This window comes from Rhinatrema bivittatum, chromosome 17, assembly GCF_901001135.1.
Source record: "Rhinatrema bivittatum chromosome 17, aRhiBiv1.1, whole genome shotgun sequence".
NCBI classification, from domain to species: domain Eukaryota; kingdom Metazoa; phylum Chordata; class Amphibia; order Gymnophiona; family Rhinatrematidae; genus Rhinatrema; species Rhinatrema bivittatum.
In genome coordinates, this window is record NC_042631.1 from 37,688,703 (window position 1) to 37,977,060 (window position 288,358).

Here is a 288,358-nt window from a genome sequence, read left to right on the forward strand (position 1 = left end):
CTCAGTAAAAACAGCCAGACTAAGTCAAGTAAGGGGTAGGGCCCTATCCCTAGCAGGACCTATAATATGGAACACCATGAAGTTAGCATGTGGCACATTTAAAACTAATCACTCAATGCACAATTAAACTCTGGAATTTGTTGCCAGAGGATGTGGTTAGTGCAGTTAGTACAGCTGTGTTTAAAAAAGGATTGGATAAGTTCTTGGAGGAGAAGTCCATCATCTGCTATTAATTAAGTTGACTTAGAAATTAGCCACTGCTATTACTAGCGACGGTAACATGGAAAACACTTAGTATTTGGGTACTTGCCAGGTTCTTATGGCCTGGTTGGCCACTGTTGGAAACAGGATGCTGGGCTTGATGGACCCTTGGTCTGACCCAGTATGGCATGTTCTCATGTTCTTATGCCTTTAGAAATCAGATTGCAAAGAGACATCAAAACATTCAGAAAAAGTTTAAACACATGGCTATTTAAGCAAGCATACCACAAAGAAAATGGAGAGTAGAATCCAGGGAAATGTAGGATGTGGTCAGCAGAACTCTCTCTCTCTCTCACACACACACACACACCAGCTTACTCAAATTGTGTGTATTTTATTCTTATTAGATTGCAACAACATAGAGTGAGATTTAAGTTTTAATTTATCTTATAGCTGATATAGTTAGAAGTAGACATGACTTATCACAACCACTAAGTAATATTTAATATGAAACTATGTTACAGTATTTGTTAGCACCTGTTTAGTTAATAGAATCTAACACATTTAAGCAAACATGAAATTATGTGCCTTATTGTGAACCATTGCTTAACGATGGTATAGAAAAGATTTTAATTAATTAAATAAATAAATAAATATTAACTCCTGCTCCAGGCAGGCGTTAATATCTGAGTGATAAATGTGCATCTGAGACGCACATTTATCTTTTTGCATTTGGAGTGAATGAGTAATAACCTCATTCACAGGCATTTGCATGTGATAAGCGTTATCTCATTTACTCCGCATGGGATGCGCGATAAATAGGCACTAATCCCCCTATTGCATTAGGGGGTGGATTAGTGCCTATTTAGCCCGTGTCCGACTGCAGGTTAAACAGTGCGCTGGGCTGAACGCACTGTATTGCATCGGCCCCAGAGTGGCTGCTATCTTCTGTGCGCTCCAGGCATACCTCCTGGGCTGGAGCAGAACACACCTGCTGCTCTGCCTTTTAAGACTGAAAAGAAATGCCGCTCCTGGCCGTTCCCCCCCCCCAAATTAAGCCCTGGCTTTCCTCCATTCTGCCATTAGTTATAACCCTCATAATGCACCCTAGCATCCTCCATTTGCAGACATGGCCTTGTTGCACAGTTTTCCTACCTTAAAATCATTGGATGTATTGATGTTTCTTTCCTGTTTCATGCCCATCAGCACCTCACCCCTTCTGGGGGATTTCTGCACTCAAAATGCATAACTGCATATTTTTGGTACTGGAAGTTGGCTGTCAACCAAGAATCCCTTCTTATTCCATCAACTCCCTCAGGCTGTCCACTATGTTGCATGTTAGGCAGCATCCACCAAAAGATGTTTATGTTCTCTAATCCCCCCTCCCCCCCCACTGAACAGAACCAGCCACAGAACCGATCCCTTAGGCACTCCACTGATCACCTTTCTCTCCTTGGGAGTGCAACCTTTTACCGCTCCCCTCCCTGGTCTGAGCGCTCCCCCAGTTTCTAACCCAGCCCGCGCCTTGCAGTGAATTCCGATACCGTTTTTTGCCTTCACCACCTCCATGGGTAGGCTGAGCCCCTTAAAAAAAATGCCTCCTGTGCAATTAGTTTGGAGTCGTGTGGGCTTCTCGGTTTACTTGAGCATGAAGGTAATCGTCATTGGGGAGCATGACTCACTGCCCAGCCAGAGACAGGCAGGATGATATCCTAAGGAATGCACAGCCAGAGAAATACGAGCAGAAAGGAAAGATCTGGGGGGGAAAAAAAGACTCTCTCTCTCTCTCTGATCGTAGTGGGAGAACAATGAAAGTTGCCTGTAGCGGGAGGCACAGTCCGGGAAGAGGCAGCTTACAAAGCCCATGAAGGTCGCATCTTCGCCTTTCTGGATGCGCGGGCTGCATTAGGTTGATTACAGGCGGACGTGCCTGTCCCGAAAATCCAAGAGACTTGCGAGGACAACGAACCTTTACCCGGAGAAAATCAACACAAGTAGCAGGATAAGGAGCAGCCTGCGCTGGAAAAGCTTAGCAGGTGGAAGGGGCGACCTGGAAAAGATGGGGGGAGGGGGGTGCTCGGCATTTAGGGGACTGAGAGCAAAGCTAAGGCAGTGCAAGCAGAAGAGCTTTGGGGATCAGTGAAAGGCGAACGTGCAGAGGTGACCGAGAGGCGCAGTCACCGAACGAGGGAGGGAAAGGGAATTGCAGACGAGCGGGGGCTGCGCATCTGGTGCCTCGCTATAGCGCGCTCTCTCCCTCCGGCAGACGAGCGAGTGCGGCACCGAGATCAGGACCAGCCTGGACCTGCACCGACCCCCCCCCCCCTGGAACCGCAGGGGGGAGCTGCAGCGAGACCGGTACCGGACCGGCACCAGCACCAATGTAACCACCGGCAGCGGCGCGGGGAGGAAGGCAGCCGCATCCAGGTAAGGAGCCTCCGCCTTCGGCCGCCCGGAGGGCCCCAGGGGCCCCCCAAAGTGAGACCGGGATAGAGGCAGGCACAGGGACCCAGCGGGAAAGGGGGGGGGGGCGGGGAGACCCAGAGACATACTAGGAGGGAGAGAGGAACTGAGGACCCCGGAGAGGGGGGCAGAGACACCCAGGCGGAGACCCACGGCTGGGGCAGCTGCAGGGCCTCTGATCGGGTCCCCATCAACAGGTAAGGAGAGGCGCAAGCAGCAGTGGCTGAGGGGCCCCTCAGGAGTCAGGGGATGAGGGAAGACTCAGCACCGGCGGTGTGGGGGGGACGACGACACTGGGTCCAGGGTGTGGGATGCGAGTTCCAATCCCCACCACCCAGTGCAAAGGAGCCAGAGATGTAGCCTCTGAGCGCCATCCAGAGAAAGATACCGAAAGTGACAGCCAGCACCAGAAAGAGAGCGCGATCCGGGCCGGACCCTGGCGGCAGGACTGCAGCAGGGGCAGCGTCGGCGGCTCGGAGAGGATCTGGCAATGCAATAAGCACTGGCAGAAGCCCAGGAAGAGGCATTAGCTGCAGACTTGGCCTGTAGAGAGGAGCTTCGTTTGCAGTTTTATTTTATTTTTTTTCCTGGGAATTTAGCACTGTTTGTTATCAGGGAGAAAAATCAGTGGAAAACATGGGTTATTTGTTTCCATTGATCTTCTCCCGTTAATGATAAATACAATGTAAACTGAAAATGAAGGTCCCTACCTGTAAAATAAAGCTGTAGCCACTCCCTTCCGCCACAGAGTGAGGACGGATTTTTGAAAGTGGCAACTGATGTCTCATTCCAGTGACAGTGAGGGGAAGAGTTCGTAAAACCAGGAGATGTGTCATGCTGGGTCAGACCAATGGTCCACTGAGCCCAGAACCCTGTCGCCAGCAGTGGCCAATCCAGCAGGCTGATTCAGTAAAAGTCGCGGGAGAGCGGGCAAGCACCCACTCTCCTGTGCGCGTGATTCAGTATTTAAATGAGGGCCCGTGGTAAAAAGAGGCACTAGGGACACTAGCGCGTCCCTAGCGCCTCTTTTTGGACAGGAGCGGCGGCTGTCAGCGGGTTTGACAGCCGATGCTCAATTTTGCCGGTGTCAGTTCTCAAACCCGCTGACCGCCATGGGTTCGGAAACCGGAGGCCGGCAAAATTGAGCGTACGGTTTTCAACCCGCGAGCTGTGGGCCGATTTTACATTTTTTAATTAATTTTTACTTTTGGGACCTTTTGGGACCTCCAACAGAAAAGGTTCTAATTTCTGAAAGTAAAATGTGCGGCTTGGCTGCACATTTTACTTTCTGAATCGCGCAGGAATACCTAATAGGGCCAGCAACATGCATTTGCATGTTGCGGGTGCTATTAGGTTCGGGGGGGTTGGACTCGCATTTTCGACCCCTTACCGAATAAGGGGTAAAGCTAGCGTGTCGAAAACGCACGCCCAAATGCAGGCTCACAGTGCGCTCTGCCGGCGCGCACTGTACTATATCGGCCTGCAGGTCACTAGGAAGAGATCCATTCCTGCTCTCTACCAGAAGTGAGAGGTGGCCATCTAATAGTTGACTTAATAATTATTAAGGGACCTTGTCTCCAGAAACTTACAATAACCTTTTTAAAATCCAGTTATACTACTACCCTTCACCACATTGATTGCATATTCCACAGTTTAATTGTGTATCAACTGAAAAATGTTAAATTTGTTCAGAATTTTATAGCATGGCCCCTAGTCCTATTTGAAAGGGTAAATAACTGTTTCCTATTACCTTATTCCACCCCACTCATGATTTTATAAACCTCTGTTATATCCCTAGCCTGCATAGCCTCTGGTCATAGGGGAACCTTTTCTAGTTCCGCTATGTCTTTCTCGAGCTGGGGCGGGCACAGTACTCAAGGTGCGGTCTCTGCATGGATCAATACGGAGGCAGTGTGAGATTTCCTGTTTTCTTCACCATTCCTTTCTGAATAATCCTAATATTCTAGGTGCTTTTATGATCACCACAGCACACCGAGCCAAGGATTTCAATGCATGGTCCAGAGTGACTCCTGGGTGGGGACTCCTAATGCAGAACCCGGCATTGTGCATCTCTAGTTGGGATTATTTAGCCCTGTGTGTGCATCACTTTGCCCTTGTCCACCTTACATTTCAACTCCCAGTTAGATGCCCGGGCCCCCAGTCTCACAGGGTCCTCCTGTGATTGCTCATATGTGCATGGAAAGCAATTTTGTTTTGTTTTTGTTCAGCTTTTTTCATCCACGTTGTTTGTTTTGTGTTGCTCAGTTTGTTTTTAGTGGGTGCTTTTTTTTTACATGTTATTTTGAAAAAAATAGCACATGCTAGAAATGACGAAACAAAATGTCATTTGGTTTTATGTCACGTTGGATGGGAAATGACACAAAACACAACAAGAAAGTCTGTTGGTATTTCCATGAGATTTTTAAATGACAGCACATCCCTAGTGTTTTAACTACTTTGAGTAATTTTGTGTCATTTATAATTTTTTCATCTCACTTATTTCTCCCATTCCATGCCATTAATGACTACATTAAACTACATTGGTCCCAGGACAGATCCCTGGAGCACGCCACTATTCACCTCTCTCTAGGATCAAAGTAATAAAATGTGAGTAAAATATATGAGCACATCTTCTTTGCTCATGCAGTAAAAATTGAGTTACTGTATCTGTACAGTGCTGCATATGTCTAGTAGTGCTTTAGAAATGATGAATAGCAGTAGTATCAGTAACCAGTTACCAATCCAGAATAGAACTTCAAATCTCCACTGGGTGAAAGGAATTGTAGATCATGTACTAGTCAAGCTTTAAGAGGCTTGGATAAGTTCCTGGAGGAGAAGTCCATTACCTGCTATTAATCAAGCTGACTTAGGGAATACCACTGCTATTACTGGCAGTAGTGCCATGGGATCTACTTAATGTTTGGGTACGTGCCAGGTACTTGTAACCTGGATTGGCCACTGTTGGAAACAGGATGCTGGGCTTAATGGACCCTTGGTCTGACCCAGTATGGCAACTTCTTATGACACTGCCTCCTATCCTATGACTTTTTAATTTCTAATTTTGAGGGAATTTATCAAATTCCTTCTGAAAATCCAGACACATTTATAATCAACCAGCTCACCTTTATCCCCATTTGTTTATTTATACCTTGAAAGAATACTAGCAGATTGGTTAGGTATGACTTTCCTTTGCTCAATTCATGCTGGCTCTTCTCCATTAAGTCATGTTTATCTATATGCCCAGTAATTCTGTTCTTAACTATATCTTCCACTATGTTACCTGGTATTGATGTCACGATCACTGGTGTATAGTTTCCTGGTCACCCCTGCAGCCTTATAAAAAAAATAAAATTGGCACTGCATGGGTTATTCTCCAGAACTCAGGTACAGTGACAGATTTTAATGATAATTACAGATTACCAGTAGTAGGTCTGCAATCATATTTGAATTTCTTCAAAACTCTGGAATACATACCATAAGGTCTGGTTATTTTCTACTGTTTAGTTTGTCAGTTTGTTCTACACTGCTTCCAGATTCACAATGATTTGCTTCAGTTCCTTTGAATTATTACCTACAAAGAATGGTTACACTGTGTGTACTTCCCCTACATTCTCTGCAGCCAGACCAAAGCAAAATTTTAATTTCATTTTTCTACAGTGGCCTTATTTTGAACTGAGTGTTCCTTTTTACTCTCTGGTCATCTAGTTGTCCAACTGATTCCTTTCCAGGCTTTTTGCTTTTAATGTACTTGAAAAAGGTTTTATTCATTTTTACCAGTTCAGAAAGTTTCTCCTTAAATTCTCTCTTCAATCAAAACATAAAAATAATAAATATAAAGAATAACAATAATAAAATAAATAGTAAAACAGCAGAGGACCTGTTTGGCCTGCCTTATTATAAATGTTTTTCATCTAATTTGCAAGCGCTTATGCTCTTTTCTATTTTCATCATTAGGATCTACTTTCCATTTCTTAAAGGATGCCTTTTTAGTTTTAATAACAGTACCATTTAGCCAAGCTGGAAGTCAATTGGTCTTCTGTTGACTTTTTTTAAACTTATGGAATACATTTTATCTGAGCTTCCAAGATGGTATTTTTAAACAATCTCCATCCCTCAGGCAGATTTTAAACCTTTCAATTTCTTCTTTTAGTTTCCTTCTAACTTCCTCATGTTATCAGTCTCTTTTTTAAAGTTGAATACTACTGCAGTAGTTGTATTTACTATTCCTCCTCCAGTGATTATTCAGATTTGATTGCATTATAATTCCTATTGCCAAGTGACCGCACCTTTACCTCTTGCAACCGGTCCTATGTTTCAAAGAGAATTAGATCTAGACTAACTACTCCCTTTCCTCCTCAGTTGATTCCAGGAAAAGCTGTTCCACAAAGCAGTCATTTATGGCATCTAGAAACTTTATGGCTCTGGCATGCCCTTTTAATATATTTACCCAATCAATATCAGGATAACTGAAATCTCCCATTATTATTGCGCTTCTAATTTAGTAGCCTTCTAACCTGTTAGCATTTCAGTATGTTTCACCATCCTGGTCAGGTGAATGGTAGTATACTCCAACTGGTATACTCTTCCCCATCAGGCATGTAATTCCTACCCATAAAAATTCCAGAGTGAGGTTTTTTTTCTTCAGAACTGTCATCCTGCTTGACTTTATGCCAGTTTAATCTGTGCTGTCATTTTGATAGATTTTGTCCCCTGATATCAATATGCCCCATTGGTTATCTTCTTTTCACTAGGTCTCTGAGATGCCTCTGATGTTTACATTTAGTGCCAAACAATCTAATTCTCCAATCTTATTTTTAGATTGCTGGAATTTGCATACAGACACCTAAATGTATCATTTTTATTTCTTTTTATAACTCACTTATTATTAATAGTTGATTCATGTAATTTAGAATCATTCATATTTGTCTGCTCATAAATGCACCTGAGCTACCCTGGCTTTCTCCACATTCTCTAACAGGATACTCTTCTTTTCTAGTAATAGTATCCTTTGAAGATACCTCACTCCAAACCATGTGTTCCTGAGTGACTGTCAGCTTTTCCCTATGATCTAGTCTAAAGCTAAACCAATCTCCTTTTTAATTGTTAGTACAAGAAGCCAGGTTCTATCCTGGTTAAGGTGGAGTCCATTCCATCAGAATAGGCTCCCTTAGTTCCTAATGAACTAAAGTCCTCCTCCCAGCACCATCTCATCCACATTTTGAGACGCCAGGGCTTGCCTGCTTCTATGGTCCTGTGTGTGGAACTGAAAACATTTCTGAGAATGTTACCCTGGAGATTGTGGATTTGAATTTCCTACCTACAAGCCTACATTTAGCCTTCATGTTCTCCCTCCTGCACGTTTCTATGTCATGCACAGTGACAGCCGTCTTCTCCCCAGCACTCTCTAAAATCCCATGTAGGTGACGTGAGGTCTGCTGCCTTCACACCAGGTAGGCAAGTTGCCAAGCGATTCTCATGCCCAACTTGGCTACCTTGAACCAGTACAAGGAGACACACCATGAGCTAACTGGCAGCAAATTTAAACTAAAGAAAGTATTTTTTCAGTTTCATACAGTTAAGTGTGGAATTTGTTGCTAGAGGATGTGGACAAGGTTGATAATATAGCTGGGTTGAAAAAAGGTTTGGGCAATTTTCTGTGAGACAGATCCATTAATAATTATTATCTACATAAATGTGAAAATTGTCACCATTTACCTTAAGAGTGAGCAATAGTGAATGGATCTCCTCATTAGGATCTGCCAGATACTTCCAAGTGACTTGAATTGGTCACTGTCAGAGGCAAGATGTTGGATTTGATGGACTATTAGGTCTGATCCAGCATGGCACTTTTTAACTTCTTATGTTATCCACTTTCCTAATGACTGACTCACCCATAACAACAGCAGTTGTCTCCCTATCTTCCTGGTTACACACCCTTGGAGATGCATCCTCATGCAAGAGGACTATAGATTGCCTGCCACACCAAGGTGGTTCTCTCCTTCTCATTAGAGGCTCCCAAAGAGGAGATGGGACCACTCTTCTATGTCCCTGAAGGTCTCCTTGCTATATCTCTCCATTTGCCTCAATTCCCCCAGCTCTTCCACTCTAGCCTCCTGAGAGCTAGGAGCTCTTTGCACTGGGTCCTCCTCATGTGACAGTGCAAAAGACTGGATAGCCTCCAACCCATTGTTGATTGCTGCTTATATAGTTATTTATTTTTAATTTTTCTATACCGAAGTTCCTGTACAAGTACAAATCACACCGGTTTACAATATAACCAAAAAATTCGCTAAGGAGCGTTACATAGAACAGTGAAGGGAGTTGATTATGGAATGTATTATAACTTGAACTTGTAACATATCAAAGCGTATAACTTAACATATCGTAACAGGTCTTAACCAGAACTAACATGTATTATAACTCAACATATCGTAATATATTGTGATACAGGTATCTTAGGAGAGCGTTTAGGACAAATAACTGAGACAAAATAACCAGTCCTGATATGTCATAACATAACAGGGTAAATTAGAGGAACGCGTGGGAAGGATGGATTAGAGACCTAATATGAGCGAAAAGACTGACTGTGTCGATTGACTAGTTATTAAAATGAGAGGGGGAATGCTTAACAACATTCCTTAAAATGATCAGCTGGGTGACTTTAGAGGTTAGATTGAGTTTATTACTTTACAGGTTAGATTGAGTTTAATAATAGGGATTTAATACAATGAGCAAATCAAGGAATTGACTGTTATGGTTTAATAACCTCATTCCTAGTCTCTCCACCTCCTCCCCTGGAGCTTACTCTCAAGGTAGAATGATTGTGACAGCTGATTCTGTGTCTTGTGACAGCAGAGCAAAGGGTTTATGACTGTAGACCCAATTCCTCTCTCTTGTGAAAGTGTGGGGTATGGTTTATGTTGTGACAGTGCAAGGAATCCTGATGAAAGGGGAGAGGTGATGTTACATAGCTCTGCAGGAGGCACGAGCTGCAATGGAACCCACTCCATGTGTTCACTGTGTTCGGTAGTCTCCCTTCCTCTCTCTCTCTCTGAGTCAGAAACTTCATTGGCCTGGCAATTTGTCGATGTGTTGCCAAAATAATACAAAGAGAGTTAAAAGGAAAGAACTACAAAGTCCAGAAAAGAAACAACAAAGAAAATTCCCAGGTTCTTGTGATGTTTGGTGCGCACCTGAGTGAAACGCATTTGGGTGCTTTTGTAGCTGCAGTTCTGCTAGGTGCTATGCACAGAGTTTTTCTTTTGAAAATATGCTTGCACAAATACCCAAGGGAAAAGTACCCTCAGATTTTGCATCTTCTTTTTCAGCAAGAAGAGGGAAAGGAGGTAAAGTAGGCACACAGATCTGAAAATGCCATCCTGTGTGCCTACTTTACGCCCCTGACCTAGACACGACTGAGGACGCCCCTTTGAATGCAGCTAAAAGTCTCCACACACTCTGTAACCGTTCTGAAGAGAGCAATCCTCAGACAGATAAATCACCATTCATCTGGTTAAATAGCCTGACATTCGTCCTCCTTATGTTTCTGGTCTGATGGCAGAATCCAAAATATTTTGCTGCTATGGCTGCCATTTCTTCTGCTTCTCCCAGGATTATACGGAGGTTTTCCTGCTCATTCTTTTGTGGGAAGTCTTTGATTTTTCTCTGTTCGTTTTGGTAAAATTGCATCTCTGATCTCCTTGCATTTCACACAGCGCAGGAGGAAATGCATTTCTCAGTTTCTCCAGTGTTGCATTGCATGCAGAGTCTGGAGTCTTGGGGTTTCCAGGTCAGATTTCGCCTACATATTTCTGTTTCTAATTTGTGGTCACTTATCCTCTCTTTTCTCTCTCTGCTTTTTCTTTCTTTTCACCTGCATGTCTCAACATTTCTCTCCCCCCATCCTTATTTTCTCTTGCTGCTTGCTTTGCTCTTCCCTTTTCTAATTGCTCCACTGTCCTTCCCTTCTTTCCCTTACTCTTTCCCCCCTACCAATTGCACTCTAATTCTTTCACCTCTTCTCTCCTTTTCTCTCCATCCCTTCTTCCTCTGCATCCCCATCTCTTCTCTCCATTTCCTTTTTCTCCACTTCCTTTCCTCCACTGCTCTCTCTTTCATCCCACCGTTCTGCTGGATTCTTGTCCTTCTCTCCCCCACATCCTGCCTCACTAGCTCTCTTTGCCTCTCCCTGACTTGCATACTCCTCTCCCTTACTGCCCATATCCAGTCTTGCAAGCTGGGTACAGGTAGGAGAGAGGAGGCACAGAAAAGTCCTCTTTCTGAGCTGGGGAACATTCCAGATTCAGCCCCAAGAAGGAAGCTTCCCCCACCCACCCGAGCTCCTCTCCCTCCCCTGCTACCTGCCTCTTACCGCCCTGCCCTGAGCACCCAACTCCCGCTGCTCCTCATGGAGAACAAAGGATTCAGAGGGGATGCCACCTGGCCCCCCATCCAGTGCAAGCACGCCCTGGAGAAGGAGAAGGACAAGGAGAAGGAGAAGAAGAAGAAAATGCCCACAACAACCACGAAGACCACAAATCCTGCCACAGTGATTGAGATTTCACCAGACACCACCGAGGTCAATGATTACTACCTCTGGTCTATCTTCAACTTTGTCTATCTCAACTTCTGCTGCTTGGGCTTCATTGCACTAGCGTATTCCCTCAAGGTGAGTGCTTGCACACGCATGACCAAAAGCAGGTCACACGCTCAAATGTGACCTCTGTGAAAAAGCTGGGGTGAAATGTATCTTTCTACTGAGAAGGGGGCTAACTGCAGATTATGTTAGATATAATCCCATTTTAATTAACAGATCAACAATCTTTGTAATGGCAATTTTGCTGCAGAATGAGGTAACAGTAGATGGGAATCAGAGCCTGCCAGAGATTACAGCCGTGCAGAGCGCAGGAGGGGCTGGAAAACAGAATTTTGTAGACCAGTTCCCTGAACATCGGAAGGGAGTCAGGTTGCTGGGAATAGCAGCCAAGCTCAGAGAGCGCAATGGCATCTGTCAGCCAGCCAGCCCTTGGGTATAAGATCCGCTGCAGGCTGCGATACCTTGTATTGCACCAGCGTCAGAATTATCCAACAGTGATATCGTGTGTGAGGTTTCAAGATGACAAAGCTGGAACCCAGTGTGGGCTTGAAAGTTTCCTCTTTCCAAGTGGTGAAGAGGGCAGGAATCGAAGGCAGGGGAGTGTGGGAGGGAGGAAGGGAAACTTGCACTGCTGCTGCCCATGCTGTACCTGTTCAGTGGTGAGAAAGAGTGTGTGGTAGGTGCCTGAAGGAAGCTTATACTGATGCTGTCCAAGTGGTGAGTGCGGGCGTGAGTGTGTCTGTCTGGCATGTACCTGTTCTGTGGGAGTTGAGTATGTGTCTGAGGTGGGACTATCTGTCATAGATGCTCACACTGCTGTTACTTGAGCTGTACCTGTTTGCTTGTTCTGTGATGGTTCATTGTGTTCATGAGGGAAGCTTTTACTGTTGCTGCCTGTGCTGTACCTGTCCAGTGGTGGAGCAGTGTGTGCACGCGCCCATGTATGTGTGTTAGGAAAGCTTGCCTTCATATTAGGGCCAGCATAAGGGTATTAGATGCCCTAGGCAACCATCGATCTTACATTCCTCCCTCCCCCCCCCAAACTTACCCACTGGCATTAGCTCCTGTACTTTTCAGCGACTGGCAGGATGGGAGCTGCTGGCACCCTTATAGCCTCCTCCCATAATTTTGATATCTCCAAGGGTAATCAGGCACTTGCCTGATTCGCCTAATGGAAGCACTGGTCCTGACTAGTATTGCCTGTGCTATATCTGTTCTGTGATGAGACTGTGTTGAGGGAAGCTTGCACTGCTGCTGCTTGTGCTGTATCTGTGTGTGAGTGTGTGTAAGTGAGAGAGAGCGAGCTTGCACTTCTGCTATTTGTTTTGTACCTTTTCTGTGGTGGGGCAGTGTGCCTGTGAGGGAAGCTTGCACTGTTTGATGCCTGTGGTATGCCTGTTCTGTAATGGACCTGTGTGGGTGTGTGTGTGTTAGGGAAGTTTGCTGTCCATGTTGTACCTTTTCTGTGGTGAGGCAATATGTGCGAGGGAAGCTTGTGTTGCTCCTAACCATCAGGCCGATTCAGTAAAGTCCGCAGGAGGGCAGGCGAATGCCCGCTCTCCTGGCACGCGCACAGGCCACTCGCGCGATGTGCGGTATTTAAATTAGGTCCGGAGGTAGAAACGGGCGAAAGAGGCGCTAGGGACTGCTAGAGGAGCAGTTTTTACTGCTTTTCTGTGCACTTTCCCGGTGCCAGAAGAAATTAGCACCTACCTTTGGGTAGGCGCTTTCTGAAAGTAAAATGTGCGGCTTGGCTGCACATTTTACTTACTGAATCGCGCGGGCATACCTAATAGCGCCCTCAACATGCATTTGCATGTTGAGGGCGCTATTAGGTTCGGCGGGTTGGACGCGCATTTTCCGCCCCTTACTGAATAAGGGGTAAGGGAAAACGTGCGTCCAGTCACGGGTTAACAGTGCGCTGCGTCGGAGCGCACTGTACTGTATCGGCCTGCATGTTGTACCTCTTCTGTGATGAGCTAATGCATGTGAGGGAAGCTTGTACTGTTTCACCTGTGCTGTACCTTTCCTGTGATGGGGTAGTGTGTGTGTGTGACTGCACTGCTGCTGCTGTAGCTCTTCTGTGCTAGGGCACTGTGTGTGAGGGAAGCATGCAGTGCTATTGCCTTTGGTGTATCTGTTCTGTTTTGAGGCAGTGTGTGTGAGAGAAGCTTGCACTGCTGCTCAAAAGCACCGCTCTCTGAACAGCCAAAGAATGATCATCCAGCCCTGCTACAGTGCAGTTATCTAATAACAGGTGTGGTACTGGAGAAAATGCTGGTTTTTGGGTTTTTTTTTTTTTAGATATTGTGATTCCGATTCCCTCTCTTGCACCAACATAAGAATTATTAAAAGCTATCCTTATACTTGGGCTTTGGAGAGAACACAGGTCTCTTCTTGAAATCCAATAAAGTTAAAGGTATCACAGCCTGCAAATCTGCCTTCCGCTCCAGCGGAAATTCCATTTTCAAAGGGTGATTGCAAGGTAATTTGCAGAATTTGCTATGGCTGCAGCAGGCCTCCTGGGGAGGTTGTGTGCATGGTGCAGGAATAAACTGCGGAACTCACAGGAGCTCATCAATCAGTGCCAGAGACTCTGCGGAGGCAGCGCACAGTCTTGCATCGATTGAAACGGAAGTGGACACAGCCGTCAGGTTTTGTTAAGCTCAGCAGCGGCATCTGGTGGCCAAGTGGAATCATTACAGCAGTCTTAAACTGATTGTCCTTGAAAACTAATGGCAAACCCCCCAGCCCTCCATGCCCCCAAGACAAATGCCTAATCCAGATTAACCTTTTCAGAAGATATTTTTTCAGTTTTTCAGTTTGGAATGGTAACAACCAATTTCAGTTTTTCACATGAACCCACAGCAGCATACTTCAAAGCTCCTCCTGTTTTCCCGTTGATTTTCAGACTCCCAGCCTCTGAGGCCAATGCAATGCAGTGCGCTCAGCCGAGGGCACTGTTTAACTTGCAGTTGGACACAGGTTGTGTAGGCGCTACCTAATCCCATTATGCAATAAGGGGATTAGCACTTCCACGACCAACATGCAGCGGAATTAATAGAGTTCATCACAGGCAAACGCATGTTGATGAGGCTATTAGGGAATCACCCACAATGCAAAAAAAAAGTGTCTAAAATGCACATTTTGAAGTTCAAAAATTAACGCCTGCCTAGAGCAAGCATTAATTGCTGAGCACTCCCAAAACTTCTACAGAAAAGCAGATATTAAGTAGGAGGGAAAAAAAAGAAGTTAAAAAAAAAAAGTGCCAGTGATCAGGTTCTGGAAATGGACGCTCAGTTAACAAGAATCTGCTTTCCATACCCCCTGCTGGGCGCCAATTAGGAAAATGGACGCAGATAAGTTCAGCGTCCGCTTTCTAAACCGGCGGACAGCCAAGCGCTCGCGGGCTCCCGCTGTCAAGGAGGCAGTAGGGGCGCGCAATCGACCCTGGTGCCCCCTTGGCGATGAGACCCCTAATTTAAATATTGCATGGCGCCCCCAGGAGGGGTGCGTTAGGAAAGCGGGCGCTGACACTCAGTGCCTGCTTTCAGCACGTTTGAATTGCATCGGCCCCTCTGAGTGTAATGGGATCATACAGTCGCTGCTGCTGCTGCCATATTTTATAAAGACATCGTGCTGTCTATATAATTTTTCTTTTCTGCAATTAACTTTTCAGGTGCGGGACAAGAAACTCCTGAATGATCTGAATGGTGCCATTGAAGATGCCAAAACAGCACGCCTGTTCAACATTACCAGCTCGGCCCTGGCTACCCTCTGCTTCATCATCATCTTCATCTACCTGCGGTACCCGCCGGCCGACTATTAGAGGCCGAGCCCAACCTGCTGCAGGGTCCAGGGGCAACGGCCCATGCTCCCGGGGCTGGCTAGGGCTTCCTGCTTCCTAAGGGAACACCCTCGGCAGTTTGGCTCAGATGGGAAGAGTTGGAAACATTTCTGTAGTTGGGGGTGCAGCAAACCGTTTTTTGTTTTTTTTTACCTGTGTATAATGGAAGACTGCACCCTCAGCACCCCTCATTCCAACAGATGTACCTGCTAGGAAGAGGCAATGAGATCTCTCAAGACCTCGGCTGCTCCCCTACCTAATCGCCGATCTTTGGCAGCAGTCACATAGCTGGTAAACTTCACTTGAGCCTCCAAGTCCAGCGCTCACATGAAGGCTCACACAGTGCTAATGGGTGACATAGGGGGGGCCAACTTTTCAAAATGAGTGGGGGTACTAAAGGCAATACAAACCTGCACAAGCACCCACTGCACCCGTAGAGCTGGCACCTATGAGAGGAGATTTCATTACCCCAATTTTGATTGGGAAAACGTCTCATCAGGACACGCTAGGGAGGTTCGGTGACCCAGTATAGCATTTCTTATGGTTTTAATTTCGTTCCTGAGTAACCCAGAATGGGCCAGGGAGCCATATGTAGTGCCAGAGAAAAGAGGGGATGGAGACAGCCAGTATGAAGAGATACTGGGCTGAAAAGGCTGGTGGATTCTTGCAGGCTAAATGTCTCCAAATTGGATTTGTTTTGTGAATGCAGTGAAAGGAATGAACCTCACTGGTAAAGCCAGGCTTTGATGGATAGTGGGGAGAGCTTCATGTGCAGAGGGCATGGATGGAAGGGAAAGGGAAGGCACTCAGCTACTTGCACTTAGGCTTAATTGCTGACCATTTGCCTGCTGTGCCCTGCAAAAAAAAAAAACCAAAACTGAATCCAATCTGTTTATGAAGGGCTTTAGCTAGGGCCTGTCCATCATTGCCTCTGCATGCACAGGCGGACACCTTCTCTCCACACAAGCTGCCGGAAGGGGGTAAAATAGGTCTTAAAGCAGCAGTATTTGCAAAAGTGTGCAGGCAGAAGGGGCGGAATACTAATTCAGCCTGCAGCTACGGTCTTTTCATGCTGTCCTTTTTTTATTCAAATGTGTATTTTTACTTCTGGGGAGAAATGATTTTGAAGGCCCCTTCTGCTCTGTGGGGCCTCAGTAGCCCCTCCTCCCATGCAGGTGCAGACTGCTACATGGAAAGCAGGACTCTAGCAAGAAGAGTGGATTCAGGGAAGGACGCTTTAAAGAGAGAGCGTGGCCTTAATAAGAGGTGCACGGCAAAAAAAAAATAAAAAATGCACCAATAAAAGAAGTGATGTGCTGGGAGGGGTATAGAGAGAGGAGACTCTGGAATAACAGCACTAGAGCTAAATACCGCACATACCGCTGCTTCACATGATCTCGCTGCTGCTTGAACAAGGCTTTTCTGCTGCTTTGTGCCCTGGAGCCAGATGCCAAGTGTTGCCTGGTCCCTGGCAGTCCTGGGCTTGTGTGTGGCACCCGCAGAGCAAGTTTATGTCAAAGCCGAGGCCCCCTTTGCAGACCCCAGGAGCAAACTCGCTCCCATGAGCCAAAGCCTGGGAGGAGGGGTGTGCACAGAGGTCTGGGTGGGCCTTGGGGAGGGCTTCCCAACCTTTCCAAGCCCAAGGCGCATCTACATTAACAAAAAAATGCCGTGCGGTACTTCAGCCTTCCCGGGGCTGGAGAGGAATCGTGGAGCCAAAAGAAGAGCTGGGGAAGCACCGAAAGCCCCACCAGTCTCTCTTCCAAATTTTAAAAGAGAGAGAGAGTGGACAGAAACACATTAACTCATCAGAATGGGTCGGAAGAAGGGAGAAGTTGGGGTGATGTGGGCCGTCAGTTTGGTTAATTACCTTAATTGCTGCACGTGGCTTCCAGATCTCCTCTGCTGCTCCCAACACTCAGTCAGGCCAATGCAATACAGCGCGCTCAGCCTAGCACTCAGCTTGCCCTAGGATTGGACATGCGTTTTGCAATAATGGGATTACCGCATCCAAAACACGTGCCCAGACCAGCGCGTAGCTAATAGCCTCATCTACATGGCATTTACATATGATGAGTGCTATCAGCGATTACCCCAATGCAAAAAGTCACTGTGGGCCCAGTGTGCAGGTTTTAACATGCAAAACTTAACGCCGGCCCATATATGGTTGGGAAATTGGACGCTTGTTAATTGAGCGTCCTTTTTCCTAGGCAGCGCACGGCAACATCTCCTGGGCGCCCGAAGCCATGGACGCGCTAGGGACGCACAATATATCTCTAGCGCGACCTTGCTAGCACGGCAGCTCATTTGCATACTGCAGCGGGTGCCCGGGAAAGGGGGATGTGCGTGCGTTGAAAAGACGTGCGCCCAGTTTGGACGCACTTTTTTTCGCATTTGGTATTGCATCGGCCTGAGCGTGGTCACATCCAGGGGTCTGTGCACCCTCCCCCTCTCTCACCGAGCCTGGGGATAAGACAAGAGGCTGAAATGACTCAAAGGAGGAAGCTCAGGCTGGGGAAGATGAGGAGGTACTGTGTGTGCCACACACAGAGGAACCTGGCTCTCCATGCCCTGCATGCTGCCCGTTAACTACCACACTCCAGGGCTCATGCTGTAGCTAAGAAGACACCTGCATGACTACATCATGTTCTCAGAAAGGACCTCCAGATTTCAGGGCCACTACTGGTGTTGCTGCGAGATACTAAGAGCAGAGCCCAGGAGCTGGTCTTGGGTCTGAGCATCAGGCAGGGGTGACTTTGCCATGGCACACCTGACCAGGTCTGAAGGCGCACCAGCGTGCCATGGTGCACTGGCTGGGAAACACTGTTCTAACCTAGTCTTTGAGTTTCTGACAGTACAGCACACAGACATGTAACTTACAGAAGAGATAGGAGGGACTGCTAACTATTTACACATTTCAGATAGCAAAACTATTTTACTGGGGCTTGGAATATTTACCTCACATATTTATCTCAGCTTCTTTATCTGCCATCAGTTACTATCATTTATTTATGATCATGCTTTTCCACCATTAGAATTCAAAGCATGTGCCATGGAACTGACTTACAGCGAAGGAGAACGGATCTCCACAGAACAGGGGCTGATCTGCAAAGAACTGGATTTACAATGAGAACAAGTAACAATTAACAATATACAACTTAATAACCAAACTTATGGAAGCCGTCTACAGAATATCATTTGAAATCCTCTGGCAATGCAGGGTGGGAGATTCTCCAGTCAACTTGTGGGATTGAATGGACTCTGATGGAGGAGGCTGAGCGGTCAGAGGTCAACTCATGAGTTTGAGGGGGTGGTTGCAAGCCGTAGGCTTTTATAAATAGCCCCACTGCCCCATGTCCCTCTGAAAATCTTTCTGCAGGTGTTTCTGTCCACAAGACCTTGCTTTGTAGATTGTGTGCATACCCTGCACGGAGGGGAGACAGATTGTGCACAGAGATTGCTCACAGGTTGTGGAACCGGTTCTAGTCTGGCAATTTCCCAGCTTTTAGTGAGCCAATCTTGTGGGTGCTGGACTTTCTTTCACTTTCCTTTTCTTAGCTGTTGCTTTTCTGGCCACTAACAGTAGGTGTCGCATCAGCTTTTGAGGGAGACTGCCCAGGGTATCATTTATGTTGGCACAGCCTAAAAGGAACAGCTTTGGTCTAAACTCTAAGGCTGGACCAGTGATCCCTGTTGATCCAGTGTCTCCCAGCAGAGTCGATTACTGGGCATTCCCACAACATGTGGAAGAAGCTACCCTCCTTCCCACAGCTTCTCCGGCACAGGCGAGAGTTACCTTTGTGAGGGAAGTGCAGTTTTGCTGTTGTTAACTGGGCTCTTAATATTGTGACTCATAAGAACATAAGTGTGTGATAGACCAATGATCCATGGAGCCCAGCATCTTGTCTCCCAACAGTGGTCAGTTGGAAATACCCCTCCAACTGTTGCTGAAATGAGCTTGCTTTGTGGACTTGCTTCCATTGTACATGGCCTAGGGGAGTCAGAGAGTCATTGGTTCCATCCGAGGATGTGCCGGGTAGTTTTGACACTAAAGCAATCTGACAGGATTCCATGCAGTCTGGCCTCTGGGTGTTTGAATACCACCACTTCTATCTAGGGTGACCTTTTTAGAATTTGTGTTCTACAATCTTTTCTTGTCACAAAGGCCCTGAACTGGATTTATTAATAGAAGAGCACTCTTCTGATTGTCTGCTGCATGGAATAGAAATGTTCATTTTCGGCATAAGTTGAGATATGAGCTGAACACCCATCTTTTTTTTTTTTTTTTTTGATTGCTTGCCTATCCTGCATATTCTGGGGTTGCAAACTGCTTGAAGTGTTGATTTAGAGCAGCCTTCCATGTCAGTCTCAGTGGTTTGATAAGTGGTTGGGTCCTGTCATATTCTGGGTTGTCACTTATAGACTCACTTAGCTGTGCAATGTCCTAAGAAAGGAATTGGAGGTGTAGAATCTGCTTTCTGCATTTCTTGCCCAGCGTGCTGTCTTAGGGGGATTGCAGCACAGTAGAAGAGATTTGATAATTGCAGCCTTTCCCATCCCTGGCTGAGCTGGGGTGGGGATTTTCCGCATGGAAATGCACAGCATCTGTCACTGAGCCAGCAGGCAAGCCAGTGTCCTTACTCAATTTAGTGATGAAAGCATCTGGGCTTTTTTGTGCGCATCATGTTGGCAGGATGGCCATTTTATTTGCTGCCATGCAGCCAAGCCAGCTCACAGATACGGATTCCCATCAATCTAGTTATTTTTCATTTCCTGCAGTGTGGGTTTAGAGTTAAAATTACATAGCTCCATTACATCAATGGGGATGCAGATTCCAAGTATTCCTGTGGGAATTCTGCAGTAAAAAAAAATATATTCTGTGCAAAGAAATAAAAACTTCTATGCACAACATTACAACATTCTGCATATTTTGTCTGTCAGACTAACACAATATCACTGTCTGCAGTTTTGTGGAGGACACCAAACTCTGCAATAGGAACAGCGTAGGGTGAAATTCTTTTATAATCGGAAAGAAGAGCAGGATCTGGGGATAATTGTATCTGATGATATTAAGGTGGCCAAACAGATGGATAAAGGTAGAAGCCAGAAAGATGCTTGGTTGCATAGGGAGAGGAATGATCAGCAGAAAAAGGGAGTTGATATTGCCCCTGTATAGCTCCCTGGTGAGACCTCATTTGGAATACCTTGTATCATTCAGGAGACCGCACCTTCAAAAGGATATAAACAGGATGGAGTCGGTCCAGAGGGTGGCTACTAAAATGGGCAGTGATCTTTGTTCTAAAGCAAATGGGGACAAACGTAAAGATCTAAATGTACACCCTACAAGAGAAGTGGGATAGGAGAGATATGATAGAGACATTTACATACCTCCAAGGTACTAATGCACAGGAGGTGGATCTCATCCAATGGAAAGGAGGCTCTAGAATGAAGAGAGTCATGGGATGAGGGTGAAAGGGGGTAGACTCTGGAGTAATCCAAGGAAATATTTCTTTACAGAAAAGCTGGTGGATGAATGGAACGACCTCCCAATTGAGGTGGTGGAAATGAGGACAGTTTATGAATTCAGAAAAGCATGGCACAAGCACAGGGAATCTCAGAAAGAATGGCAGGAATTGTAGAGCTGAGCAGTTGTGTGGATGGACAGTCTAGTAGGCTGTGTGGTCTTTGTCTGTTGTCATGTTTCTATGTGTAACCCCTGGGTGGGTTAGACCCCTGATAGTCCCCGAAAGGCACATAAAAATAAAATAGATCCTATCTGCAACCCTTCCTCCACATATAGGTCCAGGGCTCCCTGTGGGGGGAAGCATAGCCTCAAGGCCTTTTTGCATTAACCCATGTTCACAGTCCTTTTCCCAGTCTCTGTACACAGCACTGATAATCTCCACAATCTATAGCAGCAAAAACCACACTGAGAAGCAATGCAGTTTCCAACTTCTTTTCTGATATTAGATTGAATGAATAATAATCTTTACAGCACCGAGATTTAAATAAAGTCGATGAACAATAATACAGAAGAAAGATTAATTTGTGACCTCACTCTTCTAGCAAAGTCTCTGAATTTATGGAAACCAGTTTCTTAACAACTGATCTCCTCCTTCCAATTACTCAGATTGAAGAAAGCATAAGCCTTTCTCTCAATCTTCTCCCCACTGTAGAATGGTTAGAATTTACTCCAAAATTACTAATCAGAATACAGCAAGTCCCAATTCTTGTACCTCTCCTGTAGTCATCTTGAATATCTTAGATCTCCTTCTGAAAGCACCAGTGGGCAGCACACTTGAATCAGTAGGAAAAACAACTCTTGAACAATACCTTTAACTCTTTCCCTCTAGTAAATGGACAGGGATCCTCTTTGATGCAACCTCCACTCCTCGGGCTCTTCCGAGGTGAAAGACACATCTTTTCCCTATGGATTGGAAACTGATTCCCAGGCACCAAGGGCACTCAGTTTCAAATGGAACAAAAATAGACATGGATTCATAAGGGGGGAATGGAACATAAAAAAGAGACAGGAAAACTGGAAAATCTTCCTCGTCTCTCAAATGAGGAGATTGTCACAGAAGAAAAACAACCCAAAGTTGAAACTTCTCTGCATCGGGTCACTGACTGATCTTATCCACTGGAGGTGAGATAGAGAGCAGCAGAATCTTCCCTACTCGCTGATCTAACCTTACACAGGGATGCCCAAATCTTCTATGAAGGGGTACCAAGGCTCTCAGAGGGAAAGGCTCCAAAAAATGGATCAAAAGGGTAAACAAGCCAAAAAATAGATCAGACAAAAATGCTGATCCCAAGAAAGTAATGCAGAAAAATCCTCTGAACTGAATTAGCAGAAGAGGAATAGCCTAGTGCTTAGAGAAGCGGGCTAGAAACCAGGGTTCAAATCCCACTGCTGCTCCTTGTGACCTTGGGCAAGTCACTTTACCCTCCATTACCTCAGGTCCAAATAGGAAAATACCTACGGTACCTGAATATAATCTGCTTTGAAGGGCCAACAAGTGGAATATAAATAAGTAAAACTATGCAGGCACTTTATGTTGGAATATCAGGTTGGTTTGTTGGGGCTGAAAAGCATGTGCGGGACTGAAGAAACAGCAAGGAAGGCTGTCTAACAAAGCCGTGAGGGCAACAAAACAGGATTAGCAGCCAATGTCCAAAAAATAGGATTTCTTTATTGCAAAGTAACACGAGTGTGTAAAAAGTGCACACTTTGCAATAAAGAAATCCTATTTTTTGGACATTGGCTGCTAATCCTGTTTTGTTGCCCTGAAAAGCATGTTGCGTACATTGCCTGTTAGTTCCCTTTTTATTTGTTAGCATTGTGTAGAATTCAGCTGGGAAACCATCTTCCCCTGCCGCTTTCCATGCTTTCTCAGCTGCCATTTCTCTTAACTGCTGCTTTCCTTTCATTAGCTGGTATTGGTTGGCTGTTTATCTCACTTCCTAAACTAGAGTGACATGGATGTTTAGCACTTCTACTGTATTCAATTTTTTGGATTTCTCTCTCCTGAATTCTAAGGTATAAAATGTATCACAGTACTCCCTAAATATTTTGCAGGTGTATTTGGTGGTGTTTCTTACAATCCCTGGCTTGTCATAGATTTCTTTTACTCCCTACTATTTTCCCTTTTTCAAGCTGCCAGGCCAATAGCTTGATAGCTTTACTTCATTTTCCAAGAAGTTTCTCTTGGTGTGTCCCACCGATTGCCCTGTCCTATCTCCTACACTAATTTATTGTGGACTTCAAGTAAGTTTGCATATATGCTCTGATGCTGTGATCAAAACTGGTGGGTAGGAGCGGGGAATGGAAGAGCAGTCAGGGGATTTGCCTAGGCCCCATGCAGATCCTCCACTGCTGGCCCAAAGATGAAACTCCAGCCCTCTCCAGAGCTGAATTAAGGGGATCAGCTGTCCCAATGTGAATGTTATTTTGGGGGGGGGGGGGGGGGAAAGAAGTATAAACATAAAATCAAGGCAGGGCCTGTTACTGTAGTGCCTGCTCCCCTTCTGCCTACTGTGTGGGGGCAGGGCCACCATAGAGCCCGAGAGTCCATGCCAGCTCACAAGCCCTGCACTGATTTTGTCTGACTGCCACCTCCCATCCCCTCTCCAAAGGTATCTGTTGGGTCCAGGAACAGCAAGATAAGGTGAGGAGATGTGAAGGGTAAATAAAATTAGAGGACCATAGGGAGAGAGAGGGAAATACAATTGGAGGATTGCTGGGAAGAAGAGTTGAGGGTGGGTATAAAGTGGAGGGATCCTGGGTGGGGAGGGAAGTAAAAGGGATAGTAAATTGAAGGAATGCCAAGGGACAGAGAAATAAATAATTTGGAGAGCAGGGGAATAAAATTGAAGGATTGAGGTGAAGCGCAGAGGAAACTTTATGGGGTGTCCTGGGGCTTGGTTTTCTCTCTCTGTCCCTTGCCCCCCTGACCTAGGGTCATGTGGAGGGGACTCAGTTTGGATGATGAGGATCCAGAAAAGGACTACTGAGGCAGGGAAGGGAGCATCTGCACTAATAAATGGGAAAGCCCTGTTTTAACACCCAATGTACTAAAGGCTTTACATCTTTTAGTAAATCAGGCATTAAACTGGCCACAGATGCCTGCATTAAAATCAATACGTTAACCTGCATTAATGACTGATTTTAACACAACTTAGTACATAGGGGCACAGATGTGTGCACCTGTATGAGCGTCTGTGCAGGACTGTGTTCTTGTGTTTCTGTGCGTCTGTATGACTGTGTGCATTTGTGCACATCTGTACGTGTGTACACATCTATCACTGCACATCCGTACATGTTCATCTGTGCACAGCTGTCTTTGCATATGTCTTATCAGTACATATCTGCTTGTGTCAGTGTCTGTGAGCACTTCTGTGTTTCTGTATGGATGTCTTTTGTTTTGTATTCAGAGCAATCAGAGGTGGGGGTTAAGAATACACAGAGGCAGGGCCAGGCTGGGCCGCAGGAGACTTGAGACTTTGAGTTGGGGTGCAGCCTGGGGAGGATGTGTGACAGAGAGAGAAGGTGTCTGCTGGCCAAAGAACCAAGTGATAGTTTCAGAAGAGACTTTAAGGCTAATGAGCATATGTGTATTGCCTGGGCGCAATGTCTAGAGTGGAGATAATAGAGGTGAAAAATGAACTGACCTGGAGTCACTGGAAAGTTGCAGTCACAATAAAATAGCAAATTCTGCTGTCTCATGGCTTCTTTGCATTTTCTTGCATTTTGTCCAGTTTTCATAGTTGTATTCTCTTTTTGGTTGGATCATAGTCTGCACATTGAGTCAGACTTGGAACCAAAGCGAGAGACCCAAGGCCATAAGGTGGAACTATTTTGGCCAAGAGCTCTGGTTTCCCATAGCAGCCTAAGGGAATAAAATATGCCCCAATGTTATCATTAAATAATGAAAACAGAGGAAACATGCCCCTTTTATTCTGATTTATTTAGCTGTAGCTCATGCCTTTTCACTGAGTCGGCCAGGCCTGAGGCTGCTTTGGACACAGGGTTTACAGCTTCTGGACGAGAGGGGAAGGGAGTCATTTATCACAACGGTGACACCCAGGGGCCAGATTGAGGGTCCATCACTGCGGGTCTCCAGAAGGAGTCCTGGCGCATGTCCCTCCAGCTGACAACTGTCGCTGCAATGACTGGACCAAACTAAATTGGGATAAAAATAAGAGAAAAAAAATCAGCAGGTAGTTGTGAATGAAGGTTCACGGCACCAGTTCCCAGCCCTGGGCCCAACTAAGCTGGAGAATTTTGCCAGGTTAAAAAATATATATACATGTTGAACACACGATTTAAACAGCACTTCATTTTAAATATGATCCTTCTTCCTCTAAGGCATTTAAGTACATTAATGGTCTCAGATACTAGTTTTGCCATAGATGACAAAAGGCTTTTTGCACTTTGTTAAGATGATCATGCTTGGTCTTTCTGCTTCCTATTTTGTATGTCAATACTAAAACTTCCTGAGGCAATCTCAGAGATTACAGAGTTTGTTTCTGCAGAAGAAACATTTACATTTTTAACTCTTTTTAGTCATTTCCCTTTCTTTGCTTATTTATTACTGGCTTTTTAATATGGAAATGGTATACAAGGCAGGGCTGGCATTAGGAGGAAAACCAAGCCCTTACAGACCCTCTGCCAGTAACTGACAGACTGAAGCACAGCACTTTCCTGGGCCACACTGAGAGGGAGAGCAGCTGTCCCAGGGTGGATATTCTATAGGGGAGGGGACGAGGATAGCATCAGTCAGACACAGAGAGGCCGATGCAATACAGTGCACTCAGCCAAGTGCACTGTATAACCCGCACTCGGATGCGGGTAAATAGGCGCTAATCAACCCCTTAATGCAATAGGGGGATTAGCGCCTATTTAACACGCGTCCAACGTGGAGTGAATGCAATAGCGCTCGTCACATGCAAATGCACGTGAATGAGGCTATTACTCATTCACTCTGCATTTAAAAAAAAAAAGTGTGCGTCTCAGATATTAACGTCTTCCTGGAGCAGGAGTTAATAGCTGAGCGCATGCAAAAGAAGTACAGAAAAGCAGAAAAAACTGCTTTTCTGTACTTTTTTTTTTTTTTTTACTTAAAAAAAAAGATACCTCGGCAGACTGCCGAGTTCTGAAAACCGATGCCGAGTTTACCGGTGTCGATTTTCGTAACTGGCAGCCGCGGCGGAGTCGTGTTAGAAAGGAGGCGCTAAGGTCGCGCAAGTGACCCTAGCGCCTCCTTGTTAGCGCAAATTCCTAATTTTGGTATAGCATGGCGCCCCCCCTCCCCTTGCGGGCGCCATGCGCACATTAAGAAAGCGGGTGCTGACTTTTCAGCGTCCGCTTTCCGCGCTTTTTATTGCATCGGCCCCAGAATCAGCAATGGATCTGTGAGCTAGCCCTGCAGTGGCCCTACTCACTCCTTTTCCTTCTATGTAGGGTTCCTGTTACTATGAAAACCAGTGTGGACGGGGACAGGGCTGGAAATAAGCAGGAGCACCATACAGCCTGTAAGCATGCACCACTTCACAAGCCCTGCACTGATTCTATGTCCGATTGCCACCATTCACCCCCTTCCCCAGATAAGATAAGGAGGAAGAAAGAGAAATACAACTGGAAGATCAGTGGGAGGAGGGAGACTCTAAGGGGGTGCCCTGGGGTACAAAAAATGTTAAACTAGGGCTGGCTTTCTGACTTTTTCTCCTTGTCCCCCTGATCTGGGATCCTGGAAGATAGGAAAAGGGAAGGGACCAGAGTGAAGATTTAGGAAAGGACTAATATGGGGTGCAGAAGAGGAAGGAAAGGACCTTCAGGCCGATGCAATGTTGGCGTGAGTTAAAGGGGGCACTCGTGATTGAGCACCCGCTCCCTTAATGCCCCGATCCACCTCTCCGGGGCGCCCAATGCAAAATGCAAATGGGCTGCTGCGGTAAAAAGGAGGCGCTAGGAGAAATTATGCACCCCTAGCGCCTTCTCGGCAGCGGACGCCCTGGAGAGGTGGCTGTCAGCCAGTTAGGGAAAACGAACATTCAATTTTAGAGCGTCCCTTTTCCTAACCTGGCCGCTGGCAAACCTTTTTTTTTTTTTTCCCGGGACATTCTAATTTTGTAGCTCCTCCGATTTAATATCGCCATGATATTAAGTTGGAGGAAGTACAGAAAAGCAGTATTTTCTGTTTTTCTGTACACCTTTTGGGCTCCTCCAAAATTAACGCCTGCTTCAGGCAAGTGTGCATCGGATGCACCTTTTTTTTTTTTGCATCGGGGCAATAGATAATAGCCTCATCGACATGCATGTGCACGTGATGAGCGCTATTACCTATGCACACGACTGGACGCGCGTTTTGGACTCGCTAACCCCCGTTTTGCATCGGGGGGGGGGGGGGGGCTAGGGACACACGTCCAATTGCGGCTTGAGCCATGGGCTGCAGCCAGCGCCCGGTACTGCATCGGCCTGCTTGAGTGGTGGAAACAGGGGAGAAAAGGATCAAGCACTGAAGGGAGGAGAGTGAAGGAGGGGGGTCCTTATTTTCTGTCCGGGGAACTAAGCACGTCTAGCGCCAGCCCTGAGCAGAGGAGAAATTGTACGGTAGTCAGCACATTTTGCAATTGCAGAACTGGGGGCTTATATACCAGCCCTAGAGCTAGGACAATCTGTAGAGAGTGGGCAAAATGGGATCAATCCCCCCCCCCCCCCGGTCGCTCCACCTCATCATGGACTGCAGCTGTCCACAAACAACAATAATTTAAGAAGAAAGATTAATGAGGTCTGGGGCAGTGTGAACGGGTCTCCGTGAGTCCCGAGAGAGAAAGAGGAATGAAGACGTACCAGGCTAAATCGCACTTGGAGTGGTGATTGCAAGGGGTGAGAAGCAAGGCCCCGTGATCTGTTCTCTGGCAGTGAGAGAATGGGGTATAGGACACCAGCAGATGCAACTCCAAGAAGCCGAGCCTTAGTGTAGCACAGCAACAAAGCAGAGACGGGTAATGAGGGAGAGGCAGCACACCCCGATACAGGGGGAGAGACTGGAACCAAGCAAGGAACAGGGAGAGACTGGTACTGAGCGAAGAGCAGTGCACTCCAGTGCGAGCGCTGCTGAATGTCATGATGGAACCAATGAGGAAGCAATAGGAGACACATGGGACAGAGTTTGTCTTGGCCCTCTTTCACAGTCAGGGCCGACTAAGTCGGTGTAAATGGTGTGGACCACAGTGGTCCCCTTGCCTGGAGGACCCCCACCATGGCCAGGTTTATGCCTGGTTGGCAGTTACACGGCACTGGCCTCAAGACAGCCCTCATGTCCTGTGTCTGGAAGATTCCCAGCAGTGTATGGCTGAGCTCCTGAGCCCTGCCGCCCAAGAACGTGGCTATGATTGTACGCCAGAGCTGGCGGTGCCTTCATTCCCTGTGTTCTGCTTCCTCTTCTGCCCAGAGGAACTGGATATAAGCCTGCAAAAGGCCGGTCATGCACAGCCTTGGCATCAGCTCCATCCTCCCAGGCAGCTACAGAGACTTTCCTGGGAGCAGAGCCACTGAACAAGAGCTGACGAGACCAATGATAAAGGCATGCTGCTGACCCAGTGTTACTGCCAGCGCTCCCAGCTACTAAGCCAGAGCCCGAGACAATCTGAGACAAAAGCTTGTGTCCTCGGTGCCATGAGAGGGAAAGGAGCCACGTCCCCAAGCTTGGAGGCACGAGGAAGGGGTCTAGTGAAGGTCCCGAGAATTAAGAAGTGACCTGGACGTGGATGGAATGAAGTGGTTGAAGGTAATATATAGAGAAAAACATGTAAGAAAAGAATTACTGAGCAATTCAAGTGAGTGGTTTTTTTTTCCATGTTTGGCTAGATCCATAAGTTTTATGGGAAAACATTATTTTGGTTTCTACTTTTAATATACATAAACCTGTCCTGAATATTTGGTTCTGTAGATTGAATGGCTCAGAAGACACTGAGGTCCACATTCGGTCACAGTCCAGAAAGCACAATGAGCCCGATAACGATATCCAGCCAACTTTATGGCACGATCAGACTTAGCCAGATAAGTTACCTATTATTTGTGCTTGGTACTGCATGTTTTTATGTGGTTACTATGTGATTTGTTTTATGTATGTAAATTGTACTTTGCATTAAATAATAAAATAACCTAACTCTGCCCTGAAATGCCCCCAAAATGCCTGTACTTTGGCTAAATTTTAGCCAGATAAGATATCTGGGTAACATTTAGCCATAATAATAATCCCTAAATATTTGTTTAGCTAGATAACCAGCGAGTTATTTGGTTAAATGCCTCCAAATATGGACCTCCACGTTGGTGTGTGTTGAGACAGATTCGTGCCAGGGATGGATTTGGTTGGCCCCCCACCCCTAGGCATCGATTCAGTGCTGATGGCGCTCGGCGCTCTCTGCCCCCAGCAAACCTGCAAGATATGCACGGTGCCTCCAGACCTGTACTCTCAGGCTCCGCCCCCACACTGAAGCCCAGAGAGGGCGGGGCATGTGGCGCAGGTTTAGTCCCTGTGCTCAGGGCACTTTGAGGATTGCTCCTGGAGCCGAGGTCCAAGAAGGAGGCGGCGGCAGGGCCACCTTCAAAGGACCAGGCTATGAAACTTGCTGTCCCCACCCTCCCAAATTTTGCCACCCTAGGACAGGTCTCATAGACTTGTATATAAACCCAGACCTGAGCATTGCATTAAATAGGAAAAATAATTTATTTATTTATTTATTTATTTTCTTGACCGACCTTCATCAGAGATATCATGCCGGTTTACATGTAACAGGGGTAAAAAACAAAGCAGGAAGAGAGCAGTTACAAAAAACAGGGTAACAGAGAACTGGGAGGTGCAGAGGTAGTTGCACGTGGGAGCGAATGATAAAGGCTAGAAGTTGGAAAAGAGAAACTTAATTACATAATGACGGATCCCAAATTATGAGCAGAAGTCTCATATTTAATACAAAGTCATATCATATCTTGTGGAAATCATATCATGTGCAAATCATGACCAGAGGTCTCATATCTTGAACATGGTGTATACAGGTTTACACAGAGCGGACAGGTTGACTGGGCTATAAGCATTATTTGAAGAGGCAAAATAGAGGTGTAGACAAGGTTGTATGTTCGGGTGAAATATCTAGGATATTGAGGGGGGGTAATTTGTTCCAGTTTTGGCTAGAGCCATCAGTTGTTTTGGACAATATTATTTTTGGTGTCTAGTTTCTCTATCCATATACCTAGCTTGAAAAATTGGTGTCTGTAGGTGGAATGGTTCAGGAGATAATGTGTACACAGACAGACGAAGCAAATGCATAGGTTTTTGTTTGTTTTTTTTTTAAGAATAAAGCACTAATCATGAACTGCCACACATCTCTCTCATCACGGTCTTTGATTCTCTGTCTTACATTCTCACCTGCATGGTCTCTGTCTCTCATGATCTCTGTGTGTCTCTCACTCTCTCATGGTCTTATCACTCATTCATGTTCTGTCTCAATCTATAGGAGATGGGGCTGAGAGGACACTGAAGGGTGCAGGAGTGGGAGGGAGAAACACCTGAAAGAAGGAAGATGGGGGTGAAAGAGGCCTGAAAGGTGAGATGGTGGGAGGGAGGTGTGAGGGGGCCGCAGCAGAGACAACCTGCAGGTTGAGGAGGAAGAGAGGGACCAGAAAGAAAGGCAATGGAGAAAGGAACCTGGAAGTTGTGGGAGCTGGGTGGAAGATGGCAGGGGAGCCTGAAAAAGGTTTGGTTAATATGCAGTTAACTGGTTTATCCTTTGTTATTTATTACAGAAGGATGGGGCCCTTGGTTTTTGTCATTGGACAGAACTCCAGCTGATGCACCTGGGAACAATATGTGGCAAGTCTATGATAATGTGGCAGACACAGGAGGTGCAGTAGTCATGAAGGGCCTTGAAAGTGAGCGATGCCCAAGAAGCTTGTCCAGGAACTGCAGCTCAGATCAGGCTGTAAATACCTTAATAGAGTGGGAAGGGATCTTCAGCAGTGGAGACCATGCTCTGGGGAACATGACCAGTCCAACCCAACATCAAACTGAGAGTAGACACACAAGGCTAGCTCAAGCTGGATCTGCACCCATTTTTAGCTGCAGTTTGGGCAGCCCTTGTCTGATCTCTGCAATGGAAATAGTCTGCTTTCCAGTCCTTGGATGGCATTCGTAGTGTTTGTTTACAACTGAAATTTTCCGTACTTAAATGACTGGATGGTGAAGGATAGCTGCCTCTAGCCAGAATGGATCAATGATGCTCTGCATCTGTTGGTTCTGCACCATGGACCGGACCAGAATGGTGAATTCAGGGAAGCTGACTTTTTTTTTTTGAGGCAGAGCCATCGGGAGGGTCGTGCAGGAGAGATGGAAGATTCCAGTGAGAAAGGAGAAGTTACACAAGGGCCAGATCAAGAGACGTTGAACAGGCAGATCAGAAGGTGGTGGTTATGCACATGTCCTTTCCAGAATTGTTGGTGTGATGAGTGAGTCTATTAAATAAAATAATAATAATAATAATAATAAAAAAAAAGTAGACCCCTGTGATCCACAGTCTGATGCAGAGCTTTAGAAAAAGGCTACAGTATTATCACAGGGTATTGCAAGTTTGATGTCAGAGCACCCAACTATCATGAAGCACAGGAGAGAGCAACTCGCCAGAAGGACAGGGCCATACCCATTCCCACTGGATAGACGTGATTGTGGGACCTCTACTCAGGGGCCATTGTAGACAGACCCTCTGGGGGACCTGCTAAGGGAACAATTCTTGTATATGTTTTGTGATGAAAACTGAGTTCATGGAACAGAAATGCTATATATATGTTCATTGTTACATCTTTAAATGGATATTGTAAACCAGAGTTTCTGAAACTTGTCCTATTGACCCCACAGCAGTTGGATTTTCATATATAAGAACATAAGAAATTGCCATGCTGGGTCAGACCAAGGGTCCATCATGCCCAGCATCCTGTTTCCAACAGAGGCCAAAACCAGGCCACAAGAACCTGGCAATTATCCAAACACTAAGAAGATCCCATGCTACTGATGCAATTAATAGCAGTGGCTATTCCCTAAGTAAAATTGATTAATAGCCATTAATGGACTTCTCCTCCAAGAACTTATCCAAACCTTTTTTGAACCCAGCTACACTAACTGCACTAACCACATCCTCTGGCAACAAATTCCAGAGCTTTATTGTGCGTTGAGTGAAAAAGAATTTTCTCCAATTAGTCTTAAATGTGCTACTTGCTAACTTCATGGAATGCCCCCTAGTCCTTCTATTATTCGAAAGTGAAAATAACCGAGTCACATCTACTCGTTGAAGACCTCTCATGATCTTACAGACCTCTATCATATCCCCCCTCAGCCGTCTCTTCTCCAAGCTGAACAGCCCTAACCTCTTCAGCCTTTCCTCATAGGGAAGCTGTTCCATCCCCTTTATCATTTTGGTTGCCCTTCTCTGTACCTTCTCCATCGCAACTTCTCCATCCGGCCACGGGGAAGCGTACCACCTACCTCCTCCTCCGGATTCTTCTTGGGGTCGCAGCGATCCGGCTGCCTCGCTGCTCTCCGCCCACCGCCACAGGAAGCCACAAGAAGGGCCCTCCCGCACGAAAGACGGACCGACGCCGCCCCAGTCGCGCTGGTGACCTCAGCACCACGCGACCGCGCCAAATTTAAAGAGCCGGCTCGACTTCTGCCGCCCTCTTTGCAACGGTTCTTCCTCAACCAATCCCGGAGAAGCACACGAGATTTAATCCCGGACATCCGAGGCGCCGAGCATCGCGCGCCGAAGGTGCGCGACAAAGGGGCCCGCCCCTTTGTGCGCCCCTTCGTGCAGCCCCTGAGAGCCCCGGAATCCTCGTCCACTAACTGGAAGCCGGCTGAACAGCTGCTAAAATCCACCAAGATTTCCAAGCGTATCAGAACCAGGTCCGTCTACACATTCAAGGTCAGCCATCTAACGCTCAAACGCTCTCCCTCTCAAACAACAATTCAGGACGACATATACAGAGGCAAACAGCTGTACCGGTGAAACACACTGACAACTCTGCAGGACTCCAGCAGCCTCTCAACAACGCTAAACAAAGACAATCAAACTTCATAAACGACTACACACTCCAACAACCACCCAGGAACCCAGCACTCACCCAGCATCCACGCCAGGACTCCAGCATCCACCACCAGGACTCCAGCATCCACCCAGCAGCCACTCCAGGACTCCAGCATCCACTCAACAACGCCACTCCACTCAACAACTCCACTCAAACAAACACAGCATCCTCTATAACAACACCCACATTTAAAATGGACCTAGCCTCTAAAATGCATCCAACATTTGCAATCCCAATCATACCTCACTATTTCTCACAGAAAAGAAATCCAACCAGACAAGCAAACCTTCGCAACCTTAAAACACTCACACCAATCCTAATAGCTCCGATAACCCAACTACTAGGCCTCTCCCTATTCACCTTATCACTATTCAATGCGCAATCTATAACCAAAAAATCACTAATCCTCAACGACTACCTCACTGACGATAAACCAGATATTTGCGCAATAACTGAAACATGGTTGAAACCCTCAGATACTGCAATATTAAACCAACTACCGACGCTAATCTACGACATCTTCTCCCTGCCTAGACTGAAAAAGAGGGGAGGAGGAATCCTACTTGCAACTAAAAAAGACCTCAAATTCTCACAACATCCGATCCACTCAGATACCAAACTTGAAATTGGATTCTTCACATCACACCAACTTCAAATACTTCTCATCTACGCCCCCCCAAGACTCTTAGAAGCCGACATCTCACCCATCATCGAAATAACCACAACCTTCCTAAACCTGGACGCCCCAGCAATAATACTAGGAGATTTCAATCTCCACATGGATAACCCAGCTCTCTCAACTAGCTGCCAAACTCTCCTTCTAGCATTCTCAGCGATGGGCTTTACCCAAATAGTCAATAACCCGACACATAAAGCAGGACATACGTTGGACCTGATCTTTATCAACAAAGGCATAAAATCGTCTTCCCACCAAAAAATACGAAGATACCCTGGTCGGATCACTCCCTGATTTCTACCTCATTCGCATTGGAAAAATCTACTGCTCCTCATCCACCTACTCCCTCCTTTAATTACAGGAAACCTTGTCACCCCGACGACCTCACCAATCAGCTGACCAAACACCTTCCCGCTATTGTTCTCACCGATCCCAATACGGCCTTACGATCATGGAACTCCATCACAGAATCCATAGCCAATAAGCTCTGCCCTCTAACAACAAAAAAATCCCACCCAGACGCCTCCAAAAACCAACCATGGTTCACCGACGATCTTAGAAGGCTAAAACAAAAATTAAGACAAATGGAATCCAACTGGCGGAAAAGTCCTACTGCTAGCACACTCTCAGCCTACAAACGCACGCTACAACAATACAAGGCCAGCACCTCCAAATCAAAAAGAGACTTTTTTGCCTCCAAAATCCACAACTTAGTCTTTGATGCGAAAGCTCTATTCTCCTATGTTTCCTCCCTAACCCAAGTACCCTCACCAGAATGCCCTAGTAACCAAGCTCAAGCTAAAGCAGATGAACTCGCCATCTTCTTTCAAAACAAAATCACAAATCTTCTTACTCAACTTCCCTCCAATATCATCCCTCTAACTCCAGCCCTAATGCCTCACATCAAAAACATTCATCTTGAAATGTTTGAACCCACTTCGTCTTCCGAAATCCAAACCATCCTTAAAAGAATGAAACCATCTTCGCACCCAGCGGACCATATTCCCTCAAAACTTCTCCTCTCAATACCAGACACCATATCCAAAACATTAGCAGACATCATCAACTGCTCGCTATCCCAAGGTTCCTTCCCAGAAGACCTCAAACAAGCCTCACTCAAACCTCTTTTAAAAAAACCCAACCTGGACCTAAAAGACCCCAACAACTACCGTCCAATAGCTAATCTCCCTATCATAGCTAAGATTATGGAAAGGCTTGTGAACGCCCAACTATCGGACTTCATCGAAGACAACAAAATTCTATCCGCCTCACAGCATGGATTCCGCAAAAAATAGGGGCACAGAATCCCTACTTACCTCCCTAACAGACCTACTCATCTTAGGTACAGACAAAGGTCAATCCTTTCTATTGATCCTTTTGGACCTCTCAGCAGCTTTCGATACCGTAAATCACGCTATCCTCATCAAACTGCTAGCTGCGATAGGAATCTCTGGTTTAGCGCTCTCCTGGTTCAAATCGTTCCTAACCAACAGAGGCTACAAGGTAAAAATCCAGAATAAAGAATCATCACGCCACGACTCGACCATCGGAGTCCCACAAGGTTCCTCTTTATCCCCTACACTCTTTAATATTTACCTCCTACCACTATGTCAACTCCTCATCAACCTCAAGTTAATACACTTTCTCTATGCAGATGACATCCAGATCCTGATCCCCATCAAAGAATCATACTCAAAAACCCTTGAATACTGGGAATCCTGTCACCTAGAAATCAAAAACCTCCTCAACAGCCTCAATCTGGTACTAAACTCCGCCAAAACTGAAGTATTACTCATAACTCCTGATAACAATCTCACAACCTCTCTGCCAAACAACCTACAAACCACTCATGTAAGAGATCTAGGTGTGCTAATCGACAATAAACTAAACTTCAAAGCCCACATCAATAAAACCACCAAAGACTGTTTCTATAAACTGCAAGTTTTAAAAAGGATAAGACCACTCTTCCATGCCAAAGACTTCAGAACCAGCCTCCAAGCCCTCATTTTCTCAAAATTGGACTACTGCTGCTCCACTTTACTTGGCCTCCCCTCCTCATACACAAAACCGCTCCAAATGGTCCAAAACGCAGCAGCCCGTCTACTGACAAACACTAAGAAAAGAGACCATATCTCCCCAGTGCTACAAGACCTCCACTGGTTACCAATTCATTTCAGAGTCATTTATAAATCCATCACCTTGATATACAAAATCATTCACCAACATACCACAATCGATCTACAAATTCCTCCCCGCTTCCACAAATCCACAAGACCGACCAGGGAAGCCTACAGAGGATGCCTCATTGTTCCACCCACGAAAACCACTAATCACAGCACCTTAAGAGACCGAGCCCTTTCCACCGCAGGCCCACAGTTATGGAACTCCATCCCTCCAGAACTCAGAAACGAACCATGTCTCCTAACCTTTAGGAAAAGACTCAAGACATGGCTTTTCAGGCAAGCCTTCTCGAACTCTACCTAATATGCACCATAAACAAACTCTCTACTCAGAGACTGTACATATGAGACACCATATTTATATTGAACTTTTGTATATAATTATTCTCCTCTATCTCTTTCTATTTCTTACATTCCCAGTTCATTAGCCCTTGTTAATTGTAACTGCTTCTCTTCATCACGTTATTTATGTTTTTTGGTTGTATTATCCGCACCCCTGTTTTCTGTAAACCGACATGATGTGAACGAGTTCATGAATGCCGGTATAAAAAAACCTTAAATAAATAAATAAATAAACTATATCTTTTTTGAGATGCGGTGACCAGAATTGTACACAGTATTCAAGGTGCGGTCTCACCATGGAGCGATATAGAGGCATTATGACATTTTCTGTTCTATTAACCATTCCCTTCCTAATAATTCCTAACATTCTATTTGCTTTTTTGACTGCTGCAGCACACTGAGCTGACGATTTTAAAGCATTATCCACTATGATGCCTAGATCTTTTTCCTGGGTGGTAGCTCGTAAAGGGGTAGATTTTCAGAGCCCTGCTCGCCTAAATCCGCCCAAAACCGGGCGGATTTAGGCGAGCAGGGCCCTGCGCGCCGGGAAGCCTATTTTACATAGGCCTCCCGGCGCGCGCAGAGCCCCGGGACTCGCGTAAGTCCCGGGGTTCTCGGAGGGGGGCGTGTCGGGGGGCGGGCCCGGTCGTCGCGGCGTTCCGGGGGCATGTCGGCAGCGTTTTGGGGGCGGGTACGGGGCGTGGCCACGGCCCGGGGGCGTGGCCGCGCCCTCCGTACCCGCCCCCAGGTCGCGGCCCGGCGCGCAGCAGGCCCGCTGGCGCGCGGGGATTTACGTCTCCCTCCGGGAGGCGTAAATCCCCCGACAAAGGTAAGGGGGGGGGTGTAGACAGGGCCGGGCGGGTGGGTTAGGTAGGGGAAGGGAGGGGAAGGTGAGGGGAGGGCAAAGGAAAGTTCCCTCCAAGGCCGCTCCGATTTCGGAGCGGCCTTGGAGGGAACGGGGGGAGGCAGCGCGGCTCGGCGCGCGCAGGCTATACAAAATCGATAGCCTTGCGCGCGCCGATCCAGGATTTTAGTGGATACGCGCGGCTCCGCGCGTATCTACTAAAATCCAGCGTACTTTTGCTTGAGTCTGATGCGCAAGCAAAAGTAGGCTGATCGCGCTTCTTTTAAAATCTACCCCAATATGGGTAAGGAATTTTGGACCCTTGGCCCGAGTTGAGGTTGATGCTACCTGAAGGGTTGGGCCCATAGGTCCCCACAGTCGGGAGGCAAGGCTGGCCAGGAACAGAAGCAAGCTGAGACTTTTTCCCTATATGCAACACCTTGCACTTGTCCACATTAAATTTCATCTGCCATTTGGATGCCCAATCTTCAAGTCTTGCAAGGTCCTCCTGTAATGTATCACAGTCTGCTTGTGATTTAACTACTCTGAATAATTTTGTATCATCCGCAAATTTGATAACCTCACTCGTCATATTCCTTTCCAGATCATTTATATATATATTGAAAAGCACCGGTCCAAGTACAGATCCCTGAGGAACTCCACTGTTTACCGTTTTCCACTGAGAAAATTGAACATTTAATCCTACTCTGTTTCCTGTCTTTTAACCAGCTTGTAATCCACGAAAGGACATCGCCTTCTATCCCATGACTTTTTAGTTTTCGTAGAAGCCTCTCATGAGGGACTTTGTCAAACGCCTTCTGAAAATCCAAATCCACTACATCTACCGGTTCACCTTTATCCACATTTTTATTAACCCCTTCAAAAAAATGAAGCAGATTTGTTAGGCAAGACTTCCCTTGGGTAAATCCATATTGACTATGTTCCATTAAATCATGTCTTTCTATATGCTCTACGATTTTTATCTTGGGAAGTTTCCACTATTTTTCCCGGCACTGAAGTCAGGCTCACTGGTCTATAGTTACCCGGATCACCCCTGGAGCCTTTTTTAAATATTGGGGTTACATTGGCCACCCTCCAGTCTTCAGGTACAATGGATGATTTTAATGATAGGTTACAAATTTTATGAATATGCATGAGATGGAATCGGTATACATTGGAGACTCAGAACATTCATATTCATTATGGCTATCCTGAAAACTCAACTGGCTGTGTAGTCACCAGGACAGGTTTGGGAATTACAGCATTTAGATTAAGTTTACATTATTCCTGGCTTCCCTGTGTGTTTTCTTTTGAGTCAGTTGTAAAGATGTAAGTCTGGGGTAAGCACAGAGGAAATTAAGATAATGCCTTTACCTTTAAGATTGTTCGTTCCCAAGAGGTTAGGAATTGGGCCCTCTCAGTAATCGAGCCCATACTATGGAATGTTATTCCTTTGGAGATTATCATAAGACCATTCAAGAGGTGAAATTGTTTAGGAAAAAGCGTAAACCTTTTTTATTTGAGGAAGCTTTTAAATAAATGTTGGGGTTTTTTTTTTTTTTAGAACTGTGATGTTTTAAATTGTAAATTGTGTGCTGTATTGTGTGTGTTTATATTGTTGTAAAGTTTCTGTTAGCTGGAACCCGCCTAACTGGGTTAATTTAGGCAAGTTATAAATATTTTTAATAAATAATGAATAATGTCAGAGATCAAGTAGGGTCTGCAGTATCAAAACACGAAGGAAAAAATGGAACAAGACTGGGTAAGTCTTAATGTCATTAATATCTGCCATTCTGTGTTAAACAAGCTCACAGGCTGCACAGGGAGCCGGAAACTGTGCGGTAGCTCTGAGATCATCCAATGCAATCTTCTGGAAGTGCAGAGCAGAAAAGAAAAAAAAGTCTTTTGTAAGCTAAAATGAGACTCTGTCCCTCCGAAAGCGGACAGATGGCCACATGAGAGCTGGCATCAGTCATGGCAGGTGTGGGGATGGAGGGAGGGGGAGCAGAGAGCAGGTCCTGCTGCATGACGTAAGTGCTTCAGTCCTCGGCGTTGTGTTTGGTGACAAGGGAACAGATGGCCTTTGCGAGGAGAGATCATCCCTCAGGGAGCACCCAGGCAAGATCAGGAAGGCTCTGGACTGATTTATAGTTTTATAACGGACACAAAGGGCCCATCTGTTTGTCTGAGATAAGGCAGGCTTGGGGTGGGGGACAGATTTGGGTGAGTTCAGCCTCTAGAACAGGTGTTATTCGATTCTGGGTACAGTGAGCTCTGCTCATTCAAAGTCAGGATTTAGAAAAGTCTACAGCCAAAAGATCCCAACATAAATGTAAGCCCATGGGCTGCAGAACCACCCCTGCTCTTCAGCACAAATTGCTTCATTACAATAAACCTGAATCCAATTATGTCTTTTTGGCTATGTGGAGTCGTTCTCCTGGTGCATCTCGAATAAGGCAGAGGAAGAGCACGGACATCAGCTTGAACCAGGAATAGGATACCGAAATGCTCCTTAAATGTATACTGCAGCCGTATGCGCTGCTCTTGGGGATGGTAACCAAGGAAGCGCAGCATCCCATAAAGAAAATTACACTTCAGCACATGTAAAACAGATTAATGCTGCCTGCGTCTCATTACGCCCTTTCCTAGGAGCTAGCAGAGAACCACTCCATCCAAGGTTACTCTGTGCACTGTGGCAAGTCTCCTATACTAGAAATAGCTGTGAAACAGGAGGCTCCTCCACTCACCTTTCCTAGGAGAAGTCAGATCATGCCGGGCCCAGAAACACAGGCTCTTTCCAGGTCATGGATGTGCAGAATTGGACTTCTAGTGGGGGGGCAACACAACTCTTGCCCGTGCCACACACGGTACTGCGCACACAGACTAGGTGTTCCCAGGAACTAGCAGCGTACTCTTGGGAGGTAGCAGTATTACAGCATCTTACAGGAGATTAGAAAACCACAGTCTATTTACAATCAAGACTGCCTGCTCGTACCAAACAGGTCTTGTCTCCTTTCCCCCTGCAAATCTGTGCTAGAGATGCCAACTTTCCAATAGGGGTAGCTCCAGTTTTGGGGTAGCAGGGTCCACCTAAATATTTTCTTGTTTACCAAATATCTCCTGAATATCTCTATTTATGACATTTCTTATTTGAGAGGTGGGATTTTCTTTTTTTTAACCTTCTAAAAATCAAACCTAAGTGCATTGTGGTAGTTGAAGTCCTGTGTCTGGTAGTGATGGGGTTCTTAGCTGAACCGGAAAGGTTCTGTCTGCAATGTCCTCCCCTCCAGTGGAGAAAGTTCAAATTTTGAGCTCCCAAGTAACAGTTTCAGAGAAGGCACCATCCCGGCATAACTCATTTTTGGGGGGACAGGAGAATCAGTCTCTAAAGTTGTGACGGTGGGGGGGGGGAGGCTCTTCTCCAAAATTATTTTGATTTGTCTCTTCTCCTTAATGATCAGTGCTGGCCTGCAAACCCTTGTACCTTTAAGGGTAGGAACCTCCCATACAACCCACTTACAAGAGCAGAAGCTCACAGATTGGCACAAGGACAGCAACACTGGGCACCGGCACAAAGAGCCTAGTGATGTCCTCCATGGCCCCCTCCTGGCTCCTCTCCACCATGTCCCCCTTCCCATGGCTCCTCCCTTATACTCTTCCCTGCCATGACCCAGTGGATATTCGGTCCAGCACAATACCAAGGAGAGGTCAAACAATAGAGAAAGGGTGCATGTGTGATACAGCGGCGAAACACCGGCAGACGCACACCAGGGAAAATACCCGCAGCGCAACAGCCAACAAACGCAAGGAATTGTGCAAACGAGAAGAGGCGCAGGAAACAAAATGCAGGCCTCTGGAAAAGAGGACAAAGAGAAGCCACGCAGGAAATGCGGGCAGGAATTAAAGAAGGAGGTCACCCCTGCTGGCCCAGGCTTAAAGGACTCATCGCATTCTATCGAAATTCCAAATCATTTGGAATGGAGTTTGCTTCTACATGTCTCCAAGTGAGGGCTGCTCTGTGCACTGTTCTGCGCTAAGCCCAGGAATATGCTCACCTCCTTCCAGAGAGACTAAATGAGCCACGCTATTTCCTACCATGGAGAACCCGGTCCAGGAACAATAGATACTGAAGAAGCACCGATATATAGATTCAGAGAACTTTATTGGCATGACGTACTTACAGTACTACAGGTATCTGGTACTGGGTAGACTGGAGAGACTCCCAGTATGGCAATGGTTCTCAACCTTTTTTTCTGTCAGGACACACCTGAGAGATGACGCTCACATACATGACACATGGAACACATGACCATCATGGGAGTAAATATAAGTATATGCTCTGCATCCCCAGGAGTCCCCCGCTTCCTAACAATCAGGCCGATACAGTACAGTGCGCTCCGGTGGGGGCGCACTGTTAACCCGCGATTCGACGCGCGTTTTCGACGCGCTATTACCCCTTACTGAATAAGGGGTAAAGCTAGCGTGTCGAAAACGCGCATCCATGCATGTTGATGGCCCTATTAGGTATTCCCGCGCGAATCAGTAAGTAAAATGTGCAGCCAAGCCGCACATTTTACTTTAAGAAAATAGCGCCTATCCAAAGGTAGGCGTTAATTTCTGCTGGCACCGGGGAAGTGCACAGAAAAGCAGTAAAAACTGCTTTTCTGTGCACCCTCCGACTTAATATCATGGCGATATTAAGTCGGAGGTCCCAAAAGTTAAAAAAAGTAAAAAAAAAGAAAAAGAAAAAAAAAAAAATTTGAAATAGGCCACAGCTCGCGGGTTGAAAACTGGACGCTCAATTTTACCGGCGTCTGGTTTCCGAACCCGTGGCTGTCAGCGGGCTCGAGAACCGACGCTGGCAAAATTGAGCATCGGCTGTCAAATCCGCTGACAGCCGCCGCTCCTGTCATAAAAGAGGCGCTAGGGACGCACTAGTGTTCCTAGCGCCTCTTTTTACCGCCGGCCCTAATTTAAATAAATTAAATTACTGTATCACATGCACAGGAGAGTGGCCTGTGTGCGCGCTGGGAGAGCAGGCGCTCGCCCGCTCTCCTGCGATTTTTACTGTATTGGCCCAAATGAGTGCAGGGCAGAACTAAGTCTGTACAACTCACCATGCAAAAAGGATATTCTGATTCTGGTTTCATCTCAATAACATCATAAACTCCCTCTGCTACCAGGTGCATTATAAAATAATACAAAACCTGGAAAAAAACCCTTCTCTTTACATGTTTATCAAACCTGCCATACCTCAAGCAGCACTACAAGAAATGAAACAGCAGTAGCCCTACCCATGAAAAGGCTGCAGTTCACCACCAGCGCAATATCATATTGAGAAAATACAACAAATAAGGCTGATACTTTACTAACATGTAGGGGTTTGTACTTCATGTCATTCATATACACACAGACAGACCTGCCTTCACCAAATATTTATTTAAAAATGTTTCTATACCGCTTTTACAAACAGAGTTTAGTCAAAACGGTTTACATAAATATAAAAAACATAAAATAAAATATTTAAAGAAAATTACACAAATCACACACCAGTAATAAAATAAAAAGGTTAATAAATTATAAATAATCTAGTTAAATCAAAATCAAAGTCAAGTGCCATCTTATAGCCGCTGAATATATATTGCAGGGAGGGTAAAAGTTGAGGAAAAGGGATGCTTTTTTTTTTTTTTTTTTTTTTACAAATATATATAGATAGATAGATAGATAGATAGATAGACAGACTAATGGGATGAAAAATATTGATATGAAGTATTACTGTTTGATTGATGAAATTTTGAAGGCAGTCTGAAACAGGTATTTATTTAAAGATTTCTTGACATGTAGAATTAAATATAGAATAAAAGACCACAAATTAAAATTTGTGGAAAGAAAAACTGGAATGGAAACCCCAAGAAGACATTCTGCATGCAGTGCAAAACTGAAGAACTAGAAACAGAAATATACTTCCTCCTTCACTAAGCAAACTTCAAAGAAAGAAGAAATGCATATTCTCAAAACTGATATAGTATGTATGACTCTTGTACCCAGTCACTCCCCTCCATGTACCCATCACCCCTCCCAACTATTCAATCATCCCTTCACATGCTCATATCCTTGTCCAAAATTCCCAACACCGCCACCCCCACTACCCAGCATACATCTGACCACCTCTTTCCCACCCCTTCCTGCTCAGCATCATCCATCTTCCCCCCTCTTGCAACCCTGCAGCCCCCACACCTCTGTCTCTCCTTCCACTCCCATCTCTCCTCCCTGGCCAACAGCCCCCATCCCCTCCCACCTCCACCTCTCCCTACTCAGGAACCCCATCCTCTTTTCCCTCACCCCTTCCTATCTTCCCATGCCTTCCTGCCCAGAACATTTCCCCTCCTACTGGCACCCAGCCATTAAAAGCCTTAGTCCAATCCAGAGTCTCCCTCCCTCTTTACCAGCAGCAGATGAGAGCAAGAAGCATTGAGGAGAGGAAGAAGATGAGGAGGCAGCAGAAGCTGGCAGTGGATTTATACAGCTCGCACCTCTCTCCTTCATGCTCCTGCTTTCACGTCCAGGCCCCATGGGGTAAAGAGAGCATCAGCAGCCTCACTCCCAGTTCAAGCAGGGGAAGATTAAGCTGGTGTCATGCTGGGCCCATATGAACAGGAGTTGGTGATATCGCGCTCTGATCTGGGTGAAGGAGGAGGGAACAACCTCCCACTGGGCCAGGAAGAGGAAAAGGAAGCAAGAGCAGCTTCCTGTCAGACCCAATAAAGGAGAAATCAGCCAACTCCTGCCAAGACTGATGAGGAAAGAGCAGCCTTCTGCTGGCTCTGCGACCCACCTCCTGGGACCTCGTGACACACTAGTGCATCCCGACACACCTGTTGAGAACCTACTAGAGAACCCTGACAAAGGTCATAGTGACAGGATAGGGCCATAGGTAGTGTGTTATGAACAGTACAGTGGTATCTTTAATGGACTGAGCTGTTGGGAGAGGCTATACAATAGCAAAGCATTACTACAACCACTGCTTGGCAAAAGTGATTTTCCCTTACTTTGCTTTTCTTTACACTTTAAGATTCGCCTCTAACATTCAGTCCAATGTTGGAGGTGAGGGTGCCCAAAAGTTTCTCCAGCTTCATTTGGGCTTTCTGCTCAGCTGGAAGCAGTCCCCGTTTGCTACGAAGACATGAGCATCTTCTAATAACAACATAGTGTGTTTTCTTCTGATTTATAGATCGCCTCCCAACTCAGCCAGATTCTGCAGCGACAGTCCTCAGACCGCAGAGCCCTCCAGAACTCAGCTAAAATGCACTCCTGAATCTGGCCACTAGATGTCACCATTGAGTAATGGCCAAGACTGCCTCCCTCCCTCCCAGGGGCTGAGAGCACTGCGTACCACTGAACCACCAGGTCAGCCACGCAATTCAGTCTTTGCATGCGAAACCCTCTTATAGTAAGTAAGTCTCCTGAGAACATCAAATTGGGTGACAGCATCTCTCTTCAATGTAGGTTACAAGGTGCAGGAAGAGTTTCTGATTCTGTGATTCACTGATTTTCTAAAAAGTCTGCCAGCTTTTTTCCTTTAGAAGAAAAAACTACTTTCTTATTTGTCCCAAAACAATGACTTTTCTATTTTTCCCACTTTCTCTTCAAAAAGTAAACAAGGAAGGATGGGAAAGCCATGCTTGTGTACTGTATGGATTTTCAAGCATTTTTCAACTTTGACCCTATTAGAAATGACCTTGCCCTTATTGGATCAAGGTCATTTTCAGTAGCATGTGCACCGGGCCCATACTTTAAATTTTCCCTACCTGTGAACCTGATCAGTGAAGGTTTGTGGAAAATATCAGGCCTCAGGACAGACAAACTAGCTCCAAAAATATTTTTATACGAGTTGAAAAATGTTAAAAGTGGGAAAAAAGCAAAATAAAAAACAGAGGCCAATATTCAGCCACTATCTGATAAAGGAAGTTAGTCAGCTGACCAAGATATTCAGCAAAGCAGTCGTACTGCTAAATATACTCAGCTATCTCATATTTAGTCGGATACGTTTATCCGGCTAACTAAAGGACAGCCAAATAGCTGTCCTAGACTTATCCAGCTCACTTACATACGGCTCGATACAGTAAGGCCGCGGTAAAAACAGTGCGGCAGTGTCAGGCGCACCCTTCCTCCCCGCACGCACAGTTCTCCTGACCTAACGCCTGATTCTCTCTTCTAATCGCATGCAAATGCATGCCGCGGCTGTGAAGCGTTAGGGAAGGGTTATGCCCGCGCAACCCATTTTACTGTATAGGCGCTGTAACAGCGCCTATACAGTAACCTGGGTGCGCTGGTACCTGTCATTTGAAATGACAGGCACCAGGAAGTGTAAAAAAGTGTAAAAAGTGTAAAAAGTGTAAAAAACAAAAAACCTGTGTGTTATATAAAAAAATAAAAAAATTTTAAATACCTGTCGGAGGGCCGTGGGTCCAGGCGGCCGGTGGGCAGCCATCAGCGGCATCCGGTAGTCCCTTCTCCCAACATCGCACGGGCGGGTCGGCAGCGGGGGGGCGGCAGCAGGATCCGGGAGCGGCGGGTAGGCAGCAGCGGGGTCTGGGGGGGCAGCGGCAGCAGGATCCAGGGGCGGCAGCGAGATCCGGGGAGCGAGTAGCGGCAGCGTGTTCGATTGGGCAGGCAGGTAGGTGGCAAAAAAAAGATGGCCGCCTGCACGGGAAAAGCGTGCAATTAGCCGCTGAAGACGTGACGTCACGACTTTTGGCGTCACGGGGTGTGGCGTCACGGCTTCAGCGGCCAATTGCAGCTTTCCCCCGTGCAGGCGGCCATCTTTTTTTCCCACCTACCTGCCCGATCGAACACGCTGCCGCTACTCGCCCCCCGGATCTCGCTGCCACTGCCGCCCCTGGATCCTGCTGCCGCTGCCCCCCGGACCCCGCTGCTGCCTACCCGCCGCTCCCGGATCCTGCTGCCGCCCCCCGCTGCCACCCCCCCGCTGCCGACCCGCCCGTGCGATTTTGGCGCTCATCCAGGCAGGGGGAGCCGGAGGTCGTTCGCCCTCGGCTCCCTCTGCCTGGATGAATGCCCATGCGAAATCGGGAGGAAGGGAGAAGGGACTACCGGATGCCGCTGATGGCTGCCCGCCGCCCACTGGCCGCCTGGACCCACGGCCCTCCGACAGGTATTTAAAATTGTTTTATTTTTTTATATAACACACAGGTTTTTTTGTTTTTTACACTTTTTACACTTACCGTAGCAGGCCCGAGCCTTGCTACTTTTTCGTTTGTTTTTTTTTTTGCTTCGGGAGGAGGGGACCGGACGGGGCTGCAGGAGACCGGACGGGACCAGGGCGGGTAAGCAATGTTTTTACACTACACTACACTACACTACACTACCTCCTACTAGGGGGAGGCGGTAAACTAGCAGGTTAAGGCCGCGGCAGAACAGCGGGTTACGGAGGAGATAATATCAGCGCCCGTTACAGTATCGCAGGGGAATAGCTAATTCCTTCATTATACAGCTTTTTCGTTCATTTACATGCTGGGTGCGGAAAGGGTTTAGGAAAGGGTTTAGGAAGCGCGAAGGACGCGTGAAACTGGAGACTGTATCGCTGGATGGCCTTACTCGTCTGTATTGTGCGCTCCCAGCACGTTACAGACCGGGAATCTTTAACTCAACGTTACTGTATCGACCTGATTGTAACATAGTAACAACAGCAGAAAAAAGACCAAATGGTCCATCCAGCCTACCCAGCAAGCTTCTTATGGTAGTAATTGCTGTTCCATGCCAGTTACCCTCAAGCTTTATGTTAAGGGTAGTAGCATTTACAATCAAAACTAAGCAACTGTCAAACCTATAACAAAATTACTGCTAGCAACATTTTTTACAGGGTGAGCAGCCTTCCTGACAATTCAGTCAATGCTGCTTGAATGTGCTTTGCTTTTGGACTTGGCCATAGAAGTGGTCCTGTGCTTTTTCCCCAATGTCTGCATTAGGGAAAAGTCAGGGCCCAGTATTGCCTGTCCTCTGAATATAATTCCCCTTTTTTTCTCCCTACCATTGAAGCTGAGAGCAATGTTGCATTTGCATCAAAGGCATCAAGGTTAATTGGTTAAGGTTAGTAATCCCATGCCTTCTTGTTAGGGATAGTAACTGCCGCTCTGTGCAAGTTACCCTCATGCACTCTTGTCTTCATTTCCATCCTCTAGCCTTTAGGGAGCCACAATGTTTATCCCATGCCCATTTCAATTCTTTGATTGTTTTTGTCTTTACCACTTCCTCTGGAAGGGCCTTCCAGGCATCCACCACCTTCTCCATGAAGAAATATTTCCTAACGGTTCTGAGTCATCCCCCCTGGAGTTTCATTTTGTGACCTCCTAGTTCACTGATTTTTTTCCCCCAACGGAAAAGATTCAATGTTCGTACATCATTAAAACCTTTCAGGTATCTGAAGTTCTGCATCTCATCTCCTCTGCACCTCCTCTCTTCCAGGGTGTACATATTTACATCCTTCAGCCTCTTCTCATAAATCTACTGATACAGACCCCACACCATTTTGGTCGCCTTTCTGGACCACCTCCATCCTGTCTCTATCCTTTTTGAGATATGGACTCCAGAACTGAACACAGTGCTGAACACGAGGCCTCAGCAATGAATGACCTGTACAGGGGGGAAATATAACCTTTTTCCTGCTGGTTACTCCTCTCTCTATGCAGCCCAGAATTCTTCTGGCCTTAGCCACCACCTTGTCACATCGCTTTGCTGCTTTCAGATCATCCGACACTATCACCCCAAGGCCCAGTCCGTGCACATTAGTCTTTCACCCCCCCCAATCTCATACAGCCCTTTTAGATTACCACACCCCAGAAGCACGACTCTGCACTTCTTGCCATTGAATCCCAGCTGCCAGATCTTCAACCAAGCTTTCTTAGATTACTTTTCTAAGACTATCAGCACCTTTTTGGCTAAATTAGTCAGATCAGCCCTATCCTGCCCCTCACTTACAGGCAGATGCAGGAAGTTATGTTCAGGCCGATGCACAGCTTTGCCTGCCTTTGAACAATTACTTTGTAAATGTAAACTTTAATGCCGATGCAGCAAGGAGTTTTGTGCTCACAAAATGTGCATTCTAAAATGAGAGTAATATTTAGCACCCTCGCATGGAAATCCCATGCAGATGAGGGCATTAAACAGTACTCCCCAAAGCAGAGAGGTACACTAACCTGGCCAGGATTTTCTTAGCACTGGAAACTTAACTCCAGGGTCAGAGATGAAGTTAAGTTTCCAGCACTACTGCTCTGGCACTTAAAACCAGTAAAATCCAGAAAAAAATGGGAAAAGACAGACAAAAATACTTTGCAGAGAAGTACTTATCTGAGTGGAGGAGGAGTAGTAGCCTAGTGGTTAGAGCAATAGACTATGACCCAGGGAAACCAAGGACCTTTGGTAAGTCACTTTACCCTCCATTGCCTCAGGTACAAAATTAGATTGCAAGCCCTGGGGGATAGGGAAATACCTACAGTACCTGAATGTAATCCACTTTGAAGTGCTTAAAAGTTAAAATGTGAGTTCACCCTGTGCTGAATGCTCATTTTACAGGCAACCCACTTTTTTTTTTTTTTTTTTTTTAACTCCCGATGTATTAGCATATCGTTAGCTCATTGCATCAGGAGTTTAAAAAAAAAAAAAGTAATCAGAGTATTAAAACTGTGCACTGAAATAGAGTGCTCAGTGTTTTAACACCTAGATTGTTTCATTAGCCTGATAATCTGCTAACTATTTAGCTAGATAAATAGTTAGCCGGCTAAGTGGCAGCCACTGGCCATGCCCAAATATTGAAATAGTGCTACTTAGCCGGTTAAACCTGAACTTAACCATCTAAGTGGCATTGAATATCAACATCAAAGAATTTTAGTCTTATGTGAGAAGCAAAATGGTAGCGTCTGAACCAGAAGTCATTACAACCAGCAGTCATGGACAAAAGACCATAGAGCTCTCAGGTGTGGTATCACAGAGCTGTATTCACCCAGTGAGTCCTGCCACTGAGAGTGCCAGCTGGCTATACAATTGACTCTTTCCAAAGTTAGTTATAAAAGAACTTGATCCTTTCAAAACTTTATCTCCTCAGGTGTACAGGCTGATCCGCAGGCGTGATGCAACAAAGAAGTTAAATATGTTTGCTGGTCTTTAATTTTTCCTCTTTAATGTTCTCTTTGCTTCACTAAGAAAAAAATACCAGAAGTAGCAGTTTCCTTATTTTCACTCCTATGCAGTGAATAGATGTAGCTTTCTCAAATTATTACTATATTGTGTTGGCCAACAATTTTGTGGTGCACGATGCTTTCACTTAGCTGTCCTGTAATCCTTCCAGACCGGTTCCTATTTTCCTCACTGCAGCTCTCCCTTTGTCTTTCCAGGTGCTGGATGCAGATGGCTGAAGGCAGTCTGTCTTCTCCTCTTCTCTCTGTCTCCTGGTGCAGGTGTTTGACGTCCTACCTATCTTTAAATAAATCAAAGCAGGCGTTCCCTGAATACACTATCCACGACCCCCTCTTCCGAAGATGTGTTTAAGTAATGTTTCTAAATGTGGTGTCCTCGACGTCTTATTGAACTGGTCTAACTTGGCTTGTAAAATAAAAGATAATCAGTTCCCATCCTAAACTCACTAAAAAGAGGGAAAAGGATCTGGTTCAGGTTGGTTCAAAAGTCTTTCCACACCCACACTGGCACACCCAGAGCTCTTAATTAAAAAAAAACAGCTTAAACTTACTTATAGCTCCTCTCCTCTGATATAAAACTGTTCTGAGGTTTTGAATTTAAAGCTGACCCAGAAATATCTAGTTCAGTTTCATATGAAACACTGAATAGTCACTTAAATTGCACAGACCAGAATCTGAGTTAAGTACTTGGGCTGTAGAACTTCAACAGCCCATTAACTGTTTGGTTCTATCTATTATTGTAGCAAAAGTTTGTAGTGAGGTCAGTCTGAAAAGTTTATTTACACTTTTCAGTTAACAAGTAAAAAGAATATTAACAGCGTTTTTATACACCTCAATTTCTCATACTCAGTAAATGTTCTTACTACAACAGTCTAACTGAATTAAGCCAATGAAAATCTCTACATCTTGGCTGTAATTTTAAGTAACTGACTGTTAATATTCTTACCTGTGTTGCTATAATATGAACACTATTTTTAAATCACAATCTCATTCCTTCCTTTCAGTCACACACACTCTACTTTGAGTATATTAACAACAATTCCCTCTGGATTCCAACTTTCAAACAAATAAAGGGGCCCTATAAAAGGAGCCAGAAACAATTTGCCCTTTTTTCCTCTGTCTCTCGTCTCTACACATGCAAAACCTCTCCTGCTCCTGGGGCTAATCTTTAGCACATCTCTCAGCATGGAGTTCCCATAAGCCTTAGCTTTGGCAGGACTGACATAGCAAGCTGACAATCAAAATCTTCTGTCCTGCTCTTCCTGCTGACATCATTGTACTTCTCTCTTCTAACTGGATGTAAGGACAGAAAATAAAATCACAACTGATCCTCTCCTCCCTCCTCCCCCTTGTGAGTCCACCAGAGGTGTTATCTCCCTGCCAGCACTGATAACAAGATGTTTGTTTTTTTCATTCCCTGAAGCCTGTTACTTAAGACTCTTGTCATACAGCTTCAGGTTCTTTACTTTGAGCCACAACAGCCTCTCCCGCCTCAGGCAGACAAAAACCCAAAGGGGAAAGAAAGCAAGCCACGTCCCAGCAATGCTTTCTACAGCCTCAGAACTCAGGTCAGAAAAACCAAAATGTATTTACCCTCTCATGGTATTTTTAACCCCTGGTTACAAAAGCATCTTCTGGAGTTTCAAATGCATTGGAGTAGATGAACAGAAGGCACTTCAGCCTCATTCGAGGTCCAGTGAAGACTATAGTCTTTCCATCTCTTTCATGGTGCAAGCAGCGGTGCTTTTCTGCCAGGTCACCATTTTGAACTTTCTTCCTTGTCCCCTTTGGGGAAACTGTGGAAGGTGGACCCGACACAGTATCTTTTCTATTTAGAAAATTACCATTGGGCACAAGCCCTGGAAACAGCAGAGCCCACCCCACTAAGGCGCAATTCATGAAAAATCCCTAGAAGAAAACATTCTGCTTTCTTCCTTTCCTCTGACATGCTGAGTAGGAAGCATGTAGCTCATTTCTCAGTAGACAGACACTGCAGTGTCAGATTAGCAAACTCTCACTGGGACTGCCAAACTCAACATACGTAACATGCTGAAATAAAGCCAGGAGAGAAGTTTTACAACATGAATTATTTTTCTGGATAGATGCTTTCCTTCTTTAAACTCCAATACAATCTGTGAGTAGAAAGGATTCAAACACATCCCAGCGCTCCAAAAAAACAACCTGTTCAGAATTTTAGGAAATTGCATTGATAAGTTAAAAACTCTGCCCACTCCCCCAACTCCCTAAAGCCCTTCAGTTATACCGTTGATGAAGCACACATTTATTTGGCCTTGTTACCTGTTTTTTTTCATGCATGATTCACCCAAAGCAGTTTGCAATAGCAGCAAATGAGCAATGGTCATTTGCAGTTTTACAATACAGAATGGGCGTGAAATAAATGCCAGGGATACTAAGTACTTGAAGTATTTTTTTATACAATTCTTACCTCTCCCACTGCAATTTTAGTGTCTCCTCTGGCGGATCCTCCTCTGCTGCCATCTCACTATCAATTGGTGTGCCTTAGGGCTCTGTCCTGGGCCCTCTTCTCTTCTCTGTATATACTGAATCCCTTGGTGCTCGGATTTCCTCTCATGGCTTTCAATGCCATCTTTATGCTGATGATTCCCAGATTTACCTCTCTACACCAGAAATTTCATCAGGAATCCAGTCCCAGATCTCACCATGTTTATCTGACACTCTGCACCGCCACCTTCAACTGAACATGGCCAAGAAGCTCCTTAGCTCCACCTCCCCCCCCATCTCTCCTCTTCCTGTCTCTATTTCTGTGGATAACACTGTAATCTCCATAACCTTGGACTCATCTTATCTTCTCTCTCCCCTTCTCTACTTATATCCAAAACACTGCTAAAATGTGCCATTTCTATCTCTGCAACATCACTAAAATCCATCCTTTCCTTTCTGAACTCACTACTAGAACCTTTATCCACTCTCTCATCATCTCCTGCTTAGACTACCTCAACCTGCTCCTGACAGGTCTCCCAATGAAATATCTTTCTCCGCTACAATCCATCCAAAATTCAGCTGCATGACTTGCTTTACACCAAAGCCGCTACACTCACATAACCCCTTCTTTTGAAGTCATACATTGTCTCCCTATCCACTCCTGCATACAGTTCAAGCTCCTCTTTCTCACCTACAAATGCCTTCACTCTGCAGCTTCTCACTACCTCACTCCTACACCCCTTCTCGTGCACTCTGCTCATCAGACAAGCCACTTCTATCTATGTCCTTCGCCTTTACTGCCAATTCCAGAGTCCGTGCTTTCCACCTGGCAGTTCCATATGCTTGGAACAGACTTCCTGAACTGCTGGGTCATGCCCCCTCTCTCACCTAGTTCAAATCCCATCTAAAAAACCCACCTTTTTGAAGCTGCTTTTAAACCTTAACCCCTGATTGTCCCGTTATAGCCTCATAACTTTTTAACCATATCGATATATAAATTGATTAATTCTACTTCATCACCTTGGATATCATTTACTCTATGGATTTATAAACCATCATGTGCATTACACTCAGCACATAGAGGGGTCTGTTGAAATTCCAGCGCCTAGGGTTGAACATTTAACGGAAACCAGAAAGTGCACATTGTCGGTAGCAGGTTCCCCCCTCTTGTGGAATTCTAAGCCTGAGCAAATTCGTATGCTCACAAATATTGAGACGTTCAGGAAAGCCCTCAAAATGTATTTATTAATTTATCTATCTATACAAACTTCTGTTTCACTGATCCACAAATCTGAGCAGAGTACAAAAAAACCATAATCAGACAAACAATAACTTAAGCTAACATTTGAAATCAACAAATAGCCAGGTCTGGATGTATTCCATTTCGGCCCGATTTTAAATGGCCCATGCTCGTAAAAACGGGGGTTACACGCACGCGGCCGGGCCTTGCGCACATCATGTGCATTTTAAAAGGGCCCCAGCTGCATGCGTAACCCCTGTTACGCGCACAAGAGCCGGGCCAAAGAAAAGGGGCAGGACTGGAGCTGCCGGTACAGCGGCTTTTTTGCCGCTATGCCGGGGAAGTGCCCGCCGCAGTCAGCCGGCGTGCGCAGGTTGCTTCTGGTCTGGAGGAGCAGCAACTCCAAAAACAAAAAAGAAACACCCGAAGGTAGAAAACATTTAGGGGGTGGGGAGGAGAGGGGAAGGGGAAGGGAGTTTAGGGTAGGTGGTAGGGAACTGGGGAAGGCCAATGCATCACCACGTGAATTTAGCTAAACTGTGCCGCCCAGGGGCGCATCGCCCCTGATTTTATAACATGCGCATGCCATTTGATGTGTTTTTATTTATGATAATATTTAGGTTTTATTGAATTATGTATGTATTGTTGTATAACCTGCTGCAAATTATGAAGCATGTGGGATATCAATATTTTAAATGAAAAAATAAAACCATTGTTGTAATGAATGAACTTCCCAAAATCTCTTTTGCCCTATATGTTTGTCTTGGTTAGACTGTAAGCTCTACCGAGCAGGGACTGTCTCATATATTTTTGTACAATGCTGCATAAATCGAGTAGTGCTACAAAAGAGTTAAGTACATAAGATATGTCATACTTGATCAGACTGAGGGTCCATCAAGCCCAGCATACTGTCTCTAACAGTGGCCAATCCAAGTCACAAGTACTTAAGAACTTAAGAACATAAGAAATATTGCATGCTGGGTCAGACCAAGGGTCCATCAAGCCCAGCATCCTGTTTCCAACAGAGGCCACAAGAACCTGGCAGTCACCCAAACATGCTGGCTGCTCCACTCACCGCCATGACGAAGAAGGGATGAGATCTTCGAGTGTGGAGCCCCAGGGCCCAATCAGCGTTCCATGCCTTGAAACAAGCCTTCTGTACTGGCCCGTGTTTACATCACCCAGATCCTAACCGCCCCTTCATAGTCGAAGTTGATGTATCTGCTATTGGAGCAGGCGCTGTCTTGAACCAATACTCCTCCAAGGGAACCCTAGTTCCGTGTTCTTTTTATTCACACAAATTCTCATCCACAGAACAAAATTATACCATAGGGGACCGTGAACGCCTAGCAGTAAACTTGCTCTCCAGGAAGGGCATCCCTGGCTGGAAGGGGCGCAACACAGATTCACGATATTTACTGACCATAAAAACCTGGAACACCTAAAAGAGGCCCAACTACTTAACCCAAGGCAAGACCGCTGGGCCTTATTCTTTGCACACTTTAACTTCGAGCTCCACTTCCGCCCAGCAGCGAAGAATTTCCGTGCAGATGCGCTCCCCCGCTATGTCGAGCCAGAGGACACACCCGAGACTCCCAGGTACATTATAGATCCAGCCTGCATATCAATCGCAGCCACCAACACGATACCAGCTGGGAAGACTGTGGTCCCCCGCCGTCTCAGTGAACGTGTACTTCGCTGGGTTCACGACTCCATGCTGGCTGGTCATTCCGGCCAAACCCGAACTCTCCAGATTCTCCAAAGGCACTATTGGTGGCCGGGTATGACAAAGGACTCCCGAGAATACGTGGACTCGTGACCGGTTTGCGCACAGCAGAAAACCCGACTGGCTGTCCATGTGGGCTTCTTCAACCCCTTCCAGCGCCTACCGAGCCTTGGTCTAGTCTGTCCACAGACTTCATCGTGGACCTGCATCCTTCAAAAGGAAATATTATAATCTCGGTCATAATAGACCGTTTCTCAAAAATGGCCCACTTTGTCTCGTTACCAGGACTCCCATCGGCTCCAGAGCAAGCTCGACTCTTAACTCACGTATTTCGCTTGCATGGACTACCACAAGAAATTGTCTCCGAACATGGGCCTAAATTTCCCTCTAAATATTAGAGGTCTCACTGTAAAAAGTTCAATATCACTAGTTTATTGTAAACCGGTATGATAAGACCTGGTCTTGAGCATCGGTATATGAAAAGAATTTAAATAAATAAATAAAAAAGCTTAACATCAGCCTATCATCCACAGGAAAATGGCCAGGCCGAGAGGACTAATTGGTCTTTGAAGACCTTCCTGCGTTCGTATGTCAATGACCAGCAAGATGACTGGGCCGACCTCCTGCCTGGGCGGAGCTATCCCACAATATCCCCTCTGCCACTGAAGTTTCTCCCTTTGCTGTAGTCTTTGGCCGTCAACCTCAACTACCCCTGCTGGTTCCACTCACTGCACCCTCACTGGCGGCCCAATTTACAGCACAAACCATACGCCAGCTCTGGAACCAATTAAAGGAGTGACTCTGTCAAGCAGATAATTATACATTATTATACATAATAATGTATAATAAATACATGATAATAGTATAAACATACTAATAAAAAGAATATTTCAAAACAGTTGGTGAATGGAAGATCCAATAATTAAAAATTCAAACACCAATAAAATATTTCAAAACAGCAGACATCAAACAGCATTCAAAAATTAAATCTAATAAGGATAAAATAATTCACACTCTCCATACCTGGAAACTTGATTTCTAGTCAATCTGAGATTGTCATGGATTAGTGAGAGAGAGATGCATAAACGTTCGCCTCTCTCTGTCTCAGATATATATCTATACATACACATACATACATATGCTCTCTCCCTCATACACACATGTTCCCTCTTACATACACATGCTCCCTCTCTCTCATACAGGTCATAAATTTATGTACATTACCTCTGGTATTCACAATAGCTAAACTATAGAAACAGAGGACTCGGCAAATTATAATGCCAATCAATGAATGTATATTAAATTTTTATTCAAAGGTAAATTTTATATATTATATTAGGACCACTATGTGCTGAAAACATCACAAATTAAAACCAACAACAACGCATCACACTCATCATACCAATCATACCAAATCTCCCCAATATACCTAAAAATCAGTATACTACAATACTTCACCAAACCCACCCAATATTGACATGCCCAACATATAGCATACAATAAATCTCTGTGATATATTCTATCTGGTAAATACATATGCTGTTTTAACCATAAGCAGATTTTATAAATCACACATTTTTCAATGCGATATATGTACAACCCGACGGGATACCCGTTTCGCCCAAAGAAAAATAGGGCTTCTTCAGGGAAATATTATAAATATCCATAAATTGTAATTTTATGCTGGCATCTTCATGATATTAATTTCTTCTTATGCATCCTCCAAATTGTCAAATTTTATCATTGTTGGTCATGTATTGTAGAAATACCAATCGCACATAGACCTGGACTCTATCACCGTTATTTTCTTGTCTGAATCATTCTCAAAATCAAGTATAAAACTTTATGTGTTTCAAATACTTTGAAATATTCAGTCTTTTCATCAAACACGGCAATCAGAAAGACAATCTCTGATACTGCTTGCCCAAAGACTCCGCTTTCGAAACCAGATCTCACGCCGAAGCTTTAATCTAACCACCAAGTGTTTACACGTAATCCTCTAAACGCTCTTTCTATTTGCGAAACCATCAGTTCAGTCGATGTCAATACCGCATCTGTTGCATGTAGAACGCCAACAAAGCCGGCATCCAGCAGGGGTTCCCCTTCAGTCTCGTCTTATAGTAAAACGTACGTGCGAAAAATAAAATAAGAAAAACGTAAACGAACCCAACTCCGCGGGTTTTGTGAGGACTAACATCCTGCTGTCCTGTGAGAACACCTGTTACAGGTAAGCAACTCTGCTTTCTCACAGGACAAGCAGGATGGTAGTCCTCACATATGGGTGAGTACCGAGCTGAGGATGCCCGAGCAATACACCAAATGCACCCAAAGATGTGCAACAGGCACAACAACTGGGGTGGATTTTGGATAGGAGGGCATCCTGAACCCTACACGGGTCGGCGGAAGGATGTTGGTAAGTTAAACTGAAAATAAGTTGCGTAGAACAGACTGGCCGAAGATGGAATCTTGTCTGCCAGCTCCAGGTAGCAGCCTTATATATGTCAGCAAGCAGCACTGAATGGAGGTGCGCTACTGATGTCGCCATGGCCCTGATATAGTGTGCTTTCACACGGTCTTGTAGCGGAATGCCAGTGTGCTGGTAGCAAAAGGAGATACAGTCCTCCAACCAGGTTGTGGACTGAAGCAAAGAGGTCTATGCGAGGGTAACCCCTGCATTGGAATATCGTGTCTGCTATCGTGGGGTTGAGAGACCACTCGTGCAGATGGAAAGTGCAACTTAGCTTGTTGCGCCAAAAGATTGTCCACTCCCGGCAAGTAGGTTGCTTTGAGGTACATCGAGCGGGAAAGGGCCTATGACCATATTTGTGCAGCTTCCCGACACAGGAGGTAGGAGCCCGTTCCTCCTTGTTTGTTGATGTACCACATCACAACCTGATTGTCGGTTTGAATCAGGATGGCTTTGTTTGATAGGCAATCCTGAAAAGCCTTGAGGGCATATCTGATCGCCCGTAGCTCCAGGAAATTTATCTGGTGTTTGGCTTCCTCTGGAGACCAGGTTCCCAGACTCTGCAGGTCGCCTACATGTGCACCCCACCTGAGGTTGGATGCGTCTGTTGTTAAGGTAATTTGAGGTTCTGGAGCCTGAAATGGAAGGCCTTGAATAAGATTGGAGTGGTGTATCCACCAGGCTAGTGACAGACGGAGCTGTTTGGTAACCTGGATAATGCTGGACATTGGCTGACAAGCTTGAATCCACTGGTATTTTAAAGGTTCACTGCATCACTCTCATGGCTAGGCGAGCCATCGGAGTGACATGCACCGAGGACGCCATGTGACCCAGCAGTATGAGGAAGTGACGAGCAGTTAAAGATACTCGAGTCTGTAGGTGATGCGCCAGAGATGCTATGGTGAAAGCGCGTTCCTGGGGGAGGAAGGCTTTCGCCTGTAAAGTGTTTAGGTCGGCCCCTATAAAGGATAGGGTTTGGGATGGAACTATCTTTGATTTGGGATAGTTGATTAGAAACCTTAAGGAGATCAGGGTGTGAATAGTGAGACGCAGGGAAGTTAGTGTGCCCTGCTGAGTCGGAGCCCTTATCAACCAATCGTCGAGATAAGGGTAGACATGCACACCCTGATTCCTGAGGAAGGCTACAACCACCACCAGGCACTTGGTGAACACTCGTGGAGCGGACACTAGGCCGAATGGTAGTACACGGTACTGGAAGTGACGAGGGCCGTCCAGTAATTGAGATGTAATTGAGATGTGTGTGTAAGATCTAGAGAGCATAGCCAATCTCCTCTTTGTAGAAGAGGAAGTAGAGCACCCAAGGTTACCATTTTGAATTTTTCTCTCTGCAAAAATGTGTTTAGGGCGCGGAGGTCCAGTATCGGGCGTACGCCACCTGACTTTTTTGGTATTAGAAAATACCGGGAATAAAACCCTTGCCCCTGCTGGGAGAGAGGCACTGGTTCTATTGCTCGGGATTTGAGGAGGGATGAGACCTCCTGTTCGAGCAAGGGAGAGTGGTCGGACGTCCCCCACGTCAGCCAAGGTGGAGCGTCTGCTGGAACAGTCAGGAAATTTAGGTGGTAACCCTGAGTGACTACTGCACATACCCGCTGGTCTGTGCTGACTGTATGCCAAATGCTGTTGAAGTGGCAGAGCCGACCGCCGACCAATATGGATGGAAGAGGAGGTTGGCTTACACTTTCTAGGAAGGAGTCAAAACCCTGACGCTGGTCCAGGCTGAGAAGCTGGCTGAGACTTTTGAGGCAGATTCTGCCTGGATTGACCTTTTTGATAAGGTCTGGAAGGGCGTCCTCTAGAAGCCGGAGGATAAAATTTCCTTGGCTTGTAGGCCGGCCGCTTAGAGTCATGCCTGAAAGTTCTCTTAGGGGGCGGAAGGAAACTCGGACGGCACAGAAGAAAGCTGGCGCAGCGTTTCATGGTGGTCCTTCAACTGCGCCACGGTCTCTCGGTTCTTTTCCCCGAAGAGATTATCACCTACACAGGATCTGCTAACCTGTCTTGGACTTCTGGTCTTAAGTCCGAGAATTTTTGAGCCAGGCCCATCTTCTAGCACTAATCCCCACTGCAGACACTCTAGAGGCAGTGTCAAAGATATCATACACAGCACGGACCTCATGCTTTCCAGCATTCAGACCTTTTTGAGCCAGAGTATGAAGTTGAGCCTGGAGTTGCTCTGGTAAAGAATCAGAGAAATCCTGGATCCTCTTAAAAAGGTTTCTGTTATACTGAGTCATGTATAACTGGTAAGAGGCAATGCGAAATATGAGCATTGAGCCATGGAAGACACGCCTGCCAAAAGCATCCAGGGATTTTTGTTCCTTCCCTGGAGGTATGGAGGAATGAGGTTTTGAACGTCATATGCCTTCTTCTGGGCTATTTCAACAACAGAGTGATGATCCAACTGTGACTTTTGGAACCCAGGAGCTGACTGCACAAGATAGGTGGCATCTGTCTTGTGGTTGACAGGTGGAACCGAACATGGGTGTACCCAGTTTCTCTTCAGAAGATCAAGAAGGATTTCATGAATAGGTATAGACTTGATTTCCTTAGGAGCATCTAGAAATTGGAGTAGTTCCAGCATCTTGGCCTAGAGTCCTCTTCTGTCTGAAGTTGAAAAGGAATGGTTTTAGACATTTCCTTGATGAAATTAATAAAAGACAGATCTTCTGGTGGAGAATGTCGTCTTTCATCTGGGGGAGAGGGCTCTGATGGTAGATCATCTGTATCTTGGGACAAATCATCGGTCCAAGGATCAAAGTGCTGATCTCCAGCATCTAGTGGGTCTTCAGCGGGGAGAAATGGTGCTAATCCTGAAGGTCCAGGCTAATCCTGAAGGACCAGGTATCGGAGGTGGCACCGACAGAATCGAAGGAGGCACCGAAGGACGAGTCAGTGGTAAAATACCAGATGGTGGAATGGGTATCAGTGTTTCCTCATCATCAGATGATAATGGAATCGGTGTGGAAGGCACCGGACCCACCGGTGCTCTCTGTTCCATCGATGGAAGGGCACCGATCAACGCATCCAGTCTACCCAGTAGCGGTGCGAGCGCTACAGGAATCGGATCGGGGACCAGTACCAGCGTCGATGGAGGTTGGAAGCCCTGAAGTGCTTTACCGATGGCCTCTTGGATCATCCGATCCAATTCTTCGCAGAAGCCTGGGGCGTGGAACCCTGCTCCGGAGTAGGAGGCAGCACTGGGGTAGCCAGAGGGTCAACCGGTGAAGGTGGAATCACAGATCCCAGCACCACTGAAGGTGGGGAAAGCCTCGGTGACCTGGTCACAGAAGATGATGGGGCCTTTTCTGGACAGGGCTTCTTTGTTGGTGGCTCTGTCGACGTCGATGCAGAGGGCTTGCCTGGATCGGCGGACTGAGCCTTGTGATGACGGTGTCGACGTCTTTCACGATGATCTCCTCGGTCCTTTTCTTGAGGAGGCAAGGAGGAAATCGACACCTTTGGAATTGTCAACACCGGTCGGTGCTGGTGAGAGGTCATTGGCACCGGTTCAGACGAAGTCGAAGCTATCGATGGAGTCAGGGTTTTTGACCGAAAGAGAAACTCCATTTTCTCTAAACGAGCCTTAAGGCCCTTCGGTGTCATTTGGGCACATTTGGTGCAAGTTAGGACATCGTGATCGGACCCCAAACACATAACACAAACCCTGTGCTGGTCAGTGATGGACATTGTTCGAGTACAGTCGGGGCACCGATGAAAACCCGACGCCATGACTCCGACAAAAATTTAACCGTGATGCAGTCGATGGCCGGTAGGCCCCGAAGGGATAACTCGACAGAAATCGACCGGAAAAAAGGTAAAACCTTACCTTTCGACTGCGGAGTATGAATATCGATAGGGGGACCCCTATGGGGTAGGATTTTTTTGAAATTTTTGAAAGAAATTCCGTGAGGAAAATTCCTGTCAGGAATCTCAAGAGAGTTCCTTAACCTGCATGGCTACTGCTGCGCGGAAAAAAGAAGACTGAAGGGGGTACACCCCTGCTGGATGCAGGGTCAGTGCATTGCTGGGCATGCCCAGTAGGTGCCAGTCAAAGTTCTAGAAACTTTGACAAAAGTGTTCCGTGATTGGGCTCCATCCTGATGATGTCACCCATATGTGAGGACTACCATCCTGCTTGTCCTGTGAGAATGTAGTTTATCCTTTTCTGTACGCCTAGACGGACACGTAAGTGACCCCATGTGCGGTATATAAAAAAACTTTTAAATAAATAAAATACATATGGAAAAAAATTGTTATTGAATGAGAGCCATAGGAAAACCAAAATGACACCTCCATGCAGGCAATGGCATAAACTCAGGATGGGATCAACCTCTGGGTTGATCCAGTTCAGACAGCAGTCTTAACTGGATCAAGTAGCAATGACTCTGTCAAAGGGTCGCCTGCTACTGCTGCACTGTAAAGGCCAGCAGTGACTGTATGGGAAGGCTGAATGCTTCTATAGCCCTGAAGTGTAGAAGAGCTGCGTGTGTTTTGGCACATGCCCCTGTTGCCAGACACTCTGCTCTTGCAAAAGGATGAAGGCACTGGCAAGCAGAAAGTCACCTGAGGTTCCTCACATGGCAAAATTATGCCGCTGGGCTAAGGCTGGAGCCTGTGATGACGGCAGAGTGTCTGTGCTGCACAGAGAGGGCTTTGCAGCCAAGCACAACACACCGCATGAAAGAAGCCTCTGTGGAGACTTCCTGAGGCTTTTCCCTGCCCACCCTCTTTCTGAGACCTCATAGGTTTCACAATGGTTAAAACAAGGCTATGGATTTGGACAGCAGAAACATTTCCTGCTTCTTGTGTCTGATGGAGTATCCTGCTCTGCTCTTATGGAAAAGCAGAATGCCAAAAGGCTCTGACTTCTTAAGCATTCGCCTGTGGCTCATTCCACCCAAAGAAGGTCCCAGGCCTTCTCAGAAAGGAGGTCTCCTTCCCAGCTCGTCTTCTTTCACTCTAAATTTTCATCTGAAGAAGCTGTGGCTTCCGTTTCACATGCAGGATTTCACACGCTTACACAGTAAGCAGCATACTTCCTCTACTTTCAAACACTGAACTTCCTGTGTTAGAACATAAGAACATAAGACTTGCCACTCTGGGTCAGACCAAGGGTACATCAAGCCCAGCATCCTGTGTCCAACAGTGGCCAATCTAAGTACCTGGTAAGTACTCAAACACTAAGTAGATCCCATGCTACTAATGCCGGCAACAAGCAGTGGCTATTCCCTATTGATTAATAGCAGTTGATGGACTTCTATTCCAGGAACTTATCCAACCCTTTTTTAAACCCAGCTACACTAACTGCCTTAACCACATCCTCTGTTATGACTCTGTTGATATCCTCCTTTGAGGTAACTCCCACGTCTCATCTCTTTTTTTTATGTCCTCATATATTTAATTTAATAGATATATTTCCCATGCTGATTGTATAATAAATGATGTACATCCATTATGGAAGCACCCTCCAGTTTTAAAGTGATTCTTTCCTTGACCTGCAGCGGTTTGTGCTTTATCAGCACTGCCCGGGGCTCTGATGAGGAGCAGCACAGCAGGGCCACCAGTTTACAAAGTTTCATAGTGATGGGAGTATCTAAGCAGGGGGAGCTTCCAGAAAGGTTTAGCATTACTATCTCCCCAGGAATGAAATAAAAATCAAAACAAGGAGGGTTTTGTTTCTTCCAGCTGCTTTCTGAAGGGTCTGAACACTTAGCCCTCGGGGTTGGTGGGTTTGTTCTGTGCATATCACGACTGAAATGAATCTTGCTCGTAAGCCAGGATATGTTGGGTACCAACTCAGTCTTCCAAATGTGCTGCTAGTGCTCTTTTTCATACTTGCATCTTGCCAAAAACAGCTTCCTTCAGGAGCTTGTAGGATGTAGTACAAGGCTTTGCAAACTTATCCTGGGGACAGGGCCTGTGCAAGGGCATTAGACGCCCTAGGTGAATCTTAAAGCCTTGCTTCCCCCCCCCCCCCCCCCCCCGCCTCGACCCCCGACCCCACCAGTCCCACACACAATTAAAAGTTATGCATTTATAACAGATTCTACCTGGAATAGGCCATTCAAAGCTCAGTTTTTTTGGAGTAAAAATATCACTTACAGAAAGACCTGCAAAAAGTATAAAAAGACACTTGGAACCCATATGGTATTAGATCTACTGCCATGCATGTTGAATGTGTGCCTGGCTCTCTGAAAAAAAATAACTAAAGAGAACTGCAGTTAGAACAAATCTATAAAAAGGCAACACTGAAAATATTACACCAGGCCCTAAAACACCAATACAGCTCCTAACAGGAAAACAGGAAAACAGAAAAAAAAACAGGCTAATAGGAACATAAGAAGTTCCCATACTGATTCAGACGGAGGGTCCATCAAGCCCAGAATCCTGTTTCCAACAGTGGCCAATCCAGGTTACAAGTACCTGGCAAGTATCTAAACATTAGATAGATCCCATGCTACTGATGCCAGTAATAACAGTGACTGTTACATATAGATCCCTACACAGAAGTTACAACATGCCAGACTCTATGCAATGTTACAATGGAGAAATAGAAAATGTATCATTCCTCATAAAACAAAATCAAGAAATACAAAGCAACAACCTGATTGCAAACATCCCCAACACCAGCGCAGAAACCCCCAAACCACCTGACATACCCATTCCCTCATGGGCACACTTCAAACTCATTGCCTCCACCGAAGTGGAATCAATCATTCGAAGAACAAAGCCCGCCACTCACCCCCAGACCCCATTCCTATAAAATTCCTTAAGCAAGCCTCAAACATCATTGCTAAACCAATAGCCGACATCATTAACCTCTCGCTCGAACAAGGTATCTTCCCAGACAGACTCAAATCTGCAATCATCAAACCCATCCCCAAAAACCCAATCTTGATATCTCTGACCCCTCCAACTTCAGGCCTATCTCCAACCTCCCCTTCATTGCCAAGATCCTAGAAAAAATCGTCAAACAACTCTCTGTACATCTGGAAAACCATAACATTCTAAAACTGGCGCAAATTGGCTTCAGAAAACTCCTTAGCACAGAGATACTTCTACTATCCCTCACTGACTCCATCCTCAGAGGCCTGGACAAAGGCACACCCTTCCTCCTGATTCTCCTAGATATTTCCGCAGCGTTTGATACCATCAACCACAGTACCCTGCTAACCAGACTAAAGGAGATTGGTCTATGTAACACGACACTCAAATGGTTTGACTCATATCTCTCCGGCAGATCCTATTCAGTAAGAATAAACTCATCACAATCCAAAAAAATCCCCCTCCCACAAGGCATACCCCAAGGATCATCTCTCTCCTCCACCCTGTTCAACATCTACATGCTCCCCCCCCCTCTGCAAGCTACTTTCCAATAGAGGTCTAACCTACTACATTATATGCAGATGACGTACAGATTCTGCACCCCCTTAAACCATCCCTAGAAAACACTCTGAAAAGCCTGGGACACCTAACCTGGCGGATATAACAACTCCTCGAACGACTGTCACTCTCACTCAACTATAAAAAAAAACTGAAATCCTACACATAACAAACCACGCCACCCTCAATCTCAAACCCCTTAACTCAACAACTTCCACGAACCAACAGTTAACCCTTTCAGCCAGAAACCTCGGCGTCACCATGGATGCTGAAATCAACCTCAAAAAGCACGTCAACACCATCATAAAAGATGGATTTTTCAAACTCCAGATCCTCAAAAGACTCAAACCGCTCTTCTCACATGACTACAGAACCGTCCTCCAAACCTTAATATTCTCAAAGCTCGATTATTGCAACTCCCTCCTACTCGGCCTCCCTGCCGCCACGATCAGACCACTGCAGCTACTGCAGAATGCAGCAGCCAGATCACTCACAAACAAAAAAAAAATCAGACCATCACTCCCATCCTCAAGGACCTCCACTGGCTACCCATCATCTTCCGGATACAACACAAAACCCTATCAATCATCCATAAGACACTCCACAAAGACAAATTGGACTGGCTAAGCACGCCCCTACGTTTCCATATATCACAACGAAACCTCCGTTCCTCCAACACCAGTCTTCTCCCCATCCCCACCCCAAAAGAAGCACATCTAACCACAACAAGAGAACGCGCACTGTCCGTAGCTGGGCCGTCACTTTGGAACAACTTCCAGCACAACTAAGAACTGAACCCTCCACTCAGCTCTTCAAAAAAACACCTAAAAACTTGGCTCTTCCGACAAGCCTTTCCCCAAGGACTCAACCCCCTATTCCCACCCCCCCTCCCACCCCATCCCTGTGTCCTTTCCCCATCCCCAATGTCTTAAAATCTCCCCACCCTTCAGCATTTATACCCCTTCAAGCATCCCTTATTAGATCCTCGTTCCACTTAGTTGCTCGTTTACAAGTTACCCATGTTATAGACTAGTTATGTTTATTACGTTTCATTGTAAGAAATAAGAACCCCCCCCCCCCCACTTATTTCAGTTCTGTTTTTCTGTAAACCAATGTGACATCACTGATCTAATGTCAGTATATAAAAATGTATAAATAAATAGTCATAACAGTGAAACTATACTAATAAAAAGAATATTTCAAAACATCTGATGAATACAACCAATAATTAAAAACTCACATACAATTTTTAAAAAATATTTCAAAACAGCAGACAATTTAAATAACACCCAATAATTAAAATTAATAAGGATTTACAAAATCCCCCAATCTCCATACCTAGGGTCTTTTGATTTCCAGGTGCCCTGAGATTGTTATGGATTAATGGGGGAAGGAGAGAGATTATTATACAAACACTCTCCCTCTCTCTCAATATACTCAATCACACACACACACACACACACACACACTCTTTCCCTTTCTCCCACATGCTCATCACACACACAACACTCTATTCTCATTTCACTAATTCACACTCTGGAAGCACAAGGTCAGCAGTAACCTGCCGACAGGATGCCTCCTCCTTAGGGTGCAGGGACCCAAAATGATTTTTGGCCTTATGATTTCTTCTGCTTCGTGTGACAACTCTGCTCTGCCTAGGCTCCTCCTCCTTTTGCCTGCACTTCGGATATGGCTCCACCTCCTGGTCTTCTTGGACAACGCAGCTCTGGGCCTCCTCCTGCATGGCCGACATTGAGGCTTCTTTACTTCGGCCTGTGCAGCCAATGCTGCTCCTCCTCCTCCTGCGGTTCCCAGCCCTTGTGGCTGATGCTGTTCTGGGTCCGCTTCTTTTCCGCCACGTGGATCCAAATTGCAGCCTGCTCTTTCCAAAATGACGACTTCTTCTTCCCACCTGTATTAGGAAAGAAGGGAATGTTGTTACCACCACCGCCTTCACCCAGAACGTCACACTCTAGATGGCCGCCTAGTCCGCCTAGCGCTTCCACTAGCAACAAAGAAATTCCTGGCCAGTTTCAACCATCTAGTAAAACTACCACTAAAATTATTCAAGAGCATCAATCAATACAAAATTCTCTGTGGGACTGAAGTCTGGAGTCTATACAAGAAAGCACAGAAACCCAATATAAACCTGCACCTCAAGTTCAAAATACCCTGCGTTCGCAGAAACTCCCCCAAGAAAGGATGCAGAGCAGAACAAGGACATTTCCCCTTACCATTCACCATAGAAAATAATATTCAAATTCTAAGGCCACCTCAGTAATAGCAACACAAACTCCCTCCAATACCAGGAATATATTGTAATAATGCAAAAAAGTTATACTTAGAACCTATAGTAAACCTGCCATACCATAACACATTAACTGCTAGACTCAAACAATAACAACCCTACCTATGAAAAGACAATACTGCAAATATTACACCAGGCCCTAAAACACTAATATAGCTCCTATTAGGAAAACAGAACAAATCAGGCTGCTACAGATCCGCCTAAATCTTAGCAGCCTGAACAGGTCCTGGTAATAGGCAGAATACAAATTATTGTAAATAAATACATAAATTAAAATCTCTACCTAGAAAGTGCATGCTAGCAGAATACCTCATCTCAGGTATACATAACAGAACACAGATAGATCCCCATCAAATAGAGTAAAGAGATCATAAAATATTAGCAGAAATGTACAGATAAAAAAATTGAACTGGAAACCACAAGAAGCCAGACTCTGTATGTAATACAATAATGGAAAAACAGAAACATCACAATTCCTAATAAAACATCAAACCTTAAAATCACAAAATATAAAACATCATAATAGTAAATGAGTAAAAAAGGAATCCCTATTTAGACCTAAAACACTCAAAACAAAATTATATTTTATTTGCAAAATTTTGGTACACAACTCTTCATTGTACAAAATCATATGAAATAGTTAATTACATACACATTAATCTCTATTACATTACAATTAGCTCAACTCACATTATAGCTATGATATATTAAAACTCCATTAAACACCATATATCAAAAAACTATACATACTCCACTACAACCCATTTCCATACCCATTCATAACCTTCCCATACATATAATTAAAAATGGCACATATTACGCTATAATCATATCTATTGTATATCTGCAGAACGAGAGACAGCTCTAGCAGACAAATTGTATATGTGCAGAACTGCAGCTGTGCTGCTCAAGAAACATTGTCAATGGGGAGTTCTGACAACCAGACAAAAGGGACTCATGATGCCAAAAACCAGGCACCATGGTAAGGCTGAAACTCAGATAGAAGAGAGAGAGCCTGTGAGAACAGGAAAGATACTGTTGGGGCAACAATAGTGGGCTAGGATGAAAAGAAACACATCCAGCTGTCATGATGTGCTGACATAAGAGGAAGCTGGTAAATAAAGAAAGAAATTCTCTATATAAGCAGTTAATGTGCAGGCACAGAACTGAAGAAGTGCAGACATGACTATCAGGTCAGTCATTTGTCCCTCCTTCCCAATCTCTGGCTTTACTTTGCATACCAATACATGCTTTTAACCTGATTGAGTACCTTGTCTGTTTATCTGTAAATGGGGATAGGCACTGTAAGAAGCCTTCATATATCTATTTAATGCAATATAACAAGTACTGTCACCCCTATAACATAATGGCTGACTTGAAGAGGAAGCCTGTACTTTACTGGCCAAGTAGGGAGAGGAAGAGAAGGTAATTTTCCAGGGAAAGGAGGGGCTTGAGGATCACCAGGAATAGGGGGTTTAGACTTAGGGAGGCCAATATTCAGTAGGCTGTTTAGTAAACAAGTTATCCGGCCAATCATTTCAAAGACTAGATTCAGTTAATTCAGTATGGATTTATTTTAATTTAAAAATGTATATATTTCTTGAATTTTTCTTTATGCAGTCTACCCTCAGAAAATCATAAGTGACACATTCATCAGACATTGTGGCATGACTTCTTAAACATATCTGTAATATACATATATATACACACATACATACATATACACACACCATGTAGAGCAGACCATTTACGAATCAAGTGATGCAAGACTGCCTGTCCTACTGCACTATCCGTGAAAGCCAACGCATTTAGGCAGTAGTGGGAAGTGAATGTATACACCGATGACAAGGTGTTGCAGAATTGGACCCTTGGGCCATGGTGGAGTCGGTGCAACCCACAGGGAGGAGCCTTACAGGTCCCCACCATCGGCAGGCAAAGCAGACTGGAGCAGAGGCCCAACTGAAGCTTCACCAATATCAGCCCTTATTCCCCTTAAATTGAGCCCTTGGGTTCCAGGACGAGCTGAAATTATTCACGGGCCTCTGTGGAGGTGAAGATCCATCTCATAGAATTCATGGTAGGCCGGTACAGTGAATGAATGTGGAGTCAGGTTGAGCAGCAGTCAGGACAGGCAACAGGCGATGAAGTCTGGTATGGGCTGTGGTCAGAGGAAGGCAGAATTCAGTCAATATTTTGTATTGGATTCTGTATGGGATGGGTAGCCAGTGTAAGTCTTTAAGGATTGGGGTTATGTGATCTGATTTTTGCTGTTTGTGATCATTCTGGCTGCTGGTTCTGAAGTAGTTGCATTGGTTTTAATGTGGATGCTGGAAGGCCAGTAGGACTGCGTTGCAGTAGTCTAGTTTCGGGAAGAGTGTTGACTGGAGGACTGTTAGAAAATTCTGGTTGTAGAGGAGTGGTTTTAGTTTTTTTTAGTACTTGAAGTTTGTAGTAGCCGTCCTTTAATATGGTGTTTATGTATTTTTTGAAGCTTAGTTCACTGTCTAGGAAGATTCCTTTTACAGTGAGAACAATTTGTTTTTTGGTTAGGCATGTTATAAGATCTGGGCTAAGCGGTGATGTGAGTTTATTACATATATATAGTATTTCAGTTTTGTTGTGGTTTAGAGTGAGAGTCATTCAAGATAATAGTTGCTTGATTGTTGATAAGTAGGCGTCCCAGCAATTCAGAGTGCTGTCAAGTGTGTCTTTTATGGGGAGTAGAATTTGTACGTCATCGGCGTAGACGTAATGATAAAGGCCTAGTTCGGACAGTAGATTACATGTATATGTTGAATAGTGTAGAGGATAAGGATGAGCCTTGTGGAACGCTGTGTGGTAAGGGTATTTGCTTGGATTCTGTGTGGTTTATTCTTACTTTGTATGTCCTGTTTGATAGGTAAGAATTGAACCAGTTGATTGTGGTGTCATTTAGTCCGATTTCACTTAGTCTGTTCAAGAGACTTTTATGGCTGATGGTGTCGAAAGCCGCGGAGATGTCCAGTAGGATCAAAAGGTAGGATTGGCTATTGTTTAGTCCTCTGAGTATTGTATCCATGAGGGAGAGAAGAAGGGTTTCATTGCCGAGGAACTTCCTAAAGCCATGTTATAAGGGAGTAGTATGTTGTGGTTTTCTAGGTGTTCAGATAGCTGTCGGTTGACCACTTTTTCTAGGATTTTGGCTATGAATGGAAGATTCGAGATTGGTCTGAAGTTGGCAGGGTTGGATTCGTCTAGTTGTGGTTTTTTGATGATTGGTTTGACGATGGCACATTTCAGCTTATCTGGGCAGGTACCTTGGTCTAGTGACAGATGAATTACATCGGCAATGGGTCTGGCAATGATGTTGGATGTTTGTTTTAGAATTTTGATCAGGATGGCGTCAAGGGGATGTGCGGCAGGGTTCATTTTCATTACGAGTTACTTGAAGGAGTAACTGTACTTCGTTGATAGCTTCCTGGATAAGAAGAGTATATTTTGATTTGGATCTGAAAGAGACTATTGTGCTAGAATAGAGCACTCAACATCCATGCCGTCGGATTGAGAGTTGCAAGAGCTGGGTGGAGAAGATAGCCCCTTTTTCGTAAGAATGATGCATTGTCCTGTTCTCTCCTTTTCATTTGACTGTGTATTTTTATATTGTACCCTGCTCTGAATATAGGAAGGGCAGTTAATAAATGTTTTAAAATAAATAAATAAGAGAGGATTGTCACACATATGAATGAAAGGTCAGATGGAGAATTGAACCAGATCGGCATACCATGGTTTTCTAGGCCAAGCCAGTGTGATTAGGATCATTGTGGCTCAGTCTTGCATGAATTTTTATACGGTTCTTGCTATGAGTGGTATTGGAGGAAAAGAAAAAGGCCTGTGTTCCAGGAAATTAAGAAGGTATCTGGAGCTTCACATGGCACACTGGCTTGAATTGAATAGAATTGTCTAGTTTTTGATTCTGCTCAGTTGCAAAGAGGTCGATCCAAAAGTAACCCCACAGCCTAAAGAGAAGATTAGCTATGGTTTGATTCAAGGACCATTCGTGTGGGCCTGTCCGCCATAGTATTCGCTATGCCTGGTAAATAAGTGTCTTGATGCACAGGCTTGTTCCGTATTACCCATTGCCATATGTGCAGGCTTTCTTGGCACAGGATCCGTGATCCAGTTCCTCCTTGTTTGTTGATATAAAACATTGCTACCTGCTTATCTGTCTGGATCATTATGTCTTTTACTCTGAGAATGTGATTTGAATGCCTATAGGGCATTTCACATCATTCTAAGTTGATCTGTGGATGTCATGCCTGAACTGACCAAAGTTCTTGAGTCTTGTAGTGACCAGTATGGGCTCCCCAGCCCATGGTGGAGGCATCTGTGACTAGTATGACTTGATATGGTACTGTTGTTGTTTCGTGTTGTTTTGAGATGAAATAAAAAAAGAAAAATTGAATGACGACTTTTTTTTTCCATTTGATTTACATATGCTATTTGCAAATAGTGCACAATGAAAACAAAAACGTAAACATAAAAAACCACACAAACAAAAAGAAAATTAAACAATAAACAAAATTACATTTTTTTTTGTGTGCACACCTCCAAGTTGCAGTCTTTCAGCTGTACGTGCCCTGTCCTGTGCTGGGTAGAATAAATACTTTATTTAGGGCCTTTAGATATGATTAGCTTTCTGCTTTCTCTTAACTGAATTCTCCTGTGTCTCTACTGTAATATCTTCACCGGCAATGCATCATTGTGTGGACTGTGCTAGAGTAGAGGGCATAAGAACATAAGAAGCTGCCAAACTGGGTCAGACCAAAGGTCCATCAAGCCCAGCATCCTGTATCCAACAGTGGCCAATCCAAGACACAAGTGCCTGGAAGGATCCCAAAGAATAGATCCACTCCATCTTGCTCATAACCAGGATAAGCAGTGGCTTTTCCAAGTCTACATGGCTAATAATGGTTTATGGACCTTCCCTCCAGGAACTTGTCCAAAGCCTTTTCAAACCCAGCTACGTTTACTGCTTTCACCAGAGATATGAGCTTGTCACATATGAACCAGCATTTCCCTCTTCCTTCCTTTCTTTGTATCCTTTAATGTGTTTAAAGTGTATTAGAAAAATCCCTACATGGCCCCTGCCCTCCACCCACTGCTGAAGTCCTGAAGGCATTCAGGTTGCTCACAGGTAGCCCCTGGAGTGCTGAAGTTGCCAGCACCCTCTTAAGCCACAGCATCGCCCTCCATGGCTGCAGGGAGAGGTCCCCCACTCCCCCGAGTGCTACAGTTGGCGGCGCCTAATTAAAGCTGTGGCTTCACCCTATGTTACTGAACAGGTTCACATCCCTAAAGTCAGCCCTGCAGATGAGCATTCACAGAAAAAAATCTTTATAAAACATAACTGAGGAAAACAAAGGAAATCAAACAGTGACAGGGCAGAGCCTGGGCACAGGCCATAGGTTTGGAGAAGAACTGGAACTGGGTTTCTGAACCTAGCTGGAATAGACTATGGGATCATGACCGTATACCAGTGACATCACTGTTTGCAGTGCTGGGATCTTATCTTAAACAATTAAAGTAACATTACGGTTAGGTCATAAAGTTAATGCAAGATGAAGAATTGCAAAAATCACATGATTTAATCTCTCCAGATAAGTGTCTGAACCTTGAAGTGTCATCATCTGGCTTGTCAAAGAGAAAACAAAGCTGAGAGCTGGTAAAACTGGCTGGCTGAGTGACAAGCTGAATTTTCTGCCAGAGCATTATGGAACAAACAAGTAAAGAACGTCTGATCAAAACCTGTACTGACGCCACAGAGTACATGCAAAAAGGTCCTGAGAAGACTCAGGGCACAAAGCCAGCAGATTTGCTCCAGAATTCAAGGCAATGCCACCAGTTTCTTCCACTGCAATGTAACCAAATGTGCTTTGTTTTACGCTGATTTCATTTCATGCTGAGGCTGAATAATTGATGTTATGACATTAAGGAAAATAACAGAGTGGTAGTTGATCAAAGGAATCCAAAATGATTGATACTTGCACCATAAAAGTTTGAATGAGAGGTTGTCAAACACAAAACAGGCAGCCTAACCAGCCCCAGATATTTCAATCATGTAACCTCTCTCAAAAAAAATTTTTTTGTGAATGTTATTAATGTTTCAGTCCATGCAGGTGTGTGAACACAGATAGAAACAGCAAACCCCAAAAGCAAAAATCATCGAATAGCAAACCCCAACATTGACAATGTTTTGGCAATTGCCTTCTTCAGGGGGAAAAATCTGAATATAACAAGAACTTATCAGGTGCAATGATGAGTACGGCCACAGACGGTTACCATCCAGCAATGCATCCAATCTTAAAATGGAGTCTAGCGATCAAAACTTAAAGGGTTTTAAATCCCACTGATGTCAGGACGCAAACAGCTGATGCATCAGACGTCTATGATGCAACTGACGGGGTGTATCAGGACACAGCGCCTGCTTCACTCGAATACTGGAAAAATCCCAAAATGAAAATAATGTCCAAAAGTGAAAAAATTTGGGACATATGTCACAATCTGTCTAGACCAACATACAGCTGGAAACGTCCATCAGTAATGCAGCTCGTTAAGTAAAAGTCAAAATGTAAGAACACAACCTCCACTTCCCTCCTGTGTTTTTGCTGATTTGACAGCTTTTGCTGCCAGCTGTGCTTGTCGATGTGGACTGTGTTAGTTGTCCATGGGACAAGACTCTGGTCCTTGAAAACTCATGTCTCAATAAACTGGTTAGCCTATAAGATGCCACACGTCTCTGCCATTTTTGCTACACCAGACTAACATGGCTACCTCTCTAAAGATTAAGACCTGAAAAGAATCCTTCATGAAAAATTATTTTGGTTAATGAGGCACAAGAAAAGTAGAATGTGGGCAATAAAGCTTTTAAATAAATCAATAGATCAATACAAGTGTAAAAGAACAAGTGAAAGGTTGTCGTCTTCTAGACAAGTACAATCTATTTTTTGAAATCTGAGGTGCACTGAAATAAAATACTGCATAGGTCCATCTTCCCAGGTAGGTTCTGGACTGATGTAGCAGGATTCAAGGAAAGGAAATTATCTGCTATATTTATATCTCCTTATCTTTCTGCTACATCAGTCCAGACACATGGGAAGTACCCAAGCCCAATTAATCTGGGAGGGAAGAAGTTAGGAACAACTTGAAAACAGCAGCACCAAAAACTATGTCCTCCCTTGTGTTACGGCTGTGGCTGCTGTGCTACCGCCTCACCACCAGGGGTCCCTCTAGTGCTGACTTTCCTGACAGGCCCAGTCCATCTCCTATGTCCACTCTATGCTCTGGGTGTGCCCTCTTAACCCTGCCTGACAGTTGCCTCGGTGCTTCGGCATCGAGCTCACCTGGGCTCCCTGCTCTAGCCTGCCTTGCGCGGCCTTCGGGCCTAGCCTTGCCTTGCGTGGCCTTCGGGCCTATCCTTGCCTTGCCTTGCCTTGCCTTGCGTGGCCTTCGGGCCTATCCTTGCCTTGCCTTGCGTGGCCTTCGGGCCTATCCTTGCCTTGCCTTGCCTTGCGTGGCCTTCGGGCCTATCCTTGCCTTGCCTTGCGTGGCCTTCGGGCCTATCCTTGCCTTGCCTTGCCTTGCGTGGCCTTCGGGCCTATCCTTGCCTTGCCTTGCCTTGCGCGGCCTTCGGGCCTATCCTAGCCTTGCCTTGTGCGGCCTTTTGGCCTTCTTCCGTGTGTGTGTGTGTGGCCTACGGGCCTTCTGACCTGCCTTGCCCCGTCTATGGTGTGTGGCCTACGGGCCTTCCGTGTGTGTGTGTGTGGCCTACGGGCCTTCTGACCTGCCTTGCCCCGTCTATGGTGTGTGGCCTACGGGCCTTCCGTGTGTGTGTGTGTGGCCTACGGGCCCTCTGACCTGCCTTGCCCCGTCTATGGTGTGTGGCCTACGGGCCTTCCGTGTGTGTGTGTGTGGCCTACGGGCCTTCTGACCTGCCTTGCCCCGTCTATGGTGTGTGGCCTACGGGCCTTCCGTGTGTGTGTGTGTGGCCTACGGGCCTTCTGACCTGCCTTGCCCCGCTATTGGTGTGTGGCCTACGGGCCTTCCGTGTGTGTGTGTGTGTGGCCTACGGGCCTTCTGACCTGCCTTGTCCTGCTTACTGTGCCCTGACCCAGCCTGGACCCAGACACTGCTGACTGCCGCCTGCCCTGACCCAGCCTGTACCAGACACTGCCACTTGCCGCCTGCCCTGACCCAGCCTGGACCCAGACTCTGATTATTGCTGCCTGCCTGACCCAGCCTGGTACCTGACTCTGTTTCGAGCTTCCTGTCTCTCTCCACCTGGAGCCACCCTGCTGGGTGGTGTGCACGACTCCTGTCCGGAGTCCAAGCGTAACAGTATGCCGAAGCCATCACATTTTCCAGGGGAAGAGATAGGTCTGTGTCCTGCCGGTGAGTCATCTTTTCACTAATTCAAGATGCCTCCTTCTTTAAAGTTTTATACCTGCCATTCCTGTCAGACTTTGAATTATCCAAGCTATCAGAACTGTCTTGCCTGTGAACTTGTTGGTCAGGAACACTGGTCATGCAATAACTGCAACAAGAAAAATGTCTCTGTCTATCAGGAGTGTTTGAACTGTCTGGCTCCTAAACCAGGGTGGTGGAAATGCTCCTGTCTCCCGTGTTTGTTACCTCCAGGCAAACCCTGCCCCTGTTGTTCTGCTCTAGGACCAGCTGTGCAATTAGAAAAAGCTATCAGCTCTCCTAACCAGTTTTCTGTTTCTGGCTCGACTAAAACAGACATTTTTGCTGGCAGTTTGTGGGTAGAAAAACCCAGGACTTACCTGGCCAAGAAGGCTTCTGTGAGACCAGTGCTAGAGCCTCGGGAACAGGTTTCTCTACAACGGAGAGAGCTGATTAGCTCTAGCAGGGCTCAGCTTCCCACAGCTGCCAAGTGGACACTAACGAGCACCTTCCCTAGACGTCCTAGAACTGCCTGTGCCTTCTCTAAACTGCTCCTCCAGAAACAAAATCAGGAGCATCAGACTTTGGCTCGAGGTATCAAGCCCACGGCAGTACAATCTGTGTCTTCCATGCACACTACCTTTAACCATGCTACTCTGCCATCTGAACCTACTGCACTACCCCGAGAAGAGCCTGAGTCTGCTGAACCGGCCCTGCTGACACCCCTGGAGGGGTCCATACCGGTCCTGCTGACGCCCCGAGAGGGGTCCGAGCCTGCTACAATGCCCCGAGAGGGGTCCGAGCCTGCTTCATCGCCCCGAGAGGGGTCCGAGCCTGCTTCATCGCCCCGAGAGGGGTCCGAGCCTGCTACAACGCCCCGAGAGGGGTCCGAGCCTGCTACAATGCCCCGAGAGGGGTCCGAGCCTGCTTCATCGCCCCGAGAGGGGTCCGAGCCTGCTACAATGCCCCGAGAGGGGTCCGAGCCTGCTTCATCGCCCCGAGAGGGGTCCGAGCCTGCTACAATGCCCCGAGAGGGGTCCGAGCCTGCTTCATCGCCCCGAGAGGGGTCCGAGCCTGCTTCATCGTCCCGAGAGGGGTCCGAGCCTGCTTCATCGCCCCGAGAGGGGTCCGAGCCTGCTACAATGCCCCGAGAGGGGTCCGAGCCTGCTACAATGCCCCGAGAGGGGTCCGAGCCTGCTTCATCGCCCCGAGAGGGGTCCGAGCCTGCTACAACGCCCCGAGAGGGGTCCGAGCCTGCTACAATGCCCCGAGAGGGGTCCGAGCCTGCTTCATCGCCCCGAGAGGGTCCGAGCCTGCTACAATGCCCCGAGAGGGGTCCGAGCCTGCTTCATCGCCCCGAGAGGGGTCCGAGCCTGCTACACCGCCCCGAGAGGGGTCCGAGCCTGCTACAATGCCCCGAGAGGGGTCCGAGCCTGCTTCATCGCCCCGAGAGGGGTCCGAGCCTGCTACACCGCCCCGAGAGGGGTCCGAGCCTGCTACAATTGCCCGAGTAGGATCCGAGCCTGCTGTACTGGCCCAGCTGCCGCCCCTGGAGGGGCCTGTACCGGTCTTAATGCCGACCTTGGAAGGGTCCGGACCGGTCCTACTATCGCCTCAAGAAGGGTTACGGACTATTTCTCTGCCCCAGGTGGGGTTTGTGTTCCCCTTGTCACCCCAGGAGGGGTTATGGAAATCTGCACCGCCTCTGCTACCCCAGGAGGGGTCTCACCCTGCCGCCTTGTCCCAGGAGGGGTTATGGACTGCCTTTTTGCCTCGGAAAGGAGTTGAACCTGCCGCATCACCCCCGGAGTGGTCTCCCGTTATTCTTGACTACCTCCTGCACAGATGGGATCCAGGAGGAGGGGGAGGCCTTGAGGGGGGGGTACTGTTACGGCTGTGGCTGCTGTGCTACCGCCTCACCACCAGGGGTCCCTCTAGTGCTGACTTTCCTGACAGGCCCAGTCCATCTCCTATGTCCACTCTATGCTCTGGGTGTGCCCTCTTAACCCTGCCTGACAGTTGCCTCGGTGCTTCGGCATCGAGCTCACCTGGGCTCCCTGCTCTAGCCTGCCTTGCGCGGCCTTCGGGCCTAGCCTTGCCTTGCCTTGCGTGGCCTTCGGGCCTATCCTTGCCTTGCCTTGCCTTGCGTGGCCTTCGGGCCTATCCTTGCCTTGCCTTGCCTTGCGTGGCCTTCGGGCCTATCCTTGCCTTGCCTTGCCTTGCGTGGCCTTCGGGCCTATCCTTGCCTTGCCTTGCCTTGCGTGGCCTTCGGGCCTATCCTTGCCTTGCCTTGCCTTGCGTGGCCTTCGGGCCTATCCTTGCCTTGCCTTGCCTTGCGCGGCCTTCGGGCCTATCCTTGCCTTGCCTTGTGCGGCCTTTTGGCCTTCTTCCGTGTGTGTGTGTGTGGCCTACGGGCCTTCTGACCTGCCTTGCCCCGTCTATGGTGTGTGGCCTATGGGCCTTCCGTGTGTGTGTGTGTGGCCTACGGGCCTTCTGACCTGCCTTGCCCCGTCTATGGTGTGTGGCCTACGGGCCTTCCGTGTGTGTGTGTGTGGCCTACGGGCCCTCTGACCTGCCTTGCCCCGTCTATGGTGTGTGGCCTACGGGCCTTCCGTGTGTGTGTGTGTGGCCTACGGGCCTTCTGACCTGCCTTGCCCCGTCTATGGTGTGTGGCCTACGGGCCTTCCGTGTGTGTGTGTGTGGCCTACGGGCCCTCTGACCTGCCTTGCCCCGTCTATGGTGTGTGGCCTACGGGCCTTCCGTGTGTGTGTGTGTGGCCTACGGGCCTTCTGACCTGCCTTGCCCCGTCTATGGTGTGTGGCCTACGGGCCTTCCGTGTGTGTGTGTGTGGCCTACGGGCCTTCTGACCTGCCTTGCCCCGCTATTGGTGTGTGGCCTACGGGCCTTCCGTGTGTGTGTGTGTGTGGCCTACGGGCCTTCTGACCTGCCTTGTCCTGCTTACTGTGCCCTGACCCAGCCTGGACCCAGACACTGCTGACTGCCGCCTGCCCTGACCCAGCCTGTACCAGACACTGCCACTTGCCGCCTGCCCTGACCCAGCCTGGACCCAGACTCTGATTATTGCTGCCTGCCTGACCCAGCCTGGTACCTGACTCTGTTTCGAGCTTCCTGTCTCTCTCCACCTGGAGCCACCCTGCTGGGTGGTGTGCACGACTCCTGTCCGGAGTCCAAGCGTAACACCTTGTATGTGCATCCAGTCTGTAATGTTTAGTGAATGTGTGCAAAGACCAGGCGGCAGCTTTGAAAATATTTTCTGGGGAAAGATGTAACGATGCTGGCTGCTAGGCCGTATTCAGTCCTTCTCTAGCCTCCACCTTGAATGCTGCATGACGCAATAAGGCCAGTCCTATATAATCCACCCTCATTCCTTGCTCCATACCTCATTTGAGTCATTTCAGTTCCTTGCTTTGGCCAACCTTGCATTTACGCTTATTTCCTGTGTGGCCTGTTAGAGGCCCTTCTTGCTTTGCCTTATCTGTGTTCCCAGAATGGCCTATTTAGGCCTTCTTGTATTGTTCTGTTTGTTCCTGTTTTCCTTGCCTGTGTTTTTTGTCCGGTTCTCTGTGAGCCTCCCAGTGGCCCTCCTGTGTTCTGTCTAGGTTTCCTGGTGACCTAGCTTGTACTGTGCCTTGTTCCTGTCCTGTCTGGGCTTCCCTATGGCGCTCCTTGTCTTTTTTTTTATTCACTGTTTGTCCTGTCTGGGCTTCCCTATGGCGCTCCTTGTCTTTTTTTTATTAACTGTTTAATGCACAATGAAAATATTACAATGTCACAAACAGTCATTATTTTTCAGAGAGTTACATCAGTTTTTTGTTTTAGCTCCCAACTGATTGTATCAGTTATGATTATTACAAACTCTTGTTTGCTACAATAATATAAGCGTGACAATTAAAAAAGTGAAGTCTTGTATTCAGTTGTGTTTATTTTTTTTTTTAATTTATCTTTCTATGTCCCACCAACGCGATAATGCCGCCCCCCCCCCCCCCCCACCCCTCCCATGGGGTTTCTAGTCTTCAATCAGTGGCCTTATGGATATGTGGGGTTAGACTCAAAAGGTCTTGATACCTCAGTCTGGGTCTTCTGCCATTCAATATATGGTGCCCATGACCTTATGAATTTCGGGAGTGTATCATGTATTTGGGCGGTAAATCTGTACATAGTATAGAGTTAGATAGCTTGGTTTTATTGTGAACCTTGTGAGGTGCGTCAGGTTTACATCAGGCCACAAGTTCGCAAGCTGCCGCCACTATACTAATTTGTATTAAGTGGAAGGTTTTCTCATTCCGAGTTCATATATCTATGAAGAGGAAAAGAAGTCTGGGGTTTCTTTCTGTCTTGCACCCCGTGACTTCTAAAATAAAAGCTAGGACCATGTTCCAGTATTCCACTACTCTTGATACATTCCCACCCTACATGGAAGAAGTGTCCTTCCCTCCTACATTGGCGCCAACATCATGAACATCTTGCATATTTTCTGGGGAATGAGGTACCACCGATATAGCAGTTTATAGCCATTCTCAAAGACTCCTGAGGAAACCAGTCTTTTCCCTGTCAATTTATAGCAAAGGTCCCAGGTCCCATAAATCTAGCTCTATATTAATGACCCTTTCCTAGGCCAGAATGTGTCGTGGTTTTGAGGTCACCTCACCAATCAGGAGTTTATATAATTTAGATATCATTTTGTTCATGTTATAGATTTTCTCCCTTGAAGCATTTGTGGGATTCCCCTTGATCTTAAAAATGAAAGAGTTGAGTATAAGTGAACTCTCCTCCAGAGCAGTGGTTCTGAACCTTTTTTCTGTCGGGACACACCTGATAGATGGTTCTCACATGCATGACACAATGACTCATGATCGTCATGGGGCTAGATGTAAAAGTACAGTTTGCATCCATGGGAACCCCCCTGGCCCACAATAATGGATGTAAAGCAGAATTATGACATTCCCCATACAACTCACCCTACAAAGAAGATATTCTTGTTCTGGTGTCATCTCAGTAACAGCAACTCAAACTCCTTCTACTTCCAGGCTCAATAGCCCTACTTATGAAAAGACAGCAGTTTACCACCAATGCATGTTCTCTTGAGAAAACACAACAAGACTGATACAAACGCTTACATGCTAGTAAAATATCTCATCTCGGTAACAGACACAGAACCGACCTAACAAACTCCCAGATTTTTAGTAATGCACATAAACTAATCCGCACACAGTTACACCTGTATTATGGAATACACTCAAACAGGAGCAACCCTATCTATGAAAAGGCAACACTACAAATATTAAATCAGGCCATATGAAAAGGCCAGCCGCAGGTGCCACAGCTTCTTGCACCGCTGCCATTCCCACTGGGCTTGAATGTGCTGATAGCCCGGCGGCATCGGCAACAGGGAAAGAAGAGTAGCGGGAGAGACCGGGCACACATGACACACCTGCCGGTGCTTGGTGACACACCGGTTGAGAAGCGCTGCTCTAGAGGGTATAGCTGGGATGCCTTCTCGAATGAGTGTATGGATTTCCCATCCCATAGCTGCTCTAGCCTTACTATACCTACTCACCTCCAAAACCCAACTGTAGCTCTCTCCATACCTGGGGAGAAGAACTTGTTAAATAAGAACAATGAGTGGGGTCACAGGGTCCGTTCTCCTACCAATGGTTTTCTATATTGTGTCCATATTGTAAGCGGGACTTGAGAGAATGGAGATAAATTTGCGAGATAGTTAGGGGGATGTCTGCTGACCAGACTAGCTCTTCCATGGAGGTAAGACCCATAAAGTCCTGTTCCATCACCATCCACAGCTTACAGGTGGACTTTCCATGCTAGGAGATTATTGCTTGCAGTTGAGATGCAGCATAGTAAAGGGCCATGTTGGGTACGCCTAATCCCCCCTGTCGTTTAGGGCAGTAGAGGACTGTTCTCACTACTCTCGGTGGCTGATGTTTCCAGATGAATTGGAGTAGCTTCCTCTGCCAGTCCCTTAGGATTTTGGGGTGTATATTTATAAGGAGCATCTGCAAGAGATAACAGTATCGGGGCAGAATATTCATCTTAATAGTATGTATCCTATCCAACCAGGATAATTGTAGTCATTCCCATTTCTCCAGATCTGCAGTTATTCCTCTCATGAGAGGCCCCTAGTTAATATCGAATAACTTCCTCGAGTCTGATCCCACTCGTATTCCTAAATATTTTATACTCTTGCTTGCCTTTTAAAGGGTAGCTTTGACATAATGTCTGACGATTCCTCAGTCTCCAGGGTTAGATTTAAAATTTCAGACTTCTCTTCATTTAATTCAAAGCCTGATATCTTCCAGTATCTCCGCATCTCCGTTAGTAAAATAGGGAGGGATCTTCTTGGGTCTGTGATTGTGAATAACAGGTCTGCGAATAATGCCTTCTTGTATGAGTATGAACCTATGCAAACCACAGCGATCTCATCATTGGCTTTAATTTGTGTAGCAAAAGGCTCTAACGAGAATGCAAAGAGCAGGGAGGCAACTGGCATCCCTGTCTCGTTCCCCAGCTAACCTCAAAAAACTCAGAGTACCCCCCACTGACACAGATGCTTTTGAGTGGTGGTATAAAGCCTTCACCCACATTAAGAAGTGTGGCCTCAAGTCAAACTTGTGGAGTAATTTAAATAAGTTGGCCCAGTGTATCCTATCAAAAACACTTTTTCTGCATCGACTGCCAATAAGACTGCTGGTGTTTTCAGTTTCTGTACCCACCATATAGTGTTTAAGATTCTACAGACATTGTCTGCATCCAGCCTTCCAGTTATAGATCCTGCCTGGTCCCTGTGGTTAAGATTAGGTGCCACTAAGCTTAGACGCTGTGCTAGGATTTTATATCTTGAGATCGATACTGATTAATGAAATGGGTCTATAAAACCCACACTGTGGGATCGCGTCCTCTTTGGCTATCACAGTGATGCCAGCTACATTGGAGCCTATGGGCAGGTGGCCTCCCTCTCTCAGATAGTTGAACACTGATGCAAGGAGTCTAACAACTGCCTGTTTGCAGGATTTATAAAATCCTATATACCCATCTAATCCTGTGTACCCATCTAATCCTGGGGCTATCCCTAATTTAAGTTCATAATAGCTTCTAGTACCTCTTTTTCACTTATCTTAGCATTAAGGTGTGCCCTTGCCTCCTTAGGGAGGCATGGTAGAGAGATATCTGCTACACAGCTCTCTATACCTTTATCTTTAATGGAGTTATCAGCAGAATAAAGTTCTTCATAGAATTGGGAAAATCTGTTAGAGATTTTGTACTATCATATAGGAAGTTCTCTTCTCTGTTCTTGATTTTGAGAATCTGATTTTGCAGGCATTGATTTTTTTTCCCCAAAATATTTTATTGAACATACACAAAACTATGCCACATCATAGAATAAAGATCATAGTCATGTGTACATAGACACTACAAAGGGCACAGCAGAAACAGTAACTCCTTATTAGACCAACAGTACAGAGTTTTTCCATTTTTATCGCTCTCCTACCTTGCCCTCCCTCCCTCCTCCCTCCCTGCGATGTCGACCTTATTTAAACCAGTATGTACAAATCCATCTCCATCAAAATTGTCAGAAATGACTTATGTTCCTGCGTCAGAGGGAACATGAGAAGCCTCCTGTAGTGGAAACAAATGTTGGACAGTCTCTGGGAGTGAACAGTAAAAAGCAAACCAAATGTCTCGAAAAAATTCTCTCTTCTTGGGTGAAAAGGAAGAATAAAGTGATCCATACTCCATCTGATACAGAGTCATCATTTGTACTTTCCATAATGGGCCATCCAGTGGCTCAGAACCCAGCCATTTCAATAAGATGCATTTCTTAGCGATCAAGCAGGTTTTGGAGAAAAACAAAATATTGTCATGGTTCAGCGACGTATCCCCTACGTCATTGTTCAGTAAACAAAAAGAACGAGACCATCTAACCTCCGCCGAGAACATGTCCGATACCAGAAGGCATGAATTTCCACACAATCCCATAGAGAGTGCATCAACGTGGCAGGCCCCTGGGAGCATTTCTCACAAACATTGGACTGGGTTAATCCCATCCGAAATGCTGCCTGCAGGGTATAAATCACTCTGTGAAAAATTCTACCTTGCATTTCCCTCAATTGTACATTATTTGTAATTTTAAAGATCTACATATAACACTATTTCAACATATATGAATCCATGTCTTCTTGCAGATCATCCTGCCATTTAGAGACTAAATGATCTAAAATTGTATTCGGTACCACATTTTGACCAAACTTGTATAATATCAATAAAGACCCCTGTTGCCCTTGGAACAGTTTGAGCATAAGTAAGTAGAGAGAGGAATCCATAGGCCCCTTGACCCCTTTCAGAAGTCGAAGCACATAGGCTTGCAATTGTGCATATCCCTGAAAGTGAGTATCCCGTAAGCCCATCTTAATTTGCATCTCTTCAAAGGACTTAAGATGCCCAGACAAGGGGTCCAGGAAGGCACCCAAGGGTCCAGAGTCAAAGTGGAGGAGAAACCTTTAGACAAGGAGTCGTAAAAAGGATCCTTTGGGTTACCTTGCGATGGGTACTGAGAAGATGCCTGCGTAGGAAGCTGTAATATGGTCTGTAACTCTACCCACACTCGCCGCATAATATGAACTAAGTGGGCCTTAATTCCCAAAGAAGTTACTTCCCCTTTTAGATAAATGTAAAACCAGTTTGGGATCTCCAAGCCTACAAATATCCACCACCAGCGAATAGTCAGTATACTCTGAGGTGCCATTTATCCAATTCACAAGAAATTGCAGGTTCGCCGCCCATGCATATTTTTTAAAATCAGGTAAGTTCAGCCCTCCCTTTTCTTTAGGGGCCATCAGGGTACTATATGCCAACCGCACTTTTTTCCCCCTCCATGTAATAGATTTCTGTAGGCCCTTTAAATCCTTACCAAGGATAAAAGTAGGTAGCATAGTTAGCAAATACAATAGTTTGGGAGCGATTATCATTTTAATCACTGCTGTACGGCCATGTAAGGATATAGGGAAGTTCAGCCATGCCTCTACCTTGCCCCAAATCTTATCTTACAGGGGATGGCTATTGATGTGGTACCATTGAGTGGCATCTCTGTGAATCAAAATCCCAAGATACTTAATTTTGTCTCCCGCCCACTTGACTGGAAAAGAAGGCCATGTAGACTCCAGATCCCCTAATATATCCATGGCTTCTGTCTTGTCTAGTTTCAATTTAAAACCCGAAACCTAGCAAATACCTGCAGAGCTAAAGGGAGAGTTTTACGTGCGTTGGACAGAAGTAGTAATAAATCATCTGCAAATAGTAAGGTCTTGTGTTGGTGTGTACCCACCTGAATGCCATCTATCCCAGGATGTGTTCGTAAGGCAATAGCAAGGGGTTCGACGGACAATATAAATAACAATAGGGAGAAGGGACACCCCTGCCTGGTTCCCCTACACAGGGAACTGCATCTAAAAAGGACTCCATTTACCAGAATTCTAGCAATGGGATTGGTATATAATAAAGTTACTGTATATATTCATAGAATAGCCCCCGAATCCCAAATTTCCAGAGTATGTGCTTCAGGAAATTCCATGCTACCCTGTTGAATGCTTTCTCTGCGTCACATGTGACCAATAAGGGATCATTCACTCCCAGGGTTAGGCATGTCTCCAGAGCACAGAGGATGTTGACTATAGCTCTGTATCCCTTGACAAATCCTACTTGATCTTTGGCTATGATGAGAGGCATAACATTTTTGAGGTGGTTGGAAAGAATTTTAGCATAATTTTTATATCAAGATTTAGTAATGATATGGGTCTATAGGAGGCTGTGAGGAGGGGATTCCGCCCAGGTCTGGGAAGAACCACAATTGTCGCGGACTTCTTAGATTCAGGCATAGCGCCCACCTCCCTCATTGCTATGTACACCTTGCATAGTTTCCAGAAACTCCCGGCCCAATGATTTATAAAAGAGGGAGTCAAATCCATCCGGCCCGGGGGCTTTTTGAGCCGGTAGGGATTTTATTGCATCCATCACTTCTTCCACCCCTATCTCGCTATTCAATTTGAAGGCATTGATTTTTAAATCGCCTTGCCAACAGTCTGCTAGCTTTATTACCAAATTCAAAGAACTTTCGTTTCGTCCTTTCTAATTTAAAAACTAAATCTGCCATATTCAAGTCCCTCAGTTCTCGTCTTGTTTCTTCGAGAAGAAAGAGGGTGGTGCTGTCTCCTAATCTTTTATGTTTGATTTCCAATTTCCCAATGTATATCAATAATTACATTCTGATCTTTTCTTTTTCTCGTTTTAGATATGAGACCCTAGAGATCAACATTCCCCTGGTAACTGTTTTTAGGCCCTCCCATATCACTGTAGGGCTAACTTCCCCTGTCTCATTGATAGTATGATAGTCCTCAATGTCTTCTAATAGGCTATCAGTAAAGGTTTTGTCAGTGACTAGGTCTTCATTAAATCTCTAGAAGGTTTGCCTAAGTGGTTCCATGCCTACCCTCAGTTCTACCCATACGGGGGTGTAATCGGACCAGGTTATGTTTCCAATGCCTGCATCCGTATCTTGCTGGGAAGCGCAACAAAAAAGTTGCAGAAAAGAACATTTTTGCTCATGTAGCCTTTCAAAAATGAGAGGGAACATTGGTATGGACACATGTGATGTTCCAAAACAAGAAGTTTCAGGTTCAGCTTGTTCAACAGAAATTAATTGGCACCAAGTTCATTTTCTCCTTGTCACATAAATATTCACAGTAATAAACCAAGTCCAAAATGATCGTTTTCTGTATTCCCCTATCTTCCTTTGGATGGAATACAGGCTGCCTGGGTTTGTACTGGAAAGGGTTTTCTTATTGCTCCCTTGCACAATACCAGGGAACCGCTCGATCCTTCCTCCTCCAGCTCTCCTTTTCTGTTCTCCTGGCTGAAACTCTGTTTGGGGGGGGGGGGGGGGGGGGAGGGGGGAATCCCAGGTTCTTCTAGCTCTGGATTCCAGTTGGGATTCAGTTCTCTTCTTCACAATTCTCTTAGATACTACAGGCATCTTTTAAACTGAAGGACCTAAAATTACTGCAAATAGGAGAAAATCCTTCTTCACCCCATTCCTTTCTCTTGGGCATGAAGGGTAAGGAAAAAAAAAACCAAAAACTCTTTCTCCCAACAAAAATCACATTTATACAAAACACACAAAAATCACAGAGATCCACTTCAATCACGGAGTGTGGGCTAACAAATTGATCTGTTTCTTATTCTTCTTCTCAGCAAAGGGAGTTGAGCCAATACTGACCAAGAATAGGGAAACTACCACAGTCAGATCTTTTTCCTTCCGATACCAACACAAAAATCATACACTGACCTGAAGGGGTCAATTGCTAATATACAGGCAGGATCTAAAGTACCACTGCAGCAGCCTCTAGTAAGGATGCTCTGTCATGATGGTTCATTCCTCTACTATATACTGCTTGGTCTTAAGCTCTAAGCCAAACTCCCTCATAGAGATCCCAATGGGGTTCTACATATACAGCACGAGCACGGGTAAAGTAAAGACGCACAGCCCCGATACCTGTGAGTAATAGAGATCTGCGAAGGCCTTAGACCTATTACTGTTCATTCTCTCATCATGAATCAGCATTCAAACTGTGCAACCTAACCGTATACACACAGGATGTACAGGCACAATACCACGATGACATATGCCAAATACGAAACGGAAATTAAAGATTTAGAGCGGGGCCTTTAGAGAAGGATGGAGATGGGGTGAACTTATCCCAAGGAGCAGTTTGCAGAGTACAGGCACATGCAGAGGCCTGTCAAAGGCCAAGAGAAGAGAGCTTAAACTGCCAGCTGCAAGCTGAAGAACTTATCAATTTAAAATTTCTCTCTACTCTTGTGGGTGTTCTATGTTATTGAATAAAGTTAAATTATACAAGAACATTTTGGCCTAGCCAATGTTTGGACTGACTTATTTATTTATTTATTTATTTATTTTTTTATTTTTATATACCGAAGTTCTTGTAGGGACTACAAATCACTCCGGTTTACATAAAACGAAGAACTGCTCAACAGAGAGCGGAGCTTTACATGGAACCGTAGAACATATGGAACAGTATAACTGGTTGACAATTTAACATAATACTAAATAAAGGGATAATAGTTTAACTGGAAATAAATAAAGAAATATAATATTTTATATATAAGAAGTATAACTATTTAACGTAGCAATAAATATAAAAATAAGCAATGCCAAATAAATATATGAAATAAAGTGAATTTTTGAGCTCCAAGATAATTGTCCAGTTGCAGATTCTTAATAGTAGTATTTGATACAGTGTCCATAATAAGGGATATCTAGTAATTAGGAAGTCTGTCAGTCACAGTAAGATTAAGCGTCTTACTTGTGTTGGACTTGTGTTGTTTTGTTTTTTGGACTTTGTTTGTGTTGTTTGGACTTGTGTTGTGTTGGACTTACTGTTGTTGGACTTGTGTTGGACTGCTGCTAAAAATTCCCAAATGAGGTCCTCCGAGTGAAATGAGATGTGTGGTCTCAGCTGAGTACCACAGGGCAGGCAGACCACAAAGAGACTTGGCGTTGGCTGGGATGTAGACGTGATTATCTCATATCTAATTCACAGACCCTGGAATGGGGGAGAAGGGCTGGGATAATTGAAGAGGTGGGTGGGGGAGGCCTGCACGGCAGCTGCTGGCTGTACCTGGCCTGTGAATTATACACAGAGGGTGTCAGCTTACGTGACTGCCAAGCACTGACATGGAACGGGAACATAGTAACTGATGAAAGAGAAGCCCTTATGAAAGGATGCATTTTCCATTGCCTCAGATATTAGAACTTTGCTTAATTTTACAGCCTCAAAAGTCAAAAAATTCCTTGTATTTAAGACTGGAAATATTTATGTAGCCATGTAGAGTTTTACCTAGAGACTTGTGTCCACTGGGATGGAGCCCTACTATATCCAATAATTAGTCAATATGGTCCAATATTACAGTCTGCTATTAGTCCAATAAGAACCGGCAGGAATAGTTCACAGGCTCTTAACACTTCATGGTCCTTATTGGCTCATACGGGAGTGCAACGTCAAACTTAATGCTATTATTATTTCTCCTTACTCATAACCTCCTTTGTGAGATAAAGTGCAGTCTTGACTCCAGAATATTTCCTGCTACTCATATTATCACTGCAGTATAATAAGAGTAGCATAGCAGTAGGTGTCTGGGTTTTTAAAGATACTGATCACTAACTAGTTGACTAGAGAGCAACCCATTTCTAATAAATCTCTGAAAACAGTTTATGGCTTCAATATCACCTCTTTAACTTCCCGGAGAAACCCTAGGAATTCTGCCAATGAAGCCTAGATCATCCATAGGATGATTACTATGGAGGCAGAGTCCACATGTCCCTTTTTTTTTTTTTTTTTTTTTATAACTTGCAGTTTTTGCACTGGTCTTCAAAGAGAAAGTTTGAAACCTTCAAAAAACACATCTCAAAGACAAAGGAAGGTTTCCACAAACTCCAAAATACTTAAACACCTTAAACCGATGCTTCACCAACAAGATTTCAGAACAGTCTTACAATCTCTCATCTTCACCAGCCTTGACTACTGCAATTCTCTCCTGATAGGTCTACCCAAAGTGACCTTAAAACCACTTCAACTACTACAGAACGCATCAGCAAGAGTACTAACCTGCAAAAAGAAATCAGAACACATCACACCCATACTCAACAGCCTACACTGGCTTCCAGTTGATAAAAGAATCGAATTCAAAATTCTTACAGTCCTACACAACGCAATTTACAAAACAGATAACACAGCCCTTGACAATGTCATACATATTCACAGATCGCAACGTACAACTAGAACAACCAGTAAATTACAGCTAGAAATACCATCACTCCCACTAGCCAAGCTATCCACCACAAGGAACAGAGCCATATCCATTGCCGGTCCAAAATATGGAACTCACTACCAGTGGACTTGAGCTCACAAAGCAACATTAAGTCATTTAAAAAAGAGCTCAAAACATGGATATTTAGCCAAACATTCAAAGATGGTATCGGTTAATCTCTAATAACATAACATAACAGACCCCATGTATAACCTTTATCGGATATGCAACGGTTTGACTAAGACTATGACAAAAAACGTTTTCAAGTTATAAATTATATGGTTAGATTACAGATATTCCCTGTTATTAGCATCTGAAATTTTTTGCTTGTATCGTTTAGTTTAATGTTGCCCAAGTTTCTCCGTTCTCTGTTAATTGTAATAAGTTGTTATAATTGTAAACCGGAGTGAAGGCTGCTAGCTATACCTCGGTATAAAAAAAACCCTTTTAAATAAATTAAATAAATAAAGTATGCATGAACTGTTCGCAACCCTCACAGGCACAAAGCATCAATGGACATTTTCCACAGGAAAACAACAACACATAGATTTAAGAATGCCATCTACAGGTATTATCCTCCCCCTAGTACCCACATGTAGTGCAAATGCACTTTTAGCCATGTTCAGATGGGCCCTTTTATCCAGGTAAATCAATAATAATTTAGCTAATTTAGTTTTCGAGCCCGCCTCCTCTTAGAGTTCTGTTCAGGGAAGATTACATACATGGATACCTCCAAATGACATAGCAATTAAAGAAAGACAAAACAAATTCAAATAAATACAATAACAGATTATATAAACAAGCAAATATAGAAAAGCAACAAGAGAAACAACTGTATTTACAAACTGACAGGCGAAAATAAACAGGCCTTCTATACTTTCATTACAAAAGTGAGGTTTAAGAATCAGTAAAAGCAAACTTAAAAAAAATATATAGCCTTAATCCTCCTGAAGATTAGTTATTTATCCGATTTACAAAGATCACCAGGAAGATGATTCTAAAAATCTGGGCCTGCATAGGAAAAAGCTCTCCTCCCAAACTGGATAGCCCTCAATGATGGTAATTCAAGAAGGGCTTTTTAGAGGACGTGAGAGTCCTTCCAGGCACATAAGGAGCAATCATATCATCCAGGGAAGACTAGAGACTATTAAGCCCATTGATCATCACTGTGGCCTTATTCTGAATAATTTGAAGCCTAGGCTCAACACATGTTTAGGCAAAAATAGGTAAACTATATTGTAATTCTGGGCTATACCAGTGCTTGAACTACTGATGCCTTATCATGCTTGCACAGCAATGGGCGTAACTGCTTCACTTCACGAAGATAATGCAAAGTGGACTTGATAACTGAAGAAATTTGGTTAGTCATTTTCAACTAAACCAACTGGGAGCCATTCAACACAATGGCAGGAACCAATAACATAGAGGTCCATTTCAGCCACCATAAGTAGGCTGAATAAACTTATTCAGCTAACTACTGCTGTATGTTCAGCGATGCAGCCGTGATATTTTTTCACAGGAGGGGGTCCCATTATCACAGGGGGTGTCACCTCGATAGTGGGGCCCTCCCTCCAAAAAGATTACGGCTCTATTTTGGGCGCGCCGGCTGCCCAAAATCGGCAGCCTTGCGCGCGCCGAGCCGCGCAGCCTGTCACCATTCCCTCCGAGGCCGCTCCGAAATCGGAGCGGCCTTGGAGGGAACTCTCTTTCGCCCTCCCCTCCCCTTCCCCTCCCTTCCTCTACCTAACCCCCCCCCCCTTACCTTTGTCTTGCAGCCAAACACTGCAGGCCAAAGGAACATGGCGAGTGGCCTTTTAGGTACAACAGTGGCCCCAATCTCAAGGGGCCGCCATCACTTTAATGGACTGCTACCTAAAAAAACCCCAAAAATACAAAGCCACAGCTGACACAATTGAAAAAGAAAAGTTGAGCGGAGGTCAGGGTTGACCCCTGGCTCAACCCGGGGCTGCCACTCGAGGCAGCCCCGACTCCTCAAATTTATAAAAAGATTAAAATGATAATGCAGTGACGGCCTCCTCCTTCCAAAGATGAACATTAAAATCATTAGTGGTTCAGGGGTACTCCCTGGCACCCCTCCCCCTTTAAAAAAAAAATATATGATGGTTCCTCGTTGGGGTTGGGGAGCCCTCTAGCAGCCCACTTGGTCAATGCCATTTTTCAAAATTGCATCGATCTGACTTTGCCCCAGCCAGATCTGTGGATCAGACGACATGACTGCCCTGAATGGCAGCCCCAGGTTGAGCCAGGGGTCAGCCCTGACACACGCTCAACTTTTTTTTTTAGCTGCAGCAAGTTTTGGTTTTTTTTTTACCGGGTCCTTTAAATGTAACACAGGAGCCTCGGGACCCACGTTAGAAGGTACTGCTATTTTATCTCGGTTGACCACTTTTCTCAGTCACCACACTAAAATATTAGCACCAGATTGCCTAGTAATAAGCTGCCTTGCATTATTCATGCATGCAAATCACATGCAAAGCACTTCATTGTAATAGGGGAGCCAATTTGGTGGGGGCCACGCATAATATTTATTTATTTATTTATAGTTTTTATATACCGGGAGTTCCTGTATACAATACATATCACTCAGGTTTACAAATAACAGTAAGAACTACTGCCGGGGGCAGTTTACACGGAACAAATCTTGGAACAAATCAGAACACTACATTAAAATGAAAGGACTGGGGTGTTAAATATTCTAGTTCTTAGCTCTCTGGGAATGCTTGTTTGTTTGTTGCACATTATCACTGCTCGATCACGTGATATATGCTGTTTAACGTGTTAGAGCGCTACTGCGGCTTGATGCATACAAAATGGGAAAAAAGCCTGAATGAATCTGGCCCTTAGCTGGATAAGTGACTTATCCGTCTGGTTAAGTGCCATTTTGAATATCGGCCTCATTAAGAATGGTTTCCTCACCCTTAAAATCTCAGATTCTGAGGAATTCCACTTAAGCTTCTTGCCCTTATACATAGGGAAATTTGGGTTAAAAAGTAATCATTGTCTGACCATCATCGCCTCTCTGTCCCTAATCCACTTCGGAGTGTAACAAAAGACAGAATATAAATAAATAAATACCCAGAGGTATGCACTGGGTAACTGGCTTTTGAAATTCACCCTTCCTATCACAAATAATATTGAATACACTGCAGGAATCACTCAGGTCACATTGGGGTAGATTTTTTAAAAAAGCGCGTTCGCGTACTTTTGTTTGCGCACCAGGCGCAAACAAAAGTACGCTGGATTTTATAAGATACGTGCGAAGCCGCGCGTATCTTCTAAAATCCTGGATTGGCGCGCGCAAGGCTGCCGATTTTGGGCAGCCGGCGCGTGCCGAGCCGCGCAGCCTGTCACCATTCCCTCCGAGGTCGCTCCGAAATCGGAGCGGCCTCGGAGGGAACTCTCTTTCGCCCTCCCCTCCCCTTCCCCTCCCTTCCTCTACATAACCCCCCCCCTTACCTTTGTCTGTAGATTTACGCCTGCGAGAAGCAGACGTAAATCTACGCGCGCCAGCAGACTGCTGGCGCGCCGTGCTCCGACCCGGGGGCTGGTCCGAAGGCCTGGACCACACCCCCGGGCCGGCGCCACACCCCCGGTCCTGCCCTCGAAACGCCGCGCCCCGCACCCAAAACGCTGTGTCGTTCGGCCCCGCCCCCGACACGCCCCCTTCCAAAAACCCCGGGACCTACGCGCGTCCCGGGGTTCTGCGCGCGCCGGCGGCCTATGGAAAATAGGCGCGCCGGCGCGCAAGGCCCTGCTCGCGTAAATCCGGGCGGATTTACGCGAGCAGGGCTTTTAAAATCCGCCTGCTTGTGTGCTGCTCCCAGGAGTGCTGGGAAATCATTGGGGCCTACTGCTATATGGCCAGTAGTATTACTCCTCATATACAACTATATTTATTTATTTATTTATTCTAAAGATTTTATAGCCCGCATTCTACAACATTCAAAGCGGGCTGGACATAATTTTTATTTCGGGGGGGGGGGGGGGGGGGGAGATGGGCCCTGGTACACGATGTGAATTTTTTTGTTGCGCGTTTGTGCCCGCTATAGAAAATTGCACCGCAGTAATGCCACAATAGTTTGTCAGGGAGGGGCCCAATGTTGCAGGAACACCCACTCCCCCCCCCGCGATATTGGACCCCTCCTTCACTATACCGTCGCAGCTTAATAAATCTCCCTATTAGAGAGAAAATAGGAAAAATGAGTGAAAATAAAAAAAAAAAAGTGCAGGGAGGGATAGTTTTTCTCAGTTCCTAAAATTAAATATTTTAACTCTTGCCATTGTGGTGCGTGGCCTGTCTGGGTGTGGTGCATTTTTCTCTGGGTATGGATCTGACTGTGTGTGGAATGTGTGTCTGTGTTTGTCTGGTTTGCTGTGCTCTGCGTGGGTGGTCTATGTCTCTGTGTATGATGTGTTTGGTCTGCCTGCGTGTCTCTCTCTCTCTCTCTGTGTCTGTGTGATATCTGTCTAGGTTGTAGTATGTCTGAGTCTCTGTACCTGTCTGGGCGTTGGGTTTCTGTCTCTCTGTGGGGTGCCTTTATCTGAGTGTGGGGTGTCTTTGTCTCTCTGGGTCAGTCTGGCAATGGGATAACTGTGTCCGTGTCTGTCTGGATGCCTCTATGTCCCATCTGGGTCTCTGTTTCACTCTGTCTGTCAAATCAGGGTGTGGGGCACCTGTCAGGATATGAGGTATCTGTTTCTCTCTGTCTTTCTCTGGATGTAGGGTGTCTGCCTCTCTCTGCCCATGTGGGTTCTTGTGCCTTTCTGCAACTCAGAGAAACAAAAGGGATCCTTTGAGCCACTGGCTGACAGCGTGGCTGCCTGGTGGATTCCCTTCATATAAATATATATAGAGAGCGAGAAAGCAACCCATCTTGGGGGGGGGGGGGGCCACAGCTCTAAAAGTTTGCTCACCCCAAGTTAGGAAAGGGTATAAAGAGCAGAGAGAAGGGGAACATAAGATGTGCCATACTACATCAGCCCAAGAGTCCATCAAGCCCAATATTCTGTTACAACATGGCCAATCCAGGGTCACAAGTACCCGGCAGGATCCCAAAAGGTCGATAGATCCCAAGCTGCTTATCCCAAGGACAAACTGTGGATTTCCCCAACTCCACCTCAATAATGGTTTATAGACATTTCTCCCAGGAACTTGTCCAAACCTATTTTAAACCCACTTATACTAACGGTTTTTGCCATACCCTCCAGAAACGAATGGCAGAGTTTTATTACGCATTGAGTAAAAAAATATTTTCTCCTATTTGTCTTAAATGATTTACCTTGTAACTTTATTGCATGTCCTCTAGTTTTTGTATATTTTGAAAGGGTAAACAACGGATTTCCATCACCCATTCCACTCCACTCATTGTTTTATAGACCTCTCTCATGTCCCCCCCTCAGCCGTCTCTTCTCCAAGCTGAAGAGTCCTAACCTCTTTAGCCTTTCCTCGAAGGGGAATCGTTTCATCCCTTTTATCACTTTGGTTGCCCTTCTCTCTACCTTTGCTACTTCCACTGTATCTTTTCTGAAAGGCGGCAACCAGGACTGCACACAGTATTCAAGATGAGGTGGCATTGTGATATTCCCCGTTCTATTCTCCATTCCTTTCCTAATAATCCCCAGCATTCCATTTGCTTTCTTGGCCTCAGCTGCACACCGAGCTGAGGATTTCAACGTATTAACCACGACGACGCTCAGATCCTTTTTCTCCTGGGTGGTGACTCCCAACTGTGGAACATTGCATTGTGTCCCTTTGTCCACAGTAAATGTCGGCTGCCATTTGGACGCCAAGTGTCCCAAGTCCCACAAGGTCCTCCCGCAATTTCTCACAAACCTCTTACGGTTTAACAACTTTGAAGGAGGAAAGAAGACAGAAACAGTGATGGGATTCCAGAAAGTAGGGAAAAGCAGGGAAGCAGTGCAGGGAAAGCGAAAGAGCAACTGGAGTCTATTGCACCGGGCTGGGAATGAAGAGGGGCAGATCAGATGGTCCACAACGTCCTTACCTGCCTCCGTATTTTATGTTTCCATGTAACAAAGGGGAGCATGGAGAGGGCAGGAGAGAAGGAAGGGAGGGGAGGGGTATTTAATAGCCTGGAACAGAGCAGAAACAGAAAGAGGAAAGAGGATAGGGAGGAGAACGTGGGCAAGGGGTGGGAAAGGAAGAAAGATGTGGAGAGAGGAGGGGAAGGGGATACAGAAGGAGAAGAGAGAAGGGAGAGTAGGAAGAGCCTAGTGGTTAGAGCAGCGGGGAGAGAACCAGGGAAGCCAGGGGCAAGTCACTTCTCCCTCCATTGCCTCAGGCACAGGCTTAGACTGGGAGTCCTCTAGGGATAGGGGAACTTACCTACAGTGCCTGAATGTGTCATGAAAGGCAGAATATAAAATAAATATGTACATAAAGGAAGTGGAAAGGGAGGAGAGGATGAGTGGGGAAAAGGGGAAGAGGAAGAATGGGGGGGGGGATTTGGAAATGGTGAACAGAAGAGACAGACTCACTTATAAAAAGGTTTGCATTTTACTTCTTAAATGCCTCAAAATATTCCATACAGACACAGCTCTCAAAATCCCAATCCAGTGAGGAAGAGGGTTCTCCCCGTCTCTCATCCTTAATATCTCCTGTCTCCATAGCCCTTTCCTTCCCCTCTGTTTCTCACCCTCCATCTCTTCCTCTCGTGTTCTTCCACCCTTCCAGTTCCTGGTGCCTGCCCCTACCACTCTTCTATTTCAAATTCTCACCCTTTCATCCAGTGGCGTAGCTAGACAATTTGGCGCCCGGGGCAAGAGACTTCTTCGGCGCCCCCTCCCTCCATCAATGATTTGCATGGAGCCAACACCCGCTACAGTCTTACCTACTTTATCCGCACCGCCACAGCGCCGCCATGTCAGGCAGCACGCGCATGAGCGAGGCTCAAGTGAGGACCCGGGCGACGTTGACGCCTGGAGCTGTACCTCCCTTGCGGGAGCCTGAAGGGTGAGAATGGGGAAGGGGAGCTGACGCCGCATGCACAAGATTTTGTGCGGGAGAGCGCTGAAGCACGCGCCACAGGGGAGGATAAGGAGTGGAGAAGCCGGAGGCTAAAAGCGCTTTCCTGTTTGCGGTACTAGAGAATTAAAAGTTGCAAAGTGTATGAAACAAACCAAAACCAAGCGCGATGAGGGTTGAGGGGATAGCTCTCTGCATACATGAAAACAGAAGAAAAGGCTGCGACCCTCGGTGCTAGGAGAAAAGTAGACTGCAGCCTAGAGAGGGCTGCACCTTGCGGGCGGCTTCTAGTCACGTTGGTTCATCCTGCACCCCTGGAGGGGCGGTGTGGGGCTCACCATAACATCCAACTCTGCCCTTAACGCGCTAATCAGGTCTTTCACTTAGCAGCTGTACAGAAACAAAAGCTATACAGCTAAGATAATGGAAGCTTGCTTGCGGCAGGCTCCATCTTTCAACCGCTTTCGCCCACACTCATCGTCAGCCTTGAACCGCCAGAAATGCCGCTCTGGTCCGCCTTCTAGTATGTGATGCCTGATTTAGGGAACCGATCCGCTCTCCTTTTTATATTCCTTTGTAAAACTGGCGGACCGGGTGCGATGGATCCCTGGTTTTGGGTCGGCTAAGGCTTAAGTAACAGAAAACCGATTTTTCTACCGACCACCCTGCAACCTGAAATAGGGTCAGGGCTGCTCCTACCCCTCGTTTTCCTAAGTTTCATGCTTGCTAAGTGGAACATGGATTGGGCATGGGCTAGAGCACAGGCGCCCCTAAGTAAATTGAATTACCATTACTATAAATCTCTCATAACAAAACAAAAAAAAAAAAAAAGACGATCTGCCAGTATTCAACAACACTTACATCTGGGCTTAAAATACTAATTTCTTTTTTTATTTAAATAGCTTTTTGGCGCCCCCTTAGACCCGGCGCCCGGGGCGACCGCCCACCCCGCCCACCCCTCGCTACACCACTTTCATCTCTCCCATATCAAGCTCCTACCTCCCTACCTTCCAGCCTCGCTCTCCCCCCACCAACCCCACAAATTTGTGCCATCCACAGCAGCAACCCAATCAGTGGGAGGTAGGCGACCTAGTGAGAAAGTATGCAGTTCCCCTGCACTTCCCCCTCCCTCAGTGTGCTGCTACCACAGTCCAAGAGACAGGCCAAAAGGTGAAAATAAAAATAAGTTTACATCAGCGCTGTGCAATTCTAGCACAACTGCACCAAGTTTATGATATGGATGTATGTTAAGTATAGGTACAGATCAGTGTTCTTCTTGTAGACCATTATTTCTGAAGGATATGCCTACCAGGTGTAATATACTATATCCTTACCACTAGCGATTTCCTAGAAGGTGGTGGTGGTGCCCACAATCCTCCCTTTTGCTGCCAGCCCATGCCCCATCTCTCTTTGACTGTCACTGCCAACTACTGAGCCTACAAAATTGGTCTGAGGGATGCCAGATGGCCCTCACAACCCACAGCATAAAACCCCAAAACAGATCCCTCTCCAAAAGTGTCACTGCTCATCCTCCCTCCCCCGCCACTCTCACTGCACAACTCCTATCTCACTACACATCCCCCAGCCACATCTCTCATCTCATTAGGTGTTCCCCAGCCCAAATCTTATTAGAAGCCTTGTATCTCATTACACATCCTTGGACTGAATCTCATGAACTGTCTTGCATCTTATTATGTTTTCACTGGCCTCACATTCTTATTACACACTCCCTTCCCCCTTTCCCTCAAGCTCACATGTTATTACACATCCCCCAGCTCTCATGTCTCAATATGCATCCTGCATCTGAAGACACATTCCCCCGCTTTGTAGCTCATTGCACCTGGCCCTCTATCTCATTATACCTTTCATTTCCCACTACACGTTCCCTTGGCCTTGTATCTTGTTATGCGTCTTATGTTATTTGCCCCCACAATCTTACATATCACGCACATTTCACAGGGTTAACTCACAATAGTAAAGCAGTATATCCAGGAAGCTTGTGTTGCTGCTGGAGGCACAGTGCGTAAGGGAAGCTTGCACTGCTGCTGCCTTTCCTCTATATGTTCTGTAGATAAATGGAGGATTTGGTTTCAAGTGCTGTTGGTCTCTCACAAGTACCAAATATGCTAGAAAATAAAGAAAAGATAAAATTACCAAAGCTTAGTTGGAACTCAACACATAAATCAGGCATAGGGATAATCTGCACGGAGCGGCAGTTACTACCCTTAACAGAAACATGGGGGTATCCTGCATGGAGCGGCAATTACTACCCTTAACAGAAATATGGGGATAACCTGCACAGAGTGGCAGTTACTACCCTTAACAGAAACATGGGGGTAACCTGCTCGGAGCGGCAGTTACCACCATAAGAAGCTTGCTGAACAGACTGGATGGACTATTTGATCTTCATCTGCTGTCATTACTATGTTATAGCAAAATGAATATATGCATAATTTCATTTCATGCATAACTGTGCACACGGGAAAACATGGCACTGTATCAAGGGAAAGGATATTTTAGGGGATATTAATGATTTACACATATAACATACATTTTCAAAAAGTTATGCCTGTGAACAGGATGAAAATGAAAATTATATGTTTATTTTACATGCATAGCAACCCAATGTTTAAAGCTAACTTGTGTGTTTAAAAATCCAGGATGGTTTGCATGTGTTTGAAATTTCATGTGTAAACTACTGAAAATTATGGCTTTAGTTTGTCCAATTAATGCTCTAATCAAACTCTGCAAAATCATAGGTTCTTGTTGGCCACCCCATGTGGGGCATACGTTTTTCTGTGTTAATTGCATACCTCTGAAGGATGCATAGTTGTATGTGTTTCACAGAATACCTCACAAAGGGCAATTTAAGCATCGGAGCTGATCAGATCTACCGCACACACACACAAAGATGACTAAAAACAATATCTGATAAGAAAGCTGTCTTTAACCAACAATATCCAAATAAACCGTGACAACGATTCCAGAGTGTGAGGACAACAATCGTGATATAGCTTCAGCTCCCATCTGCCATGCAATTTACACTGTCTCTTTCTGCAGCGATTTCTTCTCAGTGTGAATGCTAACGGCACACCCCGCCTCTTTTAACATAACCGCCCCCCGACGCCAGCCGCTTTTAACGTCCAGGGCTATCTCTGTGCACACAAGCACCTTTCTTGGGTGCGCGGCTTCAGCCGACATCTGCTGGGATCCCGCCGTGCGTTTCTTTTTTAAATCGGGAATGCAGGGCAAGTAGTGCATTGCCCCTTTAAACAGCCTAACAGCAACCTTGCTCTCATCTCTTTAATCTTTGCTCAAAGCCCTAGGATCAGAGGCTGACGTCACCCCGCCCCTAAGCCTCCCTTTCTGATTGGCTGGGGATGACGTCAGGTGGATTTTTTTTTTCCAAATCATGACCTCATCCCCAGTTCATTTTTAGTTCTAAAGTGCACCTCCTGGCTTCCTGGATCACTTTTGGCTTGTTAACGCATTATACGTACAGAAACACCCCCTCTAGCAGGAACTTACATTTTTTTTTTGTTTTGGTTTAATTCATTTGATTTACCTGTTTATGTTCTGTTTTCTGTTGCTGCTAGAGGTGGCCCTTGCCTCATCAGCAGTAAACCCCCAGAATTCTCTGGATTTTTCTAGTGTGCCTTGCATTTACAGAGCAGAAAGAGCTCCACAGCCACACAAGACCGATGTTCAGAGATTTGTCAACAGCCGCTCATTGTTATCACCCTTGTCAGAGCAAGTAGTGAAGGAGGAGGTAAGGTGTACAGCACTTACAAGCAAGCAAGATGTCCGCATCTCCTGCTGACTAGCAGTTTTAAGGACTCTGGTTTTCTACGGTACTGAGGGGATCGCAGTTGCGTGCATGTATGTATTGCAGTGTCTGTGCTATTTATAGCTGGTGCATGTCGTCTATATGGAAATATAGGTATATTATAGAGCACACACATGCATATCAATATCTAGTGTGAATTTTACATTTGGAGATGTATGTTTACATCGTATCTGTGTGTATTGTAATATGAAGGTGTTTTCCATCTGCTATAAAAACGGTGTTATACGGGAAATTACAGTGAATATTATTTGGCAATGCACTGTATATGTCTCAGTGGTTATTGTAAATTAGGAGGTTATATTTTTCAGTAGGATATACGTACATGGTTGTAATTATCTCTGTTTAACTCAGAGAGGACAGATGATGCAGGAAGGCTGTACTAGTGTTTGGAGTAATTTAGGATGTTTACAATTTTGTCCTTGATTATTTTCTTCCGTTCCTAGTCATGAAAGAAAACAAGAAATGCAGGCACTTACAATGAACAGCTTGGTTTGGTGGGATGACCACAGGAGACGGGGATTCCTTGGTGCTAAGGGTTTAGGTCACTGCGTGACAGCAATAATTCTACTTGATTACAAATAAAACAAACCTCACTGGGTGCCAGGTCCCTGTCGGATGCCTACTAGGCACCTCTTCTCTGCCTTCCTCATGCTCTTGTGGAGCTTTGGCGTGACCATTCGTTTAAGATGCAGAAAATACTCTTGGACGAGCACAGGGATTTCTGTACGTCAGATACGGTGCTTGGTGGTGTTGGACGAGGAGGAAGGGCTCCGGCTGGCAGGGCCCGTTTTCCTGCCCCTCGCATGAGCAGAGACTCGGCGCCTTTCTGTTAATGGCCCTGTGGTTTAAGCCCCCCATCGCTTTCAGCCTGTGTTAAGGGAGCGGTGGTGCGGCTCCAGCGGGACGGTGTGAGCACCCAGTCGGTGGATTCACGCTGCTGAAAGCTGCCTGCTGGGCATTGCTGGGAACGACACGGCACAGGTGGTAACCGTGCAAGCCTCCCTCAGGCTAGGCCCGCAGCCTTCGTCTTCCTATTTGGGCTAGTTAGCAAAATACCGTGACACGCCAATTCGAAGGATTCTAGGGTTAGCGGTGGTTTGCACTTAGATAAGAGAGAGAGGAAAAAAAAAAAAAAGCTCTTCCACTTTAGCCATGGGCCCTGCTGTTATGAGCTCAAACTGCCTGCGCTCCTTCCTTCTGCGCGGAGACTACGACCGAGCCTAACCCGCTCACGTGCCTTGTAGTCGCCGCGTGGCCTTCGCGCGGAAACGGAAGCCCGCGTGCTGCGCATGCGTCGGCTCTCAGGCCCCGCGCTGAGGGAGGGGGCGGGGACTGCGCGGCGGTGTCTCACCTGGCGTTTGTCCCTCTCCAGAGGTAAGGAGGAGGCCGCTCGTGCTGGCTCTCGCTACTAGTGATTATGGAAACTTATCCAAAGAGACCTTACCCCTTGACTCCTGTGCCCTGGAACCCCTCCCTCAAACTTAGTGCCTCCTTGAATATGTTTTGCTTTTATCTGAGGCCATTGCGCCATGTTTATAGCTTCCCCATGGCTAAATTCTATAGGGTGGCGAAGTGGTTGAGTGATGTCCATACCTGAAGTGACATCGGAGTAGGGAAAGCTATAAAAGTTCGTTATAAGGAAACCAAGGGAGCTTCATACACAGACAAAAGCTTTCTGAGGTGTGCCTTTTATATTTTACATTAAAATCCAAGCATTAGCTTCCCTGCTGGTAATCGGGGCAGTGGATCCTATTGGTTAAGGAGGTAGGTTACCCTTCCACTATTCACAAGAATGGATTTGTCTTGTGCCCATAGACAAGGTTGGAAAGTAGGGGGGAGGAATAACCTAGAGATGGAAAGTGGGGGAAGTCCCTCCTTCCCCATCACCCCCCCCCCCCAAAGTCCCAGCACTCCTTTAAAGTGGACTGCTAGAGCTTGCACTCCTCTTTGGCCTGGGCCAGTGCTTTCATTAGACAAACTACTCGATTGTCTAGAGCGCTGAGATTTTGGGAGTGGCAACATCCTGCCAATGTGAGGTCCAGAATGGTGCTGCACCAGAGCCAATACTGTCAAAGAAGAGAGCACTGTGCTGCAGCCACTGCCACAAGTGGTTAAATTGGGTGAGGGGAGGGGGTGTTTGAGAATGACCAAAGGTTCACCTAGGGTGCCAAATATGTTTGCACCAGCTCTGCCTGGGTATTTGGCACCCTAGGCAATTGCCTAAGTTGCCTATTGCTAAATATGGGCCTGACTATTCATTCCCTGCCTGCAGTGCTCCTTGTTTAGGTCTATTATTTAGTAGAGGGTAAGTAACATTAATGTTGGAAGTGGTGAAGTCTAGTGATAATGGTTTTTATTTGTTGTTTGTTCTACTTCTTACTTCTCAGCAGCTTCACTGCTACTCAGTATTAGGATATTTCCATGCTTTGTCCCTGGCCTAGCTATCGCTGTGATGGTCCTTGGCTGAGAGGCTCAGGCCACCACTCCCTTCAAAGACAGTGCAGACATGCTTTGTGCAACTTCCTGAGTAATAGCCAGGATACCCTCCCTCCCAAGGGCTATGCACATTGCCTCTTTGGCGTCCATAGCCCTGGCTGACCTGAGGAACGCTTATGCTCAGAACTCCAGGCAGTCTGTTGGTCAACTGTTCAGTTAAGTGGACAGTACCCTTTATTGACCTTGAAGCAGGCAGGCTGCTCCTGCTGTTGGCAGTATTCAGTGATGTCAGCAATTCTCTTGCTTACTCCCTTAAAGTGAGACATGCTGACATCATAGCAATGCTGCCTTATCAGGCTGCAGGCTCAGGTTTTTGTAGAGCTGCAATTTGCTAGAGAGGACAAGAGCTAGAAGTCATCCTTTACCCGGGTGGGGGGGGGGGGGGGAAGAAAGGCAGGGAAAAGTGTAGAGGAAATAACTTTCAGAAAAGTTATGTTTGTAGCAACCTGATCTGACACTGTACCTGTAACAGCATCCTGCAGCCACAGTCATGACTCATCTCAACCAGCTCACCACAAAGACCCGGGGACTGCTGCTTGCTTCAGGTCATTTCTGGCCTTTGGAAATCTGAAAATCCCTGTGTCCCTGTTTGGCATCATCCTTCAGACTCTAGCATGCTTTTGACTCCCAATTACTCATGTCAGTTAGAGAGAGACAGCAAGGGAACGTGTGTCATTTTTTTAAGCCGTAAAAACACGCTTTTAGAGTGTTCATGAGCAGCTCAGCCCAGGACTGCTGGAATTATTGTGTAGCGATGACAGGAGGCTTCCAGCCTTTGCACGGCTGCCGCGGGAGCCAGAGAGCTGAGTTTTGCATCCCGCCTAGGCCAAACCAAACAAGCTGATCTGCCCTGCTTTTGCTTCCATGCTTGCTTGGAGATGTAAGAAATCAGAACCACAACTCTGTGCATGTAGTGGGGCAAAGCCAGAACTGGATTAGCCTATTTGGGTTGACCTGAATGGGGTGGCAACCCTACAGAGAACGCTAGTATTGCTCTACTCTTGTCGGATCTATGTGCTGCCTGCAGATTTGGAGCCTCCTCCCTTCCCTCTCTCCCCCCCCCCCCCCCCCCCCCTGTAGGATGCATTCTGGTACTTGTAGAGATAATTTTAAATGGAAATGCAGGACTAGGGATGCCATAGTGTATTAAGTAATCTCTCCCGAGGAAGTGGCTCCCTGGGCAGTTCTGTGGATATTCTGATGTCTGGCAGGTCTGCCACTGACATGACACTTCCTTGAAGATTATAGGGAAATGAGTATGATTATTCCCCACCCTGGCTCCAGGCTTTCCCTCCAGAGATTGCTTTGAACCTGCAGAGCTGCCTCCCCTGTTCTTAGGTCCTGGAGCCCCGGTGCCCATGGTTGATTCAAGCCTGCATACTAAGCGCTGGAGTGAGATGGGGTGGGGGGCTGCAGGGTGCAGCTCTCTTTATCCCCCACAGACCTAGTTCTACAGATGCTTCCCAGGCCATTTGGGTGGGGGAAGGCAGGGTTCTCAGCTGATCTGTGCGGGGAGATGTAGCTCTCTGGGCTTCAAATAATCTGGTCCGGATTCTCATTTTTCTTCAGTCCCCCCCCACTGTGCCTCCCTTCCTCTTCTCTAGTATCATTCCAGTCCTCTGCGACCTCTTTGCTTTCTCTCATCTGCTGCTGCTTTTCAGCTCTCCTGCAGTTACTCTCCATCCCACCCCTCCCTTTTTTCCTCTGCAGTGTCTCTCCTTCCTTCCTTTCTCTTCTGCAGTCTCTGCTCTCCTGCTGCTATTCTGCAGTGTCTCCCCCACTTCTCTCCTGCTCGTCTGCTGTATCCTCTCCCCTTCAATCTTCTGCTGGCTTTCCTCTGCTTCCTTTCTGCCATCTCTCCTGTCTCTCTCCTCTCTCCATTCCTCTTCTGCCGAGAGAGGATGCAAAAGAGTGCATTTTGCCAGGCAGAGTGTAAAATGAGGCAGATGGAGACTAATTGCACGGCTTGGGCAGGAGGATGCAGCTTAGGTAAAATCAATAGGAAGTGATGCCGTGCTCTCCCCCCCCCCCCCCCCCCCCCACACACACACACTGTGTGCCGTTGCCATCTTCCTCAGGTGGTGCATGGATGCCGAGCAAGCGCCTTCTGCAGGCTGTATGGGCACAGTCCCAGCCCTGGCAGCTGCACTGTTACCTTGGAAACGGGAGAGGTGCTAAGCTGTTCGTGAGCCCCATGTCCTCAAAAGCTGCACAGCAACGCTGCAGTTGCCTAGAGCCAATGGTTCCGTGTCGTTCTGTGCCTGGAAGGGGGGGGGGGGGGGCTCCAGGAAATTTCATCCTCCACTCTGTACCCTAAAATGCCCCCACAGGCATGCATGCCTGCCCAAAGCTTGTTCTGTTTTCTCATCCATTTTACAACCGTGTAATAATTTACAACACTTGCAGTTAAGCTTGTATGCTTTGTCACAAATTTTTTTTTTTTAATTTCTTCTCAAAATTCTGGTGTGTAATTAAAAAAAAAAAAAAAAAAAAAAAAAGTGCTAGATGGGCCACTGTCCAGAAAATGTCCAACAAGACAAGCTTCCACACGCTGCCTGGTTGATGCCCCATCACCCCAGTCTGGAGTGTAAAGGGACCTGGGGCATCATATTCTCATTTGGGTTTGGATTCTCTGCTGCAGCAGCCACATGTAGAGCCATTGAATCTTCAATGACCAGGGCAGCTGGGACCACCGGCTTATTTTACTTTGGCCCATTACTCACTACCAACCTGGTTCCGATTTGAAGAGATCTGCCCACTAAGTGATGTGTCCTGAGTCCAAACTGTATTCTGATATGCTTTTATGACACATTTTGTCCCAAAGCGGACTGTTTTTTTGTCTTTTGATGATGTTATACCACTGCCCTACAATGGTAACTTTCAAACGAGCGTGCGCGCGCCCATATATATGTGTAACATGGTGCGTGGCGCAATAAGCTGGAATTACATGGACGTGTAACACCTATTTTATAACACGTACATCTGTGCTCCTAATTTTAAGCATGGACACAAATAACTGGGAATAGTCGGCATTTACATGCACAAGCGAGTACATTTTAAAACATGCATGCATGAAGGAAATGACCAGCTTAATCAGTTTGCCCAGTCTATATCTAGGTCATCAAGACCTCCCCTGGTTCTTTAGTATCCACTCCTCCCAGTTTACCCAGATCCCTCAAGCACTTCATGCTATATGTGGTTAAAAATAGTTTTATTCAGACTTGCACCTGATCAATAGCAGAAGTACATTTGTGCAGAAATGAACTTGATGCATGCCGCTTTCGCTGCACTATATATGTGCATATCTTTTGGCCTCACCCTGAAACAGCCCATGACCCATCCTATTCCGCTCTGTTTTACTCAGTGCCTGTAAGTGGCAGGTTTATAAAATCAGTTGCAGGCGCGCATGTGCTAGATGCACGGGCATCTGCACTTTTTTGGCACGCGCATCTCTTTGAAAATGTACCTTTAAGGTTTTAGTGAGTGCACACGTTTGAGCAACGTCACACATGTCATGACTGAAAAGTAAGCAAAACTAGTCTCTTTCGCTACGTAACATGAAAGATGCAAACATTCAGCTGCCAGTGACCCCCAACTAGGGTTGACAGCTAGTCACCAGATGTTACACATTTCCAGGGACAATCGAACTTTTTTTTTGTCAAAAAAAATTACATTTGTCATGCTGTTATCGTGGATACGTTTCACCTTGCCCGTGCCTTTCCAGTGGAGTTTCAGGATGTGGAGGCTGTTCTCAGAGCACAAGGCCCTCCGTGTTCCACAAGATGGCTTCTGACCGGTGGCTGTCCTCCCTTGGAGGTGTACAGTAAGATTGTTTGGCCCTGTTAGGGGGCAACTGCCATCATGGTTGCCTGAGACCAGGAGATCCAGGTTATTCTATTCAGCTCTCTCCACAGAGGTCAGAACGAGCTTTGTTTTCTCTGTCTGCCTATGCAATTTTCTTTCTCTACTCTGGCGGCCTTGCTCTTCCTGTCGCATTAAACTGTGAACATTTCCTTGCTGCAGGCACTCCAAGGAAGGAGAAGCAGCAATAAAGGGTTTATTAGCAGGTCCTTCAGGAATATTCAAGAGGATTAAAAGCTGTTTGAACTGAATGCAAAGGAGAGGAGGAAAGAAAGCTTTGAGGCTGAGCTCCTAATTTGGGTCCTGGGAGACCTGGATAACGTCTTCCCTCTCTGGGAGCTCCCTGAGAAGGTCAAGCTGCATTAGTCTGCTTGTCTTCACCTTCCTCTCTTGCCGCGCTCTCTCTTTCTTCAGTAGGTGTGTGTGGATGGAGTTTCAGAATGATGGGGCATAAGAGGATTGACCTAATTGATGTTAAGCAGCAGCCCATTTATTTATTTATTTATTTATTTCAGAGCTTTTCTATACCGAGTTTACAGTAGAACAACTTGTTACATAGAACAGTGGATGGAATATAGAATATAGAATGGAATAGGTTACATCAAACTGTTAGGAGACTGTCCTAGAACTAATTTTAAATGTAAAGCAGAACTGCATCTCAGTTTAGTAGGGCTGAACAGTCACTCCCCTGTCCCTCACTCCTATGCCCTTAGGAGAAAGCATAACTTCAAAAAGGTGACTATCTTGTGTTTGTTTATTTATTTATTATTTTTATATACCAACATTTGGTCAGAGATATCACATCGGCTTACATTCAGGTACTGTAGGTATTTCCCTATCCCCAGAGGGCTTACAATCTAAGTTTGGTACCTGAGGCAATGGAGGGTAAAGTGACTTGCCCAAGGTCACAAGGAGCAACAGCAGGACTCGAACCCTGGTCTCCTGGTTCCTAGCCCACTGCTCTAACCACTAGGCTAATCCTCCTTCCTGTTTCCTCAGGATCTCTTCCTTGCTCCCACCCCAGGCATCCACTCCTAGAAGGACCGCTCTGAGATAGGGAGCCGGAGGTATGATGCCTCTCAAGAAACCCAAGATGCATTGTCTTACTTATTTCAAGGCACCTAAGAGTTTTGCTAGTATTTAAACCCCCACAAATGGGAGATTTTGTCAGAATTTTAATATGAGAACCTTTTCAACTTGAAACATTTAAAACTTAAGTTGAATCCCTTGTGTTTGCATCTCGTCATCTCTCCCAGCCTTTTTGTCTTTCCTTTTCCATTTCTCCTTATCTTTGTTTTTTTTTGGGGGGGAGGGAACCCTGGCAGTTTCCTTCTGCTCCTTTGGGCTTCCAGCTCGGTCAGTGGCAGGGGCTGGGATCTGGTGCCATGAATTTTCATTTGTAGCTATCCTGGAATTAGTATCCCTCTCCAGTCCTTTGCTAGGGGCTGCATAATAGGGCTCTATCTAGAACCCTGCCATCCTAGGCCCTGAATCTGAGCGCTAAGTGTTGCCATTGTATGATTTCTAGAACTCTCTCCCACCAGGAGCTACCTCCACAGCATCACTAGCCCCGACCAGCCCAGGGATTGGAAAACCTGAGCTGGAAATTGAGCCCAACACAGGGCTCAGTAGTTTGTCGCTTGAGCATTTTTGTATTAAATATAATTGAGCATTGGAAGCAGAGATGAGTATCTTGACTTTATCCCTGTCTGGTGAGCCTGTCTTCAGTTTAACAAGCAGTAACCCAGTATCAGAGATTTCTCCTCTCTCAAGGTAATATGTTAAGATTCTGTGGGTTGAAAACACTGTAGTTAAATATGCAATGTGAACTGACTCTGAATTCCTGGTGTCTGGCTTATTGCATTTTCTATATTGTTGCTATGACATAGATTGGTCTACAACATAAATGATTACTATGTAATCTTCACTAGAAGCACATGTTTTTCTGGTCGCTAAAGAATGAAAAAAAAAAGATTCCATTAATGCATCTAATGTTGCTGGTCTTTACGTTTCTTGTAGTGTGATACAGTAAGATAGAAGGGCAGACAGGCCTAGGGATAGTCTTTTTTTTCCCTTTGGCTTGATACAATGAGCTAGAAAGGACAGAAGCCCCTGGGGATGTTCTTTATTCCATGCATTGGTATACAGCAGACACAAGGAGAGACAGTGCTGAAACTAGAAAGAGGGCAGAGAAGGTAAGGATGTTTGTCTCTCGAGATTCCAATCCCCTTGTCTAAAAATAGACTTTGAAGACACAGGTTCTTCTCTTGGGGTAATGTCTGCAAATAGGTTTCTTGTGCACATACCACGACAGACGTGAACCTCATTCGTAAGCTGGAGTGTGTCGGATATGATCTCAATCTCTCAAGTGTACTGCCAGTGCTCTTCTTAATGCTTGCATTGTGCCAAAGAGATCCTCCTTCTGGAGCTCAGCGGGCGTAATATGCACAGGTAACCTATCAAGGTGTGCATGGACGTTTTTTAACCAGACCGATAGCACCCAATACAATTGGGATTAGTTCTGTATCTCTCTTTGATCTCTTGAGGAACTTCTTCCTCTCCATACATTCCGTAGAGTCGTTGCTTGGTACAGACACATCCATCAGCAGTGCCTTTCTTGTGTGTTTCTCCTTTCCACAATGTCCGGTTTTCTTGCATCAAGCTTTTTATCAGTTGGCATGGGAATGTCCCAGGTAATCGCAACTTCTCCATTCTCTACGATTCTGTAAGTCATGAGCCCAGTGTTTTTCTGGCGCAGCGATGTTATCAGGTTTACTCAGTTTCTTTTGAGGTGATGTCTCAAAATGGGTTTATTTTACGCAAAAACATAACCCCAGAGGACAAGAATTGTCTGCCTCAGGAGTCTTTGTGGTGCTCACACAAGAAAAAAAAATCACAAATAGTTTAAGCAATCACTGCAAAAAAGTAATCAAAATCATATGAAACCAAACCATATATACTGCATTTCTCCCACTAGAGTTGCCTATGTTGGCAAGAAGAATATAATAACTTGGCAAGTTAGGTACAAAAACTCTGGATATATATTTTTAACTGCATCTAAAAAAAGGACACAAATTCTTCTTGGGCATAATAGTATACATTATATGATACAAATCAATTTATAATATCATTGTTTAGATATAAGCCTTTCTGATGTTATATTTTTGATATTGAAGGAGTAGGTTATTGCCTCATTTTTGTTAGATAGGTTTATTTTACGCACATCATGAAAAGAATGAACCTCACTCATATGCCAAATTATGTTGGATACGATCTCAATTTCAAGTTTACTGCTAGTGCTCACCTTAGAATTTGTATTGTGCCAAAAAAAGCTTTTTTTTCTGGAGTTCATAGGCAGCATATCAAGGAGTGCCTGGAAGTTCCTTTTAATCAGGCTGGTGGAGCCAAATGCAATTTGGATCATTTCTATATCTTTCCGCAACCTGTTCTTGGTCTCTGATTGCATCTTTTGGTACTTGAGGATCTTTTCTCTTTCCATCCATTGTACAAAATAGTCACTTGGCACTGACACATATCAACAATGCTGTTCTTGTGTTTTTCTCCTTTTTGACAATGTCTGGTTTTCTTGCACGACTCATCCAGTGGAAACTGTGAAACAACTGTAACATTACTGTACCAGAAAAGCAATGGGATCACAGCCCTGGAAGAAGTTGTGATCACCTGAGACACTCCTATTCCAACTAATAAAAAGCTTTCAATACTGTGGCCATGTCTTAGGCTCCTTAGGTAGGGGTCTGGAGGCTTGCAGGTGAGCAGCCTCCAAGAGGACATGCGTGATTGTCTTGCTAATGTGCCCTGTACAAGAGACAATGGCTTTGATTTAAGGAACTCAATCAACATTACTATTGTTATTAGCTTTGGTAAGAGGCCAACCAGTTCCTGCCCGATGCCAGTATTTCTATTACAAATGCCTATTCTTCCAAAGATGTCCCTTCCACTCTTTTCAACATCATGAAGCTCCTCCTACTCTTCAGCACAGTGATTGGTAGAGGGAAAGGCATCAGCCTAAAGCTCAGCAGAGACACAGCCTAAACCAGGTACCAGTTTTTAATGACTCTGGTGGAGAAGAGTTCAGTCCTTCTTACTGGAAAGGCTTGATCACCAAGAACCAGTGGTGTCCTTAGAATTGGGGAATATGGTTGCCTCTTAAGCTTCTCTTGGCCTCCTCCTACCCAACAGGTTTCAGTCTTCAAATTTGACCCTTCTCAATCGGCTTTACTTCAGATGGAGATGGAGTCTCTTCCAAATTGCTGGTTTGGGAGAGATTCAAGATGAACTCCCTCCAGATGACCCTGCCTTTCATTCAACTGAGGGACTGGATACGTGCTCTGGATCTGAAAGACGCTTATGCACACATTCTCATTCATCCCACCCATCGGAAGTTCCTGAGGTTCATGATGAAGGATGTGCACTACCAATACAAAGTGCCGCCCTTTGGCCCTGAGAGACTTCATAAAGTTTCATTTCATTTATTATTTATTACAACCCAACCAGACTAACACCTGCCCAAGGTGGTGTACAACATACAAACTTAAAAAAATTACAAAATCAGATTTATCACACTAAATAAAATAAACACCTTTCAAGAATGACGGCATAGCATTGTCAGAAGATAGTATGAATATTCCCATTCCTAGATGATTGATTGGTAATGGGTCATCTCCATCATGAGTTCTGAAGTCCCTTGAAATCCATTAAGCTTCTCTAGTCCCTGGGCTTCCTGGTCAGTTTTTGCCAGGTCAAACCTGATTCCCACCCAAAGAATTCAGTTCACTTCAGGAAAAGACATTTCTCCCTGTCAAGCATTTATTGATAAAGCAACCTGGATTTCACTATGCAAAGTAGACTACTGTGAGAATAGGTTATGCATAACTGCTTTTCTAAATTTACTGTCTTTTGAGAGATTATTCAGTCAGTAATGGGACATAATGTTACTGATGACCATGCAGCAGTTTGGCAGATGCCTTCAAGGATAATTCTCACAAATGGGCAATGGAAGAGGCCATAGCTCTCAACTGATGAGCTTTGACAGCATCTGTGATTTGCAAGCTTGCTAAAGTGTAGCAGTGCTTAATGCATTTCACTAACCAGTTGGACAATGTACATTGGCGACCACTACTCCAAGTGTGTTTGAGTCATATGAAACAAAGCACTACAAAGTTTGACGATGTGGCTGAGTTCTTTTCTTGTAGTAGGTCAGAGCTCTTTTGCAGTCTAACATGTGACGGGTCTTCTCATCTTCATGAGCATGTGGCTGCAGAAAGAAGGTAGGCAATATGATGGTCTGAGTGAGATGAAAGGCTGAGACCACCTTCGGGAGAAACTTAGGGTGAGTGCACAGCACTACTCTTTTGAAAGAATTGCATGTACAGTGGGGTACTGAACAAGAGCTTGAAATTCACTGACTCTTCTAGCCAGTTACGTCTACCAGGAAAACTATTTTCCATGTCAAGAGAAGCCATTTCTAAAGGTTCAAAGGGTGGCTTTATTAATAGTGAATAGACAGTGTTCAAATTCCATGGCATGCCATAATCTTTTCTTTAATCTCAAAACCAGTGAATGAGTAGAGATGGGCTTATTGTCTGTCATGACATAAGTCACTATGGTGCTGAGATATACTCTGATGGAGGATGTAGCAAAGCCTAAGTCAGAAAGGAAGACCAAACAGGATAACAAATGGTTGTACTCGCAAGAGAATGGATCCAAGACATTTTGCAGAGATCATCTAGAATATCTTTTCCATTTAAAAACATAGTTGCAGGTTTTCAAGCTGAAACCAGTATGTCTTCAAAGTTTCTGGGAAAAGAGAGTTCCAAGATTATTGAGCGTTCAACATCCATGCCATCAGGTTGAAGGATGGAAGATTCGGATGATACTGCATTTCTTCCTCCTAAGTTGGCAAGGCAGAGTTGTACAAAATATACAAATGACATTTGGGCCACACTGGAGTCATGAGGGTCGTGGGCATGATCCTGCAATAGCTTCTATATTGTTTTGGTGATCAGTGGTATTGGCAGAAAAGCAAATATGAGACTTTTTCCCCAGTTGAGCAGGAGATTGTCCTGAGCTAATCTGAGATTGCTGCATAGAAGTGAGCAAAATTGGTTGAGCTTTCTGTTCTGCTTCAACCTCATAAGTTGAAAAGTTCGTTGACTGTGGATTGTTATAGAGACCACTCATGGGGTGAAATACCCACAGCAATCCACCAACATGTTGAATATCCCTGGAAGATAAGTGGCTTGTAGAACAGTTCGATGTTTGATTGCCCATTGCCAAATCTTTAATGCTTCCTGGTAGAGAGTCCACAAACCTGTGCCTCTCTTTGTTGATGTAAAACATTGCAACTTAGATGTTGGTTTAAATCAAGATGTTCTTTCCTTGATGAAGATGTGTGAATGTTGTCAGAGCATATCTGATCTAGCAGATTGATTTGATAATGTTTTTTTAATTAAAATTTATTAATCGCCTTTCACAAAAGGTCAAGGCGATTTACAATAAGAACATACATAAAATAATTATAGAACTTACAACATAAAAACATATGAATTTCATGTAAACAATAATTGAGGACATTGGTCAATGTCAACAAACATTACCCATATTCAATCATATCAGCAATCGTTGAAAACATTTAACAATATCCACAAACATTTCTCATATTCATAATCACCAAAATCATACTTACTCTATAAGCAATAATCACAGACCTAGATATATATTTAACACATATCAAAAGTACGACTTTCCTTGCGGGACCAAATACCCTGAGTCCAAAAAGATTGTATGGGTGCCCCACCCCCTTCATGGAGGTGTCCATCACTAGGGTTACTGGATGGAAAAGAGCACAAAGTGGTGCTCCATCCTGTAGCACGCAGAGGTTTATCCACCAGCACAATTCTTTTATATCTTTTCTCCTGAGAATTATTGTTCATAGTGGCTGAGTTAGCTGATTCCACTTACTGCACAGACCCCACTGTAGGCAATGGATTTGAAGGTGGGTAAATGGGACAACATGTCTGGTCATGAGAATCTATTGTGCTGTCAAGTGCTGAATGTTGTGCAGCTCAAAAATGAGCAATCTCATTGTGCTCTCTTAATCTGATGGTAAAAATGCCGTTTCTTGTAGCGACTCTGTCTATGCTCTGATGAATTTTATCCATTGAGTCAGAACTAGATTTGATTTCTCGAAATTCACCAGAAGCCCCAATTCCTGAAGAAGATGAATTGTTTTTCATAGGGAGAACACCTTCCGAGAAGTTCCTGTGACTAGCCCAATCGTTCAGGTCCAGGAAAACCTGAATCCCTTGATGACACAGATATTTTGCTACCACTGTGAAGCATTTGGTAAAAACGCATGCAACTACTGAGGGCCAAATGGGAGTTATTTTTATTGATAATGAGAAGAATCCAGTTTGAAGTGAAGATAGCACCAGTGGGAAGGATAGTAACATAGTGAATGATGGCAGATAAAGACCAAAATAGTCCATCCAGTCTGCCCAGCAACTGCCACTCTGTGCAGGCTACCCCCAAGCAAAAATGTAAATTTTAGGTGCAACAGAAAAATTATCCCATTTCATCATTTCCATTCTCTAGCCACCAGCGATCTCCTGTTTGTCCCACACCCTTTTAATTCTATTACCATTCTGGTCACCACCTCTTCCAGAGAGGCAATCTATGGATCCACTACACTTTCTGTGAAGAAATATTTCCTGACATTGCTCCTGAGTATTCTCTCTTGGAGTGTCATATCATGCCCCTGGTTTTACAGCTTCCTTTTCACCAGAAAAGATTTCATTTTTGTGCATCATTAATTCCTTTCAGGTATTTCAAAATCTGTATTATGTCTCCCCTGTCCCTTCTTTCCTCAAGAATATTCATATTAAGGTCCTTCAAGTCTCATCTCCTATGGCTTTCCGAACAGATCCCACACCGTTTTAGTTTCCTTTCTTTGGACTGCTTCCATATTGAATTTTTAAGATTATAGATGAAAAATATCTGGAGAAAATGAGTACATGTCCATGCTTGTGCTTGGACAAAAAATGAGGAGGCTCACAAAGCAATGCCCATGTGAGAATTCCTGCACCTGCTCAGTAGAATGTAAAGCTCTATTATTTAGGAGAGACAGTTCTGTTCAGTCCTGCTGGATGATGTCATTTACTTGTAATGGCTAATTCAACCTGCTTATTGATGGAAAATTGTTGCACCTTCTTCTGTTCCTAGATGTTTATTTACATCTTCCTACTCATGTTCTTTTATGCTAGTCTTCTCAGTCAAGGAGATGTTTTCAGGTTTTCCTAATTTTTCTTTAAGGAAGGTTGTCTTAGCATATTTGTTTGTACAGATTGTCATCCTGATGTCTTCGGAAAAGCTCTTCACCACTCAGAATTGTTCTGCTAATGGAGTATCACAGGTGCTATAAAGTTTCAAATCATTTACAAATAGTACTTGCAGAGTTATCTGTGTATCATAAGTGACTCTTGGAATAAGGCTAAATTCATAGATCAGATAGTTAATAGGACCACTCAATGCTGAGATATACCATTGTATACCCCCTGAAATATTCCTAGCTGAATTTTGATATTAGGAATGACATATTGTCCATCTTCATAATTCAGATGGAGTAGAGTCTTTCACATTTTCATGTACTCTATCAATCCAGGATTTACTCTGTACATTTCAAGGCAATTTATTATCCGAGTGTAGGATGCTAGTGAAAAATTTTAATCTATACCAAGGTTTTGATCCTTTCTTACAGCTTTATTCAGCATCAACTGATCTTTGGTCCCATATGCTCTTCCTTTGTTGCCCTTTTATTCTCTCACCGTAATATAATTAACATTTTGGTGGGATGAGCAAACCTTTTGAGCCGTGGGCCCCCTTTATATTCATGCAATTAATGGACAAAGATATATATCCACTAAGCAGCCACACTGCCAGTCAGTGGCTCAATTCCCCCCCCCCCCCTTTTGTTTCTGTTCATATTGCTGAAAGGAACAAGCACACCCAGTCAGACACAGAGAGAAATAGATATCTCATATTCAAAGCCAGAAACCCAACAGCCAGACATAGACAGATCACACACATACACAGAGATCAGCAAGCCATACAAACAAAGAAACATGCACTCATCACCCACACAGGCAGGCTAGATGCCACAATAGTAAGGACTGAAAAACTTTTCAAAAAACTTGACACAATGTAATAATAGTTGAGAAAAGTCTGTCCCACCCTGCCCAACTTTTTTTTTTTTTTTACACTACTGTTTTCACTAATTTTTCCTATTTTTCTTACTTTGCTCATCTTTTTTTATTTTCTTTAACTTTTTTTTTTTTTTTTTTTTTTTACAATTTTTGCCTTTATTCTCTGGCCTCTTTACCTATTCCCTTCCCCTACCTCAGCACTTCTTTTCTCCCAGGCGAACAACAGTTGTGATTGCTCTCCCTGGGTAGGGACACAGGAGCAGCAGGAAATCCTCCCAGGCTGAGGCCTGAGGGTGGCAGCTCTTCCTGGGTTGTGGAACTCCGCAGTGGCTCCTCCCATTTCCAGTTCTGCCACGCAGTAAGCACTAGCAGCTCCCTGCCTGGGCCCACAACAGTTAGCTGCTTCTCTCTTCAGCCCACCAAAGCCGTGGCATATTTACAATAATGTCACTATATTCTTGCATCTTCCTCCCTCCTGAACTTGCAATACCTCCATGGCACCAAGGGGGTCATTTTCAAAGGAGTTACGCATGTAAATGTGACATACTATCGTAGCAATTTCCAAAAGCTATTTACTCGAGTAAAGTGCACTATCCTATGGACAATTCTATGGACAATTCAATGGCATATATTGTAGCAATTTTGAAAAGCCCACTTACTTGAGTAAAGTGTATTTACTCGAGCAAAAACCAGTTTTGCTCGAGTAAATGCTTTTTAAAATCTACCCCCAAGACTCTACAGCATAGCTGTTTGGGTGGCCAGCATGACCCCCCCCCCTTTGGGTCATTTACGCCCCCCCCCCCCCCCCAGTTTTCTCACCCCTGATCTCTGTGATTGTAATTTCTATCTGCTTCTATTACAGTGAGCAGCTTGTAAACTGTAGGCAGGCACATTATTGTTTGGTCACTTTTGAGGAGGTTACTTGGGTCCCCCTTTAACAACAGGAAGAATAATTCCCCTTTCAGACATTGTGGTGTTACTTCTAGCTGCCTGATCAATTGATTTTTGCAGTTTGTTGGGTTTTGGTATAAATACATTAAATATTTGAGCCAAAAATTGGATACTCCAATAGGGCTGGGTCTCTTCCAGTATGGAGCTCATTTTAGCCTGGTTTCCAGCTCTTTTGTTGCTACTTCAGGCTATTCCATAGTTTTGTTGTTTGTCTTGTATCCTGGACAGCGATTCTGCATCTCTCTTATGTCCTATCGGATCCTCATATAGATTTCTCCTGAACTTTTCTGTTTCGGTTTTGATTGGTGGTGTTTTAATTATACTAATGAATTTAAGGTCTTCTTCCATTAGTGCAGCATGTTTCAACTTGAGGTTTTTGAATCTTTTTTTTTTTTTACTATATTTAACTTCATTGAGATTGCAACAAAAAAAGTATAACTGGACATAGTCATGTGGGTTCTTCATGTACAATGGCTATGACAAAATTACATTTTAATGAGATTACAATCCCCTTCCCCCCTCCGCAACCTAACCTCTTCAACATACTGTGCAAATCTCCATAAATCAATACAATAAACACTTCACCATAAACCAACATAAAATACATCATGCAAGATCATTCAAAATTAAGGGCTCTCACTGGGAGAGAGTCCAAATAGGGCTCCTAAATCGGTAAAAACACTGTTTTCCATTGGCCTTGCAATTATCTTCTCCATCACAAGCAGAGTATGAAACACATTTCTCCAAAAAAATCAGACTTGGCAGTGAAGAGTCTCTCCAGAAATGTAGAATAGTTTTGTTTTTTTACCCCCCAAAAAATCCCCCTTTGCTTAACCATAACTTAACAACCTTATTACCTGACCTTAAAGAAGAGAAGTCTTCAAACAGAACGAGCTCAGGACTAGAGGGAATATGAAAGTCCACTACCCTATCCATGTAAGAGATCATCTTGTGCCAGAATCTATGAATGAAGACCAGAAAGCATGGCCCCATGTTCTCAGCACTTCAAACAGAGCACAGAAGAGGTTATCTTAGCCAGGAAGGCTCTATTGCTGTGAAACAGAGAAATGAGTTTAAGAATTTTTATTAGGTATCGCTCAATAAAATATTGATTGGAAATACAATTAACACTAAATTGTGAATATCATGCTCAACTGTTATTGAGAAATGTAAATCTTCTCCCCATTTATGTAATACATTTTTCAAATTTTATCTGTTTTGATAGTTTGTGTAAAGCAGATAAGGAGAGCCATTTTGGCTCTGATGCATTAAGAATCGCCAAAACTATAGACCATTGCTGTGCACCCAATAAAGAGGTGTTCAAACTAGAAATATAATGTCACACGTGCAAGTAACCATAAAAATCTTTTTGGGCCAAAGCAAAAGAGTCTTACAACTTTGGAAAAAAAACCCACTCCCTTGTGAGTCTATTTCCAAAAACATTTCTGAAACAAGCCTGTAGAAAAATTGCAATTCCCCACTGTCTGCAAGAAAGGAAGGTACAGAATGGACAAAGCCACCTCCAATATTTTAGTTAAGATTGAACAAAGATACTAGATACAATTGTATATAGTGCAAACTGCAGACTCATCAGGAGTTATCAGGGATGCCTTAATCGAAATTAGATAGCAATAACCAGTCCCCAACATGATGCAGATTAGCCGCTTGATTATAAAATGTTCAGTTAAGCAGCCCCAAACCTCCTTGTAATGAAGGTTTCAACATGAATTACAAAGATATTTCTTCCCAGACCAAAGACATTTCCTCAGCAATTTATAGATTTTTCATACCGACGAGAGAAATAAAGTGGGAGCATATTGAAAACATAGAACCACAAATTAATTTTTTTCAGTATGGATAATGGAAAAGACATCCATTCACATAAAGCCTTCTCAGTCATTTCCAATAAACAAGCACAATTAAGATTCGCAACACCACTAGTACCTAATACCCCCAAGTAAGTAAAAGAGTCTTTTATCCACTGAATAGGAAAATCCCCCTGCAGTTGGAAGAGTTAAATGTTCCAATTGGCAAAACCTCAGATTTGTCCAGGTTTAATTTATCATACCTTAGAAATTCCTCCAAGACCTTACAGGTGAATTTTCAAAGGAGGTATGAATGTAATGTAACATACTATTGTAATCATTTTCAGAAGCCCACTTACATGAGTAAAGTCCATTTACACATGTAAAACTCAGTTTGTGTGTAAATGCTTTTGAAAATCAGGTCCTGTTGGAAACAGGATGCTGGGCTTGATGGACCCTTGGTCTGACCCAGCATGGCAATTTCTTAACTACCAAAGGATTGGAAATATGGAGTAGCATATTGTCTGCAAAGGCTGCTACTTTAAAAGTAGATTGCCCCAAAGGAATACCAATAATATTGAGCCGGTTAGAGAGAGCATGTAAGAAAAGATCCAAAGATAAAAGAAAGAGCAATGGTGAGAGAGAACAACCTTATCTAATACCATAAGATTTTTTCCGATAATACCCCATTAATCAAAACTGAAGGATAGGAATGAAGAACAGACATACCTACAGAAAATAGCACACAAATCCATATTATTCTTTTAAAGATTATCTCATAAAAGTCCAATTTATCCTATTGAAAGTCTTTTTGGTGTCCAAATAATTAACGAAAAGTTGGGTTGCCTCAAATTGAATTGTTCTATGGAAGCAATAATTTGTGGATATTAACCACTGATTGCCTGCCCTTAACAAACCCTAACTGTGCATCTGTAATCAAATCGGGCACAACCCAAGAAAACCTGTCTTCTATGACCTTTGACAACACTTTTGTGTCTACATTAATTTAATGATGTAAGTCTATATGTTTGGGGTAACTTACGATCCTTACCAGATTTGGGAATGACCATTATCGTCGCTTTGGTAACACCATAAGCCAATTTTTCCCTTTGTCAAATAAATCCTCAAAATAAAGAACTCAAAGGAGGATCAATTTGATCTAATAATAACTTATAATTTTTACTCAAACCCATCGGGTTTAGGGGCTTTATACAGTGGAGCTTGTGAAATTACTCTGTGGATAATTTTGGTAAACCTAAAGCAGTAAGATATATGACTTCACTTCATCAGCTGCACAGGGTTTCTGAAAGAATACAACTTTAAATGTCTTCCAAAATAAGGAAGAATTCTGTTGGTGTTCCTTATTATTCTGAACAAAATTCATCCACTTCTCCAACATGTAATCTTGAAAAATCTGGTCTTTGTAAAGATAGCTAGGAAAATGCCAAGAACTTCTGGAGGTGACATCAGAAAACCCTTCTAACATAAACAGATGCTTTTTAATTTGTTTGGTTGTATTCTTTTATGATATTGTTTGCTATGTTTGGTGGTATTTTATGAACGTTTTACTTGTAATCCGCTTTGAACAAATTGGAATTGTGGAGAATCTAAATTTTTTAAATAAATAAATAGATCAAAACTTGGTCAGAAATGGCCATAGGACATATCTGAACATTGAACATCTTAGCAGAAACTTTCTCAAACACTAAGAGAAAATCCAGTCTTGATTGACTCCCAAGTGCTCTGGATGTACATGAGTATAAACTCTCTCCAATGAATGCCAAGCATCAGTTAAATTCAGGACCTGGCACAGATAAGAAATACTCTTATGTTTCCCCCAATGTGACATGCTAGTACAAGCAGTTTTATCAATAGAGGAATTATGAATACAACTGAAATTGCCACCCAATAATAAAAAGAGAGTGAGACTAGGAAGACAGTAATTGAGAAACCTTTTGAAAAAGAAAACATGCGAGTAAGTATTCGGTGCATACACATTACACAACTCCATGGATGAACCATAGAGGGAGCCTTCCACAGTATCAACCCTCTGGATCTGAGGTGACTCAGGTTGCCTTAAAGGATACCATTTTCCCTATCAAAATAGCCACCCCTGCTTTAGAGGAACCAGAAAAAGCATGAAAGACCTGACCCACCCATTGGTGTTTCAGCTTTTCATGCTAAAGGGCAGACAGTTTGGCTTTCTGTAGCAGTGCACTATTAGTCATATCTGTTGAGATACTGAAGGATTTTAAACCATTTCACCACTAATCCAAAACCTATAACTTTCCAGGTATCAGACTTTAGCCATCAGAAAATGTCAGAACATAATAAGAAAGGAAAAGAGACTCTCTGGGCATCTCCCAGACAAAGTGCAACCAGATCCATGAAATGGAGACAAATAAAAACTAAGAAAGTGTATGGTGAAAATCCCTCAAAATCCCACCCCCACGTAACTAAACCAGTACACAAAATTAAAAAATTAAAATCCATTGTAACCCCCCCTTTTTAATTTAAGGTCCCTAATACAGGGATCACATCAGAAGTCTCCCGGATATCTCTTTCCTCTTGCTTGCACCATCCAAAACACTACAGTAAGCCACCAAGGGGGCCGGGGCAAACCTCTGGGGCCCTAGGCTCCTGGGGGTAGGTACCTGGTACAGTCACGACCAAACAGTCTCTCTCCAATATGCACTCATGTAGGAGGATCTCACAGTTCAGTAGGCTCTTGAGGTGTAAAAGAGCAGGCAGAGGCTTGGAATTGTGTTCAACAAAAATAGTTTTACTGTAACTTAAAATAAAGTTCAGCAGGAAGGGCAAAATCATCCAAAGAAAAACAGGATAAATCTCCAAATACTACAGTCTCTATCCAGGATCAGCCTGTGAATGAGTGTCCTAGTGTCCAAATCTTTCCCCAGAGAAGAGAAAGAAAAGCTGTCTCCAGAAGTAAAGCAGGGAGCTGGTGGTGGGGAAAAGACAACCCCCCTCTTTCAAAACAGAATGACAAAGAATCTTCTCAAAAACTGAGGTGGTCTTTTTCTTAATGGTCACTGCAGTCCCCACTATTTCTGGATGCAGGGCAAAGTAGCGCCCCAGGTAAATGCAGACCCCACATGGACTGGCAGGACAAACAGCACCCAGTCCTGTCCCCTCAGGCAGGGTTTTCCCTACTGAACTGGGAGCAGGTAAAAACAAAACTCTCTGCTTCAATGGCAGGGGAGAAAGTCTGATACTTCACTTTCAATGCATATCCAGCATAACTACCGTGTTTCCCCGAAAGTAAGACAGCGTCTTACTTTCTTTTTACCCCAAAAAGTCCCACTATGTCTTACTTTCAGGGTATGTCTTATATTGGAAAAAACCTGTAAGACATCCCCCGAAAGTAAGACGTAGTGTTCAAAAAAAAATAAAATTTTTTAAATACCTGTCGGAGGGCCGCGTGGGTCCAGGCGGCCGGCGGGAGCCGGGTGGTCGCGTGTTAAATCTAGGCCGCGGGCGGGTGGGCGCTTGTTCCAGGCGGCGGGGGGACGCGCGTTAGTTCGAGAAGGGCGGCGGGTGGTCTCGTGTTAAATCTAGGCCGGGTCGCACAGGCGCGCATTCATTCACTGCCGGTGGGGGCAGCCCCGGCAGCCCCCACCGGCAGTGAATGAATGCGCGCACAGGCCCACAGCGCCTGTGCGACCCCTGCGATTCGGCGCTGGGGGCTGCCGGTGGGGGCTGCTTTTGGCGCTCAAGACAGTCACATGCTGTGACGTCAAGGCATGTGACTGCCTTGAGCGCCGAAAGCAGCCCCCACCGGCAGCCCCCAGCGCCGAATCGCAGGGGTCGCACAGGCGCTGTGGGCCTGTGCGCGCATTCATTCACTGCCGGTGGGGGCTGCCGGAGGGGGCTGCCGAGGCAGCCCCCACCGGCAGTGAATGAATGTGCGCCTGTTTGACCCGGCCTAGATTTAACACGCGACCACCCGCCGGCCGTCTCGAACTAACGCGCGTCCACCCGCCCCCCCCCCCCCCCCCCCCGGGAACAAGCGCCCACCCGCCCGCGGCCTAGATTTAACACGCGACCACCCGGCTCCCGCCGCCAGCCGCCTGGACCCACGCGGCCCTCCGACAGGTATTTAAAAAATTTTATTTTTTTTTTGAACACTACGTCTTACTTTCGGGGGATGTCTTACATTAGCCGACCCCCCTAAAATTCCCACTACGTCTTACTATCAGGGGTGTCTTACTATCGGGGAAACACGGTATCTGCTTCAACGGCAGCGGGAATGAAGAAAAGTGGATCTATATACAGACAACAACCAACAAGGACTGAATTACATAGTCTGGGTAAACAAATAAGCATGGGTGTAGCTTGCTTATTGCGGCGCTTACTACCCCTAACTAATTAAGCTAGACATTTCACTTAGATGCAGTTCCAACACTGCTCTCTACATTAATGGTGGGGGTGGAAGGGAAATAGAACAAAAGGTTACTAAGAGCCAAGAGTAACAGATAAGTATGTGAAAAAAAAAAAAAGTGCGAAGCTTGCTGGGCAGACTGGATGGGCCGTTTGGTCTTCTTCTGCCGTCATTTCTATGTTTCTATGTAACTCAGCAGCTCTCTCAGAAATCAAACTCCTGAGAACGCTCCTGGTGTATCCCACCGGTGTAGACCAGGGGGCCTCCTGGGATCCACTCAGAACAGCAGCTTCCATTTCCAGCTTATAAAGGGGAGCTCGGACAATCCCAAAATAAGGGGGTATGGGCAACCAACTAGGGAGGATCTAAAAGTGCAAAAAACTCTCCCAGCAGCTGGAAAGAAGGCAAAAACATCTAGTCAGGAGCAAAGCCTTCCTTACACTTCAGTAGTAAAAAAATTAAACTCCCATGCCTGTGAACCGTCTACCTAGTCGCAACGTAAAAAGCCACCAACAGCGGCAGCACTAAAAATGCACCAATAGGACCCCCCCCCAACCCCCTTCTAAGAGTCAAAGGAAGGAAAAGAATAACATATTTGCATTTGAAAACACAGGCAAGTTATATTGGTTCATAATGATATGCAAAAAGAAAACTGTTGATCTAGTAACACTACTCCCTAGCCTTAGAATATATGAATAGTAATCTCTCACGATGACACAAGTATATCTGGAAATGCCACATAGTAGAGCAATTAAGAATGAAGTACATAATCAAGCAATACAGCCAAGTATTCAGGAAAAATTAGAAAAGCAACGCCTTGCTTTACATTATCATCATCATCATCCCAAAAAAGTGCAAAGAGAGTGCAGTAGGCAGCCAGCTCTCAAATGTTTCCTGAAGAACCTTCTCAGCCAACGATTGTGGAATGCTGACAAATCGAAGATTTCTCCTTCTGGAGCAATTTTCGAAATCCTCAAGATCATCGTCGGCTGAAATCTGAAATTTTTGCAATGCGGAGATTTCCAATTCCAGCTGGGCCATCCAATCTTCTGCCCCTGACACGCTGCTGCGTGTCATTTAATGGTTTGTGAAATCCATAAACTGAGAGGTAAGGGTGGCAAAGTTCTGGTATATCTTCTCAAAATTTTCATCTAAAGCTGCCACTATCGCTGAGACGACCTCACTAATTTGGGTTTTGCCAGAGCTTAAAGTAAGGCCTTCATTGCAGGAATCCGCTATCTTGGAATCAGCTGTGTGGCCCTCAGGGCCAGTGCAAGGGTATAAGGTACCCTAGGCGAACTTTCTGCCCTCACCGGCCCCGACCTCCCCTCCCATCCAGCCCAAACACACAAGTAAAACTTATGCATGTATAACAACAGATTTTACATGAAAAAGGATATTCAAAGTATAGTTTTCTGAGATAAAAGTATCACAGCAGTGCCTGTAAATATAATAAACATGCGGAGGTAGATCTTTAAAAGGTACGCGCCTCGCATCCCCCGGCACAGGCCGCAGTGCCGGGGGTCTCGGGACCGCCCTCCCGGCCTGCCCCCGAACCGTCGCCACGCCCCCGGACATGCCCCCTCCCACCCCTTTTACGAAGCCCCGGGACTTACACGCGTCCCAGGGCTTTGCGCACGCCGGCGCACGAGTGCCCTGCGCGCCTAAATCCGGGAGGATTTACGCGTGCGGGGCTTTTAAAATCTAGCCCACAACCAGAAAACCCTGCTAAAAGGCAAAAAAAAAACATTTGGAACCCATATGGTGTTAGACCTATTGTAATGCGTGTTGGGTGTAGGTTTGGTACTCAAAGCCATGAGTAAAATTAATTTCAATTACAATATAGTAAACCTCCCATACCAAAACAACATTAAGTACCAGCACTCAAATAGTAACAACCCTACCTATGAAAAGGCAATGCTGTAAATATTACACCAGGTCCTATAACACCGATATACCTCCTATTAGAAAACAGAACAAGCCCTGTTGCTATAGAACCCTACACATAAACTGCATGCTAGCAGAATACCTCAAGTTTGATCACACATGCAAAACACAGACACAACCTCACCACTACAGAATAAAGAGACCATAAGGTAAAAATTAAAAAATGTGCAGACAAAAATTGAACTAGAAAGCATGATTCTAGACTCTGGAGGCAGTGCAACAATAGGAAAAAACACTGCCATGCTTCATAAAATATCAAACAATAAAATGAAGAAATATAAAACATCAATAATAGTAAAACCAGACTAGTAAAAAGAATATTTAAAAAAAGCAGTAAAATAGAATGGCATCCAATAATTAAAAACTAATAAAAATAAAAATTTCCTCTCAAAACAAAAATTGAAAAACAGCACATACATCAAATATTAATAACCAGGGCTGGTGCAAGGGTATTAGGTGCCCTAGGCGAGCCTTCTGCCTTGCGCCCGCCCCCTGGTCTTGGCCCCGACTTCTACCACATTCACGCCCGCCCTCGTTCTTGGCCCCCACTCCTACTGCATTTACACCCGTCCCTCTGGTCTCGGCCCCCACGCATATCCAGCATAGCTCTCTGCTTCAACAGCAGGGGAGAAGAAAAACAACCAATAAGGGCTGAATAACAGTCTGGGTAAACAAATAAGTATGGGTGTAGCTTGCTTATTGCAGCGGTTACTACCCCTAACTAATCAAGCTTGATATTTCACTTGGATGCAGCTCCATCACTGCTCTCTACATTAATGGTGGGGGTGGAAGGGAAATAGAACCAAAGAGCTAAGAGAAACAGATAAGTATGAGAGAAAAAATGTGTGAAGCTTGCTGGGCAGACTGGATGGGCCGTTTGGTCTTCTTCTGCCGTCATTTCTCTGTTTCTATGTTTCCTACTGCATTCATACCTGCTGAGAGTAATCTGCGCTGGGCTGCGAGCAGGATGGGCACTGCTCACAGCCTGCCAAATCTCTACTCCTCTGCCACAAGCGGGATAGGCTCTGCTCACGGCCCCACATGGCTGCTCTTCGGCGCCCCCCTAAGGGTCGGCATCCGAGGCAACTGGTCCTGTTAACACCCAATGATTAAAACTTACAAGGATATAAAATGAAACATTCACTATACCTGGGAACTTTTGATTTCCAGATGCCCTGAGATTGTTATGGATTAGCTGATAGGGTGGGGAGCAGGGGTTGTTGTGCACAAACTTTCTCCTTTATATCTTATATGCACATACACACAATTATACACATTTGTTCTCTCTCACACACAGGCTGTCCCACACATGCACACTCTACCAGTCACACACACACTCTCTTGCTCTCCCTTCCTCCCTCCCTCCCTCCCTCACATACACACACCTTCATTCACTCAGACTGGCTCACTTTCTCACGCATACATAGGTGTCTTGTCTCGTTCACACATGCACCCTCACAAAGGCTCCCTCCCTCTTAGTAACACCATCACTCTCTCGTACATACACAATCCCTCTCACTCACACAGCCTCGTACAAGCTCACTCTCTCTCTGACACACACACACACCCCTTTCCTCTGTCTCTCTCTCATGCATCCCCTGACACAGACATTCTCTGTCTCCTGCACACACACACACACACCCCTTCATACAGGCTCCCTTTCTCACACACACACACACACATGCACTCTCCCTCCCTCACACAGGATTCCTCTCTGTCTCTCTCACACACACACTCACACCCCTACCTCTTTCCAATCCCTCTGGCTCACAAGCTCTCTTGGTCGGTCTTCCTTCTGCAGGCATATGAGCTCTGCCCCCTGCTCTCCCCAGCCTGTCTTCCACCATTCCCAGGCCTCTCTCTCTCTCTTTTTCTGCTGTGGATGGGATGGGCTCCATCCGTGGCCCTGCTGGCACAAATCTGGTCGCAGCCCGCCGAGTCCCTGCTCCTCTCAACCACGAATGAGTGGAATAAGCCCACCAGGATTGCTTCTCCTCTTGGTCACAAGCAGAATGGGATCTGCTCTCAGCCCTAAACACCTGCTCTTTGCCGCTCCCTAATGGTTGACCCTCTAGATGACTGCCTGGTGAACGCACCAGCGCTGGTGGCCCTTCTTATATTTCTTCACCAGTTTTCCAGATCTATATTGAATGGGAAACAGTCCACAAAGCTCCAGTGGGAAGCCTTTCCAGAGTGCTTTAAAGAGGATAATTTGTAAAATTAAATTGCAGATTTTTAATGATAAGAAAGGGAGGTCCTCAGAGCAGCCCAAAACATGTCCTAACTCTCAGCATGCATCATGTGACACCCCGCCCCCCCCCCCCCCTTCCTTGTTATTTTTAGCATCCTCAATCCTTTGAGGTACTAGTATACCAGCGACATTTCTCTACACAATACCTTTATTTTGTGTTTGTATGTTTTTTTCCAAAGAGGCATTATGGTTCTCCTTTTCTTCTGATCTTATATACATGTTGGTAGAGGACTCCCTGAGTAATGAATTTTCTGCGCAATATTGTATCCGATTTAATGCTGTGATTTCAGTAGATGGTCTGTTTATGCAGATTATTTATTCATTTATTTATGATTATTATTGTTGTTGATCTTATTTATCATGTTTTGTTTTGTTTTTCACTTCGGGTGTCAGATTTAGCTTCGGTAGTCTTTCCCTCTCCTAGACCCCAGCCTGCCTGTCCGTCTGCACATAGGCCAGGAGCTCAACTGCTGTCTTGTGGTCTCTCTCCTGCCTTTCCTCTGCTTCTGGTTTGTCTTACTTTGGGGGCCGATGCAATAAAGTGCGCCCAGCTTAACAAGCAGTTCGACACACGGTTTGGATGCGCGTCCATTAACCCCGATGCAATAAGGGGATCAGTGCATCCAAACAAAGGTGTAGCTGATAGCGCTCATCACTTGTAAACGCTATTAGCATTTTACTCCGCAATGCAAAAAAATCTCCGTGTGTTTAACCCGTAAAATTTTATGTCTGTCCTGGAGCAGGCATAAAGTTTTCCTGCACCTCCAGGGCTCAACTTAAAAGCAAAAAACTGCTTTTCTGTGGTTCCTTCTACTTAGTATCATCGTGGTACTAAGTAGAAAGAATCACAGAAAGCAGCACCATCAAAAAAAAAAAGTGTTTGGCGTAAAATAAATAAATAAATTTTCGGGGTGCACAATATACAAGCTTCAGTCCGGTAAACCAGCTGCTGTGGGGGAAAAAAACGGACGCTTGAAAATTGAGCGTCTGTTTTCCTACCTCACACACAGTCATGTTTCCTGGGTGCCCGATGCCATGGACGTGCTAGGGATGAGCAAGTTATTCCTAGCGCATTCGTTTTAGTGCGGCAGCTCATTTACATAGTGCATTGGGCGCCCGGGAGAGGTGGATATGCGCACGTAACAAAAAGCGCGCCCAGTTTGGATGCATGTTTTTTACGTGCACTTTATTGCATCGGCTTATTTGTGTTCATTCTCGTGTGTTATGCCATTCTCATAGCACTGTCACTTCACCAGTTAGTTCCTCCACTTACTCTGGCTGGGTAGATGCAGCAAAGTGTTCTTTCGGTAGGGTGCAGGTGAAGATGGAATATAATATATATATGTGTGTATGTATATGTGTGTGTGTATATATAATATATATATACATACACATTACCCCCTTATACTGTAAGGGGTTTAGCGCCTCGAAAACGCGCTGCCAAACCCCCTGAAAAACCAATAGCGCTCATCACATGCAAATGCCCGTTGATGAGCCTATTAGTCATTCACCCGGGATTCAAAAACCAAAATGTGTGGCCAATCCACATTTTATGCATACAGTCCAGGATCGTTTCTGAATGGGCTGTAACTAGATGAAAAGAAGACCCGAGTGCCCTGTTATTAGTCTGCCTCTGTGGTACAGGTACGGCAGGGGGTCTGATTGAACATTAGGAACTGTGTCAGAGACTGGATGGGGAGGCACCAGGCCACTTCTCCCTTACACCCCTTCATTAAAATCCTTTCCCTTAACAAAGGGCAAGGAGACAGGGGAGGCAGAGGGGAGGTGATTTGAACTCCAGCTGATTGAGGTCTCTGGCAGGTCTAGGAGGTTGACAGTAGGAAGGGGATTCCTTAATCACAGCCCCTGATCCTAATTACAAGTATAAAACAAATGCATTACTGATAGCATGTGGGGGGTGGAAAAGCAATTATGTTTTGAAAGGTTTTGTGAGCAGTAAAATGCTGCTGTTCTCTCCATTAAGCAAGTCACATTAGGAATGCTAATACAGCCCATTACAAAGTCTGAAAGCCTGCTGGGATGATGAGCTGTGTATCCTGGGGTGTGGGTCCTGCAGTGCTCAAAGGCTGGACCTGGCACCAGTGTATGGGGGGAGGGGGCAGGGTCTTGCAGTGCTCAGAGGTGGGGAGTGGGAGTCCTGGCAAGTAGTGCCCTGGTGTGCGCATTCTGCCATGCTCAGAAGCTGGGAGTGGGAGTCCCGACGCTGGTGCGCTGGGCTGTGGGTCCGAAGGGGCTCCCAGGGTGGGAGCACAAATCGAGCAGGGTTCTGTTTTCCCTTGAGTAATCCTGCTCTCATTTTCCTGGCCAGGTTAACACGATGTCGTAGACTCCAGGGCTTGTTGGCTGAGCACGGTCCGTTCAGACAGGGCCTGGGTCTTGCTGCTCTGGGAGGAGGGATCAGCGACCTGGCCATGGCAGGGGACAGAGTGCCACGGAGAGCCATGGAACCAGAGAAGCTGGCCGGCATCCTGCGGAGTGGAGCCGAGGGCACGCTTGTGATTGACAGCCGCTCCTTCGTGGAGTACAATTCCTGGCATGTACTCAGCTCGGTCAACATCTGCTGCTCCAAGTTGGTGAAAAGGAGGCTGCAGCAGGAGAAAGTCACCATCCCTGAGCTCATCCAGCTGGGGCCCAGGAATAAGGTAACTCCCCATCTTCCTTCTTGTTCTCCTGCCGCATGCTTCAGCCACCGGTGCTAAAGGGATGGGGCAGTGCTGGCATCCTCTACACCCCCAGCAGAGATCCCAGTCTCTTCTCCCTCCCTCCCTGTAGTGCTGGCCTTCAGTTAAGTGGCTGAGGATTTTCAGTTTAACCTATCTGCTCAGAATCGGAGTGGTTTAACAGCGTTCCCCCATGCAAAACCCAAGAAAGAAATATTAAAAGCTGTGATTTAGAGGGATCAACTTTTATTGTGAATCTCTTCATTAGTTTTACTTATCTGCTTAAAAAAGTTGCACAAAAGGGCAGGAGGCTAGCACTCCGTGTGATCTCATTCTCCCTCTGCAGGTCTTCCTGTTATATCTGCTTTGTTCCTCCTTTCCCCATAACCTGTTCAGTCTGTCTTTCTGGCTGTCTCTTCAGGTCTCTCTCCTCTCTCTGATTGCCTCGGTCTGCAGCTCTCTACCTGTGTCCCAGCACTTCTGCCGCTCTCTCGTGGTCTCTCCCTGTCAGCGCCTGCCTCTTAGACTTTGCTTTTCCGTTTTGCTGTAGGCTTTGTCTTGCATGTTTCTTCTGTTATCAAACACTGCCTTCCTCCTCTTTCCCCCCCCCCCACTCTTTTTTTTTTTAATGCAAAAGGAAGGTAATTCATGCAATCAATCCAATGTTCAGGGCAGCGGGAGCCATCTGTAGAGGCCTTTAAGCCTCTCCTAAACCACTTCCTCCCCCACCCCCCACACCAATGTGCTCGCAGCAGCGTTGTGATTGGACGGCGGTGACATCACCCCGCCTGCATTACAGAAGAGCAGGGAGGCAGGGGGGCTGTTATCATCTGTCTTTTGACTCTGCCTCAAGGGAGGGGGGGGGGGTGACAGTGGATGCATTTGCAAACAGATGCAGCCTCTTCGAATACCTTCAAATTGAGACTGCTGTGAAGGAGAAAAGTAAAGGTTAATGCGGAGAGGGAGTGAGAGGCGCCGTCTCGCGTGGCTGCTGCCTGACTGGACCTCCCCACAGTCCCGCTGCAGGTGAGGAGAGGTGCCAAAGACTTTGGGAAGAGATCATGCCAGATGTTGACCCCTGGAGATCGTCACACCCCCTTCTCTCAGGCCTGTATTGCGAAGCAAGGATTCAGTGTTTGCTCCAAGAGCCGGCAGGAGGAGTAGGATAATAAGAGACAGGTGAAGTGTAAATCTGGTGCCCAGATTTTCCTTCTAAGAGAGGGGCAAGGCATCTGTACTTACAGTCAGCTGCAAAACATGGGGTTCCCTAACCAGGAAGGCTCTTGGTCGCTTTCAGCACCTTGCTTGCTCTTGCTCCTTAGCCAAGTGCCGTCACCAAGGGGCTGATGTAATCAAAGCTGCGCCAAAATCCCAGCTAATTATTAGCGCAAGTTTCAGTTTACTTACACAAGAGATCTGCAGCGCTGTGGGATGAGGTAAGCTAATGCCATGCAAATAAATGGAGAAAACCTGAACATCCTCACTAATGCAGAAAGATGCTTTAAAAGGGACGTAAGGGGAGGTAGGTGCTGGAAGTAAGGCGTCTCCCTAACAGCCCCGTATTATCTTATCAAGATGTGCCTGTGTGTGTGTGGAGGGGGGACTTTCAGGGCTGTGTGCTGAGAGGTGTAGGGGTGGATAGTGCTGATAGGCGAGGGGTGGTGCAGTGCTGTCACTGATGGAAGTGCGGGGGGGGGGTATTAAGGAGTGAGGGATGCCACAGCAATCGCCGGACAAAATGGATCCCCCCCAAACCCTTTCGGGAAGTATGTGCCCCCATGCACCTGGCTGACTTCCCTTCTGCACTCACTCTCTACTGCTAATATTACAACACATCTGTGTAGTGCTATAAGGTGTGCTCAGTGTCGTACATATACGAGGCAGTCCCTTCTGCGTAGAGCTTACAGTCTAGTCAAGACAGACTTTGAGGCAGGAGGAGGAAGGCAAGAGTTTAACATTAAAGCCTCAGAGATGGGGTTTAATTAGGTAAGAGGACAACTCGAATTGGAAAGAGCTGCAAGAAAGAAGTCCTCTATCCTACTTACAATCTCTATAAGAGAATTAGGAAATAGTGAGTGTGGGGACGGAGGGGGCGAGACTTCAAGACATGCAGTGAAGGCAAGCGCTGAGCCCCCAGTGCACAGACCAAGCAGCCAATAGTAAATTCCATCCTAAAACCAGACACAAATGTTAACACATTTAAGCTATAATAATTTTAGCAGAAAGCCCTGCAGGGTGATGCTGAGAGAGCTCTGCTGAACTGATGACTCCAGCCTGTCTGTTTCAGACCTCACATCGGGGAAGGTGCACGCTGTTGCCTTGTGGTCAGGCCGCAGCGGTGCCTGCCGGGACAAACCCACCAACACCCCCCTACGTTCAGATACAGCCATCCAGACGGGCCACACCACCGAGAAAAATCCACCAGCACACGAAGAGAAAGAAACTACAGAATCCGCAAAACAAAAGGAAAATCTCTTTAAAGAATTAGAGCAGCAAACAAGGGAAGAAAACTTGGCAGAAGCACAAATACAATGGGGAAATCCAGAGGGCTATTCCAGAAACCCCACATGAATCAATGGTTAAGGAGAGGTGAACTCAAACCTAGAGATGAGAGACTGATAATAGGGGAGTACGGACAAGATGGCGGCTCACAGCCAGTATAGAAAAGCCTGACAAAATGGACAAATGCAGATTCTGTGGGACAGAACTGGAAACGGTTACACGTTCGCCGCTGGATGTGCCGTGCTGGTGTCAGGCGGCCTGGATACAGAGAGGCCCGGCGAGGCGGCGCGGCTTATTCATTGGAAATTGTGTAAACATCATAACATCAGTGTTTCAACTGGGAACGCAACCCTAACAGAATAGAAGAGAATAAAGAGGTGCTCGCCTGGGACGTTCCTTTTCCCACCTCCAGGCTGATCGATGCGCAAAAAAACCAGATATTGTGGAGAAGGAGAAGAACACAAGAACAGCATGGGTGATAGAGGTGTCAGTACCCAGCAGTTATTCGTGGATTGTATGGTAAAAGTGAAGATCGTCAGTACCGGGTAACTATTTTTGGTAGATCATATGGAGAAAGGAAGATCCTGAAGTACCAAGAGATGCAATCAAAGATCAGAGATAGTCCCAATCAAATTGGGTGTCCCTGGTCTGATTAAGAAGGATTTCCAAGCGCACCTTGATATGTTGCCCGTTAAGATTGCACCCTATGAACTCCAGAAGCAGGCTCTCTTTGGCACAATGCAAGAACTAAGAAGGGCAATAGCAGTAAATTTGAGAGATTGAGATCATCCTGAAATGCCAAGGCTCATGAATGAGGTTAATTCCAGTCAAAGTATGTGCAAAACCAGCCCATTTGGGGAGAAAGCCAACAGAGAAAAAGAGAAACCATAGCCAGAGAGATAAGGACAGAGCACACCTCCGACAGACACAGACAGATCATACCTCACCTCTGTCCTGCATGCCTCTTAGTGCATGTTAGTCTTCACCTCTCTGTCACCTACTGCCCCCTTGGATTTAATTTACTATCAGCCTCTTCTACTCTCAATTTGAAGAGTGAGATGGGACAGATAGTGTTTTTTTCCAGCTGACGGGACTACCTGGTTAGCTGGCTTTCTTTCCAGGTGGGATGCCTGGGCTAGTTGACTGGTCTTCTTGACAGGCTCTCTCTGTCCAGGAGGGCTTTCTCGCTTTCCATCTGCAGAGGCAAAGAGCATCTTTTTGGCTGACTGGTTGGCTTGGTTGGATTAGCTATCTGTCTGTCTCTGTCTGCCTCCCCAGATGGGCTAATGGGCTGATTGGCTGGGTGGTTCTCTCACTCTCTGGACTTGCTGGAAGACTGGATGAGTTGGCCTGACTGGCGGGCCGATACAATAAAGTCCGCAGGAGAGCGGGCGATTCAGTATGCAAATTAGGCCCGGCGGTAAAAACAGGTAAAAGGAGGCGCTAGGGACACTAGCGCGTCCCTAGCGCCTCCTTTTGGACCGGAGCGGCGGCTGTCAGCGGGTTTGACAGCCGACGCTCAATTTTGCCGGCGTCTGTTCTCAAGCCTGCTGACAGCCACGGGTTTGGAAACCGGACGCCGGCAAAATTGAGCATCCGGTTTGCGAGCCGCGGGCCGACTTAAAATTTTTATTTTTTTTTTACTTTTGGTAACTTTCAGGACCTCCGACTTAATATCGCCATATTTCCCGGTGCCCGAAGAAATTAGTGCCTACCTTTGGGTAGGCGCTAATTTCTGAAAGCAAAATGTGCGGCTTGGCTGCACATTTTCTTTTCTGAATCGCACGGGAATACCTAATAGGGCCATCAACAAGCATTTGCATGTTGCGGGCGTTATTAGGTTCGGGGAGGGGTTGGACGCACGTTTTCGGCCCCTTAACTGAATAAGGGGTAATGCTAGCGCGTCGAAAACGCGCATCCAATCGAGGGTTAACAGTGCGCTCTGTCGGAGCGCACTGTACTGTATCGGCCGTGGATTTGCTGGCTGATTATCTCGCTGGCTATCCAGCTCTCTTGTTGTGCATGTGAGCCATCTGACTGACTGACTCTCTTTCTCTTGGTGCATCTCTTCAGCTGATAGGTTATCTGGCTGGCTGGATCTCTTTCTGAATGGCAGGGCTGCCTGTGCTACCTGTCTGGCTGCTTGGCTAGCTTGTCTAACTGTTTAGGGCAATTCTTTCTGGCCGCTGCAATGATGACTTTTTACTTGAATTACAGCCTTTGGTGATGCGATCAAAAGTATGGGGCTGCAGCTTGTTCTCGTGACATTTCCTGCTCTCACCTGGGCAGCAGTAAAGTGAAAGGGAGCCAGGAGAGATGAGCTCAAGCCGCAGCCCGCATTATTGACTGATGCTCTCTCTGTTGGCTCACCTCCCTCCCCTCTGGGCTTGTGCGCTTGCAGCAAGCTTGGTGCTCCGAGCAGTCGCCCATCTTGTCCGCTCCTTGGCAATGGCCCTGGGAGGTGCTGGTGTCACTGCTGTTGCTGGCTGGCAGATGGCAAGAAGGTTGACATCATGCCTGTGTTTTCTTCGCTATTGTTCTTGCTGACAGAGTCCTTTCTTCATCCTTCCCCTTCCCTCCAGCTTGTCAGCTGGCACCGTCACTCACCTCGCCTCCCATTTTTCCCTGACTGAATAAAACAGATTTTTTTGTTACCCACTGCATAACTATCTCGAGCTGTGTTTCTAGATAATGCTGGGCCTGACTGAGAAGTTAAGTTTGGGAGGAACCTTTGACCCTGACGCAGTATAGTAAGGCCCCTGATCTCCCTGAGGTATTTGATATATTGGAAGTGCTCTATACTAAGGGCTATAGAACAGTTTTTATTGTAGGTACTAATGAGGAGGCAGACCAGTTTCTAGCATTGGCTTTTAAGCCAAAGGCTCTACAGTGGTCCTGAAGTGAAGGGAGGGAGAGAAGGTTCGGGGGGGAGGGACCTGTGTATGGATACATTGGGCATGCCACATTTACAGGTCCCAGAAAAATACCAGGGGGATGCGAATCCCCCCACTGTACACAGCCTCATACACACATCTACTTGGGTGCCATATTTACTGAACATCAAAGCGTATCCGCCAGTGCGGGGGCAGGAGGTTTGCCTGCTGCTACAGATTGATGGGAAGTGATGCTCTGGAGCTTTCCATAAAAAACACAGAAAGAAACAGCCTCCCTCTACCCAGCCCATTGCTACTTTCCTAACTTATCGTTCTAAAACGAGAACACCTCGGATGAGTGGGGTCCTTGCATAAGTTGTGGGATGGGATTGTGCCAGTACCACTCGTACGACTGTGCGAGGGCCACCCAGGTTACAGCTGAGCACCGTATCTGGTCTGTACTCTCACGTGAGGACCAGTGCCTATTGCATCCTGCTGTCGGAGAAAGGATGGGCCTTGGCAATGGCCATTCTTGTGTTTTTGTATGCCCGGCCCCCTATCTGTGCCCTGGCCATACCCCACCGTGCCTGTCGGACAGAAGCAGCGTGCCGTCAGGTTTCTGGCTGGAGGTCCAGCGTGGTTGCCGTAGCCATTATCTGCCTGAGGCCACTAATAGAGTTACCCCCTGCGTTCCCTGACGTACCAGAGCATCTGGAGCATGGCTGTCCCCATCACACACGCATGCGCGCACAGACTCTCATGGAATCCGTCGATGTGGAAGAAAGTTGAGCTGAGGGTCTTTGAGGCTGGTTTGGAGCGGTCTCCCAGCGATTCCATTACTCGGTGGAGCAGAATTGAGCTTCATTGACGGAGGCTCTCTTGCGTTCCAGCATCCGGCCGCAGTGAAGCCCTTCGGTTTAACGTGATGGCCTGTTGCCCCCATGGTCTGGGAAGGGAGACGCCCATCGGGATCGGCATTGCTCATCGTGTCAGCATGCAGGCTCTTGAGAATCCAGAGATACCGAGCGAGCCCATGTCTGATGGGAAGAGAGCTGCCCCCCCCCCCCCCCCAGTGACCCCATAAGCATACTTAAGAACATAAGAACATAAGAAAATGCCATACTGGGTCAGACCAAGGGTCCATCAAGCCCAGCATCCTGTTTCCAACAGTGGCCAATCCAGGCCATAAGAACCTGGCAAGTACCCAAAAACTAAGTCTATTCCATGTAACCATTGCTAATGGCAGTGGCTATTCTCTAAGTGAACTTAATAGCAGGTAATGGACTTCTCCTCCAAGAACTTATCCAATCCTTTTTTAAACACAGCTATACTAACTGCACGAACCACATTCTCTGGCAACAAATTCCAGAGTTTAATTGTACTTTAGCGTACCCTTCGGATCCCAGTCTGTGGGCTGAGACCCAGCTCTGCTAGTGCAGCTCTCATTTTGGCATTTATGTTGCCTGAAACCCTGTAACTTTAGTAAGATGTAAACCGTGTCAGGTTTATCAGCCATCACCCGGCAACGCTTCAATAATGGCAAAAACAATGTCCCTTCCCCCACCCCCGGCAGGACCTGCGGTAGGATAGTGTTCCTTCTCCGCATGGGCACGAAGCCCTGAACACCTCTGCATTTCTATTCCAGGCATCCCCTCTGCTCTCCCCGACGTGGTTTGATGTGGCCGCCTCTGTTCGCTTCGTTCCCTTGTCTCTTCTCTTCTTTCCAGCCCTCCATGGTTTCCTCTGCTTGCTTCCTTCCTGCCCTGCTGCCCCTGGAAGTCCTGCCTGTGTGTGTGTGTGTGTGTGAGTTTGTGAGCTGCCTTTGTGGCGGCTCTAGCAGCTTCCCCTAGCATGGGGTGACCCACCGACTTCCTGTCATCTGATTTTTATCCCACTGCATCTCTAGACTACTTGTTCCTGTATTTCCTAGAAATGCTGAAACCACGGGTCAGTAGATGCAATGGAATGAAATGAGCACTGACTCAGTCTGTGCAGATGACATTGAGTCAGCTGTTAACCCAATGGGTTTTTTTTTGTGGGGGGGGGGGTTGCCTGGCAGTTTCCGCCAGCTCCCTGGAGCTTTCAGGGCAGATAGAACCAGCCTTTATAGGGCTACAGGGTTAAATTTCCCTCTCCAAGCTCAGCCCAGTGACAGTTCTTGCCCAAGAGCTCTCTCTGGGCCTTGGTTAACATGGTTCCCAAGTCTGACCAGCAGGTGTCACTGTTGAGTGAAGGCTGAGAATCCCTTTCCCGGGGGGGGGGGGGGGGGGGGGCTGCACCCTCGCCCCCTCGCCCCCAGCTGACATGGGAACCCGAAGCTAAGCTCAGGAACCGAACGCAGTTTAAAGCACTGACACTGAGCCAGCCCCTGAGAGCCCGACGTTTGCAAGAAATACAAGCCCTGGAGGTCAGGTTCAAGTGTTCTTCATGCTCCCATGCCTGGCAGTCCTGCTTCACGCAGCTCGATTTCCCATCGTCCATGGCATCTTCTGCCAGGGGCTGCCATACCAGCAACTTTAGGGTCTCATCAGTGTTGTCTTACTTAGGTGCTCTTGCTGTCCACCTTCTGCGGGTCCTTTTCTCCCTCAGGGCCCGATTGCGCATACACGTTGACACGGAGGTGCGTGCACATTTTTGTGCATGCAACTTTATCTCGATTTAGCAAGCCCTTCGGCACCAAAACGGGCCTACAGCTGTGAATAAAACTGTGCGCACAAATTAGCGCTTCTCCATGCAAATCCCATGTTAATCATGGCATTAGCTCTTACTCCCCAGTGCAGAGAGGGGCATAGGCTTAACTCGTGTTTTCATGAGGCTGAAAATGCAACTCCTGGTCAGAGGTGGAGTAAAGTTTCTAGGACTAGGGTTAGTCTACGGGGCTGAACCTGGAGTTTATGATGCAGGAGTCCTGTTCTCAGGATTTATGCACAGAGAACATGTATTGTGCATAAACCGGGCTTTCTGTGTACTAAGTATGCCTTTTTGGGCAGATTTTTCAGTTGGCACTCTTTTTTTTTTTTTTTTTGTATACTCCCAATGCACCAGCATATTGTATCAGGAGTTATTTTGTTGTTTTTATGTTTGCTTTATTGTTTTAATATTAGGATTGGACCTTGCTTAGAGTTTTACAATGCAAGTTTGTAACAAATATTTTAAATAAATAAGCCCTCTTTTCTTCCAGTGCTTAACTGCAGCACAATTAATTGTGGGGCACAATTAATCGTGCTGTAAGCGGCTCTATGGAGCTGTGGCTTGTCTTACTGTAGAAATTTCTAGCATCCTATGACTGGGCCTCTCACAGGGAGCTCTCTAGAACCACGCGTGATCCTGCTGTAGCACATTCAGCAAATCCTCAGACAGAAAACTGTATGGGGCAGATTTCTTCCAGCTGTAGAGAACTCTATTGAGCTCTTATCGTGAACCCTGTAGAGCTCCGCTGTCCCTCCTGTTCAGAGGTCTGTGAAACGCCTTCATGCTCCTGTGGGGCTGCAAATACAATTGATCTTTTAAGGATGGAAGAAGAGGGCTCTTACTAGAAAGTGCTGGCAGGGACTGTTATTTAATTCTCTTTTTTTTTTCCTGACGCGTTGTCTTGGCTTCACAGTGGTTGCCATTCTGTGATGGATGCGATATGCCCCCGAGCTTAGCGAGGGATCCTGCTGCCTCAGATGGCAAGCGTACGCCACTCCTCAGCCTATTCAATGAGTGCTGTGAACCATACCACAGAGAGTCTGTTATTGGGCTCTTCTGCATTAATCTTTCACTTATCCTGATCAAACGCTCTCTCTGGCTTTCATATCCAGAATGCAGGCTTTGCTCTTTCTCTTAAGCCTCCTTTCCTTTCAGACTGCCAGAATAGTATACGTCCAGCAGCCCTTTCACCTCCGTAACCCCCGGGCCTTCGCCAGGCTTTGTCTCTCGCTCCTGGTTTTGGAAGCCCCAGACCGGTGCCTCCTGCTTCCCGCTTGCACTAGGGTAAGACAAGGAGTTAGAAAACCACATCTAGGATCCCCGGGTGGCCTCTGGCCCGAGGCAATAACCCTGGAAAGCAGGGGGTTCTGGGTGGTTCTGCTGCTGGTGAGGTGCTTCTGATGGCTTTAACAGAAAGGTGATTTCAGAACTGGACATAGAGTTCGATGGGTTAATACTTCAGCTCTGTGATGCAGTGGTGCTAGCAAGAGCCTTCGGAGTATGAGCTTACCTGTTTTTTTTTTTGGGATGTTACTGCTTCCTTTGATCTGACACACTCTGTACTATCTATATTTCCACACCTTTGGAATGAAAAGTCTGCACAGCTTGCTCTAGGCTTGTCCCTGGGCTTTTTACACTCTCCCTCCCTGAGTCCGCTCTGTAGCTGTTGGTGCAATATTCATGCATTAGGTGTAGCAGAGCGATGCCTCATTGGGGTCTTGATGAGGAAGAGCACCCCTAATTTTCCTAGATTTATATAATGGGGCCAGCTAATTAAGATGAGTCTTCAAATCTTTAACAACTGATAAATCTTCAAAAATTAAATGACCGTTGGAACATAAGTGGATTTCATTGCTTCATTTCACTTTTAACTGCCACTGAATTACTGGTTCTGTAGTGGCACTGTTTTTAATTGTTTTGATTATGCGGATTGTCATAATTGGTGCTTATTTTCTCATGATGAATGGGCCTTGATGAGTCCTGGCCAGCGTTGGCTGGAGGAGGTTGCAGAGGGGGGCTGGTCCTTGAATTGGACCTAAGGTGCTCTTCATGACATTACAGTGACAATCCTCGGCCTGGGGCCACAAACACCAGGACTCTCTCTCCAGAGCCCTGCAGTCATGGGTCGCTCAGTCTGGCCACCAGATGTCTCCGTTAGGACTCCCTCTCCCAAGGGGCCAATGTGAACCTGGTCTCTGCTGCATCCCCAGCCCTAGCCACCTTGAGGGGGCGTGGAAGATCTGAACTGGGAGTCAAACCTGCATCCTGCCACTGAGCCACTGTGCTGGCCGTGCTGCTGTTAGTTGCAACTGAATGACTTGACTTGGACTCTTCCTGCACCCCTAAGTATGAAGATCACTTTCAGATTTTTCAGTTTTAATTTATTTTCAGTATCTGCAGTTTCTTTCTCTCCCCCGTACACCACGTAGCAGCATAAGTGATCTGCCTGAAAAAGAGTTGGAGCTTTAGGAGAGGATAGGAATAGAAGTGACCCCGCTCTGGCAGTACTCCTGGGCCTGTCCTTTTCTTTCACTTGTTTGAAGCACGGTGGGGGTGGAAGGGGAATGGTAGTCGAGCATCCTGCTAACTGCCGGCGCTGGTTCCTTCTAATTCTGACTTTTCTTTTGGCACAGCTGGAAGAGGAGGGCGAGGAGGACGAGGAGGAGGAGCAGTGGCATCGGGATGTGGTGGTCTATGACCAGAGCACGCGGGATGTGAGCAGTTTGGCTGCAGACAGTTTCCTCTTCATCCTCCTGAGCAAGTTGGAGAGCTGCTTCTACAGGGTCTCTGTGCTGGCAGGTGAGGCCTGGATCGGTATTTTCACCCTTTCGTTTGAATAAAAGGTGTACATTGTAGGTCAGCTGAGTGGCAGTGCTATCTGCTGCAGTGCAGGAGACTTGGGGCTTGATTCTCAAGCTCAGCTTGTGTTTACTGGGCTCAGCTGGGGGCTAGGGATGCTAGAGATGCAGCACACGCAGCCCCCATGGGTTGTGGGAGGCGTCTCTGTCATTGCACAAGGGAGACCCCTAGTGCCAGATTCAGGCATTGCAAGTTCCACAGGGAGCTGCAGTCTGTGACCTCTGGGTTTGTTGGCAGGGGAAGAGGGTTATAAATGGGAAAAGTCTTAGGGAGTCACAAATGAAAGCTCCTGGCATCCAGGTCCAGGAGATACTTGGTACAACTGAACTCCAAGCACAGAGGATCAGGAAGAAATCACTTGACCAAAACCCCCTAGTATGCACTGCTGTGTCCATTAACGTCTCCTTTCTAGTGTAGCCTCTCACTTAGATTTGTAACATAACAGGAGCTTCCAACTCTTTAACCAATAATATCGCACAGATCTTAAATAAAACTCCTAGTGAAAAAGGGGTAGCAATGATTTTATTAATTTTAACTACCAACAGAATTGTCTAACCTATGGGGAAAAAAAGAAAGCTCCAAATAACAGTTCATGAAAGATAAGAATCGGATGTAAGGGACCACCATATAGTGTAGAGCCTTTGCATCGTACATCCGAAACATAGTCCCAAGTCCCCAGTCCTCAAACCAAACTTGAAACAGGTTTTTGAAACACAGTCTGCCAGGTGCATAATTGTAAAGTGCAGAAGCAAATGGGGGAAAAAGGTACACATTTCAAAGCAGATTTTGAAAGGTCACGGAGCGCCTGGCTCTCATGTGGCCATTGAGAAAGTATCTTCAGAGTACCGCACTGGAAAGTCAATGATCTGAACCAAGTCCAGTTCCACTTGTAAAGACCCATGCTCCTTTTACGATAAGATGCTGGCTTTTTTCCCCCCTCTGTTTCTCAGTTTTATTACACAAACAAAAATACCCTGATTCATCATGAGATTTCATACAGTGCGAGGTGGGTGGTATGAGCACCTATGTATGCTTCTGCTCCATGCCGTTTCAGGCAGCTGTAGGTTTTTTATATTTCTAGCATGAAAGAGGGAGAAACTGCTCTTCCCTGATACTGAAAAATTGATTATGTAAAATGAAAAAGTCAGCTAAAAGAATGTTCCACTATGCTTGGCTTGGCTACAATGTTGTCTTTGGAGGGAATATTTTATGAGCAAATTGACGGTGATGAGAAAATAATTCTGCTGCTAAATTTCTGGGGAGGTTGAAACCCTTTGAACAATGGTGTGATGTATGATAGTGTTTATTTCTAGTTATGCCGAGATCTGCAATTTTTCTTCCTTCTGGCTATTGTTGGGCATTAGGTGGAAGGGGAGAGGTCGGGGCAGAGGGCAGAGTGGGTCATACATAGGATAACTGTGATCCATGCATACTTTGTATTTTGCAATTGTTTATCTTGTTTTTGTTAAAATTGACTTTGGTTTAATAAAAATGTTCAAATAAAAAAAAAAAAAAAGGTCAGAGGCTGTGCTGGCTTAGATGGCTTCCTGCTTTTGTGCAGGCGGACTGCGTATGGCTCCTTTTACTCGGGTCCTACCGGCCTCGGCTTGCAGGAGCTGGAAACACTGCCGAGGCAGGCGGTGTTGACAGCCCCTGGGCGCAGGGGAGTTCACAGCTGTCTCCAGGGTACGTTTGTGCCAGATCCTGGCGGGGGCTGCTTTACTGCTCTCAGCTGGGGGTGAGGAGAAGAAATGGAACCTGGGTACCTGGAAGGTGAGGTGCATGGCACCAGAGCTCCCGTAAAGATTGGTTTTTAGTTGAGCTGGAAGCCCAGAGGGAACCATAGGTTCTGCCTAATAATGCGCTCCCGCACCTAAGCACATCTCGTGGTTAGGCTTGGTTGTACAATAAGAAGAGGGGGGCGAATAGATTTTCAACAGATGAGAATTCCCTTGGATTTAAGGATTGTACTGTCATTCCAGCTTTATTGAATCACAAGGGGTTAGTTACACCTGGTAGCCAAATGGTTGGAGGGGAGGGGGAGTACAGGGGTTTATTTTACCCTGGACAAAGATAGATTGCTCATGCATGCAGTCAGACAGCGACAAAGCTTGATGGGCATTGCGTTTGCCTCCACTTCCGAACTGCGCAGTCCTTGGCAAGAAAGCAGTGCACCAAAAGAGGATTAGGAATAGGAGTTGTTTATTTGGTGCAAGGTTTCTGCCTGCTGTAACTGAGATTGCAGTAGGAGACTGCTGGATTCCCCCATCCCAACTGTGTATTGTTATTATTATTATTTTTCCTGCATGCAGCAGCGGTTGCTACCATGAGAAACTTGCTTGGCAGACTGGATGGACCCATTTGGTCTTTATCTGCTCTCATTGCTATATTACTTTGTTACTATGGCTAAAGAGGTTAGGACTGTTCAGCTTGGAGAATAGATGGCTGAAAGGGGATTTGTCAGAGGTCTATAAAACCATGAGTGGAATAGAACAGGCACATGTGAATTAGTTATTTACTCTTTCAAAAAAATTACAAAAAACCAGAGGAAACTCAATGAAGTTAGTAAGTAGTTCATTTAAAACAAATTGGAGAAAATTCTTTTACACTCAATGCACAATAAAGCTCTGGAATTAATTGCCGGAGGATGAAGTAAAGACATCTAGCATAGATGGGTTTAAAAAAGGTTTGGACAAATTCTTGAAGGAAAAGTCCTTAAACTGTTATTAACCAGGTAAACTCGGGAAAAGCCACTACCGGTACTTATCCCTGGGCATTAGCAAATTTGATTGTTGTTTTAGCTGGCCTGCTAGTGTGTTAAGATTTTTACCATGGTTTAGGTGGTGTGATAAAATATTTATTTTTAATTTAATTTTTGGTTGACTTGGAGTCTGATGGTGTTTAAGTTCTGCTATATTGTGTTGTAGGCTTGGTAGCTATGATAGGGAATTATATAATGAGATTTCAGAGGGAGATGTTGGATTTTACTGTGGGGGGCTTTGGGAGGGTGGAGTATTTCTGAATGTTGATAAGTGTGTGAGGGAGAGCATTTTTTTCTATGGAAGGATTATATTCATGATGAGGTTTTACCTGGACTATGGCTAATAGCTGCAATTTAAGTTATTTGCTTATTTGGAGGTCTCTTGTAACGCTGTATTTTTTACTTCCTGATGTATTCCACCTTGGGTAATTGGTAGAAAGGCAAGAACAAGTGTGAACTAATAAATAAATATGCAGTGGTTGTCAGGTGCAGTGTGTGCCTGAGCTCCCTCTGGCTCTGTGTAGTTTCTAAAACACCTCCCCAGTGGTAAGATGAATTCTTTCTTTCCCTCCGCACATAGAATATATTCTACATGCCTATAGCTGGGGAGTCTCTTCTGACCATGTCCAAGTCTCAGCTAACTCAGCTTTTGTAAGACACGCATTTGAAGATGACGAGACCTGAAATAGCCTTCTGGCAGAGGTGGTGGAGGCCGTCACTGTGGCAGACGTGGAGAACAGTGGTAGGAAGAGAGTCGAGAGGTCTAGTAAAAGGTGCGGGTTAAGGGGGAGTTTAATATTGGGTTGCATATAGGCATTTATATATGCCTTTACCCAAGCTGGATGAATCTGACCTGGCCAGATCAGATGAGCCATTTTTTTTATCTTTCTCTGCTGTCATGTGTTACAGTAATTGTATTTTTTTTTTTAATTTAGATCCGTTTTATATTCTGCATCTCCACAGATCCTGGCCAGTGCGGATGACAGTCAGACATACATCATAGAATAGGAACATACAAAACACACATTCCAGCGTCGCTAGTGCCCTGCACTATCAGAACGAGGCGTGCGCATCCTGGGTGCTTTGTGCGCGACTGGGATTCTCCTTCTGTGCATGTGTACAGCTGCATGTGCTGTCTGTGAGTTCGAGTCCATGCACTCACATAGGTACGACTGTGTGGTTGCTTTAGTGCATTGAGGCGTGCGCTGACGTCTCTTGTTGTACAAATGCGCAGGGCCTGTTTATCAGAGGGTGTTACCTGACTGTTGGTGCAGGCATGGGCATAAAGATGAAGGGTTTGTCCGGCTAACTTTTGGAGTTATCCATATAAACCCCGCTCCCCAGCTAAATTTGGTCCAGGCAAAATCGTTTCCTTCTCAAAATGTACCTGGGCAAAAAAAAAAAAAAAAATGCCAGCACCAGGGACATTCTCAGTGTGCGATGTCACTTTGTCCGAACGGTGCTCATATTTAGTACTGCCTGGTCAAAGTTACCCGAGTGACTCAGACCGGCTAAATACCTGTCCTACAGACCAAATATTCAGCCTGGCCATTTTCTGCTTTTCCACACAAAGTTGTCAGGCTAACTTTCCCTAGCGACTGCTGGCTGATCATCGACCTCATAATGTACACAAAAATCGACGTGAGCACGCTATGGCGTACAATTGATGCAGCCTGACGCATGATACATTTTCAAAGGGATTTCCAAGGGTAAATAAAAAAAAAAAAAATGCCAGCACCAGGGACATTCTCAGTGTGCGATGTCACTTTGTCCGAACGGTGCTCATATTTAGTACTGCCTGGACAAAGTTACCCGAGTGACTCTACCCTGCTAAATACCTGTCCTACAGACCAAATATTCAGCCTGGCCATTTTCTGCTTTTCCACACTGCTGGCTGATCATCGACCTCATAATGTACACAAAAATCGTCGTGAGCATGCTATGGCATACAATTGATGCAGCCTGACGCATGATACATTTTCAAAGGGATTTCCAAGGGTAAATTAAAAAAAAAAAAAACTCTTTTGGAAAATTGCACCCCCTCCCCCCCCCCCCATGGGGAAGAGGGGGGCGGTACCAGGGGCCAGGGTTAAGGCGGGGCCAAACAGGTAATGAAATCCCCTGCGCCGGCTGTAACCTGTTTACTTCCTACTTGCGGGGTAAAGCGACGCCGATGCACCGGCTGCTGTGAGATTTTCAACGGGGAAACTTCAGGAGGCGTTTCCATTTGAAAATGAACTTGCAGGCCTGAAAAATGCCCTCCCCCAGGAGCTGATTAAAATGGAAATCGGCTCCTTTAAATGTGGCACTCTCTTAATATTGGCACATCAGCATTAGAGCAGGCACTTAACCACACAAAGTGCTGCTTTTAACACAGGATTCACTAAAGGCTTTGAGCCGCTGGAAGCGCTGCTGCCGCAGGAGTGTATCCATGGCAGGTTTTAATGCACTTTGATAAAGAGACCCCATGCCTACGTCTTGTCGTTCTGTTGGGTGCGTGTGAGCCCAGGGCTGGGTTCTGGGCATATCTTCTTACTCTTCCTGCATGAAATCATTCAGCTCATCCTGCCCTAGGCTGTTAAATATTTCAAGAGAGAATGAATCTGGCCAGGGACCTGTTCCAAAGATCTGCTCTGTAAGCCAAAAATCAATGGATCATTCACAGAGGAGAGTGGGCCTGGCGGGGGGAGGGGGAAATGTTTTTGCAGCGTATGGGACTCGGACTTCCCTGAGGGACTGACTCAGTGTTATCCAAGCACATCATCCTCATGTGCCAGAGGAGAGAAGGAAAAGAGGAAGGACGAGAGCAAAGAAAACGGGGACATGAGTAGGTGAGGGGGAGCACAGGGCTGGTGCACGGTTGTTAGGCGCCATTGGCAAATCTTCTGTCTCACCACCCCCCCCCCCCCCCCCAATCCTGGGCTCCCTTACTGGCAGCAGCTCCAGCACAGCACTCCCTCTTTTGGCAGGCAGTGACGCCGACACCGAATCCCTGCTCTTTCTCCCCCCTACTTTCTCCCTGGTATCTGCCCTCCTGCCTTCTCCTCTTCCCCATCATCTGCCCTCCAGCCTCCTTCCCCTGCTGCCCAGCATCTGCCTTCCCCCATCTTCTCTCTTTCCCAGCATTCATCCCCTTTCCTCTACCTGCTTTCCCATCCTTCCCCTTCTCTAGCATCTCCCCAAGAGTCTGCCTCCTGCTTCTGTCCCTCCCTCCTTCCATCAGCATCCACCACCAGATTCTCTTCTTCCTCTCTCCCAAGCATCTGCCCCCAGTGTCTTCCCTCCTTCCTCCCTCCATCAACATCTGGCTTGTACCTCTGCTTCTTCCCTCCCTCCCTTTGGCCAAGTGAGTGGCAGGGGCCTGTGTTGCTTGCCTCCCTGCTCCCTGCACTGTCTAGAAGGGTTGAATCGGGGCCTGGCACTTCCTGCTGCTGATTTCACCATGCATGAGATCAGCAATTGGAAGTGCCAGCCCGCAGGTTGTCAGCATGGGGGGTGGCAGTATAGGATCCAGCCAGCACTGGGGGTAACAGTATTTGGTGCCCTGGGCGAAACTTCGGTCATGGTGGCAGCCCCAGCTCAGCACTAGCGGCAGTGGCTCTAGTACAGCACTCTCTCTTGTTTGCTGGTATTCTCTCTGACATAGCGCACCCCTCTGGACCTCATATTGTCAGGATTTTGCCACCCCCCCCCAAAAAACGTCAGCACTCTAGGAAGTTGCCTAATGGCAGCACCAACCCTGGCTTCAGCTACTGGTTGTTTATTCAGCTCTTTGGCGGGTGGGGCCTGGGGATTTTCACCAGCTTTGCTGCTCAGCCTGTTGGCTGCTCGTGTCGCTCTTTGGCTGACAGGATCTGGGAATCCCCGCCAAGTATGCCACTCAGCCCATTGGCTCCTTCTGCAATTCTTCTTCTGTTGGTGCTCCAGTGCAATATTTTTGGCTAACCCCCCCCCCCCCAGCAGTAAAAAAAAAATGTGGTGCTGTAGATGACCCCATAGTTTTCATAATGCTAGGGCCAGATCTGGATGAACAAGAAGAAAAGTGACAGAGGGAACGCGTGAGTGTGACAGAGAGATGACTTATTCAATTCTTTAATGTCATTTTCCTGTACATAATAGATATAAAAAGTACTGTTTGCAATACAAAAATATATAAATATGTACATTCTAAGAAAAGTAATGCAGTTTCATATTTACTTGTAGAAATAGGATTTTTCAGGGTTGTATTTAAAACAATCTAAATGATGCACAGATTTATAAAACGATAATCCAACACAGTAAACAAAACAGAACTTTTTATTTCACATTTTCTGCTTTGTAAAATTTCCTGTTTCACTTGTCCTAGCAAAAATTGAGTGAAACTATCTGCTGCCTGTAGGGATGGCAACTTTCAAACCGGCGCACATGTGCGTTCTTGCTTCGGCCCGCACCCAAGGATACAGCTGTTTTATAACTGTCGCATTTATATGCACGCATGTTATAAAATACCCTGGCCGTGTGCCCGAGCGTCAAATTTTAAATGGGCCCATGCCAATGCCACGTCTACCGTGTAAATCGGGGGATTTTAAAAGGGGCTCGTGCTGATACCATTCCCAGTTTTACCAGTTCATCATCCCCAGTTCGCCCAGTGAAAAGAGAGGTCCTCCAAACACACCTAGTTTAATAGCCTTCACTCCCCTCAGGTAGCCCTGACCCTTAAACTCCCGCAGAACTGCCTATTTTTCTGTATTTTGTAGTTTACCTGTCATCCATAGCAAAAGTAAAGTTATGCGGCAGAGGTCTCAGGTTCATGGGCCCGTCTAGAGGATGCCCACGCCTGCCCCTTTATTGAAATCTTCCGAGATATGCGTGCTCTGGTAGATGCGTGCATATCTGGGCAGCTTTTAAAATCCACTCGGCGCACACCAGCCTGACATGTTTGCGCATCCCCCTAATTAATGCGCGTGTTAGACTTTTAAAATTCACCTTTAAATGTGTAGCTTATATTTTTTTAGGCAAGCACTTTGTGTCAGAGCCAAGGAGTGCAGGTTAAAATGTTTGGCGAGCCTGGGACAGAGTTGGAATAGTGGTAGAGTCTCTCTGTGGGCCCTGCCACAAGCACAGGGCTTTCTCGTGCACTCTGATCTGTAGAAGGGACAGCTATGTTTTGTTTCTCTTATATCTTAAGTAAGGATGGGGCTTTCTCTCTCTCTCTCTCTCCCTCTCTCTCTCTCTCTCTCTCTCTCTCTAGGACTTCTGAAAGCGGAGGGTCTATCTCTCACCTCCTGGGATCTATAGAAGGCAGGAGTTTCTCCAGGGCATAACTAGGGGGCAGCTACCCAGGGCACAAAGCATAGCCTGACAGCAGATACAAATTCAGGAAAAGTGCTGCTCTCCTCCTCCTATCCTGAGTGAGGGAAGGAAGAAGGGAAGACAGAGTGAAGCAGGGATCAGGATGAGGTTGGGAGGATGCAAATCCGACTGTCTGCACTCGGCACTAAAATGCTTGCCACTACTAGGTCTGGGACTCTTTCACACTTTCGTTTTCTGTGAACCATAAAAGAGACAGGTGTCTTGTTCTATGGGACCTTACCCATTGGTTATCCTCTTTCCACCATGTCTCTGATATGCCAATTAAGTCTATGTCACCATTCACCTCTATACACTCTAACTCTCCCATCCTACTTTTCGACTTATTTTATTTATTTATTTATTTGCAGGTTTTATATACCGACATTTGTTTAGTAACCTCACATCGGTTCACAATTAACAGAAACATTGCAACTGTGCTAAATAAAACGAACATTTGCAACAGTGCTTTACAATAAACTTATTAACAAGGGGGGAGGGGAGGTGCCGCCGACCTTCGCAGTAAGAGGTACCCCGTGGCACCCCAGGAACAGCAGACCGGCAGGGAGCTGTTTGAACTGGAGGGGCCTCCGTAGCGCACGCGGTTCAAACAGCTGATGTTTGACCTGCGCCACGCCGAACTTCGCAGTGAGATGCACCCCGGGAACAGCAGACCGGCAGGGAGCTGAAGCTCTGCCGGCAGAAGACGATACATGGCATCAAAGTTAGTACAGGCCATTTCCTTCTCATTTGTTTAGATATATTAGAAAATCATGAGGGTAATATACTATATATATATATTATGATAAAATGTTTCATGCATTTGACCTGCGCCACCATACTGATTGGGCTGACTTGGGAGGAGGAGGAGGGGGACGGCGCGCGAGAGGGAGAGACGCTACATTCGTTCCAGGGAGAGCTCCGTACAGAGCCCGTCATGGGGACAGAATTTTTTTTTTCTTATTTTCCTCCTCTAAATCCTAGGTGCGTCTTATGGTCAGGGGCGTCTTATGGAGCGCAAAATACGGTAATTTAAAAGCTGCTCTATCTCCTTTTTAAAGGTTAGCGCCAGAAGCCTGGTTCCACCCTGGTTAAGGTGGAGTCCATCCCTGCGGGAAAAAACTCCCCCCTTTCTTAAAATGTTCCCCAGTTCTTTACAAAACTGAATCTCTTCCTTGCACCATTGTCTCATCCATGCATTGAGATTCTGGAACTCTGCCTGCTTCAGAATCTGCGCCTGGAACAGGGAGCATTTCAGAGAATGCTACCCTGGAGGTTCTGGATTTGAGCTTTCTACCTAAGAGCCTAAATTTGGAATCCAGAACCTCTCTCCCACATTTTCCTATGCCATTGGTGTCACATGTACCAAGACAGCCAGCTCCTCCCCAGCATAAAATCCTATGTTGATGACGTGTGAGGTTGGCCACCTTCGCACCAGGTAGGAATGTTACCAGGTGATCCTCATGCCCACTAGCCACCCAGCTGTCTACCTTCGTAATAATTGAATCACCAACTATGACGGCTGATCTAACCCTTCCCTCCTGGGCAGTAGCCCTTGGTGCATTGTCCTCTCGCACATCCTTGGTGCGAGAGGACAATGCATCACAGGTCCTTGCTATAGAATCCTTTCCTGCTGCACCAGGTTGATGCTAGCTGATCAGTAGACCACCCTCCTCCAAGGCAGCACCGGGGCTGCCAGACAAGAGTTGAGATTTGGCTACTATGTCCCTGAAGGTCTCCTCTATATACCTCTTTGTCTGCCTCAGCTCTTCCAGATCTGCCACTCTAGCCTCCAGAGATCAGACTCATTCTCTTGAGAGACAAGAGCTTTTTGCACCGGGTGCACACATACAACCTCTTACCGGAGGGGTAAAAAAATCATACATATGATACTCGATGCAAGAGCCTTGAAGGTCCCCCCTCTTGCTGCTGGACTACTGCCTAAATCTTAATTTTGTTAAGTTCCTAGTTAAGTTTAGGTTGTTATAGGAGTAGGAATGCGTACAATTAGGGTCCTTTAAATTTATTAGTGTATTCACTATTTATCAGGTGTGACCTTCAAGGGGATGATTAAAGTCTTGATAAGGCCTGGTGCAATTCTGTGTTTAAATTAAAAGGCTGATTAAATTTTTATTTATTTATTTTTTAATGTGAAAGTGTCACCTGCCTATAAATCAAAAATGAGTGTTGGGAGGGAGGGAAAGACAAACACACAAACTCCTAGTTTTTGCTTGCCTTCTGACTAGTTATTTAATATAGACACACAAACACTAAACAATATACTCCAGTAGTTTACTTCTCCCCAAAACATTTAAGTTCTAAAATTTCCCCAAGTAGTACTTACCGATTCTCTTCAGCCACCAGCAAGGTGATCCTCTCCTCTCCGTGCTCCCACTGGATTGTGGGATAGCTTTTCTCATTCTTCTCAGCCATTGGAGACCTGTCATTTTGATTGTTTTCCTCTGCCAATGAAGCCTTGTCGCATCACTTGTTTTCTTTGGCTATTGGAGGCCCGTTGCATCACTCATTTACCTCGGCTGTTGGAGGCTTCTCACTTTTCTGTTGGAGGCCTGTCATGTCACTCGTTCTCCTTCACCATTGGAGGCCCATTGCATCTCTCGTTCTCCTCAGCCATTGGAGGCCCATTGCATCTCTCGTTCTCCTCAGCCATTGGAGGCCCATTGCATGGCTCGTTCTCCTCAGCCATTGGAGGCCCATTGCATCACTTGTTCTCCTCAACCACTGGAGGCCTGTCGCAGTGTGAGGACCAACTTTTTCTGTGCCCAGGGCAGATATACAGAATTAATGTTCCCCCAAAACATTTCACTTACGAGTGTCTGACACACAGTGCCTTCTCCTATAGCAGCAAAGGCACAGCTGTCCTTATGGTGGTGGTGACAGCTCCAGCAAAGCACCCCTTTCTCTTTCTCTCTCTCGCCCCCTCCTACCCAGCATCCCCCTACACCATACTGAACAATCTTTCTTTCCCCTCCCTTCTTTGGCCCCCCAATCTACTCTGTGCCCTGAATCACCTTCTTTCTTCCTCCATTCTTTGCCCTGCATCCCCCCCCCCCACCACTTGCCCTGGAGCTTCCTCTTTCTCTCCCTCCCTCCCCTACTACTTGTCTTGTATCCCCCTTTCACCCTCACCTACTCCCTGTCCAGCAGCAGCAGCCCCTCCCCCCCCCCAATCTCCTGCACAGCAGCAGCCCCTTCCATGGCTCCTCTCTTTACCCTGCCAAGCAGCAGCACCCCTCCCCTTTTCTGACTCTCCTCCCTCCTTTGCTCCTTGGACTGCAGTTCTGTAGATCCATCTGCAGCGGCAGCAGCAAGAGCTGAAGAAACATAAAATCAACACAGGACTAGCGAGCCATGAGGCAGCCTCTACCTTTCTCCTTCACAAGCTTATTCATTGCAGTATCCTGAAAAGATGAGTGCCTGGGATACCCTCAGAAAAGATTTAGGAATCACTTCCCTCGATCCTTCAGCCTTGCCCCTCCTCAATTAATTTTCAGGGCTATAGGCTCCCCCTGAATTTTTTATAATTAACAACTCTCATTATGTCCTCACCACCACCCTTCCCAGAACAATCCTGTAAAATCACATAACTGGACATCATCCTTTGAAATATTAAACTGCGGTTTGCACAATGCTGGGTTGGTGTGGCAGCTTTGCTGTATAGGTTCTGAGTAACTTTGTGAAGTTACACACAAAAAGTGCCAGCTAATGGAGGGACTTTGTGTCACTGTTACTGAAGAGACCACATTGTTTGAATGTTTTTCCTAGGGTGAGTAGTAATGGGAAAATATTCCAGTTCAGCCCAGCCTGCCGTTTCAGAGATTACCTTCAACCAATGTAGTATGAATTGCTCTTAATTAATACATTTTGCTATTTTTTTTTTAATCCTTTTTTTTTTTATTTTGTGCAGTTTATTTCCAAAAATCACAGAACATATATTCATCAGACACTGTGACATGATTTGTGAAACATACAGTAGATTAACTCCCAGAACTCAAACAGCAGCAACCCTGCATGAAAAGGCAGCACATCTGGGCCTAAAACACCAATACACCTTCTAGTGGGAAAACAGTACAAGCTGGACTGCTACAGATCCTTGCACAGAACCGACATAGCAGTAAAATACTTCATCTCCGTCACACGTAAAGAACACGGACCCTCGCCAAATACAGAATAAGGGATCATAAATTTTGAAAAATAAATATGTAGATAAAAACTGAATCCTTTGTTCTGCTATCCAGTCCTCCACCTTTCTGTTCCCTGTAGATAGGAGGAGACCGTGGGAACAAAAGAGAAGGGGCTGGATTAGAGAGGGTTCTTCTTTGTCTACTCCAGGCTCCCATCCACCCCCATCCAGTTCCTTGCCTGCTGCCAGGGAGGGGAGGGGCTGGAGCAGGGAGGGGAGGGGCTGATCTCTGCCGCCTGAGATATTGGGGCAGAGCCTTGTGATTTTATACCCTTAGGTAAAAGCAGCCATTCTGATGATGCCCCCTTGGGGCAGCCTTCCCCCGCCCCCTCCCCTCGTGTCTCTCTTTCTCCTCAGCCATTGGAGCCCTGTTTCGTTGCCCCCATTCTCGTCAGCTCTTGCGATCCCGGTGGCTTTACTTGTTCTCAGTTGTTAAATCCCCGTCTCCTTGCTCTTTTTCAATGGTTGTCTTCCCCGTTGTTTTACCTGTTTTCTTCAGCCGTTGGAGCCCCATCACTTTAATTGTTCCTCTCTTCCGTCAGGCCATCTTCACATTGTACGGGTGATTTTATAACTGCCCCTGCCAGCCTAAAATCTGTGTAGAAAGTGAACATAGACTTCAGCCTGACTTTTCAAAACGTACTAATGTATACAAGGCCTCTTTGAAAATGAACAGCTCTGCATGGACCTCTGCAGCTTAGTGGATGCACACCCGCACTTGTAGATCTACGCGCATATTTTCAAAAATCAAAAGTGTGCACATAAATGGTTTACCTGCCCCCATACTGCCTCTTTAAGTGTGAAATCTTATATATGTACTTTTTAAGTGCAGAACCCTTGGGTAATTTTCAAAACCCAATCGACATGCAGAAAACTGGATTTTATGCACATAAATCCTTGTGAAAATTCAGCCTTGTGTGTCCTCTTCTGCAGTTTGATCTCCTTCGCTTTCTCTTCTGGTGTCTGATCTCCCTAATTATGCACGCTCTAGGCAGCAGTTGGATTGCCATCACTTTTGCACGTTTTGCGTGGAGAACGGGTTGCAGTCTGACGCTCTCTGTCCTACGAGATGAGACCCGGGCCACTCACCCATGTCTTTACAATCTAGGAGGCAAAAGAGTCCTAACAAGGAGAGAACAGGAGAAGAGAACATTCCTCGGTGAATTAGTTCCAGCCTTGGAAATCTTATGTTCCATGTTTTCGTTATAAATGGTGTTTAATGACTCTGCCCCGGGAGCTGGGCCTGAAAGGAGAAAGCATGTTGATTTATGCGATTTTCCTGACATCACGCAAAGCTGTGGAAAACTCATTGGAGCCAACATTTTTCCTGCCTTACGTGATGTCCCCGCCTTCCTGCTGCTGCCACAAACCCTGCAATTCCTGCAGGAGCCTGAGTGGTTTTTTTAGGCTTTCTTTCCAGGCAAACTCTCGCTGTGCCCCCACTCTTTAAAAATAAAAAAAAAAAAAACACAACAAAACAAAACAGACTATCCGATTGTATGCCCTTCTTTTCTTTCCTTTTTCTGAGGTCCTTTGAAGAGAGAGTTTCCTGGATGCGAAGGAATTCTTGTTACGTTTCAAGGTCCCGGAGGTTTGTCCTGTTGAAATGTTCCTGCAGTTTATTAACGCTCTCCGGTTCTAGGCTCCCTTCATGCTGCACTCCTGTGCCCCAGTGTTACGTCTTCATGCTGCAGACCTGTGTCTGCTTTGCTGTTTTTCTCGGTGTGCAGTTTTGTGCCTCTCTCCTATGAGGAAAGACTAAAGAGGTTAGGACTTTTCAGCTTGGAGAAGAGACGGCTGAGGGGGGATATGATAGAGGTGTTTAAAATCATGAGAGGTCTAGAACGGGTAGATGTGAATCGGTTATTTACCCTTTCGGATAGTAGAAAGACTAGGGGGCACTCCAATCGGAGAAAGTTCTTTACTCAACGCACAATTAAACTCTGGAATTTGTTGCCAGAGAATGTAGTTAGTGCAGTTAGTATAGCTGTGTTTAAAAAAGGATTGGATAAGTTCTTGGAGGAGAAGTCCATTACCTGCTATTAGGTTCACTTAGAGAATAGCCACTGCCATTAGCAATGGTTACATGGAATAGACTTAGGTTTTGGGTACTTGCCAGGTTCTTTATGGCCTGGATTGGCCACTGTTGGAAACAGGATGCTGGGCTTGATGGACCCTTGGTCTGACCCAGTATGGCATGTTCTTATGTTCTTATGTCTTTTCACAGTGAATGTCTGCGTTCTCTCCCCCCAGCACGTGCTTTAGGCCTTTATCCCTCGGCTGCCTCTAGGGCCCCTGTAGAGTGGAGCCTCGGGCTTCCTCTGCTGTCCCCTCTGCACAGGAGCTGCAGCCTCTGTGACAGAGTAAAGGAACGAGTCCATTTGTACAGTGAGTTTTGTTTCAGTACATGGGGGGTCAAATACACAAAGCATTTTTTGTCTCCTAGACAGAAAATGAGGAAAAAAACTTTTAGTACCTCAAGCCCTAAACCTGGGGCGGAGGAGTAGCCTAGTGGTTAGAGCAGCGCACTACAAACCATGGAGACAGGGTTCATGTCCCACTGTTGCTCCTTGTGACCTTGGGCAAGTCACTTTACTCCCTGTTGCCTCAGGTGCAAACTCGGGGGATAGGGAAGCACCTACAGTACCTGAATGTAATCCACTCTGAAGTGTCAAAAAGCAGAATATAAAAATGTAAAAGTACAAAAGATAAAGAGGCCAGTATTCAAAGGCCTTTAACCAGATAACCCACAAGTTTCAGGCCTGCTACCTTTATGCAATATGTGTGTGTGTGTTGGGGGGGGGGGTCTGTGTTACCAGGGTCATTATTTACTTCACTATGGAGGGGAGGGGAGGGGGGCAGGGGAACTGAGCTAGGAAATCCACACCACAACCTCTTTTTTTTTTCCCCCCCACATAACATCAAGACTTAACTGGCTACATCCACTGAATATAGACAGTTAAGGATAAAGTTATGCAGATAACTTTGAAACCTAACTGGCAATATTCAAATCTAGCCAGGTGGGTTTACCTGCATAACTTTATTTGGGGATATCCTCCTGAATATCCCTGATAGCTTATCCAGCGTATGTTTTTTGGGTTTGTTTTTTTTAAATATTGGCCTCTTCATACCTAAAATGTTAATGAGATATTAAAGCAGGGTTAAGGGGTAAGGGTTTAGAATTGGAGGAGGGAAGTGCATAGCCTCTTTATTAAAATCCTACTGTACTTGTAACTTTCATAGCTTCTGTGCACATTGCCACTCTAGAGGGACCCAAAAAGCCACCTGAGGCTTTCCTTTGCATCTGCTGGACTTGATAATGAAACCGGTGGTCCTCAGGCTGAATGGGTCTGCTCACATCTGCTTCCAGTTGACTGCATTTCTTCAGCTTCGAAATGTTTCCTTTTATGTCATTTTCATATTAAAATAGTTTACATTAATCAAATCAAAAAAAAAAAGATGCGTACAAAATAAAAAATATTTTTTTTCTGTAAAAACAAACTCTGCCTTCTTAGGGCCTTTTTCAATAAAACTATGTTTGCCGTAGGCACTGAAGGCTAGACGGACCTCATGGGCCTGATCTGCTATCAAGTTCTGTGTTTCTGGGAAAGCCCACACAGAACACTAGGTACTGAATTTGAAATTGAGATCGTTATGCAAGAAATACGTATGTGTACATTTAGAGAAATTATAAAAGAGGGATGTAAAGTTAGACACGCCAATACCCTTTGAAAATGTAAGCCACGTGCGTAGATCCAATACACAGCCCAGAATATCTCTTTTATGTGAACAGGTTTGTGCGTGTTGTAAACGTACGCACGTTGTTTTAGACAACTAAAAATCCACTTACCTCACAGGTTATAGATGACTGAGTTTTAAAGTGTTCCCTATTGTGCCTTTGGCCTAGCATTCAAATGTTAGCGCCTGCAGATGAGCAACCTCATGAAGACAAATGGGTCACTATCTGATTAGTGCCTCAACCTTTCTGAAATCACCTTGTGAATGCCATGATTTTCACATTGCAAACAAAAAAGGTCCTATCCCAGTACTGGTGAGTCTAAAGAATCTTAAAAAATGGACCATCATATGCTGAACCAATTTGCAATAGATTTCAATATGGTTCTTGAATCTAATCATTGGTTCAATATACAGTCCATGAAGAAACACAATTTTTTTAGTATTTTAAAGTATGCATCATATGAATATGAATTCTGCATCAGGGAATCTTATTAGGAAATTTAATGTCCGTTTCTCGTTTTAATCATGCAGGTAGATGTGCAAAATTAAAAATGGCTAGCAGGATTGATATCCAGTCACATAACTTCACTTAGCACTGCACAATTAGCTAGAAAAGATATCTATCATTAGTTGTAACAAAATCTCGCAATAGGAGAAATCAGTTCCATCACCACAAATCAGTCAAATCGTTGTATACCATTTAATCCAAAAGGTTTCACTGTGCCCAAGGTGAAAATCTAAAACTGTTTGTGATAGTTGAGATAAGATTATCACCTCCCTCTCCAGGATGGACTTATCTACTCAATAACTGCCCACTGCAAATCTTTGACTTGATGTCCAACATCCACATAATAAGATACCATAGGAACTTGCATTTTTGGGGGTTGATATGCAGTTCTCATGCTCAATAAGCCGTGTCCTTTCAGGTCGTTTGGTACAGCCAACATATAATCAAGTATGGGCACAAGATGATGCAGACCACACATGCAGATGAAGAGTCAGTGTTATTATGCTGATAATATTGTAAGATTCTTTAGACTCACAAGTGCAGAACAAGACTGGCACAGGACCTTTATTTGGTTATTTTTTGTTCTTTCTCGGGAATTTTGTTTGGTATTATGATTTTCACAATAACAAAATAAAGAAATCTTTATTTTTTCTCCACAAATTAATAATTTTGGATTCTTGAGGTGGGAACCATGAGTCATATAGAAGTATTTAACATGTCAAATTTGGCATTGTGTGACATGTAGTCTGAGTGTTTTTCTTTCCATATCGAAACAAATATTATGGGCAAAACTGTGAAATCAGCTACATATCCTCACTGGTGTCACCTAAGTTGCAGCTTTGTGTGTTGACATTGGTTGACTGGCAGACCCTGGCAGCTTTCACAAAACTTTAGTTGCTCAGCTGTGAGGGCATCTTTTCTGTAGAATCCATATTGAAGACCTACAACATTTGCACCTCACCAAGAATGACCAGAAGCTTTCTGGCATGCAAGAAAAGGCCATTGCAGCTGAGACCATGTCTCAGAACATGAACGAAGTCTGTCCACCCATATCAATAGAAGTACACCAAGTTTACACCAACCATCAATCAAATCACCGGTCAACCCTGAAAACACAAGAGAAGACTTCTGTGGTGGAAACCACACATTTAATTTGTGCCAGTTCAAAAATACAGAGTGCTGATTTAGTAAGAAGAAGTTACATTGAGTATGTCTGCCAAAATGAAAGAAAGAGAATCTGCATAAGTGCAGGTGGGGATGGCCATAAAACAGCTGGAGGAACAATTGAAACCTTTCATTGCTTATCAGCATGCAAAGGATGTTTTCAGTGGGAGTTTGTCATCATTCCAGAAGAAGAAAGGTTGCGTATCTTAGTTCTGCATGCTAGGCATTCAGGCATCAGATGTGTATAGCTATAGCTAGATGTCAAGTCTAATGATCAGGAATAAACAGTGAAATTAAACATACTGTGATGTACAGCGTGCACCACTGAAGGCAGAGCAAATTCTTGGGAGGTCATGACACAATCATGGTTCAGACTAACATCAACTTTCCAGCACCTTTCCAAGGACAAGTGGTTAGATGTTTCCCTGGCTCAGGATAACTTCTACAAATGTAACCATGCCATATTACGCTAATTATTTATAGTGTCAACACATGGAATTCTAAGTGGCATATACTAGATAGATAATGGGCTTGCATACTGATTTGTTATGCAACTATTGCACCATTGTACTGTGTCAGACAAACTGCATGAATGGTACAGATGACCAAGGATTTGCTGAAGGAGATTGGCTGACCCAAATCACTCATTTCCTAATGCATAGCATGTTATGTCATGTCCCACAGTGGGCTGTGCCCATGAATTGCTAGCTGATCGGGCCTTTATTTTCCATACTATGAACATTAATGTACATAGCTTTCCAGGTGTTGCCCTTTTTACCCCAATTCTATACGTGTGTTTAATGTTTTACTTACCCAATGGCTTTCACTTACCATAGGCCTATATTCATTCATCCCCAATGATCCTAGTTTAAAGTCCTCCTCAGTAAATTCATCAGCCTGTGATGGACGATGCTGCACTCCTTCTTCGACAGGTGGACCCCATCTCTGCTTAGCAGTCCTTGAAACATCAACCCATGGTCCAGGAAACTGGAACAATCTCTTCAACATCTGCGCAACCTTTCATTCATCTCCAGAATGCGAGCTTCCCTGCCTGGGCCTTTATCCTTGACTGGAAGGCTAGAGGAGAATACCACCTAAGCATCTATCTGCTTTACCCCCTCTCCCAGAACCATGAAGTCACCTTTGCTACAATCGGTGTGGTACCTAGCAGTATTATTTGTGCCAACATGGATGAGCAGCATCAGATAATAGGCTTGAGCATTTTCGGCAATCTCTTCATAATGTCTTGGATTTTGGCACCTGGCAGGCAGCACACTTACTGGAACAACATGTCTGGTCAGCAGATGGATGCTTCCATGTCCCTCAGAAGTGAGTCACCAACCATAGCAACCCACTGCCTCCTAAGTGTTGAGGTTGCTGAGCTTGCAATTTTGGGGTTTGCATGTTTTCTTTTCTCCTCATCCTGGGATGGTTCCTGCTGCTTCTAGGGCTACGTAGCAGTTAGTCAGCTCAAGGGCAACATCTGGAAAACTATGTTCACAAAATAAAGTCCTGAATCTAGAGGCAGTCATGGAAGAAGCTGACTTGGATGTTGTGGCTATCACTGAGATGTAGTACATGAAAAATCATAACTGGGATAAAGTTATACCAGGTTACAGTCTATTCAGGAAGGACCAGGTACAACGAAAGGGAGGAGAGGCATTAAATATAAAAAAATAATATTAAAGCAATAGAATTGGAGGCCTTACAAGGTAAGAGGAGGTGCTGTGGGTTAATCTTGAAAGAGGGAAATAGAATATCTATTTATATTTGTATAATATATAGACTTCCATCACAAACAGAAGAAATAGAGATTTAATGGAGGATAGTCACAAAATTGCTAATGGGTTTCAGTCAGGCAGATGATGATCGAGACATCCAAACTCTGGTTCTTCTAGAAGCAGGGAGTTCCTGGGTTTTCAGTAAGGAGGAACTGTTCTGTCAACCGGTAACAGAACCCACAAGGAAGGGAGCGATACTGGATCTGGTACTTACAATGAGGCCGTGTTTCTGATGTTGTAGTGGACAATCATCTGGGATCCAGTGATTATCAGATAGTGTAGCTCAGCACTAGAGTGCAGGCAAATAAAGCTCCATTCAAAGGTGCTGGTCCTAGACTTCAGGAAAATTAACTTTGTTAAAATATGGGAATATCTCAAGGAGTTGTTAGCTGGAGGGGAACATTTAGGGGAAGTAGAAGACCAGTGTGCAAAACTAGAAGGAGGTATTATAAGGGCAACTAACCTTTTTAAGGAAAGAGGAAAAAGACTGGTATGGTTTTTAAAAAAAAAAAGTTGCTAAAAAAGTAAGGAAAAAAACCCTGCATTCATAAACTATAAAAGATCACCGAAAGAGGAAGGCAGGCAATGTTATGTTGGAAAGCTAAGAGAAGCTGGGAAAGTAGTCAGGAATGCAAATGGAAGAAAAAAGAGCAAATACAGTAAAACAAGGGGACAAGATGTTCTTTAGATAGATTATTGGTAGGAGGACGTGCAAAAGTGACTCTTGAGGTGAAGGTGAGGAATATGGAGAGGCTGCTGAGGAAAAAGCTGAAGACTCATTTGTCTATGCAGGCGTAACAGGAATGATGATCTGAGGCACAGTGCAGATAGATGCAGTGAAGGCTTGCTATATAGGAGATTAATTGCTTAGGTGTTTATTTTGTTTTTATATGTTTTTAATACATATGTATACAATTGTTATCCGCATTGGATGAATAAGGATTTTTGGACTATAAGATGTTTAAATAAATAAATAATGAAGGCAAAATTGCTTAATAAATATTTCTGTTTGATGTGGACTGTGGAAGGGCCAAGAGCAAGACCACATAAATTGAACACAAATAGGATTGGAAGTGAAGGAAACCTCAATCGATTTTCAGAGGAGCTAACTAAAAATAGTTAGGGGACCTACAGACCAGTTAGTCAACCTCTGTGGTGAGCAAATTAATGGAATCGCTGCCAAAACAGAGGAGAGTGCATTTTCTGGAATACAATGGATTATAATATCTGAGACAACATGACTTTACAAAGATAGATCTTGTCAGTGAAATCTGATCAATTTCTTTGGATGGGTGATCAGAGAGTGCGCTAGATTAGTACACATGGATTTCAGTAAGGCCTTTGGCACAGCTCCACATAGGCGACATATAAATACATTGAATGCCTTTGGAATTGGCTCTAAAATGACCGAATGGGTTAAAAATTGGTTGAGTGGGAGGATGCATGGAGTTCATTCTGAGGTGAGGGATGTTACTAATGGTGTGCCTCAGGAACTGGTCCTTTTGGATCGGTACTTTTGTGAGTGATATTGCCAAAGGATTATTGGAAAAGTTTGTCTTTTTGCCAATGATACTAAAATCTGCAACAGGGTAGACAGCCAGGAAGGATCTAGAAAAGCTCGAGGAATGGTCTAGGATCGGGCAGCTAAGATTTAATCCTTAAAAATACAGAGTTATATATTTAGGATGCAAAAACTCACAGGAGAAGTATAATATGGGGGTGAAATTCTAAACATGAAAGAACGTGATCTAAGGGTGATTTTAAAGAGGCCAAACAGGTGGATAAGTCGATAGCAAAAGCCAGAAGGATGCTTGGTTGCGTAGGGAGAGGAATGGTCAGCAGAAAAAGGGAGGTGATAATATCCCTGTATAGGTCTCTGGTGAGACCTCACTTGGACTACTGTGTACAATTCTGGAGACCGCACCTTCAATAGGCTACAAACTGGTTGGAGTGCTACTAAAATGACTGGTGGTCTTTGTTCTAAAATGTGTACCCTGGAGGAGTGACAGGATAGGAGAGATATGCTTGAGATGTTTAAATGTCTATAAGGTTTCCATGCAGAGTAGGCAGGCCTCTCAAAGGAAAAGAAGATCTAGAACGAGGGGTCATGAGATGAGGAGGAATTTAAAGAAATATTTCTGAACAGAGAGGGTGTTGGATGCACTCATGGAACAGGCTCCCCTTAGAGGTGATGGAAACAAGGACAATATCTGAATTCAAGACAACCTGGGATAAACACAGGGGATCTCTGAAGGAGTGGCAAGGATTGTAAAGCTGAATAGTTGGTGTGGACGGGTAAACTGGATAGGCTGTATGGTTGTTTTTTTTTTCTGCTGTCATGTTTCTATGTCTATGAAAATTTGTTTAAATCATTTATTCCTAGTCTGGGCCACAGATCAAGATTTATATTTTTGAAGCAGAGACCACAAGTTTTCTGTGGCAGTATTGTGGGCATCACTGCAGCAGTTAAGTAATAAAATGGTTTTCAAAATCGAATTTGTCTAGGAAGCATTTTACTTTCACATGCAATGGTCTCTAGTTACATAAGGGGGCAGTTTACAAACTGTCCACACTGGGGCCACGCATAATCTTTTATCCACTGGCTTTGCACCAGTTTTCAACACGAAAGCTTGCACATACTTTCGCTTTGAAACTCGTCCCAGGTACGAAGGACGCATATCACTTGTGCCTCTTGCTTCTGGGACCGATGCAAAAAAGGTGCTCTCAGCACAGAGCCAGGGCCGGCGGAAGCACTAGGCGAAACTAGGCAGGGCAGCAGCCATGGCCGCAAGAGAGAAGAGACAGCCTCTGCCGCGGCAGCAGAAGTGACAGCTCAGCAGCTGCCGGCAGGATATTTCACCGACGACCGACCCGTCAAACTAGTTTGACTTGAGCTGGTAGGGGGTCGTCGGTGAAATATCCTGCCGGCAGCTGCTGAGCAACTGTCTCTTATCTGGTTTGACTCGAGCGCGATGGGAGGGGGCAGGCCTAATATTGTATTTATTTATCAATATCCTTACACCGGCCCTGCGCAGAGTATAATCCTCAGTGGGGTGCACATTTTTCATGCACAGACTCTACTGCCAATGCAGCAAGGAGTTTTGCACATAGCATGGTGCATTTAAGTTGGCGCTTACTAGTGATGGCATTAGGTGTCACTCCCCAGCTCAGAGAGGGGCGCTGGGTTACCTCCTGATTTCCTAGCATTGAAAACTTAAGTCCTAATCCGAGGTGGAATAAACTTTCCACGGCTGATGTTAGTGTAAGGCGGAAGCTGGAGTTCCAGTGCTGGGACCTGTAATTGGGATTTTATGCGTAGAAAATATGCGTTGTGCAGAAAGCATTTTTGTGTGCATAAATCTTATGCATGGAAACATAATTTGTGTGCATAATCCATGTTTTCTGCGCATAAACTTGTTTTTCTGTGTGCATATTTTCTGGTTCGTGTGCATTTCTTTTTAAACTCCAGATGCATTAGCATGCTATTAGTTTATTGCCTCGGGAGTTAAAAAAAAATTCCTTATGTGTTAAGAAACTGCTGCATATCAGCGCAGAGTTTTACTGCTCAGCTTTTTGCATTGTCCTTTCTGTGAGTAGATGTTTGCTGCAAAAGTAAGCCTGAAGGTTTAAAAATGCTGTCTACACATGCACTTTGTATTTCCCAACCTAAACGGTCCTTGGGAATGCTGCCTCTCAATGTGATGTAAGCAATGGCAATTTTCAGATAGCCGATTAACGCCTGCTCAAACCAGGGGCCTCCGCATCGTGGGACAGAAGTAGAACTGACAGCCTAGGGCTGAGGTGCACGAGGGCAGCAACCCAGTTAGGTTTTCATTAGTACCACAATGAATATGCATGAGATCTATTCTCATGCATATTCATTGTATGCAAATTCTCATGCACTGCCTCCATTGTATGCAAATAAATCTAATGCATTGTGACAAGACTTGACTGGGTTGTGGCCCTCAGTGATTTTGGAGACTCCTGGCCTTAGGAGGTTAAAAAAAAAAAAAGATTTTGAGCTGCGCATTCCTCTTATGGAGACACCTAGTGGTCAGTGGAAAAATAGCATTGACTGTAGGGCTGACGTTGGATGCACTCTTGTCAAGTTTTATCCCAGTTCACTGTAGAACGTGACACCAGCTGGTAGCTCTCCTTTAAAGAGAAAAAATAAAGTCTACCTTTTATTCTGCTTTCTCTCTTGCAAGGATTTTCTTATTTGTGCAGTGGAAGAGTATGACATTGCTCTTCCTTTTGTCTCCAAAGTTCAGAGCTCCCAGTCATTTGTATGATGGAGTTGGGGGTGTGTGAAGATTTTGAGAAGAGACGCCAGGCCATGCATGGTGGCTCATTTGTGCGAGCCACACCGGAAAGTGCAAATTGACTCTTTTGAGTCTAGATGAGACTAAATATTACAATCCCATCCCCTGCCCAGAATTTGTATGTCGCCAGGGTTTTCTTGGTCATGGCCTGAGTTCCACTCAGCAGCAGACACCCCAGAGCTGGAAAACCTAAGAACAATAATAAAAGGCCTGTAACCACTATTACTTTAGGACGAATAAGGACCTTCATTTTCCGTTTTTATTTTATTTTCCCCTGGTATTTATCAGTGTTTATTTTAAGGAGAAACCCCCCCCCCCCCCCCATCTGTTGGAAACAAGATGCTGGGCTTGATGGACCCTTGGTCTGACCCAGCATGGCAACTTCTTATGGCAATTTCTTAAAATCAGTGTGAAAAAAATGGCACTTTTTTTTTTTTCACTGAACTTCTTCCATTGTTGCTCAATATAATAAACTCCTGGGGCGAGGGGGCGGGGACTGAAAATGAAGGTCCCGAAGGATGACTTACTAAGAGAAACATGACCTGCCCCTCCATTTCTAGCCACCCAGCAAGCATTTGATCTGAAACCAAACTTTAAGAGGTCTGTTTCCAACAGGTACTCAAAGAGATGACGACAGTGGCACAAACCCCTGCCAGCCCGTATCTCAGGACCCTCCAACAACTCGCTGGGGAACTGTGGGGGATGTAGTCTGACTTTGTTGTTGGGTACTATACTAGGGTCCACCATTGGAGAGTGAGAAGAGAGTGGGTCCTTTTTCCTGCCTCTGGCCTACACTCTTCCTCTCCTGCTTCCCTTCTTTCTCGCTTGCCCACCCAGTAGGGAAAGTTGTCTGGCGTTTAATGGCTTCCACATGCAAAACCTGCTTTCTGAGTTGGCAGCCGTTAAGCAGGAGGTAACTCGTGAATTGCTCCCCTGGTGGGCCAGCAGCTTTCTACTTGCTTACATATAAATAACTGCTCTTTTCCTGGACAGTAACACCCACCCTCATTCCTACTGCCTGAAACACAAGAACCTTTCATTTCAAAGGCTTCGGAGTCTCACCTCATCCACTCTTGCCTGCCTCCTATCATTTGAAAACTATCCTGAAAGTTGTTGGGCTGGAAGGGGAGAAGGGTCCCCTTATTTACCTTGAAATGTGAGCAAAGCAGCAACAAATATATTGTTATTTTAAGTTTTACCAGGCAGAGTATCGGCTTGTCTGTTTCTTGGCTCTCTTGTGCCCTCCTTGGATCTTATTCTAAGGTTTCCTTTCTATTTTTCATCTACTATGTACTTGTACTTCCTCAAAATAAAAGGTGTCCCTTTATCTTACGGCTAAACCCCCTGTTTTTAAGTTTCTTTCCCTGACTCCAATCTTCAGCTGTTCATAATGTGTTTATTGAATTCTGACTACTCTTTAGCCAGAGCTACTGCTTAAATTCAACTGGCACTGCATGTCTATAACCACCTGGAATTAATGCTGGATGCTTCCAGCCGACACAAGAAAACTCTGGATTGTATTTTTGTGCTAAATTGTACAGAACTGGTGAGTCTCACCAGCTGATCCCAGTCCCTGCCTTGTAAACTGATTTTGAAAAGCAGGAGCTACAAATCCATGCATGCATGGTAAACCAGAACTGGAGCAGCTTGTCAGTTTAAAAAAAAAAAAAAAATGTGGCCTGGTGACCCTAAAACCAGTCTATCCACAGTAGGTGTGTCTGGGTGACAGAGGTAAACACTTAAGGCTGGGGTTAAAAGATGCAAAGACAAAGACGGCACTGTGTGGACTTCTCATTCATACCTGGCATGGCACTACCTGCTGTTCCTGTTGCAGCAAACCAGCCAGCCGGGCTCCTTGACGTGCCGGCAGCTCTGCCAACTGTTTTCGCTCCCCTTTCTTTCTTTTTATAACCTTTTAATCTGGTGCTGATGTATTTCTGAGATCACCTCCGCTCCCCTCCCCCTGTTTGTACCAATTCTTCAAGGAATGTTTCAATTTTCCAGTCTTGGTTCTTTCTAAATTTGGAGTGTTCGTTTACTCCCAGGATTCGGAAAGAATGTGAGATTGTCGTCAATGAGAGATCCTCCCAGGACCTCTCTCCCTCCCCCTCCCTCGCTGGAACCGTCCACTCCGGGCTCACATGAGCACTTTGACAGAGCGGATAGGCTCTGACAAGGTTTGGCGAGGGTCCCAGACCAGTCCTTCCCTAGCATTGCTGGAGTATTGTGCAAGCGCTACATAACATCCCTCCCCACTCCCCCACGCACACTTCCTACAAGAACAGATGCAATTGCCGAATGCTGCAGACATGACTTGAGCTGCTTATAGGGTTCAGCAGCCTAAGCACATCTGGCCTCTTGCTCTTTCCAGTCTTAGCCGTGTTGTACGGTGAAGAGAATGCAAAACCGCATCTCCTGGGAAGTCGTAGATCGTAAGCCCAGCCATGGCCAGTGGATGCATTGCCTCTAAAGATCGCTCCCTTTTCATCTCCCTTCCAGTGACGGATTTATTATTTTGGCACCCCTAGGGCACTGTTGGAACTGTTGCTCCCTGTCTTCCCTCCTTCCCACAGCCCCCCCCCCCCCCCCCAAGGTTGCACAGAATCCTAGTTTCCTGTGGCAGCTCAGGGGTAGATCCTGAGGCAAAATTTAAAAAAAAATACTGAAGCAAATTGACAAACATGTCCACCTTTTATATTACATGCTGAAACTAAAGTAGTTTCCCATGATATTTATTAGTATAATTTATATTCTTTTTCATAATCTAGCCTGCTGCCCTAGCTTACTGTGCCTATTGACGAATCCAGGCCTGCTCCTCTCCCGTCCTTGGGGGCACATCTTCCTGTATTGACTGGGTCTAGCAGTCTGCATTTGCTTCATGAGACTTTTCTGAAAATTACAGGCACAGGATATTTGATGATGTCATTGCACTGACTATAGCCTGCAATCAGTGGACTATTGACTGAGAGGCAGTTTGTGTTGAATTAGGATCTGTACTAGTGACAAATGCTATTCTACACTGAAGGGTGTGACACATAAAAACCCCTAGACATCTCCTCTGGTTCCCTTCTCAGTGGCAGAGGGTTTTATTTGAATACAGATAAACCTGGTGAGCAAAGAGCTATCTGCCAGATGGGAAAGGCTGACCCTAGGGCCTGGTTTCCTTTCACTCTCTGGGCTTGCGGTTCCAGTTTGCCTCACAGCTGCGGTGTAAACACATTTTATGCTCTTCTGCCCACTCACTTAAGGAAGTGTAGACCCTTCCCTGGAACCAGGGTGTCAGCACTGCCCATCACGGGGGCTGCCAGGCCCGAATACCCAGCTAGTGGGCCACAGCAGCGCCTCCATCCATAACAGCAAGTCGAATGAAGCAGCATAGTTACTGAGGACATTTGTGTTCTGGCCACATTGCGCTTCATCCGGCCAGAGGGAGGTGGTAGTGGAGCAGTGCATATAGGGGTGGATTTTAAAAGGGTTACGCGCGTAACCCTTTTAAAACCCTCCTGTGTGCGCCGAGCCAATTTTGCATAGGCTCGGCAACGCGCACATGTCCCAGGGCTTGAAAAAATGGGCGGGGTGGAGGCGGGACAGAGGCCTCTGGCACAGCAGTTGTGCCGGGGGCTCGCGCGCCGGCCCGCACAACCTACACCTGACCAGAGGCAGGCGTAAATAAAGAAATAAAGGTGGGGGGGGATTTAGGTAGGGTTGGGGGGCGGGTTAGATAGGGGAAGGAAGGGGAAGGTGGGGGGGGGGGGGGCGGAAGGAAAGTTCCCTCTGAGGCCGCTCCGAAATCGGAGCGGCCTCAGAGGGAGAGAACGGAGAGAACGGGGAAAGCCATCGGGCCTCTCCTAGGGCTCGGCGTGCGCAATTGTGCACCCCCTTGCGTGCGCCGACCCCACATGTGCGCGCGCATGTTATAAAATCGGGCATAGATTAAAAGATCTGGCCCATACAGTGGTATCGGAGCAGTGTCAGGCAGTGCTATTGCAGTGTATATTTGACTGAATGTTACCGAAACTCAAAATGGCAAGTCCGTCATTGTACCGTGTATTTTGAAGTGAGTGGTGCAGGATGCACTCGTCTTTCTCCGTAGGTGTGTAGGGTGGGATTGGGTGAGGGGACCTTTTGGGCTCAGTTTTAATTTATGTATTAAAACATTTCTTTTCTATTTTTAGGGGAAAAAAAATTAAAGGCCATACATTCTACTGCAGCTTTTATGTAATTTATAAAGTTTTTGTGTGCTGTGTTCGTTTGAGTATGTTTTTCTTAGAATCAGGGTTCTTTGTTCTCTGTTATTTTATTATGAATGTGTGCTCTGAAATCTGCTCTGTAAATAGTGCTAGAAGTAGCAGAGTATCAACATTTTCACATAAATAAGTATTCATTACCCTCATTCAATGCTCATTACAATAGAAAACAGCAAAAACATACTGAGGACAATTAAAAAAAAAAAAAAAAGCAGTTCCTTGAATGAACTATGACATACACCGTCACAACAAATGGAATAAAAAAACAACTAAGAATTGGCTGTATGTGCTTAATGTGATCTCCAATAAATAGTATAATGGGGGGAAAAAAACAGCTAAGAATGGAACAATCCAGAGTCCAAATTAGAGATTGGTGGTCCCTGCACTTATCACAGACCATCCAGGAAAATAATTCTAGAAAATGTATTTGATTTATATTCCCCCTTTCAGCCACTTCAGAGCGGATTACATTTTCCTATCCCCAGGGAGCTTACAATCTAAAGGGGGTCATTCACTAAGCCGCGATATCTTTACCCGAGGTTCAGTGGGGGCCCAAAGCGCGCCAGGCTCCAGGCCAAGAGTAGCCATCTTGAAAAATAGCTGCCTCTCCGCCTTTGCCCCTTTTTCAAGATGGCTGCCATGGGATCCATAGCCTAGGAGTCACTTCGGGCACCAATGGCATTTTTACAAGTAGGGGGAGGTCCGGGGGGATAAGGTGTAGGGTCCACTAGTCCACCAGGAATCTTTTCTGGAAGGGTTGGGGGGGGGGGGGGGTTTGGGAGAGGAGTCCTAGCTTCCTCAGCTCTGGAGGCCAGAAAGTTTGTGTGAAGGGGAGGAGTTGGGGGCGGGGCTTCCATCGTCTCGAAAAAGTTTATTTTTAAAAATGTTCACTACTCTGAGCTGCCTATAAACGCAGTGGTGGAGGAGGAAGGGGTCTATACAGACCTCTGGGGGGTTTTACATTACTTTGGGAGCAGGTATTCTCAGGCTCCTTTTAAGATTAAGGCCCAGGTACCTCAGGATGGACGTTAACATCCTGATGCACCTGTGGGAAATTAATTACCACTCCTGAATTGTAGCTAATTTCAAGCCCAGTAATATGGCCTGTGAATTTTTCAGCAGTCTGCGTTTATTGATTTCCATAGTTTAGGGTATTTATGAGCTCTTTTTAAATAGGCTCGTGCCGGGGCTGCAGTGACACTATTTATTTCAAATCTCTCATGTCATGCCTGCATTAAGCCATGTACCATGCAAAAAAAAAACCCCAGCACGTTTCACGCAGTAAAAGGCCTAATGTGGCTTAGTGAATGAGGCCCTAAATTTTATACCCGAGGCAATGGGGAACAGAGTGACTTGCCGGCAGTGGGGTTTGACCCCTGGTTCGCAGGCCGCTGCTCTCGCCACTAGGCGGCTGCTCCTTCCAAAAACAGGGGCGGCTGCTCCTTCCAAAAACACCCAGGTTTCCAGAGACACACAGAAGCCCATTTTGTTTGTTAAACTGTTTTACCCTGATCAAGCAGCCCTCTGAGGATGGAAGTATCTGCACCACAGAGGGATGTGGCCAGGGGAGGCCGCATGCCAGGCTTTCTGTGAAGCAGCCGGGAGTCCGCAAGTACGGATTTCGCCTGCGCGCCAGCTGGCCCCCAAAAAAAGGCATTTCTTTTCGAAAATGAACCCCGTGGGCCTAGAAGCAGCGCGCACCCGTTTTTGATAATTGCCCCATAAGTAACAAGCTGAACAAGACAGGCGGTTAGAGTTAGCAAGTATTATTCTAAAATCTGTTCTGTGTTTTGGTTCATAATGAAACCTTTTTCAAGGATCCCAAAACAAAGAAGCCATTCTCCCTCAAGCACACGAGTCTCTCGCTCTCTCTGGGGCGTTCGTCACAGACTAGTGACAGCGCACTCCTCGGTTTGTAGAAATCTGACAAGAGAGTGCCTGCTGCCTGCACACCCTGTGCCGGGGAGAAACCTGCTATAGGAATCCAAGGAAATGCATCCAACCTGCTGTGTTTATCCATCGCATGAGTCGCTGGAGTTTCGTGTTTATTGACAAAAGTATTTAAAGCTGCCTGGGACCTGGAGCGTAATGTACGTAAGAGAGAGAAATGTTACAAAATGCAGTTAATCTCAGCTGGGAAAACTGGGTGGGGCCAGCTTTTGCCTTTATCTGCCATAATCTACAGTGAACACTTCTGCTGCAGAAAGGCTGTGTGCCGATTGCGCTGAGACACGCGAGTCATCCGGTCACCAAGAGAAGCCAGTCAGAAGCCCCCTTTCCTAATGGAGAAGCCAGCAAAATTAAAAAACAAAAAAAACACCAGACATGGACACAAATACAAAGAAAAATAACAGCATATTCTTGTTATAATAGAATCAGCTTAGGCAAGAAACACAATTCTGCAAATGGAACTTTCCGAGGTATGTTCAACTCCTTGACAGCTGATTTTTAGACGGACTTCTCTCTGCAACTAAAATTGGGATAAACAGAGCCCTTAACACGGATGTGTTGCCCATGCAGTGTGCGGTCTTCACGCAGTCTTGGATCCCACAAACCCGGGCCGATGCAATGTCGGCGCGTGTTAAAGGGGCGCTCGTGATTGAGCGCACGCCGATCCACCTCTCCGGGGCGCCCGGTGCAACATGCATTTGGGCTGCCATGGTGAACAAGAAGGCGCTAGGGGAAATCGCATGACCCTTAGCACCTTCCTAGGCAGCGGGTGCCCGGGAGAGGTGGCGGTCAGACACTTAGAAAACTGGACGCTAAGTTTTAGAGCGTCCCTTTTCCTAACCTGTGCACTGCCGGCACACTTTTTTTTTTTTTTTCCCAGGACATTCCAATTTTGTAGTTCCTCCGACTTAATATTGCCATGCTATTAAGTCTGAGGAAGTAGTATTTTCTGCTTTTCTGTTCTCTTTTTGGGCTCCTCAAGACTAATTATTGAGAGTAAAAATGTGTGCTGGAGGTGCACTTTTTTTTTTTTTTTACATTTATTTATTTATTTATTTTTAGATTTTTATATACCGGTGTTCCTATATGAAATAAAGATCACATCGGTTTACATTGAAACAGAACATGAAAATTGGAAGGGGAAGGGGAATGGAAGGTTTACATTGAAACAGAACATGAAAATTGGAAGGGGAAGCGATAATAGCCTTATCAACTTGCGTTTGCATGTGATGCCCGCTATTACCTAGGCACGTGATTGGACGCACTAATCCCCGTTTTGCATCGGGTGGGATATGGACGCGCGCCAAAACATGCTTCCAATTGCGGGTCAGCCGTGTGCTGCAGCCAGCGCTGGCTATAGCATCGGCCCGACTGTGCAGGCAGCGATACATGCATGCAACCCAAACAGTGTGCAGAGTGTGTGTGTGGGGGCAGGGCTTTTTTCAGGGGGTACATGCCAGCACCTTTTCTTCCACTTGCCCTGTGGTCCCCCCAAAAAACCTGCACCCGGTGGCCCTGGGAAAAAAGAGAGGGATTTCAGCCTGCCTGCTAGGAAAAGGGAGGTGAGAGATAGAGGATCCCGGCTGGGTAGGGAGTGGGAAACGTAATGCGAGGGGATGCAAAGCGTTATCTTCAGGCTGCCGAATCCCCGTCGTTTTTTTTTGTGTGTCTGGGAGGGAGTCTTATGTTGTCCTTGTTAGAGGGGGGCATTAAAATATCCAGACGACAAACGCAGAAAAAAACCCGACTTTTCCTTTTGGTTTAATGACTGAAATACATCAGCTTTGGGAATGTGAATTTGCAGCCTCTCTGCCGTCTTTGTATTTTGCATGGTACAGAAGGAAATGCATTTCTGTTTCCATTTCTCCAGTGTTGCTTGCAGAGTCTGGCTTCTAGTTCAGTTTTTACCTGCATATTTCTGTTTATAATTTGTGCTCATTTATTCTGTTTTTGGTGAGGGTTTATCCATGTTCTGTCTGTAGATCAAGGTGAGGTATTCTGCCTTTGGGCGCTTCTTTCTGTGTAGTGATCTGTTGCAGTCCGGCTAGTTCGGTTTTCCCGGTAGGAAGTGTATTGGTGTTCTAGGGTTGGATGTAATATTTGCAAAGCTGTCATTTCATAGGCTGTGTGTCCAGTTGCAGAAACTGGGTCCCAGGTTGATGCTCTTTTCCATCCCATTCAGGAGGGCCCTATAGATGAGTCCCGACATCTGTTTTTCAGATAAAACGCCACTGTGCTGGTGTGAATCCCATGGAGAGTGTAGGCTTGAACCTCAGACAGCGTGTACAGATGCAACCCCCACAGAGTGTGTGAGTAGTACATGGACATGCACCCCACACAGTGTGCAGTCAGCATGCACGCTCCATCTGCTGAATATCCAGATTTCATCTTCGATTCTTTGATGAGCCTCCTTTGCAGTGGATTCTGCACCTCAGCCTGGATGAACTAACGCTCCATGTTACTTGCCTGCAAGGCCTGTGAGGTGAGAAGACCATGCCACTCCCCCCCCCCTGTCAGAGACCGTGCAGTGCTGGAAGTGATGCAGTGGCTGCCATTCAGTATGTATAGACTGTTAGGACTCTTGCCCGATCTCCCCTGCTCTAAGCCTTCATGTTTAATAATAGTGTCGTCAGAGGGCCTTGTTTGCCTGATTCTATTATTACTCCTGGGAGGTTTTTCTCAGGCTGGGATTTTGACAACTGGAACAGGGGCGAGGGAGGGGCCAGGAGAGAGAATGCAGAGGACTAAGGCAGCAGGGATTTTGCCAAAACATAGAAATGACAAACTTGGTTTACTTATACTGATGTGCCATTTTTTTCCTGGCTCTCTGGAGACCGCAGCAGGAGAGAAGGTGACCACAGACCAAAAGCAACTCCATGACACTGCTTCCTTCCCTCTCTATAAGGATCTCTGTCTCTTTCTCCCATGTAGTAAGCTGTAAACGCTGGCCACTACTTCCTTGCTTTTCATAAAATTGGTCACTTTATAAAAGTCAGATCACAGTGTGAATGTCAGGTTGTGCTTTCTCTGCTAACCAGGCTGCATGTTTTCTTTTTGACGCTTGGCTGCTATAGAAACAGCTTAGCAGAAGGAAATCAAGGCACTGGTGTTTCCCCTTCTGCAGACATGCTGAGCTCTCCCGAATTGAGATCTTGTTTCATTCTGTCTGGGGATGTGTGAAGGGGAAACACAGCTTAGCCTTCCTCAGTCAGGTTGGTCCCGCAGTGTCCGTACTAAAAAAAACATAAAGTTGTAAAAATACTGCCTGTGCTGAGCCTGAGCACTGCTGCCTGTCTCAGGCCTGTGCTGAGCCTGAGCACTGCTGCCTGTCTCCCACCTGTCTCAGGTCTGTGCTGAGCCTGAGCACTGCTGCCTGTCTCCCACCTCTCTCAGGCCTGTGCTGAGCCTGAGCACTGCTGCCTGTCTCCCACCTGTCTAAGGCCTGTGCTGAGCCTGAGCACTGCTGCCTGTCTCCCACCTCTCTCAGGCCTGTGCTGAGCCTGAGCACTGCTGCCTGTCTCCCACCTGTCTCAGGCCTGTGCTGAGCCTGAGCACTGCTGCCTGTCTCCCACCTCTCTCAGGCCTGTGCTGAGCCTGAGCACTGCTGCCTGTCTCCCACCTGTCTCAGGCCTGTGCTGAACCTGAGCACTGCTGCCTGTCTCCCACCTGTCTCAGGCCTGTGCTGAGCCTGAGCACTGCTGCCTATCTCCCACCTGCCTCAGGCCTGTGCTGAGCCTGAGCACTGCTGCCTGTCTCCCACCTCTCTCAGGCCTGTGCTGAACCTGAGCACTGCTGCCTGTCTCCCACCTGTCTCAGGCCTGTGCTGAGCCTGAGCACTGCTGTCTGTCTCCCACCTGTCTCAGGCCTGTGCTGAGCCTGAGCACTGCTGCCTGTCTCCCACCTGCCTCAGGCCTGTGCTGAGCCTGAGCACTGCTGCCTGTCTCCCACCTGCCTCAGGTCTTTGCTGAGCCTGAGCACTGCTGCCTGTCTCCCACCTGCCTCAGGCCTGTGCTGAGCCTGAGCACTGCTGCCTGTCTCCCACCTGTCTCAGGCCTGTGCTGAGCCTGAGCACTGCTGCCTGTCTCCCACCTCTCTCAGGCCTGTGCTGAGCCTGAGCACTGCTGCCTGTCCCGTGCCTATCTCAGGTCTGTGCTGAGCTTGAGTGCTACTGCCTGTCCCAGGTCTGTGCTGAAACTGGACCCTTAAAATACTTGCTGGGCAGACTGGATGGATATTTTAGTGCCGACCTTTACCGTGTTACTGCCACTGCCGCCTGTCCCTGCAGCGTGTTTGGATCTGACCCACAGCTGAGAATAATTAGCTGTGTGTTTGCATCGCGGCAGCTCTCCGGCTCCAGGCAGGCTGCTGGGTTTGGCGGTGACATCACCTGGAATGATGTCACTGCAAGAAAAACAGTGAAGTCACCAGGAGCAAGTTTAACTTAGGTGAAAGGGAGGTTAGAGAGGATGTGGGTGTTTCTACTTTCGCGGGCCCTAGGTTGAGAGTGATTCATGTGCAGGCTGCACTTTCCTCCGAGAATGAACAGGGAATTTAGTTTACACTTGACTTAAATATTAGTGACCGCTCACTGGAGCTTCACTTCTTTCTTTCCAAATGTTTTGTTTTTTTTAAGATAAGATGTCCTTTCCCTGTCACGAGTGCTGGATTTTTATTTATTTATTTGTTTTTATTATGGCTGCCAATAGTGGATAGAAGTTGTACTGCAGCAGGTGCTCTCACTCTTGTAGGCTTTCCTTGTCACAGTGGGCACCAGCGAGAGAGATTGTTAAACACGGAATAAAAGAGATTTCCTTTCAGTCCTGGATTTCTCATAGGGTTTTTCCGGTGAATGAGATCAGAAGGTTCTGTGGTGCGAGCCTGCAACCCAGGGCCGGACTGAATCCTCGTAACAGCTCAGAGTGTGCAATGTAGCTCTGCTCACAGAACATGAGATACCCATAGAGGTTTCTTGCCCTGTAAAAGTGAGCATGCTGGGCCCGTGTTACACACACACATTCCTGGAGGGGTAGCACAGGGAAACCCATCTTTCTCCCCCTAATTACTGAGCTACATTTAATACAGAGCAGAAGCAAAAAAGCATTGGTATCTGAAAGCTTCCCCTACCCGCTCAACTCAGTCAGACTCACTGGACAAGTGGCCGCATTCCACTATTAATACATTTAACACTGGTTGCAAATTGCAATTTCAGCGGAGAGGAGAAACTGGACCAGTGCAGAGACTAAACTAACTTCTCTTCCTTAGAGCAGGGCTGAGATACATTAACAGGGCAGTGTGTGTGAGGGAAGCCTGCAGGGCTGATGCCCGTGCTGTACCTGCTATGTATTGGGGCATTACATGTATGTGTGTGTGTAAGGGAAGCTTGCACTGCTGCCGCCTGTCCTGTGCCTGTTCTATGGTGAGGCATTGGTGTGTAAGGGAAGCTTGCACTGCTGCCTGTCCTGTGCCTGTTCTATGGCGAGGCATTGTGTGTAAGGGAAGCTTGCACTGCTGCCGCCCATCCTGTGCCTGTTCTATGGCGAGGCATTGTGTGTAAGAGAAGCTTGCACTGCTGCCGCCTGTCCTGTGCCTGTTCTATGGCGAGGCATTGTGTGTAAGAGAAGCTTGCACTGCTGCCGCCTGTCCTGTGCCTGTCCTATGGTGAGGCATTGTGGGTAAGGGAAGCTTGCACTGCTGCCGCCTGTCTTGTGCCTGTTCTATGGTGAGGCATCGTGTGTAAGGGAAGCTTGCACCTGCCGCCTGTCCTGTGCCTGTCCTATGGTGAGGCATTGTGTGTAAGGGAAGCTTGCACTGCTGCCGCCTGTCCTGTGCCTGTTCTATGGTGAGGCATTGTGTGTAAGGGAAGCTTGCACCTGCTGCCTGTCCTGTGCCTGTCCTATGGTGAAGCATTGTGTGTAAGGGAAGCTTGCACTGCTGCCGCCTGTCCTGTGCCTGTTCTATGGTGAGGCATTGTGTGTAAGGGAAGCTTGCACCTGCCGCCTGTCCTGTGCCTGTCCTATGGTGAAGCATTGTGTGTAAGGGAAGCTTGCACTGCTGCCGCCTGTCCTGTGCCTGTTCTATGGTGAGGCATTGTGTGTAAGGGAAGCTTGCACCTGCCGCCTGTCCTGTGCCTGTCCTATGGTGAAGCATTGTGTGTAAGGGAAGCTTGCACTGCTGCCGCCTGTCCTGTGCCTGTTCTATGGTGAGGTATTGTGTGTAAGGGAAGCTTGCACTGCTGCCGCCTGTCCTGTGCCTGCCCTATGGTGAGGTATTGTGTGTAAGGGAAGCTTGCACTGCTGCCGCCTGTCCTGTGCCTGTTCTATGGTGAGGTATTGTGTGTAAGGGAAGCTTGCACTGCTGCCGCCTGTCCTGTGCCTGCCCTATGGTGAGGTATTGTGTGTGTTGGGGGAGAGGGGGACTGTGCATCTTTGTGGTGGGGGCTGTGTGTGTGGCTGTACGTTTACACTAATCCCTGAATCAGAGAACAGACCTTACACTTCGGAGGGAAAATCTCTGTCATACCCATACGATTGCTTTATTGAAATACATGAACATACGTGAAGCTGCTGTTAGGTGTATTTCATGTTTCTCTGAGCAAGTCCAAATGTGTGTGACTGTCTCAGGCAGGTTTCGGGCGCTATAGGCCTGTGCACAGAAAGCCTGGGAAGCTGTGCCTTTAAGCAGCTGAGGAAAACATGTGTCAGCCCTTAGCAGCAGCAGCAGGAGGAGGGAGGCTGCATGTCTGTGTGATGAGGCAGGAATGTGGGCTGCATGCCTGCTCCATTAGCTAGCTCTGAGCTCATTCATAGCCCGTGTGGAGCTGGCGGGAGGCTGCACCCTGGCACAGAGGAGCAGGGCTGCACTGGGCTCAGACGGCTTTGGTGGCTGTGCTGTGGCCTCCTGTGTGCCTGGACACCCCCAGCTGTTGTTTTTCTGGCCGGCGGACGATCCGCGCCCAGCTGTCCGCCAGCAATGCCTTCGGATGTTGCCATTTCTCCCTCGGAGGACCAGTTTTGGACAGAGATGCACGAGGGGCAGCTGAAGCTGAAAGTGCGGGTGCGGAGGCTGAAGGAGAGCCGGGAGCTGCGAGGTTTGTGCGCAGGTTTGTCTCTGTCCTGGAAGGGAGGTGGGCAAGGCGGTGGGCACGGGGACAGCAGGCTGCAGCAGGGGGGGGGGGGGGGACACACGCACTCCCTTCTGCTGGAGAAAACGCTGTAATGCCAAGCAGCTCCGTGAAGGGACCCTGCTTCTCTTCAAAATAATGGGGAAGGGGCCTTTTCACCTGTCCCCTTCCTCTCTCCCAGGTATTGCCTGGGCACTGGGGTGCTCCCCCGGCCATGCTGTCCCTCCTCCCTGACGGGCTGCTCTCTCTCTGGCACTGCGCCTTTCAGTTATGTAACTTGTTGTAGCAGTAGAAATACTGAAAGGCTACGCGAAAGCAGAGCAGGTTTGCTGATCCGTGGTCTCTGTGTGCGTGCGTGCATGTGTTTATCTGAGAGTCTGCCAGCGGGAGTGCGTGTGCCTTGCAGCGCGGACACCTCCAGTGTCCCCAGACCATCTCCCAGGGGTGCCACCTGCATTTCTGTGGACCGTTTTGCTTTTCCCTGTATTCTGTAGTGCTGTTGCCTGCACGGGAATGTCCCCGGGAAGAGGCTGTCCCATCCCATGCTACTTCCCCGGCTGGGCCGTCAGCATGCCTGCCTTACCCTGCAGCGGTGAAGGATCAGGCAGCTGTGGCATGAGAGAGGGACGGGCAGGGCTCGAGCCTTTGGCGGTGCAGCCCTGCCGTTTATTTTGGATCAGTTCGATGAAATTACAATAGCCATGCCTTTCCAATTAGGAAGTTTCTATTTGCGCTCACGGTCGTCATAGATACAAGTCAGCCTTCCAGGAGCAGGAAACAGCACCGCTGCGATGCTTTCTCCCCTGGTAAAGTGGGAAAGGTGAGTGGGCCGTGGCTGGTGACACTGGCAGCCCTCTTGCCCGCGCGGCAGGGAACGTGCCGGGGGGGGGCTAGGGCAGCCCTCCACGCCTGGCTGACAGGGTCACCATGCAGGCTGTCAGCCAGCAATGCAGAGACGCTGCCAGCCCTCCACACGCACCCAATAGCACAAGACAGTGCAGGCGACCAGGGCAGCCCCAGCCCATGCCAGCTCTGTCTCTTGAGTGTGTGTGTGTGGGGGGGGGGGTGATTTCCATCCCCCCCCCCCCTGTGGTATTTGTCTAATCTCGTGCAGTATCCTTGAAGTATTCTTGTATATGAGCGCACGACTGTTGCACTGAAGAGTCCTGGTCTGATTTGTTCACTTTTTCCGCAGACCTCTCTTTTGAGATCACACAAGAGGGGGGGGGGGGGTCCTTCTGGCCTTGGCTTCAGACACGCCGCTTCCCCGCCCCCCCCCCCCCCCCTTAGCAAATCCCTATATAGCAGAGAGCGGTCACAAAAAAAAAAACTATGAGGTTGTGAAATAAAATTCTAACAAAGATTTGTTTTAGAATAAACACATCTGCTTCCTCCCAGTCGGTTTGCCATAAAGAGAGACGCCGCTGTCTTGGAGTTTTCCAGGAACAAGGATGTGTTGCAGAAAAAAAACAAAAAAAAAAAAGGTTTGAATGCCGCTGCTTCTCAAAGGCATTCTGCAAACCCAGCAGGCATCCCTCACTCCTCTTGCATCATCTGTGTTACTTGGAGTCGGGACAACCTGAGCCTCTTGTCTTTCTGCCTGACATGGCTGTGCGCTTGGTACTGAGCTTCTCAAGGGAGTGACACATTCTCTGTAGCTTAGAGCAAGCCTTTAAAAAACAATGCATCCCTGTTAGGGTTCAGGCATTCGCTTGCTCATCTCTCCCGCCCTCCTGTAGTCTGGGGGGGGGGGGGGGTCAGGGAGGGAGCGGAGCGATGCCACCAGGGGCATGCACGGGGATTGCCAGGTTGGAAGCCGTCCGCCCACAGCGGTGGCAGCTGCAATGCAAACTGAGATTTTGGAAGACGAGAGGCGGTGGTTTCTCTTCCGGGTTTTAGGGGGTTATCCCCCTCTGCCCTCTCTAGTCTGAGGCCTTCACAGCCTCCTCGGCAGCGATTGCTGGCACACTTCCAAAATTGTCTCTCAGAGCAACTCTTCATGGCCTAAGTTTACCACGTTGAAGGCGAGGGCACTGCTCGAATCCTGAGGGGCAAGCAGGGCAATTCTATCCACATGCACTCTTGTTAAATTTTGTAGCGTCATTTTAGATTTATTTTTTTTTAAGAAGAAATGTCCTTTTAGTGTAATTGCCTGGGAAAATGTATGCTTCAGCACACAGCTCTGTGCTGCATCTCAGTCCTGACCTCGCCCTCACCCTCACTCCACAACTAACAGCTGATATTGTCCCTCCGTTTTGTTTTTATTCAATCTTTTTATTAGATTAGGAGATCTATAATCCACAAGGAGTTACATCGCACAAGCGGATTCATATAACATTATGACATCTCTGTTGCAGTGGTTCTCTGGTTACCAGGGAGATTAGTGTCCCCATTTGCCTCTCTCTTCATTTCTGATTCAGGGCCCGTGGATGTTCCTCGTGTTGGGATGTTGGTGATGAGTCATGTGGAGTATTATTGTCATGCTCGGGTCATCTTCATGCAAGCGTTAGTATCTTATATTGACAAGCAGGGGCTGAAAGAGTGTGGCGGGGTAACTCGGTCTCATGGATGAAGGAGGGGGAAAATAGAAGAAGGGGGGTTAGGGAGGAGACAGGAGTGTTCATTGGTAGCTCATTTCGGATTCATTTCCGCACTAACTTAGGTGTCCCACATTCTCTGCTTTGGGGGATTTGTATTTCTAGGGGAGTCTGCAGTTGTCCGGTTAGTAATTGTTCATATTTGTATGCTTTGTTCATGTTGGTTTCTAATTGATGATACGATACCTTCCAACCTGTGACTTTTCCAGCACGTAGCCAGCCAGTCCTTTAATTTCCATCTTTTGGCTGATATCATCCTGGCTGCAAGTAGCAATTGATGTGAGTTTGGAATGTGCACCCAAAGCCAGGTTAGTGTTGTTGTATCCTAATGGGAATGATTTAGGCTCTAGATCCAGATCAAAACTGGTGAATCTCTTTATTCACACCTATAATTTCTGCCAGTAGATTCAGGTCACCGGGCATTTCCCACCACATATGGAAGAGCAACGCCTCTGAGCTGGCTCTGTTGATTTTTATTGTTGCTTTGTGTTTGTGATAAGACCTTGCCTCCAAAATGCAGAGATTTTAGAAGGGTGAACAGAAATTTCCATTGCACTGTATTGAAGTCATCAATGGCTGTTTTAATCTGTGTATTCTGGGCTTTGGGGGGTGGGGGGGTGTCAGTCTCCACTGTCTGTCGTTTGACTTTTCACCTATTATGAAACCCATTTGATTATGGAGTGTCGATTTGGGGACAATACTTTTGATCCTTTTTGCTGGCATTTTGGCCAAGGTTTTCGTGCTTAATAAAGTAAGGTTCTGAGCCTGAGAATATTTAAAGCAGTCTCTTTCAGGTTGTAAGAAGATTTCATTTCAGACAGCAGGATTAGCAGAAACAAGTACACCAGTTCTCTTCAGCACAAGGATTCAAAACTCAAAGGCAAGCTCCCACAGGGTAGGGTGCAGGGATCATTCATGAGCTTGCAGTCAAAGTGCTCATAAGAGGTCAGGATTTCAGTTCAAAGTGGACGAGAGCAGATTTAGTTCACAGAACTCACAAACAGCTCCAGTCGAAGGTGAGCATAGCCATGCACTCTCAGTATTCAAGTACCAAGTAATTCACTCCAGCATCAAGCCTCACTGATCATGATAGTCGGGTTCAGCAGTCCTCCCTATTCCCAGCAACCCCTTCTCTAGTCCCCGGAACCACCAGTTGGGTTTCTCCGAGGTAGGGCGGGCAGATTCAGCACCAGCTCTCACCCTTTGTATTAGCTTACTTTCATCAAGTCTAAAGCTCGTGCAATCTCTTTGGCGGTGTTTTCTTGGTGGATCACTGATACATGGGCATTGCACCTAGTGTTTGGTAGTTCTTTCATGTCACTAATATTAATGTTAACTTACATTTATTTACTGCCCTTCTTAGTTAAAAGAACATTAAATACTCTGGTTAGCAGTGGGGGCTATTTCATTTCATAACGTTTTGTAATATTCAATGGAGGAAGCCATCTTGCCAGCCATTTTCCCTGGTGCTAATTCCTTAATTGCTGCTTTTGTCTCTGCCAGAGATATGTGCTCAGTAATTTTCTTGCAGTCAGATTAGAGAATTCTTTCATTTTTGCTTCACAAATATAATTCCTCATTCTTTCCTTTCTAAGCAAGGTTCAGTGGTGTAGAGTTTCTTGTAATTATGAATGTTTTACATATTTCTGTAGGTTTGTCATGTTTATTTCTTTGATCCCTCTGCCACTTACTTTTTCTTCAGGTGGCAGGGCAGTAGCTTGCTAGCTTTCCCCGCATGCTCTAAGCCAGGGGTTCTCGGGACACACCCCGCCAGGCAGGTTTTCAGGAGATCCACAATGAATATGCATGAGACACATTTGCATGCATTGCCTCCACTATATGCAAATCTATTTCATTCATATTCATGATGGATCTCCTGAAAACCTGACTGTCTTGGAGTGTCCTGAGGACTGGGTCGAGAACCCCTGCTCTAAGCAATTTCCTTTGGTTATTCCCGAAAGGGGCTCTGTCCCGTCTTCAGTCTGATTTATTCTGCTACAAAGATCTAAGATTCTCCGATACAATTTCTTGCTTGCCCTTCTTTCTGTAATGTTCCTGGAGTGATCTGAGTACTGTTAGTAGTTTTCTAATTATTTGTTCTTGTCTTTTTCTTTTTCACTGAAACCTCAGTAATTTTTTTTTTCTCATATAGGCTTTTCCCGTTTCCCATACTAGGAGGTTGGGCATTTAGTGAGTCAATAGTTACGTATGACTATCAGGACTCTTGTGGTTCTTGTTAGATTTTGGAGTGATGTCCTTTATTACTGACCTTCAATTTGATGGACATCATATGAAATATCTTCAGGGACCTTAATGTGATTGGTAATTGGGGCTCCGCGTTTCCATTTGGGATCCCTTCTCTCTGAATTGGGCCTGCTTGAGTTTCCCTTTTAAATATTATTAGTACTCTTTCCCTGGACTCTCATTCTTGACGGTCTGGAGTTTCACGGTATTCACTGTTAGTAGCACACCCAGCTAAATATTTGACTTGTGTGACTTCTCCTTAGAATGGGTATGGAAGCTTCCTCCTGCTGTCCTAGAGGCCTCCCTCTCTACCATGTGTTCTTCTTCCTTGCATGCCGTGCTCCCTGTGCAGTTCTATCCAGGACCTCCTTCTCCCTTCTGGCGCAGAACTCTTTGGGTCTGCTTATTTATTTATTTGTGTGGATCACTGATGCTTGGGTCTGTTGCTGCAGTGCGTCTTTGAGCTGGGAGAGTTTGGGGTTAGGTTTCGGAGATATATCTCTGTCTTTTCTCCCTAGGACGCTCTCCCGGTTTTGTTTCTTTGCCCAGTGAGATTAAGGATCCCTGCTCTTCATCTCACTCTTATTACTCAGTCATATAACCACCGCTTTCTAGGTCTCCATGCTACTATTTTGATGCTGTTAAGCAAGACAGATCCCACCATACTGCACTAAATCTGTTACATCTCTGAACACATTTATAGCTCCCCTCATTCATTCAGCTCAACCTCCCTCATTCACTTACCAGTGTATTCACTGTATTCATATTCTTGGTATTTTGGCCATTCTCATGGCCAACTGGGCCACACCTAAACCATTTGTATCCTCTGGTGTTTGCAATTCATCCTCATGTAATCTAAATATGGACTATGATGAAAATAGGGCAGAATGGCAGGAGTTGCCTGAATGTGCTAAGAAAACGTGTTTGTCAAATTTTTGCTGAACTCTAGGTGATATTGGTTCAGTGTGCATTAAACCTTCACATCCTAGAAGCCAGTCATGCTTACCGTCCTGCACTCAGCCCGCAGGATTTCACATTGTTCCCATAGCTCACAAATGTATTCTCTTTTCCAGTATCTTTGCTGCTCTTGGGTAAGGTTTTAGGAGGATGTATTCCACAGGCATTTTATATATACAGTTGTTTAGAGTTTTGCGTCCCAAAACCCATTTCTGTAATACATTTATATGTTCCTTCTCTTATTCATCATTTCGGATCGCATTTTAATCCATTTGTTAAACATCGAAACTTTGTAAACCATTGTGATGGTGAAACCGAACGACTGTATGTAAAACTCGATAAATAAATAAATATAGACTAAGGTACTTTCCTCTTTTGATCTCAGAGTCCAACTAGGATTTTGTCTGCACCTTCTTTGTAGCCAATCATCTTGTATGCTTGCTTATCGTCTTCTTTGTGGAGCCTGCTATATCAGTCCTCTGCCCTCTCTATTTCTCTGAAATCTTTCCTCTCTTTCAGTGCTCTTGTACATTATTGTTAGGTGGTGATGGTCTTTGTATCCAGCCTTGTTTTTCGGTTTCTTGGCCGGGTATCTGTATGGGTCGCCTCCTTCATTTCTGTGGTCTGGCTTTTTGGGTCCTGAAACTCAGTCGATATTGTGTATGGGGGAGGGAGGGAGTTGATCATTTCTGGTTTCTCCTTTTCCCCAGCATTGGAACTCCACATGTGGGTTCCTTTATCTCTATCTCTGATTTCTTGTGGTCTCTGAGACCTGGTACAATTTTGACAAGGTCTTGCTGCAAGTGAATTGTTCAGGCAGGAAATCTATTTTCCATTCTCCATTTCGGAATGTAGGTATATCAACCTGCTTCCATTGAAACTTATGGTTCTAGCTGAGAGCTGTAATCCTATACTTGTTAACTCAAGCTTGTATTTCTAGAGTTTCCTTCTCTGTTGCACCACCTCAATGCCGAGGTCTACAAAGACTCTTTACCTCCCATTTGTTTCAGGATATTTGCTTGAGTTTTCTTGCCTGTTGAATAATTTTCCATTTTGCTGGGAATGGAGTAGTTTAACCCTCTGTGCCCTTGGTCTCACCCTCTAATCTGGTGGCTCTCTGATTTTTTGCTCTCCATTTCTGTGTTTATTGGGAAGCATTTCAGTGACTTTCTCATGAATGTAATCATGTTCATGACTCCCACCCTCTTGGCAATTCCACAAATACAAATGTTAGAGCTTCCAGCTCTGTTTTCTCTGTCTCCTGCTTTAGTTTTCTGCATTTCACTCTCTTTTTAGCTGCTTAATATCTGTTTGTTCTCTCTTACATGTCTTCTAGTATCCCAGTTCATTTCTATACCTCCTCCATTATCTACTTTTCTCACAATTTCTGCGGTGGAGCCTTGAATTTCGGTGAAGTTCCAGGGAGAATTTTCATGTAACCATATCTATGTTCTCAGTGGCTGGGGAAGGCAGCAAAGACCCCCGGATGTCAGGATGTTAGAATCTTCAGTCCAGCTGATTTGTCCTTTGTCTGTCTGTCCTTGTAAAATGCTGGGATAGTTTAAGTCAGCTTGGTTCTCATCACTGTTTCATTGTTTTAAATAATCTGGACCACCGATTGCAGCCTAATTAGGATTGGCTGAGGAACACTTCTGAAGCTCGTTTTACTTCTTTGCTGCCATAATCGGAAGTCCCCATTGTACCTCTTGTGACTTGCAGCACTCCCTGCTAATCAAATACAGGATTGTCCCAATAGTTCTACCACAACAAGCACAGTTGGGATTTGACTGGTGTGGTCTGTGCTTGAATGATGAATATATATGAAGGAAGAGTGCATAGGGGTAACTTGCTGGTGTGGCGACTACTACCCTAAACCAATAAGCCTTCATACTCTTCATGCAACTCTATTATTGCTCTCTGCTTTAACGGCAGGGGGAAAAGGGGAATTAGATTGACAGCAACCAACATGGACATTGAATTTTACAGTCTGGGAAAACAACTTGCTGATGCAGCTGTTATTACCCTTGATCAATAAGCCAGATACTTTTGATGCAACTCCAGCATTGCTTTCTGCTTCAACGGCAAGAGGTAACAGGGACTTGGACTCAAGACAGCAACCATCAAGGGCCCTGACTTTGACGGTTTGGGAAACGAAGTATGGGGTGACCTGAATGGCAAGGCAGATGCTACCATAGGCTTGCAGGGAAGACTGGATGGACTGTTTGGTCCTTTTCTGCCGTCATTTTCTATGTTTCTATATGTGATTTGTGGGCAATCAATCAATTTTTATTTTTTTTAGATTTTTATATTCCGCTTTTTGGCACTTCAAAGTGGATTACATTCAGGGACTATAGGTATCAATAAAGTTGTGATGTCTGCATATATCATGGAGGCATTTGTGAAGACTGGAAGGGCACTCACAAGGGCTTATGGAGCTTGAAGTTTCTTTCAATTGATTCAAGTAGTTAGGAAAGCTGAAGGACGTCACGCAGCATAAAAACAGACTGACTGTTCCATGAAGCACATTCATGGCTTGTGTATTGGTGGTTAAGAGGCAGAATCTTATCACCTGTTCTTCCAACCCGCAGAGGAAAAGGCAAGTGTTGCTTCACCCCATGGGACCCAGGTTTTCATAATATAATTCTTATAGTTCCTAAGTCATCCATGATCTAAGAACAATGACAAAGTAGTTTGGATTGTGTACATCCAGACAGAGAGATCTCCCAACTCCAGCACTCTCCCTTAGGTTTCCAAAGTTCCTGTGCTCTGAAAGACATTGGTTAACTATTTCAGGGACTTTTCATGTCATGTTCTTGCTGGCTGTGGTTCATCTGTGCCTCATATCTAATCCACCTTCTTCCTCCATGCTGTGATCCAGTGTCTGAGACATCACAATGGAGCTTTTCAGCAATAGAGTATGATGATGTCACAGCTACTAGATTATGACCTCATTGTAAGCATCATATAGGAAATGAAAGCTAAGACTAATAAGAGCAAAAGTCCCTGGCACTCACAGCTCTTCGGTAGCTAATAGCAACAGGAAAAGAAATATTGGAAAAGTCCCAGCCAGATGAGTAGGGCTTGGAGGAAACGGGAGAGGCGTAGCTGTGAGGTCTGCTGAGCATGGTCAGGTCTCTCCCAGCGTGAGTAGCATTTTCTGTAACCACGTCTGTGACAGCTAATGTGCTGTGAGTTGCTGTCACCAAGATTGTATTTATAAGAAATACTAATAAAGCAGCCACAATGTCAGGTCTGTGGAGGGAGGGAGAGACTGGAGAGGAGGGATTTTTCCAGGGAATATGTGAGGCGTAGCTGAAAGAGATCACATTAGGCAGGCATGAGAAAGCGGTTTTTCTGATTATTAATCTCAGCACCCCTTCCTGCTGTCCCGTCTGTCCATGTTTGTGCAAACTGGGGCTTATAGTGCCTGTGTTGCTGAATGACAAAAGGAGCTCAGTGGGTGCCGAGGAGACCTGTGAGGGGCTGAGATACCATGATGAAACCAATCTTCTAAGGGGCAGGGTACTGGGGCGGTTGGTTTTGCTGCTTGGAGGAAGGAAGAGATTAGCCGGGTATCACACATGTTCACATACATACACAGAGAAGGGAGGGCGGAGGAAATGAAGCAGGACCGGTTCCTGAGTCAATACCACAATAGGCAGAGCTGAAAGAGCCTCTCCTGCTGCTTGTAGATGCAGGATACTCCCCTGTATCTGTGGGGAGCCCTTCACTTAGACACTCCTGCACCTCCAGCTCTGTGGCTCTTGCCAGTCTAGCCAAGTTAATTGCTACGGCCAGGGCTGGAAGAGTGTGATTGCAGGACTCCTGAGCCTTTCTGAGTACACTCCTCCTGTTCAGGATGCTGTCCCTTCTAGCAATTCTTTTTCACCTATTCCAGCACTGAGACCCGCTCCCAGTTCTCCCAGAGCACCTCAGTCCTGCCCGCCAGTGCTATGATCCCATGCATATTCCTACCCTGCACTGCCTCTAGAAGCCTGGTTTGTACAACGTGGTGGGGTTGCCATGTCTGTCCACCTGAGTGCGCAGAAATAAAGATGAGTAATAAGTTAATACCTTTTCCCGGGACTGACCTAAGACGGTTCCGGAGCTAACTTGTATGTTCAGGCAGTGGCGTCTTTTGCTTCAGCCGGCTCATATTGTTTTGATATGACAAAGGGCAGTGTTAGCGCCCAAAAACTAGTCAAGAAATGTAAGTTCTATTGCTTCCTGATCTTTATTTCCATCCTTTTTTCGGGTATCTTAGAAAGGCTTTAGATTCAGAGCTGTGCATCTCCCAGGCTGCGGAGGGAGCGTGGAGATCAGCTCATGGCGAGCAGGCTTGGCTGCTGGGATACCTGGTTTTACCTGCATTTCCTTTCTTCTGAGAGATTTCAGAAAACAAAGGACATGCCTGCAGCAGAAGTACAGTTGGACTTTCCCATTGAGCAGAAAGGGTTGACCATGCACATTCCAGTGCGTCTAGGAAATTCCCCTGCCCCTGGGTCGCGGTGGCTTTTCAGTTACATTTTTGGCAGCCCCTGCAAGTCACCCGCCGAACGATAGCGAGCACTCAGGTCACATAATTGAATGCCTTTCATGTGTTGAATACTAGAACCTTTCTTCTTCCTTCTTCTGCAAATGATTCATCTCTGTGGGCTGTAGGCTGTGTATGTGCTATGGATCATTATATCTCTATGTCCATGTTCACCTGTTATTTAATATGTGCTCTCCATGATGTGGGGGAATAAACATGAATGGAGTAGCAGTGTAACTTTCGTGCGGTTGCATACTGGAGGTGCAATGTTGTTCTGCATGAGGAATGCAGACCCAGAAACCTAGGAAGCCTAATTGTACCTTCTGAGCATCCGTGAAAGTTATCAGCACTATAGCACTGTAATTGAAGAATGCAAAGCACCACATTACACGGGCGTCATCCCACCCCAGACCTCACCCTCCCCAGTTGGGGGATTATCTAGGGCAGAAGGGTGAACCTCGGCACCAGTTTTTCTTGTTAAGCGGTGACTAATTGTGAAGCAGAGCTGGTTGGGGGATACGGCTGTCCATGGGAGTGAGGAACTGCTCAGCCTCTCTTCCGTAATAAAGAAAGCAGATCTTGACACGAGCTGAGTGTGACTGTTTAAAAAGTGTCATGGCTGCAGCCCACTCTCAGGACCCTTTTGGCCTGCTTCTCTGTCTCTCTCAGGCGTAGAGTTGCCTACCAGCTCTGCTTCGACAGGGCAGAATGGTCCAGGCCTGGTTTTACTCTGTCGCATAAAGAGGACTTGTAATTCTACTTTTCTTAGGGCAGAGTTCCCTGCACAGTAGGATAAAAGTAGGATTCCCAGGTAGAAAACTTTACTCCGCAGTATGTTGGAAGGAAGCTGCTTAGAAAGTTAACAGAGGTTCTGCTCTTACAGGAGATTTTATGTGTTGGGCCTGACTCCCTCACACACACACCCTGGCATCCCCTGGGGGCAGCTCTCCTCTGCCTTGTCTGTTTCAGGGCTGCTGTCTCGCTGTTGCCTCCTCCCTCCCTCCCCTGGGGGGTAGCTGTCCTCTGCCCTCTCTGATTCATGGCTGTGTGCTCCAGCCTCATAGCCCTGGTTACAGCTGTCCCGCTCATTCTTCTGTGCTTCTGCCAGGGGAGCTGCTGACAGCAGAGTGCTTGTGTAAGGGACAGGACAGAGATAACAGGGGGTGGGGAGATTAGAGAGCAAGTCTCAGCCAGTTTGGGGCATGATGTCACCTCCTCTTATTCCTCTCTTTTAATAGAGTTATAATCTCTGCTAATCAGGGCGGGGGCACAGATGGGAAGGGCTGTAGTGTTCACTGCCTCACAGCTGTATCGTAGACAGTGGGTAGCACTGGGAGCTACTCCTGCTATGTAGTGCAGCTGTTGGTGATGGTACTTTAGAAGCAGCTCCATTGTGTGTCCATAAAATATGCCATACTGGGTCAGGCCAAGGGTCCATCGGTGGGCAATCCAAGTCACAAATACCTGGTAAGTATCCAAACATTAAATAGATCTCAAGCTACTATTCATTATTGGTTAATAGCAATGTATGGATTTTTCCTCCAGGAACTTATCCAAACCTTTTTTAAACCCAGTTACACTAACTGCTGTAACCACATCCTCTGCCAATGAATTCCAGAGCTTAACTATGCACTGAGTGAAAAATAATTTTCTTCGATTTGTTTTGAATGAGCTACTTGCTAACTTCATGCAGTGCCCCCTGGAAGATTGGGCATCCAAATGGCAGATGAAATTTAATGTGGATAAGTGCAGGGTGATGTATATAGGGAAAAATAACCCTTGCTGTAGTTACACGAAGTTAGGTTCTATATTAGGAGCTGCCACCCAGGAAAAAGATCTAGGCATCATAGTGGATAATACTTTAAAATTGTCGGCTCAGTGTGCTGCAGCAGTCAAAAAAACAAACAGAATGTTAGGAATTATTAGGAAGGGAATGGTTAATAAAACGGAAAATGTCATAATGCCTCTATATCGCTCCATGGTGAGACCACACCTTGAATACTGTGTACAATTCTGGTCGCCACATTCAAAACAGATATAGTTGCGATGGAGAAGGTACAGAGAAGGGCAACCAAAATGATAAAGGGGATGGAACAGCTCCCCTATGAGGAAAGGCTGAAGAGGTTAGGGCTGTTCAGCTTGGAGAAGAGACGGCTGAGGGGGGATATGATAGAGGTCTTTAAGATCATGAGAGGTCTTGAACGAGTAGATGTGACTCGGTTATTTACACTTTTGAATAATAGAAGGACTAGGGGGCATTCCATGAAGTTAGCAAGTAGCACATTTAAGACTAATCGGAGAAAATTCTTTTTCACTCAACGCACAATAAAGCTCTGGAATTTGTTGCCAGAGGATGTGGTTAGTGCAGTTAGTGTAGCTGGGTTCAAAAAAGGTTTGGATAAGTTCTTGGAGGAGAAGTCCATTAACAGCTATTAATCAAGTTTACTTAGGGAATAGCCACTGCTATTAATTGCATCAGTAGTATGGGATCTTCTTGGTGTTAGGGTAATTGCCAGGTTCTTGTGGCCTGGTTTGGCCACTGTTGGAAACAGGATGCTGGGCTTGATGGACCCTTGGTCTGACCCAGCATGGCAATTTCTTATGTTCTTATATTCTTATTATCTGAGAGAGTAAATAACCGATTTACATTAACTTGTTCAAGTCCTTTCCTGATTTTGTAGACTTCTATCATATCCCCCCTCAGTCGTCTCTTCTCCAAACTGAGCAACCTTAACTTCCTTAGCCTTTCCTCATAGGACAAGCCGTTCCATGCCCCTTATCATTTTGGTTGCTCTTCTCTGCTGGTAGAACAGGGTATTGGCATCAAGGCATTCGTCTATGTGCAGCTCAGTATGTAAATGTTGGCTGTAGTCGCTAGATGGCAGCCAGGTATATTCTAGCTGAGCACACGCACGGACTGCTGTATATGCAAGTTTTATGCTGCTGAATACACCTGAGCTGTCCATTTCCCTTCTGCCCCACCTCGTTTACTCTGTGATGACTCAACAAACCCAGTAAAGCAATTATAACATGAATAGGTGTGCAGCTGGCCAGGGAAGTATTGCCACTTCTTTTGGTTCCTTGTCCAGCTGGGACGTTGAATTTCAGCGCAGTCACCTTCTGAGCTGAAGGATCGTGGCTGAACAGAGTGTCCAGTGAGGAGAGCCGTTCATCGCTGTGCATGTAATGCTCTGAGGGAACTTACATAATGTCACAGGATTCCTAGAACTGTGGTGCTCCAACCACTCCTCGGACCCCACCGTTTCAGGATATCCCTAATGGATATGCATGAGAGACATTTGCATATGCAGGATCTCCAGTGTTTGTAAATTTATTCCATAACAGAAGGTAGAATAGAAATCAAAAAGTAAATGAACTAATCCAAAGAGTTCATTTTTAACACTTTATAAATCTGTTTTGAAAGCAGTGATTTTCGTAAAGCTAAACCATGAGAGATCATTCCCAAAACTCGGAGGTCGAATTTGGGCTGTTTTGTTCCCTAGCCATTGGGCTAGGGAGCCCACACACAAACAAAATGTTTTCAAGTCGTTCCTGGCACGGTGCCTCGTCAGTTCCCACCCGTGTGGACCAATGACTGCTGTTCCTCCCCTGGGTGCTGACGGCCAATGTGACTTTTTGACAAACAGGGCGAGGTGGTGCTCCCAGCATTTTGTGTATCCACATCCCACTCGTGCAGCCTGGCTCCTCGCTCTGACGGTCTGCGCAGGAGAGCAGAGCGTCGTTTCCGAGGTGGCTGGAGGAGCAGGACTCGGCCCCATGCACCTGTGCTGCGCCTCTCTCCCTCTGACCTCATCTCCCAGGCAGGGAGGTTATGTCATGCAGGAAAGCAGATAGGAAGTGACAGATTGGGAGTGTACGTATAGGCCTGTCTGCGTGCGAGCAGGAAAAGGGAAGACGGCTGTGTGAAATGTGTTAACTATTCCTGCCCCAAACTGACAAGGGCTAGAGATGCAAATGAAATGTACTAAGATTACTACCACCATAGCAACCTAGGGAGACTCTGCTTTAGCTCCAGCAGAAGTCACCGCTGTTGGTGCTGTAGGAAGCCAAAAGAGAAATATCTCCCCGGGGAGCGGAAGAGCTAAGCCAGCAATCAAACCCAAGGCCTTCTGCCACTGGGGCACCAGGCCAGCCCAGCTTTGCTTTCTTGAAGCTCTGTGCTACTGTGGCTAGTTCTGTTTTGGGCTAACTGAGGGCAGTTAGTGCTTGCACTGATGACATCAACATCTAGGTTTGCTGCTCAGCAGTTGTTGTATGGTACCGTTTGGATGTTACAGACTAATTTCATACGAGTAACTGAAATATGTATGCATGTCTATGAAAAAGACTGGGACATAAAAATGTACATGCTGAAACTGAATTTGCGTAGATCATGAGTGCATGCAAGGGGCACTGTGTGCCTGACAGGTGACTGACTCGTTCTCTCCTGCGGATAAAGAATGCCACCTATAACTTCTTATTCAGAGCTGAGCGCCAGGCCCACATCAAAACCACAGTACTTGCGCACTTCCAAATCCGCCATCAGCTCTTTTCACCGATGCCTATAACCTTTGTCACTGAAGTCTGCGGAGGCCCAGTATGATCGATGTGTCTGGGCCCTTTCCTTGCAGTCAGTGACGGAAGCCAAGCGGGTAAGGCATCTCTTGGAGCCTCCTCCGGTGTCGGCGAGGTGCACTCTAATACGTGGGCATCTTTGAGCTGCATCCTCACAGCCCTGGGGTCCTGTTGGAATGGGCGCCTCATGGCTGTGATGGGCGGGTGTGGATAAACTTCAACTTGGCAACAGAAAGCAGTCACTAAAGAGAGTGCCTTTTGTGTTTTGTACCTTGCAGGGGGTTTTGCTACATTCTCATCCTGCTTCCCGGGGCTGTGCGAAGGGAAACCCACTGCCATTCTGCCCATGAGCATCTCACAGCCTTGCCTACCGGTAGCCAACGTGGGCCCCACACGAATCCTGCCACATTTGTACTTGGGCTCACAAAAGGATGTCTTAAATAAGGTAAGACGTGGCTTGCAGGCAGCGGCTTACTCTTCTGTATTTATGTGAGATGTGTATGTGAGATGTGTTGCCCTCTCTTAGGAAGGGATTGAGATGTGCTTGGTTAGAGGAACTTATTCTGTTTCCGAAGAGATCCTCAGAGAGCAGAGCCACAGAAACCCCTCTCAGGCTAGGTGGTTATTTGCCCTTTGCTGGAAAAAGTGTGGCCAGCTTAGTTTTAGTCACCAATGACCTTTTGCCACAGTACCTGGTAGGTAAATCAAGGTTGTAAATCATGGACCATCTCTCACCACTGCACATCCGCATTTGGTTTTCTTGTGACGATGAACTTAAACATCACAGGTCGGCAGCCTTATCGATCTAACAGCGATGCTACCACGGCATGGGAAGGCGGGCTTCCACCCCCCCCCCCCCCCCCCCCGATGAGTCCCAGCTCCCATCCTCCTGCCCTCGAACCTGCTCAAGCTTGAATTCAGGTAGCACAAGTCATTTCAAAACTGTGATGCCGGTAATCCGGGGAGAGCGTGATGTGCCAGCCAGGAAGGTTTCTGACCCCCTCCTATACATGATACGGTGCCAAGCTGCTTTCTCTATGCTAAGGAGTCAGACCCAGCTTCTCCGGCCTTACAGGAAAGAGGCAGGAAGCCCCCCGAGTCTCTGGATGGTGGTCAGCCCTAGCTTGACTTTCTCTTGGGGGAGGGGCGGGCGGTCTCAGACGTGTTGTGCGACTGTGACAAGTTCAGCCTTTGTTCTAAAGGAATATTGCCACAACAGCTTTAGAAAGAAATGTTAAAAAGAGAGACAAGACAAAAGGAGATCTATTAAACAAAAAAAATTGAAAAAATAAGCCCTGGCTACAAAATATGCAGAAAAAGAATCTTTGTTTGGGGAAAAACCAGATGTAGTATTTTCAGTTGGCACAGAAAGAGAGCAGTTTTGCTGATGCCTGCCCTGGCAGGTGGGGGTCTTCCGATGTTGCTGTAAGAGCTGGAATGTCCCCATGGCGTGCCCGCCGAAGGGCCCGCGGTGGAGGCATTCACTTTCAGAGTGAAACATTTAGGAAGCAAAATAAAGAGGCAGATGCTTTACATTCCAGCGGGTTTGTGCCTTCAGTGGGAGGCAGCCTGGCCCAGGGTCTGCAGTGTTAGGGGAGGAGAGGTGGGGACCCAAAGAGAGGCAAGAAAGTTGTGCACGGGGGCTAAAATGAAAAGGGAGAGAAAAGCGCAGCGATTACAGGCTCTTCCTGTAATCCTGGCCATAATGTACTGCTCGGAGAGAAAGAGAGAGAAAACAGATCTGCCATTGGCAAGCCATGCTGAATGTGGTTAAAAATATTCGGATAAGCCACGCAAGCTGGCAGAGCTTAAATCCTGCACTTCCACAGGGCTTTGTCGCAGAGGATCCCTTGAATTTATTTCTCTGCCTGGCTGGCTGGCCTTTTGCTGTTTCGTTATTTTTTTTTTCTTTCCCTTTACCACCTTGATGCCTTTTCCAGGTTGCATGTGGTTACATTTGCTGAGGGTCCATCGCGAGACTTGCCAGAGAGGGGCAGAGGGCTGAGAGCTGGTGCCTGAGTGCAGAATAAAGCTCCAGGCTTGCTTCCTGGTTAAGCCACCCAAGCTTCTGATCCAGCCCTCAAAGGGAGGGAGGGAGCAGCACTTAGGGAAGTGCAGTGGACAGTTGCCCAGCGTGGTCTGGGAGCCTTCCCCTGCATAGGAAAAGAGAGGATCTCTGCTTTAGTGTATTTACTGACTCCTGTCCTTTTCTTGTTGGTTTGTCACCAGGATTTGATGACCCAAAATGGAATCGCCTATGTCCTCAACGCCAGCAACACATGTCCCAAGCCCGATTTTGTCTGTGACAGTCACTTCATGCGCATTCCTGTCAATGATAATTACTGCGAGAAACTGCTGCCCTGGCTGGACGCGTGCATCGAGTTTATAGGTGAGGAGGCGGCAGTGGTGGGGAAAAGTTAGCCTTGCATTAAGGTATCAGAGACTCTCCAAGAGAGCTTTGTGAAAAGAGAAATATTTATCCAGTCCGTGAGCAGGTTAACTCGCACCAAAGGATTCTGGAGGTTGCAGCATGTTCTCTAAAGAGGACAAAACAGGTCCACACTGCTGTGGGAGGACGGAGTGACCCTTCGTGTTATCAGACTCCACAGCATGATGAACCCTGAAGCTAATAAGCATGCATCTGTTGAAAGTGGGCACAGGGAATGTCATGCAAAACTGACCACTGCAGCTTCCCAGTTACTAACAAGTCTACAGTGGATCTTGTGATTATATCCAGTACAGTGCAAGGGCAGATCGTACACATCATATAGGTTATTGTAAAGTGTTATCATAATAATGATCACTGTTATCACAAGTCACTACTGTAGCTAATTTAAAGACCTATCAAATATGTGCTTGGGCACTTTGTAGCATTATGTATCAGCTTCCTGATGGGATCCCCCTTCTACAGCTTTTTGCTCCCAGAACCCTCCCATTTTGAATTCTCCTCCCAGAGCCTCCCTACTGAAAATCCCATATAACCCCCTTGCTGTCTCAGGGCATTGCTGACAGCTGCTTATTGTATCTTTCACTGTCTCGCAGACAAGGCCAAGGTGTCCAGCAGCCGTGTGATGGTCCACTGCCTGGCAGGAATCTCCAGGTCAGCCACCATTGCCATTGCTTACATCATGAAGACAATGGGCATGTCTTCAGATGACGCCTACAGGTACGCTACATTTATGTCTTGGGGGCAGGGGGTTTTGAGCTGAGGCAAAGGGTAGGCATCTGGTCCTCCCTGGGAGCACGCAGGCACTGCCTTTATCGTTGATTAGGAGAAGGCTGCAGTCTTTTGGAACTGTACACTCTGTCCCAGTCTGACGGTAGAAGTGATGGACTGGCATAGGCAAACAATTTGATTATCAAACCAAATTTCACAACTTTTGCCAGATCCTAATGGATGTGATAAACTGATGCAGTTTGAACCAAAATATTAATTTCATGGCATTCCGGCTTTTTTGTTTGGATATTTTCCAATATCCGTACATTTTTTTGTTTCTTTTCGGACTCTTCCAAGTATTTTTAATTGATGAACTTGACTAATTTATTTGAGTAATCCATGTCTTTGTAACTTTATCTGGACTTTATTTGTGTATTCTAATGGGTAAATTTTCATTGACCAACACAGCTGTACCCAAAATTTGAATGGGAGTTTACAAACGTGTCTCTTACAGTTTGCCCGGGATTGTTTTATGACTCCTACTGCATAGCATTGTGAGCCATTCCAGCTTTCCACTATACCTTTGCACATCAAAAAGAAAAATCTTCATCAGAGCCTAATCAGGTCTAATTAAGGACAAAGTGAAAGCTGGAATGGCTGAAACTGCTCCACAGAATTAAAATCAATAAGTATTTAGTGATATTTCTGATTAGAACTGCCAACCTGTTTTCACCTCCTAGTGTTATCCTGACTTAGGATTTTTCTGTTCTTTGCCGCTTGTACTGACTCTCCGGCAGCCCTAGAATTAGATCCTGCTGGAGCAATGGCTTTCTCTGCGGAGAAGCAGGATGTTGGGTCCTCCCATCTAGGTGGCGTCCCCAGCGGAGCACGGCATCAGAGCTGTGTTTCATGCGTGTGCAGGTCACCGGGGGCCTCTCAGGTCTCTTCTTTCCGCAGAATCCCAGTTCTTTGCTCGCTCTTTCCTCTTGCGGGGGTTATTTTCCAAAACAATTTTTTTTTTTTTTTTTTTTGCGATTTTGGACTCTCTCTCGGTTTGGGTTTTCCCGTAAGACTTTGTCATCATGTCTGGCTTTTCTTCCATTTTGGTGTGTTGGCTCTCAACATGGCCTAGTGCAGGGTTGTGTGCCACCTATAGGTGAGGGCATGAATAAAATTATTGTTAATCAAGTTGTCAGGTGATTGACCAGACTTGGCTTCATATATAGTGCAACTTCAAGAACAGTAGAGCTCGCTGATGGAGAATAAGCAAGCTACTGTACTGTGTAGACTTTCTCCAGCATTCATTTGAATCATATACCCAGTATTACAGTCATTCCCGCATAATAAATAATTTTTTTTGTTCAGATAAAAACTTATTAAAAGCGATAGATGATCAGTGTGTAGCACATGGGACTACAGGCCATTAAACCAGGTGCTATAAATGAAATACTTTGCTGTCAATACCCGCCTCAGCTGCCAGCCTAACACTGGCAGTGTTTTGGCTTTTGTTGCCCGCTTCAGGGGCCTCTCAAACATCAATAAACCCAACAATGTCTGCATTTCTTACAAAGCAAACTGTAAGTTTACTGCATAATGTCGGACATACGGTCTTACAGCATTCCAAGCTTATAGTTTGCTTTTAATATAAAATGGCCATTTGCCAACAAATACATTTATTGCCCATTGGCATGTTAGTTTTCCCTGGTTTTTTTTTGTTGTTGAAAGGCAGCCTGTAGCTAGGATTCCTGGATGTGAGAACATAGTATCCTCCTCATCCTCAGAGAAAGCAGAGTGGCTTACCTGTAACAGGTGTTCATTGAGGACAGCAGGATGCATAATCCTCACAAAACTCACCCATCTTGCCTTGGACTTGGCTTCTTCAATTTTAAGCTAAATACCTAACTGGGAGGGGGACCCTGCGAGCACCCTCCAGTGTGGGAACTCCCACACATGCTCAATAGATCCCATTCAGAGAACGCTGAAAAGCTTGGAATACAGCTCCGATACCGGACTCCATCAGTGCCGTCATTCGGATAACACCTGATGTCACAGGGAAAACTCTGCTGCAGCCTGCTTTAGTTTCTGCTTTGTAACCCAGACACGCTATGAAAGGCCTTGCCGTTACACAGAAGGAAGATCAGGCAGTCACACCCTTAGTGAAAGCACCCTCAGGGGAGCTCAGCATTTAAAATAATACTGGTGAGCAGAAGGAATGAAAAATTATACAGAGACCCAGTGTTACTATAGTTACAATAGATGACAAAACCTATTATACTGAAAATGTGATTTTTTTTTTAATGAAATCTGTATATATTTGTGAAAATAAATCCTATTTACTTTAGATCATAACTGTACATTGTTATTGGGTGGTCCAGGCGAGGGCTGCTGTACACTGGAACTCTAAACTTTGATTTGTAGTGGATCAGAATTGGGAACTATTATCTGGCTCCTTTTAATTTGAGATCCTTATTCCTCCGCTCCAGTGATATGGCCTCATCCTTTAATAAGTTCAACTCTTTTTTGTTTGGGACAAATTAACAAGGTTACTCCAGACTTTTACCAATTCTTTCTCCCTTAACTTCAATGCTATCTATTCCATTGTTTGAAGCACATCTGGAAAGCCCTTCCAAAGGAAGCAGGTTTATTGAAAGCCATTGATTTCACAAAGGGGGGGGGGGGGGTGCTTTTCTGTCCAGAAATTCCGTTACAGATATGCTCAAGGATGGTGACTTTTTTCTTTTTACCACATCTGCAAGCAGAACATTTTCTTTGCTTGCATAAAATACAGTTGTTAAGACCCCTGAGCGAGTTTGAACTATTAATGGAAAGAAGACTCATAAGTGGAAGGATGGTTTCATTGATTAATTGATTAATAAGAGACCTCATAAGGGAACATTTCTTTAGCAACAAAAATAGGAATTAGGCATAAAAATGCCATTTCATCTGTACATCTCATCTTGACAGTAGAAAAATGATGTTTCAAATTTATCTTGCTCCAGTGTTGCACAAAATTTGGCCAGGGGTGTGATTCAAAGAAGACTGTCAAGAATGTCTGGTGTGATTGCCCTAAAATTCAGTTTGATATGAGGTTCCAAAAGTCAGACCCAGATGATTAATGTTGAACTTCTTAGGAATTCTGTTACTTTTGGGTATAAGTGACAGGCTTGTTAATGCCAATCTTTTTAAAAGACCCCTGGTCAGCTTTTTGTTACCTATTGCCTCCTGGTAGAAACATATTGGTGTCCCTCATTGTGCGCGGGTGGTTGTGTGGGGGTGTATTTTATACACTCTACACACAAGCTGGAAAAGCAAAACTTAGTTTACTAAATGTTGCAAATATATGGATAACAAATCAGCAAAGTAAAATCAACATTGAGTACAGAATCACAGTAAATGTACATAAATCAATACAGGGAAATAGGAGACAGAAATAAAGATAGAAAGAACAAAAGAACAGGGTTAGGATTAGATATTAGGCAATTTAAATACTATCTAAAGTGCTCCAATTTGAGAAACAGCCAAAAAAGAAAGGAAAAAGAGCACTAACGTGAACTGTCCATCAATTAAAAGTTGTTTGTACACAGTCAAATTAACATTCACAAGTCATCTTTTATTTTATGAAATTTGTCTAATAAAGATGTTCTTGTAATTGATGGATAGTTCACGTTAGTGCTCTTTTTCCTTTTTTCCTTTCTTTTGGAAATATATAGGGGAACCTATATATATATATATATATAGATAGATAGATAGATATAGAAGGGTAGTTTTGGCAACACTGAGCACTAATTTATAAAAGTTCATAAATTAAATAAATAAATAAATAAATAATTTATTCTCACTAAGCCAAGCATTCACAGCATTCATACATTTAAAAAAACACATCCCTGGAAATACCGTTCCTTCCAGCCGGAATGTAAAACTGGATATTGTCTGCATAAATAAAATACACCACTCCCAAACTACTTAAAACCATGCGTGTATTTGGGATTTAGTTGATTGAATATTTGCACAAGTAAGTTGTCCTATATTGTTTTCTATAATCAAAATAAAAGCAAAGTTTGAAAGGTTATCGTAACTATAAATGAATAATGACCAGGGGAAGGATGCATTTCCTTACAATTAATGCCTTGGTAGGAGAACCTGTTAACAGCAAATGCCCAACCTTAGAGATCATAATTACCACTATAACCCTCCTACCAGAGTTTAACATAGATTCAAGTTAAGATAAATCTTTTGGGAGTTTTTTGTTTTGGATATTCTTTGGTCTGGAAGTTTCCTCCTGCTCCTTTGGCCTTCCAGCATAATAAAAAAAATAGCTTCCGCCGAGCAACGACGCCATGAGCCTTTATTTGCAGCTACCCGTGGGAAGGGGGTTCCCCTATTTTATCCATCTGGCACCTGGGTTATGATCATTCTGCATGAGATATTGAGGTTTGCTGAATTTCTCCCTCCAGAGAGTCGAGAAACTTCATTTACTTAGTGAAGCAAAACACTTGGGCATGACGCTGTTGAAGAGCATCAGCCATGGCCTGGGAAGCAGAAGACCTGCCCCGGAGATTGAACCCAGGCCTGCCACATGAACCACTGGGCCAGCCTGGAAATCTTTAGTTTAAATAAAAGAAAGCATTTGAGGTCTGTCCTCATGGACATTCTGTGCACTTTTGAGATCCTTATGAATGAGAGATTGGACCATTGAAGTGAATGGAACGTTGACCAATTAGAATGTAGGATTCCCGGCTGGGCCTGGTGGCTCAGTGACAGTTTTGTGGAAGGCCTATTACTCAATCCCCAAATCAGGTCTTCCACTCCTCTGGTTAGGTGGGAGTGGGCATGCTGCTGCGACAGTATTACAGCCCCTGGAGAGTGGGAGTTTGGGTCGCACCTAGTGTTCAGATTTTGGTTTCCAGAAGGAGTCCTGGTGCATGGTCCCAGCTGAGGACAACTGTTATAGACCAGACTAGGTAAGCAGATGGGATAAAAATAGGGGAGAAATTCCCAGGTAATTACAAATAGAGGCTCATGGCGCCAGATCCCAGCATGAAGGAGCAGGAGGAAACCACTGGATCAAAGAAAGAATGGAATCTAGTTTTGTCATCCCAGCATTCATGTCGCTTATGACACTTATTTGTAGAGAGCTGAGCGTATCCACAGCAATGTAGAAAATAAATTGCATGGTTAGAAGCTCCTGCCCCAAAGGAGAGCAGAGAGGCTAAGTGACTGGTTCATTTTCCAACAGTGAGTGCTGAATGTGAGACTGGACCCTCTACCTTCAGATATCATAATCCTATGCTCTAAGCATGAGTCCATGCCATGATATGCTGAAATTAAGCCAATCTTGATCATTTCCCCACCGCAAAGCTGGATGCCAGACCAATATTTTGAAGTTTTTAATGGGGATTTGTGTGAGAAGAGAGAGGTGGTGTTAATCACTGAATGCCTACATAAGCGAAAACAAAAACAGGGAATTTTATGAAGCAGGTCAGAGTTATGTCTAACTTCCTCTTGTTTGTGTGCCCTGTCCAGGTTTGTGAAAGACCGGAGGCCATCCATATCGCCCAACTTTAACTTCCTGGGCCAGCTGCTGGAGTATGAGCGGAGCCTGAAGCTTCTCAAGGCCTTGTCTGCTGGGACGCTGCGGGCCCAGGGAGAGAGAGGTGACAGAGATCCCCTGCCCGAAACAGCAGGGATGCCTGAGCCCCTCACACCTGCTACCTCAGAAATGGCCGAGGAGGCCTCAAGAAGCACAAGCTCAGCAGCTGGAGCTCCAAAGATAGTGTCTCCTGCCATGCTACAGCAAGGCCTCAATGGGCTTCACTTATCCTCAGAGCGCATCCAGGATACCAACCGACTGAAGCGCTCCTTCTCACTGGACATCAAATCGGCCTATGCTCCTGGTACCTGTCAGGAATCCCTTGGCTTGGCTAATGTGGGCGAAACTCCCAAACTCTGCAGGCTGGACAGCTCCTCGGGGCCTGGCGGCCTGTGCCAGTTCTCACCCGTACTGGACAGCCCGGACTGGCCCAATGGGCCGGATCTGCTCTTGGAGGCGAAGATGCGGCAGAGGCGAAAACACAGGCACCAGGCAGGATCCCCTGCCCATGGGCTGAGCCTGAACTTTAGCGGCATGTGTACAGTGCACAACGGCGGCGGCATGGAGGATAGCCTCAAACAGACACTGCGACTGAGCCTGCCTGGTGTGACCCCACAGAATGCCATAGGGACCGCTAGCCTTGGAGCATGGGGCACTCACTTAGAGACCCCCAGTACCCCTTCCGCGGAAACGCCCTGGTACTTCAGCGCAGACTCACCAGCAGGATCTGGCACAGGGGCACTGTTTGCCAGTGCCACCTCCTACTCCTCTTTCAGCTGTGGGACTCTGCAGACCAGCTGTGAGATCAGACTGAGGGACAAGCAGCGGCCGGAGCAAAGAGATGCCCGGCGGAGCTGGCATGAGGATGGTGCCACTGAGAAACAGTTCAAAAGGCGGAGCTGCCAGATGGAGTTTGAGGAGGGCATGTCAGAAAGCAGGTCCCGGGAAGACCTTGGCAAAATTGGCAAACAGTCCAGCTTTTCAGGAAGCATGGAGGTCATTGAGGTTTCCTGACAGCCGCATCACAGTGCAGAGCCACAGGGGTATTTAACTAGGGTCGGGAATTATTTATAGAGATAAATATACAACCTTTGCAGAGGATTAGCTGAAGAGGAGGCCTGAAACATGACTGAGCATGCTCTGTAATCCTGTCTCCCACTTCCCTCATACCCCTTTCAGCACTGCTAAGCTAGACTAGGGCATTTCCTTTTTTGCCTTTTATTTTCAGTGTTGGTATGCATTGACCAGGCTTTCTGTAAAGGGAAACACAAGTCTACAGGCACTAGAATGGGAGCTCAAAAGCAAAACCTATACCCTGATAATAGGAACCTTTCCATCCCTGGCGTTACCTTTGTGCTTCCCTTTAAGAAGTGGCACTTGGCCGTTTGCGCAGGGTGGAAGTTCAGAGAAGCCCATGTTCAGGGGTCTTGGAAAGTGGATGAGGGGGTGACATACAATGGCACTCATCCTGCACAAGGTAGGAGGAGCTCAAAAACATGAGAAGAAGAAGAGGAGGAGTGTTTCACCCACAGAGAGATATTGGGGGGGGGGGGGGGGGGTTGGAGGTGACAGACTATCTTCTGATTCACTAGCCCCAGACAGAATGAATGTGGTTTTCGCTCCTCCTCTCAAGGCTCCTTTTCCCAACCAGCATACTGAGCATGCTCAGCAGGTTTCCATGCCTCACCCCTTATGCTGCCATACTGTCTCCCTTATTCCTATATATATTATATATAATATATAACAGCACAGAAAGGCAAACAGTTTTACTTGCAGTTTTTATCGAGACGTAAACTATTTCCAGATTTTGTTGTTGTTGTTCTTGTTATTTATTGACGCTGTTCATTCTGGCAATGATTTCAGAGAGGACGTAGGCATCCCTCTCAGACTGTTTTTACTGTATGGTATTTAAAATGGAAACATGAACTTTTAAAGCAATATCAGACTATTTTTTTTCATCTGTTTTCCTTTTCTGGCCTTTCATACAGACCAGTCTCTCTTCTTCTCCCAAAAATTATGCACAATGCAAAGAAAGCAATGCACTTTTTCTCTTCATTGAGGAGATGCAGCCCTGAAGTCACATTGGGCATCTCCTCTTCTACATATTTGGTTTGTGCTTTAATTTGTATTTACAAAATGAAAGAAAAAATATCAAGCACTGTGATTTGTCAGATGGCATCATATGACAGTCCACACATCATAAGGTATTAACCAATGGAAAGGCAGCTTTAACAATGCTCGATGACCTCACAGAGCATTGTAGCTTGAGTGAAATTTCAACTGAGGCAGTTGAATGTACAGTAAGTAGATGGTGAAAGACTGTGTATTGTTATTTAAACACAAAAATAGGTGTAGGGATTTTTAAAGTTCAGCAACAAACAGACGTTATTAAAGGATTTCTGTGCACGTTCTGGGTGTTGCCATTGTCCTCATGCCTCCCAGCACACCTGGGCTGCATGCTAGAACCTTTTAATGATCACCTTACTGTGTTGCGGGCCTAGGAAATCCTGTATCCTTATTGGTCTGATCTTCTGGTGTTAGCACAGTGCAGCGCCATAAAATGAGCTTTGCTTCTGCTCCGCTCTTATCTATAGCTCTGCTAAGGTTTTAACCAATAGCAAAGCAGCTTTAATGACCTGAAACTTATGTAGACTGATACAAATGGGTTAATAATTTAAGCTATGTTCAGACTGTTAAAAAATGTAAAATATTCTTCATTCAGCTACTTAAAGATGTCATCTTCGCTGTGCTATGGGAGGCTTTAAGGATGCAGAATTATGATAAGATGGAGCAGATCACTGTGAAAGCAGGGAGTCATCCCCTGTGAGCACACCTCTTAAAGCTGAGGTGCCCAGGAGCTACTGTGTTTTAAATAACTCAAATGCTTCACATTTGGCATGTTCTGATGGTAAAATCCAGCAGTGTTGGGCATGCAAGTGTCCCTCAACTCTTCTGTGCTGAGGTCACACCAGGGTCCACGAGTTTGGACTGATGTATGAATAATGTTATGGCTGTTTGGCCCCCTTCTCGCCTCAGTTCAAAGCAAGATTACCAGAACATGACACCATGATTGTACTGCCTTTTTTTTTTTTTTTTTTTTTTTTAAATGGCCAGACAGAACCTACTATCACCCATCTGTGGCACATATCACTTAGGCATGGAGGAGTTTGGGGAGGGAGGTTGCATCACTATAAAAAAAGAAATGTAGCCTAGCAGTAAGGGCAGCCCATTGGGCCATACTGTACTTATGAGGAGTCTCAGATGGACAGCTGGTCTCATTACAGAGATCACATGTAGTTTGTGTACATGTGTGTGTGCGCACATGCATTTAAAAATATTCTGCTGGATGGACTTGTGCCACAGATGGCTCCATGTATCTGATCTATGATATAGATTTTGAGGTACTCAAGGGTAGCAAATTGTTTGAGGAACCAGCTGTCCTATTTAGAAGAAGCAAATCAGTATGAGCACTGTTGGGGATGTAGAAGTTAAGAAAGCCACCAAGATGTTTAGTTAAGGCCTTAGGCTCCTATCTTTGGAATCTTACGCTCCATAAATTTAATGCTGGATTTAGTCGGATGCTGAGAACGTCAAAGATTCCTAATGCTGGACAAAACGTTTGAGAGTCTAAGGTGGCTTTGCTTTGATATTTCTGGAAATGATGTGAATAAGCAGCTGTTGACGCTCAGGGATGTGTCTCTTTCCCCCTGAGCTTTGCCTATGGAATAGGACTGCTGCAAACCAAGGCCCACTGAGCCTGCACGCAGTACAGATGGGATCCGTGCTGGAGGCGAAGCTTGCTCGGTCGCAAAGAAAAAGCACGTTAATCCTCCTCTTTATTTGTGTTCTAGACTGTGCTTAAGTATGTCACATTTTGCAAGATGTGACAGACAAACGTGGGTTTCTTTCATTTTTTAGGCTCCCTCTGATTTGTGATGGGGAAGGGAAAAATGATGGGTGAAATTCTGAAAAAAAAAAAGCTAAAATAGAATTTTGAGGGTTGTTTTTTCCCTCAGGTTTTAATCATAAAAATGAAATACAGTATACAAAGATCAAGTCATATCACTGAAGAGCGAGGCCTCCCAAAAGATGCTTATGTCTAGGATGATAGATGCCTCGCACATCCACTTGTATTTCCGTGGGAGACGCACATGTGCCGTATCTGTCCGATCGGTGACCGAACCAGGACCCTGCAGCTTGTAGCATCATGACGTCCCGTGGGGAGGAAGCAGCCCAAGCTGCAGCCAGCATGCACCATGCTAACTTCACTGCATTCCTATTACACCTCTCAGGCAGGCAGTGCTGGAAGATGTTTGTAAATCACACGCCAGTCACTGAGAGAGTGTTGTCTCTGCCACCTCCTCCTCCTTGCAGACATACAGAAGGCATGCTTGGGGGCGTGGGGGTCCAAGGATCCCTTGAGGAACACCTCCAAGGTGCATGCCTGACACCACTCATTGGTTGGCAGCACCAGCCTTCCATCCCTAAGCTCTTCTGTGCATACGTGGGCCTGTGCAGCCCAGGGGGATGAGGGATCTGAACCCAGATTCCCCGTCTCTCAACGGTTTTTGGTGTTCAGACAGAAGATCTATAAATTCAGGGGGTCCCTATAAGCACACAAGATACAAATCAAGTAAAATAAACTAAGAAGGAACCGCACAGTTTTGTATTCATAAAAATATTCCCACTCAAAAAAAAGGCACAAACATAGGTTTAATCAGAAAGAATGAGGCAAACTTGTACATTTTCTATTGGCAAATGTAGGCTAATCTATGTCTCTGTTTTAGTTTAAAAAAAAAGTCACTTTAGGTCTCTATTTACTGTACCTGTTTTAAAAATACGTTCTGCTCTAGGATCCTTGTTTTGCCTGTGAGCAGGTTCCCAGTTTGGCAGAGAAGCTGATGAAACAAGTCCCTCCTTGTGCTGGCTGAGGCTCCCTCTAGTGCTGATATGAAAGCCTGCCAGGCGTATGTGGTGGAGAAGGGAGCACTCGTTCCTGGCATGCACACACCCTGTCCTTTCCCAGAGCTGTCAAAACGTGTACGGAGCCGGGACCAGCCTTTGGGTGGGCTGCGCTGGGCAGTGCCAGCATCGAGCGTTATGGTGGTCTGGAGCACCGAAGAGAATGAAGAGCCGATTTTTGCCCTAGAGCTGGCCCTGCTTTCAGTGCTGAAACTGAGAGCCCCTACTCAAAGATAGTGTGCAAATACAAATAAAAATGGATAGAAGTACAATGTACAAAATGGAATGGAACAGAATCGGCTTCAAGCAGAGTCAACAAGTCCCCACATATGTGCCACATGCTGGGCACACAAAGTCCTCTCTATAAGGCTGGCACCATGCTTAGTTTTCAAAATCCATGGACCAGATCTTGTGATGCACAAGCTTACCAGAGCTGAGACACAGGGACAGTACAGGGGGTGTGTATTATTGTGTGGATTGTGTGGCTGGAGGAGCCAGAGGTCAGCAAGCCTCCATCCCTTGGAGAGAACGCACATTTTATGGCATTTTGGCAAAAAGAAATTGCTGACCCCCAGACGTAGCGCTCCCAAGATAATGCTTCTATAGTCTACCAACCAAAACAACTAAAAAAAAAAAAAATGTTATGGCTGATTGTTCCCAGTAAGTATCTTTCTTTCTTGTCACATGTCTTCTCAACATTTCCATCTACTGTGGAATCTTTCCTGGTCTCTGCCCTGGTCCACCACACTCCCAATAACTGGCATGCATCCATCTTTTGATCTAAACTCACGCTCACCCCTCTTTCCCTAAAATGTGTTTTGCATGAGGACTATCTTTAGGAAGCTGTGAAAGGTGCAACTGCACTGTGTCCCATGACAGGCACCCCACGCCAGGTCGACAGATGGCCCTTAACCATTGGCAGGAGAAGGTAGCTGGCTCAAGGGCATGGGCCCTACCTCTTCTGAAGGGAGGAAACTGTTGGAACCATTTGGAGGCCAGGCTGCTGGGAAAGTACTGTGGTGACAGGTTGTCACTGTGAGGCCTACCTGACGTTCCACATTTCGTTAGCACACTAGGCCCTGCCGCAGCCTAAAGACGACCCTGCCTTGCATGCGAACTTTGGGTAGCTCTTATGCATCTAGAGCCATCCTCATCTTGCAGATTGTAGCTGTTCCATGCAGAGTAGCTTGGGATGAAAATGTCATTCTCTGCTTGGCAACATGTTTGTAAACTCTTAAGTTTTTACAATTATCCATGCATAGTCCAGCACACAAAGTCAGATACACAGAAGAACACAGACCCCCATACAAGTATGAACAGGCAGGAATATATATTTATCTGTCTATAGATGCACTCATACAAGCACACACAAAGAGTCAGGCAGGCATGCCCCCCAAAACACAAGGAGATACACAGACAGGAACATAACGAGAGGCTTAGGAATACAGATATTTGCACAAACAGCCAGATAGCCGTACGTGGAGGGCGATGCAAATGACTGAGCTACACAAGCAGGGATGAGAGAGATAGTGCCACTCTGCACACAGGGACACAAAGGGATGACACATGCTTAGAAACCAGTTCTACACATTCAGAGACACAGGGACAGGAACACACACACAGGAAGGGATGCAGAGATCTCCTATGTACCTGTACGAAATCCACTTTGAAGTGCCGAAAAGTGGAATATAAATAAATAAAATATGCACATGCCAACTTTCTCTGCGTGTGAACCCTTTTTCACATAGTTAACTACTGATACTGACACATTCCTGTCTTCTGTGTAATAGACATATTCACTATCAGGCAAACATATAGTCACACTCACAAACACACTTAATGTCACAAAGCCACATACACTCGTGCTCACTACCAAGTGAGAGAAAACCTCAGTAACACAGCCACTTCAACACACACATACTAAATGACAGACAATATACAAACCATAAAATACGCCAACTCTCACAGTGACACAGAGTATGCAAGCAGACATTTTCTGCAGTGGTTAGTACTTTTGCAATGGAGACAGAGATCAAAGCAAGGACATGAGTGTTGGGGTAACCAGATGACTGCAGGTCACCAAGACAGATTCAGCCTCCTCTGGTACGGCCCCTTGAAGAGTAGGACCATGAGTCCATAAATGCAATGGTGCAAACTCGGCCTGGAACTATCCCCAGTAACTTATAAGTATGAGGAGAAAGCATGATTCAGAAGTGGGGAGGCCCAGAGCTTATCTGTTGCTTAGACAAAACCCACAAGGAAAAGCATGAGAACTCATGACCTAAAATAATTGCACAACATCGTCTTAAAACAACAGGGCTGCTCTAATTGAAAGACTACAGAAAAGCCTGTGCGCAGGATGCACCCAAGAGATACTAGAAAACGATGCGGAACAGCACATATCACTGGTAACGTGATAAGAACTAGAGACCATTGCAGCGGATAATGCAGAACTTGGCTGCCCCAGCAGTGTGGCTTATGGAAGATCACTTCTGCTAAGTCAGGGAGATTTGCTGAAGGTGGCTTTGTTTAGTCTCTTAATTAAAACCAAAAATAATTCCGTGCAGAGACAATAGTCTTCATAGCGCTGTAGGAAAGAAGAATATGCCTCAGGGAAATATAGCTGATCCTTTTTTTTTCTACCTATAATTGCAAAGCATTCTGGGTCCTGTAGGTCTATTTTTTATAGCTGTGGCAATGCCAGCTGTGAACTATTATTAGATACGAGCTTGTATCAAACTGGCAGTCATGACCAACTAACTTACATTACTAGGGGATACATTAGCAACTAGTGTGCAAGGGATAGTGCGACAATCAGGCTCCCTTCTTCTCCATTCAGTTCAAAGCAACTGAAAAGAATCCTATGATAGTATGAGTGATCCCTTCTGCCAGTCCTATCTTTTGTCCTGTTTCAAGTATGGCCCTGAGGTGCTGTTATACTTAGGGAAGGTACAAGTACATGTCCCTACATGCAATAAGACAAAATCAGGACTTATTCAGATCGTTCTGGATGAGCTGAAGCCATTTGGTAACCATATCTTCTAATAAGGTTATCAATATCTCTGTGTCATGAAAGTTGAGTGTCCTGGATTTTTTTTAAACCCTGATTGTTTTTTTCCTACCTAATATGAGACTTGCAATCCTGTAGGATAGGGTGGGCAACTTTGACCTTGGAGTGCCACAAACAGGTCTGGTTTTCAGGATATCCATAATGAATATGTATAAGGTATTATTTGCATGCAGTGATCCATTGTATGTAAATATATCTCATGCATATATTCATTATGGATATCCTGAAAACCAGACCTATTTATGGCACTACAGGACTGGAGTTGCCTACCTCTACTGTAGGATTACCAAATGGCTCCATACCACTAAAGATAGGATGAGGCAACCTCAAGCCTCTACAGTGTTCATCCCAAAGGTTTGTGTCACTGTGGGCATATCAACTTCATGACATCAAGCAGCCTACCAGCCTAACCCTGTGTCACCAACCTGATTCCCTGTCATTGAGCACCCTTACCCCATGTCATGCAGTATGTTATCAACCTCTCACTCCATGTCACCAAGCATTGTCTCTATCACTCTTACCCTGTGTCGTCATGCAGCTTTGCTATCAACCTCACTCCATGAAGCAGCCTTACCCTGTGTCACCAACCTGATTCCCTGTCATTGAGCAGTGTATCAACCTTACCTCTTGTCATGCAGCATGTTATCAACCTCTCACTCCATGTCACCAAGCATTGTCTCTATCACTCTTACCCTGTGTCGCCATGCAGCCTTGCTATCAATCTCACTCCATGAAGCAGCTTTAGTGTGTCATGTAGCTGTGTCATCAACCTGACTCCCTGTCATCATGCAGTCGTATTGCCAAATTATCTTTGTGTCATCATGCAGTCATACTCTTATTTCATCAAGCAGTGTGCTAACCTTTCCCTGTGTCATCATGCAGCCATATTACCGACTTTACCCTGTGGCATCATGCAGCTGTGGTGCCAGCCTAACTCCACATCATCTAAGGTTGGCAAGTGGCTCCAGATATTCAGGATAGATTGATTCAGTCCTTGCTTTATGTCATTATGTGCATGGACGTAATTCTGTTGTCCCTATTGATTTTCCTAACAAAAGCAAGATAAATATGTTATATTTTACTGTTGTATTATATTTTATGCATCTTGGGGTAGCTATTCAAACCCTGGCCGGCTAAGTAACTTAGCTGGATAACACTTATCCAGCTAAGTTACAAAGATATTAAGCAGCATCTAAATATCTGTGTACAAAGCAATACTTAGCCATATTAATTAGTTAACTTACTGTTTTTGATGTATCGCCTTTCTTATGTTACCTGGCTAAGTCTAGACATGCTCAATAGCAGATATAAACTTATCTGGTTAACTTATCTGGCTAAGTATTAATATCGCTACTTAGCCAATTAAGGTATCTGGCTAAGTAGGGCCGGTCCCCGTCCACCCACTGCCTGCCCATTTTTCCTTTGGCTAAAAGATAGCTGGATAAGTAACTTATCTGGCTATCTAGCAGCCACTGAGTTTACCCGGCTATTCAGCTGCCACTAGATAGTCGTATAAGTATTACTTACCTGGCTAGCTCCTGTTTGAATATCGGGCCCCTTATTTTATATGTTTTTACTGAAATCCACGTTGAACAATATAGAAGGTGCAAAATTATAAGATGGTTTAAATAAATAAGTCTATGCAAGCCGTTGGGAAAAACCAGGACTGAATAAGCCCATCCTGGAAACCTGGAACCAGCTGGCAATCCTAATGTGGTCAGGCAGCCCTGCTTCCATGTGATCGTGATTGATCGTTGCTTGGTTTCCTCAGACCTGCAGCAAGAAGCAGAGTGGATTTAGATAAGAGTCAGAAAAATAATGTTAGGAGGATAAGGAAATCATAGATCTGTACATAGGAATCGAGCCTCACCCTCAGCAGCCAGAAAGGCATTGCTGGTTTTACGTCCTTCGCAGTAATTGCAACCATTTGTATCCTTGGGTTTATTTTTTTTTCTTTGCAAATTTCCATAAATGTATCATTTTTTTCTACAAAGGTTGAATCCTGATAAGAAAGTTTTTCTACGATTTCTTTATGTTCATTAGTTAATAATAAAAAATAAGCTACTATTGTTGTAACTGCAATCCTTTGATTTAATATTTATTATAATTATTGCAACTATTGTTAAGATGAATATGTCATTGTGTCTTTTATTTTTAACTTTCTCATTGTACTTTTGATACATATGCATAGTTACCCTGTCCACAACCATTATTTCACCTTTTCCTCTGCACTTTGACTTTTCCCCTGTAGTGACCAACAAACTTTGGTCAATCTTGACTGGCTGATGTTGTCCTGGAATTTTTCCTATTAAAAACAAACAGAACTTCAGCTTCCAGATTGCAATGAAATTTAGCTTCAGAAAACTGGGAGTGGCTTAGCCTTGGTGGCACGCCTTCTCTCCTCCCCCACTAGTCCAAGCCAGGATATGGACTGCTATCGGATCTGGTGTGTTAAGGGTGTGCTGCATGGTACATTTTCACATCAGTGTGCTGATGTTCACTTATGATGGCCTCTCCTTTTATCTGCGTACATCATTGGCATTGAGTTGACATTGTTTGCTGCACCATTATCCTTTCATCTGTTCCAATGAAAGCACTGATACCTCTTCAGTGTCTGCTGCCTCAGCAGCTGTGTAAGGGTCTTTTCTTTCCAATATCCATTTTAATTTCCAAAGGGGGATATTGTAGCTGCAGAACAGTAATTGGTTACATAATTGATTAGTTTGAAAGAGGACTAGAATTCCATCAAGTCCAACCTTCTTAATTTCTAGGGTTCAGGGAACATAGATTTTCACCCTAGACACCCACCTCTTGAATCCCAAGGTTCCTTATAACTGAGTTTTTGGGTAAGTGTTCAATATCACAGCAAAGCAAATCCCAAACCACCACCACGAAAAACCCCCAAATCACCTTATTCAGGTTATCACAGCATGCTTGCAGCCAGATTATGAAACTCTCTTGAGGCTTTCTTTTTGACACATTTGAAATAACATCTACCCTACAGCTGGCCTTTTATTACAGTCATTCAACTGCAGGAGGCAGAATTATAAACAATGGAATCTGATGCCAATTCCAGGCACTGGCTTGATTAAACAATGCCACATATTTTGTCATATTGGTGAAAGTACATAGTGGTACTACTGCTGCAGTGCCATGAACATTGAAGCTGTAGCAGTTTAGAGAGGAGAGCCAGAGAGGGTCATCTTAGAAGTAACTTAAAGTGCTGGAACCCTACCATCTGAGCTGGAGAGCTCCAGTGTGCACACAAGTTAAGGGAAGTACAGGATGCCTGAAAGCACATGTAAGAGATCTAGCAATGTAACTCCAATGGCAGGTCCATGGGGCTTCAGCTGGTCTGGAGCTCTGAGAGTCACACCAATCGGGGAGAGAGGTTTCTCCTTAGCAACTCTGCCAGCAGGATCTTCTGCTTCTGGGACTCTGGAAAGAGGGAAGTTGAATTCCTCCAGCACTAGCCACTTCCCTGCCATGCCCTGGAGTCTCCCAAGAACCCAGCCACCATCATCCCATGAGATTAAATTATCAAAAGAACCAACCTGTAACTAAGCAGGGCACTCCGATTTTCCAGCTAACGCCACAAAGCCACCCTGGCATCTTCACAAAAGTTGGGGGTCACGCTGACCAAAATTCTGGGTGGGAATCTGCTGCCGGCCAAATACCGGGGCAATGTACTATAACCTGATTTGCATGACAACGATTTGTACGATTTGCCTGCCAAGCTTGCAATGCTAGTAGCCAATTCCTTAATTCTCATGGTCTTCCAGCTGCCCCCCCCCCCCCCCTCCATTGCTTGTGGTTTGTGCTGCTTTGCTAGTGACAGGTTTCATGTGATGTTTTCCTTTTGAATTAATTTCAAGCTGTGACCCCCTGCAATGAAATGCTACCCGATACCCCAAAGGAACAGAGTCTACCCTCAGAGTTGGCTGTTTCCATAATTACTGAATGCGGTCTCAAATCCATGATTCTTTTTTCCTTTTTAATGTGTTTTCTTTCCTTCCTTTCTTTTCTATTTAAGAATAATGTGTTGAAATAAAAAATAGATGTTTGAACATTTACCATCTTGGTGTTTTGTTCTTTGATGCTGTAAATAACAAGGTAAGTCAGATTGCCCTCTGCACCCCAGTATCATCCAGAATTTGGGGTGATACTGGGGTATAGGAGGGCCTTCCCTGGACTGACACAGATGTTCTTATGAAAAATATACTAAAATCTCTGGTAGCACAAGCAAATAGGAAGGGATGTTGTTATCATTGAGAAAAATTCCTCTAGGACAGGGGTGGCCAATTCTGGTCCTTGAGAGCCATAAACCGGCCTGGTTTTCAGGATATCCGCAATGAATATGCATGAGGGAAATTTGCATGCATTGCTACAATTGTATGCAAATCTATCTCATGCATATTCATTGCGGATATCCTGAATAGCAGGCCTATTAGTGGCTCTCAAGGACCAGAGTTGGCCACCGCTGCTCTAGGATATTTTGCTGTGTACACACAGAGTAGATAATGCAATGAGATTCAGAAAACTGAAAGAACTCAAGGAAGTCATTCCTGCATCCCTCACAGCTCTGTTCAGTTTGTTTTTGGAAACAGGTGATCCCAAGGCATTGGCAGAGAATAGGTGTAGTCCCAAAACTGGAAAAAGAAGGGAAGGTAACTATAGACCTATCAGTTCAGTGATGGGTAAACTATGGTCCATAGGCCACATCTAAACTGTGAGAGATTTTGATCTGGTCTGGAAGAGACAATAGTGGGTCATCAGATCCTTGGGGTTGAAGAAGAGCCCCTCCTGATCTCTCATTGGCACTCCTATCCAACTGGGCCCCCAATGTAGCCATTAGGTTTAACATTTTCTCACCCCTAGTCTAACTTCAGTAGTGGGTGAAGCCAGGGTAGGCCCTTGGTAGGTATGGGGCCAGAGGCAGGTATCAGAGTAAGGCCTCTAGATGGGTGAGGAGGGTGCTAGAGTCAGAATTTGAGCTGCTACCTAAATGAGGCTGCCATGTGCATCTCCCCGCCCATCCTGCTGGAGTCTTCTATGTGTGGATCATAGGATCCTGCTTCCTCTTTTTTCTCATCCAAAATGTCAAACATGGGGACCATTTAATCACAGAGCTAAGCACTGCCATCCCACTTGCCACCTCCTAAAGCTACCTTTGGGCAAAGCTAAGGAAATACTAGTAAAGGCAAGGATAATATAGACGAACAATGAAGCAAGTAGGACACATGTCATGGTTGCACAAGGGGAAAATAAACTTTATTCATTTCTTTGAAGACATGACAAAAGTAGTGAATTTAGGAACAAGCAGTGCATGCATGTAGCTTATCTGTACTTCAGCTACGGCCTTTGACAATGTTCCACTTACCAGACTGATAAACAAGTTAGCCAATATGGGAGTAGGACAGACAGATGCTAATTTGGTGAGGAACTAGTAAGCAAAAGAACTGAAAGAGCTGCGGCCAATGGAGTACTAGGAAAATATCTTTATTGGCAACATTTGAGATGATGGAAAAGCATATCTGTTTGCAAATAACACAGAAGTCTGTAACAGAATAAGTGCACTGGAAAAGATGGAAAGAATGAAAGGAGACTGGAAAGACCTGGAGGAATGGTCAAAGATTCAGAAATTGTGCTTCAGGGCAAAAAAAAAGTGAAAAATAATAGATATGGGGAGGACAAGAACTGGCACCTGCCAAATTGGAAAACAAGCTAGAAGTAATCATCTTATATGGCTTGATGGTTACAGTCAGCATAAAACAACAGGGAAAGCTAACAGTATAGTTTATTGCTTAAGGAGAAGCAGGGCCAACATTAGACACACTGAGGCCCAGGGTGAAAACTATGGAGTGGACCAATCCAGTACTAAACTCCCAAAAGCTCTGCCTCAATGACATCACTCAGCTTCACCAAGGGAGCCCTTTGTGGCACTGGGACTCTGAGAAATTGCCCTGGCTTTCCCCCAGCCACCCCCAAAACAGACCCTGAGTAAAGGAGAGATCGTTAACAAGACCATTAAGGAGACCACAACTTTGAGCATTGTGTATTAACAGAGGACATACAGATCCTGCATGAGACTCCGCCTTGAGTAGTGTGTCAATGGAAGCCAAACCTTCATAAGGACACTCACAGGATGAAAGCAGTTTAGAGAAGGGCTATCAAAATGGTACAGGATCTACAACACAAACCCTAACTTGGATAAAGCATTCCAAAAAATGAGTGAGAAGCCACCAGTACGCGTGGGAAAATATACAAAAAGTTAGTAAGTTGCACATTTAGAACAAATTGGGGAAAATATTTTCTCACTTAACACATAAATTGAACTCTGGAATTCATTGCTGGAGAATATGGTAAAAGCTGTTAGCCTAACTGGGTCTAAAAAAGACTTAAGTTCTTAGAGAAAAGGTCTATAAACTGTTAACCAGACTTGGGGAAAGCCACTACTTATCCTTGGGGGTTAGCAGCATGCATGTGAGGATGGTACAACTGGGTGGGCGGGCGGAGGGCACAGAAGACTGTAAAGTTCTCCTAGGGCATCTAATGCCCTTGTTCTAGCCCTTCCTGGTTTCGATATTCCACGGCGATTGTAGGTTCTCCTAAATCATGTCTAGACAGGCCGCTTACAAAAGTGCATGTACACGTGTAATAAACAATTTTTGCACGTGTAAATGCTTTTGAAAATCAGGCCCATACTATTTAGTGCAGGCCCCATTATTTTCAGTGGGATCCATTTACTAATAAAGTGCATTTTGGGTCATTAACACAATGCACCTTTTAGAAAATGGGCCTGCATTATGATGTGGTATTTGGGCCTATATGCCTCGAACCCACCTTTGTTAACCCTGGGCCCAGCCAAAACATCAGTTCTAGGTATTCCACTGGAGTATGGGCTTACTTTTGACTATTTGCCGTTGTTGACTGATGCTCCATTTATACTGTTGGTGGTGAAGCTGACGGGACCAGCACACATTCCAGTCTGCAGTTCCCAGCTCTAATCATCTCAAGTCCAACCCATCCGCCTCCCACAACCTCTGACTGCAGAGCTATAAAAAGATAGCCTGTCGCTATATATAGAGAGAGGCTCAGGACAGGGATCATCTTACAAATGCTTTGAAAAACCTTAAGCTGATCAAACATCCCTAAGCCTACCTTCAGCAGAAATGCGCAAACTCCATTTAGGACGAGTATTGTATCTAAACCTATATGTGCATACTCCTGCATATCCAAACACAGGCACACATGCATATAAAGAGGTAGTCATTCTTACACAAGACCCAAAGACAATGGATAGTCCATGGGATTACTCATGCACGTAGATACATCACATGTATGTGTTACATACAGGCATACACTGTGCTCATGCTTATAAAGTTACAAATTACAATAGACATATGTCACAGACATGCATAAACACATACAAGTGTATCTCCGATGTGCATCACACCTATTTATAATGCTCAAACATATACCATGCACACAGTTGTATCACACACTAAACATCCATACACACACACACACACACACACACACACACATATATATATATATATATATATAGACAGATAGATACAATTAATTATATTCCACCTATATTTGTGCAACAATTCTAAGCAGATTACATTGCAATATACACATAAAATGTATATGTACAATAAACTACATTTAAATGAAATTCCTCTACTACAAGCTTAAAATACAATTGGTTTCCAGCAACCTTAAAAGGTTAAAAACTCAAAAAACTGCTTGCTGAAAAAGATCTGTTTTCGGGGGTCAGTATTCAAAAGGTTTTGTTTGGGTAACTTTTAAGTTACACAGACAAAAATCTTGATTTTAATATTCCTCCCCTCCTTCCAAGCAGCTGAACTTTACCTGGGGGAAATTTAGCCGAATAAAAAGTGGAAGGGCGAGGGCGGTCCAGGGCGTGGCTTAAGCGCAGTCAGGTAGTGCCAATGTTGCGTGCTACCCGATTTCATTTTCTTGGGTAAGTCTGGTTGTACCTGGATACCCTGCCGCTCCTGCAATTTGATATAAACTAACTAAATAAATAATAATTCACCCACCTGGAGCCCCACCCCCCCTCTCCTTGGCTGCTCCCTGAGTAAATGTTAAAAGCAATATGCTGCTGCCGCCATTGGATGACGATGTCTGCAGTGGTTGGGGCGGGCAGGCTCCTGTGTGGACGGCAGGCGGTGCCAGAGTTGGTGTCAGGGCTCAGCAGTCAATTAGCCACAATTAAAGTTTGTGATGCCATTGAGGTTGGCAGAGGGTGGCCCGCTTGTCAGGCCGGGCCCTCGTAGGTGGCAATGGATATAAGAACATAAGAACATAAGAAGATGCCATACTGGGTCAGACCAAGGGTCCATCAAGCCATCAAGTCCATCAAGCCCAGCATCCTGTTTCCAACAGAGGCCAATCCAGGCCATAAGAACCTGGCAAGTACCCAAAAACCGTTGCTAGTAATAGCAGTGGCTATTCTCTAAGTCAGCTTAATAGCAGGTAATGGACTTCTCCTCCAAGAACTTATCCAATCCTTTTTTAAACACAGCTATGCTAAGGCCTGCACAGGGCTTAATTTTGTGGGGGAATGCAGTTCCGGCATTTCTTTTGAGGCTTAAAAGGCAGAGTAGCAGGGGTACTGCTCCAGCCCCTCCCATCCAGGCAGCCTGTAGGGAAGAGGAGAGGAGGGGGTTGAACCTGGAGCAGACAGAGCAAAGTCAAGTCACTCTGCGACCTCCCCTATCCCCCTTTGTTTTTCCTCCTTTCCTTCCTGTTCTCTGGGGAACAGGAGGGGAGAGGGCTGATCCTGAGACAGACGCAAAAAGGGTTGAATTGGTACAGTGCATGTTTGAAGCAGTATGGCCAGTTGTCAAAGGTTTCAGCTCTGGTCTTGATGACTGGCACTACTGCTTTATATCTTTCAAACTTGTGCTAAATTCAATGCCCGATTGTGTCTGCTGCCTAGCTCCTAATTTCTGATGGAATAAATCCAGAACAATGGTCTGCCAGCGTTTTTCAGGGGCCCAAGGAAGCAGAGTCGTGCTGGCAGTGTAAATCAGTCCCTTTTCCCGCAAGGAAATGGAGCAGAGCCTGTAACGGCCTGGATCATTTCTGGCCCCCAGCTCCTGCAGAGAGCGTTGGAGCTGCTCGCCCTGATTCAGAGGCAGCCACATGGCCTTGATGTTTGTGCCGTTTCCCAGCACAATTAAGGCAGCTGAGAGGGAGAACAGCCAGAGTCAAAGTCACATGGGGTGAATGCCTGTCAGCCCCAATACTTCTGCCACTGCTGGGGGCTACTGGTTTATTGGCCCCACTGCTGGCTTCTTGGGTCCCATCCTCTCTGCCTCTGGTGACTGTGCTGGGAGAGGGAGAGCATCAAAGGGAGGGAAAGAAGAGAGGGTGTGGGGAAGAGCAAGAGTGAGTGAGGGGATATGGGAGGGCAAAAGTGAGTGAGAGGTTGTGCGGATGAGAAGGGGGAGGTGCTGAGTGACAGGATCAAAGGTGCGGCAGGCTGAGAGTGAGGGGATTACAGGGGCTGAGGTGTGAGGGAGATGATCAGAATTGGGAAATCTATGAGTGAGGTAATCGGAAGGTTGGGGACAGAGTGAATTAGGAAAGGTGAGTGAAGAGGTAAGTGAGGAAAGATTTGCTGCTACTCCCTTCCTTTCTTTCCCAAGCAAGCAAACAGCAGACCACATTTTTTAATTCTAGAGCCTTCTTAGTCCAAGGAATCTGAGGAGAGTGGGCAGCATATACACGAATGTGCCCTCATCTCCCAGAGCTGAGGAGAGCCAGCTGGCTCGAAGAGGCCTATGCCTTTAAGGAGGGAGAGGAGTTGCTGGGAGGCAAATTTTCTGGGGGGCAGAGCTCAAGGACTACCAGGGAATGGACCACTGGGGAATTCCTGAGGGAGGGAGCTGGGAATGCAGGTAGGAGGAGTAGGATAGAGAGAAAGGCCCCTCCTGCTCCTCCTTACCCCAGCGATCTTCCATCCACAGCTCTCAGTAGTGCTCAAGCCCCCAGCCATCTTTCGCTCACCAGTGCTCATCAAGTGAAGAATGGCTGGGGCTGGAGAATCACTGGGCACAGGAGGAAGAGTATTCGCATACATGTGTGTGTTTGGGAGAGTGAGCGAGTTCACACCAGTCCTGGCGCTGGCCCGAGTCCTTCACGCAGGTCACACCAAGCTCTGATCCGCTTCCCCCTCCCCCACTCCACTTCCTTTTTGTCTACAAATTAAGTCCTGGGCATGCATACAGTCAGGTCCATTCTAACCAATGGACAATAGGGGTAGTTGCCCAGAGTCTAATGCCATCTTGTTTTCTCAGACAGTGGATTCAGTGATTGGAAACATGTATCACTCTTGTGTGAAAAAGATCTGATTGACTTAGCACTTGGCTTATGTTTGTTTTGAGTAGACCTTATTATTGCATTGAATTATTAATTGGCCTCCACATTAATTTATACATTTGTTACAAACGATTCAAAATATGGCCGCGTGTGTCATTACTGGTGTTTGTGTGCACGACAGTATCATGCCGATCTTATCCAGATTGCATTGTTTGCCTGTTTTTTGTAAAATCAAATTGAAGGTTTTTATCTCTGGTTATGACGTCCCTAGGAGGTTTAGGTCCCTGGATGAAGGGCCGGCTTATTTGGTATTGTGGCGGTTGTGGTATTGAGACCTTCTCGGGATGCTCTGCTTCCTTAACCATCTTTGTCAGAGCTGAGGCATACTGGATTATGTAATTGCGCAATTCATTGCATAGCACCGGTTTTGCGGAATAATCTTTCTCTAGAAGCTCGCCTAGAGGCTGATTTTTCAAAAGTTTAACATTTTCGTTGTAAAGCTCTTTTACTCTATATTGCAGGAATACTTGCTGAGGCTGTTTTTATCTGCTTTTTATGTTATAAATAAGTGTTTTGTTTTTGCGTTATTTTAGTTTGTTATTTCAGTGTTTTATGTTTTACTTTGTAACTCACCTGGAATGAGCATTAGCTGTACAGTACACACAGAGAGAAGCATGGTAATGATTAATTTGATGGGCATCAAGTTACAGAACGCAATTGTGGAGGAAATTGAATCAGAAAAGTATTTTTCCATGTGTGGATTCCCCAGCTGACTCTCACTATATTTGTTATGATGATAAAATTAGCAATGAACCATTGGGAAGACTTTTTCAATTTGTGCCTGTACAATCACAAACAAGTAAATCATTGGCTGATCAGATTATTAAGGCACCAGAAGATCACAAGCACAGCCTTCAGTTTCCTGCAGCAGCTCAAGCATAGATTCTGTGGAAAGATTAAAAAAACATATAGCAGTGATTATGTGGCACACTTGCATTAATTTACATAGATTTGCATATTAAATATGCTATTTTCTTTTTACTTTGTAAACGTTTTTCCTGGTATTTCTTGAGTGGTTAATTTATTTCACTGTTTTTAGGAGAAAAGAGATCTTAGTGATCAGTGCTGGGAAGGGAAGCAGGGGACAGAGAATAATGGTAGAGGGAAGGATCTGAGGGATGGAAAGAAGAGGGAGATGGAGAAGGGATGTCAGAGAGGAGTGGAAGAGGGAATAGGAGATGGAGTGGGGATCTTGGGGATGGAGGGGTATTAGGAAGGAGAGTGCAAATCAGTTGTTTACTCCATCAAAACACCCCTTGAAGCTACTAAATAGCACATTTAAAACAAATCGGAAAAACTATTTTTTTCACCTAACATACTATTAAGCTCTGGAATGCATTGCTGGAGGATGCAGTAAAAGCATAGTGTAGCTGGGTTTAAAAAAGGTATGGAGGGGAGGTCACGTGGTGCAAAGTAAAGAGTGAGACGTGTGTTTGCATTGCTTCTGCGACTCTTCCTGAACACCTCATTTTCTGTGCAGTACGTCTTTCTGCTCAACTCGCGCTCTAAATCTCCAGACAACCTACCTCTACAGGAATTCTATCAAGCCTTTTGAGGTATGACTATTCACTCGACGAAAAAGGAGGATAGGCCTAAAAACTGTCGGCAAGATGGCTGACATCCTTGAGAAAGGCCTTTCTTCTTCTGTACAGCAAACATTGGTTGTGTAGGTCACTGCCGCTGTAACAGCAGCCCTTGATGATAAATTTGATAGGATTTACCATAAATTAGATATGCTAACACAACAAATGATGGACTTTATTGTTATTATTATTATTTATATTCTGCTTTGCGGTACTTCAAAGCGGATTACATTCAGATACTTTAAGTATTACCAAGCAACTAAAAGATTTGTAAAAAAGAGAGTCTGACACCGAGGACCAGGTAAAGAAATCTGAGGAAGACCATCGGTAGTGGCAAAATTCTAGGGATTTGATCCTGTCTAAATTTGACAATTTGGAAAATTGCTCCCAGCACAATAATCTTTGGTTTGTGAGCTTTCCTGAGTCGCTACCTGATGCCCCTCTTAGGGGAATGTTGGAACAATAGCTGCCGTCGGACCTCAGAACTGCTGGGGACCTTCAGAATCGAGAGAGCTCACAGGGTTGGGACCACGCAGGGAGGCTGCAACTCATCCCCAAATTGTGATAACTAAATTACTGAACTTCCTTCCCAAGGTTGAGATTCTCCGTGCGTATTGGAAGACACCTGAACTTAAATATAAAGATAACAAAATTCATATTTTTCAGGACTTCTTGGTTGAACTCTTGGTGAGGCATAAGGTCTTTGCACCTATTTGTACGCAGCCCATGAAAAACAAATTGGCTGGATACTGCAATATCGTAGGTAGTCTTCAAGTCATCTATCAAGGGAAACCCCAGATTTTTTATACGTTTGTAGTGGCCAAAACCTGGACTCCTGAATCCCTGTGGCCTGGTCTTCTGTGGTGTCTCCCACACAGCGCAGTTATCTTTATTGGATGCTGCTTTTTTCTCTGACATGAAAGTTCTTTATCCAGTTGTATTGGATACCACCACTTCTCTCATTCTTTGGCTTCTGTTAGACTTGCACTGTTTATCTTGGAGATATTTTAGTGCCAATCAGAACCTACCTTTGTTTCCTTATTGTTGTAGTTTTTTTGTGCCATGCTTTGCCAGCGTGTATTGACTGTCATGCATACAAACGCAATTGCAGCCGTCAGCTTTTCTTTTTATACAGTTTGGATTTTTTTTCTGTCTCTTTTGGAGCATTGTTGTTGTAGAGCCATTTTTGTATATTTTTGCTGAGTGCTTGATTTGACTGTGTCCAGTAATTCTACTTTATTTTGTTTGCAATAGTTTTACTGACAAATCTTCATGGATTAGATGTTTTCATCATTTGGATCACTGCCTCTTTATTCTCACGACTTTTAAGTTTATTTGTGCAATTTCTCATAGTATTGATGGCAGAAAAAGACCAAATGATCCATCTAGACTGGCCAGCAAGCTTCATATGGTAGTAATTGCCGCACCGTGCAGATTCTCATGTAGGTGTTTAGTTTATTTATTTTCCCCCTAGTCAAACATGTTATGATTTTTACATCATGTGTGGTAAATAGTCTATCACTATCATTACGTTTTCACTGTTCATTTGTTCCGTTATTCTTGTTTTTGAAATCATGTCTCTGTTTATTTTCTCAGTACTGCTTATGCCTCTTTCATCTTGGGGAAGGTATTGATGTTGCATGTATGACTCTCACCACTGTAGTGGGTAGTAAGCATAGTGTGGTGGGATGTACAGGTTTTTTATTTTTGTTTTTATATTTAGCTAACCTAGAACAGATTTGTTCCTGCTTTTTGGGGGGAGAGGCTGGGATAATGTTTCTGTTTTAGAGGTTTCAGTATTTGAGGTTCTGGATCTTACTTCGCTCAGAAAAGTTCAGTTCCATGTTTGTAACTTTGTGTATGGCTGTTGGGGCCTGGACTGTGGAGCTTCTATGTCACTATTTGCTTTTTTTTCCCTTCTGCATTTTCTATTCTTTCTCTATAATGTCTAGCACGTTGCACTGTGCAACCTAGAATGTTTCAGGTATTGGATCTGTTGTAAAAAGATGTTAAATCCTTTAGTATTTGTGACATCACAAAATTAGTCTTGCTTTACTTCAGGAAACTAAACTCTGATCTTGAACATACTAAGCTGAAGCATCAATGGATGGGTGAGGTTTATTTTGCTTACTCAGGCTCTGCCTGGGCAGATATGGCTATTTTAATAAGTAAGGCAGCTTAAAACTGTGTCTGCTCCTTAAGGCCGCTATTTGATAATACAAGGCACCTTGTATGGTACACGTCTCGTGACTTGTAATTTGTATGTACTAAATACTTATACTCACTCCTTTTTTCAGAATATTTCTCAATTATTGAGTGACTTTGATACTTCTTCGCTACTAGTTGGAGGAGGTTTTAACTGAGTACACAACATTAGATAAAAGAAAAACGTTCTACCACGATACAGAAGAATAGTCTTCAAGGTGTTTCTTACGGGGGTCATTCCTTAGACTTGAGTGACACTTGGCAAGTCCTACATCCTCTGGAAAGAGATTATACATATGTACCACGAGTCCACAGGAGCCATTCTAGACTGAATTAACTCCTACTCTCCCAAAACCTTTTTTCTAAGGTATCAGAGGTTCAGATTGTCTCTATGATTTCTGCTCACTCTCTGAATTGGCTGTCTCTGGAAGGTCTCAATGGTTTCTCTGGTAGGCCCAACTGGCAATTTCCTTCTCACCTTTTTTGTGATCAATCGTTTGTACCTACCTGAGCTATAGATGGCAAGAAATTTTGCACTTTAATAGACAACATCAATAAAATCTATCTCTTTTGGGAGACTACTAAGGTGGTTCTTCATGAAGATACTATTATATATGTGGTAAAGAAATGTAAAGAACTTGATAGTAACAACTGGAATGCCAAGGAGTGCCCATGATATAAATAAGATGCTTACGTTTAAAGTTGACCAGTCATAATAGGCTTCATCGTGGGAGCAAGATTGCTATATAACTCCGCCTTATTTTTAATCGGTCAATGTCCCTGACAATATATATTTTTGAAGAATTTTTTCAAAATTGCTTGGTAAATGTGACTTATCTTAAGAATCACCGCTGATTTACTTAGTTCTGAAGCCTTGAGTTCTTAACACGCGTGTTTCTTAAGATGTCACATTTACCAAGCAATTTTGAAAATTTCTACAAAAATATATATTGTCACGGACATTGACCGATGATTAAAAATAAGGCGGAGTTATATAGCAATCTTGCTCCCACGATGAAGCCTATTATGACTGGTCAACTTTAAACGTAAGCGTCTTATTTATATCGTGAGCACTCCTTGGCATTCCGGTTGTTACATTTGAATTTGCCATAGCGCTAAAGTTCAGTTATTGGGGGATCACGTGATTGATTGTTGAAGAACTTAATAGTGTCATATTGACCTTTGCTCCTTGTGTCCTTGGGCAAGTCCCTTTACCCTCCGTTGCCTCAGGAACAAACTTAGGACCTGATTCACTAAGGGTTTTTCCCATAGACACAGAATGGGAGAAAATCCTTAGTAAATCAGGCCCTTAGATTGTGAGTCCTCTGGGGATAGGGAAATACCTACAGTACCTGAATGTAATCTGCTTCGACGTGCTGAAAAATGAAATATACGTAAAAATATATAACAATAAATAAATAAATAAATATAACACTTAATTCTTTAATTCAATGTACTAGAAAGAGTTTACTATATTATCAATAACATTGTTTTCAATTTTGCAATAAAGCAGGCCATATGGTCACTCAAATTACCAAATCCCAGGGAGATCTAGGTTTATTACTGCTGTGAAATATGCATCTGGGAAAACTGTAAATGCCAGTGCAGAAATTGCATCTCTTTTCGCGCAGTATTATAGTTGTATTCTGCTAGGGCATGTGATTTGTCGTATGCAAATAATTATCTTTCTTCCATTCAACTCCCCACTGTCTCCGCTCAACAACTGTAGTTTTCGAATGAACCCCTGTACAGGTATTACCAGTAGCACTGTCAGAATGTCAGAGATACTGTCCGGCCTTACACTGAACTTATCCAAGGCATTGCTGACTGGAGTCTTTGACACTCATAATTGGTCAGGAGATTTTCCTTTAAAGTGGACTAGATAATCATTTAAATATTTATGGGTATTTGTCAGCAGGGCCCTTGCGCATATCATGAGTCCTAATCTTTCTTATTTACTGAACCTTATGTAAAAGCCTTCACAAACCTGGCTTTTCTGTACTATATCTTTAATGAGTAAGATACATTTTTAAAGATGGTTTAGCTTCTCAAATGGCTATGTTTTTTTCTCTCTGCTACCAATTTACTTGTTCTACTGAACATAGTCTTTTTAAACTCTTCAGCAAGTATCTTTGGCCAAGGGGCCTTGCATTGCTGTGCATACTTTGATGAGACCTTGGACCTAGGGTTTACTTAATTTAAAACCTTACAACAGATCAGCTGATTTGAGAACTGTTGGAGGCCAGTTAATGTCAACTAGCTATTATACCCTGCTCTCGACTGGGTCAGCATTGATGTGCCCTATTTCCTTGCCAAGGCTGGTTTTTGAGCTGGGTGAGCCAGGAAGTCACCCGGGGCACCATCAGCTGAGGGGCACCCTGAGGACTGTGGAGATGGAGGAGGAGAGCCCCAGTGTGGCTGCAGAGGATCCCATCCCACCGTGGCCAAAGAGAGCAACATTGTGGCCATGGCGGATCCCATTCCGCCATGGTCTAAGAAAGGACTGGGAGGGATGCTATTAGTTGAGGAGGGAGTGCTTTTCAGTTTTCACCCAGGGCCCATTCGCTCTAAATCTGACCCAGATCCTTACAATATGCTTTACATACTACATCTTTATCTCTGCCACCCCCTTGCAGAATTAGTGTTTTGGTTCAACCTTTGTTTAAATCTTGAAGGTGGCTTTATTCCCATTTGCATATTCAGTACAAATGAGACATAAGATATGCCATACTGGATCAGACCAAGGGTCCATCAAGCCCAGCAACCTGTTTCCAACAGTGGACAATCCAGGTTACAAGTACCTGGCAAGTACCCAAAATATTAATTAGATCCCATGCATCTAATGCCCGTAATAGCAGTGGCTATTCCCTAAGTCAACTTGTTACAGCAGTTATCCAAACCTTTTTTAAACCCAGCTACACTAACTGCCCTACCCACATCCTCTGGCAACAAATTCCAGAGCTTAATTGTGCATTGAGTGAAAAAACTTTTTCTCTGATTAGTTTTGAATGTGCTACTTGCTAACTTCATGGAGAGCCCCCTAGTTCTTCTATTATCCGAGAATAAATAACCAATTTTTATTTTGCTTTTTTTGGGTAACAGACAATTTCCCACACACGTTGCAACAGTTAGTTTCAGATTGGGCTAAAAAAGATTTGCTAACAATTTTTAGGCTCCGTGGGAAAGGTTCTACTATTCCAAGAGTTACAAGATATCTATGATTTACTTCCATCAGATTTCTTTGGCTTCTTACAAGTTGACATTACGTCCAGAGTTTGGGAATGGCTTTATTGTTCAACAAGGGATGGTCCAAAGTGCGGGAAATTTTTGATGTGTATGATCCTACTCACCCCACTATATCAACTTTACATAAGTTTGTACAACAAACAGACTCTCCGTTTGATTATCGATCTTTATTACAATCTTGGCAGCAGGATCTCCATTTTACTTTGATGACTAAACTATTTTCTCATTGTTTTATGTCTATTAATACCTTATCTAACAACATGCTCTTACATGAAAACTCAGTACGTTTATCACTCAGTCTCATATATCCCAACACAGATTGCCTCCAGCGAGACACATTTAAACCTTCCTTGCACTCCGGTTCACTCTTTCTAGTCATATATTGTGACCTGGAGGTTTTGGCATACAATTTTGTTACATATGGGCTGATGTTGTGGGGTTTTCTATCCCTTGTAACCCAGCCTTGATTTTGTTTGAGGATTTCCTTTTCTTCCTTTCTGCAATAAATACAAAAAATTGTGGCTAAGGAAGGTTTTTTTGTTGGGTAGAAAGACTGCTCTTCTTTGGAGAACTTTGCATGCCTACAGCTTTGTGTATTGGAGGAATGCTTTATTTATTTTGGCCAGTATGGAGAAACTGCAGACCAGGTGGTTCTCACCCAAACGCAAAGCACAGTTTTCAGGTTTGGTTTCCTTGCTTGGATTCTCTCTCTCCTAGAGCAAGAAGCCAAATCTTAAATGATCTGGGTTGATTAGCTTCTCTGCATTATCTAGCTATGGTTTTTTTTTTATTGTGTTTTTGTTCTTAGAGTGGATTTGTCCTTTTCCATTGAACACTCTGTGGGTTGGGAGGTTGGGGAGTGCATCTATTTTATTTTGTTAGTTCTAGTTATTTGATATCTCTGTATTTAATTAGATAATGTAATCTTTGTATTTGACATGGTGTGTAAAGAACTATTCACCTCCATGTCATTCTGTATGTTATAGCACTGCAATTTCTTAAACATATTTAAATATAAAAAAAGATTTGGACAAGTTCTTGGAGGAAAAGTCCATAGACCATTATTTAACCAGGTAGACTTGGGGAAAGCCATTGCTTATGCCCGAGCATTAGTATCAAGGGATCTATCTACTATTTGGGATCCTGCCAGGTACCTGAGACCTGGGTTGGCAACTGTTGTTCAGAAACAGGATGTTGGACTTGATAGGCCTCACCCAGTTTGACGGCTCTCATGTTCTAAGGGGGGAAACAAATATTTAAAAGTATATATATATATAAAATACACAGACACATCACATGGATGCAATAACATGGATGCATTACACATGACATATTTAACACATATAATTTTGAAACCCTTTTACAAGAGTAAACCCAATTTGCCCAGACTGCTGAAATCTGTCCTCTTCTCAGCAGTGGAGGGTTCGCAGTGCATGGACTTGTAGCTACGTTCCTTTGAGCACGTTTGGGTTGGGGGGAGTAATTGACATTTTCCCCTGCCAACACAACCGCTTTTAACCCACCCGAGCCGTACGCGTGGGAAAAGTATCTGCGTGGTCTGCAGTAAGGCTGGCTCCCTCAGAATTACTCCCCGGAGCTCAGCAGAGAGAAAGGCAGGGGAAGAGAAGGAAGCAGAGGCTTGGGAGCCCCTTACTCAATTATTCCATAATTGGTTCTTCAGCTGCTGCAGGGATGGGAAGAAAGTGTAGGTAGGTGATCGGTAGCTCATCGCTGGAGGAGAGGAAGCGGTTTTAGGTTTAAGAGCATTTTTTTTCCCTATAAACAAATCTTAATAGCTTCTTCCAACTCAGTTGGGCAAAGAGCACCACATTACAAGGAAATGGAAAAAGGCATGAAAAAAAAGCCGCGGTTACTTAAAATAAAGCATGTTTCATGCCGAGAGCTGGTTTAGGTTAAGAATAGCTTGCCTGTAAGAGAGGAACTCCAGTGACCTGATATTTGTGCTGTGACTCACAGCAGGCTGAGGGCTCGGGGATTAAAAGACCCATTAGCGACATCTGCACTACCCTCAAGGGATCAAGTGCAGAGCCCACTAAAAGCAACCCAGACTCCCACGCCCAGCCCCTCATCCAGCCAGCTGGCCCACCTGTCCTCCTCCCCACAGAAAAATGATGAGAAGGGGGGATACCGGGCCCTTGAATAGAAATCCTCCTTCCTCCCCCCCCCCCGACAGCACGAAGCATTAGGAGTTTGAGGGCTCTCAATGCCACCCCCAGTAGTCATAGTGCACAGAGCCACTTACAGATAAACCATGATCAGAAACTGGCGAGTGCATAAAATGTGCTTAGGGACCTTCGTTTTCAGTTTATATTTTATTTTGCCTGGGAATATCATAAAAATAACGTAAAAAAAAAAACAGTGGAAAAATGACTTTGTTATAACACACTGGAAAAAAAAATCAGTGGAAAAGTTTTTTTTTTTTTTTGTTCTGGTTATTGTTGCCACATTGAAAAGCCCCCAAGGAATATAAAATACAAGCTGAAAACAAAGGTCCCCAAGCAAGCTCAGCCATGGGAGTGACGGATGGCTTGAAGACACTCAGCCACGGCCACACGTGGATACGACAGGCGTAGACTTCAATCTAAACTCGATCATTCTGCATTGATCTGACAAAAGGAGAGCGGCTCTGGAAGGTTAGCCAGAAATGTATTAACAGAAAGGTCTGACCTTTACTTCAGCTTGATTAATCACAACGGATGGGAGCCCGGTGGAATTTTTTTTTTACTTCTAGGTTATTTGATGTTGGATGTGGTCCTTGAGTGGGGGGTAAAATATCACAGGATGCTGCAGATTTTCCCTGGTCAGGCTGAGATTTCCTGCAGGGCTGCTGGGGTGGAGGGAGCTGAGGGGGACTGGCTGCCTCTCTGCCCTTGGCAGGGTCTCCTGATTCAGCTCTCGGCTGTGGCTGAATTTAGCACGATGAGGTCACCGCCGAGTCCAATGTCCTATAGCTCGTTTCAGCAGAGAGGAGAAGCGATGATATCAGGGTCATGTGTGCGGGCAGTGTAAACACACAGCTAACAGTGCTAAATCTCAATAATCCTTTAACGATTATCGCTGTTATTGGGCAAACCGAAAGAAACCATCAATGGAAATCTTCCTGAATTTTTGGAGGGGGAGGTGGTGGTGGAATCTCATAGGCCTCTTCAGAGTGACAGGGCAGGTAGATTTTTATACCCAAAGAAACACAAATTAAACAAATAAATAAGCAAGCTCTTCCAGAGAAATCTCTTCCTAGTACAAGACACATATAACTACCACTGTTCCTAGTCTGACATTTGTTTGTTAATTAAGATGATTTTTCATACACTAATCCTAATGCTTTGTTGATGCTTAATTGTATTTTTATTTGATTTTATGATATTTTGAGGATGTTTGCTTTTTCAATAAAGTAAAATAATAAGTTTTATGTTACTAAGCATAGCTGTCATCAGATAGATATGAATGGTATATGGGGGGAACTGGAGGGCAGACAATCCTGCAAAGGTGTAAGAATGTGACTAGACTCTGTAGGGTGAGAATGAATGTAGGAAAGGGAGCAGAGTGTTTGATCGGGGTTTATATACGTTTATAGCAGAAATGAGTTGGACCAGATCTAAATGTCAAGGATGAGTCAGAAAGAAGAAAAGACAGAGTTAAATAAAGAGAATGGATAGAATGATATATGGGGTGCAAAAGGGTTTATTAAGATTAAAATATTACAGCTTACCAGTCCAGAGGAGGGGCTGGGAACAGACAAGATGGCGCCTACGAAGCATACTGAACTAGAGCTTCCATTCACCAAATTAACCTTGATTGCTCTTTTTGCCATGAGGGGATAAAAAAAGGCAAAATCGAATGCCCAACCAGTAAAGGGGCTAAGCAGCTGTTTTGTGAAGGCCAGTTTTTAGCGTCCTGAGGAAGTTGCTAACATTATTCGAGAGACTGCGAAGGAGCTTGATCTCTCTCTGAGCTCAGATGGCAGGACTTTCCCACTGCTTCTTGTGTTAATCTGCCTCTCTCTCCAATACAGCCTGGTACCCTACCAAAGTGGTTTCTGATCCAGCTGTCTTTGGAGATGGAGAGAATGAAGGATCTTCAGCGTGGGCCCTCGTGTCCTCAGGCCATTTTCTCACCTTGCCTGGAGGTAAACAGCTGCAGGAGCTTTCGGCTGCCTACCATGAGCAGCAGCCCCAAGGGCTTGGAGGGTTTTTTTTTCTCCAAGTGCTCCAGCACTGTCTGCAATACCAAGATAAAGCTGCCCCTAGCCCTGGGGAGATTATCACTATGAAAGATATTTAGATTACAGTTATCAGGACAGAACATACCTTATTTCCAGTTAAAGTCTAACTTGTACAATTTCTTTTAGGAGGTAGGGCCAAGTCTATCACAGGTTAATGTGGCTTGAACCCACGGCCCCCGGGAATTGCCATGACCATGACCCAGTTACTGAGCTTCAGAGACTGCTGGTGGACCAGGGAATCCTAGCGATTTTACTAGGGCAAACAAGATACGACTCTGCATATAAGGTAGTCCCAGAAGGCTCACAGTTGCTAGTCCAACAATCTTCTCGGCTTTCACTCTGTGGAAATTCTGTTTAGATGCTGATCCTGACCCTGTTTCAGTGTTCCTGCTTCACTTCTCTTTCCAGCCCTTGGGCTTCACCATCACAACTCGGGCCCAGCCTCTCTAGGTACTCATCTTTTATCTAGGGTGGCCCTTGATAGCTGAGCTGTAATAGCCTTTATAGCTTTGACAGTCTAGACCAGCTCAAGCCTGAGACTAGGCCAAAGGGGAGGCCCATGGCTGGGGATTCCAACATTAGGAAAGACTTTAAGCTTGCAAACAGTTTTACAGACTGGGTCCTCACTCCAGAGCAGCAAACGCCTCTGGTGAGACTGCTCCAGATTGGGCCAGCAGTGCCAAACACTCTAGGCTACACCCGCAGCTTCACCATATGTACTGGGGATTCCAGCAGCTCCATCTCTTGCACAAACAAAACTGGTTCTAATTCCTCCAGTGACTCTGTTCCAGGCCGATCCAGCTACTCCTTCAATGACTCCAGCTTTCCAAGAGACTCTTGCACCAGGTTCTTGGGACCCTCGCAGATGGTTCCCAGATGGCTTTCATGGTACTAAAGGGATGCTCCTTAAGTTTAAGAAGTCAGTGCTGACTCTCTTGTTCCAGAAATGTCCTCATGACTACCCAAGCGATGAAGCTAAAGTGGCCCTGTTGATTCTCCTACTACTTAGGAAGGATTTAAGCTAGTCTTGCTCCTTGCTGGAGAGTAACAGCTCTCTCCTTGAAGACTATACAGGCTTCGTAGGTGTCTTGGCTCAAGCCTTTTGAGGATCTGATCTGGAGAAATTTTCACCCATGCAACCAGCTTTTGACTTTGCCTCACCTGCATTCGCACCATTTGTGTCTCTAGTTTGAGAACCAGTCTCTGTCTTTCCCTCGTATGAACGTGCATCTAAAGGAGGTACTCACCTGTACTTTGCCCAGATAAAGGGCCATCCCTGCCCTTGCACTGGTGAAGTCAGCGCCAGCTGCCACAACTCCAGTTCCTGTCTTTGTACCAGTGAAGTCCATGCCAGCTGTCCGTTCAACTCCAGTGCCTGCTCTTGTACCAGTGAAGTGCAAGCCAGCTGCCTGCTCAACTGCAGTTCCTGTTCTTGCACTAATGAAGTCAGTGCTAGGAGTCTCTACAACTCCAGTGCCTGTCTCTTCAACAGTGAAGTCGGCGCTTGCTGTCCATACAGTTTCAGCTCTGGTTCCTGTGTCGATGAATCTAGCTTTGGCGGTCTCTACAACTTCAGCTCCAGTTTATTCAGCTCCAGTCCTTGCATCGGTGAAGTCAATGCCAGATGTTTGTATAGCACCAGTGACTGCTTCTGCACCAGTGAAGGTAGTGTCATCTATCTCTCTCTCTCTCTCTCTTTCTCTCTCTCTCTCTCTCTTTCTCTCTCTCTCTCTCTCTCTCTATATATATATATATATATATATGGGAGCCAAATTGTTGGCCTACAGTTATCTAGTGTGGCTCTTATGAAAGACAACTTGGCTTTGTATAGTAAACTAGAAGCCTTGGAAAATCGTTGCTAAGCAAGGAAGCTTTGATATTTTTTTTAACTTTCCACAAACCAGTTTACTGGATATATGAAGGCGACTCTTCATGTGTCAGAGAAAATGTTTCCCTGGGATTTCCAATATGTTTTATCTGCTGAAGAGAAAACACAAGGCAAACCTTGAAGAGGATGGAATGAAGAGGATTTCATTTCTGGACAGCCTTGAGTTGTCAGTTTTTTTTCTTTTTTAGAAAGTTCACTGAATGTGATAGCCACGAGATCCACCTTAGTGGTCACCTTCAGTTTAGAACTGGTCACTTAAATTATTTCTCATATACAGAAATGTGTGTGTGTTTGTGTTGGGTTTGCGGTCAGTCTCTTTGCTGATTTGGCCAGGGCTACCCAGCTGCATAAGGAAACTTTTCCTTCATTATGGCAACAAGGGGTGGAAGTAGGGACCACTTTTTTCCTTAAATTTCCCTGTAAGTGCCTGGTGCACTATAAGGGGAATACGTTTGCATTTTTTGACACTTCCCCTTTGGAAGGATAAGATGAGGAGATTTTGATTTCTTTTTTCTGTCCTCTTAAGCTCCCTATTGAGGGTTTGTTTGTTTTTTAGTCCATACTATTGTAATTGAATCGGGTGCTTTTCTCTCTCATTATCCGATTGTGGGTTTCCTTTATTTTCCTTTCTTTTCTCTCCCTTCTATAGTGCACTTTGTTCTCACTGCGCTGCATTTTTCTTTTTTTTTTTTTAGGTGATTTTCTGTTGTTTTGTAACATGAATTTTTTAAATTTTCTTATTATGTGAAACAAATATGTATTATTTATAATTATTAAATAATAATATTTATTAATTATTATTATTATTTATTATTTGATGTATATTTCACCTTTCAGGCACTTCAGGGTGGATTACATTCAGGTACTGAAGGTATTTCCCTGTCCCCAGAGGGCTCACAATCTGTCAGGCTGACACAATAATCTGTGTGCTAAGAACCTGTGCGCTGGATTTCAGCGCAGTTTTAATGCACGGGTTACATTTTTTTAAACCCCCAATGCAGTAAGCTAATGGTATGCTAATGCATCGTGAGTTAAAATGTGTGGCTACCATGCATTTTGACTCGGGGGTGGGAGGGTCAACCCTGGAAACATATCAAAATCACTGAGAATATGCCAGATAGCTGGATAAATCTGTATTTATTCCAGCACAGCAATGCTGGAAACTTTACTCCACTTCTGACCAGGCCTAAAGTTTCCAGCATTAAAAAAAACATGAGTCCAGCCAGCACACCTCTCTGCTTTGAGAGGGAATACTTAATGCTCTCATTAGCATGGAATTTCCATGCAAGAGCACTAAGCTCACCGCACATTTTTTTAATGCACATTTTATGAGTGTAAAACTCCGTGCTTCATCGGCAGTAAACTTTATGCTCACAAAATGTGCATTCTACTGTTTGTAAAACTCTGCATTCAGCTGAATTATAATTATAATTATAATTTTTTGACACTTCCCCTTTGGAAGGATAAGATGAGGAGATTTTGATTTCTTTTTTCTGTCCTCTTAAGCTCCCTATTGAGGGTTTGTTTGTTTTTTAGTTGAAGAATATGTCTGATTAAGATAACCAAGAATATCCAGACTCCTCTGCTTTACTGGCCTGTCAGAGGTGAATGAACTTTGAGAGACTTTCTGACTATCACAGATTCAACGGATGCAGAAGATTTGGGAAACTGGTAAACCCTGCAAAGCCTATAATTACAGGCCAGGAAGGCATCAATGACAAACATTTGCTTTACAATGCAGAGAAACTGAGTCCTGGATGCGAGCCTTTATCTTGCAAATGCTGGTCTTGGTGAACTGAAACCAATGTGAAAAGGAAATTATGTGAGGTGATAGTTTTGAATGAATTTTGGTGCCAAGAAGTGGAATCAAAGTCTAGATCTATTCAAGACCCAGACTGTGAGTTGTTTACAATAAACAAAGAAGAACAACAGAAGACAAGAAGAGAATACTTGCATCAAAGCCAGTATGATACAGGAACTGGTATCATGGGAGGATGGGATCAGGAAAGATTAGTATAGAATGATTTTTACAATTGAATGGAGCATGACCTCACAAGCATTTCCTATACATGATAGATTGTCATGACGATGGCCTAAGGTATTTTTGTAAGGAAGTCTTTGGCCAGTTACGTCATTCATTCTGGAAGCTTCGAGAATGTTGGATTTTAATTATATAAGTCAGAGCAGGGCAGAAATTCATTGAGATGCTACTTATTACAGATAGAGGGCAGATTGCATCTCACAAGAACACTTGTCTTTGCATGTCTTTTGAAAAAGCCAAATAAACTAAATTTTAAACCTCTTGCTGAATTGTAGTGTTCTTGTGCCCTAAGCTATGAGTCCCAAAATTAGACATTTTGGCACCCCAGATGGGACTCTAATAACTGTTGTTATTATTAATTATTAATTATTAATAAGCTGTAGTATTGCTTTTGGCGGACGAAGGTAATACTAGGTTCTTGAAGGGTAAAATATGGCTTGCCGTTCAAAGATTGAGTTACCCAGGTACACTGGAGGCTTATCCCGGAGAATTATGAGTTCAGAGCAGATGTGGAATGAAGTTGGATCTATTTTGTGAGTATGTAACAAGAAAAAAAAAAAAAAAAAAAGGAAAAATCTGTAAGTAGCAATGTTTTTATTTTATTTGTTGTACAGTGTATATAGCTTGTGTGTTATATCAGGTTTAGAATACTTTTTGCACAATGTTCTTTAATATATGTTAGGGAGACAGGACATGAGTTGATGATTTGATTAAAATCTAACTTAAGTTCTGGTATTTTCAGATTGAACAGTTGAAAAACAGAGGGGTAGCCAGCACTAGTCAGTCTGGGGTCTTTTGTTCTTAGACCGCATGGCTTGCGCTCAAGCAGTTTCACTTTCACTTTCACTTTACATCGGGGGAGCGGCTGTTGTAAGTGTGTAGATTCAGAAGGAGAAAGAGGGAATAAGATACAATTGGTAAGTTGAAAGTTTTATAATTAGTATGATAAGGTGTTTTTCGTTAGTGGATTTTTACCAAAGTTTAGTTGTTAAACAAAAACAAATGCGGTGCTTTTAAAACTAGAAACTGCATGGCTGGATATTATAGTTTACAGCTGTCTGTGATCAGAGGTACATAAATGCCTCCAGTTTATTTTAGTCTATGAGATTTATTGTTATCAGTTCATATTTAAGTTTGCTTTGGAGTTAATGCGTGATTGCTGTTAGGGTATCATTAACCAGAGAAATGAAGTTTTTTCAGTTTTTTGGTGTTTTGCTTCTCCCCCCTCCCCCTCAAGGTACAGAGCTGACTGATGTAGCCATGGCTGGCCACAAGGACTCTTATGTTCACTGTAAACGTAGAAAAAGAATAACCAGCTCAGTAAGCTTTTTAGTTTTTGGTTTTATTTCCTACCATTAATGCAGAGATGCTCATATTTGCATCTAAGTTTTTAGAATTGTGTGATTACCGAGAGTTTATTGTGCATGGTGTTTCATTTCATTTGGTAAGAACGAAAGCATGAACTTGTGTTTATTTAAAGCCATTCATAATTAGATTTGATTTATCATTGGAGAGGAATGTATGGTTTTTTCTTTGGTCAGAGGTATAGGCAGAGAGATAGAAAGGAAAACAATCTATAGATATACTACAAGAGAGCGACTCCATTTTAATGAAATGATCTGTTTAAGGGTTTTATCACTTAACAAACCTATTCATTGAGGGTAACAGTTGTTTGGCGGGAAAGGAGGTGAACCCCCCCTTAGGAATGTGGTTGAGAAGAAAGGAAAAAAAAAAACCTGGGAGTGAGTCACTTTTAAAATGGATATTACAGTTCTGCTGAAAGGTTTGAGGTTTAAGTATGTTATAGGACAGAGTGCACAGGTGATAGAAGAGGGACTAATGAAGTGATCTGTTTAATGTGAAAACAGAAATTTGTGTTGAAAGTATGGGGAAAGTGAATATTAGGGATGAGAGATGACGTAATGTTAAAGAGGGAAGAGATTAAGGAATATGCAGAAGGCTGTGTGCTGAGAAATTTAGACTGTTTTGGGTAAAAGGAGAGAAAAGATATAAGTAAGTTGCATTAAAATTGTGTGAAGATATGATTTAATTAAATTAAACACAGGTCAGAAATAAACGGACGGCACTAATATGCATGACCTTTCTGCGGCAATATGTGTTAATTATGTTAGTTCTCAGTTTTGATTATATCTCACTAGCTGCTAACTTTTAGACGTAAGGGAATGAATTAGGTGGTTTATTTTGATGGGAGTTCAGGTATTACATGTTTGTATTGTGGACTGGTTAGATGATATGTAAAGGAGAAAGATTGTGAGACGGTGAACAGCAGAGAAATAAGCAGCAATGTCTATTATTCAGTTATGTGCCAGTAAGAAAAACTTTTGGTTAATGCATATTAGTCTGTGCCATCCTTTTATTTTGCAGACTTCCAGACTCCTAGCTGATATGTCTGTGCTTTTGGAAATGATTCGTATTTCTATTTAGGGTATTTGCAGGATTTGGTAGTAAGAACTTTGTGGAACATATGCATATTGGATGGAAATAACTGACTTCTAATTAAGTGCAAAGTTGTTTGTTTTAAGTTTTTCTTTAGAAGGTGAGTTAGGCGTTTACAAGCATAGGAAAAACAAAAAGAGATTTTAGATTTGTAAAAGGAAGTAGCTCTTATCATAGGGGACAGCGCCTCCTAGGGGTGGACCATCAGAGAAAGGAAAGTAGCTTTATGACTGTTTTTTGCTGAATTAAGGTATAACAGTAGTTTGACTTTTAAAGAACCTGTAATGTCATTTTTAATTTTCATTTTAAACATTATATTAACTGTTATATATTAGATTTCTTTCCAGGGTACCAAAGCACAAAGCGCATCTGTCTCTATGCTATGGGAGATGAAGATCAGTTTTTTCCAGTTTGATTCCTTTTCAATTTTTGAATAGATCTATTTTAATTCTCATTCTGAGTTTTTGTTTTCTTTTGTGGATCGATCCAATTCTTTTATATTTTAAAATACGTTTTTCTTTTTTGAGCTCAAACGTTTGTCATGTTGTTTGTTCTATGTTACATGTGTACAAGGAGGAATGAATGAATGCATGTATTATGTGGTCAGTGCTGTGACATATATGTTTTAATGTACAGTTTGAGTATTTATGTTTGTGGTCTGGACCATTGTATGATGTTTTGAAATAATGTGGGGATTATTTGGCAACTTAAATATAGGGAGTACGTGATATAAAAGTATTTTCTTACTACTTAATCGGATTTGTTGCACTTTTATTCAGGTTTGACTTCATACACATGCATCTAACCTAAGGAGCTAAGAGATTCGGCCTTGACATCATCACTGAATCCTACTAAAAGAACTATATACGCCCTGAATGCAGAAATTATGGTCACAGACTTTCTTACATATTATATGGACTGCAAGGCTTACAATTTATATCTGATATTTGTTTTTTTATGTTTTGTGGGAATGACTTTATGCAGAATTTGGGTTCTTTCATTCTCTGTCAGCACTTAGGTGTTCAAGTTAATAATATTATTTGAAGTGATGTTGTTTTTATTAGTTTGTATGTTCCAAGTTAAGTAATATTTTCCAGTCTTAGACTTTATAATACTTATATGCTGACTCAGTTAAATGCATATGTACTAGGTTTTCCTATCTTTATCTATGGAAGCTGCTTTGATCACATAGAGGGTGATGTGTTGCATTGTGATTCAAATATGATAATTCAGGGTTCAAGAGGGAGATCTCTTTATATTTCTCTTTCACACCAGCCTAAGTTATAAGCTATTTCTATTCTTTGGTTTTGCAGCTTGCACTTAGGATAATCACTTTGTTGATCTTTAATATCTCAATATTCTATCTCTTATTCTAATGTCTTTGCTGAACCCTTCTTTGAATATCTTTTCTTATGACACTATTTACTAGATTTTACCTAATGACTGTTTCACTCTCTTTCACAAAGATTTCTGTTCTCCTTGAAACAAATACATACCTTACACATGAGGAGCTCTGCTATAGGGATTTGCAACATTCTATTACTATATCTTTCGGCATATTAATTGCTCATTGTTCTTTTCTTTTTATTTTGGTCCTTTCATTATAAACTCTATCTGTGACTTATAAGCTAGTGGGTTTCTATTTAGGATTCCAAAGGGGAAGATATAATTTTCCTTATTTCTGTCTTTTATTTATATGACATTCCTTCCTTCCCTGTGTAAAATCTTACACTGATGGTTTATCAATTCTGTAAAGTAGTTCACATAATATGTTAAAGACTTTCTCACAGAGTTAACTTTCATTTATTGTTATGATTATCCCCAATATATTTAGACTTACCATCATTTGAGAAGGGTATTAGCCCCATTTCCCCTAGAAGTATCTGAAGACGAAGCAGTATTACTAGCCATCATCTACCTTAATAATTAATACTTGCCCTACACAGCTGTATTATCTCTTGAATATATGACTGCCACAAGTGAATTAGGACAGTCCATACAGTGAGTGCTTTCACTGCTACAGTTTGTTGTCCTAATACTGGATAGCACTACTTTTGCTATGCCTTTGTCTATCATGCATATGTTTTGTATTTGATCTTCCATCACTGCAGCATATGACTAGAATATGTCTTATGCTTTGCAACACTTTTACATCATGTATGCACAACACAGTATGAGTTTTTCTATAGATTCTTGGTTTTCTTCTATGTTATTGGTTTCTTTACTTTTCTGGTAAGGTGCATTGATTATATCCCTAGTTGCCATTTTAATGAATATTATCCTGGGTAGTTGTTCATAACAACAGTATTCATTGAAAAGATTTGCCCAGAATACCTAGTATTATATGAAAAACACAGTATTTTCATACTGGTCTCTCTGTGTACTTATTTTTACATGTTATACCACTATTATGTACTTACTTGATTCTGAAAGATAACATATGTGATCATGTTATTATGAAGTAGGTCCTTTTTATAATGCAGGTATCTGTATAGCTCCATTATAGAGCTAATAGCTACCTAGTGAAAATTAGTTTTGATGTTATTTTTTGATTAACTAGTGAATGCTTGTGGGAGCATCCTTCATATTAATTAAGAATCTAGAGGGACACACACCTATGCACTACACCTGATAAATACCAAGGTTAGTGGTTAGGCTACATTTTTAAGTTCCTCTGTCATGGCTTTTCATCGAAGACTGATTGATGTGACACCTATCCATTAAAGGTGTCCCATAGAGGGAAATGAAGAATATGTCTGATTAAGATAACCAAGAATATCCAGACTCCTCTGCTTTACTGGCCTGTCAGAGGTGAATGAACTTTGAGAGACTTTCTGACTATCACAGATTCAACGGATGCAGAAGATTTGGGAAACTGGTAAACCCTGCAAAGCCTATAATTACAGGCCAGGAAGGCATCAATGACAAACATTTGCTTTACAATGCAGAGAAACTGAGTCCTGGATGCGAGCCTTTATCTTGCAAATGCTGGTCTTGGTGAACTGAAACCAATGTGAAAAGGAAATTATGTGAGGTGATAGTTTTGAATGAATTTTGGTGCCAAGAAGTGGAATCAAAGTCTAGATCTATTCAAGACCCAGACTGTGAGTTGTTTACAATAAACAAAGAAGAACAACAGAAGACAAGAAGAGAATACTTGCATCAAAGCCAGTATGATACAGGAACTGGTATCATGGGAGGATGGGATCAGGAAAGATTAGTATAGAATGATTTTTACAATTGAATGGAGCATGACCTCACAAGCATTTCCTATACATGATAGATTGTCATGACGATGGCCTAAGGTATTTTTGTAAGGAAGTCTTTGGCCAGTTACGTCATTCATTCTGGAAGCTTCGAGAATGTTGGATTTTAATTATATAAGTCAGAGCAGGGCAGAAATTCATTGAGATGCTACTTATTACAGATAGAGGGCAGATTGCATCTCACAAGAACACTTGTCTTTGCCTCTTTTTTAAAAAAGCCAAATAAACTAAATTTTAAACCTCTTGCTGAATTGTAGTGTTCTTGTGCCCTAAGCTATGAGTCCCAAAATTAGACATAGTCCATACTATTGTAATTGAATCGGGTGCTTTTCTCTCTCATTATCCGATTGTGGGTTTCCTTTATTTTCCTTTCTTTTCTCTCCCTTCTATAGTGCACTTTGTTCTAGGCTACAAAATTATAAAATTATAAAATTACAAAATTATAGGCCAATGCTTTGCATTGGCCTATAATTTTGTACTTTAAGTAATTAATTAACACAAAGTTTAACAGTCCAGCTACACTGTGGGTTCATCAGACCTTTTTATAATATTTTCAGTGGTTCTTGGGTTTTCAGTGGTTTTTATAATATTTTCAGTGGTTCCTTGGTTTTCCTGTCCCAAAATCTATTGTAGCTATAATGCACCCAAGACAGGATTCCTGAAACACTATGAGAACCTCTATGAGTCTATACAGCCTGAAGAAGGAACCGATGGGGTCTGAAAAGCTAATATCCATAGTTTAGGGATTGGCAAAATATCCGCTATTATAAGCTATGATTACCAGGTAGCCACAGCAACCTTATTCATCTCAATCAGCTCATAAACCTCACTACACTCGTAAGTGAACCTTTGTCTGGCGATGATTACTAATGCTGCTTCTGGGGCTCTGGTAGGAATTATCTTGTATGGGCTCACTGTTTCTCACACAATGCCAGAACCAAATACCTAGTCTGTAACAGATATTCTGAGAGTCATGGTGCAAGGAACATAACTGTATCAAACAGAATAATGGAATAACTAAAACAGGCAGAATAGAATTCCATTACTTAACTAAAAGGCAGTGAAATTTATTACCTTTTGCTCTCAGAGAGTGTTTTCTTGTTTTGTTTGTAGCTGTTGCAATAAAAAGATTGTCTGAGAGATCCCAGTAGGGTATGCAGAGTGTTGGTGAGGAGCTAACTAAATCTGAAATAGATAAGGAGATGGGGCAGGTTGGGATACATCCGAAGGTACTAAGAGAAGTCCTGGCAGCTCCGCTGGTGACCTTTTCAGTGAGAGAAAAGCACGGGAGTAGTCCCGGAGGACTGGAAAAGGACGGATGTGTTCCTATTCATAAAAGTGGGAGTAAGGAGGAGGCTGGGAGCTACAGGCCAGTTGGTCTGACCCCTATGGTGAGATTCTCTTTAGGAGCAGTCTATAAATGACTGCAAATAAATACATAATAAAACACAGGATAGTGCAAATTTTAGAATCCAATGGATTGCAAAATGCAATGCAGCATGGCTTTACCAGAGATAAATCTTGTCAGATGACTAGAGAATTGGATCAAGGGAAAGCGCTAGGTGTAGTGTACTTGAATTTCAGCAAGGCCTTTGACACGGTTCCGCACAGAAGACTTAGAAATAAATTGCGCACCCTTGGTATGGATCCTAGAGTGACTGGCTGAGTGGCAGATAACAAAGGGGAGTGGTAAATGGAGTTTTCTCTGAGTCTGCCTCAGGGATTGGTCTTGGACTGGTTCTTTTCAACATTTTTTGTGAGCGACAACAGAGGATTGTCAGGAAAGGTTTGTCTTTTTGCCAAAATTTCTAACAGGGTGGACAGCCAGGAAGGTGTGCAAAACATGAGAAGGGATCTAGCGAAGCTCGAGGAATAGTCAAAGGTCTGGCAGCTAAATTTAATGCTAAAAAGTGCAGAGTAACGCACTTAGGCTGCAAAAACCTAAGGGACAGGTTCAGTAATGGAGGTGAAATTCTTCTAAGCACAAAGGAAGAGCAGAATCTGGGGTGATGGTGTCTGATGATCTTAAGGTGGCCAAACAGGTGGATAAAACAACAGCAAAATCCAGAAAGATGCTTGGCTGCACAGAGCTCTCTTTTTTTGTGTACATGTGAATTTTATGATTGTACATTTTGTGGCTCGCTTTGGACTTTGTAGAAGTGGGATACAACTTTCTAAAGTAAATAAAATCACGCCCAAGCTTTTCACCTGTGCAGCTACTGGGATCTCCCTATTCTTAAAGCACAAAGGAGGATGGAATAGCAGCAGTATTTATCTAATCTCCACAACACTCCTATTTCAGTCTTCTGTAAATTCAGTGCTAGCCTATTGTGCTACACAAAGTGAGTCAAACCACTTAAAAACCCCATAAAACCTAACACACTAAAATCAACCTAGCCATGGTGACAAGCAACATTTGGTGTGGCTGTTTATCTGTGCACACAAGATATGAAGACAAAGTGATTTAAAGTACTGCGATATTGCGGGAAGCCTTCTATGAGAGAACTGCCACCTACCTGTGGGTCACTTGGGTCAAGGACTGAGTACCGAAGCCCCGGGAATACTCTGCCTCTACGATGCTCCCCGTGACGTCATCAAAACCAGCCGCCACCCCTACTTAAACACCGAGGCAGCGGCACACATCCCCCCCCCAGCACGCTGCCGAAGCCGCATGCCCCCCCCTTTGAAAAGATTTGGAAGGCTTTTCCGCGCCCATCTCGTTAGATGGGAAGCAAAAGGAAAGCGAAACTGATTCCTTCTTTTCCAGCAGCGAGTGTGGCGAAGGGCCCTATGGATTTGACCCGAAGGGTGAGTCAAACTATGAGAAACTCTGTTCCTGATAGTTCTTTTTCTTCTGGGGCTTCAGCTAGTCATAAGGACATAAGACATAAGAAATTGCCGTGCTGGCTCAGACCAAGGGGTCCATCAAACCCAGCATCCTGCTTCCAACAGAGGCCAAACCAGGCCACAAGAACCTGGCAATTACCCAAACACCAAGAAGATCCCATGCTACTGATGCAATTAATAGCAGTGGCTATTCCCTAAGAAACTTGATTAATAGCCGTTAATGGACTTCTCCTCCAAGAACTTATCCAAACCTTTTTTGAACCCAGCTACACTAACTGCACTAACCACATCCTCTGGCAACAAATTCCAGAGCTTTATTGTGCATTGAGTGAAAAAGAATTTTCTCCGATTAGTCTTAAATGTGCTACTTGCTAACTTCATGGATTGCCCCCTAGTCCTTCTATAATTCGAAAGTGTAAATAACTGAGTCACATCTACTCGTTCAAGACCTCTCATGATTTTAAAGACCTCTATCATATCCCCCCTCAGCCGTCTCTTCTCCAAGCTGAACAGCCCTAACCTCTTCAGTCATTCCTCATACGGGAGATGTTCCATCCCCTTTATCATTTTGGTTGCCCTTCTCTGTACCTTCTCCATCGCAACTATATCTTTTTTGAGATGCGGCGACCAGAATTATACACAGTATTCCAGGTGCTGTCTCACCATGGAGCGATATAGAGGCATTATGACATTTTCCGTTATTTTAACCATTCCCTTCCTAATAATTCCTAACATTCTGTTTGCTTTTTTGACTGCTGCAGCACACTGAGCCGACGATTTTAAAGTATTATCCACTATGATGCCTAGATTTTTTTCCTGGGTGGTAGCTCCTAATATGGAACCTAACATCATGCAACTACAGCAAGGGTTATTTTTCCCTATATGCAACACCTTGCACTTGTCCACATTAAATTTCATCTGCCATTTGGATGCCCAATCTTCCAGTCTTGCAAGGTCCTCCTGTAATGTATCACAGTCTGCTTGTGATTTAACTACTCTGAATAATTTTGTATCATCCGCAAATTTGATAACCTCACTCATCGTATTCCTTTCCAGATCATTTATATATATATTGAAAAGCACCAGTCCAAGCACTCCACTGTTTACCATTTTCCACTGAGAAAATTGACCATTTAATCCTACTCTGTTTCCTGTCTTTTAACCAGTTTGTAATCCACAAAAGGACATCGCCTCCTATCCCATGACTTTTTAGTTTTCGTAGAAGCCTCTCATGAGGGACTTTGTCAAACGCCTTCTGAAAATCCAAATACACTACATCACAGGTTCACCTTTATCCACATGTTTATTAACCCCTTCAAAAAAATGGAGCAGGTTTGTTAGGCAAGACTTCCCTTGGGTAAATCCATGTTGACTGTGTTCCATTAAACCATGTCTTTCTATATGTTCTGTGATTTTGATGTTTAGAACACTTTCCACTATTTTTCCTGGCACTGAAGTCAGGCTCACTGGTTTATAGTTACCCGGATCGTCCCTGGAGCCTTTTTTAAATATTGGGGTTACATTGGCCACCCTCCAGTCTTCAGGTACAATGGATGATTTTAATGATAAGTTACAAATTTTAACTAATAGATCAGAAATTTCATTTTTTAGTTCCTTCAGTACCCTAGGATGCATATCATCTGGTCCAGGTGATTTGCTACTCTTTAGTTTGTCAATCTGGTCTACTACATCTTCCAGGTTCACAGTGATTTTGTTCAGTTCGTCTGACTCAACACCCCTGAAAACCATCTCTGGAACTGGTATCTCCCCAACATCCTCATTAGTAAACACGGAGGCAAAGAATTCATTTATTGTTTCTGCTATGGCCTTACCTTCCCTAAGAGCCCCTTTAACCCCTCGGTCATCTAATGCAGTGGTCCCCAACCCTGTCCTAGGGGCCCACCAGCCAGTCGGGTTTTCAAGATATCCACAATGAATATGCATGAGAGAAAATTTGCATGCACTGCCTCCATAACATGCACGTTTTCTCTCATGCATATTCATTGTGGATATTCTGAAAACCTGACTGGCTGGTGGGCCCCCAGGACAGAGTTGGGGACCACTGATCTAATGGTCCAACCGACTCTCTCACAGGTTTCTTGCTTTGGATATATTTTAAAAAGTTTTTATTATGAGTTTTTGCCTCTATGGCCAACTTCATTTCAAATTCTCTCTTCGCCTGTCTTATCAATGTTTCACACTTAACTTGACAATGCTTATGTTTTATCCTATTTTCTTCAGATGGATCCGTCTTCCAATTTTTGTAGGATTTTTTTTGGCTAAAATAGCCTCTTTCACCTCACCTTTTAACCATGACGGTAATCGTTTTGCCTTCCTTCCACTTTTTTTAATGCGCGGAATACATATGGACTGCGCCTCTAGGATTGTATTTTTAAACAATGTCCAAGCCTGTTGAACACTTTTAACCTTTGCAGCTGCACCTTTCAGTTTTTTCTATTTTCCTCATTTTATCAAAGTTTCCCTTTTGAAAATGTAGTGTTAGAGCTGCAGATTTACTTATTGTCCCCCTTCCAGTTATTAGTTTAAATTTGATCATGTTATGGTCACTGTTGCCAAGTGGCCCCACCACCGTTACCTCTCTCACCAAATCCTGCATTCCACTAAGAATTAAATCTAAAATAGCTCCTTCTCTTGTTGGTTCCTGAACCAATTGCTCCATGAAGCATTTATTACATCCAGGAACTCTATGTCTCTAGCAAGTCCTGATGTTACATTTACCCAGTCAATATTGGGGTAATTGAAATCTCCCATTATTATTGCACTGCCAAATTGGTTTGTTTCCCTGATTTCTCTTAGCATTTCATCATCTGTCTGACCATTTTTTCAAGGTGGATGATAGTATACTCCTATCATTATACTCTTACCCAGAACCAGTCCTTTCCCACCCCTACTGGATTTCCTGGAGGTGTTCTGGCAGCAAATAAATCTGATACATCTGGGAGGTATAACCACACTGGCTAATATGGATGTGGCAAGTTTGCAGCCCGTTCAGGCTGTGATTAACCCTTCCGTTGTTGGTTTTGACTCATGGCCATCTGGTACTTCTCTGCCGACAGAAATAGATACTGAAATCACCAAGCCTGAATATGTCACCCTAGCCGAGGTGTGGAGAGTTGTTGCCAAGAAGGAAAAACACTTGAGAACCATGGAAGTCTCACGACACAATTAGAATTTTCTGCTTTATTTTTAAGCTCTCGGATTACAACTGTTCAATCATGTGGAGCATCTTTTATTAAGGACACTTTTCTTATACAAAAACAACTGGAGGGGTTGGAAAATGCTTTGAAAGTTAAAAATTGGCGTTTTTTTTAAATTTTCCAACATCTAGGCTGCTTTCAGTGTACGAGTTATTTAAAAAATATTTGTGGGAAATTTTGAGTATTCCTAGTGATAAAGTTGTAGTGATTTCTAAAATTTATGTTCCTCGATCTAAGACAGAAAATCAAGGACCTGATGAAGTGAAGGATGTCTTACAGGCTGAAAGCTCTAATTTAACATCTTTTTTAGAGGCATCTATAGGCCACTCTGATAGTTTCTTTTAGGTTGGAGCAAGATGAATCTCTTGGGCTCCAAAAATTCTTTAAAAATAAAAACGTTTCTTTTTTTGGCCAAAGCAGTTCACACAGTTGACACAAAGGATTGTGGCTCTAGGAGCCACTGTTTTTCTTAAATTCCCTTGTAGATGATTGATAACATTTCAAAAGAATAAGTTTATTTTCTGTGATCCTGCTCATTTGGTGGATAAAGGTGGTTGATTGGGAAGTTGGTAACAGTTGTTATAGGAGTTTTGTTACTGGGATACATTTACATTTTTCTCTCAATATATTATTACACTGTATTTCCTTTCGTTGTGTTTTGCCTTAGTGCTTGTCATTTTTTAATGTGGACTGGACTATTGGAATACTGTGAAATGGGTATAAATTTGCCTCGAAGTTCCTATGATTGGCTATTTGCCTGTATTCCAATTTGTTTTCTTTCCTTTAAATTTCATGTTATATGAAGTTTAAGAATTCAATAAAATATGTTAAAAAAAAAAAAAAAAGTGCTGACATCGTGAGTTTAGGCGGCCGTCACCGAAGCTGCTTTTTGCTTCTCGCACAAGCCTAGTCTGGAGGTCGATGCTCTGTAGGTAACACAGAAACATAGAATATAATGACCGGTAAAGATTATGCAACCCATCCAGTCTGCACTCCGGTTCAGCTTTACAGTCCCTTTCTCTTCCTCAAAGATCCTCTGGGCTTGTCCTAAACTTTCTTGATTCTGATACTGCCCTCGTCTCCACCGCCCTTTCTGTAAAGAAATATTTCCTTGGATTACAGCAGAGTCTACCCCCTTTCACCCTGATATCATGTCCCCTCATTCTAGAGCCTCCTTCCTGTTGAAAGAGGCCTGCCTCCTGTGCATTTATTCCTTAGAGGTATTTAAATATTTCTATCATATCTCCCCCTTCTCTTCTTCCCTTCAGGGTATACATGTCTGTCCCCGTATGCTGGCGATGAAGACCATTGACCATTTTAGTAGCTGCCCCCTGGCCTGACTGTCTAGTTTAGATGATCCCTCTGAAGTTGTGGTCGTCAGAATTGTACACAATACTCCAAATGAGATCTCCAACGAGAGACTTACACCGAGCTAATATCACCTCCTTTCCCTATGCACCTAAGCATCCTATGCTGCTTTGTGCATGTTAATGGATTTCAGCTAGAATGAGCCTTTGCCACACACACACACACACACACACACACACACACACACACAGTAAGACTAATAATAAACTACTCAGAGGCTGGGAGAGGCTGCTGTGATGAGCTCAGCTTCTGTATCTCTGTGGATCTGCTGAGTCTCAGTCTGGCAAAAGTGCAGGTATTGATCACTCTCCATTTATACTTCCTCCTCCCCTCCTTCTCCCCTCTCTCCCCCCCATGCCTGGAACTGCAGATTCAAGAAACTCCAGGCCTGACTCTCTCCAAGGACACAAGGGCTCGGGCTCTGACAGGCGCAGCACTAACTAAGGAAGGGAGATGTCACTTCTGCATTAGATCTATCCCATTTGGGCCAATGGTCCCTTTCCTGCGTCTGTCTCTCAGCTCCTGCAGAATATTGAACCACTGTTCGCAAGCACCATCAACCTCCTCTTACTTCTTTTTATTGAAAAAAAATCAGAGAAATACCAGAATGATTGGAGGAGAGAGAATGAAAAGTACAGGACTAGCTCACATTGAGGGATGGCAGCTCTTAGAAATTCTGCCAGGTGAAAGGTGAGATGCACCAAGGAGACAGAAATATGCTCTGAATGGGAATGAGGCATGTAGCAACATATGTATATGTAACCCACAAATATCTTTCAAAATTAATGAAGTGTCGGCATAGAATACGAGCCTCAGTGGAAAATAATTGGAATTAAAGACCGGAATTTGACATTCACTGTGCATTTGCCTCAGTTTTATGCAAATCTTTCTTGTGCATATTCATTAGAGATATCCTGACAATCTGATCAGTCTGCAGACCTCGAGAATTGGAAGTGAATACACTGGTCTAGGCGGCTGCTTTTGTATTCCTGGATTCTGTGGCTTCCTTATCCAGTCTTATTCCTAGGTTTCCTTTCCTTTTTGTCCCAATGTATTTCATTTCTATATTCTTACCCCCTTTTGAAATAATACAGTGGTTCACAAGAGCCACAAACAGGCCTGGTTTTCAGGATATCCATAATGAATATGCATGAACTATTCAATTGTATGCAAAAATATCTCATGCATATTCATTGTAGATATTCTGAAACCCAGACCTATCTGTGACTCTTAAGGACCAAAATTGCCCACCCCTGGAATAATAGCTATCCCCTTTTATTTATTTATTTATTTATTTATTTAAAGTTTTTTCTATACCGACTTTCCAATAACAGAATTATTGATCAATTCGGTTTACATTTTGAACAATAACAGTGACAAGCAAATGTCTTACAGAGAACAGGAAGAATAACTTGGAAATGAATATAATTTATAATAATTATATTATTATATATATAATATATATATATAATATATATATATTATATAATAATATAATATATAATATAATTTATAATAATATAACTTTTATAATGGTCACACACAAGCCATTTCAGTTGGTACTTTAAGTCCCACCCAGTTTGCTGTTCCTCTTCAATAGACTTCTCCACTTTAGCCCCACTTTGTCCTATTTTCATTCTTATTTCATGTATTTATACAAACACAACTATGGTATCTTAACCCCATAATCCACGGAGAACTGGGCATCTGCTGTTCTGTCTCAACAGTGGATGCAATGCATTTGTTTCTTTATCACACTGTGTCATCTTTTGATATTGCTTGGCTTAGATTTCTGCAGGGTGTAGAGCTCTTTTTCTTGAGACGTTAATTTCTGAATGCAAGAATGTACGTATTGAATGCAATTTTTTTTTTGCATTTGGGATGACTAACCAACAGCCTCATCATCATGCATTTTCATGTGATGAGCGCTATTAGTTTCGCGGCACGTTGGACGCATGTTGTGGAGGTGCTAATCCCCTTTTAGCATAAGGGGCAGTGGATGCGCCTACACAACCCATGTCCAACTGCGGGTTAAACAATGCGCTCGGCTGAGCACACTGTATTGCATCGGCCCCTCTGTTGGAACACAGAGCACTGAGAGAGAACCTGTGACTCTAAATAAGGTACAGAGCGCAGGAGTGTACAGAGCACTGAAAAAGACTGTGGCTCAGGAAGGACTACAAAATTAAAAGTGTTTTAGTACAGAGAGAAAGTTGGTTTAATGGGCCTGGCTGTAGGGACAGCCATAAGAATGTCAGGAACTAAACAGGCTAAGGAGACTAGCTTCATCTGAGAGAAAGAGGAAAAAAGTGAGTAAGTTAAAGCTGGAAAAACAGGATTTTTTTTTTTTTTTACCTTTGCTCAGAGAAAAAAAAGAGAGAGAAATAGTTGATGCAGAGAGACTGGACTTGAACAAGGTATGGCCCTGAAGAAGTGAAGCTGCCAAAGTTAGCTGTGATGGGGGGTGGGGGGAGCAGGGCATGGACATCCAGCAGTAAGCAAGCAGCTCTACAGGTCAAGGAGTGCAGCTTCCAGAGAGAGCCTGGAGCAGTACTACAGAAAATCTGGAGTGGAGCCAGGGATGCAATGCAGTACAGGTGAAGTAAAAGAAGCCAGAGTATTTGGGAAGAAGTGAGCAGCCAATTACTTTTGTGTGATAGGATTCCTCCACTTTTGAGAGCTGGATGAGATGGAGAACCTGAGGCTGGAGATATGGTAGACAAGGTAGTGGAGCCAGAGAACCGATTCCTGGATATTCTGGCTGCACAGAGAAGTAAATGGCTTCAGACACTGACTGAAATGCATGCCATTGCAGCAAAGAAGGACCAAGTGCAGAGGGAGCTATGGCAATGTACTCTTGAGGAACTGGTGAGCAGTGTTATAGAGGAACTTGTCATGGAGCCAGCAAACACTCTGCTAAAACAAATGACAGACGAGAGAGAGCCCAAGGGGCAAGAGCAGGCACAGCAGATTACAAAAAAAAGTGAATGAAAGTCAGATGATTGAACCTGTAGTGACTGAGTCTGAGATACAAGAGAGCTCATGGGAGGGCTTTACAGACTGCCCATAAGGGGGCAGAACAGAGTGGCATAGGGAAGGCAGCATGATAGAGAGGCCTGAGAGGGGTGCTGCAGAAGGACCAATGAGTGGCGCTACAGATGAGCCAGCAGAAGGCACTACAGAGATCCTGGAGGAAGGTGCTGTAGGGTGCCCAAACAAAATCACTACATAGTTGCCAGAGGAAGGCACTGCAGGTAGAGATGGCACAGATGAGTCAAAAAATGCCATAGCAATAGTTGAAAGAGAGTGGAAGCCTGAAAGAGGGCGAGTTGTACAGCGATTGGAGAAGACGTCAACACAGAAACATTCAAGTAAAGTCCAGAGAGTCCTGCTGGAGGAGAACTGTAACCCAGAGCTGTATATAGACTCAAGTGAAGGACTGGATTTGGATACTGAGTGAGGGGCAGAGTGGGTGATAGTGGTGATGGTATTTTAGGTAACCATAGCAAGAGGGGGGAAACCCAGCTCTATAGCCACAACCAAGAGTTTAGCAGGCAAGAGGCCGGAAAGAGTCTATTGGGAAGTGAAGCCATAGTATCCCAGGGGGGATACAGGGTGAGTGAAGATGCTTGAACCAATGGGTTCAAGAGGAGGGGGAGGGTATATGAAGGAGTGGCCTTACTACCCCTCCTTAACCTGTGCAGGACTAGGCTGGATGCCTGGTCTACCTTAAATCCCTATAGATGGAGAGAGCTCTGTGGGCAGGATCCTACTGGGCAGGAAGAGTCCTGTGGGCAGGACCCAGCTGGAAAGGTTAAGAGGCAGAGCCCAGCTGGAATCAGCAGACCAGGCTGAAGTCTCCAGGAGAAGGCAGCTCCTGTATACATTGCTGACCTAAGGTGAATCCTGCATGTGAATGGTGATTACTGCTGAAGGTAAGCAGATATGCTGTGATTTCATGCGTACTTTAAATAAAAATACTCAAAGAAACCTTGATCGCTCATTTACTGTGCCACATAGATATTGGATAAGGAATTCTTCAAGGATCCCCTTCATTCTGAAAACCCAGACATTGTCTTTACTAACAACAAAAAGCAGGCCCTTTTGTGGCTATCCCCACTACATCAGACCCTGGAATGGAAGCCAGAGACAAGGGACCACTTTGTATTCTTTATGAAGGACATATTCAATAATAGTCATGCAGAGACACCCCCCCCCCACCCCCCCTGAAGGAAGGTGAAGAGTGCTGGTATCTCCCTATCATTGATGTTTACCATCCTCAGGAACCAGGTCAAATCAGAGTTGTATTTGATTCAAGAACTGAGTTTCAAGGAGTCTCTCTGGGCTCAACTTTTATTGTTCACGGAAACTACAGAAACTATCTAAAATTCCTGTGATACCAAGACAACATCAACAACAAGATTGCTGAGTACAGGATGTAACAATCCATCATCCACAGTATCTACCTATGAACTCAGGAGGACAGCACAAGAAGCAGAGAAGGTTTATGGCACAGATGCAGACAATTTGTAGAAAGAGACTTCTATGTGGATGATAGAAGAAGCAGCTACAGCTTGTTAAAGTGAACACAGACAATGTTAGCTGAAGCCAATCTGAAGTTCCTTAAAATAGCCTCCACTAATGCCAAGGTAATGAAAGCATTTTCCTTCAGAGCTTAAATTTGGGAGTTGATACTCCACCACTCCAGAATAGTCTTGGATTAAATTGGGACCTGAAAGGAGACATGTTCATGTTTCAGGTCTCAAGCGAGGAACAGCCATGGCTTCTTGTCCACAGTAAACAGCTTATGTGATCCACTTGGTTTTGTAGTTTCATTCACCATACAAGGGAAGTCTTTATTAAGAGAACTTTCATCAGAGATAAAGGAGTGGGATACCTCACTGATTCTGGAAAAAAACAAAACAAAACAAGAATGGGAAATGTGGAAGGATTCCATGCAAGATCTTGAGCAGCTCCAGATTGCACATATGTATATCTCTCTCACTACATTCTGTCCTTTCAGATGCATCCATAAAGGCTGTAGCCGCCATGGCCTATGTGAAGATAACAGATGAAGGAAGATCCTACATAGGATTTATCATTGGAAAAGCTAAATTAGCACCTTATCCTAACCACACCATACCAGGGCTTGAATTATGTAGAGCAGAATTGGCAGTAGAAATAGCAGAGCTGATTCTTAGTGAAAAATACATTCAACCAGACATTGTCAAGTTCTACACCAACAGCAAAATAGTGTTGGGCTACATATACAATCAAACAAGAAGATTCTACATATATGTAACCATGACTAATTAGACCTGAGTTTTTTACAAAGAACAATGGATTCCTAGCTGAAAGAAACTCCTTTGAGCTTATGAATCCGTGATTGACCACAGAAATTTACCCACAGGTAACCACACTTGCCACTAACATCATCAAGAAGGCATATTAAGAGTACACCAGTTCAACCGCTTTTCAAAGTGGTTAGCACTGAGATGAGCTATGGCATACCTCATCCTATTGTGCTCTCTTTTCGGCAGACCCTGGCCACTACATCAAATGCTTGCTGTCACTGGCAATCTGGCATCTATACACGAAGCCATGCACAGTTGATGATCTCTCTCATTCAGAGAACGTCATCCTGCATTGTGTTCAATTAAAGGCTTACATTAAAGAAATCAAATGTATCATCAAGAGAGAAAATGTTCTCAAAGATTCTCCCTCTTTGGGAGTTGAACCCAATGGTGCAATCAGTCTGAGCTGCTTGCCTTCTAGCCTCTCCCGTTGCAATCTTTGGGCAAAATATGGGTCCGTGTTAGGGAATATACTGACTTGCTTAGTTCTTTAACAACTTTCTTTTTGAAGTTGTTGAATAAAAAATATATTAATCATTGAAAAAAAACCATCTCTTAATGACTCTGCTGAACATTGCCAGCTATTGCATGCACAGTGCTAGCTTTTTTGCTGCCTTGTACGAACAATTACTGGGCTGCCCCCCCTGCCCTCCGCCCTGTCCCCAATTCATTCAGTCTCTGTCCCAGGCCCATCAAAAATAGCCCAGCTCCCTCCAGCAATCTATATTTTTAAAAACTGCCGCCCCCCGCCAAATGGAACCCATAGTCAAGGGAAGGATATTAGGTAACCTAGGCAAACCTTACAGCCTTGCATATATACACACACACACAGACAATTCAATTATGCATTTATAATAGACTTTACATGAAAAAAGAACACTCAAAAGTACAGTTTTCTGTGCCAAAAATATCACTTACAATATGCTTATTATATTTACATGCACGGCTGTAGTGCCAACCAGAAAATACTGCAAAAAAGACACTTGGAGCACCTATGGAATTAGACTTTTTGTAATGCGTGCTGAGTGTGGACTTGGCCCTCAGAAAGCCATGCACAAACTGAATTACCATTACATATAGTAAATCTCTCATACCAAAACAATTCTAACTGCCAGCACTCAAACATTAACAACCTTATCTATGAAAAGGTAACCTGCACATATTATTTATTTATTTGTTTATTTATTTATCTAATTTATATACCGTCTGTCTGACAAACAATCAAGACGGTGTACATAGCGGTCATGTAATATACATCAAAAATTTCAGTCGGTTAAGCCTCTTTAAAAAATTTAAACACATTAAAATAAACTATAATAAGATACATTGTAAAAATTAAAACGACCTTAAGATATGATAACAATTTAGAGTAGTAAGTAATAATATAAAATCTAATATTAACTTTAAAAAATAACAAGAAATAGCACAAATTTAATATCAATAAAATATAAACATAGAATAACATAAAATAATGCAACATAACCGTCATGAACACACATTTAGTTAAATATAATATGCCTATATTGCAACACTAATTATTTTTTTTATTAGTCTTATTGTAGAAGGTAATTCAACGTAACTGTCGGTTAAATGATTAATGGTTGGGTATTGGTTAAATCATAGGCCTGTTTGAACAGTAGTGTTTTTAAGCTTTTCTTAAATATTTTTATGTCTTTCTGCATTCTTACACCATGCCCTAGAACATCAATACATTTCCTAGTAGGAAAACACAACAATCAGACTGCTATAGATCCCTACACAGAAACTACATGCCAGCAAAATAGCTCACCTTGGTCACATATGCAGAATATAGACAGACCCTGACCAAATAGAGAATAGAGTCCAGAAAGTATAAATAGAAACGTGCTGAGAACTGAACTGGAACCCGCAACAAGCCATCCTCTATATGCAGAGCAACAATGGAAAAACAAAAACATTACCATTCTTCATAAAATATTAAAAAATAAAATCAAAAAATATAAAACACTCATAATATTAAAATCATATTCATAAAAAGAATAATTATTTCAAAGCAATTAACAAATAGAATATCCAAAATTCTCCAAACACCAATAAAATATTTCAAAACATCTGATGAATTAAAAAATCCAATAATTAAAATACGTTCTAGTATTTCCCCAAAAAACAATAAAATGTTTTAAAAGAGCAGAAATATTGATTTAGACCCAATAATTAAAACTAACAAGAATTAAAAAATCTCCTGCTCTCCATACCTGGGATCATTTGATTTCCAGTCACTCTGAGCCTCACAAACTTTATCTTCACAAACACACATACATACACATATATTAATTCTCTCACACACTCCATCTCATATATACGTCTATGCTCTCACACACACTTGCTCTCTCTCCCTCACAGACACATTATTGTGTGTGAGCACGCCTGTGAGAACCTATTTGTGACACATAGGCACTCTCACACACAGGTTCTCACGCAGACACATAAGCTCTGACACAGACACACACATAAACATGAATACAAGCTTTGACACACATACTCAAGCTCTCACACAGATACAAACAGATACACATGCACACAAACTCAGACACAGATACGTGAACACAAGCTCTGACAGAAATACACACTCAAGCTCTCACAGACACATGCACAAAGGTTCTCACACACCACACACACATGGCCTCCTTTCTCCAGGCCACAGTGGGATGATCATGGGCTCCACCATGGTCACCTCCATCCTGCTCTTCATTCACTTTGGGCCATGATGGGATGAGCTCCTTCATGGCCCCATTGGCCTCCTTCTCCCTTAAGTTCAGGCCATGGTGGGATGAGCTCCACCACGGCCCCACAGGCTAGTCTTTCCTTCGGTTTGTCCGCACCAGCCTTTCTGTTATGAGGGAGGGGCTGGAAAGCTGTGAGTGTATGTGTGCAGCTAAAAGGGAAAACTGCTGCGGCCTTTCCTCACTTTTGGCCGGCAGCAGGTTGACCTCCGTCGGTGCCCTGCCTCTCTTCTTCGTGGCCTTTTTTTTTGTTTTTGGATGCTGGTGAGTTGAGTTCTGCTGGTGGTCCAGCGTCCTCTCCGGCTGCCATCACCCCCCCCCCCCCCCAGGTGTGCCGCCCCATGCAAATGCATGGTGTGCACACCCGGTTGAGCCGGACCTGCACATGCATTTTCTCAGTATCCTACTTGAACACCAGTACCATTAGCAGGTCAACCACCAAGGCCAACACTTCACAGAAGAAGCAATCAGAGCCACAGGCATCTGGATCATTGGTGCTAAATGATGCATCAGTGCCATCATTCATGAGTATATTAAATGCCACTAACTATGAGGCCAATAGCAAGAACAGAAGAAGGCAGACCAGCCAACTGACTGGCTCATCATGGACCCACCCTTCACTTATGTAGAGTTAAACATCTTTGGACCAAGGTCTGTCAACTGTTGATGAACAAGGGGAGAATTCACAAACAGCAAATGATGGGCTGTGATGTTCACATTTGTGCTGTACACATTGACGTAATCAAGTCCATGGATACATCCAATTTCATATACCGGCACTTTTGGCTGCAATCTCAAGATTAGCAGACAGGGAGTTCCGGTGACTGCCCTTGAGTTTCTACAATGTCTGCAGTGCAGGAATAGGCTTAGCTGACTGCTGCTCGCTCAAGCATCCTGCCAGCCATCCTGCCAGCCACCAAAGAAGGCCATCGCCATGCACCTAAACTGCCCTGTGACAGCTGGCAGAGCTCACCCGCTAGCCTCCGAAGGAGTCCGCTGCCCGCCTGAACCTGTAAGAAAGGTAAGGTAGGAAGGTGAGGGAGGAGGAGGTCTGTGTTGGGTGGGAGGGGGCAATTGGCAGAAAGAAAGTTACCACAGACCTCCTCCCTCACCAGGTACCTTAGAAAATCACCACTGCCTTATTCCTCGTCTTCCAGCCTCTTCTCTCAGGTTCTCTGTGGAATGCCTGCTGTACTGTAAGCCTGCTTACTTTCATAACATCTTTTTCTCCTTAATTTGACCGAGACTTGGTTTTCCCCTGAGGATTCTGTTTCTGTTGCTGCTCGCTGTCATGGGGGTTATCATTTCTCCTATGCGCCATGCTCGGTAGGCCATGGCGACAGTGTTGGGCTGTTATTCTCTTCTTGCAGACTTCAACCCCTTCTTCCACCTCAAGCTCTCGCCCTCCATCTTTTCACCCCATTTTCACTCCGGGTTGCTGTCATCTACTTTTCCCTGATAAGTCCCCCTCCATCTTCCTTGCTGACTTTCATTCCTGGCTTTCCTTCTTCCTCAAACCATTTCCCCCCTACCCTTACTTTTAAGGACTTTAACCTCCATACTGATAACCCCTCTGACTCTTTTGCCTCAGAGTTCCTTACGTTAACCTCTTCATTCGAACTCAAACTATGCTCCAATTCTCCCACTCACCAGTGTGGCTACTGCCTTGACCTAGTCCTTTCTTCCAACTGCACTCTCTCAGGCTTCTCCACCTCAGTTCTTTCCTTCTCTGACTTTCGTCTGATAATTTTCACACTTAACCAACCTCTCCCACAGTCTCACCCAATCACAGCGAACATCATTAGGAATATTTATTTATTTGCAAAATGTATAGACCGACCCCTCATCAGATATACCGTCAAAGCGGATTATTCAAGCTGTTGACCCCTGAATCCCTTCCAGTACTGTCTCATCTCTTCTTTCCTGCATCTATTGATGAGATAGTTTCTTCCTATAATCCTATACTGTCCTCTGCTTTGGACATGCTTCCTCCATTACTCCCCTGTCCTGTTAGATATGCCAAACCCTAACCTTGGCTTTCCTTCAGTTGGCTTCCTACGTCCTTATGCCCACTCTGTAGAGCATCTTTGGCTGAAGTCCCATTCCCATGCTAAATTTATTCATTTCAAATTTATGCTCGCCTCTGCTATTACACTTGCCAAGCAAGATTATTATGTCCATCTAACAAAAACCCTTTCTTCAAAATCCTGTGGTCTATTTGCCATACTCCCCTCCCCCAAAGCCAAAGCCAGACCATGTAGCACCTACGGCCAAGTGAAAAAGTGCGCCCTCACCCTTAACATAACATACAACACCACAAACTGGGAGACTGTTAAATGTAGGGAGGCTTTGATTTTTATTTTAACCCAGCAGTTTCCTCCTGCTCCTTTGGGCTTCCAGCTCATTCAGAACCAGGACACAGATCCTGGCACCATAAGCCTTCATTCACAACTACCAGGGATCTTATTTCCCCTTATTCTCTATTCCCTCCCAACTTTATTTACCCCAATTATTGCAGTGTCAGTCCTGGGCTGAGGGCCATGCACCAGGGCTCTCTTCAGTACCTTGCAACCATGCACCCCCAATCCAACCACTAGAGGTCACCCCCCTTCTGGTCACACCTTACCCACACACAATTAAAATTATACATTTATAATAGCAGATTTTACATATTCAAGGACATTCTGAGGAAAAAAAAATCACTTATAACAGCATGCATTGCTGTGGTGCCAACAAGAAAACCCTGCAAATAAAGTAAAAATAAAGTAAAAAAAAAAAAAGCCATTTGTAACCCATACGGTATTAAGCCTATGGTCTAAGGAAACACCACTAATTAGTTTCACACTATATATTTATTAATATAAAATTCTTTTTATAAACATCACATTATTCTTGCTCAAATAACACTTTACGCCACTTAAAAAGCATACAAAACACAACTATATAATCTCCACCAACTCATTCACACCATACACACTACAATTATCATCATAAAAATCCAACAAAACAGGATCCTATTTGTTTCGCCTGAATCAGGCTTCCTCGGGGCATCTTTTTTAAAACGTACAAATATCCATCAATTCCCAGATGATGTTTTCTAACTGCAGAGTCCTTTAATACTAAAGTTGTTAAATCTTCATTTACTGATCAAGCAATTCTTAATAAAATCTTTCTTCCTCATCAATCTTCGATGTCAATCTGACCTCAAAAGCATGGTCATTCAAAACACGTTTTAAATTCCCATAGAACTCCTTCTACTTCCATTAATAAGACAACAGCTTCAACTGTTTCATAGATGTTCCTCCAAATTCCTCAAATCCCCGCGTTACACGAAGAACCTCTTCAACAACGTCACCACTGTATCAAAAAACATGTGTGTGATTACTTTATTTAGAATCTGTCATGTATTTAATCTAAATCGCACCAATACACCAGAGGAACTCGGCAATATATACTGCCCCAACTTTATTTAATGTGCAATTTTATTAACTTAAATACATGTATTATATATATCCAGCTATGTGAGGAAATATTTACCCTATAATTAAAACTTCACAACCCTTTCACTGCCCTCCCTACACTGCATTCATACTACCATCCACACCATACAAATCATGCCACCTCATAATAGCTAAAAAGTTAATACATATGCATAATCAATACCTCTTCATATAACTTTTACATTGCAAAATTGTTCATATCCAGTGCATATACATCTGATTCACACAATACTTATCAGATCATAATACACATTCTGTAAACAGAAAAACATATACAGTAAATATATTGCATATAGTATTTTTTTAAAACCTGAACTAAAGACCCACTAGAACTTTTTACAGTGCTCCGACGAGACTCTCGTTTCGCCCGTCATACCAGGCTTCCTCAGGGAAAAATACTTAATTCAAACACTGTGGTTTTTGTGTGTTGCTATCATTAGCATTAGGTTGCCATCTTCTTAAATACTGTATTTATTCCCATTCATCACATCGTCATTAAGCCCATGGCGTCTCTACCGCTGATTTTATATCATATTAACCAAACATCATCAGAAGGATAAGCAGGACATTTCAAAATTATGCAGTCGCTATCCACACATAGCATTGGACTGTATGTAAAGATGTCACCACATCATTCAAACCCAACTTCACATATCAAAATTAAACATCCAGAATCACATCAACATCATATTTTAATCTTCACCATACTTTAATGGCCCGCTGGATCACGGAACGCTAAACAGCCTTGTACGCCAAACATTGAAGCATGTGGCCCGGGTTAAACTTACAGCGTCTTCATAGAATTCAATGATTCACCTGCTAGATAACAATTAAAATCACCTGCTAGTTCACAATTAAAATTGACGGCGTCTGCCGCGTTCGGTTTCCGCTATCTGTGTTTTATCAAAAAATTCCTTTTATATATTGTTACTTTTACAATCTTTCAAATACTTAAAACATACTTTAACTCATAATGCTACCACCATAAAATATAGCGATTACCTACATCAGTTACCTTTCTTCCACACATCCCGCGCCGTTAACTCCCTCGCAGACACCGTGGCTGTGCACTAAGCTAATTTGTTCCCTTTTCAAACCCAAGCCGATAAATTATTCACTGAAACCCATAATGCATCATCAACCCCGCGAACAATAATGTCCGCCTTTCAACCTCCCAATTTAATCAATTAGGGGGAAGAGTTTGCCACTCAAAAATCAACCCCTGCTCTTTTAACGTACGTTTTTTCGTGACATCAGCACCCCGCACATTATGTTCCTGTTGGATAACCAAAAAAATCTTAAGTCATCCTCATAATGAGCCATCTGAGTCCAATGCTCCAGCAAAGGAGCCTGTGTTTTATTCTCCAGTCCTTTCCTAATAAATTCTACCATTCTACTTGCTTTCTTGGCCGCCACTGCACACCGAGCAGAGGATTTCAATGTATTATCCATGAAAACGCCGAGATCCTTTTCCTGGGTGGTGACTCCCGACACTATGTAGCTGTAATTTACATCACTTTGCACTTGTCCACATTAAATGTCATCTGACATTTAGCTGCTCAAGCTCCCAATCTCCCAATCTCACAAGGTCCTCATGCAATTTCTCACAATCTTCTTGTGATTTAACAACTTTGAATAAGTTTGTATCATCAGCAAATTTGTTCCCATCTCAAGATCATTTATAAATGTGATTAAAAAAAAAAACCAGACAAACAGGGGCACTCCACTCTTCTCCATTGGGAAAATTAACCATTTAGACCTACTCTCTGTTTTCTATCTCTCACATGCACAATTAAACACACACACGCTCATATGCTCTCTCTCACAGGTGCAATCCTACACACTCACAAACAAACACGTGATCTTTGTTTTCCCCTCTGGAAGCACAAGGGGCAGCAGCAACGGCAGCAGTCAACTCCTTCAGCCCTCAGGGTCCACCAGACTCTCCCTCTTTCTTATAACCTCCAGGGAGAGGGGCTGGAGCGTGCAGAGGGAGGTCAATGTTCCGGAGCACTGGGGCTTGTGCTGCTCCTCACTGCTGGGGATCCCGGGCTTCCTGCAGTCTCACGGGCCGTGCTGTTTCTTATTGCTGGGGCTGGGAGAAGGAGGTGGTGGATTGTGTGGCCCCTGCAGCCCATGCTGAGCTTTACTGTGGGGTGGGGAGAAGGTTGGAGGAGGAGGAGGAGGAGGAGGATGCTTTTCGTGGCCTCTCAGGTCGCTCTGCTCCTCACTGCTGGTGCAGAGGGAGGCAGGAGATGGATGCTTCTCATGCGCCGGCAACCCCTGGTGGATGGCACCCATGACTGAAGCCATATCGGCCATAGGTTAGCTATGGCTCTACCGTCCCACCTAAAAATGCCTCCATCTCCCACCTGTAATACTCAGCTTAGGACTCCCACTTGTCATGGCTAACTAATTCAGCCCTGCTTATCCATAGAAAAAAGCAAGTTTGCTTTCCATAGTTAGCAGGATGAATCAGCCATGCTAAATACCTGCCCACCTCCCTGGAGAGTCAACTACTTAGCTAGGACTAACTCTGATACCAACTGAGGAGGCTCACGAGGCAAAGCCCCTATGGGAATTCACGCACATACTCAATAGAGTTCAAAGCTTTACTAGATAAGAGAGATGAGTCCATTTGGTGCCACTAGATGACATCACTCACATGTCATGGCTAATTCCAGGGAAGTTGCTAGATACTTCAAAGATCCAGGCTATGGGCCCATAGGTCCTTTACTTCTTCCTCCCCTCATCCCAAGGTTGCTAACTTTTCCACAGACCGAGACTGGACACTTGAGGATTGGAGGAGTGGAAGGACACCTCACCTTCCCTTCATTTACCGGTACATAAATTTGCATTAATGTGCCATCACTGCCCTTGAACCTGGCCTCACCAAACATAGACCAAAGAGACTATAAAATATAAATAGAAATATGCAGACACACTAAACTTGAAACCACAACAAGCCAGATTCTGTATGCAGTGTAACAATGGAAAACCAGAAACATCATCATTCCACATAAAACATCAAATACTAAAATCAAGAAATATAAAACATCATAACAGTAAAACCATACTCATAGAATAAATATTTCAAAACAGCTGATGAAAAGATATCCAATAATTAAAAACTCATATAAATTTTTTAAAAATTTCCCAAACACCAATAAAATATTTCAAAACAGCAGACACAACAAATAACTCCAAATAATAAAAACAAATAAGGATAAAAAAAATCCCTGGCTCTTCATAGCTGGGATCTTTTGATTTCTAGTCACCCTGAGATTGCCATTGATTAGTGGTGTAGGGGGGTGCACAAACTTCCTTCTCTCTGTCTCTCACATACACACACTCTCCAACACACACACACACACTCACTCACAAAGCTCACACACACACACACACACACACACACATACAAATGCTCTCTCTTCCATATGTGCTTTCAAATACACACGCACACACACTCTCTCTCCCATATGCTCTCTCAAATACACACATAGATACATATGATCCTTCACATGCTTTCTCACACACACATGCCTTCTCTTTCCCCCAAACATATGGGCATCAGCAGCCTCCTGCTTGGGCCAGCACAGCATCTCTCTCTCTCTCTCTCTCACACACACATGTGTTTTCACTCTCTCTTTCTCTCTCACACACACACACACGCACACACAAACACACATACACACATACATACATACACATTCTCCCTGTCTCTCTCCTCAGAACATGCATGCAGAAGCAGCCTTCTTTCTTCAGTGGCACAGCCCTCAGAGATGGATTTAACCTTTTGGTGCCCCTAAGCATTGTTGGTTCTGTGGTGCCCCTTCTCCCCCCACCATCTCAGATTGTGCGGGGAAGTCTTAAGTGATCCAGACTGACAATTCCATTCTCCCCCTCCCCGCCCCTTCCCAGCAGACCTCTGATCCGATCTCTTATCACATCCCCGCAGACCTCCAATTCCATTCTCCCCCACTCACTCCCCCGCTGGGACAATTAAATAAAAAAAATATATTTACACACATGAAACGTATTTTATGTTTGTCAGTGCTTTTGAAAATGAGCCCCTTATAATTTTGCTGCTACTTATTCAATTGGCCACTAGATGGTGCTATTGCATTTAATTTCATTTATCATACATTGATTTGCACTTTTACACACTATGCCAGAGTTCAGGATTTTTGGGATAAACTGAACAAAGTATCTGTCAATTTTATCTATACCATGTGTGTGCTTTTAACATTCGGTTTGTGAAGAATAAAGAGCAATGTTGATGCAGTACAATTTAAGCCCTAAGGCAGTTTTCTCGGTGCTCATGCACTATTATTTCACTGTGTTAATATGTAAATTAGCAGTGGGCGATCAGTTTAAGATAGACCAACACTGAATGATGATTTCTACCACAAGGTGCTGTATACTATTCATGTACCTTCTTAAATCCTTACTTTTGGTAATGTTATTAAGTGTGGTGTGGGGGAAGGGAAGAGAAGAGAAGAGAGGAATTCCATAGGTTTACAGCCCAGGCTCGCTGACAGCGAGGGCAATGTTGATACATTCATGGCAGCTTCAAGATTTCTGGATGGGAAGGGGGGCAAAAAACCCAGAGCAGGGTGCGTCCCCCTCCTTTCTCCCACCTCTGGCTTTTGCTCTATAAGAAGGATGAGATAAATCTTCTGGTCTGACTGTTTTTAAGATGATCACATGATAGAAGCAGATTGTAAAATCTTTTGCAAACTGAGCCCCATAAATGGCATCTTTAGAAAGGAGCAGAATATACATCACAAACCAAGAAGCAACAATCCTCCCAAACCAAGCACATGAAGCACGAGGAGGACGAGACTGGGCAGATACCACAAGCACAGCTCCATCTATAGACCAATCTTCACCTGAAACGGGGAACATGAAATAAACTGACAGAGTTAGAAACAGGTTACGTGACAGGGAGTGGTCAGCACACCTGGAAACCTTTCATTTCTACCTACCCTGAGACTGGTGCAGATTAGCCGGGCGGGCAGGGGTAAAACAGCAGCAGCAGCATGTGCACAAACTACCTTTCTCTCACACCCACACTCATCTGTTCACACTCATACTCATTCCCACACACACACCCTCACCGCTCACCCTTGTTCCTCTCACCCACACACACGCTCACTTCTCTCCTTCTTACACACACACACACACATGCACCCATCTTTCTGCCTCTCACTCATTCTCTTTCCCCCACTCCAAACCTACCAGCCACAGCAGCATCTTCTTTCTGCAGTCCTGGGCTAAACCATGGCCTCTTCCTCCTTCTGCAGCATGGGTCCAATGCTGCTCCTCTTTCCCTGATGATCTTCATCTTCCTCCTCCTCCTGCTGCTGTAAGGGCCAGTGCTGTCCCTGTTTCTTCTTCCTCACACAGGCCCAACGCTTCTCCTCCTCCTGGTCTGGGTGGCTCAGACAACTTTTTCTTTGGATTTGGCTTCTCCAGCAGCACCCAGAGGTTTGGGGTGTTGGCCCAGAGACCTGGCACTTCCTTCAGAATTCTGGAGTCTCTGGGCTAAATTCGGAGAGTTCCCACGTACGGCACTCATTTCATGAAAAGGAAGTGAGTGGATGTGTCTCCCTTCAGCCAATTGCAAAATCCTGTACAGGGCAGCAAAAAAGGCTAGCACTGGCCCTGTCTGTGTCTCTCTCACACACAGACATGCTTCTTCCATCTTTCTCTCACACACCCACACACATGCTTCCTGTCTCTCTCACACGCTAACACACATACATACACACACATGCTTTTTCTATCTCTCTCTCTCACACATGTACACATGCAGACAAAAACTGGACTGGAAACCACAAGCCAGATTCTGTCTGCAGTGCAACAATGGAGAAGCAGAAAAGCACTATTTCTCAAAACAATACAATCAAGAAATATAAATCAGTCTGAATAGTAAAACCAGACTAAAAAATATACATTTCAAAACAGCTGATGAATAGAATAATAATCAATAATTAGAAGCTCCTGTACAACATTTTTTAAAAATTTTCTAAACATTGATAAAATATTTCAAAACAACAGACATCAAATAACACCCAGTAATTAAAACTAATAAGGATTTTAAAAATCCCCCACTCTCCATAACTGTCACCCTGAGATTGTTGTAAACTGGGGGTACATACACTCACAGAGACACAAACAAAATATGCTTCCTCTGTCTCTCACACACATATACGTTTGGTGAGAGACAGACGAAGTTTGAGTGTGTGTGTATGAGTATGTGAAAGAGAAAGAGACACACACGTTTCCTCCGTCTCTCTCTCACACAAAAAACACTTCCTCTGATTCTCTCACACACGATTCCTGTTTCACCCAGGCACACACACACACACACACATACTTCCTCTCTCTTACCCCCACCCCTGCACACAGGACCCTCTCATACACACACAGATACCCTCTCATGTATATACACAGGCCCACACACAATCACTCTTCTATACACTCACCATTTCATATACACACAAACACACTCACAGGCATCCTCTCATGCACACACACACACACACACACATACTTACAAGCATCCTCTCATACACACACATATCCACACACCCTCTCATCCACACACCCACCCACATTCACCCACACAGGCTTTCAGACAGACAGACAGACAGACACACACACACACACACACATAGGATCTCGCACAGACACACACACACACATGCACACACAAACAGGCTCTCACTCATTCACACAAGCTCACACACATCATGGTCTCCTGTTGTCTTAAGTCCATGGCGGGATGAGCTCCACCACGGCCTGAGGGCCTCCTGCTGTCTTCGTGCTGAATGGCCCACCGATCTTCCTGCTTGGGGGGGGGGGGTAGAGGAGGGAGGGGAAGCTGTGCGCAGGCGGGCATGCGTGCACCACACCCGCACACAGCTTCCGCTCCCTCCCCCCCTCCCTCCCCAAGCAGGAAGATTGGTGGGCCGTACGGCAGCAGGAGAGGCCGTGAGCAGCCAGCTGCTTAGGCTCTGACACCGGTCCGCCGCCTCTCAGGGTGTGCCGCTCAGGGCCCGTTCTCTTCAGCCCGCTGATCCTGGCTGGAACGTTTCTTCTTCCCGGGTGACGACAAGAGGTCGATTGGTTGCATGGTCGCACGGTCGCTGGCGCCCCCCCCCCGCACGCCTCTACACTTGACAATGCTGTTGAAGCACTATTCCTAAGATGCCTTAAATGGTATGCAGCCCCAAATTCACCCTCAGCATGCAAATCCCCAGCCTCAAAATAAAGGTTCACCCTTGCATCTTCCCCTCCTGTTATAGGTAATGTAGCACCACTAATTGTAGAATATTTATTGATATTGGAACCTCCAACTGTACAAGACAAAGTATTTATGAATTTATTAATTACTCAGGCTGGTGCAACCAGGTGTGTAAACCGTGCAATTGCACAGGGTGGCACACCTGGGAGGGTGGTATAAGAAAGGGAGAGGGCTGTGCCATAAGAAGGAAAAAAATCTACACAGCCGCCAAAAAACAGGAAGCCTTTCCTAGCTCTTTAAGTTAGTGGCAGTGTTTCTTTCAAGGTGCGCTGCTGCGCATGCCATACTTCAGGCTCCGCACGACCGGACCAGAGAGGAGGAAGCCTGTTCCACTGCGCCTCCTTTCTCGTGTACAGGCCCTACAATATTCAAAACTGGTGGGGCTTTCACTTCTTCTATGCTGATCTCGCAATCCACAAGATTAGCATGGAGGAAGTGGTAGCCCTGCTAGTTTTGAACATGATACAGGGCCGGTACAAAGGGAGGAGTGGCAGGATGGGTTTCTGCTGTTAACGACTGACCCCTGCTCTCCAGGATTGTGATCTTCCCCATTCCTAGGCTAGGCTGGCAGAAGAGAGAGAGAATCTCCAACAAGCTGCCAGCAGAGCTCATCATGCTGGCAGCCAAAGAAAGGAAAAAATTAACTGAGGGGCCCCCAGCTGTGTGAGAAAGCATGTGAGTGTGAGAGAAGGGGAGCCTGCCTGTGTGTGTGCATGTGAGAGAGAGGGTGCCTGCCTGTGTTTGTGTATGTGTGAGTGAGAGAGAGAGGGAGGGTGCTGCCCAAGTGTGTGTGTGTGAGAGAGAGAGAGAAAGCATGTGTTGTGTGAATAGGTATATATGTGTGTATGTACATGAGCGAGAGAGAGAGAGAGAGAAAGTGCCTACTTGCATGTGTGAGAGAGAGGAGAAAGTTTATGCACCCCCCTTCCCCCACCAACTAATCCATGACAAGCTCAGGGTGACTGGAAATCAGGGCGGGATTGGCCTTTTGAGGGATCGGGCATCCCCCGGAGGGCCGGTCGCTCCAGTCATGTGGTCTGCCATGCGCGGCCATGATGGAGCCGCGCTCGGCAGACCACGTGATTTGTCCTGGGCCGGCCTGGGCGGCGAATTCCCGGGCCGGTCTTCCTCAAGAATCCGCCGCTGCTGGAAATCAAAAGTTTACATTATGGAGAGTAGGGATTTTCCCATCCTTATTAGTTTTAATTATTGAGTATTTGATATGTCTGCTATTTTGAAATATTTTATTGCTGTTTGGAAAAGTTGTATATTTTTATATGATTACTTAATTATTGAATATTGTTATATTCATTGGCTGTTTGGAAATATTCTTTTAATTAATATAGTTCTACTATTATGATTTATATTTCTTGATTTTATTGTTTGATGTTTTATCAGGAATGGTGGTGTTTCTGGTTTTCCATTGATTCATTGGATCCAGAGTCTGGCTTGTTGTAGTTTCCAGTTCAGATTTTATCTGCGCATTTCTGTTTATACTTTATTGTCACTTTATTCTGTATCTCGTGATGGTGTGTCTGTGTTCTGCATGTGTGAGGTGATATATTCTGCTAGATTGTAGTTTATGTGTAGGGATCTATAGCAGCCTGGCTTGTTCTGTTTTCCTAATAAGAGGTGTATTGGTGTTTTAATGCCTGGTATAGTACTTGCAGTGTTGCTTTTTCATAGATCGGATTGTTACTGTTTTAGTGCTGGTAGTTAGTACTGTTTTGTTATGGGAGATTTACTATATCATTGTATTTCAGTTTACTAATGGCTTTCTGAGGGCCAAACCCATACCGAACATACCTTACAATAGGCCTAATACTATATGGGTTCCAAGTGTATATTTTTGCAGGTTTTTTTGGTTGGCACCATAGCAGTGCATGTGCTTCTGTACAACAAAATGGTGCAGGCTACAGGATCATCCAGCGCCATTTTTACCTTCCAACGAATAGAGCAGGAGCACCTGAGGATCACCCCTGCCCCATTTAGGTGTTTTGGACCCATAAATGGGGGTAAGATAGATTCAGGGGTGTGTGTGTCAGTTTTGAAAGCTTGGAGTTCTGGAGGGTTTTTTTCAGTGGGGGAAAGGGGGGCCTGGGACAGAGTGTGGCTGTTTTCACTGTGTGTCAGTTATTGGGGAAAAAAAGCACAATTTAAGCATTAAAAAAGTAATAAATAAAACGGTAGATGGGGAAGCACAGGAACATTTTGCACAAAGCAGCAAAAATGCCACCACCGGTACTGGGGTTGATCAGCATTCATTTTAATCAAAACAAGGACTCATTCAGTTTTTCTAACATTAGAGATTTTATTGAGAGTTTTTATCAATTAATATATAATCGATTGATATAATGATCATCTAGGTGATTTAGAAAGTTAAAGGCAGTTTCACAATTTCTACAATAGCACTACAGCTTATGGACTGCAAGCTTGCAGATATTTCATTCAGAACAATCACAACTATCTACTCCAAACTAAAAGTAACTTTAAATCTCTTAATTAAAAGTTAAAGTTTGTTCTTTTACCATGCTGGCAAACAAGATGGGTAGCTTCTCTCTCTATGAAGACACATGTATCTGTGTACTCTGTGTGCAGGTCAGGAAAGCTTATCTGGGTGCAGGCATCTCTGGTCAGCATCTGTTTGCACAATGTACCTGCAAACCTGCAGGCAGGCTCAGGTTTCTGACCCCAAAGGTGATCATTGGTCTTGGTGGGAACTGGGAAGCCTTTGATGGTCGACGCCCTGATGGATTTCTTGATAGCTGGAATTTTAGCAGGCTTTTTTGTTTCATATATTTTTATAGCAGTGAATTTGCATAATGCATGCACAGTCAATGCATATGTATGAGGATTAAACATAGCTTTCTGATTGGGAGTTTCACACTTTTTTTTATGACGTGAAGAGTTCATGACTTGTATAGTCTCAAAATGCCATTAGAGATAAGCGTCCTCCAATCAGTATCAACGTTCTTTGTTCCAGGCTGAGCTAAGGTAGACGGAGTGCTGGCAGTGTCAAGGACATGTTTTACAACCTAAGCCATTCTTTCTCCAAGGCCTGCACTTCTCAGTCTCAGCATATACAGAAGAATGCCCATAATGATTTGCAGTCCATCATCCATTTTCTTTGGTTCAAAAAGAATGAGCTCCTTTAAAATACGATCAGCAAATGTTGGTCTGAATTATTCCTATACTGCCCCCAACCCCCCCCCCCCCAACAGAGCAATGGTGTAGCTTAGCCAATCACAAACCTTGCCTCCCATCCAAATTTGAAAGATTTCAGCTCCTCAGCCCATCCTAGACTCCCCAGACCTCTCCTTACACCAAGGCAAGCTGAGTTCTTCAGGACTGGAGTGATGCACAATTATTCCTGTCTCCACCAGGACCAAAATTAAACATGGAACTAGCTGAGCCACATCTCCTCTTTTCCTCATAGACATAAAAGAGGAGAAAATGTTTAGTACACAAGCCTCTTAGTACAGAAACCAAACAAGACAAGCATTGCAAAAATCTTACAGGATACTGAAAGAAGCAAATTAACACATTACGATTATGCACATGACATACAATATCATAGAAATTACAATGTATTATATATAAGTGAGCATAATATTCAGCAGAGGAAATAACATATAGCATCAGCTGAAAAGGATGAACATCTACAACAAATGGCTTCAGTGGAAGAGATTAATAAGGGCCAGATGTAACAACGCGTTTCTACCATTCTATGTCTATGGAAATAAATGCTTAGTACATCTGGCTCTAAATGTCTGCATACTTCAAAGATACCAAAAATTAAACACACAACAGTACCAGCAAATGTGACATGAAACTTTGTATATTTTATTTACCAAAGATACAGAGATAAGAGTGAAGCAGTCTACAGAATATGTGAAAAGTCAATGTCTGAAAGGTTGCCTAAAATAAGAACAAACTGCTTTCACTTGTATTTTAAAGGTCCATACAGGTGAAGATCAATTCACTGCCAATGTTGTGTACCAGGATTGTATGCAGGAGAGAGACTCCTTTCCCAGAATAGGCAGTGCTTTTAGAACAAAGAACAATTATTTCAGAGAAGGTTTTCAACATTCTATCGCAAGACAGCTGTAAGGGGGTCCCCAAATATGCCCCTTACTGGCAGTTGTCCATCTTTATGGCAGCAAGGGCCTCAACTGGTCTGCTATGCCAGCAGTATAATTCAGAGGTTTCAGCAGACCCAGCCATAAAGTGATGTCAGTGTGATAATGAAGTATATCACTTCCCGTTGGGAGGGGTTGAAAGGATGTATAAAAGCTTTGGCGTACTTTGATATGGGTGTAGGAGTGCAAAGGAGTGACGTAAGAGGCTGCAGGATTTGACGTCTGAAAGGGGCTAGCCATGTCTTCACAGAGTGGTACCAGTGGGTCCTGGTCTCTCCACAGAGAAGGCCTGGGAAAGGAGGTTCCACTGGGAGAGGATTTCCAGAGAAGAGTGACAGTGTACATTAGGAAAGGTGCTGAGGCCAAAGAGAGAGGTTGTATGGAGATCTAAGAAGAATCCCCAGGAAGAAGCTAAGAAGGAACACAAATGTGGTCTGTCCGATGAGAAATCGAAACTCTTCTGCTATCTCGTCTTGCTTGATGTTTACTCTGCTTCTGTTAAATGCTCAGTCTCTGTCAAAAAAAGAAATCCCTCTGTTAGAGGATTTAAATCCAATTATTTTTTGCATCTCGGAAACCCGACTGAATGACAAAGACAATGTTCTCTTAAACCAAATTTCTCATCCTCACTAAGATGTATTTCATTTCCCTAGACCTAAATGAAAAGGTTTATTTATTTATTTATTTTCTATACCGACGTTCATGACGCATGTCAAGTCATATCATATCAGTTTACATCGAACATTGGAATTTAACATTTGCATTAATCGTAGCTAGAGTGCTACCGATAGAATTAAGAGAGGAGGTAAGTTACAAAAGGTGGAGGTTTACTAATAATTAGTAAATAAGAACTTAAGCTAGTACCCTACAAAGTACAAATTAACCCTCCCTATGAGGTGGCAATTCTAAAATCTCCTCAATTAAACACAGGACTGGTCTACTGTCCTCCAGGTACACTAGAAAAAGATTGCTCACCACTGATTGAATTATTCACTAAGGTGTTTTCATCACCAGACACTACCTTAATTGTAGGAGACTTTAACCTTCATGTAGACAAAAGTGCCTAGAACCATAGCTTGTGAAATGTTTTTAGAGACAATGGATGCCTTGGGGTGGTCCCAATTTGTTTCTAAAGCCACTCACAAAGCTGTTAAATAAATAAATAAATAGATATAATATTTGCCAGTACCAATAACTGTCCAATCAATACTTCTCACACTATATTGCCCTGTTCTGAACAACAAGTAATAAAGGTGGAAATAACCTTCCTCAACCCTCCTCATAAAAGTATTGATAAAAATCATATGTTTACCATCAGGAAAAAGATTGATATGGAGGTCCTTTCAGAATCAATAGAAAATAAGCTCCCTGAATTAAACCAAGATAATGCCTCTTCGGCATTTGATTCCTGAGATCAGATTGTCAACAACATGGCTGAAAACCTCAGTCCTGTCCAGATGAAAACTATTCATAAAGAAAAGAATACTTCCAAACTTAAGAAGCCATGGTACAATGAAAATTTAAGATGCACTAAACAGTCCTTCAGGAAATGAGAGAAACATTGCGGAAATGCAAGTCTTCTGAATCCCTGGGAAAATATAGATCTCTCCTAATAAAATACTGTGCATTAACTAATAAAGCAAAAAAGGATTATTATGCTAAACAGATTTATGGAGTAATATTTAATTCTAAACTACTCTTTGATGTTGTTAAACATTTAATTAAGGACCCGTCATCTTCCTTCCTGAGAAGTTATAACTTCTCAAATGCTGCTTGCAATGAGTATGCCACATCTTTTTTAAATAAAATTAATAAATTGAAAACTCATCTCCCTGTCTGTTCTCTAAGAAGAGCCCCATAAGATTTGCATGGCCTGGTTAAATGGACTACGTTTGACAGAGTAATTAATCTTGAAATCAGCCAAATTATTGCCAAAACTAACTCTGCTATTCACCCATGTGATCCGATTCCAGCCAGTTCTTTGAAACAAGAACACAATGTTATCACTCCGACAATCACAGCCTTAATTAATCTCCCTCTCTTTGAAGGAATTGTATCATCTGAGTTAAGCTGTAATAAAATCAATCCTAAAAAATAAAGCCAGTAAAATCAATGACTGGGATAACTATAGGCCCCTATCCAACTTGTCTTTACTCTCAAAAGTACTGGGAAAAGCTGTGTTATCTCAACTTGCGAATCATTTGGAAGACAAAGACATTCTTTTCCCTAAGTTGGATTTAGGAAACATCCTTCAACTGAGACTTTACTCCTCTCCTTAATGGACTCTGTTTTACGAGGGTTTGATTCTGATGAATCTTATTTTCTTGTGCAAATTGATTTAACACTGTGGACATCAACTGAGCAACATTGGGATCGAAGGTAGTGTTCGCAGATGATTCTCTTCCTTCCTATCTAATAAGTCATTCCAAGTCAAATTGGGAAATCATATATCTGATACTTTCTAAATTGAAAATCAATATATTTTATTTATATTTATATTTTATTTTTTATTATATCTATCAAAAATATTGTATCCACCATTACTACAAAAGACCAGAAGCCCAATATTCAATTTTGAAACCCAAACATACAAAAACTAATAAAATAAGGGGGAAAAAAACTCAGACAGCGCACCCTGCTAAATGTCATAAATAGACAACTTCTAACGGTGCTTTAAGCTACTTGGCTGCCATCACTGGAAAAAAAACCCTTTTTTAAAATTATCTTTGTTATACTTAATCAGCCTATTTACTTTCTTTTACTGAATCCAAGGCTTATAAAATTCAGTACTTATTGTTGCGATCCTGCCCATGGCCATCCCGGCTGGGGTGTGTAGGGTGCGTGGCGTCGCAGCACTCCTTTCAAGTTTACCTCAACGCCTGAGTCTTCGTCTACTCCAATGTCTGAGTCTTCGCCTGCTTTGAGTCATCATCTGAATCCTCATCCTGTGTCTTGTCCTCGTCTGCCTTGTCCTCTGTCCGCCCTGCTGCTTCCCGCCGCTCCCTAGCGGCAGTCCGAAAGGGCTTGGAATGGTCAGAGGACCATTCAGAGACCACCATTGCGTTGGTGGTCTCAAGGAAGCTCGCAGGTTCGGTCGAGGCTCAGGGTAAGGACGTTTCACCGCAAGGGCACACATTTCATCCCGCGCTGGAGAGCGCCCCCTGGTGCTTTCGTCCATCACAGCGCAACACTTATCTTTAGAAACGGATCTATGTTGGCTTCTGAAAACAAAACTATCACGCCCTGAAGCAGCAGCCTATGTCGCGAAACAGAGAGCTTTTATCTTTTGAAGGACTTTGTCTGAAACCTTGCAGACCTTGCAGTCTAGAAACATGGTGTGTTTTGTATTTTCTGAGATTGTTTTTCTATCCTTTTCATCTCATGTTTTGGTTTTTCCTTTCTAGAATTTTGTTTTACAACAGGCCTGAGTATTCTCCCAGGGGCTCAATGTATACTAGCTACTGCTAGAGGATAAGTGTGTGTCAGTCTGAGAGCACGGGTGGACTGTAAGGAGCTCTGGAGAGGAATGGGTCATTATCCATTTCTGGAAGAAGGAGTAGAGGAGAGAGGGAGAATTTGTGGACCCATCCTTAGGCTCATTATCTCAAGGAGATAAAAAGGAGACGAGGAGTAAAGCAGGTACTTATGAGTATCACCAGAATATGAGGAAGGAGAAGAAGGAAGAAGAACTACAGGAGAGGTAGGAGAATTGGAGCTATGCTTTAAGAGTCATCTGAACTATACTTAGCAACCATTATGAAAGGGAAGTTCTCCACTTGCTCTAAATCATAAGGAAGGGAAGAATTGGCAAAATGTAATTAGAATTGGCATTATCACCTAAATCAGTTTAATGGAAACTAAAGTCACAGATGATAATTGAGAGTGTAATATAAAATTATGGATAATGAGAACTGTAAAAAATCTTTCATCAAGTTCACCAGTCATCACACATCATACAAAGTTTGTAAATGGCAGTTTCACACATCATACAAAGTTTGTAAATGGCAGTTTCCACCTGCTTCTTTGAGCTTCCAGATCAACCCTCTATTGGGCTACTGAAGCGTGAGTCTGAGGGATTTTCCCATATTTTTAGATTCCTTCCCCTCCTTACTCAGCCCAACCATTGTAGAGACAGACAATCCCTCCTTCAGTGGCTGTGAGTGCTGCTCCTGAAGCATATGGTAGTTAGTGCACAGCACTACCCATGAACTACTGGATCAGCCACTATGACAGTGATGAGGTCACTGGATATAGCTGACAAATTGTGAGAAGAATCTAAAAGGAACATAGTTATTGTTGCATCAAAGATTTTATGAGAATATTTTAGCTCCTATTGCTAAGGGTTATTATTTACCGCAATCTAAGAAAGTTCTGCATCCTGATCCAGGACTACAAGCGCCTTTGGACGTCCTGAATCTTACTGATTATTTCAAAGGTTCTGTCTCCGAAGAAAGAGTTCCCTCAACTCTGGTTGAGGCTATGTTATGGACTCAGATAGAGACTTGATTATGAAATATTATTTCCATAACAGATTGACCCCCTTTTTAGAGTATCAGATCAATATTTGACCCTCAACATGTGACCACCTTTATATCCCAGAGGCAATTACTTAATGCTCGGCTGAGTTCTTCTTCTCTGGGTCCAGCACCTTCTCCTAGAGATTGACCCCGGAAGTGTGATTGTAGCTGAGCATTTGTGCCAGGGTAGGCTGTTGTAATTCCTTTAAATTGCTTTCCTTCATGTTTGTAGTGGGCTAATGATTATATTAGGATTTATCTTGGTTGTATTTGTAATATATATATATATATAAAACTTCTATGGGAATCCTTATTGTAGACAGATTTTCAACTGAGATCTGCCCTTTTGAAAAGTGGACTCTTTGCTTGGCACAGGATGAAGTAAAGAAATTGGATATGCTGGCTGTATTGGATACCTGATGGATCTATATTAAATTCAGATACCTATACAAAATGTTCTCCTTGGCATTAAGGGCCAAATTTTAAGACCCACGCCCGATTTTATAACATGCGCGCGCAGCCGAGCGCATGTTATTAAATCCGGGGTCGGCACGCTCAACGGTGGAAATCGGAGCAGCCTCGGAGGGAACTTTCCTTCTGCCTCCCCCACCTTCCCCTCCCTTCCTCTCCCTAACCTGCCCCCCAGCCCTATCTAAACCCCCTCTTACCTTTGTTAAATAAGGTGTGCCTGCCTCTGGGCAGGCGTAGGTTGCGCGTACCGGCCAAGTGCTGGTGCGCAGTCCCCCCTGCATGGCCACTGTGATGGAGGCCTCGGTCCCACCCCGCCCACTCCCCGCCCCTTTTTTCAAGCCCCGGGACATACGCGCGTCCCAGGGCTTGCATGTGTCGCCAGGCCTATGATTCTGAGGAACGATGCCAGGGGCATCCTTCGCGCTCTCTACCTGTGCTGTCTGCTCTTCGGCACTATCCTCATTTTGCTCTCCCCTATCAATGAAATGGATGAGGCTAAGACACTTCTGCATTCCTGTTCTCCTGTCCCTGTCACCTTGCTGCTAACTCTCTGCCTGCAACTAGTCTGCTGCCACTTTTTCCCTCTTTTCAAAAACAGAATGGAGTGAAATATGCCCAGTGTCATCTGCACTCTGCGGTGGCACATGCTCATCTCCATAAATCAGTTTCTTTGGGTCAGAGCTGGCTTCTGCTGTCCGTAAGAAATCCCGTTTGAACTTAGGAGCAGGACTACTTTTTTGGTTCTTGCTGGCACTGCCAGTGCCAGCCTGGCCAGTTTTAGCCACATTTACTATACTTGCTCTGCCTTTCCCTACCCCTGGCATGATTGATTTTATGGAGATGTGAAGATTAAAATGATTTAATATTTCATAGTAGTATTGTAATGCCCACTGACCATGCCAGTGCCACGCCGATGTGTGTGTGTGCGGAACACAGAGACACTGCTGCAGTGAGTGTCACACTGTGTGCACTACTATTCTGACACTGACAGGCTTCATCACACAGCCTGGTATGCTTTAGGCTGTGCTGTGCCCTCTGTCCTGCCCTCACTGCTCACTTTATGCCCACTGCCTAGGAAGACACAAAATCAAGCAACTCTCCAGTCTGCTTTCAGTCACTACAAAGGAAAAAAAAAGAACAGGAAGCAACACAAATCTGCTGTGAGACACAGAGACTGTGACACAGGGCTGCCTCACTGCTTTACTCTCTTGTGCTGCTGGCACAGTGACACTATAAAATGGGCAACAGTGAAAAAGGTTCGCCTAGAACTCAGAGAGAGCTCAACATCCTTCTTCACAGACAAGGCCTTCAGAAGAAATGCACAGCAAATCTCTGACATTCTCAGTCTTCAAGATCAGCATCATTGTACCTGATGTGCAGCGATAGCTCAGACTGGCAAATTGCTTCACTCTGATACGCCATCCCTCTTGTCTCCTTGACAACATGTCCATCCTACCTTTTCCTGCTGACTGCCTGCCCTATTCACTGTATGAATTCCTAACTGTATACCTGTTGCTCTCCTATGATTTCTATGAGTCCATTGACTATAATGGCTTATAGAAATCACTCTATTTCAAATGATTGAAATGAATAAGATTCGTTTAATGTTTGGGGGGGGGGGGCTCTCTCAATTTATTTTTGGGGCCCCATGAAAGAAACAAATTGGTCCCTATTCTCTTCGTTTTTCCAATTCGTTTTAAACTAATGCACATGCCTATTGATACACAGACAGTGCACGCTAAAAGTGGGTGTTTGCTTTATACCTGTTATTTTTAGTGGGTGGACAAGAGGAATAAACTAGCATGTGTAATTGTGAAAATATGATGTACGTGCACCATTTTCCTCTCCCAACTTAAATATGCCTTTAGAAATGCCTTCTCGCAGTCTGGCATAATGTACACACTCCATGGAAGATCATGCATATTTTTAGCTGGATAGAGGATGACAGCTTTCAGCCATGCCATTTTACCGAGTACATAGCTTTGAAAATTATCTTCCTCTTAACTAAGGTTTGTCAGCATCAAGTGCTTGTTCCCTTGTACTGCACATAAATATAAGGAGAGACAGCTAAGGCATTAGGTGCTAGAAAGTTGTTTCTGGGTTTCTGATTATACATGAAATAACACAGCAGAACAATAAACCAATTAAACTGAATTCACACTGGACTGCACTTGCCCTCAATCCTATTAGATGCTAATTTTTTTATACTCTTGCTCAGCTGGGCTGTTGTAGTATAATATCTCATTTTGCCCAATAAAGGGTTGGTTACCTTTAGGAAAAGCTGCAATATGAAATGGTTATAAATAAGTAAATAATAAATGAATACTGATGGGGAGTGCTCAGGGTATTCACCTACAGTGCGGAGGTGAAGGCATGCAGTGCTTAGAACAATACTCAGCTGGTAGCTGACGCCTTCTTGTACAAGAGACAAGAGTGGCCACAAAAGGAATTTGTGTAGATACAGTAAAAGTCGCAGAAGATCGGACGAACGCCCGCTCTCCCGGCATGCGCACAGGCCACTCTCTTGTGCGCGCAATTCTGTATTTAAATGAGGGCCCGCGGCAAAAAGAGGCGCTAGAGACACTAGCGCATTCCTAGCGCCTCTTTTTGGACAGGAGCAGTGGCTGTCAGCGGGTTTGGCAGCCGACGCTCAATTTTGCCGGCGTCAGCTGTCAAATCCGTTGACAGCCATGGGTTCAGAAACCGGATGCCGCAAAATTGAGCGTCCGGTTTTCAACCCGCAAGCCGTGGGCCGATTTCCAATTTTTTTTTTTTTACTTTTTTTAACTTTCGGGACCTCCGACATGATATTAAGTCGGAGGGTGCACAGAAAAGCAGTTTTTACTGCTTTTCTGTGCACTTTCCCGGTGCCCGGAGAAATTAATGCCTGCCTTTGGGTAGGCGCTAATTTCTGAAAGTAAAATGTGGGCTGCACATTTTGCTTTCTGTATCACGCGGGAATACCTAATAGGGCCATCAACATGCATTTGCATGTTGATGGCCCTATTAGGTTCGGGGGGGTTGGACGCGCATTTTTGACGCGCTATTACCTCTTACTGAATAAGGGGTAAAGCTAGCGCGTCAAACGCGCGTCCAATCGCAGGTTAACAGTGCGCTCCACCGGAGCGCACTGTACTGTATCGGCCTGTATGTAAGCCTAAAAAGGGCCTGTCCTTTCACATATTTAAGAACCCCCCCAGCGAAGCTAATAACGCTCATCACATGCAAATGCATGTTGATGAGGCTCTTAGCTATTCTCCCCCAATTAAAAAAAAAAAAAATGTGCACCCGACATGCACATTTTTACCCTCAGAAATTAACACCTGCCCAGAGCAGACGTTAATTTCTGAGCAGCCCAAAAAGTGTACAGAAAAGCAGAAAATACTGCTTATCTGTACTTCCTCCGACTTAATATCGTGGCGATATTAAGTCGGAGGAACCAAAAGGACCAGAAAGTTAAAAAAAAAAAAAGTGTGCCGGCAGTCGGGTTAGGAAAACGGATGTGCGTAAAATTGAGCTAACTCGCTGACGGCCACCTCTCCTGGGCGCCTGCTGCCAAGGAGGCGCTAGGGGCGCACATTTGTCCCTAGCGCCTCCTTTTTAGCGCGACCCCTCATTTAAATATTCGATCGCACGCACAGGAGAGGTGGCTGGGTGTGCGTTAGGAAAGCAGGCGCTCCACCCTGAACGCCCGTTTTCCACGCAGATTTATTGCATCGGCCCCTATACGTCTAAAAAAAAAATTGAGATCATGGCTAAATGAAAATAACTTGGAAAAAAAAAAGACATATCTCTCTAGAGTTCCTCCTGAAGAGGTTCCCATCATGTGAGCGTGGATGACATCACTATTCCTATTGTATCAAAAGCTCACAACTTAGGGGTTTTACTTAACACTGAACTGACCATGAAACCTCGAATTGCTAAGTTGTTAAAGGAGCTTTCTGCAAGCTACAGACGTTTGCGCAGGCTGCGTCCTTTTATGAATGAAACAGACCCTAACAATTAGGGTATTTATGTGATAAATGCGTACATTTATCACATCTTCCTTGGATTACTGTAATTCGTTATATTTAGGCCTCCCAAACACTGCGATATGCCCCATGCAGCTGGTGGCAAAATGGGGCTGCCCGTATTATTACCGGCAGGCTGCTTCGGGAGCTCGTCCCCTCCCGCCTTGGCCAAGCTCCTCTGGCGATGGCTTGGCATATCAGATTCAAGCTGTCGTCCTTAGTCAGGAATTCAGCTTTCAGTGCAGTCTTAAACTTTATCAGCCACCTCGCAGCCTTCACTCTCTGAGGTCCAAAGTTTGCTCTGTGTGCCTTCCTTTAAATTAATAAAATAAGATGAATTTAGAGAGCGCCCTTTTTTATACACAGGGTCTTATGATGTTGAATGCTCATCCTAAAATAATTCAATCTGAGACCGCTCTACTAAAATTTAGGGAATTAGTAAAAACACATTTTTATCAACAAGCCTTTTCTAATGTAATAACTTGACTGAGCAGGGTTCTCCGACTGCTTTTAAACTGTCATGGTCTTTTAATGATATGTTTTATGACTTTGATATTTGATGATTTAAATATCAAGTTTAGTGGTCATTGAAGGGCTAGAGATTAGTTTTTTATTACCTTACTTATTTTTATGTGTATTTTTAGCCAGGTCATGAGTTTATTTATTTATTTTTTTTAAAGAAGGTAGTGCTACCTGAATGGAATGAAAATGGCTATAAAGAGGAAGAAATGCTAAGAAATATCTAGACTGGGTTAAGAGTTTGTTTATGTGCAGCTATTATAATGCATCCAATGAAATAAATATCTTTACCTACCAAAGGAGTCAAGCTGCTCAACTGTTTAGGCAGATTGAATAAGGATAATATCATATGAGATTCAGCGGGATTTATCATTACTAGTTTCTGTCGTTTTTATATTCGTTTTTAAATTTTATTTGTATTATTTTTTTGTTTTAGGGATTATTTTATGTCTTATAAGATATGTTTGTTTAGTATTAAATATTGTGAATGTTTTTATTGTAAACTGCTAAGAAATGGTGATTGGTGGTCTAGAAATGTGTAAATAAATAAAAATAATAATAAATGATGATGATTTTTTTTTTTTTGCTCTGGTTGTCATGCAGAGAATCTGGACATCCACTTCGGGGGTGTCTGCATGTCTATTTCTGAAACGCTAATGCACTAGGTTGGACTCTGTATAAAGTAATAGTAAAATGGCCTGACAGTTGCTAAGCTGTCCTGTTCATGATCTGGGCAGGAGCTCTGCCTCTGGGAACCAGGCGGCTTCCATACTGGGCAAGTGGTGTGCTTGCTAAAAGGAGAGCCTGCCTCAGTTTCACCTCCTAATCATTCCCTTAGCCTTAAAATAACTCTTCTCAGTCTGCTCTCCACTGTGAGCGCTTTGATTCCGTGGCCTCCCCTCCCTGTCCCCATTTCCTGGCACCGGCCCTGCTGGGCTGTTGTATGGTTCTATTGTTGGCTTTGTGATCCCACAGCACGTGCACCCCGCAGTCATGACATTCTGTCCCAGTTCAGGGGAGGAGGGAGGTGGCCAGGCATTTTACAGCAGCACAAATGTTTTAGAGCAACACCAACGTGAATAGCGTTTACATGAACGGATTTAGGTTAAAAAAAGAAGAATTCTGAATGTTGCTCTTAGGAGCCCATCTCATTGTTTAAATGCTCAAGAAGCATCGCTCATGTAGAGCAAAGAAGAAGTGAATGAGAGTTAAAGATAAGGTGCGGATTCCAATCTGATCACAAAAGATTATTTATCTTAAATGTAGCCTGGACCAACATGCATTGTATAGAGGTCATGTGAGTGATGCTTCATTAGGTGAAGGTGTTACTTTCTGTGCTGATGAGTGGAATGGAAAGTCTCATGAGTGACAAAACTACAACTAATTTATGAAAAAATGGACATTCTGTGTTAGCCCTCGAAACATTAAAGGTAAAATAGAGCCAACAAAATAGTTGGGTGGAAATAATGCCTTTATTAGGATAAAGAGTGTTTTAAAATGCAGCTGTCGGGATTTCTAAGATCCCTGTCTCAGGCCGTGTCCATTTATGCCTTTATTATTTGTGAGTGTGCTGGAAACTGCAGAAAAATGGAGAACATGGATATTGAAAATCTCTGGTGGGCTGGCCTCATGACTCAGGGGCAAGTGCTGTGCGATGCCGTGGGCAAGAGCTGAGTCTGATTCCCAGGCCTGCCAGGGATACTGCAGAAGCAGCATTCACAGTGCCTTGGAGGGAGGGAGTCTCGGCCATCACTCAATGGTGACACCTAGTGGCCAGACTTAGGGTCCAGGTTAACCAAAGTCTAGAACAGAGCTTCCCAAACTTTTCATTAACGTGACTCCATTTTAGTATATGAAAGTGTGCATATCCCAGAGAATGACCAAAACAAATTAGCAAGGGTGCAGTCCATCTCCAACAAACACTCCTTCTCACCCTCTCTGCAATCCAGCTAATTCCCATCCCTTCCAGAGGACCCCTCTCCTTTCACCTCCCCAGCTCATCCAGCCCTTTTTGTATCCCCATAGCTGATCCTCTGTCATCCCCTTCCCCTCCCGTCCCCCATTCCCTCCTCACTCATCCCCATCCCCCTCTCTCACCTCCCATTACTTCCTCCCTTCTGACCTTTCTCACATTCTATCCTGCTTATCCCCTCTTAGTCCCCATCTCCTCGTACATCCCCTAGCTGATCTTCTGTTATTCCCCGCCTCTCACCCTCCATAGCCAATCCTTCTTCACCTTATCCAGTCCTAAGACCTCTCCTGCTTCTAATCCATCCCTTCAAGCATCCCCTTCTCCAGACGTCCCCATGGCCAGGGTCAGTGGTCACGTTTTCCTTTGGGCCCTGGGCCAAAGGTGAATGACAACTGGTGGGAAGAGAGGGCAGGGAGCATTTTGATCTTGGGTAGATTCAGTGATGGTTCAGGAGAGAGGGGCAGTGACAATCTCCTCCTCCCCCTTGGCTGGTCCCAAGCATGACTTATCTGCAAGTGGCAGCAGCATTACAACTGAAAATCAGCATGGGGCCGAGGAGCTCGTGCAAGTTCTCAGGGCTTCCAGTGGCCCTGACCCCTCCTCGTGCAGGGCTTTCTGTTAACGCAAACTCCTGCAAGGGTAGAACCACTTGAGGGCCTGTGAGCAAGTGCTCACTCACAGGCCTCATGCTGATTTCCACAACTAATGCTGCTGGTACTTGTGACCCCCAATGGAAGGTTTGGTGACCCATTTTGGGTCCTGACACACAGTTTGGGAAGCCCTGGTCTAGAAAGAGCCATGATTTGTGACCTCTGGCTGAGGACAGTGACTAGGATGGCTGGGTTGAATTGGGAAAGGGGGGGGGGGGGAGGGCATATAAACAGGGAAAAAGACCTCAGGTAGTTGTGAATAAAGGCTCATGTCAGTTTAGCTCAATAGAGGCTGGGTCTGATTGAACTGGAAGACCAAAGGAGCAGAAAGAATGTGTCAGGACAAAAAAAAATAAAAAAATCTGAAGACTAAATGCAAAGGTTTTGCACAAGGCATATCTGAGCACCAGAATTATTCCAGCAAACACCAGTCTTAGGTCACATATACACTTTAATCTCAATGATTGTCATTAGGGCAGCGAGATGGAGTCAGGGAGCACCCCACAGAAGCAGTGCAGGAACGCAGGGCTGGACTAAGGCTAGTCTTCTGCCTAACTAACCCCCTCCCTGCAGGTTGAACCCTTGGATTCTGGGGGCCAGTAGGACTTGTCTCCAGCAGAACATCATAGTGCAAACACAGACTGGGAGCTTCTTTGCAGGCTGGGAGCTGAGGTCAGGCACTAGCTGGAAGATGAGGGCAGGCACAGGCTGGGAGCTGCACACAGAATATGGACTGGGGCTGGCTACAGAGCACAGGCTGGGGGCTGGAACCAGGGACTTGTTGAAAGGTAGAACCAGGTATTGAGGGCAGGCAGGGGCTGGATACAGACAGGGCTGAACCAGGGACAAGGGCAAGGACTGGGAAACAGGCAAGGAACTGGACTGGGCGGCGCAAAACAGAACAAGGACTGGACAAGGGCAGGGTTTAGACAAGGGCTGGACTATACAGAATAGGCTACAATAAACAGGGAAGCCCGACTAGGAGTACCTAGCAGGCCTGGAGGCCATAAAGTAAGGCAGAGAGGCCCAGGGGGTCACAGAACAAGGCAAAGAGACCTGGGAGGCCACAGAGCAAGGCAAGGAGGCCCGAGAGGCCAAGGCAAGGCAGAAGGCCCGGGTAGGGCAGGAGGCCTGGGAAGACCACAAGGCAAGAGTGGCCAGGTCAGAGAGCTGAGTTGACTCACTGAAGAGGCACCGAGGAATTGAGCAGGCTGGGTTAAGTAGTAGGATCAGTGAGGAGGTAACTGGCAAGATGGTGAGCAAGATTCACTTAGGACTCCTGGTGGAGAGAAGACTGCACAGTAGGCTGAACCTTAGCAGGGGAAGACTGCACAGCAGGCGAAACCATGACAATGACCATATTACGCAGTCAATTGAGCATGTAAATGTTATCACTAGTCATTTAGGTAACAGTCAAATGTACAGTAGCTGAGAGCATATTGTGTCTGCTGTGCTGAGGCTCTGTCTGTGCAAGTAACATGTGCGGGCCTTAAGCTCTGGAAGAAATGTATATTATCACTCTCCTTACCCTGGGTTACAATGACAGTACAGCAACTTACAGACACAAACAAAATAAGGCAGCAGATAAGAACCGTAAAGCCCATCTAGTCTGCCCAAATTAATTCAAAAGACAATAAGCACCCTTCTTCCCAAGGTTCTTATGGCCTGGATTGGCCACTGTTGGAAACAGGATGCTGGGCTTGATGGACCCTTGGTCTGACCCAGTATGGCATTTTCTTATGTTCTTATCAATTTCTATCAATTTTGTATTCTGCTTTTTCAGGCACTTCAAAGCAGATTACATTCAGGTACTGCGTGTATTTCCCTATCCCCAGAGGGCTCACAGGATATTTAATTTGAAAAAAAAAAAGAAAAATAGCAAGAAAGGAGTCAAGGTACATAGACCCATATATTGGAGAGAGCAGGTGCTCTTAGGGCAGGACTTCTAAATGTGTCCTGGTGACTCCACAGCCAGTCAGACGTTCAAGACATCAACAATGAGCATAGGGGCCATTATAAACCCTTGTGAATATCTTTTGATTCCAATATATCGACATGGATGTTATGTGGTAATTCACCGATGTTGTTCAGAATTTATGCATCTTTTTGGTATTGTATTGGACATTGTTCAACCCAAATTCTTAAATATGCATGAGCTAAATTTGCAAGCATTGGAGACCTGCTGTATGAAAATGTATCTCATGCATATTGATTGTAGACATTCTGACTGGCTGTGGGATCAGCAGGACAGGTCTGTGTGACCATTGAACCTCAAGAATAGAGGGTGATTGTATTTAGTGCATAATGATTTTAGAGTTTGTTTGTTTGGGTTTTTTTGTTTTGTTTTTTTTTACTAAATCTAGTGCTAATTCATAGTAACCACATGTATAAAGACTATCATAAAGTTAAGAGGATAATATTATAAAGCAAATCAATCAGTCCAAGGTTCATTGGTCCCAGCATTCTATCTCCAACAGTGGCCAGTTTAGGTCACAAGAACCTGGCAGATCCATAAAGTAGATCTAATTCCTGTTTTCACTTCCAGGGAGAGCAACAACTTTCTTTAGTCTGTTTGGCTAATAATGTGTTATGGACTTTTCCTCCAGGAGCCTATCCAAACCTGTTTTAAACCTGCTATGCTGGTTGCCTTGACCACATCCTCTGGCAACAGATTCCACAGCTTGAGAGTGTGCCGTCTATGATTTGTTCTGAATCTGCTGGTTGTTAGTTTCATGGAGTGTCCCCATGTTTTAGTATTATATGAAAGGGTAGATATCTGTCCTTTATTTACCCGTTCCACCCCACTCATGATTTTATAAACTTCCATCATGTCCCTTCTCAGCTGTCTCTTTCCCAAATTGAAGAGCCGTAATCTGCATAGTCTCTCATCAGAGAGCTGTTTCATCTCCTTTATCATTTTTGTCACCCTCCTCTGCACCTTTTCTAACTCCCCTGTATCTTTCTTGAGATGGGGCAACTAGAACTGCACACAGTACTCAAGGTGCGATTGCATCATGGCTTGATACAGAGGCAGTAGGATGTACAACTTTTTATTCTCCATTTGTTTCCATATCATTTCTAGTATTCTATTTGCTTTTTGTGACTACCGCGGTGCACTGAGCCAAGGATTTCAGCATATTGTCCACAAGCACTCCAAGGTCCTTTTCCTGGGTAGTGATTCCCATTACAGTTTCAGATACCGCTCCTTATCCGTCTGACAGTTTTTCATTTCAGGAGAGCAAATATTTTCCACAACGTTTTTACAGTGTATCTATGCCAACCTCCTTAAGACTACAAACCCGAACTACGGTATATCACAACATTCTTTAAAGACCACAGCACTTGCAAAGACTAATTTTTTTGTTAAGAAAGCTGTTTTTAGAGCTTGTGTATTTTTTGGCTCTTTTGCTAAAATTTAAAAAATCATTCTCTCATTTTTCTGCCACAATTAGTGTTAATTGTGTAGTCCAATATTGCTTCAGTCTGGTATTGAGAACCCAAAAAATTTGTATCAAATCCTTCTCTCAGGTTTCCCATAGATTTCAGTCATTAACCTCTAAAGCTTCAATATAATCTGTGCATAATTTCAGGAGGCTGGATGAGCTGAAAAGGTTAAGCTCAGCCAATTTACTAGCATTTCCACTGGTCCTCACCTAAACTCTGAAAGTAACTTGTCAGAGGTTTCCTGCATTGCAACAGAGAAAGCCGTCTGGTCACAACATACCTCAATAGATGAAATTCCTTCGACTGTGTGGTTCTGCTTGCAAAAATTCTGAAATAAGCATATACCTCGAGAGACATTTTCTGCATCAGCGTCAAGGTTTCCTACAGCATGCCTTGTTGTGGAAAACTTGAACCACACAGTTGGCCACAACAATGTTCTTTTGAGCATTTTTCAGTTTTTGGTCAACGCTGTTGTGCTTTCCAAAATTAACTGTTGCGCTCGGGGGGTAGACCCTTGTCCTGGGACAAGAATGGAATGGCTCCTGAAAGGGAACAGGAGGTAACTGGCCCCAGGGGGCGGAGCACTGGAGGAGACAGAGGCTAGGTAGAGCTTCACCACTGGAAGCCCGAGGTCCCCCCCGGGAGGAGCCCGTAGGGACCCGGGCCGCTTGGACTTAGGTGGGCCTCACAGGGTCTCCTGGGAGAGTGGAAGTCCGGCGTGCCCACAGACACAGGAGTTTGGTCGGGTTCGAGCTGGAGCAGGGAGAACCAGAACAGAGTTGGTGATGACAAGGCGAGGAACAGAGCCAGAATCTGGAGGCGAGGTCAGGCAGGCGAAAGGTCAATGTCCATAAGTCAGTCCGAGGAGTGGTAACCGAAGCAAGGGTCAGAAACCGGAGGTCAGATGTAGTCAGGGACAAGCAGAGGTCTAGAGGCAGGCGGCAGACAGGCGAGCAGGTCTGGAACAGGCTGAGGTCCTTGAGGCAGGCGGCAGACAAACGAGCAGATCTGGAACAGGCTGAGGTCTTTGAGGCAGGCGGCAGACAGATAGACGAGTCAGGAACTAGCTGGGGTCGTAGACAGGCGGCAGACAGGCAGGCAGGTCAAGAACAAGCCGAGGTCAGTACCAGTCAGTCTGAGGGTACTACCTGGGAAGGCAGATAGACGAACACAGGAACAGGCAGGACTCAGGAACGAGGATGCAGGAACAAGACAGGAACGGAACTGGAACAGAAGGATCCCGGAACGAGACTAGGAACAAGCAGGAACAAGTGCGGCGACAATCTAGCATACTAGCCAACCCGATTGCCAAGGCATGGAAGTGAAGTCAGGAACTTCCTTACATTGAAGATCAATCAGGGCGCACCACCGAACCCAGGCCTGCCCTCGGCCTTACAAGTATCGCGCGCGTATGGGCGTGGCTAGCATGGAGGAAGATGGCGAACCTCAGCGTGAGGCCCGGCGACCGCCACCGCGGGACACCAGGCTAGCAACTACTGCGAGGGAGGTTGTCCCGGGACCCACTGAGGAACCATGCAGGTGAGCGGTCCCGTGCGCGGGATGGCCGTGAGCGGGGCGCGTAACATTAATATTTTCATCGTCAGCTGTATGTACCAAAGGTTTAGCAGGTCAAGATTGAAACATCTAAATCTGTATAATGGTTGTGTTGTGATAGCTTCTGAGATTTCCTATCACTGTAAAAATCCAGAAATATATGCTGAATCCCCTTCTCAAAATTAAAATATCTCAAAACTTTGATGCAGAT

The 288,358-nt window shown here is 44.7% G+C and overlaps 2 protein-coding genes and 1 long non-coding RNA gene across 8 annotated transcripts; 2 read left to right on the forward strand and 1 right to left on the reverse strand.

Annotated features, from left to right (window-relative positions):
• Positions 1-1,934: 1,934 nt before the first annotated feature.
• Positions 1,935-20,248, forward strand: IFITM10 (interferon induced transmembrane protein 10). Its single transcript, XM_029583144.1, has 3 exons — positions 1,935-2,628; positions 10,837-11,332; positions 14,940-20,248. The coding sequence occupies exons 2-3, from the start codon at positions 11,072-11,074 to the stop codon at positions 15,087-15,089; spliced, it is 411 nt and encodes a 136-aa protein (XP_029439004.1). The 5' UTR covers positions 1,935-2,628; positions 10,837-11,071; the 3' UTR covers positions 15,090-20,248.
• Positions 20,249-83,020: 62,772 nt separating this feature from the next.
• LOC115079153 lies at positions 83,021-100,990 on the reverse strand. 2 transcript variants are annotated; one of them, XR_003853204.1, is made up of 3 exons: positions 100,406-100,990; positions 97,940-98,095; positions 83,021-83,139 (listed from the first exon to the last, which is right to left on the reverse strand). It is a non-coding gene; the product is annotated as an uncharacterized LOC115079153 (long non-coding RNA). The 2 variants fall into 2 exon arrangements; XR_003853205.1 differs by lacking the exon at positions 100,406-100,990 and adding an exon at positions 99,141-99,235.
• On the forward strand, positions 99,464-203,068 carry DUSP8 (dual specificity phosphatase 8). 5 transcript variants are annotated; one of them, XM_029582304.1, is made up of 7 exons: positions 99,464-99,738; positions 129,077-129,410; positions 140,128-140,293; positions 192,662-192,828; positions 194,613-194,772; positions 195,426-195,549; positions 201,064-203,068. In XM_029582304.1, exons 2-7 carry the CDS (start codon positions 129,180-129,182, stop codon positions 202,142-202,144), a joined length of 1,929 nt encoding a protein of 642 aa, XP_029438164.1. In that variant the 5' UTR covers positions 99,464-99,738; positions 129,077-129,179; the 3' UTR covers positions 202,145-203,068. The 5 variants fall into 5 exon arrangements, with proteins under 5 accessions (XP_029438164.1, XP_029438163.1, XP_029438165.1 ...); XM_029582303.1 differs by lacking the exon at positions 99,464-99,738 and adding an exon at positions 101,050-101,190; XM_029582305.1 differs by lacking the exon at positions 99,464-99,738 and adding an exon at positions 101,482-101,496.
• Positions 203,069-288,358: the final 85,290 nt, after the last annotated feature.

Bases quoted from the DNA above. Each gene is read 5' to 3' on its own strand.
- IFITM10 (XM_029583144.1), top strand. From the start codon at position 11,072: ATGGAGAACAAAGGATTCAGAGGGGATGCCACCTGGCCCCCCATCCAG. The intron at 11,333-14,939 runs GTGAGTGCTTGC...TTAACTTTTCAG, and splicing joins CACTAGCGTATTCCCTCAAG to GTGCGGGACAAGAAACTCCT.
- DUSP8 (XM_029582304.1), top strand. From the start codon at position 129,180: ATGGCAGGGGACAGAGTGCCACGGAGAGCCATGGAACCAGAGAAGCTG. The intron at 194,773-195,425 runs GTGAGGAGGCGG...ACTGTCTCGCAG, and splicing joins CGCGTGCATCGAGTTTATAG to ACAAGGCCAAGGTGTCCAGC. The intron at 195,550-201,063 runs GTACGCTACATT...TGCCCTGTCCAG, and splicing joins TCTTCAGATGACGCCTACAG to GTTTGTGAAAGACCGGAGGC.